At 46.9% G+C, this 283,915-nt stretch overlaps 5 protein-coding genes and 1 long non-coding RNA gene across 14 annotated transcripts; 3 read left to right on the forward strand and 3 right to left on the reverse strand.

Moving 5' to 3' along the window:
- Window positions 1-4,554: 4,554 nt before the first annotated feature.
- CHGB (chromogranin B) lies at window positions 4,555-15,034 on the reverse strand (the record flags this gene model as incomplete). Its single annotated transcript, XM_082305439.1, has 5 exons — window positions 4,555-4,673; window positions 5,878-7,652; window positions 9,368-9,461; window positions 10,757-10,800; window positions 14,986-15,034. The coding sequence occupies 5 exons, from the start codon at window positions 15,032-15,034 to the stop codon at window positions 4,590-4,592; spliced, it is 2,046 nt and encodes a 681-aa protein (XP_082161565.1). The 3' UTR covers window positions 4,555-4,589.
- A 19,232-nt stretch (window positions 15,035-34,266) lies between these two features.
- Window positions 34,267-81,628, reverse strand: SHLD1 (shieldin complex subunit 1). Of its 3 annotated transcripts, XM_082306298.1 has the most exons (5): window positions 81,551-81,628; window positions 80,520-80,773; window positions 79,840-79,954; window positions 77,135-77,304; window positions 34,267-34,912 (listed from the first exon to the last, which is right to left on the reverse strand). In XM_082306298.1, exons 3-5 carry the CDS (start codon window positions 79,932-79,934, stop codon window positions 34,392-34,394), a joined length of 786 nt encoding a protein of 261 aa, XP_082162424.1. In that variant the 5' UTR covers window positions 79,935-79,954; window positions 80,520-80,773; window positions 81,551-81,628; the 3' UTR covers window positions 34,267-34,391. The 3 variants fall into 3 exon arrangements, with proteins under 3 accessions (XP_082162424.1, XP_082162425.1, XP_082162426.1); XM_082306299.1 differs by lacking the exons at window positions 80,520-80,773; window positions 81,551-81,628 and adding an exon at window positions 78,089-78,190 and having other exon boundaries at window positions 79,840-79,933; XM_082306300.1 differs by lacking the exons at window positions 80,520-80,773; window positions 81,551-81,628 and adding an exon at window positions 78,089-78,190 and having other exon boundaries at window positions 77,135-77,324; window positions 79,840-79,933.
- A 314-nt stretch (window positions 81,629-81,942) lies between these two features.
- Window positions 81,943-104,338, reverse strand: LOC309588292 (uncharacterized protein; the record flags this gene model as incomplete). The annotated part of the gene is made up of 4 exons (XM_082307344.1): window positions 103,750-104,338; window positions 101,976-102,064; window positions 99,560-99,740; window positions 81,943-81,978 (listed from the first exon to the last, which is right to left on the reverse strand). Exons 1-4 carry the CDS (start codon window positions 103,753-103,755, stop codon window positions 81,943-81,945), a joined length of 312 nt encoding a protein of 103 aa, XP_082163470.1. The 5' UTR covers window positions 103,756-104,338.
- A 5,789-nt stretch (window positions 104,339-110,127) lies between these two features.
- LOC309588115 lies at window positions 110,128-116,609 on the forward strand. The gene is made up of 2 exons (XR_014227675.1): window positions 110,128-110,462; window positions 112,495-116,609. It is a non-coding gene; the product is annotated as an uncharacterized lncRNA (long non-coding RNA).
- Window positions 116,610-117,415: 806 nt separating this feature from the next.
- Window positions 117,416-162,673, forward strand: GPCPD1 (glycerophosphocholine phosphodiesterase 1). Of its 4 annotated transcripts, none has more exons than XM_082306982.1 (20): window positions 117,416-117,572; window positions 123,524-123,609; window positions 127,823-127,907; window positions 128,787-128,871; window positions 135,375-135,450; window positions 137,248-137,289; window positions 138,570-138,693; window positions 141,376-141,622; window positions 142,719-142,881; window positions 142,971-143,103; window positions 143,336-143,390; window positions 145,379-145,471; window positions 148,132-148,209; window positions 149,332-149,371; window positions 150,155-150,216; window positions 151,613-151,678; window positions 152,681-152,817; window positions 154,003-154,138; window positions 154,483-154,643; window positions 160,901-162,672. In XM_082306982.1, the coding sequence occupies exons 2-20, from the start codon at window positions 123,561-123,563 to the stop codon at window positions 161,103-161,105; spliced, it is 2,037 nt and encodes a 678-aa protein (XP_082163108.1). In that variant the 5' UTR covers window positions 117,416-117,572; window positions 123,524-123,560; the 3' UTR covers window positions 161,106-162,672. The 4 variants fall into 4 exon arrangements, with proteins under 4 accessions (XP_082163108.1, XP_082163107.1, XP_082163109.1 ...); XM_082306981.1 differs by lacking the exon at window positions 117,416-117,572 and adding an exon at window positions 118,130-118,371; XM_082306983.1 differs by lacking the exon at window positions 117,416-117,572 and adding an exon at window positions 118,410-118,431.
- A 1,442-nt stretch (window positions 162,674-164,115) lies between these two features.
- Window positions 164,116-175,965, forward strand: THUMPD2 (THUMP domain 2 tRNA and snRNA guanosine methyltransferase). Of its 4 annotated transcripts, none has more exons than XM_082307072.1 (10): window positions 164,116-165,262; window positions 165,635-165,767; window positions 166,910-167,322; window positions 168,476-168,553; window positions 169,878-169,930; window positions 170,237-170,324; window positions 170,935-171,006; window positions 171,621-171,735; window positions 173,487-173,604; window positions 175,147-175,965. In XM_082307072.1, the coding sequence occupies exons 1-10, from the start codon at window positions 165,167-165,169 to the stop codon at window positions 175,466-175,468; spliced, it is 1,488 nt and encodes a 495-aa protein (XP_082163198.1). In that variant the 5' UTR covers window positions 164,116-165,166; the 3' UTR covers window positions 175,469-175,965. The 4 variants fall into 4 exon arrangements, with proteins under 4 accessions (XP_082163198.1, XP_082163195.1, XP_082163197.1 ...); XM_082307069.1 differs by having other exon boundaries at window positions 164,116-164,258; window positions 165,667-165,767; XM_082307071.1 differs by having other exon boundaries at window positions 165,200-165,262; window positions 165,672-165,767.
- The last annotated feature ends 107,950 nt before the right edge of the window (window positions 175,966-283,915 follow it).

Consider the following 283,915-nt stretch of genomic DNA (forward strand, 5'->3'; position numbering starts at 1 on the left):
TGAACCCCCAGTGGGGAGCTTTAGGCCCATATGGGAGCTCGTAGAGCCAGCAGGACTTGGCTTCCATTCTTGAACTTACTCGTCAGGGGGAATCTGGAGCTTTGGGATCAAGTAATCAGACTTCATAAAGCTGTAACATTCTGTATATTGGTAAGAGTAATGCTCTTTTAGGACACCATTAGCTCAAAACAAAACAGGGCTTATTTTGTGTAAAGAAGCAGTTAAAGATTTGAGGTGAACAGGTACAGTATACCTTCAGGTTTTTGTCTACCTCTGTTCTGTTTTTCGTAAGCTTCCCATCTTTTTTTTTTCTGTTTTTATGGAAAGCTTTTCTTCTCTTCTGTGAAAAAAACATAAATGGAGGGATCATAGGTTTCACCATCTCCTCTGCATTCTACCAAGCGTGTGGATTTGAAAAACGTGCTTTGCCCTTCTCACCTTTCTGTGCAGTGTAAGTGTTGCACATCAGACGTAGGGAATAGAAATGCAATGTGTGGCTTTTAGTAAGTTTTTAAAAAATTGCTGTATTTTTCAACTTCTTTCAAGAATTAGTGGGGAAACAAGGGGGAGGGAAGAGAAGTTTTCCTTTATCTCCACACGTGCATACTGAAGGTAAACTGGGACTTTGAAAGCAGCCCACACCCAGTATGTGATGGAATTCTGAGACGACCTAGCTTAGAGCAATGGATAGGAGCCTGGAAGCTAGGGAAAGGCAAGAAAATTATGAAATCAGTGTAAGACAGGAGATTAATACCGAAAAATTATCTTTTGCCTCCATTTTCTTACCTGTAAAGCAGGCATAGGTACTTCTCTGCCGCTTCCATTGAACTGGTAGGTACACAGCTATCGTAGCACTATGAAGGTGTAAAAACTTACACAGTAATTAAGTTAAGCAACCAACATATGTTTTAAATCCTACTTGTTATCATATATAATGTAATAAAAATAATAACGGGGGGAATCTTTTATTAGTATAATAAAAAGATCAGTTTTGAGAAATAAGATTGGAGCACCTGAAAAATTACTTCAGACAAACTGGCTTCATTTCACCAGCCTTAACACAAACACGCTTTCAGTACTGAATCCTGTCCCTCATTTTTAAAATGCACCACAATCCTTGTAACAATGAAAGATGGTAAGAAACAATTCATGTGAAATAGTTCAAATAATTGTTTCAAACCAATGGAACATATTCTATATAGAATAGTGGAAGAGCACGTGTTGATGTAATGTTGTTCCTGTTTGAACTGAAACACATGAATAAACGGAACTAACGACTATAAAAGAGAAGCATTGTTGAAATGCAAGTTATGATTGTCTGAAACTCCAGGGAGGCTCTATGTTCTTACAAGTAACAAATTAGGAAAAATGCAGAACAAACGAGAAGAAAGAGAGTGCATCCTGTAAGAACTTAACATAAGTTGAAAAGTAACTGATGTACTGAAAAGCATCCCTAAGAGAAAAGACAAAAGCGGGGGTGAGGAAAAGGCAGGCGCTAAGCGCATACCTGTATTTAGTCTCCATAAAGCATAGCTCAGGAACCTGATAATCGCTAGAGCCTCCAGGCAGAATGCCCAAGACCTGTTATCTCCACAGGTATAAAACAATAAATTGGGATAATTTAATTTTGGTCAATGATGTGTAGATAAGGAACGGGGAAAGGTAGTGGATATTAAACCAGCGATGGGTTCCCTAAGGCAGGATTAACATCCTGACCGCCAAGTTGTGCGGAAGGCACCCTTTTGAAGGGGCAGAGAACTTGGTTCGGATGAGCAGGCGGAAAAGCCAATGTCCACCACTCAGGCCCATCTGCTGTACGAAGAGCCACGCTGGGACTGCGCCTTACATTACAGCACAGGCGCTTGTCAGGCCTAGCGCAGCTGTGGTTACAGGCAGCTGAGCCCAACTGCGGCCGCCTTCAAATGATTTTTTTAAAAACTCTCCTACAGCTTGAAATGGGCCACTTCCATCAGAAAAGAGCAGTTATTTTGCAGCCCGGCAATGAGCACGCTGTGTGTGTCTGCCCATGTTTCCATCTCCTGAAGTACTCACCTAAGCTTGAATCTGTACAATGAGGGCAGCAAAGGTGACCCAGGTGCTGTTTACACCTCAGAGGAACTTCAGCCTTCCTCTAGAGGCTGGCAGCGCCCAAGCTCAGCAGCCAACAAATTCTCAAGCTTCAGCTTCTATAATATACAGTGGGTGTCTGGCAGGGTCAGGGCCTGGTCTGGCAATGGTATCGCTGCGCTTTTAGTGACTCGGGAGCTCTTTTTATGCCTAGCTTTGGTCACAGCAGAGCATGCAACTGCCTTCACTATGCAAATTCACTGAAAATAGGAGCAGATGAGAAGGAATAAGTAGTTACCAAGCTTTCCATTCTTGTGTTTTACTAAAACTCCACACACCAAATTTACTATTAACCAGGGGTGCATAAGCCAGAAGAAAGACAGTTTTTCAGAAGCCAAAACCACTATTTCTCCTTCATTCGATTTCCTGGAACAAGGTCATGCATCTTATACACCAATACTTTTTTTTTTTTTTTTTAAATTGTACCACTTAGCTTCAATGGCAAAAGCAGGCAATTTGCCTTCAAATAATGCAAATTAATGTAAATTGTATTGGCTGTTTAAAAAAAAAGATCTAGCGTTACCCATCAAAAAATCTTGCATGGGCAATGCAAATGTGTAGATAAAAATGGACCAGGCAGGAGCAGTCAGAACAGCTACTTGGCTCTCAGGGCTTGCGGCGTCAGTCCCACAGAGCGACGTGAGCAGAACGGAGAAAGGTGACAGATAGAAGGGCTGTCACAAAGCTCTTGGAATCCATTGAATATTTGATTTTAAAGTCTTTCAAGGGACACGTTTTTATGCAAAACATTGGTGATTCATGAATGTATATTTGCATAAGCTAAGCTTTTAAAAAAGAAATCATTGCTAATGTTACATACTTGAACAATTTTGAAAGTTTTCTGTGCTACAGCTAAAGCTATTTGCTTCTAGGTATGTACATACTCACAGAGGCTTTTACTCATACTAGCTGGGGGAAGAAAGTACCACACTGCAATACTTATTGTATATAATACAATACTGATTGTAAATTTTAAAAGGGAGAGTCTCAGCATTTGAAGACAGCAAACAAAGTATTTCTGCAGCTGGGACACTTTCAAGCTTGCCTTACTGTTGCTGGAAAAGTCTGTTGAAAACATTGTCCTACTGAAGTCAAAATTCTGTCAACTTCTTTGAGCCAGGATTCGAATTTCATTACCTTAAGCAAACAAAATGAAACATTTGCGTGGTCTTACCAAAATCCCTAGGCATAGACATGCTCACACAGTTCAAGGATCAGTAGCTCACTGAATATTTTCAGTTCATCTTGCCTTGGAGTTAATAGGAGACTATGTTTGTGTTTTAATGAGCAGGTGGACTAAATGGGTTAAGCTGGGATGACAGATCATGTTTACTGATAATGTGACCCAGCTGAATTCTTTGTTATAGCTCCTGTCTCCTGTGTGTGGTGTTATACAAGCAACTGAAGACACTGTCACAGCAGAAAGTCTGTAAAAACACACAATTGGAGAAGTTAAATTAAATTGAACCCCAGATATTTGGAGTAATTGAAACTAATTATGGGATCATTTCTTTTACTACTTCGTAGCGTCATAAGATCGCCAAATGGCTCCTTCCACACACCACTTGTTCTCCGCAAGACATCGTACAGTTTATTCCACAGAGCCCATCCTGCCCCCAGCTCGCTGGCTGCTCAGAAACTCACTTTGTGCAAGATCAGCCCTGCTCCAGTGTGGCGCACAGGCTCTGTAACACTTCTCACCATGACCTGCTTGCCTGCGGTAGGCGGGAAGAACATGTTGGCAAACCATGTTCAGTAGGTGATTAAATTAATGGGACTACTTAGTCTGAGTAAGTGGCAAAACCAATCCACTACATAATGCATTGATTCTGAAGCACCACGTGCTTTCCAAATTAGCAAGCATCCGTTCGGTGTGGCAACCTCTTTGCTTCTTTAATGACTGATTTCCAGAACTAAATAATTCACGGGACATTTCTGAGTTACTGGAGCAAATTAATTGGCATTCTTTCTTACCTCTTGTGCTCTTGCTAACTGGTAAATGAAAGGTACAGACGGGCTCCCTGTAACTTTTAAAAAATACTGGTGAACCACAAGTCAACATTTTGTACACAATCTATCCATCTGGTACAGCTTACTTTGAAATAGCCCCATCAGTCAAATAAGAAAGGAGAAAGTTTGGTCCAAGATCAATGTTTTTTATTATTTCAAACTCAGACAAATGTATTTCTGAAGAACACTAACAATTATTTTCGCAAGCATATTAAAAATATCTGCCTTGCATGAAAGGTTATAATACTAAAATTCATGCTATTCAGATCTCAATAGCATAATAGCAAATTAAAGACATTTTCAGCTGTATAAATCACTACACTATAGTGGACAGTAAATAGTATTTCCTGGTTTTAGGGCAAACAACAATCCAGTGGCAGTGAATTTACCACAAAATACACATATTGTGAGTACAGCTATACCTAGCTTTGAAAGGCAAAAGCAGATCATCTTCAGCCTCTCCTGTTGTCATTGAACTTCTCAGCTATTTTCTGCAGCTCCAAATCCATAGCGGCCAGGTTTTCCACTTCTTTTTCCTGTGAAAACATAAAGAATGTTTTAACACATCCAATAACGTTGGCAAATGTTTTGTTCCATGAAAATGAGAGACAAAGACCATTTCTGAGGCAGACATCTCCTGCTACTTGCTGGTCCCTGGGCAGCTTGCTGGGGCGGGAAGTATTAACAGCAGTGCAGCACATACTTTGTGCAATTTCCTGCTTTTAACTGAATTAGGGCTGGGGAAAGCATCAAAATACTTGTTCTGAGAGCTGGATCTAATTACAGCTTGACTTTTTAGCTTTAAAGCACCATTATCTAGTAGTGACCTCCTGCTATCTCACAGCTGCCGCCCCCTGCACCATGCAGTCACTTCTGCCCAGGTGAAGCTCCCTTAGGAGGCTACAACCTTACGATCACAGTGCTTCTGGCTTACGACACACAGCAAGCATGGTGTGCAACAAGAGGAACACCTCCACATTACCAGATGCTAGGGAGAAAAAAAATTATGCAGCCAACTCCTGTTTATTATGATGACTTGCTAACACCATTTAACCTCTATATAAATTAGTATTAAACCTCCACTGCTCCCAGCTCTGCTTTACGCGATAGATACAGTGACATACACGAGGAGCATCCAGCTGATGCGTGTAAACGCAGTTTTCCTGGACACCGAAGCAGAACGGGAAGTCCGACAAGAAAAGGATTCACATACCTGGGAACCACATGCACGAACTGGGCTTACAAGCGCAAGCAAGGTAATTTGTAAATTGCAAGCTCTGCAATTACAGCCGGGAAGACAATGGACAGCTGAATTTCACTCTAAGTGTCCAACTTAGTTTTCAAATGTACATTTTAAACAACCCCACAGACCAAGTGGTGCTTGCTAGTTACCTGTCTGCTCCTGCTGCAACAGGCATCTTTGTTTTATTAGTCTGTGAAACCCTAGAGGGAGAGGTAGGGCCCAAACAGGAAGAAAATCTCCTTTCTCTTCCTGTCTTGCAGCAGACAGAAGCTAATGAAGATGCACATTGTCTTTATTTTACAAACTGTGCCCTGGGGTAGTTCCATTGAATTCATTCAAAGAAAGATTTTTAAATCACTGAAGATCTGTCTCTCAATGTGACTTAATCTTGTTTGTGTTTTTCCATGCAGTTTACCAGCTGCCTTGGGAATGGATTGAGAAATGTGCATGTAAAGTCAGCTTCCCCTAGCTTTTCAGAAAAACACCTGCACACATACCTCCTCTTCTGTCAGAGGCCTCTGGCTCAGACTTCCTCTGTCATTCCTGATCACGTGACGCCTTTTCGCATCTTCTCCAGAACTGTACAACTCTGGGAATTCAGCCGATTTCTTCCTGTAATTCAGAAGTTGTGCAAGTTGATCCATCTTGTTGTATTGCCTTTTCATATCGTATCTGTTCATTTTGCTAAGATTCCTCTTCTCGGTGCGTCCGTGGTTCAGGACACTTAGGATTTGCTTTTTCTCCCACCAGTCATAGTCATTATATTCAGGGAAAAGACTCTTCTCGTTCAGGGTGGGCCTGCCTTCCTCTTTGCCCTCCAGAAGCTGCTCTCCTGTGCTGTCCCTTTTCTCAAAGTGACGGCTTTTCCACCACAGCAGTGGGTAGAAAGGGCTGTAGGATGCTGTGGTTCTCTTCTCATTCTCTGCAGGGAAATGGCTTCCGTACTCTTCCCTCTCTGCATGTCTTCCCTCCTCCATAGTCTCCTCTTCATTTTCCATCTGATCACTGCTGTGATGCTTCTTTTCTACTTCCTCCTCCTCCTCGCTGTTGCCAGGGTAGTGCTGCTGCTCTACACTGTCCTCAGTGCTGTAGTGTCTTCTGGCCTGCCCTTTGCGCTCTTGAGTGTACGCTTTCTGTGACCCTTCATCTTCACTGTCCCACAAGCGGTATCTCCCTCCAGCACGATGCTGCTTCTCCTTGCTGCCACCACTGAGATACCTGTCCAGCTCTTCCTCACTTTCATCTCCAAGATACGTCCTTCCCTCAGAATGGTGCCTCCTTGCCTCACGTGATCCATCACGGTGTCTCCTCTCCTCTCGCCATTTCTCATTGCTTTCTTCACTGTGGTGATGCCTCTTGTTTTCTTCTTCACTGCTCTCTTCACTCTGCTTCCACCTTTCTCTGTACTCCTCGCTTCCCTGGTCTGCATGCCTCTTCTCCTCCACCTGTTCAGACCCCTGCCTCCCATGATAACCACTCTTCTCCTCATGCTGCTGCTCAGACTCTTCATGATGTTTCTGATGGTGGTTCCTTTTGTCCCAGAGATGGGCCTCCTGTGTGTTTGATTGCTCAGCTAGTTCCTCTTTCTCGCCACCATGGCTCCTCTTCTCTTCAGAGGAGTCACCCATTCTATGCTTCCCATGATAATGTCTGGGTTTGTAGGGCTGCTTTTCCTCTTCTGTTTCTTCACTCTCATCAGATTCTTCATGCTCTTGCTGATGGGAGAAATCATGTTCCTTAGACTCATGGTGGTATTTTTCACTTCTTTCTTCCTCTGCCTCTCCCTCTTCACCTTCATGAATTCTTTTGTAAGGGCTCTGCATTCCCTCCTCCGAATGCCAGTGGCCCATGGGGCGCTGATCATTCCCATCAGGTAACTCCTCTGTGCTCGCACCTCCAGAGTGGGACTTGTTGTTGAGAACAGCATGCTCTACCTCTCCGTCATGATGGTTGCTCTCTTTGCTTTCTTCTTCACTGTGGTAGCTCTTCTCCTCCTCTCTTCTAATTTCCTGATAGTGTTTCTTTTCTTCTGTATGAAGTCTCTCTTCTTGAATAGGCGTGTGGTGTCCATCCTCCTCTTCCTTGTTCTTACCTTCCTCGTGAGCGAGTTTCTCCTCATCACTTCCTTTCATGTACTTTTTAGATTCCTCTTCTGCCTGACTTTGTTCTTTATCCAAACTCGCAGTATGATGTTTTTCAATCTCTGCTGGGTCTTTCAAATGCCTCACTTCAAGTTGTTCGTTTTCACTTCTCTCTCTGTCATTTCTACCACCTACAATAACAAAAGCAGCATAATGAAGTAATCCAACTGTCCACTGAAGCGTTATTTCAGTTTAAATAGATAACTGGCTTCCGAAAGTAGCAAGAAGATTTGGACAGAATTAATTTTTTAATTCTGCTTTTAAAATTAGTCATTTTCTCATATTTTGTATGTTTGCCTGGAAAATCATTAACTAGTTTTCATTTAATTAGGCATTTTAAAAGTTCCATTGAAGCTTCCAGCATTATTTTTCCTCTTTGGATTTTTTCTTTGTTTGTGATCACATTTTTAATATTTAATTAACTCTCATTCCCATTAAAATATCAATGGGATCTGGAGTTGTGTTCAGTTCTTTGGATGTCAGGCCTTATCCATCACATATGCTTATTCACAAAAAAGACAACCATCTATTTCAAACTACTCGAAAATATCTGGGGCTTTTAGCAAATTTTAAAAGTTCTAAATTGACTGGAAAAAAAAAAAAAAGTCTGTTACTTTGCAATAATTATGTTTAACCAAACCATGCTCCTTCCACTATTTCCAAAATGCTAAATCAAAGTCTGACTCTGACCACAATGGTTACAGTATATTTCTATGAAGACATTTCTGCTTCACTTGTGTCTGAGTAACACCAGGAATAGATCACAAATCCTGCAAGTTTTCAGACAACAGCTGTACAGATTTAAAAATAGTTCATTATTTCTGAAAAGCTTCTCATTATCTGATATTCTTGGAGGAGATCTGTCTAATGGCACAAATATGGTCCTTACCCTCTCTTTCCAGTAAGTGTTTTTTCATTTTCCAAAACATTTCTGAAACTAACAATGTCATAAACAAAGCTTGATGCCTGATGGCATTCAGCATCTCCTAGAAATTTGGGGATGAGTTCGATACAAATACATGTATTCCCAAAGCCCAAACCCCACCCTCTTCTGATGACTGTATTAGGGCCATGCATTATTCCCTCTATAAACAAGCAGGAGACAGATGGGTTTCATTATTGCTTCTTGCTGGCAGGTAAGTTCAAGAGCCTTTTTATTGCTCTGTAATCAAATAAATATAACTGGGCAGAAAAGAAAGATGTGCATTCTGCAGTTCGGCACAGTGTCAAACTTAACCACACTTCACTACAGAGAGTAATCAAGCATGCAAACAGGCTCACACCTCGACATCGAGGCAGCTAAGCACCACGCTGCAGGAATGAGCTCATCTGAAATTAGCACTCCCACAGGGAGCTTTCAACACATGTCTCCAGACCTCCAGAATCAGTACTACAAACTTAAATGGTTTCTGGGCTGAGCAGAAGACTCCACTCTCCTGAGCTGGGTGCAGATTCAGTTGCCACCAGGCGCAGGAGCCCTACTGATTTAAGTGGCAGTTATCTGAAGCCAGTTTCTACCCTCTGGGATGCATTCAGCATGTGGTTCAAACCCGGTCACATTTTTTTGATCTCTCAGGCTACCTAAAGAGCTTGTCTAGTTCTCTCAGACTCTCCAGGTGGCTTAAGTAGAGAGCCACACATGTTAGCTAAGAATCCCTGACAGTTACCAGGTCAGGCTGTTTGCTCTTTGAGCAAGACAGACTAAACAGAAGGAAATCGGAATTTTGACACTGAAATTTGGAGGCACCAGTTTCACATGGGCTGAAATAACAGTTCACCAGCTCCAACAGAAGAGAGAATCCATCTACCAAATTCCTTTCACAAGTTCAGATAACATTGTACTTACTCTTCTTCAGGATTTCTTTGCATTCAGGATTAATTGGTGGTGCATTTGGCTTAGATAGAGCATTGGACAGAACTTCCACTATGCACTGTGTTACCTAAAAGAAACAAAACAGGAGAAAAAATTCTCATGGCAAAAACGGAGATCCTACTTCTGAACCAGTTAGTGAGGAAAGCTAATTTAAGATTAGAGTTCAGCCTAATATTTATGAGTTTTGAGTAATCCCCAGCTCTACCACAACTTCCTGTGCATTTGGGCAACAAGTGCTTTGCTCCTCACTCCCATACCAGTAAGAAGAGGACAGTCATTAGCTCTTTTTATCTCCCCTTTTGTTTGCATAGGTCACGGGGTTCTTTTGTACATTTAAAATATTAAATACTCTATTAAGTACAAAGGAGAGTCAAACAACATGTGGTAACGGCACCCTACAAAAAAAAAAATAACCAACACAACACACATTCAAAAGATGAGGATCATCCTGTAGAATCTGTCCAAAGGTGTTACCAGAAGTATTGCTTGGATTGCCAATAAACCAAACCCACCTTTATATCCTCTATAAGTAACATGCTCCACATTTTTTCATGTGTGTGTGCTGTAAGCCCTGCCTCTTTTAGCGCTTAACATTCAACTGGATAGTCTTCTGGAAGCAGAAGAAAATGATAGATTTAGGGAAGTCACACAACCTCCTCTAATCGTAAGTGCTACCAAAGTAGCATGCAAAATTATTTTCAAGCGTTGAAGTTGTTGGTTGTGAGCAAGCGCTCAGATCATCAGTGGTACGAGAGTCTCAGGCTGACAATCTGGGTGGCTGGATGGGAGGAGACAATAAAACATTTCTATAGCCATTTGTCTTTTAACTGTTTTTAGTTATTACCAGGTGTTTACTAATCTAAATAATCACACTATCAACCAGTGGAGAGGGTCTGATGTCAGGTTAGAGGGTCTGAGAGGAGCTAATGGCATTTATTTAATCAAACAGGTTAAAAATCTCTTTCCAGAGCAGGAGATGAGAGGACTGCATTAGAAAGTCCATTACATCGTTGGTAACTGTAGATATTTCATCTTTCCTCAAAGTTGCCATCTCACTTTTTACACTCCAATAACATGTACTATCAAATAATACTTCAGATCATTTTTTGGGCAGCTGTACAACGTAGAGTTTCAAAAGTACCACACTGACACAAGAAGCCGGCTTCCATTTTCATCAAATGCACCGAAGCGCATGCAGGTATCTTCTGACAGCTAAAGGGACTCTGAGTTCCACATCACCAATGATCTCTTAAGAGTTTACCCTTAGGAAAAAAAAAGCATTACCCTGAGAGTTTAAAGACAAAACATGGAGAGCATGTGACTGATATTTTCTGAGGTTTGCTCTGACATACAGCTACTCACCATTTCTTCAATATGGTCTTTTTCCACTGGAACTCCGCTGACACCTAGAAGAAAAGCAAACTATTACCTATTAATCCTAGCAACAAGCATCACTGACAGGAGTCCTCAGTCAAACTGGTCCGATGAGATGGCTTGAGTTTTGCATTGGCAGGTCAGTAAACCCCATATATTTTGCATTTCATCTTTTCTTATTCAGGATGGAAAATGCAGCCCAGCATGAGAGAAGAGGCATGTTGACATTTCTATCACAAAAAGAATATACACCAAAAAACAGAAAGCAATATTTATATTCCAAGACCGGAGCTTTACTGCAAGTCAGGTCGTCATGTAGTTGTACCTGTTTGGTGGTAAAAAAAACAGGAAACAAGCAAGGCCTGTTTGCACCCCGAGAACCTTTTGGCTTCTGCAAGGGGCTCCGAGAGCCCCACCTCCACCTCCCCAGTGCCCCACCTCCACCTCCCCAGTAGGAGAACATTCTTCAAGGCTTTAAAGCAACTACTGTCCCAATCCTACTGGAGAAATCCTGTCTTGCTTGGATAGGAGGTGGCTCCTGGAGGGAAGGACAGAGCCAGAAGGGACAAGAAAACTTCCATTCACTGAGTGGTCCATTATCACCGCAAGAAGCAAGCAAAAAAAAAAAAAAAAAAAAATCAAATCCCAGTGGAAAACACTACTCCGGAAGGAAGTGGCACAACCCATCTCTCTCTCTCTGTGTCCTGAGGACATGTGGGGTAATTCACACCTCCTTGCACCAGTTCTACCATACCTGGTCCAAGGTATTTGCTTTTGGAAAGAAGCTGTTGCAAATGAAACCTCCATGCTGTTTTATTTTGCCATCACTGCTGCAATATGTCTCCAGCTGGTTAATGAGCTTGCTACTGTGCATTACTAATAAACCATGTCACTTCTCATCCACCTTGAGATTTGCAGAAGTGAAGTTAAGTCTGCCAGCCACACACAAGTACACAGAAGCAAGGCTTATTGTATCATGGCTTCACAGACTTACCATATGGTATATAATCACAGTACACAAACGTACAGCTTGGAGTGCAGTTCTGAAGTTCTTACACAAGTCAGGATATTCTTAAATACATCTATTTATATACATGTCTCCGCAATACTGCTTGGTTGGGACAGTGAGAGATCTTCTGTAACAGATGAACACAAAGCAGATTATGGATACAAAGGGGATAAACGAAGGTAAACACCTTACAGCATCAGGAAAACTAACACGGCCCCAAGAAAGTTTCCTGCAGAGCAGACAGGAACACATACCCTTGCACTACGGAAAGCAGCAAAACCTTTCTTCTTTTCTGTGTCTGCAGAGGAAGCAGGCATCCCCTTGAGCAGTGACTGTGTAATAACCAAATACAATACAATAATAACTCTCTTGATATTTCTACTGTCCTCTATTTTTGCTCTCCCAAACACATATGTAGGAATGTGCTTCTCCAGCCCCCGTCTCTTCTCTGCGTATACAACTGCGATCAGAGAAGGGAATCCACACAAGGATAGCACAGAAGGGATTCCCCTAAAATAGCACCACATCTCTACCCCATCCTTTCCCCAGAATGCCAGGTGGTGTATGGGGGAGATGGTGCTATACAGAGCCATCCCTCTCCCCCATCTTTTGCGTTCAGTGCTGACTGAGCCAGGCTTTAAGTTACTTTATTTACTAACCTAGTATGCAAATAACGACCACACTGCACAGTGCTGATGCCGCTGCAGTCTAACCTGCCTGCATCCTCCATCTGAGCATGGAGGATAAGGATGTACGTACACGTGGGGGCAGGAGACTGGCAGCAAAGTCCCTTCTACTAAAAAAAGTGTTATGCACTAAAAGGATACTCTCCCAATCCCACAGGGGTTGGGGACACTGCTCTTATGGCACGAGCTGCCCACAGTCACCACTTACATGTAAGCAGAGGGGATGACCTGCTTCATTGCCTCTTCTTGACGAGGCTCCTCTGGTCCTCCAGCCCACGAGAAATCATGACATGCACATGGGCAAACATCTGTTTTTGTCCTTTTAGTGATACTGCCACAGCACATCTCCTGTGAGTTACACCCAGTTGATGTGATAAAGCACAGAACAGACAAACTTCTGAACGTCTTTTGCTCTTAGAGATGCCAACGTCGGGCTGCCTCTCGAGCGCTATGTCAGTGGTGCGGGAATATAAAGTCAGGTTGTACTCACTGCCTTTGCCCTGTCATTCCAAAGCTCCCGCCTCTCCAAGGAGATTTACAGATAGGTTAATGACCATTAAGCAAGTGCTTGCTTAATGATGAAAGCTGACATGCACAGACAAAGAGGAAGCATTAGGCTACCATAATGATGTCAGAAGAAGTAAATGGTATTGGACATGTCATATTAACCTGCCCGGAGGAACAAAATGAGGATCCAATTCATCCCAGAGCCTGAAATAATATATTGAGGCAGCTGCTCTGCCAGAGCTGAGATAGGAAGCCTGTGGGGAGCCAGCATACCTCACTTTAAACCAGTGCTGGCAGCGCTAGCCTGTGCCAGCTGGCAAGAGCTCCCTCGGGGCCACCTGCCAGCTGGAGATGGCTGACCAATGCCTCTGCCTTCCTCCCCACATGTGCTCAGGAGGGGTGAAGCCATCACTCCGGCACTGCCGACACTGCCGGGTGGCAGGGCACCCACCCACCGGGCTTGCGGGGACACAGCAGACGGTACAACCACAGGGTTTCACAGCAGAAACAAAGTCACAGCACACACGGAGACGGAAATCCTTCCCCTGCCCATGCAGAAAACCAGACCGCAGACCCACAAAGTAAAGCAAAGCCCTGGGCCTGCTTCCTCCTCCTGAACCAAATCTGCCCAGGCAGTTACAATCAGATTATCTGATTTTGCAGAAGTGCTGAGCGCTGATGAAGATCACAAAAAAGGATGAGAAATGCACAACAAATTCACGCAGCGTTTGCTTGCATCTCCAAGATTGGGACAGATCTTTTGGTGGGTCCCTGATGAAATCCCCACATGGCTTTGTTTCATCAATGCCGATGACTCAGTGCAGTGCCATTGCTCATCAAAATGTCAGCAAAAACCCCTCCTAGGAAAGATCACAGAAACTTTGGCATATTGATTTGCAGAAGGAGCACTAGAAAGTTCTTGAAGTTAATGTTTCACTGATTCCCAGCCCCAAACAAACTCCATTGATTCTGGCTGACATTTGAAAGCAAGATAGCCAAAAAGGATGCAAAGAGATACCTGACCTGTTTGATGGCATAAACAGGCAAAACCATTTGGTAAGAAATTGCCATGGGATCTGTGGAATAAGTCTGGTGAGCTTCTCTGGGTTGGCATCTCTCCCCCCACCTTCTGCCCTCCCCTTTGATTACAATAAAGGCACTTGAAGGTAGTCAACTTCATTACAGAGTTTCTGTATAAGTCCCAGAAGTGTTTCCATGTGGAGACCTCTAATATACCTAAAGCCGAATTACTCAACCCAGAATGACACCGATTCTTTCAAGAAATGATGTAATATGCATAAAAAGCTATAAAGCCAAGCGATCACCTCATCCTATTGTGTTTAATCTTCATTTCACAGGATGGTTTTAATATTTAATGCCACATGCCAAAAAAATTTTCTGTTAGTTAAAGCTGCAGACCTGCTACTTCCCAATGACCTCCCAGTATCAAGCACCAGCTGGCAAAAATCTAGCAACACCGCTGGAATAAAATTATACCGAGGAGTCTTTGTGGAAAGAAATTGTACCGGGGGAGAAAAATAAGTTAAAAGTACCCGACCAGTCCCGGCGCGGCGTGAGGCGAAAGGCCGGTCACCGTCTGCCTGGCAGCGGCGAGCAGAGGGGGGCGGTGGCCGGGGCACAGCGCGGGCAGCCCGGCGGCCCGCCGCCCCCTCAGGGCTCCGCAGCCCCCCGCTCTAGCGCTGCCGCCTTCCTCAAGCCCCGGCCCGACCTCACCCTCCCTCTCACCGGGCCGGCCGGAGGGGCGACCCGGGGTTACGCAGGACGGTCCGGGCATGACGTCATGCACCCACCGATGGCGTCACCCCTCCGGCAGCGGGGCGCTCCACCGCTCTTCAGAAGCAAACCCTTCCACCCCCCTCAAACCACCCCGCGGCCAGTGGGGCTTTTCACTCGCCTCTCCCTCACGGCCAGGGCGGGCTTCGCCGGACTCGCCGCTGAGGGAGCTCAACGGCCGCCCTCCCCTCGGGGCGGGCCGCGCCCGCGCCCCCGCTCACCTGCCAGGGCGGCGGCCCCCAGGAGTACGAGCAGCGCCAGCGGCCCCATGCTCGGCTCGGCTCGGCTCGGCGGCTCGCCGCTATTTAAAGGGGGGAGCGGGGGCGGAGGAGACGGGCGGGGGGCGCCGCCGGGAGCCTGCGTCACTCCGAGCCCCCGGGGGCGGCGCCGCCGCCGCCCCCCCTTGTCCTCTCCCCCCGCCGCAGGCCGCCCCCTCCCCTCCCTCCCTCCCTCCCTCCCCTCCCTCCATCCCGGCCCCCGCGGCTCGCCAGCACGGGGGAAGTTTCTCCCAGGCTGGGAAAGCCGAGCTCATTTTCCCTTTGCAACTACCACATCTCTTCCTTCTGCCTCCCCCACCCCCCGAATATTCCTCGTACCCCATTACATCTCCCCGCCCCGCCATCCCCTCAGAAAAGGAGAAAAGCGGGGTTTCCCTGCCCCTTTCTCCAGCTCAGAGGATGCGGCATCATCCTTGGGTCTTTCCCACCGTCAGGATGCTGAGCCTCTACCTACAGGGGGGAGGTGCGGTAATCCATCCCTCTGGAACAGCTTTCACAAGAAATCACCGCTGCATTTCCACATCCATTTCTGATCTAAGCCTTTTCAGGTGCTGCTGCAGCCTTTTTTTCCTGCAAGGTTTCTGTCCCTTCCACTCAAATCATTGCCCGCCCCTGCACACAGCAAACCCAGAACCAGAGAACGACTGGAAGGTGATCCCCGCACTTATGTCATCTGGTGAGTGAGTGACACGCAGTGCTCCTCAAGAGTTTTACCGGGGAAATCACTGCTTTTAGCATCCGTCTCCACAGGCAAACCTCTTATTTACTGTGATTTACTCTGGGGAGCCAGAGCAAACCTACAGAGATCAAGTTTTACATAATTTTCTTAAACAGCCCTCACTGTCCCGATTAGTCCTTGATGGACTGGAAAGCACAAATGACAAGCTATGATGAGCTCTCCACAGAGCAAGTCTGAACACTCCCCTCAGTTCCCTCCAGAGCCAGGCAAAGACATTGTAAGACCAGGACTTGTTTTGCTTTTCCTTTCATTAACTCTCAGAGGGCCATCTCCAAATTATTTGTATTTTTCAGCTGTTCTTTTTTGTTCTCAGTGCTAAGCAGGTAACTCTTTAATTGCCAGTGTTCATGGAGGACAATGGATCTATACATCAAAATGGCAGTTATCTCTATTATCATTCTGTGTACTATTATATTGTGTATTAACAATGCCAGGCTGCTATAACCATATATTCTTTAAACATATAGAACAGGACACAAGGACACAACACTCCAGTAAAACTCACATTCAACTTCATCTGTGCATAAAGGAAGCCAGGAACTTCAGCTCCATTTGAAGCGTGTTTCAGAAGACAGCCTTCAACTCCAGGAGGCACAGGCAGATACCTTGCATTCAGATTACCGTTTCTGCAGAACAACAGAAGCCAGTTACCCGGCCACCACGAAAAGCAAATCAACACTGCATCATCTTCTCTGCTTCCTCAGCCTCCCCCTCCTGCATGCTGTTCCTGTACTGCCTATACAAGCCCCATCTCCACAGGCAGATGATGCTTTGGAAATCACCAGCCTTGACTGTGGGAAGTTGAGAGCCCGATTCAAAAGACTATGAAGAATTTCACTGGCTTCAAGGCCCCCATGTCCTCCCCCGTCTGTGTGAGGATTCAGCCTGGCCTCAACTTCCTCAGCTGCTCACAAGAAAGATTTTTAGGTGAAACATTTACCATTTAAGTGTTCTCTGCTTCCCCGGGCGTATAAATAGCACTCTCTGGTTATCCTTGTGTAACTGCTCTACTCCAGCATTTGCTTGGCTATACTTATCTTGGACTTGACAGTCAAAAGGGGCAAGTGATACAAAGATGCTGAATAAAAATAGGCAGCTATTTTAGTATCTATGAGGTATTTGTACTAAATACCTGTATCGCACAAGTCCTGTTGATAGTCGGTACAACCACCACTACAGAAGCCTTCTTGCTGCAGAAGAGACAGCTGAGATTAAGCAGTCCTGCACCCCTGCCTCATGTGGCTTCTAATCCGTCCCTTGCACCGCAGCAGCAATCACTAGGGCTTCATGGCTGTTTTCTCTGTGCTGGCTGGTTTATTTATATTTGACTTGTAGGATTTCCCTGAAACGCTCCCTCACCTCAGCACTGGAGGTGGCTTTCATGGCTGATCATGGATTCATGGCTGATCCCAAAGAATCAAAAAGTCCTGTATTTGCCATTGATAAAAGAAGACGTTAAAGCACTGCTGGGACATGTTTTGCCATCAGTTATATCAGGGTCTACTGGGACCACATGTTAATGCCTTCAGATTTGATCAGAATTGAGGTTACAAAGATTTTCAAGTTTTCCAGGAGGTCACCCAAGAGGTCCGTGACAGAAGCAGGGAGAGAACTGGATGGAGTACATCTAATTCCATCTTCAGCACCCAAGGGTAGGATTTCAAAACATGATCCCACAGACTTTTCTGCCAGCACTGGAAAACCAGACAAAGAGAATCCAAGCACCTTGCCTGCAGTTAATTAAGTCAGCCTATATTTCCAAAACAATGTCACTTCACATGGACTTTTACAGCCAGGTATTAGCTGGCACAAGCTTCCCCTCACATTAGGAAAGAGATGTGACTGCACTAAGTGAGGATTACAGCAGGCGGTGGCATGTTTCACTCGATCGGTTGTGAGTGGCACACCCCAACCTCCCTTCTTAGATGTGTCAGAATTTTGATTGCAGTGATATACATGCCTCATAATGTTGTGACAATCTATCACTTTATGAATAAACAGTATTTATCCTGCTGGATTCTCTCAAATACAAAAGCTTTTTAAAAAATACACGTTTGGCTAATGCTAGAAGCTAGAACTTCAAAGGATGACAAGCGAGTTTCTGTGTCTGAGCTCCTTCTAAACTCAGAGGAGACTGCTCGGGGAATATGAGGATTGCTCTCCTCTAATTAGATGTGCTAGTGGGATTATCTTCATTCTTGGATGCCAATTAGTTTTTATGGAATGAAAATCCTGCAGCCCATTTCATGAACAAACTCATCTCTTTCATTCAGAAGGTGCTAAGGGGATGGATCTGAAGAAAAACATCAATCAAATCTGAAAAGCCACCACCATCTATCCAGCGACACCATCTATGCAGTTTCATCAATGGCAGCAAAAGTCCTTTCAGAGGTCCACGCATATGCAATGCCTGTTGCAACATAACGGCTGGCGGGGTTGCACAGATGCATAGGCTTTGCTTTCATTATACATTACCGTATATATATTTACCCGTAGCTCACTAATACCAACTGTTACAGTGGCTTAGAGCTGGTGCAACATGTAGTTGAACCATGCCCCAGGAATTCAATTACCATCTTAGTAGCTCTACAGTGAGGCAGGATCAGGTGCCCAGCTCATCTCCCTGTTCGTGTATGGTAACGGAGGAGTGAAAATCCATCAGACACATCCACTGGAGAGGGAACAGGCCAGTGCTCAGCTGGATCTCATCTGTGCTGCATCCAGACAGGGGGCCTGGCAAAGCAGCAAGGACAACACTTCAGGGGTGCATATGCCTGTATACACCCCAAAATCTTCGCACGCCTCCAGCCAAAGCCTCTGTGAGAGGTGGCAGCCAGAACCATGCTCAGACCTCCTCCTTCTTCTTGAGCAAAGACTATTTATCCTGTACCAGGCACCTGCAATGATGCTGATGAACGGAACTTGCTTGATGAGCTATGGGAGGATCTGACAAACGACAGGGACAGAGGTATCAGGAACAGTGTCTGCTTGAGCTAAATTCATGGAAGATGAAATGATACCACTGTTAGATAAGGCAAAATGCTTCTAAGCACACTCTGCAGCAGCCTGTGCTTGGGTGGATTGGGCTGGTACAGTTTGTTACTTGTAATGGGTGGTCAGTCTGCATATTTCGGCTCAGCCTCCCTCTCATCCAAAATCAATTAGTGATAAAAAAATGCACGCTCATAGGAGAACTGAATCTACAGGATGCAAATCACCTGAATGTACCAAGATATAAAACTACCTAATTCTGTATTTACACAATAACCAGCTTCCAATTTAAATCTAAGATGCACATCTTTTGCCTCCACTGAAATATTTTGGGTCATTTTTCCCCTGAAAGTTAAACACACCTGTCACTGCCTGTGGCCTTAGCTTATCAATGAACTGCCCAGCAAACTGAGCTCCAGTTGAGAGACAGAGGAGCTGTGAAGAGACCCTGTGTGGTACAGATGTGTAATTTCTGTAGCGTGGGCAACTATCTATATTTACTTTCTATATTTACTTTCTATATTTACAGAGTACCTCACACAGTGGGGGTTTGTTCATGCCATGTGCTCTTAGGCAGTACAGAAACAACTGCTAGGAACTGACTGCTAGTCTTTAGTCCCAAAGACTTTCTTCAAAGAAAATCTAAGGAATCTACAGGATATTTCAGCTTCAGAACCAAGAGAACCTTAAAAGTTCAGGTGGACTCTTCTCGAATTGTCTTTCTCAGTCTTCTTTAAAAAAAGATGATTTTCCTCACTTGTAACCCTCTTTTACCTTCCATGCAGGATCCTTCTAGCTCCAGCTCTTCAGTGATATATCTATACCACAGAAATAAGGTCAAATGTTACGTGGCCAAACTGAAAAGAGTTTTAAAATATGCCCATAAGACATGTAATAATTGTTAAGGGATATTAAAAATATATGCACAGACTCTGCTATGGTCTTCTGGAAAAAGCCCTATGCCAGCTGATATAAATCTTCAGGGCCTCTGTATACACTCACAGGCTACAGAAGCTCTAAAGGTACCACCAGAATGCAAAAAAACCAAATCAAAACAAAACCAAAAAAACAGCCAAACCCAAAACACAGGTAAGTGAGAGAGGGAAGACCGAGTCTAAACACAACCACTTCCCTGACATCCCAGGTTTTCCACATGAACATCTTCACATAGGCTGCTCACACACACCTATCTCCCTGCCCCAGTCATTCCTCCCTCAGTGTTTGTCAGCTCAGATGGGAGAAAACTAGATTATGCTGCAATACAGAAATAAATACATAAATAAAAAGCAGACTTTGGGGCCTATAGAATGAAGGACAGTTTTTCCATACTGTACTGTGAGCATGATTACCACTAAAAAGCAGTGCCACTTCCTAGGTCCTTCCCTGACAGCAACTTGCCAACCTTGCTTGCTCCAGGCAGTAAATGCAACTTCGCTCTTGCAGTTACACTGGTATGGCATCCATGGGAAAGATGACATTGATGTGAAACAACACGCACGTTTCCTGCCCTCCTACAAGAGAAAGCAGGAATTTTCCTAATACTGTTGCACTGCTGGGATTTTTAGTCACAAGTCTCTTTGTGTTACCCATGCTGCCACTTCTCACCTGGGTATAAATTCCTGATTTGCTGTCATAAAACGATGTGCTGGAGTCCCAGTCAAAACCTGTCACTCCAGATGAACCGATCATCAAGCAAAAATGCAGCATTGGATCCACGGGAGCCCTTACATGATTATTCATGGCTTTATGAATTCAGCTATGACTAAATGCTCTCCTAGCCTCAGCTGTAATGAAATTGCCTTGCTGACAACAGGAGCAACCTCTGCAGCCCCAGATGCCTCCTCCTCTGCAACGGGGTGGGGTAATAGCACCCCAACACCTTCCTCACCAGAGATGAGTCCTGAACAAAGAGCAATAGCATCCCTGAAAGCAGCCAGCATGTCTCGCTGAGCCCAACTTTCGGATGCTTGGCATCGCTGCAGGACCAGAGCTGCCAGGCAGCTGATGCCCAAAGAGCAGCCTGAGAGCTGTGGCGCATCTCACCCTCCGGTCTGGGCACAGTGGAGCTGCACACCTAGATCCACCACCTCCCCCAAAAGAACCCACAAAACTACCCCTGCCCAACCCCCCCAATATTTTTTTTACAGTATGCAATTAACCACACTGGTAACCTCACTGGTGAAGAAGTTTGGGGCTTGTGCAGTAGACTGTGAAACAGGATGGAAATTTCTTTCAGCAAGCAAAATGCTGACTTAAGCCCTTGTATTTTGAGTGCTGCTTGTCATTAAGCAGAAATGACTTTTACAGTTGCCTTTGCACTGCAAATAATTTCATTTAGGCAATGAAACAGCCCCATTCAATGTTTCTGCCTGCATTTTGTCAACTGTGCATGTTCCATTTCATATTTACAGACTGGAGCACTAGTCTGGCTTACTTAGTAATTCGTTTCTTTAAATATTTATAGCACTTGGACTCTCAGCAAGGGTTCTGTTTGGTAAGAACAATATTGTTCTGTTGTTGATACTGTCATGGAAATTTCAGAGGCAAATTTCAATTTTGTAAGATAAAAATATATAGATTTTTGCAACAGACCGTAACGATTTCAAAGGAAACTTTTTATTGCTGAACAATGTATGTACTGAAAAAAAAAAAAATCCCACTATGCCCTTGCACATAATTCCAGACTGAAAAGACAGTGCTGAGAGGTCTGTTTCATGACACCAGTATGCACACAGCGAAAGGAATTGCCAAAGAAATTTTCAATTGCCTCTTTTCAATTGCCACTGGCACTAAAAACAGAAACCCAGCTGCAAAAAGACCCTATGTAAGAGAGAGCAAAACCTGCAAAATGCAAGAGGAGTTTTTGCTAAGATCTCTTCCCACTAGAAAATCCTTTTTTTCTTTTGCACACCCTGATTTTAAGACTTTTAGGCTCTCCGTGTGAAACACTGTGTGCTTATAAAAAAGGCTTAAGAGGCTTAAGTTTAAAGGCAGCCTTGGGAACTGAAAATACCTGGCAGATACTCCATCAGTGTAAATTTGCCTCATTGCATCGACTTCAGAGACTACATTCAAATGATACCAGCTGAGAGCCAGGACCAGCGAGCACATCCCTGGACTGTCACTTTAGGCTGTGCTGTAGACGCGTGCGTTTTCAGGCATTCCCGCCTTGGTAAGAAACACGATAACCACCTATATTTGTGATGTAGGGACAATTTTCCAGAGGCAAATGATAGTTACAATTCCTCTGCAAAATGCCATACGGACAAGGTAGGGCCTGTCAGGGATGTTGCCTTCCTCACACACAACCCCCCTGTTCACTGGACACCACCATCCTTCTGATCCTGATTTTTTTCCAGCCTCATCTCCCCCATTACAACTCCAAGGACCTCAGATAGCTCACCCTGACAGCGAGGCAGACGAAGCAGAGGAACCGCATTTCAGTGCTGACCTGATGAAAACACCCTCAAAACTGCCAAAACACCCTCCCTGCCACCGCAGCATGCCAGCTGGGAGAGCAATCCCCCCAACCTCTGGAAAAGCAGCCACCATAATATGTAAAGTCAGTAGGAATGAGCAGCTGGGAGTGAGAACAATCAGTGGGAAAAAACCCAACAGATAGCGGCTCTGCAAGCCAAGCGGCAGTAACCGCTTCTCCTTGCAGGAGAAGCAGCCAGAGTTTGGCTCCCCAGAAGTGAAGGCTTTCAAACGCAACCTAAACCTTCCCTCCAACCCTGAAATAACCAAGAAAGCACCTCTCAAGGATAATCAGAATCTTTTCAGAGTAGAAGAGCTATTCTGCAAGCGGTAGAATTAATGACACATGAATTCAATGATTTTGAATGTGTACCCTTTCTCCCCAGGGATCCCAGCTTGCTCCTGCATCCCAGCCTGGCCATCCACCTGCTCCAGTGCCCTGTCCCCACCTCCCTCCCTCTTGTCCCAACCATTTTGGTTGGGCATGGTGCAGTCTGGAGCTGTGCAAGTACTGACTGGCTGACAGGACAAGTGCTGAGCGACCGGCTGGCAGGATGGACACAGGCTGACTTACTTGTCTTTCCCTCAGGGAGGCATTGATTTGGGTCTCTCTTCTCTATCCATCTGCCAGTAACATTAATTTAGGTCCTTCTCTTCAAACACGGATCGTCACAAACCTTCTGGCTTTGCCACCTCTGTACAAACAGGCAGCACTGGCATACCAAAGCTCCAAGCACAGATGCTACACATGGACCACATGGCCCCACACTAGGGCCACCGCTCTATCCCTTCTCCAAAGATCTCTCCCTCGTCAGAGAGAAGAGCACAGTCTGGCAGAAACTCACCTCCACATTGCCTGGCACTCATTCACTATCCCATCCATCCAGCTGGTCTCGACAAGAGGTTTATGACTTTGTGGCTGCCAGAGAGCGGATATTGGGTTCCTGTTGCACTCCCTGGAGAAGCACCAATTTTCAAGGAGCAGCACTTACTGCAAGCAGCGGAGGTTCACTGCAGCTGGCACCTGGCAGCCTACAGGCAGGACCAGGCAGAGAGCAATGGACATCTTTGCTGACATTCAAAATCCCATCACACATGTCTGCCTCTGCAGCTTTCCAGCCAAAAATCCTTGCAATGTGCTGCAGGCCCCCAGCCAGGGATGTAGAGCCAGCATACAGCCTGCCAGGGAACATAGAAAAAAGATTAAATGCCCTCACAAGGTGGAAACCAGCAGACGCCAAGAGCCATGACCTGTTATCCAGGGGTACTAATGTGGGAACCTGCCACCACTTCCCTCTCCAGACCTTGCAAAGGTGGCTTTGGCCAGCTGGGAGCGCAGGCCTCATGGGAAGGGGGTGGTGCCAATTCTCCCTGGGGCCCTTAGCACCTTTGCTGCCATTTGTGTTGGGCACTACCTGGTCCTCAGACCTGTCTCTTGAAAAAGCAAGTAAAGGACATACTCCTTGGCACAATCTGTCTGGATTTCCAGTCAGTGACCATGCCTACTCCCTTGGGCTTGGCCCCATATCTTAGCCTTAAGCAATGTCCCAGGGTTTCCTCAGCCTTTCTGCTAGCAGCTAGCACTGGCCACGCTCAGACAGGAGGCGCTCAGGGGCAACTGAGTCCAGCCACTCCACGTGACGCTTGAAAGGCTGAGCAGAAAGCATTTTAAACACTTTGGGAAGAAAACAAGACATGTGCTGGTGCAAGTCCTTACAAAAGGCCCAGCATCCAGTTATAACCCTGGGTGTGGAGCGGTGATGCAGCAGGAAAAGCAGAAAAAGTGACCGTGAAAGAGACCTCTGCTACCCTGGAGATGGGGAAGAGCAAACCATAGTGGGTGACTTTGCCAGCTCTCACACAAGGCATACTGAGCCTGCAAAGTATCACGCCCTAGCGCTGGGAAGAGAGTTCCCACACGCCTCCTCCTCCATGCAGACCCATGTTGGGTGGCCACCTCAGGGGGGATATTTCAGCTCAAATGGGTCAAGTGTGGCAAACTTACATTGGGAACAAAGTTAATAGGACACTTTTGTTCAAGGTTAGGAGCACCCGATGCTGCCCAGCCAGCATGTATGGATGACTGTCCCACACAGGCTGAGCAGCCCTGAGGACAGCGTGGGACCGCCCCAGCCCACAGGCTACTGTGCTTTGGGAATATATAGACAGTTATTCTGTGGCCACCTGCGGCTGTGTCCTGACTCTCTTGGCTCCCAGCCCATGCCCAGAGCAGTGATGCTCCCTCAAGGACCCCCCAGACCCAGGGAGGATGAGGGGACAAGGACGCAAAAACACGGCTGCCTCACAGAGCAGATGCTGAGTCGCTTCTTAAACAAGGGGACTTGGATCACAGACACAAATCCATAATATTTCAACCTCTAACTGCAGCCTTTCTAGGGGAGTTGCTGTTAGGCGAAGATGTGGGTGCAAATGCCCTGTCCTCTCACTCCTCCTTTGAAGCTCTCAGATACCCAGAACAAGCTGCTGGGAACGCAGAACAAACCAATTTGTGAAGGTTACACTGAAAATGCGTTGCAGGGCACAGCATTGATCTCCCCTATCCCCACCTCGGTATCTTTAATCACAGAATAATCCTGTTTCCCTGGCAGGAGGTGCTGATTTTAGTACCGATTTAGCAGCATTCCTGGCCCATGTACTGCATCTTACCCAGAAATGCAGTCATTACAGATAACACTGGATAGTGTTACCTGCCCTCAGGTTGACTGACATTTCCCGTTAAAACAACCTACCTTCTAGTGCGAGGGAAACTTTGTTCAGCTCAAACTGAGGTGAGATTTTCCATGCCAGATGTTCTTTCATTACAAGACTTTCCCTCTTAATTCACAGCGCCTGCAAATAAATAGGCCATTGCAAAGGCAATTTAAATAAAGGTTTGACCTTTCAGCCATGAGTTTTCTGGCTTTGGTTAGCTCCAGCTTAATCACATCTTATTATTTCATGCTCTGTGTGCTATGTGCCAGTTTTTACTTTTAAGGAAGAAATGCTGGCATATGTTGTTGGCTAATAGATGTGTGGGGAAAAATAGTCATTAGGGAAAGCCTACAGAACAGGGTATTTTTAAAATGAACTTTTGTGTTGTGGGAAAACACATGCCCCACACAAAATCACCTACACTCAATAATGAAATAGACACATTTATATAGGATGTATACTGCCTGTTGTACACCGATGTTAGCAACCATATGTCCCGATATACCCACACATACCAAAACACCTCAAACTCATGGGGAAAGATCCTCTGCTGGTGTAAATGGTCCCAGCTCCGTTCACAGGCTGGGAGCTACTTCATTGATGCCTGCTGAGGATCGGCTACGGCACCTGCCTGCTGCAGGAGCTCAGCTTTCTCCCTGGCTGCCTTTCGGCTCCAGGATCGGGCAGGTCGTTGGCATGAATCAGTGCCTCCCACTAGCAGCTGCGTGGGAGGGAAAATAAAGATTCTGCTGGAGTAGGCATCGATACCAAACATCCTGGAGGAGCTCCAAGCCAAGGAAAGCGGGGAATAACTTAATAGCAGGAGGATTTGTCAAGGATGACAAAATAGTTTGGATCAGGCATTTACATAAGGTTCATTCTGGGAATAGAGAGGCAGTGCTCACTGCCTGCCAGACTTAATCCAAAGATGAGCCCCAAGGCAACCCAGGCAGCTGGTGCACATGGGCAGGGGGCTTTGTGCCTGCAGCAATGTGAGTCACACCTCTGAGACACTGAGGGACGCTGGTCCAGCTCAGCTGGAAAATACCCAAGCCGAAGTGGACGCATCTCAAACAGACCTCGGGTGGGCTCTGGATCTGGGCCATGCAGCAGGGAAACCCCTCGGGCAATGGCTGTCAAGTCCTCACCGTGTCCTGTGTTCCTCCTATTTGGCAATGACGGATCCATTTTGGCCTTGCTTGTCATACCCTACAGGGCTGATGTTATTCCCCATCTTTTACTTCACTTACACATTTCACTTGAAGATCTTGTGGGATCTTGTATACCCCCAGCCCTGAAGTGTGTTGTGGGTTTTAGGTGTTGTCCTAACCGAGACTCGGAGCGCTGCTCCTCTGCTGTGAGCCAGGACACTTTCTTGAACAAGCAGAAGGAAACAAATCCTTGGAGTTTTTCTGCAGTGGAAGGCACCAAATGCCTTTGCAAAAGCAACTTCCACATACTACCAGAGTGTACAGGGGGATGAACAGAGGTGACAGCGGGCTCGTGGGAAGCCCAAGGCTCAGGCACAGCTTCCTGGGAATAGCCCTGGGAAGGCACAAGGCACGCAGCTGCAGTGGCTCACGCCAGGAGACAGAGGGGAGGTGGGTGGAGGGAACACAGGCTGTGGAGGGGACACCTTCGCTGCTTCAGGCAGGGTCATTGCAACAAGGGAGGAAACAAATGTGACTTGCACATGTGCAACCTTCGTAACAAGAATCAAGAGACCCTGCTCTCCTTTCTGTGCGAATTGCCAGAGCCGCAGAAGCATGATTTAGGGAAAGTTGGAAAAATTCTCTCCTACAGCTCTTGAAGAGGGAAGGAAGCAAAGGGCAGGAGGGCGCTGAGAGCACCTGGGATCATTCTGCTGGGCAGCTCTGCCCTGGGGTCACACAGCCGGCCCCACTGAGCGGCAAGTCATGCTTGGCCTAGAGCAAAGGAAAAACAACACCTCGGAGGGATGTTTCCTACTGTGCAAAGGTGCCACTTGCAAGCCATCCTGCCCAAAGCGTGCATGCAGCACGGGCAACAACTGGCAGGAGAGTTTCAAGGAGACTATAACTTCAGGTGCGGTTTTTGCCCAGTGGCTAAATGTTCAGTGGTTACAGCTAGGTCTGCTTTTGACAGCTGAACCAAAGCAGCCCAGCTGTCTACTGAGCTCGCGGTGGTGGAGCATGTTCAGGTACAAAGTCGTCCAGCATCGCCTGGTTCCTCGCCTCCAGGGAAACAGGTTATTTCCTGCCTTAAATAATGCAGTGGAGAAAAAATAAAATGATGGGATGGGTCACAGAAGCAAACAAAGCGAATGGAGAGAAACCAACAACAAAGAAGAAGATGATATGTGCTTTGCCGAGTGCTGAAACCACGGAAGCATCAAAGCTAAGCGCAAGCCAGGCAGATAGGAAAGCACTTCACCCCCTCAAAAGGAAACGCCATTTCTCAGAGGTTATTACACAGGCTGGGAAGAAATCTACAGAACATGGGACATTTCTGTGAGGGCCTTGTACCACTCTTGGTACTTAAACACCCAGAAAAAAATGTTATTTACCTGGAAGGAGCCATCATCAATCCACCCACGGATGGCCATACTTCCAGGCAACGATTTCAGTCCTTCCGAGGGCAGCTAAGCAGAGTTAGATCAAAACTAATGAGCCTCTGACTGTGCTTCTGTGGCTTCTTCCAGTCACAGAAGGCAAAAAAAAAAAACACCCAAAAGGCAACAGGGCTGAAAATTCTTGACATGCTTGAAATTTATGCAATAGCAACATGACAGGAGACGGCAGATATTTCGCATAGTAACAGATATCCAGATAGTGTAAACTCAGCAGTGTATCAGGGGTCATGGCAGCAGCAAAACTGGGACATGACCATTGGGATCAGACATGCCTAAGGGCAGGAACAATTGCATGGGAGTGTTCATCCTTTTCTATATGTAGGGATAGAGCAGAGGGACAGTTAGGTCACTTCAAAAGCATTCGGCCTTTGGAGTAAGAGCATGGGTTGATTCATGTCTTTGACTTCCGAAGAGGTGAAAAATAGCCACAGTGCAAGGCCTTTCTATATGTAACTGCTACAACTAGCTGAACTCAAATATCCTAGATATAGATTCCCTCCCATTCCAGGAGGGAATTTCAAGCTTCATGAACTTTCATTTGTTTTCTAGGAAAGTGCCCCAAGCACATGATTTCTGGTTTTATTCACAAAGGCCACAAGCTTCCTCTCCTTCATTTTGCAACAAGTGTGGGGCTTCTGTCTGTGAAGGGAGTGAACCTAGAAGTGTTTTGCACCACATCGCAGGATGCCAGATTATCACCCACCTAAACAAGGGCTGAACTGAGTGTTATCACCTATCCATTTTCCGTGTAGGTAATTTACCTTTCCTCAAAACTTTACCTCTCAATCACCTACCGTGCAAATCAGCGTGGACACAGGAATCGGACTCATACTCCAAAGAAACCAAATACAATTAAGAAAAAAACCCTCTCCTCTAGACAAGACCTGCATCAAATTTATCACCTGCTCCAGAGATGTTTATTCCAAGGAGCTGTCTCTGCCCTTCCTTCTATCTCAGTGTGAGACACACATCTATTTTTGGAAGGTTTATTGGCATGAGCTGAATATTGTACCTGGAAGCGAGCAGCGCACAGAGAACTACAGGCGCTCCTGACCGTGAGGGGCGCAAACTTTTCAAGACTCTGTGTTTCAGTAGGACAGAGCTTACCATGTCCTCTGCAAGATGCCAGCCAAGATTTGTAGATGTGAGTCATAATCCAAATTTTTCAGCTGCATCCAGTCTGTTCTGCCTACATTGCTCTTTAAAATCGAACAGTTTCATGCTTTCCTCTGCCGGTATCTACCTTCATGCTCTTTCAGCAGCCACCTATTCTCTGTTTTGTCATTACTTGCATCTCATTTCCTAAAGGGTTGAAGAGTAATGAGTCCTCTTATCCCTTTTCTTGCTGCATCAGAAATCTCTAATACAAAAACTGGGATGTTAAAGGCGGTGTCTGCGCAGCTCCAAGAGCCCAGAGGAGCTGAAGCAGAATGACCTCTCTAGAGGTGTCTCGCCTCCCTTTTGGCCCCCAGTGTGTAGAGAAGCAGCACGATCCCCCCAGAGTGGGACCCCAGATTAACTTCCTGCATGGACACACACCTTCCAAACTAAGATTCCCTCATTTTGCCATCATATAAAACCCTTAATAACACATGAACAGCTACTCCCTTGAACGTTTTCTAAATCTCATTCAAAAAGCGGATAAAAAGACAGCAGCCCAGGTTTTTCCAGGCCCCAGGAGGAGCACCCTGTGTGCACCCTTTCTCCTTACAGCCCAAAAGAGGGGTTCCAGGCAGATACCTCACATTTGTTAAGAGTGGGGAAGGCCACGTCTGGCTCTGGGGCTAATCTAGGGTCAGACTAGAGTCCATTAGGACTTCCCTTCTCTTCCATCAAAACCCAGCAGGTATCTCTCAAACATCATCAGCAGGACTCTCCTAAAGAACAGGACCTTCATATTTTGCTCCAAGCTTTCTTTGTGGAAATTGTATGGGTTTGGCTTCTTTTTTATTCTTTTTTTAAAAATCATAGAATCATAGAATCGTTTAGGTTGGAAAAGACCTTTAAGATCATCGAGTCCAACCGTTAACCTAGCGCTGCCAAGTCCACCACTAAATCACGTCCCTAAGCACCACATCTACCCGTCTTTTAAATACCTCCAGGGATGGGGACTCAACCACTTCCCTGGGCAGCCTGTTCCAGTGCCCGACTGCCCTTTCGGTGATGAAATTTTTCCTAATATCCAACCTAAACCTGCCCTGGCACAACTTGAGGCCATTTCCTCTCATCCTATCAAATCTGACCAGGGGACCACGTGGTTTTAGAGCTAACCCAAAGCACAGACCAATTCATAACCAAACCTAATATAGCAACTGAAGGGATTCAGATGCAGTCCTCTGACTTTTCTAGCTCTCTCTTTCTGGGAGATTATTTCCCTTAAAATGGCAGTTAAAAGGTTTTGCACAGCAGCTCATATTGAATTGTGTGGAACAGCATAAATGCTGGCGAAAAATTATAAGCAACAACATCTGATTCACACTGAAGACCTTTCTTCCTCCCTGTACATCCCTAGCAATAGCTCCCTACATCCGTCAGTATTAACGCCCTTGTAGTTGTGACAGATCTGTGGTGGTTAAGCAATGTGAGCTGGCAGGGAGAGGCTGGTACTGTTACTGTAATTATTGATAGCACACTCAAAAGCACATTTGTTTTTTCCAGCTCTATTGCTGAAGCAGTTGGTATCACCCTTCTCCATAATTTTTGCCCGCAGGATGTTTTTCTCTGGATTCTGACAGGGCAGCACCTGCAGATATATTTACTACTACCAAAATGATGCTGGATCCTCATTTCCACTCCTTTTTTTCCCCTAGCACCATTAACTTGAGTAGCTGGGGGAGCAGTTGAGGGTCTCTTCCAATATTTTGTGTGCCCTCCAGCATGTGTACAACACCCCTGCCATAAAAACAAGCAAACACATCAAGCAGAACCACCAAGAAGCCAGATGTATCAGTTTCACGACGATTCAAAGACAGCAACCTAAACCCAGACAGTCCCAGTATAAATCTATTTGCAAAGGGAGATTGCACCAAGTCCAAAGATCTTGGCCGTAATTTGCAGCCAGCTGGGCCAGCAGGGCCTCTTCCTGCTCTGGTTAAAGTCAGCAGCCAAATTTCCATTGCCTTTCCTGGAAACACCTGCAGAGCACAGCAGCCGTGCCAATCTGCCAGGGGCAGCAAGGCAGGAATAGCAGCCCCATGTGAAACTGCAGCAGGGAATCTGACTTGCATGAAACACAAACACCCGTGCTGGGATCTGGCCAGCACAGAAAGGGAACAGATGAGAGGTCTCATCAGCTGGGCTGGCAGAGTAAGAGCTATCTCCAAACTGAAATGCTGAAGATCAAATGCTAAAACTCGTGCAAGTGGTGTGGCTGTACTGGACTAACCACATTACCTGGGAACCTCGATGTGGACCCCAACTGTCCTTTCTTCTTTCTGCTTTGCTAATGTGCTGTCACCTTCTGTATATCCCTTCCTCTTGCTCTCTGTGCTGCCTTGAACACATCCACACTGGAGAATGAATGGCTTCCCCAGTCAGTGAGCAACATCACCACAGCAAACCACCCCTTCACTGGACAAACCAGTGGGTGGAAAACATGCACAAGGCACACGTCTTCCTGGCAGAGGCAGTAAAGCAGCAAAGGAGCCACTGAGCCAGGAGGCCTCCAAGAGAGAGACCTTAAGTGGTTGTATGGGGGTTCATTGCTCTGTTGCTGACTGACATCAGGCTCTTTGGTCTCAGAGAGACCTGTTTCATTTTAAAGGGAAAATTCCTCCAGGGATCTCATTAGCACCATCATGAAAGACAGAAAGGAACTGGAGACTGGTGGAGGGGTGATGGTGGGCAGGGAAACAGGACAGAAGCGCTGTCAAGCTGCATTTAAACCAGCAGGGGAAGGAGCCTGGGAGCGCTCTGCCCTGTTGGGACAGCCTTGCTGCCCCAGGGAAGGGCTGCCTCCTTACCCTTGCCTGCAGGGTGAGTGGGTGAGGGGTGGGGGGGCAACATCCAGGAGAGCAGCTGCCCAGAAACTCAATCCAAGGCACCTGCACTCCTGGGGCAGTTTTCCCCCTGCCAAATCCCTCCTCCCCGCTGTGCTCTCACTCTTCCTGGGGTCTGTCCTCCTCCTCTCTCCCATCACTGGCTGGACACTGTTGTTTGTGGGGGGCAGCAGCTCTCACCAAGTTCGTGCCTCTACAACTGGCAGCAGAAGACAAGGCACCCATGGCTGGTTTGCAGTGGCAGAAGGTGCGCTGGCATTGTTACACAGCCACCTCACTCTGCAGTGCTGAAGACTGGTTTGACACAGGATCCTGGCGCCGTACACATTTTAAGCTGATTGCTCCTTGAAAGCTGCTTCCACCTTTCTGAGGACTCCATTGCAAGAAGGGGGTGAAGCAGTCTGTGAAAGAGCAGTTTAGTGGATCCAGGACACGGGTAGATTCCCCTCTATTAGTCTGAGAAAAGTCACAAAAGCAACACATAAAAAAAGCAAAGAACCCACAAAAACAGGAGGAAAAAAAAATCCAACTTAGTTAATTTGAAGCAACACACCTTAGTTATAACTGCAAATCAGCTTAAGAAATTCAAACAGACATAAGTTAGGCTCCCTGTGCTACTGCTCACCAGAGGTAATATTTGTTATTACAATTTCTTCTGTGTAGCATCATAAAATGCCAAATAGGATTGTGCTTCTTTCAAGAACAGCCTGTTCAAAGCAATTGGTGAGTCTTGCCTGGAACACCTGGCAAAGGGAGGGATACATTCATCTCCCCGTGTCTTGAAGAAATCGAGGGGAGATGTATATCAAGGAAATGAGTAATACAAACGGTTTGGCTTTCAGCAGACTTGGAAATATATACAGCAGGTTCCAGCACAGGTTTGTAAAAAATTAATTAGCAGTGAGTGGGAAAAGGAGCGATGAGTGTTATTCTCTGTGCTGCAGTCTTCTTTAACTTAATAAAAGTGACTGCACTATAAGATGCCAGTGAAACACCTCCTAAAATTAAGTGTTTCTCCAGAAATGGAGCTGTTCATTTCACAGTAGGAATGATCATGTATTCTAAACTCTATCATGTTTCATTATCATTAAAAATCAATGGGATTTTGGAGCCTAATTTATCCAGCTGAGCTCTGCTCTGCTTCTGTAAGCACCTAAAATATGAAAATCTACCATAAAATAATGAGGTTTATTCTAAATTTTAATGAAAATCTAACAATAAAAGCTTGGAGAAGATAAAGCTCGGAGAAAACAAAGGTCAGAATCTTTCCAGAAGGTTTCTTTGACTTGCAAGCCTCCCAAGCAAGCTGTGAAACAAAGCAAAAACTACATCATCCATTCACTCCTGGTTTCCACAAGCACAAAGCAAAGGAGAAGTAGGCCTGCCAAATTCATATCGATGCATCAGACCCAGAGCACTTTAAATTCCCCAGGTGGCAGTGACCAAAACCAATTGCTGGCAATTAGTCCTTCAGATCATGTATTAATGTCATAGGGCAAATGATAGTCATGACAGCTCAAGCTGGGCAACCAATGCATTGGGCGAGTTCCCACAGCAGCCAGTGATGATCTTGCCAACTAAAAACAGAGCAAGGAAGTTCTGAGTATAAACAGCAGCAGAGCTTGTTAAAAGAAGCAAAACTTTGCTGTAATCAATCAATGCCAGATGATCCCCACCGGAAAGCAACCACCTCCATGGTTCAAACACCTCACAGAACATTTTCCTTCATCCATCAACACACCAGGAAAGTAATCACAAGGTCTTGTGCAGTGCCAACAAAGATAATAGTGTACTCAAGCAATGAGCATTGGCTTCCTCTCTGTGAAAGTTCTGGGCTCAGACCCCACAGTAGCAGAAATCAGCAGGGGCTAATGGGTAGGGAGAGAGCTGGAGAAAGCAGCATTGCCCCTACAGAATCAACCAAGCAACCCACAGTCTTGGGCATGCCAAGATGTGAGCTCTGCTTTTCCTAGATACTCTGCATCTTACAGCAGGCAGCTACCAGGGCAGCTGGCACCAACTCTGCATCTTCCCTATGGATACCTCTGCAGAGCCCTTACTCATGGATGTATTTTGGGTTGCTCACAGGAAAAAAAAAAATCCCCATTCTGCTCAGCTGGCATATTTGAAGTGTTAGAAACATCACTAAGGCGATAAAGCTTTTCCTTCTCTTTTTTTATCCCTCCTGTTAAAAAAAAAAACCTGCTCAGAAGCCGTTATTTCTTCTCTCTCTCATGCACACACACACTTTTTCTGTCGAAAAAGCTCACCCGCGTTGCAATCATGATCTGGTGGATCATATGTCTGTAGGTAAGCACGCACAGCTATCAGGCATCCCCGTGGAGCATAGGTGTTACAGTATCAGTCAGATACAGAACAAAATCTTAAGTTTCCTTCCTACGTCTGGGGCATACCATGCCAAGCTCGTTCAATCAGTCTGTTACATTCAACAGCACTTGGACATCCACGCCTACACAGGGGCTGAATTTGGGCTGGGCCACTGTTTAGCTGGGGTAGGGACATAGGTCAATTTAAAAGCCTGGTATGTAAAAATCATCGTGTTTGATGTCCCAGCAACAGACACTGTATCACCCATCACCCATCCCGATTAGTCAACACATCCCAAGCACGGGGTCCACAGATGCTCCTTATGCGGTGCTGCCTTGCAGAGGCCAAGGTGGCAAGGTCTGCTCCAGATGAACCCCTCCATGGAATATGTGGTGTTGAAGGTGGTGCTAAGAGGAACAGTGTCTTTCGAAGAAAGTCACCTCTTTTTGGAGTAAAGCCAGGCTCCAATGACAGAAACAAACCAGCACCTTGCTCACTTCTCATGTGGCACATCAAGGCTATGTTCTGTCCGTGTTTGTTTCAAGAGGAATTGCAGGACGTCATCTGAGAGTCCGGGTGTTTTCTTTCTGTCTTCCAAGACAACTTCTCCCTCAGCTGGCTTTGAAAAACAAGCAGTAGTGGGGTGGTTTGGAAAGATCTTACACCCATCTCTGTTCAAGACCACCTGGGCCATTTGCAGGCAACGCGATGCGTATTTTGTTCCATCCCGGTTTGCTAGCTCTGAAATCTTCTGCAACAGACATCGTGATGCAGCCTCGTAGGTGGGATCCATTCTGTCTACCTGTTTTTTGCAATACATTTTGTAGAAGCCATCAAGAGATTTCCTGACACTAGTATCTTCCGCACTATCACGTTCATACATCCACGAGAGAGCAGCATCGTTAGGTTCAGTGGGCTCACACAGCCCTGCTTTTGGATAACATCTCGCGTTTGCTTTCTCAGAGCCTCCAGCAGAAAAGCTTGCAGGAACTGCAGAGGGTAGATTGTTCTCTCCTGCAAGCACAAGATCAATGAAACTCATTAGTCACCAGGTCATCCCTGTGGCAAAATCTTTTTTTGTCCCCCCTCACTGCAGTCTGGCAAACAGTCTCTGTGCAGGAGTGAGCTAAGTACTGCATTAAACTCAGCTGGATTGCCAGAGGGGCTTGCTGCATAGATTCATACAAGATGGGCTGTATTTAGGGATCTCATAGCCGCCCCAGCCTCCCCCTACTGCAGTGATTGAACCTACCTGGTAATACACACCTCCTAGCTCCTCTCAGTCATACTTCCAAAGAGGTGGAAATTGGGATCTGCTGTTGCCGGAGACAACAGCTGACCCACAGGAAAGTCTAGTTTGCAGCTGAAGCAGTTCTGCCTCTGTTTCCTTTTTCTCCCTTTGTCCCCGGGTCTAATTCTTCCCTTTTCATAGTTCTCAATTTTATTCTTACAGCACAATGTGCAGTCCTGTCCTTCAGCTTTCAGCCAGATCTAGAACCTCAAAACCAACACTGTTAATGGCGACTGCATAGAGTTTGGGAATGGGGATTGCGAAAGGGGACCTTGTGCTTCCCCATGAAGTCTGATTTTTGCAGTCCAGCTGCACTAAACACTCTTCCCACATCCTGCAGGAATTTTTATAGATAACATTTATGTAAAGGCCAAGGACTTATTCTTGCCAAGCTCTTCTCCTCCTTCCTTGCTGACCCACATCTCTGGATAACAGTCAGGGCTATGGTTCTCCTGCTCCAATGCAATCAAGGGGGATGCTTTATACTTGCACCTAATTAATACAGCATCAGCACAGAGACTCTTGGCAATGACGTGACCAGGATGATCAGCAAGCCACACACAGCTTCTAGTATGAAGAGCCTCCACAAAGGGACCTTGAATTGGGCTCTGGTACCCAGGGAGTGCCTCTGACTGCAATCTCATCTCCAAGCCCGCCATGCCAGCCTGTTTGCCAAGCACCTGAGTCACCAACAAGAAAATTTTCCAGGATTCAGCCAGAGGTTGCACAGCTGTCATCTGCAAGTTATGTAAGCAGGATGCAGGGAGTCAGAAAATAGCTTGGTCTTTTCTAATTCTGTGAAATATGAAGCAGAGTGCAGTCCTTCATTTCGGTAAGAGACCATGTTCAAAGGAAATCTCAGTGTGGTGGCAGAAGGCTGTTCTTTCCCTCCCAGTACACAAAGAGCTACCCTCCCCTTCCTGAGTGGTCAGAGATTCATTAAAAGGAAATTAAGATGTCTGTGCAGCCATACTGTACATTGCCTCTTTCTTCCTCCCCCTACTTTTTAGCTTTGATCTTTCTTTTCAATTTCACTTCATCTCCAACTCTGCAATTTTAAATAGAACTTTTCCTGCTCTTGCAACGTGTCATGTCCAATGCAGTACAAAGAAAAGCTTAGTGGCCTTCTTTTAACATCAATATATGCCATCAGAGTAGTGAATCAGAGCTAATCAAAGAGAACAGGTCCATTTTGCCTCAATAATCTCTCCGCCTTGGTGCCTATGTTAAGTTAGAACTGAAGCCTCATGCACCTCTGATAATTCAATCAAATAGCACTTGCACTTAGGCTCCTGTGGCAATTGCAAACCCTTGTGCCATGTTGTCGTCTTGCTACTTCTTACACGCAGCTCACAGCCGTATTTTGTAAAAGAGCAGCAGCTGCCTCCAGCTACAAATCTCAACCCTACGTGATCCAGGAAGAGCAAAATCCCGTTGGTTTCATGGTGTCAGGGGAGACCTTTGCAATGCTGTTCTACCTTTCTCCTGCGATCTTAGGTTGGATATTAGGAAAAATTTCATCACCGAAAGGGTAGTCAGGCACCAGAAGAGGCTGCCCAGGGAAGTGGTTGAGTCTCCATCCCTGGAGGTATTTAAAAGACGGGTAGATGTGGTGCTTAGGGACATGGTTTAATGATGGACCTGGCAGTGTTAGGTTTACGGTTGGACTCCATGATCTTAGAGGTATTTTCCAACTTAAATGATTCTATTCTATTCTATTCTGTTCTATTCTATGCTAAGCCAGTACGCCCTATAAAGCAGCCATCCTCTGCTGAAGCACAATCTACTGAAGAAGTGACCGGTAAGTATTTCAGGGGTATATTTAGGGGTTTGATTAGTCAGAAAGTACTCAATTATATTATTGGGAGAACAGTTTTCTTTCAGTTACTGATTAAAATGTATGTATCTCTATTTTGCAACAGTAGGCCCTATCCTCTTAGTGGATTATTTTTCCAGCAAAGCCTTCTTAAGGCAAGACATGAAAAGTTAGACGCAGAATTCCTGGAACTAATCTATATCCCACGAAGTTGCACCTTTCCTGAGCTTTCCTGACAATTTTCCAATACCTTATCAAACTACGTGCTAGGACTGAACTTTGCAAATACACTCAACCCTTTTCCTCCCTAAAAGCTATCAGTCGAGGTAGAGGTCCTTCCTTGACACCCTCTAAGGAGCTGACACTGCTATTGTAATGCACAAATTTCCTGAATGATGTATAAACCAGTGGGCACAAACCCAGTAGCTGGATGCCTGCAGGGTCCAGAAAGAGCTTCTCAGCTGGGGCACACATACAGCATGCCACGTAAGCCAGCAAACATGCTGCTAAAGGCAAAGGCAGCATTAAACTAATGAATCCCTTTCCATGCACCTGCACCCCTCAAGAAAGCTGGAATTCCCTAATAACACATAGCAGCGTTGCTTCAAGGCTTAGACCTCTCTGGCTGGCTCTCATGAGCAGGAAAAATGTAGTTTTGTAAACTCTTTACCCTTCCATGGCAAACTTAACAACACAGCTGTCACACACACCCTTGTGTTGGCTTGACCCAGCACCTACAGAAGTCAATGCAAAGATGAGCGGGGCTGAAAACTCGCACTCCATTCGCCTGAAATGGAGTTTCATCACCAATCTGGCCCAAATTATTTTTAGCAATTTTCACTCATTTATACTACCAAGCATGTGTTAAAGGGAAAAAAACAAAAACCAAAAAAAGCCCCCAAAACTGAAACAGGTCATTACTCATGTCTTGATTTCATTCTCACACGATAGATAATCATCAGTAAGAATGTATATTATTTCGTCTGCGCCTCCACTCCACACTAATTGAAGTTTAGCACTTGCAGCTTATTAGTAAAAGACCAGGGGGCTGATAAAAGGATATTCTTTGTGTTTATAAACCCGCTGATGAAAATTTAAAGTCTCCATCTGGTACAAGCACATAACCCTACTGCCCGAAGCACACAACCGAATCCTGCTTTGTTTACAAAAGCAGCTCACGTAGCAGTTTGAGTCTCTCTCTAACTGTGTTCAAGCACAAACAGTCAGAGTGTAAAATAAGACATCCCTCACACAGCAGAGCTGTTTGGCTAGCTTTCTGGGGAAAGAAATCCCCCCCAGTTCAGGTGGGCCGCAATCCCTGCAGCTGCTAGTGCTTCATTAGAGCTGGTGTTGCTGTGATCTCTGTCTCTGTCCCTTGCAGAGGCTTAGCTGGATGCCAGCAGCTGCTAATTCTCTAGTGACAACATCTTTAACTGGATTTGTCCAAGCCTCCTGCCCTCTCCCACACTGTCTCACTGCCTTCCGGGGACCCTGCTTATAAGACATGTGGTTGCCCTCCTGCCCAGTCCACAAAGGCCCATCCTATTATCAGGGTCTGGGAGACTTACACTTTAGATGTGAGCATGGGAGAGCTAAACCACAGTGTTTGTCATCAGCAGTTCTGTGAAAATGGTAATTACATTGCTTGTTTTAGGGCAGGAATCATTTGCCCTAGGGCTTAGGAATGACTCATCCCTGGCACAGATGGAGCTTGATTCCAAGCCCACCAAAATGAATGCCAATCCCATACCTACCTCAGAGCTGCTCTGGTGCTCTCAGGTGTAAGACACCACTGGAGCCGGCACATTCAACAAGGGCAGCAAGCATAATCTCTAAATGGTTCAAGCCCTTGATGCCTTTCAGCCATTTGATTGATCACATACTGTGGATAACTTGGAGCAAGGGCTGAATTTCTCTGGGAGCCTCTATTGTGCCACTCTAAACAAGGACCAAGAAAACTATGAGACTGAGAAAAGTGAATCATCTTTTTGAACAGAACTAAATTAATCTGGAGATATACAAATTGCCCTTATGTTCACAGTAGTGATTGAAGTTCAACTGGATCTTAGTTAGATGATGCTAGAGCACATCCCTATGTTGTAAAGTCAATGATAGGACTGTTATCCAGAGTATCTCAGAGTGATAGATATTATTTAGGTACTCAAATCTGAGATCATGTACTGAGAAAACACGTCTCTTTCCTGCTACAGCCATCCTGCCAGCTGTGAAGGCCCGAAGAGACCATTAGGATCAGCTTGTCTGAACAAATGTTCTTGAACAAAGATTACCAGAGAACTGAGCAACACAACAGTGGAAAGGAAAAACAAAGGAAAGGAGAGAGCTAGATGAGAGAGAAACTCTTTCCTTGGGTGAGACTATCCCAAGAGTCACCAACACTTTACCTACTCTCCCTGGGAGTAGATGGGGCTGAGCATAAGTGAACACAGCTTTTTTTCGGAGTAGCTGAAGAGCAGAAGCACGAGACATGTTCTAGCTGGGAGACACAACTCCAGCTATTGGCTCCCATGTCAGAGCTTAAAATACTGCCTTGCTCGAGGCACCACCATGATTTTACGCCAAGTTCAAGATCTGCAAGAGACCACAGACCCTGCCTCTTGGCACATCGCAGTTAATTGGTGCTCCCGAAATTTTCCTCAGAGAGGAAGACAGAAGACTGTCCTCTGTCAGTCACAAAATCAGCCACTTCTTGCCCTGGACACCCCATCTACCCTGGACACTGCAACCTATACCTCAGTATGCTCTTTCTACCCACAAGTCTTCTCCCCACTGTGACTTGTTACAGTTAAAGTCAACACATTCTCAACATGCATGGGCAATGATGAGTCATACAAAAAGGACAAAAATGACCAGTTGTTTTGGTTGATGGTACCCATTAAAAAAGAGCCATTCAGAAGTTCCCACAGATTTTATTATTTCTCTTTTCTCATCAACCTGCCAGGATGTACCTGGGGTGAAAGCAATCATCCACAAATAAGAAAGGATCCCTAATTTTGTGGTTGCTATTAAGTGATAAGACAAGTGCACACAGATGCCATCCCTGAGGGTTGCTACAGCCGCCTCACCACTCCTAGAAAATCCTTTCTTGCCTCTCCATCAGCCATGTCCATATGGCATGGGAAAGCTCAAGCAGAGGCGATACTACTTGGGCTTGAGCAGAACTCCCAACTGACAGCAAATCTGTGCCAAACCACGTCATTTGGGGGATGCATCTATCTGCACAGGAGGCAAGAATAGGTCCCATGTCGCACCAGAGCTCCCTACATGTCCATGCACCTTACAATTACATGTGTTGAGCACTTGAGACAGCTAATGCTGAGAAAACCATCCATATTGTCCTTCCACCTGGCTGATTTCCAGTGGGAGTGTGCGTATCGTCATGGTAAAAAAACCCACGTGTGAACTGCTGATTACATCCCTTTACATGAAGTGGAATATATTTGCATTGTATGTTTCCATTATTAACATTTAAATTGGAATAGCACCAAAAAAACAAGTATCAAAAAAACAAGTATCATTCTGCTAGGTGCTGTACAAACACCTATCATTTTGAGTAAATGACAGATCCTAAAGCCTTTCTTGTACAGTACTGAAGAACTATGGTAGAGTTTACAATTTCTCTGCACACATCTCTGCCTTGCAGAAAACAGCTGCTTCCTTCTTGCATCGTTGTTTGGGAAACCTTCCAGCATTTAAAGCAAAGGCAAAACGGAATTTTCAATGACATTATCATTCAAAAAGACTGTTGTAAACAGGGAAATTTTTTTTCCTGTGGGTATTTAGATTGTGAACTGACAGTGAAAATAAGAATATAATAAGCCTTGCTACTTTGCTGTCTCCCTGATGACACACAAACCAGCCTTTTCATGCCATAATATGGAGTGAGCTATAGCTCACAAGACAGGATCTGTGAGACTGCTTTACACATGACGTAACTAGCTATATTCTTCATCCACCAGCCCACAGGAGAGGCACATGTTGCTGTGTCTGATTGCTGAGGAGCTGGCCGGGAGCTGTGCAAATGCTGGCTGCTCTGTCAGGAGACCTGGAGGAGGTGAGCATGGGAGGGTGGGTGAAAGGCAGCAAGAAGGGAAGGAAGAGGCTGGAGAAATTTCGGGTATGGAGTAGAAAAGGGAGGCAGTGATGGAGGAATAGCACTGGGGATAGCCCAGTATTGAGTCAGGCTCCCTGCTTTTTTTTTCTACCTGCTGCACATTTGCGGTGTGAAAAGTTGGGGGGGCTTTAATTTGCGTGGGATAAAACGTAAGCAGTTATTCTGGGGAAGCATAAACCCTTCCTTTTCTGTCTAACTCCCCTAGGAATTTGAAATTCAAGAAAAATAAAAAGCCTGGCAAATGGTAAAGTGCTTTTGAAATGCAATAAGCAGGCATAGCGCATCTCCCTAGACACTCTTCCAAATGTCACACTTGGTATTAAGCTCTGCCCTACTCCAAGAGCTCACAGCTGATGCCTGCTGCTACTTTTAAGACGGCCAGAAAACTCAGCGAAATGAAATCTTTCAGAGAACGCACTAGTTAAACATGCTAGATTTAATAAACCACAGAGCAAGTCAGCTACAATATGAACTCCTACAAATTAACACTCTATTTGCTGAAAGCCAAGACATAGGCACCACTGTCATCTCACAAACCTGTTTCTAAGCAACCAAGCCCCATGGTCCAGGGCAATAGGTATGGGCAGAAGCAGCGGCAGCATCATAAAAACCATCACTTACGGCTGTACCCCAAGAGCCTGCTGACAATATATCCTCAGCCAGGCCACAGAGCAATGGGCATTGGATGTAACTGTCTGTGAGCAGCTGCTGTAAGTGAAACAGCATACAGGAACATCTCTCTTTGCAAAGATCCCAAGTATCTCTTAAGAGATGGGCAGGAACATAACTGGGGTGTCTGAGATTTTATTTTTACAAGGCAAGTTCCTGCCTTGGAGCTCATCACCATTCTAAAAATAGTAATAGCAAAGTTAAGAACTTTTCAAATAGGTATATTTAGAGTGGTTTAATTTACATGACTCTGTAGCCAGCAAAAACCCCTAGAGCATCCTATTTGTCTCAAACTGTGATTTTAAAAAAGCTTCTGAAGTTCTAAGGTTAAAAATTCTACTATCACGAGTAACCTTTCTCTGGAACATAAATAATAAAAACCCCTGTTTATGTAGCTGAAAACATTAACTATCAATTAAAGTTACTACCCAGAAGATGAGGGCATCAAGGGGCTTTATTAAACTGCAACTATCTGCTGATTTCCTATTACATATACAGCCTTGGGAACTGACAGCCAAACTCCCCTTGTCTACATAACGCTAAAGGCACCAATTTCCCAAAAGAAACTCTGACAAGGCTTCTTAAGCTAACCGCTCAGCTTCCAATTAGGCATTAGGACAGCACGGGGAAGCAACTGCAAGAATAGCACCGTGCATGTTCATGGGCACAGACACAGCAGTGCTGTGCTAGACCAGCCTCTCCTTAGGCACAGCAAAACATCCCAATGGGCTTTCAATCTTTGACAGACGGGATCCAATATGAGCATCCCCAAGCCAAGCCTCTGCCTCCTCTGTAGGTGAAAGTAAGAACCATCCTCTCTTGTCAAGTCCCTTACTCACCAGGACCACAGCATGGCTCTGCCCACGGGGAGGATTCACACCATTTGAGTCAAGTTTGATCCCTTTCCTACTGTGAGCAGGCAGAAGCCTTTTATTAAAAAGATCAATTTTTCGTTCTTTTCATCAGTAACTTGCAGTGTTGCTTTTTTATACATGGAAGGCTCTAATTTAGCCCCAGAGCATATTTGTCTTTAAGCTCATCCTATTGCAGAATAAAAGCAAAAGTCTGGTCCTTGAAACCAGTGAGAAACAATTCTGCTTGCCTGATTCACTGCTTAAGATTTGTAAAGAATTTTATGAAGGAAAACTGGGGTTTGTGTTTTATGGTGCCTGAAGGAGCTTTCGTACTTTATTCACATTGCACAGCTAAAGCAAATGGTAGCTGTTTCCCTTCATATTTTTTTCCTGTCTAAAAATTATAAATTCCAGTCTGGTCTACTCTCTTTTTTCCAGCTGACTCTATAGAGTGAGGTCTTCATGAACTGTCTTCTGACATAAGAAAAATTTCCCAAAGAATCCTAATTAACAGAGAGGGAAGGAATTTTTATTCAGCCTCTGGGTCTGGTTACTAGCTAGTTAACTCCAGAATTCAGAAAAGGATTTGCTATGACCACCTCTTCAGCTAAGAGCTGAGAAAGTCCTTTGGGAACCTGAGTCATCCAAGGAGACCTCTCGAAGAGACGAAGAGGGACTGATGAAAGACAAGATTCTTCATAGTTCTAAGGTAAAAGGTGAGCAGGGAAAAATCCTTCCTCTTTCTGGCAAGACACACAAAGGAAAGATACTGTACTTTTAGACATTCTGCAGATGTTGACATGCAGAACTGATGAAGCTGTGAGCTGAAATTAGAAGAGGACTTGAACATCTATCTGGATGGCAATTAGTGATCATAGACAAGCCTAGCAAAAAAAAATCTGGAAGAGTCATTAAATCCCATTCTTCGGGGCTTTAAGAAATCCTCTGCTAGAGGCAAGAATGGGGCCCAACAGGCAGCACACTGTATGCCACAGACACCCGTTTTGGAGGATGGGGATGAAACAGAGGGGGAAATTGCCTCTTATTCTGAAATATTCAGTAATGGCTGCTGCCAATGACAGGAAGCAACTCTAGATTACAAGTATTACTGAGTAAGACAATATCACTGTATTTGCAAGTATTAAAAAGAAAACAAAACCCAAAGCAATATCCTTTCTTGATATATTACATACTTTGTCTTTCATTCAGAGTCACACATTTTCAGTACTCAAGAGGACTGACAATCCTCAGCTGATGCCTTTGGCGAGAATAGGAATAAGCAGACCGCTCTCACTGGAGATCAATAGCTCAAGTTTCAAGATTATTTTACAAAAATTCTACCTCCTGCATCTCCTTGCAGAGTGACATGCATGACAGTTTGCCTGGAAAAACATGAATATGATGCTAGCTAAAATAGAAGAGGAAGAGCCTATCATGACAGTATTTTTTTAATGAGAAGAACAGACTAGAAGACCAAAATATACAAAAATTAGCAAAAGATTTGCTTTATTTACAGATTGTGTGAACTTGGAAAAGGAGAGGTGGGGGACATTGTTCAGTGTACACTGCCTTTCCTTGCCATTATAGCACTTGAAAGTCCAATTCATTACAACTTTAGCACCCACAAACATAGATACAGCTTACGCTGCAGAGATTCACATGCATTTCAGCTCTGCTTCCAACCAGCTATGCACAGCTGTGGACACAAGTGACATGAGAATCATAGGCAGAAAGGCAGTTTCTAGACCAAGAAAATACTGCAAAGCAAGGTATTTTTTAAGCATCCTTCTTGAATTGTAGGTAAAATTATACTATTTACAAACATTGTTGAGACGAGAAGATTTATGACCACTTATACCACCATTAGCCATCTTCATGGAAGGCCCTGCGCTTGGAGGCCTGAATCCTGATGTGGAATTGATGCCTGGGTACCACACAGCATCTGCTGTAAAACTGCTGTATGGAAGAGAAAATGCTCTAAAAACTGTGGAGGTTGAAAACCGAGTCAAATAAGGCAGATGAAGGTGAAGGCTGACTTAAATATAACTTCCTCCCAATCCTTTACCCCCTCCAACCTGCACAACTGTATGTCACTTAGTCAAATGCATCTGTGTGAGTTTGTTCAACTTTCTACCAACTTATTATTTAGGTTCAGATCCCAAACCAGTGGATTGATTTTCAGAAGTGCTGAATACACAGATGCTCTCACCAAATTTAAAAGAAGCCATAGAGATTTGAGCTCTTTTGAAGACTATGCCATCTAAGCTTTAATTTTACTAATTCTTCAGCAGCAGATCACTACAAGTTGTACAACAGAAAATCAAGAGAGGTACCTTTTGGTTCTCCTATTTTACAGTCCTGATCTTTCATTTTTGTCTAAGGCCAAAAGCATGAGTGTGGGAATGCCACAAGAAATGCTTACAGATGGACTGATTCTCTCTAGATGTGATAGAAATAGCTGAATGTGTGTAGTCTGTCCCTCTTCAGATCAAAGCTCTTCACCTCCGGTCAGGATTGATCTTTCACCAAGAACAATGGAAGAACACTTGCAGAGGTGGTTTCCTGAATTTACTTGCAGTAAGATGATTTTAAAACCATGGTTCTTGTCTGCGTCACGCTCCTGAAAATATGCTGCACGTCAGACAAGCACAGAAAGGCTTGCACTTCTTTTAGAAGCAGGAGTAGAAAAAAAAACCACAAAGAAATAATCTTAAAAAGCACAGGCAAATAGCAGGTACAAAGATAAAGAAATCTACTCATATTTTGGTGAAGATTTGAAGGTAGAGTGAGGCATTTTCCCAGTCTCCCCGCAGGCCTGACGTGGCTGTGCGCATTGAACAGGCTGTGCAGAGATGTAGCCAGCCCAGAGTGCCTCGGCACAGAAGAGCAGACCTACGGCTCTGTCCTCTCCCCAGCCCCACCATGTGGGATATGGAATCACACAGCTTGGAGCTGCTTTCTTCTGCATTGCCAGAGGAAGCTTGTGCATCAGATATTGATCAAAAATGAAAAACCAGACTCAAAAATAAGAATGGAAGCAAGACATCAATCTCCAGCTATCATCTTTCCACAGGCTAATAAATGAAACATCCTCATATTGAAGAAATCAGAGAGTCAGATATATCAAACAGTCATCAAGGAAATTTTCAAGAAACAGAAAATGCAATTTCAACAGAGCAAGCAAAATACACAAGTTTAACAACTTGGAGGTATTTGTTCATACCTAGTCTGTGGCATTTTGGCTTGCCACTTTAAAAGTACACTGAATAAACATTTGAACCATCTAGTTTTGCTGCACTATTACTTGAAATCAAGTAATGAGTAGAAAGATTATTGGACTAGAGTGACAGGCACATTTATAGACCATTCACAAATCTGGAAGCTTGAGAACCACAAGGGCTTTTTCTTAATTACCTACATGCTGTTTTGGGAATCACTGAAAATCTCTTCCATCAAAACCACCTCGATAGAAAATTAGGTTTTGAACAGAAGTGTTTTGCCATTTAATCACTCAGCTTTCTGCAGGAATTGCTGTGCTGCTAATAAAACAAGCACCTGAAAACTGAAACCAGAAATGGTTATCACATATGAATTGCATTGGAAATAAATCCTCAGGCCCTTAATGGGCTGCATGCAGCTGCCAAACTTTTCTCAGGCGGTGTCATGGCTGTGGGACTCTATAGGCCTCCAAATGGACTAAAAAAACCTGAACGGCAGAGGAGAAGGGAGAAAGGAGTATGACTTTAAAAGCTAAAAAGGAGAAAAAAATCACTGAGCAAGCAACTAGAGCCATCTCCATTCCTATCTCCTCACTTTGTCCTCTCAGCCACTCACAGGAAAGGCTTGGCAATACAGGCATTTCCTTGCTATAATTCAGCTTTGCCCTCTAAGGCCAAATACTAAAAGGTTTCAGTCACTCAGGATTTGTTTGCATCCCTTTAGCTGGCTGCATAGCCTATTAGTCCTGTTTTTAAGAAAATTTCTTAGCCATGAGCAGAGCTGGGTGCATTCAAACCTCTTAGTTCTGCCCCAAACCAAACATTTCACCTGAATTACTAATGGACACAACTCTCAGTAAACTATGAAGGTCACTGAGAGCCCAAATCCCGTTTAAAAAGCACACAAAATAAAACCCCATGTTTCCCATCCCATATTGAGTATTACCCAACAGCAATTCTGCACTGGGATGGCTCTGCTGAGAGACTGCACAGCCTTTATCAGGAAAGAGTCTGGTGCTGTTTGTGAACCACTTGCTTGGACAGTCTTTCAGTAACACCTTCAACTACTGACGAACTGTGGTTAGTGATGGTTACTGCAACCACATAATGTTTCTTCACTATACTTTTATGGCACAGATGTTTTTAAGCCACACGGAAGAGTCCAGACATATTAAGATCTTGCATTATCTACCACACGTAGCTTGAAAACATTTATACAAATACCTGTGAACAAAAGAATTCATTCATTCCTGCAAAACAAGGTAAACAAAAGGACAGATAAGCCAGACCAAGTTAGGGCAATTCAGATTTTCCTCTATTAAAGTAAACATTTTTCACCCACCTTAGGCCATGAGATTGCCTAACTGAAAATACCTACTTCATTCAAAAATAATCACACAAGTACCAAGGTAGGGAAAAAGATAAAACTCCTTTTAAAAACATAGGAGAGTTAGGGCTTGTTACTGCAGAGATCTACAAACACTGTAATGTGTGTTTTTCATAATCCATCTGATATTTGCAAGTGTAAATATTTGCACCATTTACAAACAGTAAAGAACAACATCCCAACTATTTTTCAAGGTGATGTGAAAGTGTTTGTATGACTTTCAATAGAGTAGCGAGATGAATTATAATCACGTTTGTTTACAATTTGTCCTCTGAACATGGGCTAGAGAGACTACAGACACCCAGATACTGGGAAACACCAGTAAGTTCACAATTTGTAGCTTATTGATCAGACTCTCAAAATTGCCTGGCTCTTTTTGCAAAAGTGAAGCAACCAATGTTACTGGGACATTTAGCAATTTCCATTGCTCTTTTGTCACCTGAATGAGAACACGGATCTCCACATGCAACTGCTTCTCCCTCCAAAACAACACCAGAGAGGAAAAAAAGATAAGAAATAAAAATTATGATAATAAACATGAGTAAAACTGAACAAACAGACAATCCACAGATAACAGGAGTTCTCTAGAGTGTTTCTGAGTCCAGACAATCAGTGGCTGCAGCACAAGCGCTAAATGCATTAAAATTATTTTCCTAAATCCCACACAAACTAAAAACAACCCAGCTACCTGGGCATGTAACCAGCTTTCTGCACCAGGAATCTCCAATCAGATGGGTTTAGATGTATCCTTGGACTAGTGATGGGGATTCTTTAAGAAACAACAAATTCCTTCAATATGGCGGCCTTGCTCAAAGTCGGGGTTTTTTAACTCTGACCTCAACCACTGAAGATACCTCAGCATCTTGCTTTTGGACTTAAGCACGGGGAAGGATAGCATGCTTGTGAATATTGCTCTACCTGTTGAGAAAGGCTTGCTGGCCCATGTGAAAAAATAATCGGAAAAGAGAACATGTTTTGCAATGAGTCTACACTGAAATGGAAGGAAGAGGTATATATAAATTAAACCCCATCAGGGTGCTGTTTAGTACTCTGAGAGCCAGTTAACTCGACAAGGTGAAAAAGCCGTTACAAATTGGAATGTCTCTCACTGAAACACAGAGCAGAAGAGTTACAGAAGCTGAAAACTCAGTTTAATTAACAAAATAGCTTCAAATCCATGAAGCTCATAGTTCCTAGGTAAGCAGCACCAATCCAGGCCCTGAAATTGTTCAGGGAGCCTCTGGGAGCAGGTAAGTTTTCCAGACCCACATGCACAGCCTGAACAGATGGGCCACTTGTCAGTGATGGAGAAAGGAGGGTTAACACCATCTAAAAATTTGGCATGATAGGGCTGTTCAGATTTTGCTGGACCATTTCAGATCTTGCTACTTGTAGTCAAGTTATAACGTGGCTAAAATTAATACAGAAAACTGAAGATTATTTTCATAAAACCGTGAAGCTTGCTCATTCCAGCAATGAAAATAGCTACCAACTTCAGCTATTAATACTCATTTTCAGACAGGTGTTTGAACAATGGAAGTTCACACATATTTTGGAGTAACATTTCCTCTCCTTTTAAAAATGTCAGTTAATTAATGACTGGTCACCACTCCCGGCAAACATTAATACAAACATAACTAGTAATATCAATCATATTAATATAGTCATTCACTTATTCAAAGGAAAAGGCAAATATTTAACACAATGAATGCCTTAATATTGGACATCTTTATCCAATGATAAAATTGGATATGTATGATATGAGTACGATATAAAACAGATCCTTAACAGTTAAGGTAGATTCCATTTTTCAAATAAAATGGTAAGTTTACCACTATTCAATTTCTTATATCTAGGCTGGAGATATTCCTGACAACTGTGTTCTAGTACAAGCTAAAGTCTCCTCGTTCTTATTTGAGATTGGTTGGTGGGGTGGGATTTGACAGTCCAGATAATTTAGCTGATCGTATATTCAGGTAATTGTCTTTTCATTTTTTTTAACCCCCAAAATTTATGATTAGCTTAAGAATTTTGTTTTAAAGGGCCTAAAGAAAACATAATTCAAACAGATTGGATTCTGTGATTGTAGTAAATACATCTGTTTTATTTATAAATAAAGCAGGAAATTCTGAAACAAAGACTTCAGTGGACATATTTAGCTCAAGTTTTGGGATTGATTTTCAAAGGTTACTTAACAGGTTTTTTTAGATTGAGTGTGGACAACATGAGGAATCCAAGGGCATAAGTAATTAATCTGTATTCTGCTACCTTGACAACCTGCTTCCTTAATCTCTTTCATTTTCTCATTTCCTCAGTGGATTGATTTTTCATAAGTCATCCCCAAAGCCTCCGTACCCTCGTAAGGGAGAACATTTCTGCAGAGTGCATAGACACTTGTGCCTCTTAAAGAAGGTGTAGCTACCGGTATAAGAGTATACCAGAAAATGCTCATATCGAGGAGTGACTTTGACATGAATATCGTTAACTTACTAATAATTCATTTCCCACTAATTAAATTAAGTCAGGAACAGCTGTCAGGAAATAAAACTGACATTCAGGGGACCCTCATCTCTAAAGTTTTAAAACCTCTACGATCATAGCACTGGAGTCCTTCATTTCCTCCACTCTACAAACAAATCCACTTTCCACTTCCACATTCTTCCACTTCCTCTTGGTCACATTCACTACTGAAGGTTAACTGTGACTCTTAAGACAACAGGAGATATATCTAACGCTTTCTTTCGCTGGAAAATGTTTAATGCATTAAGGGCACATAAAAGGCTGGCACCCTTGAGCGAGCAATTGAAACAGGATAAAATAAAGGTCACTGAGAATGAAAATAAAACAAATATCTGTCTGTCTGCACAGAGGCTTATTTGTGACCTTAGTGCCCCCCCCTTATCATTCTTTATAATAAAAACGTAAGAGGCCTGTCTGCTGCAGCACAGACTTGAAAAAATTTAGAGATTATGGTATTCAAACAGAGGTGGAGACAAAAGGTGCCTTTTAGTGACAGCAGCACTTGTGATCTAATGGCAACATACAAGCACAAACAGAGCACAAAGAGCTAGCAAAGTGAAGCCATCCTGAAGAATGGATGCAAGGTTAATCATGAGGTGTGATCCTGTTCTACTTTTTAAACACAACTGCACCATCACTGCCATGTACTAGAGAGTTTAAAAGATCTTGGGTTTTTTTTCTTTTTCTTTTATTTTTTTTTTTAACCTCCAGTGCAACAATGAACGCTTATTCATCCTCCTGCCAAGCCATGAGGAAAAGGAGGCACTTTTTGTTATTTAAATCTGCTCCTGATCAACAAAACACTGACACTACAGGAAGCACAGAGTCAATCTGAAGACAGCAAAGGAGTGGTCTGTCCTGGAGGAGCAGGGATTGTGCAAAGCAGGAAGAAAGACATAAGATGTTTGCCACCTTGCAAAGAGGCTTGGCAGAAATGATGGCATCAGCCCATGCTGCCTCCTTTCAAAGCCTCACTCTTTGTGGCAGTGTTTACACTGTGCGGTCAACTGTGTGATGAGCATTCCCATGGCTGAAACAGCGCATACACGTGAGGTGTGATGCTCGCCTGGTCCAGGCTCCAGGGAAGCCTTTGGAGCAGAATCACCACAGCACCGTCAATGCCTGCCCTGGCAGCTGCAGTCCCGGGGAGGAAGCAGGCTCTGCTGCTCTGGACCACGATGGAAGTGGCGCTCTCTCTCCAGGTCTGCCACTGTCCACCCTGCAGAAGTCATTTCAGCATGGAGGGGTGGGATTTATTCCGCCAGGAAACCACAGCGTGATACTGAGCCATACTGACAGACTTGGCAAATTACACTGAGGAAAGTCTCTATTGGAAATCTTACAGTGGAAGTCCACTGGGAATTTCAGATGTGGTTCTAGGAATTAGGTGCCATCGTCAGTAGCTGCCTTCTAACATCCACTGCCCATCTCAGTGGGGTCCCCTCTACCCTCGTGCACTTACACACATGTCTCACCATGTTTGAGATTAGACTCCCAACACAGATTTTCATAGATTACAACCAAGGTAGCAGCGGTGTTTATTTTCTCAACCACATTATAAAATTTTTCCTCATGTTGCAAAACATGAATTTAAAGAAAATTTGAAATAAATGCAAATAATGGCAGTTCTTATGTTTGTACAAAAAGCCCTAAGCTTTTTAAATGCAATTTATGTGAAAGGAGACAAAAGGATTTCGTACTCTTTAGCAAAAAACAGCCCAAGGAAAAAAAGGTGATTGAAAAGAAATTACATCCTGGCTACAGGTAAATTATATTACAGACAGCTAGTTGTCCAACAGGAACACTTTGGACTGTGATACACATCAAAATAAATCTAATTACCCTTAAAAATCAGAGAATCTGCAAGTTTACCTAAAAAATAGGAGATGAGCTTTTAATTGGTTTCACTGCAGACACAAACAAAAGACACTGATTAACTTACGGGGCTCAAGAGAAGTAATTATTTTGCAGCAGATGCATCTGTAAGAGCAATTCTGTGACAGCTCTAGATTTAATCTGCCTTTGTTTTATGAAGACCATCTGCACAAATTATTTTTTCCCTTAGATTTTAGGTTTTGAGATGAACTCTGCTCAGACAGAATGCAAAACTCAATTACAGCCCAGTATCAGGATCTCCTGATGCTAGAGACACATGCTACAGACTAAGTCTAATGAAAGCTCCCTAGCTGAAAACAGAGTTTAATTTCCTTTAAAAAAAAAACAAAACACATCCCCCAGTTTTGTAAAAATATTAAAAAGATGACTGAAAACAGATGAACAGATTACTGAGCACATATGAAAGGGAGAATATTTTAAAAGTTTTTTGCCTGGAAACAAGCTAAGATGTATTTTAATAAAATACCCTCTTACAGCTAATGTGCTGTTTCATTCTGCAATATTACCCAAAGAGCAGAGCATCTAGGTAACAATACTCTGTTATACTGTAAATCCACAGACTTGAAAAAGTGTTTAGCAAGAGATGCAAACATCTTCGTATCAACTTTCCCAATGCTGTTTCTCAGATCACTGCAGACTGTAGCACTGAAATCCTACTCTCTGCGTGCTCAGGAGTAGCAGGGAAGGAGAAAAGTGCAATATCATCACACAGTAAGCGCCGACATTCGTCGGCACCACCCCAGCCCATCCTAACCTGGGTGTTGAGTCTTTCCCCAGCAGCCACTAGACTTCGCAGTGCTCCCACACTGGCCACCTTGGCAGCGGGACTGGGCTGGGGGCTTCTTCCAATAAGAGCAAAGCAGACTGCACTGAAGAGCTGGCAGTCAAAGAGACGGGGAGACACAGAGGCCAGCATAAACTAAGGCCACAGCTTAAGTCATCAGACAGGGCCGCAAACTTGAGCCTCCAAAACACTGACCCAAGCTCCCTCCCCCTGATCACCTGCCTCACAAGCTGTTTAACCGAAATGGCCGGCTGCAACCCAACACGCTGGCTCGCTGTCACAGTCATGTGTCATCTGGCAGAACCCTTACTCCCCTTGGATTTGCTGCCTCTCTGACCTGGACTGTGCTAAGATTTTCCTGTTCTCAGTGTACTCCATGCTGCATTTCACATGGGGCAATACCGTACCCCAGTTCACCAGCATCTGTTTTATGATGGACTACCAGACCAGCTCAGGGTTATTTGGCTGGCTTTGACACTGGGCAGACCCACAAGCAACTCAAAGCCCCCAAGGTGTGGGGAGCACTCCAGGTCCCAGCCAAGGAAATAGTCATCGGGTCAGCACAAGAGTTGACTATGAATAAAAAAGCCTTAGTGGGCAGAATGAAAACTGGAGTCTCCAGAAAGGCAGAGGAATCCTTCTTTGGACAGCTTTCCCAAAGATACTTTTAGCCAAAAACTATCCACGTTCATTCTTGATACAGTTGTGAGGAGTTCAACTAAATTTAAGGCAAAGGGCTATTTAATCAGTAGACAGGAAAAAACCTGCATCCCTCTATCTCCTGCCTCAGGCCAACAGCGTATCAATATTACCAATATAGTGTCTGTCAAACAACCTGCATAAAAATCTGAAGTATTTCTCAAGCCTATTTGCCCTCACCATCATTTTAAAGGTCCAAGGCTCAAGGCAGGTTTCCACAGTTTTGACAAACAAAAGCATCAGCTGTATGCGACCACCAAATGAGTTAATGGCTGCTTCTGAGAAACCCAGTCATCTCCCAGGCAAGGCTTGAACTCTTCCCCTAGCACCCATACCCATGCCACTCCACCAGCACTCATCTGCCATGCATTTAGTGCCTGGAGCTCTATACAGATCGGAAAAGTACAGTAGGTTTTATTTATTCAAATTAATCCACTGAATGAACTATACCATCCATGTCAAGTCTTCTCTAATGGGCTCTGAGCAGTATGATTTCAAGAGGCATCCACAGACTAAGACACCGTACAAAATGAAGCGATCAGTACTCACTTCCATGCTCTCCTTTGCATGCACACGCTCTGCAGGGTGTCACGTGCTGTATGTCATCCAGCCCCAAGAGCGCTCTTTGTATCAAGGTATAGCTAAGGTACAACAGATGGTTTACTGCATCTCTTTTGTCTTAGTTTTTTTGCCTTTAAGCAGGACTTAACGTGCACCAATGCACATTTGGGACAGTGGTATTTTTCAAAGACTGCATTGAGCTTTAGGGAATATTTGCATGAACATTAATGAAACCAGAGATGTTCCCGCAAACACTACCAGCGGAAAAACAAAGATGGTTTTGGGCAAAGTGTTATAGAAAAGGACAAAACAAGAGTTAAATGAGCATAGTCACGTAGATGATGTTCTAACAGATGCCGAACTGAGAACATTAACCTCTTCTCCAGGTTACTAACAGCAGCAAGAAGAGGCAGGGACAACTATATTAAAATTTTAGTGAGTTATCACCAACCAGCTGTAGTTCTAGATACGATTTAAGTTCCATAAGTAGTTAAGCTCTTGCCTAATTAGTTATGTTCTGTGATGACATGTAGTAATGGTAACAACCTATCTGGCAAGACCAAGCAGCACCCAGCTCGTGGTCATGGTCCAACCATGAGAAGAGGAAGCAGAGACCAAAGAGTGCTACTTGGCACACCACCTCCTTTCCTGTTTTGGTTCCTCTTACTGTTGCAGCCTTACTATCAAAACAAAGGCTTGCTGAAACCTGCCACGGGTAAGGGCAATACACCTTTCCAGGTGCATTACTCCTCAATAACTGGACTCCAAGTAAAGTGCTCTAGGTAGGTGACCATCTGGAGTATTGAGTTGACAGCTGATATATTAATATTTCCAATGACATACACTCTATAGTCCCTAGAGTGTTTATTCTGACAGCATGACTCCTCTTTGTGCAGACAGGAAAGGCACAGAGGGGGAAAGCCTGGCAGGTACTGTACGCAGCAGTAAGCTGTCCAAGCAGAGCAGTGGGGTGCCCACAGCGTTCACCCAAAGCTCGAGTCCTTGTCTGGTCCCTGCACCCCTGAAGAAGATGGGCTCTCCTTCTGCTTCATTGCTTGCTCCCTTCTTTCATCACAGGTGAAAACGCGATATTGGACCCAAGGCACATGGATATTCAGATACATATCCAAACTGTCCATATATGTTTCAAGCAACAGGCCATTTCTGTTGCTCATTCATTAGTCACTAAAGCAAGAGCAATTAGGGATATTATGGTGTCCAGAAGAGAAGTAAAATCCATAGGAACATATTGGTTCCTCAGAGAGCAGCAGAAACAAATGGTTTCAAATTAGCAGTAAACAGCATTTTGCAAAAGGAAAACCCCAGACACATTATTGGATGTAACAGCTTCCGAAACAGCAGTGAAGCCTGATTACTTTCTTATGCAGTAATCAAGGGAGGGAACTAGATTCCTGCAACAAGCCGGTAACTTGCTGGCTGAGAAAAGCTATGGAGGTCTGTTTGAGAGGCGAACAGAAAGGGCGGGCCCAGCTACTGCCTGGCAGGGCTTCAAAAAGCTTGGAAGATTCACAGTAAATCCCTTCACTAAGGCTGCTGAACCAAACCAAGCTTTCCATCTTCTCTCAAATTTGGCCACCCAACTGTTTTGGGATCACTCTGGTCTTACCAATATCTACTCCAAGGTGAGCAGGATCTTGAGGCACATAGAATTGTAGTAGTTCTAAGGAGGCCAAATTTGCCCCTACTTGCAGCAGTACAGCTCTGTAATACTGCATTCCTTTCCATGGCTTAGCTGCACAGAGAATTTGGCTAAGTTTGACCACTACACATTCATTTGGTACGAGTTCGGAAAGGCAAATTCTGTTTTTACTGCACAGCTGGGAAAAGGTGAACTGCTGGCAGAGACTCCTGCCAGATCCTTACAAAAGGATCTCCTTCTGAAATCAACTTCCTCTTAAGAAGTGGTTAGACTGGTTTGTTGTTTGTTTTCTTAACAGGATGATCAAGAATGGGGAGACCATTGCTATGATCCCAGAAAGCACAGACTGCAACACTTCAACACAAATGCAGTTACACATTGGCATGTAGAAACAGCACAGTAGTTTTGTTCTGTGCTACAGGCAGGAAGACTTTGGCCAGCTAAGGATGTAACTAAGCAGGTTACTAGTCTAAAGTATTAAAACCAGCCACATGCAATTCTTAAAGGTGGATTATTGCCTGAAAGATACCATTAGGTTTTATATCACCTCATTCTATGACCAGCTCTTCAGCATGATGTAGAGATACCAGTTGACTAATCCATAATTGAACAGGAAGGTTCATCTACAAATATTTCATTGCCAGGTATTGTGAATACGAGAGAAGTAATGGAGAATTTAAGTGAATATTTTGTGCATGTGTGTGGGAAGAGCATGGGCAAAACCAGCATTTCCTTTTCTGTGTGAAGATTCACATTTGCCTACACGTGTTCGCCTTCTTTCCCCACGTGGTCTAACTCATCCTGGTGGGTATGCATTTCACAGTAGCTAATTATACAGCATGATGCTTATGTTCTGAGTATCAGATCCAACTTTCAACCTCATTTTTGCTTTCATCCTCTGCAAAAGAATGATTCCTCTTCTTTCTCTTAAGAGAAAAAAATTCAGAGCTAGATCCTCATCAGGAGTAAATTACTAGCTCCATACCAGCAGACTGTTGAGAGCTAACAGCAATACGTGATTTCTTAACAATGCAAAAATATCTCCCTTTATATTCCAGCTGGGCTGAAGAATACTAATATTTCCTCACATTCAATCTAACACAGGACTGAAACCCACTGGTGCAAACTCAGTGACTCAGCCAGTGGAGCTAACTTCACTTCTGGAATGCTGCCACAGGCTCTGCAGATGACATGCGTACACATGCTATTGGACAAGTGCCTCATATAAAATAACAATTAGCAGCAATAACAACCATCCTACCACAAAGCACTGGTGCAGCATGAAATGGATTTTCTCAAGTTATTTTATTTTGCATCTTCTCTTGCCTTCATTATATTTTAATTAGAACTGCATCAGGAGAAAAATTAACCTAGGAATAACCTCATTAGACATCCAGAAAAGAAGCAATGTAGAGCAATGTTAAATTCAGCAGGGATTGCAGATGATAGCTCTGTAAATCAGGTTCTGCTTCAATTCAGCACTTCAGCAGAAAGTTCACCCCTTCAAGAAATTACTGATAGATTATAAGATATCACAAAACACTTGCGCCACACCATGACCAGGAGTAAAGACGATATATTTCTCTGCAATCTTTATAGACCATAACTGCTTAAATCAATAAATTCAGAATAAGTTTATACCATGAAAAGTACAGAAGGACTTGAAGCTAGGCACCAGGTCAGCATATTAAGCCAGGTCTGCACAAGTTACTGTATTTTTGATGTATGCTATCTGTGGGTTATCCATTAACAAAGTAAAATACCACTGTAAAATTTACTCATGCACAAATACAACCTAAGCCATGGACCAAAAAAAAGTTTGTCCCCTCCTCCAACTCTCCATTGCCTGCTTCTCTACTCCAACAACCCCCTTACTTCAGTTTCTCTCCTGCTTCTGCTTTTGGGCAGGTTATCCAAGGATTTATTTTCAAGTAACAGTACTTATGACATACAGAGTACTGAAGGCAAGACTTGTACCTATTTAAGCATTGGTATCAGCTTTGCTATCTGCAGAATGGGAATATCTCGTCCCCTTTTCTAAAGTGGAAAGGAAGGAGGTGTCAGGCAGGATCAGATCAGAAGTATATCTAGTCTAGTGTGTCCCCTCCACTTGTGGTCTGTTCCAGGTGACAACAGGGAGATGTGGTAAAGGGGATATGGAGGTGTGATCTGACACTTGAAATAGGCAGCAATTAGTACAAGCCTTGAAACACCATCCTATGTATCCAATATCTCAGCAACACTTGTGTCAGCAAGAACTATTGACTTAGCTTGTTCTTATTATCCAAATCAGTGTATAATCCCCTTTCTTAATACTGCTAAGCTCTTAGCCTCAATAATTTCCTGTAGCACTGAGTTTTATAATCTAATTACCTGCTGGGTAAGGAAGTGCTTGATTCTGATTCTGCTACCCTGCCTTTTCCTTGTCTTCCAACATACGCAGAATCAACATTCAGATTCCTCTCTAGATCATTACTATTTTCTGGATTTAACTGTAGGAAAAAAAACCCCAAACAACTAAGTTTTGCATAATTCTTTGAGATAGAAGTACGCGTATAAAATGGACCACTATGGCAATGCCAAAGTCCCAATTTATCTAGAAGTTACAGTGTACTTGCCTGCATTCCCATGCTTACTTTTTTCTGCTTCTTTTTGTCTCATCTTTTCAGATTTAAAAAAAAAAAACTTTTCCTGTCAGGCCTCACAGCCTGTAAAAAGCTGGGACCTCCTTTAATACTAACACACATCACATCATTACTTAGAAATGTATAAAACAGTCTGTCGGCATTTATGGAAGGTAGGAATGCAAAGGGCTTACTTTCTTGACAAACTCAAATAACTTTTGGAATAAGATGATCTCTGTAACATAGGCAGCGCTATCTTTATAAAATAGAGTCAACTTGCAAAACTCAAGCCGCCACTTGCTCCCACCTCTACCTGGGAAGGAACATAAACAGAGCACAGCTAGAAATTCCTCAACATGCTGAAAAGAACAGTAAGCAGCACATAGCACAAAATATTGTCATTTGCTTGCCAGTGCTTATTACAGCAATAAGTAACCAGCTGCCTGCTACCCTTCACATATAACCTTAGCGTGGAGGCTCACTGTAAACACAGAAGCACTGCTCAGCCTGACAGCATTCCATCTGTCTGTGGAGGAGATTTTATAGGAATATATATGTGCATGCATAAGCCAGCCAAAGGGCTCAGCTACTATGAAATCTACAGCATGCAACACCAAGAAGGAAGGGGGGTGGGGTAGGGTGGTGTTAAACTCATAAAATGAAGGAAGAAATCAGACGCAGGAGGGCTCCAGGATAAAACTTCATGTACTATAACCCACACTGATGCTGAATCACTGGCCTATGTTGTTGTGTTTAAAAAAATATTGTGGATGATGAAAGTGTGCTGTATTTTATACTCACAGTCTGCTACTAAAGGGTTATGAGTCACTATTTTTTGTGCTTTTATGGTGCAGCCTCATCAGCTGCACACCAATGAGCTCAGTAAAGTAAACCAGAGAAACAGGCAAAAAAATTGAGGCCTGAATTAAGACACACAGAGAACTAGTTTAAATCCAGTGCCAGATCCCCCCCTTATGTCATTTATTTTTGTGATAGGTACCTGAGCTGGGAGGCTTTATGAATATTTCACCTGGACCCAATCCATGCAGTGTGCTGCAAGCCAAAGGTTACAGAGGAGATAGTGCAGGTGAATGCAAAGGCAGGGACTAAATAACTACACAGAAACCCAGGAAAAAACTCCACAATGATTCCTACAATTCTGGGATTAATCCAGGCCATATCACTGCAGAAAGCAGGGACCTGCAGTCAGAAGATGGTAATGGCTGTCCAGGCAGTAGCACTACGTCCTAACTCATCACACAGCTATGGAGCATCCCCTGCAGTGCTCCAGGCACTGGATCCACCGTAAGCTCTACTCATGCACAGGGAACGAAGGCATCCCTGCCCACAGCCTCCTGCTCAGCTCTTACTCCAAAATTGCTGCGGCAGAATTAGGTAGGAACAAGTTGCATCCTCTCACAGCAGTAAGTCTGCCCTCTACACTAAGCAGACTCCTGAGAGCACAGCAAGGAATACAGCTTCTCATTTCAACAGCACCGGCATCCCTTTTTTCTCCTCCCCACTGCCACCAGCCACAGAGGATTCCCAGAGATATGTTTCTCTGCTGCCAATTCACAGCAGCTTCAAAGAAGCTTCGAAGTCAAGGAATAAATTCAGAAGCAATAAGAAACCATGGCAATCAATCAGGGCAGATGTATCTTATTTTCTCTTGCTGCATTTCAATGACAACTGTCAGTGCAGAGCCTTTTGGGTCTGACAAACTCTAGATCATTTTTCTAGCACATAGTCACGCTGTATGTCCGAGAAAAGGTTTGAATGATAGAGAGATATGTGTAGCGAAAGCCTCATGGTGAAAAGGAGAAAGTCAGGCTGTGCATAAATGATCACTGGTGTAACAGATGCCCAGAAGAGGCTGAACTTCATACAGAGAATTTAGGCCTCTGAGGGTCCTCCAAGGTGTTTTATCATAGAATCGTTTAGGTCGGAAAAGACCTTTAAGATCATCAAGTCCAACCGTTAACGTAGCACTGCCAAGTTCACCACTAAACCATGTCCCTAAGCACCACATCTACCCGTCTTTTAAATACCTCCAGGGACGGGGACTCAACCACTTCCCTGGGCAGCCTGTTCCAGTGCCCGACTACCCTTTCGGTGAAGAAGCTTTTCCTAATATCCAATCTAAACGTGCCCTGGCACAACTTGAGGCCATTTCCTCTCGTCCTATCACTTGTTACTTGGGAGAAGAGACCGACCCCCACCTCACCACAACCTCCTTTCAGGTAGTTGTACAGAGCAATAAGGTCTCCCCTCAGCCTCCTTTTCTCCAGACTAAACATCCCCAGCTCCCTCAGCCGCTCCTCCTAAGACTTGTGCTCTAGACCCTTCACCAGCTTCGTTGCCGTTCTCTGGACACGCTCCAGCACCTCGATGTCTTTCTTGTAGTGAGGGGCCCAACACTGAACGCAGTACTCAAGGTGCGGCCTCAGCAGTGCCGAAAACAGGGGCACTATCACCACCCTGGTCCTGCTGGCCACACTATTCTTGATACAGGTCAGGATGCCATTGGCCCTCTTGGCCACCTGGGCTCACTGCTGGCTCATGTTCAGCCGGCTGTTGACCAACACCCCCAGGTCCTTTTCTGCCAGGCAGCTCTCCAGCCACTCCTCCCCCAGCCTGCAGCGTTGCATGGGGTGGTTGTGACCCAAGTGCAGCACCTGGCTCTGAGCCTTGTTGAACCTCATACAGTTGGCCCTGGCCCAGCGATCCAGCCTGTCCAGGTCCCTCTGCAGGGCCTTCCTGCCCTCAAGCAGATCGACACTTCCACCCAACTTGGTGTCATCTGCAAACTTACTGAGGGTGCACTCGATCCCCTCATCCAGATTACTGATGAAGATATTACACAGAACTGGCCCCAATACTGAGCCCTGGGGAACACCACTTGTGACTGGCCACCAACTGGATTTAACTCCATTCACCACAACTCTTTGGGCCTGGCCATCCAGGCAGTTTTTTACCCAGCAAAGAGTACACCCGTCCAAGCCATGAGCATGAGCAGCTGGGGTTAAACCACGACACGAGGTCAGGCTGACAGGCCTGTAGTTCCCCGAATCCTCCTTCCAGCCCTTCTTGTAGATGAGCGGCACATTTGCTAACCTCCAGTCAACTGGGACCTCCCCGGTTAGCCAGGACTGCTGATAGATGCTGTTTTGCGTAACAGAGCAGGTGAACCTGAAAATTCCAAGGCAAATCCCCTACTTTTAGAATCAGACCAGGAAAAAAAGAAAAAGAGTAAAAATCTTGCTAATAGAGTAATGAAGAAACATCCTTCATTACTGTACAAGTTCACTGCTTAGGCCATGCAGGTACTTCATACAGACTCATATACCTTATCTCAGTGACATTCAGAGATGCTCAAGAAATACCAGTATTTCAGCACACAGTGCTCTGGTACATGTTGCTTACATAAGCTCTCTGTGTCAACTGGTAATAAAAGAACATTCTCTGATTATTTATTTATGCAGCTCCCGGGGGCTGTTTGCTATCTCAGCAGTAACTATGATGAATTACATAAAAGCACCATCACAGTGGGAGAAACACTGATGTACAAACATGCTCCAACATGTGGCGTGATGCAAACTGCTGTCTTTCCGTGGACTGCACCAGAAGGCAAAGCTTTCCAATGCGAGCAGTGAGGCTGGGTGCAGGGCAGGTGACACATACATCCACCAAAGAGGCATACACTTCAGAAAATCAAGCAGAAATGAAAGCCACAGTCAGCAAAACAGAGTATGTAAGAGAACAAACATGGAAACCAGAGTTTTTAAAGAGACTTGAGGAGTCACATTTCTTATTTATGTGTTATATCATCAGAGTACCAAATCTCCGTCTAAACTACAAACACTGCTCACAACTGGACTGAAGGCGATATGCCCCAGAGCATCTGATTAAATGTGTGAAACTCAGGGTTTCCTGGAAGCTCTGTAGCGTCATTACCTGGGTTCTTTGCCTTGAGTACAGCTGCATTTCAGGCCGATGCAGCTATACTGCTTCCCCAAATGCCCACGCTAACCTGGGTGACCCACACAGTGCCACGCTATCAAAGAAATACTCTGGTGGACTGGTACAGGATGGCCTCAGCATGGCCCTCCAAGCCAATCTGCCCTTTTTCATTGTTCTGTCCTAGCCAGACATCCTTCATGATTTAATTTGAGATTTTTTAAGCCATTTTCACAGATCTTTACCACCCACACGTAAGTGATGCAGCTGACAAGCTGAGACACCAAGGCATGCTCTGCAGACAGCAGGGAAGGGTAATGCTGGTTTTACATAACAAAGTTATCACAGGCATTTCACATTTTGCCACTTGCTGGCTGCTCAACACAGCTATATACGTCTTGGGTAATTTTTGCAGTATCTGCAAAATGACAAGACCATAATATCAAGCTGCAAAGAGCAGCTTTACTATACAAGAAAGGAGCCAACATCTTGGGAGTCCCACACAAAAGCATCTAACACTGATGAAAAGACGCCATGAACAAGTGTCCAGGTAACAGGAACAGTCACACTCTTAAACAGCTTTCCCCAGTTATTTCAATTACTTAAGGATTCATGGTATGCATTTTCATTTTTCTTCAAGAAAAAAACAGGTATTTTGTGGAGATGTTTCAGCTGTACAGCATTTCTTGCACTCCACAGTGACTGGAAACATTCAGGCGCACACCAACATGTTTCACAGCTGCTATTACTGTATTATTGTAGCACTTTATTATAAAAACACATACCCTGGCTTACAGGCCTCATGACTGCTTGAGTTTCTCCTCTCCAGCTGTTAAGGAAAATTGGAGTTTCACTGAAATTGTTTCCTACAAAAGATCCTCCTCTTCCTTAAAAGCAGAACCAAAAATGGGACAAGTCTAACCCGGACACCCTACAGCTGGGTCTGCAGGAGTTATAGTCCAAGCCCTTTGTGTTCCCATTCTCCTCTGTGGTCTTTGCCCCTTGTGTAACTCTCATGTCTGTGAATCTTTCAATGCAAATTTCTTGCATGATTTTAAAGCTAAAAATACACCCTAGAGGTTTCGTTTTTTTTTAAAAAAAAAAAGGAAACCAAACCTTTTCCTCCACAGTAGTATAGAAAGTGAACTTCTTTCTTTGCCTCTCGGTGTTTCAAACATAGAGCACTCGCTGCTCAGACATACATTGAAATCTGGTTCATATTATCTTCCTTTAGACATATACCAGCGTGAAAAACCCAACCCAACTTCTACAGGAACACAGCATTGCAAGAGGGATGGAGAAATCCACTTGCTGGATTTCACATCAGAAAGAAGCAACGAAGGAAACCAGACATTCAGTCTGCTGTGGGGAGGGGGCAGCTCCCAATCCAGCACAAGAGTAGATTTGGAAGGATGTGTTTATCTCCAGGACCCGCTCTCAGGTGTCACAGCCTCTGTACATCAGATCATGGAGAAATCTGTCAAAGCTTTGGTGTTGTAAAGAAGGGTCACTTTATGAAATCCTCTCCTATGGGTCTCTGAAGAGAGATTCTCAAAGCTGGGAAACAACACAGCAGAGAAGGAAAGTCTGTCTTCCTGCAGCACGGCCTTCCTCCAGACTCTGCAAAGAAGCCTGGGAGAAAAAACAATAATTGTGTCCTTCTGCTGCACACAACTGGCACCCAAATTCACTGCTACATCAGGAAAGCAAAGGACACTCTCCCAGCCCTCTGCACTTTGCTTGGTGAAATACTTTTTGGATACCTGGATCCAAACAACATGAACACACTAATCGATAGTCACTTCTCAATGGTAAGAAGTACAGCTATGGAAAGTTGTCTAGGAATTCAGCACATAAAAATGTAACTTGTCTGAAAAAGAGGAAATGTACTACAGTTAAAATGGTAGCCCAAGGTGACCAGTAAAGAGGGAATGCTGTCCAGCTCCCACACACCTGTAAAATATTCTCTTCATCACTGCCATTGCTATCCATCTTCCTATAGCCTTCCAGCCCCACAATTACAACAGTGATTGTTCCTAGAGCTCCACAGCTTCAAAATAATGACAAAATTAATCAAAACCTATTAGCCAGAGATTAAACAACAAAACCCATTTTGCACAGGATTCCTGGCCTCTCCCTCAACCTCACAGACACTTTAATTTCCTCTCTCCCTCTCCTGAATCCTGCACTTTCATTCAACTCATATCCTTGCTACTGGCATTTCAGCACCCTCACACAGAGCCACAATATCGCTGAAGGGAACGAGTTGGGCAGTGAGGCAGATGAGGATCTCTGCAAGAGCAGCCTGTGCTTTCGATTCTAATCATGTGAAGGAAATGGCTCTGCTGCTTGCTCAAAGACAGCACCTAAGTGAGAACAGGTGGTAAAAACAGTCCCTGGGCAAGACTGAGCTGATGAATCCAAACAAGGCATTTATCTCTTTTATAAAAAAGCCTGCTCTAGGTGAACCTGCTTTAGCAGGGGGGTTGGACTAGATGATCTCCAGAGGTCCCTTCCAACCCCAACCACGCTGTGATTCTCTGAAAAATCTAATGGAACTTGAAATATTTATACTACAGCTTTGCACTAAAATAACTGTCACAGGAAAATAAGAATCTCTAACACCCATCTCCCTGCCTGTGACAAGCCAGAGGCTCATTGTAATGGCAGGCCAGACTCCACTGTTCTGCAGCACTCAGTAAATCCCTTGCAGCCATACACAGAAGCACGGAAGAGTATCAACACCAGTGTGTGAAACTGGTATCATGGGCATTAGTGCATTTTGGAGTCATGCTCTTGAAGGACTAGACAAGGAATGATATTTACTTGCTGAAATATTGTCATAGGCCATGGCTTCCATGCTGGCTACCCAGAGACATACCAGATGCCACACAGACCTGTTAACACAGCCTTTCCCTGAAGATTCTGGAGCCCAACTAAAGACAATTTATAGAGAAATTTGTTTCAAATGGGAGCTCAGTGTAGTGAAGGCAGCAGTCTCAAGCAGACCTGTGTTTTACAGGGGACTATTAACTTCAGTAAACACTCTGCTCCCTCCAGCAGCATCTGCTGACTGCCAACATCCAGCATCCAGTTGCTCCAGGACAGATCCACTTCCACTGGTAACTCTGAGGGGTGAGGAACAGACCTAATGTTTTTGAAAAAGCTGAGCAGGGCTGCAAAAGAAAGCTTCAAGCACAGAAGAAAGTTCACACCGCATACCCGATAAAAACCTATGTATGGAACAGGGAAGCACCCATTAAGGAGGAACCCAAAGCAAGGATCAGATTTTCAGCCATATTTGCACTGTATTTTGCAGCTTTACAGAGCCCGTAGCATTTGCCTACCCAAAGGCACCCTTATCCCAACCTGATATCAGTCTGTATCTTGGTCAGCAAGAATTCTTGAGGTCTTCTTGTAATGCCCTAGAAATTCTTATTTGTCTTCATAATATTTAATGGCATCATGGTGGTTACAAATGATGGCTGAAAGGCATAGGCTTTATAGAGTCTAAACTTGTCTATCATTCCTCTGTAAAACACATACTTGAATGGTTTCTGTTCCCAATCTACAATTTTCCATCTGAAAGGAGTCCACATCTGCACTTCAGAAGATAGAAAATGATTCATAAAGAATTGAACAAACTCTTGTTCCCTGTCATTTATTTACAGGATTTAATTCCTTCTTATTTAAACAGCTAATGCTCACTAACTGGCCTGGTAAGATAAAATAGCATTGGCATAAGTATGTACAAAATTGGCTCACAGCCACCTTAGGAACAATTGCCATAGTGACATTACTGCAGTCTGAATTAGATTAGGTCACAGCAATGGACAAACACTGATAGCTATGACGAGAGAAATAAAAGCCCAGGTTGGAATGACAGTTTAGATAAAGATAAAGAAGAAATGGCCCACAGGGACTCTTACACCACAGCCGCAGGGCAAGGCGAAATTAAAAGTCCCCAGTCCCACTGGTGGGCCGACACAGCTCTATGTACCTATTACAGGTCCCACTGTCTGGCACTGATGTGTGCTGATAGCATGGCTGTTATTGCCAGCAAATGAACTAGGCCCCTCTCACACCAGACAACTGGTAAAAGATTAATGAGATCTGAAATAGATATATATTGTTTGCATATGCCATGTGTGCACTTTTAAGAGTTTTACAATATTGTATAGCTAACAGCCAGACTGCTGTCGTCAGTGTAAAGCATTCCTAGTCGGTAATCTCCAGCAGATGGAGCTTTAAGAAAAGCTACAAATGCATTTGTTATAATAATGAAATTAGCATTACGGCATCCTGAAAGAAGGTATAAGCTTTTGTGCACCCTCCTTTTTGAAATGAACACCAATAACTGTTTGTTATCATGACATGTTTATATAGATACACAGATTCCTCTCCTCACTCGACATTCAGTAAATCCCTGCTCTGGCTACTGAAGTATGATCACATTTATTTTCCTGAACCTGACTCATAGGCCTGTCTGACCTTTTTAAATCACTAAAACACTGTCTTCACATTTTAGTTTTGCCATTTTAAGTCTAAGCCAAATCCTTGAGCCTTATAACCAGGAAGAACCAGAAAACCACCTTGGAAAACACAAGGACTACAAGTACAACAAACATTGAAGGCAGATGCAGAGCAAACATTTTCTTGAAAACTGTGCCAGCAGTGTTTTGGAAGTAAAGCCAATAAAACCCATGAAGTTTCCTGAAATAAAAGTCCAGGAATAACAGTTGATTTAGGGATCATGTTGAAGACTCAGCACATAGCACAGGGTGGGAGGATAGCATTTAGGACTCATAGTCTTTAATTACAGGTTGACAGAGTAAATATTTCTGTGCTGTTTCGAGGATGACCTAAAGGTCTGTATACTTTTTGGGATATAAAGAATCACGTTACCCAGAATCCACAGCTGGTGGGTGGCTGTATGCGGACAATGGAGACATGTTGGGGAAAAAACACCACCCAATTTAGCACAGAATAGGAGACAAGGCCGTGAAAGTGTAAAAGCAAGGAATATTATAAGGGAAGGAAAGAAGAGAACAAAGCATGTGAACAGACTGTAGCGAACAAAAAGACCAGGAAAAGAGCAAAAGACAACTTTGACCTACCTGCAGGGATCCTAGACTTATATTACCAGGTAGTAAGAGACCTTTCAGGAGAGCACCTTTTCAACACCACTGTCCTAGTCCAGGCGCAGTTCAGTGCCCGGCAAGGAAAGACTTCCCTTCCTCCAACATAGGTACCAAATTGGGGAGAAAAAGAGAGAAAAAGGAAAAATCTAGCAAAACAGTGCACAAAGAACTAGAAGCAAGGACAGACTGCTCTGAGCCATGTCATAGACATTGCACTGTGCACTGTTCTTGCCCCCACATCTCTAAGAGATCACTGACAAGCTAGAAAGGACACACAGAAGGATAGTATAAAGCTGCCTAAAGTCTTCGAATGGCTTTTCTTTGAGATAAAAGTAAAATACACCAGGTTTCTTTAGCCTGGAAAAATACAACAGGGAGAATGTGTAAGATGTCTGTAAGACCACAAAATGGCTTGGAGAAAGAAACAGCAGTGATCATACACTGTTTCTTAGCCTGCAGGAACTCAGGAGATTCAGGGGACCAAAGGAAGCAAAAGATGCAAAACAACGCCAGTGGTTCCCCACAGTCCCACTCCCACATTGAGAGAGATAGAGAGGTCCAAAAGCAGTTAGACAAATTTCTGGAAGGATCATTCAGCAGGAGCTAGTGACACAGTGATATGCCATCTGTGGCTCCTAAAGCAGAAGTCCTGGAAGCTAAAGGCTTGCAGGGACAGGATCACTTCTGTTTGTACTGCTCTTTAAGTATCACTGCTACCTGCTGCTGAAGACAAGTTACCACTCAAGCAATCTTCACTCTGACCCACTTTGGGCATTCTCATACTACTCTGTCCTGCATTTTCTTCTTTGGAGATGCTTCCTGTTGTATTGTGTGTCAATTAGAACTGACAAAACCACTTAAATACAAAGTTCATTTGTGTGAAGCCTTGTCAATCAGACTCTGACACCTCATGTCTCCTGACAAGTTGGGTCAGTATTTGCAAATGAGGAGTCTGAAGCATTTAAGAGAAATCTCCACAAAGTGAATGGTGTCTGAAAAAATAAAATAATCTGAGACATTTTTGCACACAGGAAAACAAAACCTCACTAAATATCTTTTAGCAATGTAAGGGATGCAGCAGCATACATTCGTTAGTAAGCCTTGCTACATGTAAGCACACGTGGCAACTCAGTATCCAGGCTCTAGATCATATAGTGCACCACAGCAACTCTGCGTCATCTTCACAACATAGGGGCTTCACATTTAAAATGGAAAATAACCTAGAGAGTTATGAGCTACCTCAGAAACACATCTTGTTCTCAATGGTGAATGGGAAGAATGCGTTCTCCGATTCATGGCTTAATGGTTCCACTGGAACTATTTACCGTTTCTTACTCTGAATCTTGTTTCACCTTCTCTGACCAAACAAGGACTAAATAAACTTCAGAACTTTAAAACGCCAGGTTCTTTGTGCCTGGGTCAGATAGGTACAAGGTGCTGCTGGGCTTTGTTATGCCAGAAGGCAGCTAGAGACTTCACTGTCCTTTGTATAACAGATAGCTATGGAGCACAGCGCAGCCACTGCCCCATGGAGCTCATCAACCATGTGAGTGAGATGCACAGAGCCCACAGGTACAAGAAACAGAGACCGCAGCAGCGAAAAGCCATGCCCAAGATCACACAGCAGACCAGCGGCAGTGAGTGAGACTGATTGGATAGGAAAGGGACTGTAAGAAGGTGGGATAAGAGCAGAATTTGGCTTTGAACAAACACATTCAGTCTTAAATGTGTGGTGTATTTGTTTGCCTCAACTCATTAACTGGTATAGAAATTCTAGGTATATCATCACCCTTTAAATACTTGGCAATATCTTTGCAGAATGGTGATTTCAGGAAAAGAAGACGACCGCCTCTGGAAGTTTGGCTCAGATCAGAGATCTAATTAGTTCTTTGCTATTAGATTTCACCCAAACTACTTCCTGGGTAAGAAACTGCAAATCTTAAGGTGTGTGCATCTTCAGCCACAAGGTTTCCCCCCTTCCCCATCAAGACTTAGCATTAAATACTAGAAAGCAGATATGTATCAATGCAACACACAGAAAGTTTTTAGTTCTTCAGGGAGCCGAGCAGCAAACTCCCTGGACAGTCAGGGGAAGCACAGTCACTCAGCTCTTGGCAGGGCTGTGCTCTATAGACCCAAACCAGTATTAGCTGGCATCAGCAAGGAGCTCTGGATCAGTCCCTACCTGTGAAAGTTACCAGAAACAAAAACTTCATCTCTGTCATGCTTATTAGAGCTGGAGAAGCTCTAAATCCAGCACCATAAACACATGCATACTAAAAAATACATGCATATTAAAAAGAACCCCCAAACCAGTACCCCCGTTACCTTCCACAGATACTTAGTCTGTTGCACTTATTAACAAAAGGTAAGTCATTACACAATGGCAATTTGTTACAGGTCAGGCCCACTCCTAAAGCTACCATGGGGATAAGCCACCAGGCTCCTAGCTCTACAGTAATCATGCGGTAGTTTGACTATACAAGCCTTTGTACAAGGCTACAGCATCCAGTTACAAATTTGATAGGCAACTGCTTAGGATGAGCTTTAGGGAGGAAACAAAACTCCTGCCAACATTTAGAACCACTTAGAAACTTAGAACATTTAGAACCATTTAGAAACCACTTCACTGTTTAAAGTTTGATGGGAGCACCCCAAATTGGAAATCAACCCATTCTGTTTCTGCCCCTACATAGAGAGGCTGGCAAGGGTTTAATGAGCCTATATGCTCAATTAAAAACAACGAATGAAAGCAAATGACAGTGATGGTCCCTCAAAGTCACCCTCAAATATACAAATTCCAAGTTCTGTATTGTGCCAGCACTTTTTAAGGATTCGGGGATAACATGCAGAACACGTATTATGCTCCTTTCCATATTGAAAGGCTTGGTAATTAGACTGGTGGAGGGAGCTGAAACTGTGTGCCTAATGAGAGCAAACCTACCAAATCCTCTTTTTCTGGGAAAAAAATATGAGCTGGGTAGCAGAAGAAAACACTCTGATCAGAAGATGCAACTCCAAACAAGTCAATACAAAACCTCAGACTACAGCACAGAGTTGCACTGCACAGTTGTTCCCCAGCACCTCCCAGAGACAAACTCCCAGGCTCTCCGTTACGCAGAGCCGCAGAATCTGATCAGACAACTTCAGTGCATAAGCACAACTCCTTGTCTTTGTTACTGAAGCATTTCCTCTGGACTTCATTTCTAATTATTAATGGTTTAGTACAAACTGTTCATTTTCACATAACATTTTGCCTAAGCATTAAAGTCTAAAAGGCAAGTCACATGTCTCACTTTTTCCCCTTACTGATACAAGTATAGTGCTCTAATTCTCCCTAAAATATGATTAGTTTTTTTTCCTCAGACTGTGAAGAATAAAGCACTGTCTTTTTCTCTTCCAGGATTTATTTTTGGCTGGATGCTTTACGTAACACATTCCTGAAAAATTAATTTACAAAAGGTGTAAAACCTTCAGCAACTCAGTGGTGCTGAGTGCTTTATTTCTTGTGTTGTGTGATTTTCCTGTATTCCTTTTACGTAAGGTAGCATGAATTCCACTTTGCAGCTTCATTCAATATTCAACACAACTGGGCCACAAAGAGATGACTGGAAAGTTAATGCTGCCAAACTCACCAGAGCCATGTAGTTACCTGACCCAAGGGCCTGCTCATGACTTCAGTGGAGCTGCATAAATTCAAGTCCACTGAGCATTTGCCCCATTGGATCACAACATCTATTCAAAATTATTAGCATTTGAAACATTTCGCCTTTTTTTTTTTCCTCTTGAGAAGACTAGAGTATTAAGAACAATCTATTATTTTGATCGTATCTGAGAGTGTACTTGGTTAGAAATCATAAATTAAAAAAATACATATTCACTTGAAAATAGGTGCTTCTTTGCTTTTGATAAGTTAAACAAATCACTCACCTTGACAAATAACTGGATGTCTATACCAGTATCAGGGATGAAAGAGAAAGTTGCTAAAACCAGAGCTTTTGGAAAGGCTAAAAAAAATGACAGTTGCACCCCAAAAAAGCATCATATAACCAAGCTTTAAAGACTCTTCATCACAAAATCAGATCTCAGCACAGCTGTAATTGTAACAGACAGAAGTAGGAAGGCTATTCCCAGACAAAATCAAATACTTCACCAACAGACAACATTAGCAACCTTATGCCAAGATCCATTCAGTAAACAACATGCAACCAACACTCCTGGGAAGTATTCCCACATCAGCCTTGGGGATTGTTTAGCATCATTTCTCAACAGCAGTAAACTGACACAGGACTAAGCTCAGTACAGTGACATACAACAGTGACATACAACCCCACCACCAGCTGAAGGAAAGAAAAAACAAAAAAACAAAAAAAAAACCAAACAAAAAAACCCCCAAACCACTAGCCCTCTAAGTTCCAAGCATGCAAGGCTGGTAGCATCAGAAATGGGTAACATTGCTCACTAGAGGGCAGCAGGAAACAAACCAAAATAAATTAAAATCCAGTAACTCCCAAAATAGGGTTCATGATCTTCAGCAAGGCCAAGGTAGTTATGCACAGGTCATCTAGCTAAAAAAAAACCAAAAACATTCATTCCAATGGTGTTTAGGATCACAGTTCAGACTGAAGAAGGTTTGCAAGTGGGAGAGCATGTCAACTTTCTGCAATCAAAGGAGACTCTTCATAACAGTACAAAGCACCTTTGCACAGCACCCTCCCCTTCACCTCCACATCAAGCCAAAAAATAAGATGTTCTTTGGGCAATCTATAACTTTTTGGTAAAGAGAGACTATCAAATTTCTGTATCTAACCACGGCAGCCAGGAGTGCAAGTACCAGTCCTTAGCTCAGCTTTGGCTCAGTCTGAAAGTGATTGAAAATATCACGTGTGTTTTGGATTTACAAAGTTAACATAGACCACTTAAATGAGAATATATATAAAGGTTTTTAGCCTTCAGGCTGTCTTCAGCATAGCCAGACAAAAACCCATTTTTGGAAATTCTGCTACTTTTGGTTAACAGTCGTAGCTGAGACAGCCAAGCTCTAATTTCTATACCAAGTAATGAATGAATACAGTAAGTTCTGGGCTGAACTGAACCTTCAAGCAGCCACCAAGTGCCAGCCCTGAAAGGCTGCTCCTGATATGGCAAGTACAGCCTGCTCCTTTCATTTTCAGCTTCTACGTCAGCACTTGTGCACAACTCCCACACAGGAAAAGCCCAAACCATGCCAGACTTCTTCAGTAAACATGACCCACTGCTGCAAAACAGATTAAGCAACTCTTGACAGGCAAGTGGACATGGGAAACAGGAGAAAGCATTTAAGGACAAGTCAGCACAAGCACCACATTAGCATGACTGCTCAGTTGCTAATAAAAGACATAACCCACTGCAAAACTAAGCATGTAAATTCACTGGGTATGTATAGCATTTTTTTCAGAGAAATCACAATCACCTATAGAACTGAGAGCTGTGTTAACAGGCTGGATATCTCTGCTTTAACACACATGCTTGGTTGATTGAAAACCCAGAAAACAACCAGGACAGCACAAAAATCATGATGGCTTTTATTTTTAAACTGGGATAATCTTGTGATCAGGTGTCCTCCTGACGTGAGCAGCAATTTCAGCAGCAATGCCGTGGCCCAGACTGACTGATTTGCCTGGAGCTAGTGAGTCTCCAGTGAAAACGGTTCTGCTGCATTTCCCCCAAGCTCTCACGACTTCTTCCAAATGGACTATTTTTGAAGGCAACCTACAAAAACCACAATTGATTAAAAGGAACCTACAGCCTGGGTCCCCGCATCAGAAAAGCAATTAATACTCTAAAATTACTTTTTCCAGAAGCCACCATTCTGGAAAGACTGTAACCCCATATGCAAGACAGGACACGTTGCAGACCAACATATCTTGGCATGGACCTGTGCTGCTGCCAGCAAGAGCAGCTGTCCCTATCTCCTCCACACAAATATTCACATGGCTGCCCAGCAAGCTGGGTCAATTCCCTGAGCTGACTCGTCATGTGGCCACCTGAGTACCAGCGCGAAGGATGGAGCAGGAATGAGAAGTGTGGTCAGGGGCAGCCTGGGACTCTTGCTGTGTTAGAGACGTCAGGGCAGTCCATGGAAAATAACCAAAGGTAAGCCTGGGCTCAAACCTGAAGCAAATTGCAGGAACAGAAGTAGTGCTTTTGGAGAGGCAACTGAAGGCTGAACACCCCCAAACTGGCTTTTATTATTGATTTCTTTAAAAAAGCTAGCCAGCTTTTAGATACACACAGGCCTGTCCAATCGTACAGTGAACTCGGTTTTCCTGCTCCGCCCCATCTCTCCAGCATCATCCTTCCTCTCCTACTGTGATCCTTCCTCTATTTGTTCTGTTCCTGTGACACTACATTTTCCGTGTACCTTCCCCTTCCACTGGATGGAAGGAAAAGGTACCACCCATCCATTCTCCCAAGGACACAGCTTTTTAACTACTTTTCATTACAAAGAAAAAGATATTAAGGGAGAAGCTACAGGACAAACAAGGAGATCACTAGCCCCAAGGAACGGCCATGAAGGCAGATGGGGCTGAGCTCTGCCCATGCTTCAGACAGGCAGTCTCCCAAGCACGGTGCCACAGCTGAGCTCTCAAACGCTGCCTCCAAGCTTGGTAGCATCACTCCAGGGCTGTGCTGGCAAACCCAGCTCTGTCAGACCACGCAGCATGGGCAGAGCCCAGGATCTTGCCTGCACCACATCCATTGTCTATTCTCAAACCCTTTTTTAGGCTCCAATTTTTCCAGGCAAAGACTATGTTTCCACTGTCCCTGATATGCTCTGGTTCAGTGCCCTACAAGAAAAAGGAACATTGCCCATGACTTATTTAATTCTGAACAACCTTTTTTAGCTGCCTTTCAACTATTAATCCAAATAATTTAAGGCTTCCCCCCACACACCTGAACGCTGCCGAGTAAGAATTTTTGCTGGCAACTTTTCTTAATCCAGAGGAAATAGTAAAGTGTTGCTGCAGCATTGTGCAACTGAGTGATGCAGATTAGAATCACTATAAACAACTATTTTTTTTATTATTTTCCAGTATGGGATTAAAAAAAAGGAAGCATACTGAAAGGTTCACTGATCCAATTTAATTTTCTCCATGTATCATCACTTAAACACTTGAACTCACTATGACAATAAGCTGGAAGTACGCATGTTTGTTGCAAGAGCAGAACCCTCATTCCCATGCAAATCGTGAATCCACTCATTTATACACAACTTAGACATTTAGTAGTATTCCCACAGGACTACTGTTTTCTTGCCTAGGGATGCCTGCTTTCAGAAGGCCCTGTTTTCATGGCTAATAGGTACTATCTTCTGCTATTACAAGTGATGGAGCCTCTCTAGACTAGTAAGACCTATTACTAGTGACTCAGGCACCAGGAATACCTCCATATCCATTTCCAGCTCCTGAGGCTGGGATGGCATGATATTTCAGTCAGTCTCAGTCCAGTTCATGTGATAGATGTCAGAAAACACAGCCTGTGCTGTCAGTCTGCTTCTTTGCTAAGGAAGCTATCACATTCCCAGAGACCTAATGGCCTTTTGGAAATGCTTTTGAATCACTAAGGAAGATCCCCACCACTAATAAAAAGCTTTCAAGTTTGATGAGAAGACCCATCATCCATCCTGCCCAAGCCCCAGGATGCAATCTTCTGGTCATACTGTGGGGTGCAAGCTAGAGCCACCCCTACTCTCCTAATTTACCTTGTGTCACAGCAGCAGTTTACAATGTCTCATGAGAAAACAAGCAAGCAAAGGAGTTTCCTTTCCCAAGATATGTTTGACAGAACTTGCTTGTCCAAGAACATCTGATGCAGGCAGACTCTTTTTAAAACCGTCCTCCTGCCTCTTCTGCCACACTGACCTAACTCAATAGCTTAGAAAGCTGAAGTTGCATCAAAAAACAGTTTAAGTGAGTACGTATACTGGTCTGACACTGTTATAAGGAGAAAGGAACCGAGATGTTCAGACCATGAACTGAGTCCGATGTGATACTTGATTATTTCACTCCCAGGAGCACAGGGGAAGTAACCATTTTACAGCATGCATCCCACACTTATTGCCAAGTAGTTTCAGTTGCGAGGGGTCTCTAGAACAAGCAATGAAGGAGAGGGTTCGTAGGCCTGATCTGCCTTCCTCAGCACACCTGGAATCCCTGCTGACACAAGGGGGTGTTGGAGACAGCATGGAGGCAGGATCTGGCCTCTCAGCATACCTTGGTACTGAGCTTCAGCTACATATTCCACACATGCACGTAAATGACTTGCCCAATTCTGTCATTTGGATTTAGAGCTGCCTATCTTCATTTCTGCATATGCCGCTGCTATGCCTCAGACCAGTCTTAGGACTGCTGAGTGGTCATGCAGTTCTTCTGTGCATCCCATTCATCAGAGCAATCAAGCCCAGTTGCCCCGAGCCACACTAAATGGTGTTTAAGCAACTACGCTGTCTTACAAACATTGCAGGAACTTCCTCACAGCTCGCAAAATTTCTTCATACCTGCGACACAGGGCCTGTGAAATCTGAGTAGACAAATGCCTTCCAGCCTGTCTCACTGTTAGAGGAACTTCCCCATCCTCCTCTCCCACGACAGCGGAAAAGGCTTGCTCAGGACATTCCTCGTAGTAATGGTCACCATTCTTACGCACGAAAAATAAAGCAAAACCTCAAGCCAGATATGCTATTCCTCTAATGCAATATGGATTATGGAATGTGATATGGATCATGGTTTAAAGTAAAGGTAACAGTAGAAGATTTGCATCATTAGTAACATAAGACACATGACTTCCTGGTCTGCATAGGAAAACCAAAGCAAGGATTGCTATCTACGGTTTGCAGATTTCATTATAGTTCTGGATGTCCAACAATTAGAGGTGAAAACAACTGCGCCTGCAAGTAGTCAGCATCAACAGAGCTAGATTAGTTTGGTAGATCCCACTGCTTAGCTGTTTAGCATGCAAAACAGTGGAATTCCCACTGAAAAAACTCACACATCTAATTCCAAGCCAACTCCTTGGAACCAGGCCAAAGTAAACCATGTAGTGCCAGAGGAAGAAGAGGAGCCAAACCCTACTTTAACACTACTTAAGACTCCAAAGCAACCAGAAATGCTATCAGTGACGTTTCACCTGCTCAGGTGCACTGACAAACCATCTCCATCTCCACACATTATTTGCTGATCAGATTTTACCCCCCCGCCCCCAATATTAAATATAATTACTACAACCTTCAGCCCAGCCAATATGAATATATGGCAAGAAGTGTCACTCGGCCAGTCCATTTCGATTTCACACTTCTTGCCATATATTCACACTGACTGGGCTGAGGGGTGTAGTAATCAGAACGTGCCAGCTATCCCTTGATCTTCTCAGATACACCATTACTCCTGAGAATCTGGACTAGTGGCTGACCTAAAATGCTAGTGCTGCAGGAATCAGTCCTCCTTCAAGTGAGGAAACTGCTGTCTCCCAAGAGTTGAACTGAAGCAGGTCTCATCACACTTATGTCATTAGCACAAGCAAACATTCACTGCTATAATTCTAAAGTAACGGGCTACAGAGGCCACATCCTGAGCTCGTGACTGGAAGATACATGATGAGCACGTGAAGAACATAGGGAAAAGTTTAAAAACATTTCTTACTGAGTATGGTAATTTGAGACAGTATTTCCTACTGATGCCTGGAGGGTTGCTCTGTGGGTTAGTTCAGGTAACTCTCTTCCTCTGAGAACACACTAAACATGAAGACACAGTGTTGTCAAATCATTAGCAGCTGATAGTATCCTCTGAACTTATCTCCTGTGTCTCATCAAGCCACAGTTCACACTGTATCTGTCAAGCTGGAAGAGACTGTAGTTCTGGTAAACTGTGTTTAAAGAGAAGGCAGATGCACCAGTATCAGACTGCTGTTACTCAGCCAAACAACACACTGCCTAAATAGATAATGCACTGGCTGAAGAAAGAGCATGTAGAGAGGCAGAAGCTGTTACCTGTTGGCAGAGAGGGAAGAGTATCCACAGAACAAAAAAGCTCCTCGCTGTTTTCAGAGCTGTGTGGAGGCAGAAAGCGCTCCGCTAGGTCACAAAAAGAGGGTAGGTCCAATACACTGCTCTCCTCCGAGTGATGACTTGGTGACGTCTCTTTTCCTTCCATGGTCCCACTGCAGAGACACAAATGCAACTGAGCTGGGTTTTTGGAGCATGAAAATGTAAGCAGAAGTCAACACAAATGATCTGGCATTTCTGCACTGCTTTATGAGCTGACAGAAGCTGTTCTAGCATATTCGTACTTCATTTAAGAAAAAGAGCAAATTTAAAGATGTAAAGGAAGAACAACAGCAAAACCCATAGACAACAGCCCTCAGCCCTAAGTATGATAACGAGGAGTCTACAACAAATCTGGCTTTCCTAGAGGTTTCCCAGAAGTACAGATTCAGGCCCCAAAACTATAAAGCTATGGAGTATATTCCTTCAGGGAATATACTTGCCACTGATGATTCTAGAAGTTACAAGTTAAACCTATGCCTCCTGGCTCTGTTCATGAAGTTCATCCTACTCACTAGTATAAGGAAAGAGCATCTTAAAACTTGGTAGTCTCAGTCTCACAGGGATGGCAAGGATTTCCTGGTGTGGAGACACTAGGGCAGCTGTGTTGTATACTCTGTGCACAGCACTTCAGAAAGCTGCAGCTGAAACATCCCCACTTCCCAACACCCCTCTCTTGAGCTCCCTGAACCAGTCCACCACCGCAGAGGGCAGGAACACACAGCTGGGTGGAGAGCGGGGCAGGGCCGGTGCCATCCAGCTCCACACCAAGGGCAACAGTGGATGGGCAACTCTTTTGGACAGGATGAAACTGAAGTGTTCCAGTCCAGCAGCTCCAAGCACAGCCACACAAGTGTCTGGGGCAGGAGAGGAGTGAAAGGCAAAAACTTGGTGGGGTACCTCACAGAATAACGGAGAGAAGCAAGTGGGAATCCTCAGACTGAAGCATGATTAGCACTGATTCAGTAAGAGGGGCTCTCTGTAGACCTTGAGGAAAGATACCTGCGAGGAAAGATGCAGAAGAGCCTCAAACACCCTCAGTTTTCACCTGATACCTCAGCCACTAACCTTTGGCCACCCCGCACAACCCCTTGTGAGGCAGCTGAGACTCTCCACTAACGGTAAAGGCTCCGAGCAGAGCACTGTTGTACTCTAGCTCACACCTCTAGCAACACCAAATAGAGCAGGAATTGACCCCGCCCTTACTGCAAGGCCTTATGCCAGAAGGACTTTCAGGCAGGAACTTCACTTAAACACCCACTGAGCACTGATGACGAGATTGAGTGGGGTAAATGTGAAATGACATTGTGGTGTTTTCGTCTCAAGTAACAGATGAAGCTTTTCATGGAAAAAACATGGACAGAAAGAGTGCTTCTTGTGAAAGGTGAACTTAGTTCCCAGCTCTTACAGAGATTCCAGGAGATTTTGTGCAAGTTTGTTCCTTCATCTGTTTCGTCTACCTATATGAAATAAATAAAAGCAGATTGTGGCTATCTGCACTGCCCCCTTCACCAGCTCTATCCATCTGCTATTTTGGTAAAGAGTGATAGCACACAGGAACCAGATCCAGTGGTCAGGCAATGGCTTGGGACCCTGCAGGCTCACATTTATTTCCTCTTCTATAAAATGAAGAAGGCAACACACTCTCATCTCAGGGGTGTTGTCAGTGAGGAATGTTACAGCCACAGGGGCCACAGAAATCCATAGAAGGGATCAGTACTGAAAAATGAAGTAAATACCCCCACGCAGATTATTTTTTTAAAAAACACCATTCCTGAGGTGCTTCTGTCTTGAGTAAGCTTGTAGGTAAGACACACCTCTGACCTTTATAGAATGCTGACTAACTCGCTAATAAACAGAGTGGAGATGTTGGCTGTGATACTGGAGGAGACCAGCTGCCTTGCCTTGGAGGGACAAGCAAGGTCAGTGCATTCACAGAAAGTTTCCAGGAAAAACAAAGTGGAAGGTTAAAAACAAAACAAAGCACACAACCCTCTGCCCCCCAACAGTCACATCAGAGGGAAGCTTCTCCTCCATTGCTCTTCCTGTCCCAAAACACAGATGATCTGGGCATAAAGAACACAGAGAAGGAAAAACTTTCCTCAAATATTGTTTTCATGATTTGTGCTACTTTTTAAGTACGTGAATAGTTTAGAGAACAAAACCGCCTATTTCAGTCCTTGGTCTGGAAAAAAACCCACACCAAAACCCCAACCAATCCTACCCCTCCAAGGGCAAGTGGGAGGTTATAGCAAGATGACCTGCTGGTGTGGTACCACAGCAGCTTAAGGCTGTCATTGATATGGGCTTCTGTGATCCTGGTAGTCTCTGCCAACCGCCTGTGCCGGCCTCCTTCCTTGTATTGCCACAACAGGGCTAACAACACGTGCAGCCATGTGATGATCAGGTTCAGCTAAAACAAATCACCTTTTTTTTAAAAAAACAAAGTTTTCCCTTGGATCAGCTCCCTATAGTCCTCCAACAATGTTTCAGAGCGCAATTTGACTGTGCAAGGCAGCATAAGTCAAGGCTATAGTAGTTCTACTCCCAAAACTGATGGACAGACTTGTTTGTGAGGCTAAGGAAGACCTCAGCTCAGCCCTGGACCTTCAGGCACATGGACGAGACACACTATTACCTCTGTGCCATACCTGGGAACAGCACTGATGTGGAAGCAGTCCCTTTGGACAGAGTCCAGGAGCAAACAGTCTGTCACTGCTTCAGGATCCCCTGCTTCTTCCTTCATGGTTTGTCAATCCCAGCTCGCTGGAATGAAACAAACAGGTTGGTTACATGCTTCGCATCAGCTGATCAGGCTGACGGAAGGTGTGACCTTTCAAAGCACATATGCCAGCTGATGTCAACAGTCAGTCATCACATACACCGCTGTTTGTCGGGTCTGGCACAGAGAAAGGTTTTTTCTAGGAATTAGAAATAGCACCTCTACTGATGCCCTTGAATCTTTTGACAGTGATGGAGACCTCCTGGAAAGGGGTCGGTACACTCTAGAAATAAAACCAAGATTTTCTTTACAAGAGGTGCCAGATGGGCTGTTTATTCAAAGCCTGCAAAGCAGAGAAGCGAATTACAGCTGGCATACTTCCCTCCCTCTTGTGGAGGAGCAGTAATTTCCCCAACAGGTTTATCTAGCAGTGTTTTGACACCAACACTGACAGCCTGTGCTACATCAAATCTCGACCAGGAAATGCGTTTTAAAAGGGCCAGAAAACCCGGCCTGCAGAGCAAGCCACAGGCCCATGAAACCCAAATCCTGTTTCCCACCCTCTGCCATTACCTCATTATTTTCAGCGAGTAACCAAGACAAACATACTTTCTGGAAGAAACTGGTTTTGCCTCCGGGCCACCCTCGACCAGCGGCACTGTGCTGCTACAGGGAATTTCCCGGACAAACGAACGCTGCCGGTCCTGCGCAAACACACCAGGTCGACGGTTTCTCACAGGACGTGCGATGGGCACGTTGGTGGGTGCAAGGCGCTGGCCTTACCAGCTGCCCGGCGCAGATGGTTTGGGGGGGCACAGGAGGCGGGGTCTTCTTCCTTCCAGTCTCATTTCTTTCCCCCTTTCCTGCAGGCAGAGACACGCCTTATTTCTAGAACTGCTCCCTTGGCAGCAAGGCAAACGACAGCAACACAGGGCAGCCCCCCACAGGCCTGGTGCGAGCCAGGCCCCCCCAAAGCCAGAACCCGCCACGGCTGCCGCCTCCACCCCCCCGCGCCACTTTCTGAGGAAAAAAGCAGGCTGCAGCACCCTACGACCAGCAAAACATCGCGGAGAGGAAAAAGGGGAAAGCCAAAATCACGCCAGGGCTGCTCCGGGCCGGGCCGTACCCCCACAGCCCCCCTCAGGCCCTCCTCCCCGCTGCCGAGCGGGAGACGACGGGCCCGGGCACGCCCCCCCCCCCGCTCCGAGGCCGCCGGCCGCCATGTCGGCGAAGGGCAAGCTGAAGCGGGCAGAGCCATCTTGCCTGCGGGCAGGCGCGGCCGGAGGGGCCCCGGGCACGGCGCTGCGGCGCGGGGCGCGACGGTGGCCAAGCCGGCGCTGACACTGACCCGGGCGGCAACGGCGGGCGCGGCGCTCCGGGCCGGCAAGAGCGTCTGCGCGGGCGGCGGGCCCGCCCCGGGGGGCTGCTGGGCCGGGGCGCCCCGCGGGGCTGCGGGCGGGCTTTGTGTGGGGAGAGAGAGGCAAGAGGCGAAAAATACATACAGAGAAATTGGGGGGGGGGGGGGGCAGGCGGGGAGGAAAGCAAAGCTGTTTCCACTCAGGTTTTCCACAAAACACATTTAACTCGGTTTTAATTCTCTGGATTCGGAGGGAAGAGGTTTTGGTACCTCCGGCCCTCACCTGGGTACGGTGAGGCAGCAGCGAGGCTGCCAGCGGTGCCATCCCGCAGGTCTCACAGGGGCTTTTACCTCGTCCCGCTCGGGAGGTGCTTGGTTTACACCGCTACTGTACAAGCCCTGGCCCACGGCGCAGCCTGGAAAAGCCCTGAGGAGTGATGAGTGCAGGGCTGTGCTTGGTCCGTGGGGTGAAAACAACGTAGCAGGGCCCAGACAAAAAAAACCCAAAAACGCAATTCTCACTCAGGACGTCAGCAGGTGGGTAGGCTGTGAGTCTTCCTCCTAAGGCTTACGGAGCCCACATACAATTATTCATGTAGAGGTCAAGGAAACAGGAGGCCAGTCGTCTGCTGCTGTGTGCCATGGGCGTCCACACTCTCCCACATGGCATCGAGCTTAACCGGCAGCACAGTGGAAGCTTTGCAAGCCCTGCTGGAAAACAGAATACAAACCACACTGAATTTAGGGCATACACATCACTTAGGCACATGGCACAATTGCGTGCTGTGATGGCTGTGACAGGCGTGGTGACAAGGACCCCAGTGGCAGTCATGGGGGAGCAACACGCACATCCTGACCCTCTAACGGGTGCAGCGAGTGCCCCCAGCCACACGCTGGGTGCTTTCCCAGCAAAGAATTATTGCAGTGCCGCCTGACAGAGCGTGAGTGGCACAGCCAGACATCCTGGGACACCGCCGCCGGCAGAGGTCAGAGAGCAGCCCCTTCTATTGTCCCTGCAGGCAGTCGGGCAGGAAAGCTGCTGGCCGGCCTGTGGAGAAGAAGTGTTGCCAGGGGAGAGCTGGCTGCGCTTCTTGGCGCACACACCACGAGTGAGACTGAGAAGAAGCTGGTAGTTTTTTCCAGGAGCCTTTGGACTGCAAAGCAGTGATGGCAAACTGATGTGTTTAGAAGGAAATTCTAAAAAGTTAAGGGAAGAAAATAAATTTGAAGTTCTGTCATTGCCAAGAGGGTTTTGTTTTGCTCCCAGGTGACCTGGCTCGAGCCAGGGAAGGTTCCCACAGGGAGAGCCTTTGAGTCTGCTTTTCAGGCACAGCAGCTGTGACTGCCTTACGCTTACAGCCTCCCTTGAGCCAGGCCTGCGCTTTTGGGGTCACTGTGCAAGTAGAGGTGCAAGCCTAGCTACCTCCTAGGCTGTTACTAAACCCAGACACTGCTCTAGTGCCAGGCTACCTCTTGCCACTGTCTGTCCCCAAGAATTAACCATCCCTCTGAGGAGTGGGATGGCCCCTTTTTTATGAGCTGGAAGGCAGCACTCCATCGCTTCATTTTCTTGCAGTGGAGCTGAGCTGGGGAATGCAAAACAGCTGCAGATCTGCCTTATTTAGCTATGGGAGCATATGCAATATTACAGCATCCAGCAGCCAGCCGTCTCTGTGATTTCACCTCGCTGGATCATCCCAAGTCTGCCATCAGAAAAGCTCTGGCAGTGGGGAACTTGGTAGGTATTGCTGGCTCCTGGAAAAGCAAGGAGCTCCAGCAAACAGAACTGACAAGGAAGCTGTAGTGCTTATTAACAAACATCTCCAGCTTACCAATTTCTATTTGTCATAGTAGGTGGACAACCAAATCTTTGAACTTATCTTCATTTCCCTCCTCTCCCTCAAAAGGGAGAGGTTCTGTGCCCTCCCAACAGAGCAGTGCTCTCCCCTGGTCCCCCTGCCATTATAATCTACAGTCTTTGCCTTTATTCCTTATGGACTGCATTATCAGCAAAAAGATTACATTTGCCTACAGTATTTAAGGCAAGTCTGTAAGTGTGTACTATGCTCCTTCTTTTTATCAGTGTGTTAACGTTAGTGCCAGCAGCCATGTGTGAAGTTGGTTAAAGTGGAAGGTACATGCAAGCCAGGAAACGCAGAATTAAACCCCACACTTGACATTTAGCAAAGATCAAACTACTAAGAGTCACACATAGGGAAAAGGAAATACATTTTCTGACTATTGCAGCAATAGCTCTGTTGCAATGTGAGTTTTCAGAGTGTTGACAGTCTCAGGGCCAGAGTCTTAAGCAGTACAATTTCATGTCATTGAAACTAATGTGTATCTGCTGACTTACCATCTTAAAAACTTAATACATATCATGAAGAAAAAAAGTCTGTCTTCATAAAAAGCAGAACTAGCAAGTTCATGTCTTTTCAGTCCTTTCCCACTGTCACACCACAGGGGAGCAACTCTGTCTACTCACTTCCTTCTTTCACAATAGATAGAGGTGAATTTAGTACATGAAAACAGAATAACAGCTGAAGAGCTTCTATTCAGCAGGAAGTGCCCAGGGCAGAAGAGATGAGAGGCAGGAGATGAGAGGCAGGAGACACGAACAAGGTTGTTTTTCTCACTGTTGAATTATACAAAGATTGTTCTGTTGTTTAATAGAAATGATTAAGACGAAGTTTGTAGTCTACATACTTAAGTGTTTTGAGTTCACTTCCTCACAATGAACTAGCCCCTTGTTCTCAAAACTGAAAGCAAGAAAGAATATCAGTATATTTAAATTTATTATTTGCATGCATTTTACTTCCCAGCTCTAGAGACTGTTACTAAAATGGATGGAGGATCAGGCTGTGCTGGATTCCCATTCTAAAGTTCCCCTCAAGCCCTGCAGACAGTGCTTTAGTGGCCTTTGCTCTGGAAAAGCCTCTTTTGGTTCCCCCAGGAACAAGCATTTTCAGGCTTCAGGGAAGCCAATCTAAGAAACAGCTCTTCAAACCCATGAGATGAGAAACTGCAACCAGCAACTCATCACTTCTTCCAGACCAGTAAGGTTTGCTGGTGGTACTGCAAATAGCAAAGTGTAGAGGAAGGCTGGAAGAAGAGCTCTTTTCCACCACCCCACCACCCCGTAAAAGGTAAGACACCTGGCATTCTCAAGTAACTTTTCTGACAATCATCCTCCCCTCACCTATAGCCATGTCCTTTGTGTGTACACCATAGTATAGCATGGAAGGTGCAGCTCACCTGCAGAGGCAAGAGACATAAAAGCTGCTTGTCTCCAAGCTCCCAGGTCTAGGCATATTATCCATCTGATTCCAACCAAGGCCAGACCTGGATTAACATACTTTGGGGAATATACTTGCTTACCCAGGAAAAAAAAACAAACGATACCTGTGCAACTCCAAAATAAAAGGCTTGGTTGCCCTAAAACTCATTGATTTATCCATCTGTGTTAGCTGATCAGATGAAGAGCATTACCAATCCCCACAGATGTGCCGCAGTTAAGTTTCCAGGACCACATAAAAAGTCATTTTGTGTTTCATGTTTTGCCACTTCAAAGGCAATCATTCAAACCAGCAAACCTCCCTCTAAAGGGTCAGTTCCACTTAAACTGAAATACCTCTCCTTGTCATCACTGTCTCCAAATGGTGATAACTGCGCCGCTAATGCCTTGAAGAGTTTGGACTGAACTATCATAGAGCACTTACTGCTGATTCAGGTTCCTGGTTAACACTGAGGTCAACATATAAGCTATCCTCTGTCTCATGCATAGTCAAGTAGGCATCTACCAAGTTACTCCAACCCCATAAACTGTAATCTGGTAACTGTACTTCTCTTCAAGACAGCTTAAGGTTACTAACCACAAGCAGTCGTCTGCATTACAAACAGTGGGTCAGCCAGGCATCTGAAAAGTTCTTGGCCTTCTCTCCCCTGGCCATAAGACAAGTAATGCTTTTTGCTTCCTCTTTCACTAACTAGGAGTTTAAGCCTTTTGCTTGCTGAGATCAGCACTCAGTACAGGCAGTTTCAAAGACCAAATGTTATTCTGCTGTACCACATGCCAGTAAATTGACTTCTTCCCCCCCCCCCCCCCCCCCGGAATCTGCTACTGTGTGTCTGCCAGCAGTATCTGACTTTGTAAGGTGCCACTTTGAAACTCAACATGAAATCATGGTAGCTAGTTCATACCATGTCTTAGAATTTTGTGATTTCAGGAGAAACTCATTCTTTCTTCAAAAAGTAGTTTTCTGTGGCAAAGACTTGAAAATGTCAGTGTTGGGAATATTCCAGTACAAGCAGGAGCCAAATTTTTTTTCTTACAATCCTATACCAAATCCTGTCTCTCCTTTGAGAGCCTTTGCTGGAATGGGTGCAGAAGCATGGTTCCTACCCCTCTGATTGATACTACCTCTCTTCTTTTTTGGGCTACCCTCTTTGCACCAGCTGTTGCTTGAATCCACTTTGAAGGAAAGTTTTTTTAGGATGCTAACGTTATTTTTGTTCTGCTTAAGCTTTTACCACAGTAGATGCAGATGTCGGGCTCTGTGAGGCCTCATTTCTTTCCTATAAAGAGCCTTTCTGCATCACCATTCACTAACCATAAAACAAAAGCATTATGTGACTCAAGGATAGACACAAAGCACACTGTAACTCAGCTCCCATCTTGCACCTAAGCACAACTTGGGTCTGTCTTAACTAGCATTGTATTTTGTTCTTCCACACTTCCCCTCTTGCAACGTATTTCTATTTAAGTCTCCACACCCACGCTCTTCCCTTGCATTCCTGCTACCCAGTGATTTTGTACATCCTAATTGCTCTGCCTGTGCCTGTGACACAGCTGCTGCCGGATGGCAATCCTGCGCTTTGCAGCCATGATGAAGGAAGCATATAGAAAGAGCAGAGACATTTGGAGTACAGGACAGGTCTAATCTCAGCCTCCCTTTGGGGCAAAATAACCCTTTAAGCATTGGTTTATCCTCTGCTGTTTATCCCCTTTTATTCTTATTTCTACCCTATGAACCGGGTGATCTACATCCTCTTCGGCTTCTTAGTCACCATACACACCAGCCAGCAACGGGACTCCTTTAATTCTGGCAGGGAGCGTGTGTCTGAGTTTCCAGTTCTTATACTCCTTGGGATCTGGATGGAAATTGTTACAGCTGGACCTACATACGTCTATACACACATAAATATCCACCAAGGATTTGTCATGTTCTCATGCTGTTGGGCCTTTAGAAAATTTCCAAAGGATGCTTCCAGCCTCGCTTGAAGTGAATAGTCCCAGGAGAACAGGAAATATTAAGTCTGGCTTCTTGTCTGGATTTTCCAGTGCCTGATATAGTACGGAAGTTCAGCAAGAAGCGTCAACTGCAGTATTCATGCACTTTTCTCTGCTAGAATTCCTCTAGTGCTTAAGAGCTGAGCCACCTCCCCTGGCTTTCTACACTGCTAGGGTCTCTCCCCTGTCTAGTAACAGACTTTTGTTACAGCAAGCACATCAGCTCCAAGATCATTACCTATCTATCAGATTTGATCAGAGTTCAAAAGTAACTTGAGATGAGCACATCCACACTGGCTTTGTTTCTCCTAGAAGCCAGGCTCAAAATAAACAAAAGAATCTCTTTCATCTAAGAGGCTAGCATTCTGCAAGTGGGGTTATGATGAGTAGAGTGAAACTGAAGGCCAGAGAGCATGGGGTGCTGGAAGGAAATCACCCTCTGCTCACACGTTATCTGCTCCCCCAGCAGTTCTCTTCACTCTGTTGCTTCAGGGAGCTTCTAACTAGTTTTTGCAGTTGGCAGCATATCATTTTACTTTGACTGTGTTCTCATTCGTAAGGCATAGGATTGACAATGGCTTTGGTATTAGTTTCACACATCAATTCTAGGAGAGCATCTTTATAACTTAAAATGAAGGCTCCATTCTGATCCTGTTCAGTGTATCTTGATTTGAGATGACAGTCTTATTACCTGCCCCATACATTATGGTGGGGTGGGTTGGGGCTTTTGGGGGGTTTGGGGTTCTTTTGGAGTAGTTATACTTTTTCCCATAATTTATTTTTATGAGGTTATGACTGCTAAAGTCTGGCCCTCTGCTACGGTCCATTCAAGAAATGTCCATTTCTAGTGCCTGCACTCTGGCTAAGTCACAGCTAAAGGACTAAAGTCCATCAAAAAAAAGGCGTGTATCAGTGCCCCTGCGTGAAAGGGGCACTGTCGAGCTCTCTCTGCAGAGACGTGCTGCTGATGGAAAGTGGCAAGAAAATGCTGAGAGAGGTGTTGGCTTCCAGCTCTTCTCCAGTACTCGACCTGGGCAGGGCAGGACTCTTTCCTGAGCTGTGAAATGCTCACAAAGTCCTGCTGGTTTCCCTGGGAGGCCTAGCAGTTATGCCAAGAGGAAAGGAAAGGCTTCTCTTCACTGCTGCCTTTTTGCTTTGGGCTGTTCAGCAGTAGGAGAGTGGTTTTGGGCCTTCCTCTTCTGAGCTGTCAGCAGTAGAAGCACAATGGAAATTGTCTCCCAGCCTGGAGACCGAGAGGCAAGAAAAGCTAAACCTAGCAGAGTGACACATTAATGCATAAACTGATCTTCCCCTCAGTCTGCAGCAGCCTTCCGCTTGCTGGCGAGTGTTCACATGAGCTACCCTGATCCAGTGTCACCAACACTGAGAACATGCTATCGTGCAATAAATCTACATGACCACCTCAGAAGGAGCACCGAGCTATGACACTCACCTCCTGCTTCAATCCTCACAGCTCCAAAAGCCCCCACTACAACCAAAAGATTTAGTCCAGCAGTGTTTTTTCTTTAAAGAGATGGGATACTTGTTGCTGGCTTTATGCTAGTATTTCTGGTGTCCTTCTAGTTGCATTTATTCATGGCCTCCAGTTACTATAGAGAGCCCATCCTGTAATGCCTGGACAGGAGAGGACTGTTCAGAGCAGGAAGAGCCATGCAGCTTCCAGGCTTGACCCACTGCTGCTCAGCCTGCTTTTCCACTCTCAGTGCTGACCAACTTGGGAGAAGGAAGATGAAAGCTTTGGACTTGGGCTGAGGCAGGAGAGCCCCAGAAGACCTCTGCCCTGCTGGAGCATGATTTCATACACATGTTCCTGAGTCAGCTGGAGACAGCCTTGAATTCCTTGCATAAAAGCATCGGACTAAGACTGCCTTAGGCTCTGCATATGAACAAATACAGAAGAGGCCCTGCCTTCTGGCCTGAGGCTTGTTTGCTGCCTAAAAGCACAGATACATTGCAGATGATAGAGTGCTGTTCTTTGTCCTTAGTCTCCAGACGTAAGCTCCTTAACTGCTTTTCAGGAGAGCTCCCTCCTTAGTCTGTTATTTTTAGATTAGCTATTTTTAAGAGATTGCTTGATGCCCTCTGTATGCCTACTTAGTCGGAGGTTTTTGATGCTCACATTTCTTGCTACTGCACGCTCTGTTTTATCTGTGGTTGTATCATACCAGTTCATATTCTACTGACTGGATCACAGCGTTAGGCCTGGGCATAGGAACAGAGACCTCTAATTAAAAAGACAAATAATAACAAAAAAAAAACCCCAAAGCTGAAGTGACTCAGTCACTGGCTCACATTACTCTGGGAACAGAACCGATTCCCCAGGTGGAGACCTCTTTTCCAGGGGTGATGCAATCTGCAGGTCCTGGCCTCTCAGCAGTTTTTAAACCAGGCTGGAGTAGGTAGAATTTGGCACATGCCTAAGGGCTACGTTACGCTGACAGGCAGGTGGATATTCCTCTTGTACTTTCAAATGTAACTTAAAACTTTCAGCGTTTCCCCCTGAAAAGCAGGGGAGCAGGGAGAACCTTTTATTCCCCTGCAAAAAATTCGAGTTTGCTGATGGAAACAAGCTACCAGCTGCAGTGAGCTCCTGGACCAGCATCACCAGCTCCCAGCGCTGGCCACGTCTTCTCAGCATGATGCAAGCCACTCGTGCTGACTTTCCCTCCTGTCCCCACTGCCAGTTTCTCATCACCCCCAACTCAGACAGATGGCCCTACAAGACGCTTCAAGGGGCGCCCCGGCTACACACTGCTTTGCCTTTGCATGGGCATGACCCTCTTCTGCACCCTGTCCAAGCTTACATGGCAAAGGCTTGAATGAAAGAAGCACGGCTACCTGCAGTGCTTGGCTCCTCAGCCTGGGGAATTGTCTGTGCCCCTTCCTTATACAAAGAAGGAAACAGAAGTGTGCCCAGACATAGGTACCATTGTGTTTTTAGTAAGGAACAACAAGATTGGGTATGAAGGAGTTTATCACCCTTCACTCAGCCCAGGAGAGCATCTTGAGTGCTCCGTAACCCAGGCTTTCATGTTGTTTTGCTGAAGGTTTCCATTAGCTGTCATCAAGTCCCTGATCCCAAGACAGCAACAGGCCCAATGTTTGTTAATGTGTTACCATTTTTTTTTTTCGAATCTTGGAGGAAAAAATGTCAGAGCCATGAGCATAGCCTGAAACCTGAGAAGCCTGAGCTGGCTGTGGCTCTCTGCTTTGATCAGGTCTTCAAAGCCAAGGGAGGGCAGCTCCAGAACGTGGCAAGCCACAGCTCCTCTCCAATAATTAACAGAGGGTCTGTGGTGTTTGTGTTTAGAGGCATCAGAAACAGCTGGGAAGTAGGATACGTCTGTCTGCTACTCAGCTACCTGAGCAAAGAAAATCCCCATGTGTTCATGAAATACTGTCTTGGCTTGTTGTTACAAGCCCACAAAACCCTATCAGGCTGTTACTACCAATTTTTCCTCCCAATGGAGACAACTGTGCTGGATCCCAGGTGCTCAGCTTCACACAAATCTCCTTTCTAGGTGGAGAAGACAGCAGCCTTCTGCCTCTTCTGCACCACAATTCTGCCTGGAAGTTACACAGAGACCAAAGCATGCTGCCAGTCAGTGCAGCTTTGCACTGCAAGGCTTTTGTACCCCAGCCCAGAAGATTGAAGTCAAATGTTTCCAAGTCTCATGATGACTGAACTGACAAGAAATGATGGATTTTTGGAATGCAGACATTTTGGAGGAAAGTTTGCAGCTTTTCAAGTCGCTATTAGAGTAGATGAACTTCTATACATAATTAATATATATATATTCAACCTGACAAAGGTAAGCTTATCAGCTTTTTGCTAATCATCTCAAGGAAAAACAGTATACAGTAGGGCTTCTGATGCATGATCACAGCATCAATAATGAACCTCTGCAAGAAAAACATTATTTCCCAACTACACCAAAGAGAAAAACAAAAAAGCTTGGTTATACCCCAGAAGCTCCAGCTTGTACTGTTCTTCTGACCCACATTACTCAGGGCTCGGCATCAGAGGGCAGGTATTGCTCATCGCAATTTTTGCTGCAACTCTAAAAGATTCAAGCCAAGACTTCATTCCAAATAGCAGCACCAGTGCAGGCAAGCAAGCCAAGGGATTTGTGATGTATTTTTGAAAACAAACAAGGAACTAACCAATAATTTAAGAGACTGAAGTAACTGCACTTAGGCCTCCAAATCACTGCTGAAGCTTGTATTTAAACTGAGCATAGGGTTTTCATATTTTTAATGTGGAAAGCAAGGGCTGGAATGGTTTCTATACAGTATCCATTTTTACTTTTGTACTGTGGTTTCTTCTTACTAGAGCTAATGTACCTTTCTTTCTTCATTTATCCTGTGGTGGGAAGTACTTGTTTGCTTCTCCAGCTGGAGTTTTGATACACACACAGCAGCTCAAGTCACTTGAAGCTAGGAAAGGTCAACCAGTTCCTACTTTGACCACATGAAAGCCTGTGACTTTCTTTCCAGCATCACAATGTTGTTCAGAAAGCAAGCCAGCCCCTCACTCTAGTGCTTCAAGTGGTTGTGCCTACTATGGCAAAACTGTCACAGCCAAACCATGCACATCTGTAGCTTAGAAGTGTGAAGCAGGTATTTTTACCTCCATTTGACCTTTTAAATCAGAAATTAGAGCAATGGTATATTTAGCATTTTGGTGAGATCCTGAGTCTAAGGAGCAGCTGCTCTCTGGAACAGCCTTTCCACCTGCCAGTACTGTATTGCCATAAATCAGTCACTTTAGGTAGCCACGACTGACAGTTGGTAGGTACCACACAGTGACACGGTGGGTAGGAACCAGAACTGGATCTCCACAGAGCTGTAATTTCTATGACTCACATTATTTAATAGCAACTCACCATCAGGGGAACCTGGAGTTAACAGCAACTTCCCACAGATCAGAAAGAAATCTTACCATTTTAGAGCACAGTGTGTTTCATTTTACAGAAATTAAAACAGCCACACAATTCTTGCAAGGCCATTGCTCTGGCAATACATGCATCCTCCCTTCCTCCATTTCCCCCCTCCCTTGCAGTCCCTGTCCACCAATTTTTGAGGAAGAGGATAGCGTTGGCAAAGTAGGCTTTGTTTCCTTTACAATATCCTCATTATTATTATCCTTCATTTCTTGGATAAATTAGGAAAATATTTAGATACTTAGGGTAACAAAAGTGCAAAGCCATAAGAACCTGACAAGGGCTGGGAGGCGCAGGGAGAGAAATTTGATATAATGAAAGTACTGATCCAGGTTTTTGGGTTCACATGAAAGGAATTCCACCTTCCACTTCCCTCATGAACATCATGTCTCATGATGCTTCCCTCCCACTCTTAAACTCTGCATTGGCATTTGCTTAGCAGTTCCCTGGCACTAATACAAGTTTCCATAGCAAAGGATGTTAAATGAGACTGTAATCACAAACTCGAGGAAATACTGAGGACTGAAAGGCAACTAAAGCAGACATGAAGCAGCACAAAAATGCAAAATACCCTTGGAATATCCCTTCTGGGAACTCCCTGTGAGCACTGAAAAATGGTGGGGAAAATATTCCCTTTAGAAATCCTACCTTAAGTAGAGCATCCAGAAGTTTATGAGCCACAGTTAAAAATGCCAGACTAGATCTGAAGTCCAAAACTGTGACTGGATCAGAAGAGATGCTCTGTATCTACCTAAATATCAAATCCATCTAAAATCTTGTGAAAACTTATGCTATTGGGATAAAACTTAAAAATCTATGAGGCTTCCCCTGCAGAGCTTTAAGTGGAGCACTGAAACCATTGGCCATCAGAGCTCGAGCTGGCATTGGCTGGCATGATTCATGGGCTTCAGTATAAAGAAGGCTTCAGAAACGAATGAAAGCTCTATTTACAACTCTTAATGCCCCTTAAAAGGGCTTCTGTGTAAGAGACCCCCACCTATATTAGTAGGAGCACATCACTCAAAGCAAAGTTTAACCCTAATGGCAGCAGAAAGAAGATATTCCTTCCACAGGGAGATAACACAGTGATGTCTCCTTGAGTGCCCAAGTAATTTTCAATCAAAACTGGCAAGGAGGCAAAAAAAAAAAATTTACTTTTACAATTTTTTAAACAAGTAGCAGGTCTAATGCTTCTTAGCTTCTCCCATCACTGAGAGCTACTGTAAAGTTTGTAGGGGTGTATGTACCTCCCCTCCACGTGTATTGCAATACTAGGGCTGGTGCTAGTCTCTGTGCCATTTGTGCTTAGCACAGAAGGGAAATTTGAGTCATAAGGAGTTAAAGGTCTAAAGAGACCATGGGGATGGTCCCAGTGGGAGAGCCATCCCAGTTTTAAACAGGAACAGGGGTAGTGGTAACAAGAGATGCTGGCAGAGAGCTGTACCTTCACATTTGTCTCAGGCAGTTCCAGTATCAGGTCCAAGCCCAGGATTACATGAGATGATTGCTGCATTCATGGCTGCATCTCAGCCCCCACCATCATGGTCCCTGGGCTGCTAGGTGCCATTTCACAGCTGGCTGCCACCAAAACCAGCAGCCTTACCCTGTCACTTGCACCCACTGCAATGTTCCCCAAGCCCGTTGTTTGAGCCAATTCAGTGTGCAGGACCACCAGCCTGACTTTTCTCCCCCCACGGGAGGTAAGTTTTGTGCTAGCTAAACCATGTCACTGTGGAGCATTAGGGGTGGCACACAGGGTTAGAGGTGCTGCACAACCAGCTTTAGGGGAAGAAGCTGTTCGGCACTGGGGAACCATTTCATCACCTCCAGCATCTTGCAGGACCTCACCCTTCAGTGCAGCAATGATGTCTCTAAACACTCGCCAGCCAAGTGCTCTTGCCATTGCTGGTCAGCAAAACCCCAGGGGCTAAGGCCTTGCAGTTCTGCTTACACCTTGTAGTCCTGCTTTTACCCTGCATTTACCATGGCTCACGATATCCATGCTACGTGGCCTGCAGGAAAGTGGATCATAAAGACTGCTGAAGGCCACAAAAAAACCCCAAACCAAACACCTTGGGTTCAGCTGCAACAGCCAAGTCTTTAAGAGATGGGTTGCTGAACTGTCACAGGAAGGGCAAACCCTAGGGCAGGGAACAGAGCACAGCCAGATCTGCCCGTTCTGCCCTAAAATGGCCAGGGACTACATGCTGAAGCAGCACAGGCAGGTCCAAACCAGGGCCAGCTGCCCCTGGTGAGAGGCAGTGATACCTGCTCCAGAAGATACATGGCTACATTGGGCCAAGAAGTGAGCAAAGGATTGATTTCCACAGTCCAAAAGCTGGTGCCAGCAAACCCCTTGCACTGAAGGCTGTGAATTGATCCCAATAGCTACCCAAATTTGCCCTTCCCAACTGGGGTACGATCAGCGGGACAAAAATTGACCATGCAGAGATTGCTCCTTGTTCCTGTTGTCTAGCCCTATCTCTCAGCAGGAAAAACATTACCTCATTCAGGACAAGCATGAATACTAATTCATTAATTTGAGACTTTTTCCTGCTAATGTTACATTTAGGTGCCCCTGAATTAAATGAAGTGCAGAGGATTTTTACATTAGCACTAATAACAGTTACCCATCCAGTTCCCTTGTGTAACTACAAGATGCAAGATTCATCTGAGTTTTCCACTTGAAAATACATTTTTGTGTTGTGTAAGCCTTTAAAATTACAGATAAGGTTCCATCTTCCCAAAACCAAGGATTAGGATACAACTGCCTCCCAGTAACACATGCTGCTTCTGTAGTGCTCCAATTCCTTCTTCAAAGGCCTAGCACACTTTAAATTAAGCTACGCTCCCCCCCCCCCCCAAAAAAAAGTAGAATGACATTGTTTACATGGTCTCTTGCCCATTAAGCTTTTAGGTTGTTCATGCTGTCTTATTTCAAATATGATTCAAGACAGTCATTTTACTTCCCTGCCAAGAAATAGCTGACCACTGATTCATTATATTGAATGCCAAAGAGACTAGCAATCCATAATGATGTAATATAATAGCTATTTTTTAAGACACATTTAAATACAATTTTTGGACAAAATTAAGCCCAGAATAGGCTCTAGATAATGTGCCTCATACCTCTGGGGATGGTATTCCATTTCTGGAGGTAATACAACTTCTGAATTATTACAGTCATTAACCTTGACTATAGAAGTTAATATGTTACATGTCAGCATAAACTTTAAGCAGGTACACATGCATAGGTACTGGACAGACTTGAGTAAGATAAGGACAGGGAGGGTAAGGGTCGTATGATTGGTTTTAATCAACACTTGGACTTTCACATTGATTTTTTACTAGGACAGAAAGTCGGGTTCAGTGGCCATGCTGCTCTTTAGCTCTTTCCCTGCCCTGTCCCCCATGACAGCATCAGAAGTGGGCAAATAGCTTGTCTGTCTGCTCATAGGTCTAGTTCATGCCATGCTGCAAGGGATGTTTTCAGATCACAGACCTGTCCTTGCAGCTGCCCCATGTCTAGAGAAAGGCCAGAGGGGTGGCTTGCTGGTGGAACAGCATGCGAGCTGCCTGGGAGCCAGCTGGTATCTGCTGCCATTTGGGTTCTTCCTTCCTCCCACTACATGGGCTCGTCAGACTTGGCAGCCACAAATCCACAGGCTCTGCCCTAGGTCTTCCAACAGCACATGCCAACAGGCAAGATTGTCATCCTATGAGTATTATTTGGTTGGAAGGGACCTCTGGAAGTCTCTGTTCCAACTTCCTGCTCAGAAGAGGATGATTGCCAGTGCTAAATCAGATCAGCTGCGGCTTTGTCTAGCAGATACTTGAACCCCCTCCAAGGATGGAGGTTCCCCCAACCCCTCTGGTGATCTGTCCCAGGGCTGCACACCTTCCCCATGAGGAATTTTTTCCCCAGCATCCAACCTGAACCTTCCAAGCCACAAATTGTGACCTTTGCTTCTTGTTACACCATCTGCCACCACCAAGAGGAGTTTGGCTCTGTCGTCTTTTCAACTGCCCTTCAAGAGGTTGGAGGCTACTATTACATTGTCCTTCTGCCTCCTGGTCATGCCAGGACTTTGTTGCTGGCACTAATGATGGGACATTCTTCACAAAGGAGGTCACCAACAACATCCTGCTGAATACTTGTGAGCACTTGGCACCTTTCAGCTGGAGTCGCCAGTATTTGCAAACAAGCCACATAGCATCCACGAAAGTGGGTGTGTGTAGACAGAGCCAAGCAATCACATGCCTTGAGTCAGGGTGCCAAGGGCAAGATCCTCTGCCAGGAATCTCTTAGCAGCTGCCTATTCAGTTCCCCTGCATCCCTCATGGAGGGGAGGGGTGGGAGATAGTATTTCTTTGAGCTAAGAGGTTCATTAAGCATCACCATGTAAACAAAAAATACAAAACCTGTAATAAAAAAAAGAAGCATCAGTGAAGGATGTCTCTTTCCAGGACCAGGTTAGCTCGGCCATATTCACAGAAATCTTTTGCAATGACGTGCCAAAGGAGACTGCTGTGGAGCTAAGACCAAACACGCATCATGGGGCAAAGGTCCAGTGTTCAGGTAGCACTCATCAAAGAAGGGGGGAGAGTATTTCTCCCCATATGAGCATGGACACCACCACTAAATACTCCCCAGTTTTAGACAGAGCTCATGGGGTGCCCTTCTCAAGAGGGGAGGAGGAGTGTACAAGGTGTGCAGGCAGGAACCAAGAGGAGAGATGGGATGTGCAAGGTAGGATATCAGCAGCCCCATGGAGAAGGGGTCTCAGCAGCATGGTCACCTACCTGGCAGGTGAGAGGTGTCTTGTTCTGAGGGTGGTTGCCACAGCAACATCTTCCTCAAAAAGTGAATGTGCCCAACAAGAACACATCTTGGTTTCCTTAGTGCAGACACATCACCAACTCTGAGGGCAGCCAACAGCTATCAGAACAACTAGTGCTGCCTTTTAGACATGGCTGGGGGCATGCTGACCCACACGACTTCTAATCCTGCTTAGTGTGCACAGCCCCAAGGAGAAGGGATCAGCTGGGCCCTACAAAAGGCCAGGCCCTCTTCTCCTGTGCCTCCAGAGCCCAGGAGGAAGGAACTGAAGGAAGTCAAACATGCCCCAAGAGATCCAAGACAGGGGTCTTGCAGCACAACAGAGCACAGGCTGGAAGCCGCTGGCACCAAGGCAACCACAGGCACACAGCACAGCTTTGGTCCTCAGCTACCCCCCAGTGCTGAAGGGTGAAGGGGACCAGAAGCAGGCAGCAGGAGCATCTCAGTTCAGAGAAGAAATGGAGGAAAACTAGATAAAATGGTAGAATATTCAATAAGGCAAGGGGAAAGGGAAGAGCAGCAATATTTAAAATAAAATAGACAACTGAAGGTGGGCAGCCTACCTTCCCTAACCACCCAGGACTCCACACCTAAGTCCTTCAGGCTCCTCTTTGAAAGCCATTGGTCCCTTATTCAGGACAAAATTCCAGCAGCAAGAAGCTAAAGCCTCCCCCAAGGCTATTTACAAACACTGATAAACTCCTTCAGAGAGCTGTATGTGGCTCTCCCTTCTCTTGTAGGAACCTGCCTCCCCTACCCAAATCAGGTGCTAAAGGCAGGGCCACAATTCATTAACCCTTTCCAGCCTTGGTGTTCTTTGAATGCCAACCGGACAACATGCCTTATTTACACGTTCCTGCAGAAAAAGGAGAAAAGGGATGTTTGGATGTTTGTATCCTTGACAAAAAGGTGTTTCAATAGGATTCAGAAAGATCAAAACATATTCCCCACCTAGCATTGGGCTGCATTTTAGGGACAAGTCAGATCCCAAGGGTGTGTAATTCCTGCTTCCCAGGAAGGAGTCGCCTCAGGCTTCCTACAAAACATTAGGCTGTGATTTGCAGAGAAGGAATTTTATATGTTTTTTGTGAAGTGACCTAGAAAAGGCTGTGCGGCTCCACTAGTAGAGTGTGTAAGCCACCACTTATCTATGGAGTGACCTAAACAAGGATGTGATGCTCAGCTGCCAGATAATAGTTTGCTTCAGTGATTTGCAGAGATTCAGAGCTGCTTGCCTGGTGAGTCAATGTTTCACAAAATTTGGGTTAGGATCTGACTCCCAACCACCTTGACAAAGCTCTTTATGAAAAGGAAGAGATTCTTACAGACTGTAGTTAACCTGATACACTAATTTTAAAATTATGTCTTTCTGTGCCCTTCCAACTGCAATAATCCCAACTGCACTTTGCCAGCTGAGAGGAAGATAATGTAATGCTGAGGAATGAGCAAAGAATGGGATGGTTTGACTCTGCACTGCTGTGGCCTTGGTAAAGTCATTTCATGTCCTTGCGCCTCAGATCCCTGATTGTGAAATAGGAGTGAACTAAAACCCTTTCTCCCACAGTGCGGTTATTCCGCCTGTTCAGATGGCTAACGTTTCAAGACAGGGACAGTGCCAAGCAAAACACAGCCCATGAAGAATAATAAGGCAATAATCAATGTCCTGCATTCATTGGCATCAGTTTGCAAAAGCGATTTGGTGGTTATAAATAGCTGTGGGCCCAAGGCAAGAATCACAGAGGGCCTTGGTGTTCAGAGATGAGGAGAAATCTGCTTTTATATGAAGACTTTACAGATGATCAGTAAGATAAATCATCTTTTATTTCCCAAACAAAAAGATTACATAAAATCCTGAACTGTTTTATTTTCTGTAACAGGAAATAAATCAAAGCAGAAGTTATCAATCTGAGATACATATGATTAAAACAGATCTGGGAATAACAAAAGGAAGAAACCCAGAGATAGTTATGGTCTTGTTAAAGAGATAATGAGTTATGATCAGGATGCTTCTGTAAACACAGCCCATTTTCCACAAGGTGCAAAATACTGTCCCCCAGGAGTACAGCTCTTACAAGAAACACTGAGCAAAGGCATTGAGCTCTTCTCCCATGTGCTGGGCACTCTCTTGGTCCCACTACACGGTTCAGCCGGACTGGAGCTACTCAGATCTGCCTCCTGGCTAAGCAGCAGAGCCCATATCACCCATCACATGCCCTGAGCTGAGCTCAGCCGTAAACCAGGTGCTTCGTTTGAACAAGAAGGACTTTTTCCTCTTCTAACTCAGATGTATTAATGAAGAAGGAATTATGTTTGACTTGGAAACTATTTCCTTATTTCTTGTGTGTTCACTAGTTTCTTCTAGGTTGCTAATCTAAGTGCTGTGGATCACATGGGAGAACTCATTATATGACCAGTAATATTGATGCTAAAAGATCCGTAACTGGTTGATGTCAACTTCCCCCCAATTTCCACTTAAGCAACACTTTAAACTAGGTCAGAGCATTAATTAACTTCTGTATGAAATCTCTCCTCAGCCCATCCTGCCTCCCATTGGGTAGTTAATTAAAATCAGCACCAATATTAGGCTTCTACTTTACAGCAAAAAAATTGCTAGTAATTATCCTTTGGGGGAAAAAATTAATTATGGGTTACTATGTCTTAATGCTCAGCTGCTCTCCTATAGCTAGAAGCCAGGATCCTCTCTGTCCTGCTTGGGTTTCCTGAAGGTAACTGGGTCACAGGAACCTGTGCCTTGGCTTCACCCTTTGCTGTACTTCAGCTTGACAAATCTTTGTTGAAGATGCTCTCCTTAAAACAGAGGCTAGTTTCTTCTAGCTTTCTTCTTGGAAACTGGCTCCCTGAGCACCTTACAAGGACATAGCTGACCTTGGAAAAGTTTGAGTTCATACTTGCAATGAGCTGGGCTGTGCGTTTGTGGAGCAGTATGGGAGATTCATCTATCTTTACTTGAAATGACAACAGTGTAGGCTCCTGCGTCTAAGTAAGCTGAGCAGATTTTCAGTCAGGGGAGGGCAACAAGCATGTCTGACTTGCTGCTTATTGCATCCTAAGGAAAACACCTAAACAATTCAGAATAACACTGTTCGAGAAATCGTTTCTCCTCCCTTGATGAGGAGGGGAGGGTAGAGGAGATGCTTGGCTGTAGATGGATATTATGTGCAGTGGAACAAATCTTACCCTTAAGAGCATCTCTTTCTTCCTGGGTAAAGTGATGTTTGTGCACTGTGTTGTCCCTGGGAGAAGCGTGGCAAGTTCATTGCCTGCCTGAGGGTCTTTTTGCCTGTGAGATGTAAAATATCTATGTGGCTTCAGGAAACTGTAGCTGATATTCTCGGTCAAGGAAACAGTCACGTCTTCCCTGAATACACAAAAAGACAATGTTTATAATTAGTGACATGAACTGCACTGACGTGGGTCTGGCAGCTCCAATTCTTCTCCTAAAGTTGGCCAGCCAGGCTGCCACTCCTCCCTCACTTTGCAAGGATGAGAAGAAAATCAGCTGGCAGCTGTTTCCCAGAGAGACCATACTTTTTTAAGTCACCCATCCTGACAAGAAAATCTATTTATAAATATATCTGCCTTTGTTTTGTATGGTGGGAACACAAAAAAAGCTGTTGCTGAGATTATGTCTGTGGGCTTAAATTTGGCATCTGAACCCTTTTCTCAGCTTTGAAAAAATCTAAGAAAATACAAGACCTTATCACAATTTTATATGTTAACTGCCTGCAGCTGAACTCCAAAGATGCGTAGAGAGACAACAAAAGCAAACGAAGAGTTTGGGTTTTGTTGGTTTTGCCTTGTTTTTTCTGCCCTTGTGGAAACTGTAGCCTCTTCAGCCTCTGTCTTCATCTACTTCCTTCCCTGTTGTGTGTATCTGACTGCGAGCCCCAGTAACTACCTATGCAAATAACCAAATGAGCTGAATTGTTTCCTGGGAAGAGATCTCTGCTGCAGCTGCAGTTTCTTTCAGTTTGGGAATTATGCAGGCCAATCTGGGAACTGTATTAGAAAGTAGTTACTTCCAGCAACACAGCCTCATGGCAAGGCTTGTATGAGGCAGCACAAATTTTTGATGCTGGTTCTGGTCCATGTTAGAAGCAGAGGGAGTTTTGCCAGTGAGCTCAACAGGAATAGGATTGAGGTTTTGATGAAAACCAAGCAGAATTGTTTAATTCACCATGAGATTTTGAGCATTTCTCAAAGTGGTCTTTCCCAAGTTTGCAGTCTTTCACCGGCACTCCGGCTTGGGGCAAGAGGAGCATATGATGTTTTTTCCTATCCCTAACTCGTTTTTGCTACCTGGCAGACAACATTTCAGACATTTCTTGATCAGCTTCCAGAAACTAAGGCATGGTTTCTCATGAGGATTGCTGGCCGCCCACTGCAAGCTCCTCCGCAGGTGTGCCCTAGATGCCTGTTGCTCACAAGTATTATCACGCCAAGTTAACACCCACTGGACCTTGCAGTGTTGACTTAGCAACTTCTATGCAGCAATGCTTAGGCAAGAATCTGCTTCCTTGGGATATGTCTGCGCCACTCAACTGACAAAAAAGTGCTGATGCTGACTAATTCATTAGAAGTATGCCAATAAAATGTCACTTAATTCCTGACTGGTGAATTTAAAAGGTGAAAAAGCTATTTCCCCGCTCTGGATGTATGAGGAAGAACTGAAAAGATCAAACAAGATAAGTAAACTTAGAAACACCATGTCAAGCAGATGGTAGGCTGAACTGGGGATTAAAAGGACAGTTTTACTGGAGGTTCTCCCCTAGCTGGCCATCAGCACAGTTTCCCTGCAGCTGAAGGAACTTGCCCACGTTGCACCAGAAAACTCCTGGCGTTTGAAGGTGTGCATTTTGTGTTGACAATACACTTGAGTCCTAGAATCAAGCACCATTTTCTCAGTTTTTCCTGTGTACCTGTTACTGGCAGTATCCAAAGGAATATGCCTTTATGCAGCAGCTCTGGGACTGACTGCCACAAATTTGCAATCGAATCCTACATTTTTGTCCTTGCTAAGCCTGTCCCACTGGTAACTGAGGTCCTAATGCTAACATTCCTCTTCCTTCTCTCTCCTTCTCCTTTCTACAGAAAATTGCTGGCAGTTTTTTATGACAGGTTGTATAAATACAATTTCCTTAAGTGGAGAGGAGATTTCTAAACTATAATTTAAAAGAGCAGTCCCTTAGGAAAATCCGTGGCATTGCTGCAGAGCAGAGATCCGCTTGGGGTGAAATAATGCTCTGTACTAGGAGTTAAACCCACCTGGACCATTAGGTAGTAGTAACTCTTTGCAGAGGCTGTCTGTAAGTCTCTGCAAAACAACAGACACACCCATCTGCCTGCCTGTCACATGGAGGAAGCATGAGCAGTAGACATCACCGCCTACAATTCATATTGGGGTTGCTTTTCTTAAGCCCGCAGAGTACAGTGGCCAGGACACCGCTCTCAAGTGCTGGCCCAGCACAGCTGGAGCCACAGAGCCCAAGTGCTGGATTCAAGCTCTGAGATTTCTAGGAGGGGTCTAATGAGACTTAGTGAGCTTTCTGGGGTCTAAAAGCTGCCTAAGTTGCCATGTCAGCTTTCCTTTTACCTTTCAACATTTGTGTACTTTTCTTTGAGAAGCAGGTTGTTTTGTTTGTCTGGAGAAGTGGAGGCATCGAAGGGGTGCAAGCGGCCTGACTGTGGGGTGAAAAAAGTAAAAATATGATGAAAAGAGTGAAACTACTAATATGAAAGTACACTCCTCTATGGTGCCATCACAGCAAACAATATGCATGTTGATAATGCATGATAATATTGAGAGGAAGGGGCATGATGTGCACTTCTGCTCATCCTTAAAGTGGTATTATGTATATATGCTGGGATGCAGCTCTGGGATTTAAAATGATCTCATCTTGCTCCTGGATGAAAGCAGAACACATTCCCCTGGTGAATCAGGCATTTCATTTGCATTTCTTTGTCTGTCAAGCAAAAGTATAACATAGAATCTGAGACAAGTGATTTCTTTTTCCAGAGATTTTTACCAAATTCTCTTTACATTACAAACTCAAAATTAACCATTGTTCACCACTTTGACAAGCAAGAAAATGCACATGCATTTTGGATTGAGAGACTTATCTTATGATTTTTTTTAACTTGTCCAGGAAAACTGCTTCTTCTATTTGAAGACTATTCTATCTGTGTTCTCTGGTCTTCCTTTACCATCCAGCCTCCATGCTTACTTTGCTATCCTTACCCAAGATACAGTTGTTGTTATGTTAGATAACTTAGAAGTGCAAAATATGATGTGGCATTTTGTCTGGGAAAATAATAAAGCCATGTCTATTCATTGCAATATGAATATGATTAAAGACAACTATAGCTCCTTCTAAACTCTCAGCTCTCCCAAACTCTTCACCCATTTCCCAACTTCAAGGTTTTATCTGCCTTTGTGTAAGGCTTGGTCACACCACAAGAAAGAGAAGACACAAATAGTAGACACTTTAGAAGGAAAAAACACAGTTATAAAACACTGATTATCTTAGAACATGTTCTCTTAACACAATAGTTGCAAGGCAATAGCTGATGTAAACAATGATAATTACTTCCTCTTGCCTTTTGAATACAGGCAATTGTAGTAAAAGCGATACTTCACTGTTCATAAAGCAGTTCATGTTTATCTGTTTGCATACTGAGATATGAAACACCCAAACATCAGAAAATAGAGTTAAAATCTAGAAAGGAACATATTTTTTCTATTTTCTAAATTAATTATCAATAACATGGCTTACGCTAGTGTTAGACACAGCCATTTTGTGCATCCTTCTTGTGTCCTGAAAAAGACATGGTCATTTAGCTCTACCTGCTTTTCCAGATATAGCCCATCCTTGTGGTGTCTGAGACACGTTCTGAAATTAATTCCTCTGCCTTTGTGAGAAGATATTACTCCCGAATTAATTCCTCTGTCTCCTCAGAACCAGTACCACCTCCCCATGTTACTGCATAAAAGGTGGGAGCTGGTGGAGCTCCCACATCTCCCACACGTTCTCACTTCTTAAACACATCCCCTGCTGGCATTGTGGGCACTGATGGGAAAAACACCACTTCTCTGACTTAGTAAACCAGCTGGGACTTTTCTTCTGCAAAGGGAAACCTGCACCAGCTGGCTCTGAGATCACAGAATCACAGAGGGGTTGAGGTGAAAAGGGACCTCTGGAGGTCATTTGGGCCAACACCCCCTGCTCAAGCAGGGTCACCTAGAGCCAGTTGCCCAGGACTGTGTCCAGCTATTGCCCAAAGTAGATGAAGAATGGCTGCTTTAACCTGTATAAACATTAGAGAGAGCCCAAGGTGCCAAATAATCTGGCACATTTCAGCCTGACTACCTTCATTTAGTCTCCCTTCCTTTCCACGTCTTTCCTGGTCAAGCTGCTCTCCTCTTGGGTGGGACTGGCTCCCGGTGAGGTGTGTAGCACAGTACAGACACAACAGATAGATACCCTGCGGGGAAGAGGAGAAAGAAGTGGGCAGCATGATGCAGAAGTGACAGAGTCAAAGGCTTTGCCCTCACTGTGTGCAACATATCAACATGAGGTACGCGGGGCTCAAGGAAAAGGCTTTGTATTTTGCTGTTGGAGCAGGTAACACTTGGTTCCTGCCAAGTGAGCCTGATGCAGTTAGGAGGCTTTGTCTGAAGCTGGTGATGGGAAGGTGCTGCAGCCCTTGGCATTCAACCGTTTTGCAAACCCCGTCATCAAAGGAATATATTCACCTGATGCTTCTGTGACTTACCCTGGCATTATGCATGCAACACCAGCCCTCTGCAGTATTGATTCAATTATCTGAAACTGCTGTGACTTCACCCCTTAAATTGCTTCCTGGTAAAAGGTTCAGAAGATGCTTTATGGGGCCAGGCTTTCTGCCAGGTGGCAGGACTCCCCTGGAGAAGGAGAGGCCTGCAGGACTTGCCCCAGCGTCCTCCACAGAAAATATGGGAAAACAGACAAGTGACTCCGTATTTTGATGTCCCATGTGTCATTGCTCTTCCCCTTTCCAATACAGTGTCAGCTCTATTTGAGGTATTAAGGAGGGAGGGTGACTGTGGATAAACACCACCCCTGTGTGAACAAACAGGGACCATGGGGTGATAAGTGTGACCCCCCTGGAAATTGCTACCGCTTAGGAATGAAGGTCCTCAGTTCAGCAAAACACAGGAACATGCGCTCACATTGGCCTTGTAGGCTTTGGTGACTTGGGACGAGGACAGGGTCCTTTCCCCTCATGACAACTGTGGGTACTGTCTCCACAACGTTCTCAACCCTTGTCCTCCAGGAAAGAGGCATTCAATGTGGAAGTCATTACCAGGTCCCAGAGGATGGGAGACCACAGTATTAAAGCCTAAACTAAAACATACTGAAGTCAACACCTACTCATTGATGGATACAGATGCTGGGTCAGGCCTTTAGCAAATAACTAATTACTTCTTGAGTTGGCGATAGCCAAGTGGAGTACTTGTAGGGGACTTGGTACACATGCTTTCCAGTTAATAATTTATTCACATGAATAATCCTCTGTCATGCTAACAGTCCTACTGAACACAAGGATTACAATACAATTAAGGGCTGCAGGATGAAGCCCTGAGATAAGATACAGAGTAAACAAAGTATGCTATTACAGCCATTAATTAATGTTTAGAAATAAGTAGATAATGAAGTCAGGATGGCCATGACTCATAAGGCTTCACTGCTTCCTGAGCTTATGAGCAAAACTATTCTTAGTGCAAGGTCATGGTTCTATTATTAAATACAGCTACTGTCCAAAATGTTATGGTTGAGGTGGTAACCTACCTGTAAGTGGGTAAATAAAGGTGACAACGTCACTCAGGGCATAAAGTTTTGGCAGGAACTCAGTGTTATTCTGTGCAAGTCACTCTCCCTGCTGTCTTCTCAGCTAGTGCCAATTTTGCTTTTTATTTTTTAATATGCTTAATTTCTTTTGCACAGTTCCCTAAGAAAATCGAGGCTTATGTCGTTAGGCTATGTGTTTATATTTTCCTGTTTCCCAATACATTTTAAATCCATCCATTGGTTCTGGACAATATTGACAAAGTGTCAAGGGCCTTTAGGATCTGCATTAGGAGCCTTGTGGAAGATGTTGTATTCAAGGAGTTAGTGACCATGAACAGATCGTGTCTGTCCTACCAGGTGTCGTATGCAGGGCTTGAGGAGCCTGTACATCAGCATGAATAGCTGCTGCAAGGGAACCTGCTGGAGTGCCCTATGATGGCCTGTGCTTTGCACTGGTGGGTGTTACGAGAGAGGTGACAGTCCAGGCTGCCAGAAGTTGTTACCTAGTTTTGTTTGTTATGCAAAATAAAAGGCACCACAGCATGGGAAGGAGGCAGAGCTTTTTTACAGACAGGATCTTCACAGCATGCCACGGGAAAATCCATCCGGGGTCTGTCCAGCCTGAAGGGATGTAAGATTTACTCGCTATCTATATTCCTATTTTTATTCTATTTTATTAAAATAGCTATTTTATTAGGCCATTTATTGTTAGCCTTTTCTTACTGAAATCTGGAAAGAGCCCTGTACCATCTTGCCCTCTTACCCTCCCAGTGGTGTAGAACAGGACCTTAATGTCCTAGGACATGAGATGCACAGTCAGCACAGGAGAGGGAGAACTCATGTGCCACTGCTGAAGGAAAGCCTGCAGCATGAAATTAGTCTTTAAAACACACAAGTGGGAAAGAGATGCTGACAGTCAGACTTTTTTATCTTCATAGCCTGTAATATTTAAATTAAAAACACTTTAAATGTTTTAACTCAGTTAATAATGTTTTTACATCTCTGAGCAGCGCGGTCATTTTGTGCAACTGCATGAGTTGAAAAAAACAAGATATCTTTGTTTTGTTTCTGTAATAGTTTGCAAAATGCTTTCCTTATTGAAACAAAAAGCATTTTCTGAATAAGTATTTCTGCAAAAACATCTGCTATGTGTGAAGTTATTTGACAAAACAAACCATAACTCTTTAGTTAGATTAGAAAATAAAGGTCTGGAGCACGTTGCAAAACAAAGTAAACAGAAATAAACAGGAAATAAATGACTGAGTAGCCACAACATATTGAGGTCAGTTACCCTTGCTTTGGCTTTAAACTGTATCCTTTCCCATTGTGTATTTTTTCCAGGAATTTTTCTCTCCTTTTTTTGGTGACTTTGGTCATTTTTATCACCGATCTTGCATTTTAATAGTGGTTGCTCTTAATTTTTCTTGTGAACAGCTTCATGTGGAGACAGCCACTGAGGAGAACTGTCAGACTCAGTTGGAGCAACAACCTACTTGCAAGTAAATCTGGATTTGTAAAACAAGGGACATCATTGTCATCTTTAAAGTCACATACATCTGTATATATCTTCAGAATCCCAGCAAGGAGAATAAGAGTCAGAATTTCTCCAAAAGCTTTCTTGGTTTGTATCTTGTTAGTCTTAAACAAAAAGTCTCATTTTGGGACATTTGCAATGCTGTGGGCAGAATAGGCACATTCTGCTTACAAGAGCTATTGGCTGAGCATGACAGAGACAGCCAAGAATATAGAGTAGGTGTAAACTAATGGACATGTTCTCCTGTTTTCCTGCAGAAGTCCTTTTTGAGATTGCTCACCAATAGCTGTCTCTGTTTTAAACCTCAAGTGATAAACCAGTCTCTGAGCTGCTTTTTCTACCACAGCAAGCAATTCCCTGGCAGCTAAGGAGGATTCAACTTCTAGCTGCTGATGTCCCCACTTCTGCCAAGACAGCTCTAACATTCATCCAAGCTGGCTTTGAATTGTTTCAGGCCACCAGCCCAACACAGAACTAACCTAATTAAAAACAAAACAAAACAAACAAAACAAAAACAAAAACTAACAAAACAAAACCAAAACAAACAAAAACCCCTACTTTCTGACAGAGAGCTAGTATAGCTCAGTGAAAGGTTAGACAAGTGCCAGAGAGAGTACAAAGATCAGGTAGGAGTGTAAGACCAGGTGTAGAACCAAAATTCTGCAGCCAGATGTTAGACTGGCTTAGGCCAGGGACACCCTTAGCTTCTCCTCAGGCTGAGCTTTGCTCACAAGAAAAAAATTTTGTCCCTAGGGTATGGCTGCATTCCCAGGAACAACAGTGCAGTAAACCTAGGGTTAGCGTATGAGAATTAATACCTATTTAATAGGTATAAAAAGGAAGAAATCTCAGTCACAGATGGGAGTCCGTACTTTTAAAGAATTTCATGTCAATAACTGAAACTTAAATTCTGTCATTATCGGTACGTGTAGCAGATGGAGGAGAAACGAAAGTGAAAGACGATAGGAAAAGCTGACTTTTTCCCCTATTGGATTTGAGGTGTCCCACTTTCTCCACATAAGTATATTCAGTACAGGCACACTTCAAGAAATGTGGAGTCTGGAAGTAGAGTACTCCAATGGACAATAAGAAGTGGCGTATTTCTGTCCCTGTTGGGTCCTTTGCTGTTCACATGGGCACTGGGAGCACTACTGTCCTTCCCTGCCCTGGGAAACGCTGGGTACCACCACACCGCAACCCCACATTATTGCTAGCCCTGACCTGCAGAGTCCAAAGGAAGCACTTGCATCACTACTATTGTTATCTGGCAGAGCATAAAATTCAGCCACACATTTCATTTAAAGCACAAACATGACCTTTGAAATGGGATTTTGAACGGCACCAGAGTCAAACCTTCCTGCTGTCATAGGAAGCTCCGTCTTCCCTTATCTTAGGGCAGGTATTCCTCCCTGTTGTTGACATGAAAAAAAAAAGGGGTGGGTGGGGGGAGAGAGAGAGACAGAGGAAGAAAGAGAGAGAAAGAGAGAAAGAGAGAAAGACAACATTATCTGTGTCATATTCCACAACCGCTGTTGTTCTTCATTTGCTGACCACTCTTGTCTCTGACACAGTGAAATGGGTGCTGCCAGCAAAAGGAGCCTGAGAAGTCTTGAGTCCAATTTCAGAGACAAGGAGATGGAGATTGTAATACAAGATTTTGTGCAAGTACACAAGAGAATGGCTTGTAACTGGCATGCAGACAGAGCTAGGATTTCACAGAATACCACATATACATTTATATATACAAAACCAAACAAAAAATCATGTGTATAACCTACCATGTAACTTAAGTTATATATACACATAAAACTATATAACTTGTTTTAGTTATATAAAAAAACCAAACAATTTTCATATTTGTAATCAGCTTTGGCCAGTTTAAATGTGGTGCTTTGATGGTGTGGTGCTTTAGTTCTTTCTGTGGGTGTTTCACAACAAAACTTATCTTACACGTTTCATTTCAGAGACTATAAACCAGCTTAGATCAAGAAGCAAATCATGCTCAGGCACCTGCAAGACTAGATTATAATATGTCTCATTTCTAATCCAAATCTCATTTCTGCAATATTGTATTAGCACTTAGGATTCTTTTGGAAAATTTTCTGTTGTAACATTGTCTACCACTGATGCCAGATTATACATGAAAATTAACAGTGTTTGAAAATGACTGAGTTTCCTACAGGAGAAAGTGAAATATCTGTAACTATTCTTTTTCATGTTATAAATTTGATAATTGTTAACAGTAGCCACGGAAGGGTTTCATTTTATATTTATGTTAGTTTATATTTAGTGATGCTCTCATCCACCTTTCTGATATGTTGTCACATTTGCTACCAGGACACCTAGTCCTTGTATTAGGCAGTAATCTCCCCTAGTCAAAGAGAAATCAGAGCTATTGCAAATCTAGAGTAGCATTCCGCCCCCGCTACACACACCTTTTGCTTACCTTCTAGGCTTCCCCACTGTAGGCGTTTAAAAAGTTTTGAACACAGCCTTATCTTCTTGCTTAATTCTTATCACCCACTTCTCTGATGTGTTTCTATGCTCCCTGACTAACTGCTAACTTGTCCACAGAGAAAAATACATTACACTGTATTACAGTATACATTAGAGAGAAAATGCCATTGCACAACAGGCCTTTTTCTAATAATCCTTTCTCATCATTCTCCGTGGGACTGAGAGGCATTTGCCATGCTAATAGCAGTTCTACTGTCTTGTAATTTTTATTCTTGGTTGATACCTTCCAGTGTCTTAGCATCACTTTTCTTTACTGCCTGTAAATTGTCCAGATTTCACATTAGATAATGATACAGCAGTACTCTCAGCACCAGAGAAAAGGTCAGAAGAAGTGCATTTTCATGAATAAGTGATTCTACAAAAAAGGTAAAAAAATAGCTAATGAGATATTGCATGCCTAATGCTGTGCATTCATTTGCATAATTTTACCAGCTATTTTTATTCACAAGAACCCATCAGATCCAGAACAACTGGAGAAAAACCAAGTGCAGTAGAATAAGGAGCACAATTCATCTAAATACACACAGCTTTCATCAGCTGCAAGCACTGGTGTCAGTATAACCAGTTCACTGGAACTGATAATGCAAACTACGAAGGAGAAAGAACATCTATAATTTGATGTTCACAACCTTTATAGCTACTTATAGTATGAATGAAGCTTGATTTATAGGTTGAATCCATAATTCTGGCAGCTGAAGAAAATATTACATTGGCTACAGAAATGAACATAAAACCTCAAAGGCATTTCCTAGTGCCTTTTTAGTGTAGGTTTGCTGCTGTATTCTATACATTAGCCTCAACCACTTTGTGCTGGTTTTGGCTGAGGCAGAGTTAATTTTCTTCACAGAAGCTAGTAGGAGGCTAGGTTTTGGATTTGTGCCGAAAACAGTGTTGATAACACAGGGATGTTTTAGTTACTGCTGAGCAGTGCTTACACAGAGTCAAGGCCTTTTCTGCTTCTCACACCACCCCACCAGCGAGCAGGCTGGGGGTGCACGAGAAGCTGGGAAGCAACGCAGCTGGGACAGCTGACCCCAGCTGACCAAAGGGATATCCCACACCATATGACATCATGCTTAGCATGTAGACCTGGGGGAAGAAGAAGGAAGAGGGGGATGTTAGGAGTGATGGCGTTTGTCTTCCCAAGTAATCGTTACGCGTGATGGAACCCTGCTTTCCTGGAGATGGCTGCCAGTAGGAAGTATTGAATTAATTCTTTGTTTTGCTTTGCTTGTGTGTGTGGCTTTTGCTTTACTATTAAACTGTCTTTATCTCAACCCATGAGTTTTCTCACTTTTACCCTTCTGATTCTCTCTCCCATCCCACCGGGGGGAGTGAGTGAGCGGCTGTGTGGTGCTTAGTTGCCAGCTGGGGTTAAATCACGACACACTTATTTCCTGCACTTAGGCAAGTATTCTTGACATTATTTACAAAAACCAGGCTGCCTACGTCCGATTGGGTTTCACATCTCAACTAGTACAGCCTCAAGGGCACTTTGATATTCTGCCTATGGCGCACACCACCTCCAGCCCCGCTTCATACCCTGTGTCATGGCTGGGAGCAAGGTACAGTTTTAAGGCAGCTTCCACAGCGTTTGGGGAGGGTGCACGCACACAGCATCTTTTAGCTCTTTCACTCCTGCTCAGCGACTTCACCACAACAGTATCATTGCCAGAACAAAGACAAAGCAGTTTGCCAGGCAATACTGGCTACGTACTAGTAATTCTTACATACTACTGTAGCGGAAAGGGGAAAACATCCTTTCCAACATGTGCACACATACTTTAAATACAGTTTGTGTTTGCACACTTGAAACAGATCTTGTAGCCTTGTCTTTCTGGATCTCTTGGGGACTTTTGCAAACAGCGACTCGATTCAACTCAGGTTATATGATATAAAACCCCATTTCCTTTGTTTCTATTTTGTTGCTATGTAAACAAGAAAAGCAGACCACCAATCTTAACTTTTGGACAGATATTTAAGAAGAGTTCTATAAACTCATCTACATGCTCTAATTACTGTACAGTTTTATATTATCTTAAGGAGTAGCTGAGACTTGCCTGCTGCGTCATGGCAAAGTATGACCTTATCTGATCCAACCATATTGAAGCAACTCCTTAAGGAGGAGGAGAAAAAAAAAAGTACACTGGCAAGCCTAATTAAATGTAGACTTTTTTCAGGTTAAGCCAAGACATAACAATATTCCCCATCCCACCTTTTTCCTACTTGCTCTACACTGAGCACAAGCTTAATCATCATTCTTAATTCGCTGGTTTTGTTTTATTCAGCAAGACCAAGAAGTAGCGCAGTGGAATTATTTACGGGAATAAAGTTACTGAAATTTCTATTTCAGTGAAAGGCTTAAGAACAAAGTAACATGGGGATCTCACAGGTTGAGGCAGAATAGAGAGCAGAAGACTTGCCTCAAGACAAAGAGCAGTCCTACTGATGCAATCATGATAACATTAATTGCTTAGAGAAAAGAATCATACAGCTAAATGAAATTTCTTCCCTTTGAAAAGCCTTGTCAATTACAGAATGAAGAACATTATCTCAGAGTTTGACAAACTCGAGTTACCTTTAAAGAGAAAACTCATCCTTGAAAGTTGCCATGAAAAATTACACTGTTTAGAATCAGCTGTTTCTCTTAATGCAGCATAGAAATTCCTATTAACATTCTTTCCAAATGAATAAATACATACTATTTTAAGATACCTGAAGAATTAAAAAATTGCTTATTTGACAGAATGCCAGCTTTTAGCAGAAATCAACCACATAAGTTTACAAGGAGAAAAAGATAATTTTCTAAGCATTTCAATTGAGCTGATTATATTAGCTTCTCTTATCTTAATGAAGTAGTAGGGAGATGTAAATCTTTAATAAACACATGAGTGTGCTGGTTTTGGCTAAGGTAGAGTTAATTTTCTTCATAGAAGCTAGTAGGAGGCTAGGTTTTGGATTTGTGCTGAAAACAGTGTTGATAACACAGGGATGTTTTAGTTACTGCTGAGCAGTGCTTACACAGAGTCAAGGCCTTTTCTGCTTCTCACACCACCCCACCAGCGAGCAGGCTGGGGGTGCACGAGAAGCTGGGAAGCAACGCAGCTGGGACAGCTGACCCCAGCTGACCAAAGGGATATTCTGTACCATATAACATCATGCTCAGCATGTAAACCTGGGGGAAGAAGAAGGAAGAGGGGGATGTTAGGAGTGATGGCGTTTGTCTTCCCCAGTTACCGTTACATGTGATGGAGCCCTGCTTTCCTGGAGATGGCTGAACACCTGCCTGCTGATGGGAAGTAGTGAATGAATTCTTTGTTTTGCTTGCTTTGCTTTTGCTTTACCTATTAAACTGTCTTTACCTCAACCCACTTTTACCCTTCTGATTCTCCCATCCCACCGGGGGGGAGTGAGTGAGCGGCTGTGTGGTGCTTAGTTGCCAGCTGGCATTAAACCATGACAATGAATATTTCATGAATCTTTTCAGGGCTTAAATGGCAATTTTTGGCTATAATGAATTACTATAGGAAAAGCAATAATAGTTTTAACTGGATGGAGACATCTTCTGGAATAAACACTAGGACTGAAAGAGACCAAGTGTTACACTTCTTGTTCTTGACAAAAATTTAATGGTACAATTTTGTAACATGACTCTGGCACCACATCAAAGACCCATTTTTGAAAAATTTAACACACTAAAGCATGTCTTGAAAGTGTTCAATTCTATCCAAGCTTTACAACAAATTACTTGAACTAACAAATCTTAAAAAGGGTGAAGAGAAAACAAGTAGGCAATTACTTTTCTAAACAGTATTTTCTCTGAAGTTTCTTCTTCCTCCTTTCTTCAGCTCACTGCTGATTACACCTGTAGAAATGATGGCTCCTAATGTTTACTTAATTACTAAGGGTTTGTAACCAGAGTAGTTCACATTCGTGTTTAACAAGATCCTCACTTTTCAACAAGCACTTTTGACCAACCCTCCCTCCTCCTTACTCAGAGGAATTCCTTTTATTCTTTTGGCTTCAAAATAAACTGCTATTGGCTATGATTTCCTTTTCCTGCATACCTCCCCTTACCTTTTTTTCCTTTAAGCAGGGTACTTGCTGCAGGGTAATCTTGCAATACTCACATAAAGACCTGAGCAATTCAGAAGTATTATGTACTTTTCTGGTATAGAACATTCGTTTTCCCTACAACATCCAGGGCTGTGTCACAAATTACTTATAAACATGGCTGGATTTGCAGGGGATGAATGAATGGAAAATAGCCCTCTATTTAAACAACAGATGGACAGCATAGAGCAGCATACTTGTAACAGCACTAACTCCCAATGCAAGACAAGATAAGCAGTTTCTCTGCATACTCAAACTGCAGCTTCTATGTCAGCTGACACAAGTTGTATAAAGCAGAAGCAAGTTACTTCCCAAACGATTTATGCAAGGTTACTATCAGAGTGAAAGGACTGGTCATACTATCACGAATCCATAGCTCTGCTACAAAACAGAGCACAAGCTCCCTCAAAAACACAGAGGAATATAGTTTCCCTTTACTTGCTAATACTTTGTTGGGTGATTTCCAGTGGGATACCCTTTTTATCATAAAATCAGGTCTGAGGAAGGCCACAGGGTTGTAGTCCCAAACACAACATTACCTTTTAGTCCAGCAAAGCTCCCTGGGGTCTTCACCCAACAGTCTCACCTACCCTGAAACAGAGACAAGTATCACGCTTCAACTTTGTGTCCTGGTTTCATCTGGGATAGAGTTAATTTTCTTCTTAGTAGCTGGTAGAGTGCTGTGTTTTGGATTTAGGATAAGAATAATGTTGATAACACACTGATGTTTTGGTTCTTGCTGAGTACAGTTTATACTAGCCAAGGACTTTTCAGCTTCCCATGCTCTGCCAGGTGCACAAGAATTTGGGAGGGGGCACAGCCAGGACAGCTGACCCAGACTGGCCAAAGGGCTATTCCATACCATATGACATCATGCTCAGTATATAAGCTCGGGGAAGAAGAAGGAAGGGGGGGACTTTCGGAGTGATGGCGTTTGTCTTCTCAAGTAATTGTTACGCGTGATGGAGCCCTGCTTTCCTGAGGATGGCTGAACACCTGCCTGCCAATGGGAAGTAGTGAGTGAATTCCTTGCTTTGCTTTGCTTGCGTGCACGGCTTTTGCTTTACCTATTAAACTGTCTAACTCAACCCACAAGTTTTCTTACTTTTACTCTTCTGATTCTCTCCCCCATCCCACCGGGGGGGGAGTGAGCGAGCGGCTGTGTGGTGCTTAGTTGCTGGCTGGGGTTAACCTACGACGGTCCTTTTTGGCGCCCAACGTGGGGCACAGAGGGTTCGAGATAATGACAGATTTAATTGGAATGTGCTAGACAAATTTATAGCTGTTATTGCTGTTTAGCTATTAATCAGCAGGCTTCTGTGCTTGCCACAGGGCTTGCTTGCCTTACTGTATATTAGAGTCTGGTGCTCATTAGTGGCTGCTTTTTGCTTTTGTTGCTTGCTGTACTCCTTATCATCTTACTCTGCTGTGCCTGGGAATATTTTGATAACAGCAATGGCCATGTGCCTGGGCTGGCAGATAGCCAGGGCATGGCTGCTCTTTCTGTGCTGCTGTACTGGACAGGCTGGAACTCCAGCGTGAACTCGAGTTGAAGGGACTGTGACCTGTGGATGAGTCCACACAGGAGCAGGACACCCTGAAGTGTCTGTGGATGTGGATAAGCCCACACCAGAGCAGGTATGTCTCGAAGTGTCTGTGGCCATGGTTATGTCTGTGCCGCAGCAGGTATACCTGTGAAGGGATTGTGGCCCAAGGAGAAGGCCATGCTGGAGAAGGTATACCTCAAAGCATCTGTGGCTGTGGATAAGTCCGTGCTGCAGCAGGTACACCTTGAAGCATCAGTGGCTGTGCATGAGCTCATGCTGGAGCACCTCAAAGTGTGTGGCCATGGGTAAGGCCATGCTGGAGCAAGTTTACTTCTGAAGAGACTGTGGCTGTGGGCAAGGCCACGCTGGAACAGGTCTATCTCTGAAGGCATTGTGGCCCATGGAGAAGTCCACACTGGAAGAAATGCACCTCTAAGTGACTGTGGCTGTGGATAAATCTATGCTGGCAGCAGGTATACCCTTGGAGAGACCATGGCTCATAGATAAGGCTCCACTTGGAGCAGGTAAACCCCTAACGGACTGTACTCTGTGGATAAGTCCAAGCCGGAGCAGGGGCAAGGGGAGGAGTCCATTGCAGTGTTAAACCCAATGGTCTGGTCCAGAGAGGCAAGGGGTGGAGATTGTAATGGAAATACCTTTAAATTGTTGTAACCCGGCATCTGTTATGGGAATTACTATAGCAGGAACCCCTTGTTGCTAGCCAGGCTAGGAGCAAGGGGAGGAGTTCCTTGCAATGTTAAACACTATAGCCTGGCCCAAAGGGACCAAGGGTGATGATTGTAAAGGAAACACCTTTAAATTGTTTTAATCCATGATCTGAGTTACATGTTATAGGAATTACCATAGCAGGAACCACCTGAACCAATGGAGGACAAGCCTTACAAGAAGCAGTGCAAGTGCAGCAGTGACCCAACCTGAGCTGGCTTTGGTGCCCAATAACTCCACGCAACACACCACCTCTCCTGTCCTGAGCAACCACCATCACAGATGGAGCCCAAAGTCATGGACTAAATGAACTCAATGGACATTTTGTGGATATTTATGGATGTTTATGGACACTTTACAGACATTTCACAGGGGTGGTGCATAGACTAAGGGAATGATACCTGTGTATTGTATCAAAGGATGGGAAGGGGGGTAGTGGTTAATGAGGATGTGGGACCTGAGCGTGACGTAAATGGTATGGAATAAGGGGTGGATACTGTCCTGGTTTCATCTGGGATAGAGTTAATTTTCTTCTTAGTAGCTGGTAGAGTGCTGTGTTTTGGATTTAGGATGAGAATAATGTTGATAACACACTGATGTTTTGGTTCTTGCTGAGTACAGTTTATACTAGCCAAGGGCTTTTCAGCTTCCCATGCTCTGCCAGGTGCACAAGAATTTGGGAGGGGGCACAGCCAGGACAGCTGACCCAGACTGGCCAAAGGGCTATTCCATACCATATGACATCATGCTCAGTATATAAGCTCGGGGAAGAAGAAGGAAGGGGGGGACGTTCGGAGTGATGGCATTTGCCTTCCCAAGTGACCGTTACGCGTGGTGGAGCCCTGCTTTCCTGAGGATGGCTGAACACCTGCCTGCCGATAGGAAGTAGTGAATGAACTCCTTGCTTTGCTTTGCTTGTGCGCGCGGCTTTTGCTTTACCTATTAAACTGTCTTTATCTCAACCCATGAGTTTTCTCACTTTTACTCCTCCGATTCTCTCCCCCATCCCACCGGGGGGGAGTGAGCGAGCGGCTGTGTGGTGCTTAGTTGCCGGCTGCGGTTAAACCATGACACTTTGCCTGCAGCTTCAAAACTGCAGGATGGGCATTCCCACATCAGTCTGCCTCGGTGCCATTGCTGTGAAGATGTTTGTAGCTGTACCATGAATTACAGCCCTTTTACTCATGCGACTGGGCACACAGGGAACAGGACCTGCGCAGAGGAAGAGGCAGAGCCTACCTGACAGCAGGCGGGCTCCCTGGGAGCCGCAGCCCAGGCGTGTGGGGAGCAAGGGGCACCAGCTCCTGCCACCCCGCTTTTGAGTGGACAACAGAGGCCGCAGCCTGCTGGCAGCGCTGGGACACCTGCACAGGCAGGGCCTCAGAAAAACGCACACGGAGATAGATGGCCACCATCGAATCTACAGAGACCAAAACGTTTCAAGAAAGGTATGCTGCCTGCCCCTTCATATCACAAGAAAAGCCACTGTGCCCCGATGCCGTAAGCTCACAGCCAGCCTAAGCCATCGCAACCGAACAGTACCGCAAGGAAGCAAGGCTGCCTGTCCCCAGATCAGCCCCGCGCTCTCCGGCTGGGTACTCCGGGACGGGCAGACGGTCCTGGAAGGCCCACCCCCTCCCTCAGACCCGGGGCTTTCGAGGAAAAGGCAGGGCCTCCCCCCGCCCCTCCTGCTCCCCCCTTGCCGGCTGCGGTGGGAAGGGCGGGGCTGAACGGGCGCCTCGGCAAGGGGAGGTCACGCGGGTCACCCCCTCCCCTCTTCAGCCGGGGGCAGCTGGAACCGGTTGGCAGCCGCGCTGTCAGGCGGCCCCGGGCAGCGGCCGCGAAAGGAAGGGCCAGGGATCCCTGGCGGCGCTGCCCGCAGCCCCGCACAAAGGGGTTGGAAAGCGGGTGCAGCGCTCGGCCAGGTCAGTCCGCGCCGCCGGCCGGGGGGACGCGGGGCCCGTGGGTGTGCGGTGGGGCTGCGTGGCGGCGGTGGCAGAGGGCGGTTGGCTCGTGCCTCTGAGGAGATCTGGGGGCCGAGGGGGGTCGGTTCGCGCCTCGGTGGCGGGAGGGCGCTGGGGGGAGCAATGCCGGTCTCCCCGCGGGAGGTCTCAGGGGGACGGTGCTCGGCACTTGGCGGGCTGCGATGCGGGGAACTGCTGGTGCCTGTCCCTGAGGGGAGACGGGGAGGGTGCAACCCACCGCTGCGGGCAGGCAGCCACAAGCCGGCTCCGGCCCGCAGCCGCCTCCGCTCCTCGCCCCTGCTCCCCTCACGCACCGCGCCTTTCCCTAGCTCCGCCCCTTCAGCCCCGGCGCCGCCCTCAGGCCCCACCCACATCCCCGCCCGGGGCTTTCGAGGAAAAGGCACGGTCTTCCCCCGCCCTTCCGGCTCGCGTCTTATTGGCTGCGGCGGGGAAGGCGGGGCGAGGCCATGGCGAGTGACGCGTCGGCAAGGGGAAGTCACGTGGGGCCGCCTTCCCCGCCCCGCCCCTCCCCTCCCCTCCCCGGTTCGGCCGGGGGCAGCTAGAACCGGTTGGCGGACGCGCCTCCCAGTCCCCTCCCCTCCCCGCGCCGTCAGGCAGCCCTGGGCAGCGGCCGCCGACCCCGGCCGCGGGAGGAGGGGCAGGGGCAGGGGCAGGGGCAGGGGCAGGGGCAGGGAGTCCGGGCGGCGCCGCCCGCAGCCCCGCACAAAGGGGTTGGGAGCCAGGAGCGGCGCTCGGCCAGGTCAGTCCGCGCCGCCGGCCGGGTGTCGCGGTGGGGCTGTGCGGCGGCAGGGGACGGTTGGTGCGTGCCCCTGGGAGGACCTGGGGGGGGACCTGGGGCCTGAGGGGCTTCGGCTCGCGGCCCGGTGGCGGGAGGGCGCAGGGGGAGCGGTGCCGCTCTCCCCGCGGGCGGTCCCGGCGGGTGTCGGCTGTCGTGATCTGATGCGAGGGGAGGGATGGTGCTCGGCCCTGAGGGGAGCTGGGGGAAGAGGGCGCGGGTCGGTGCCTGCAGCGTTCCCGGAGGGGGATGGCTGCCTGCGCCGTGGCGGAGAGGCAGGAAGAGAGAGGCTGTGTGTCGCCGGGGGTGGCGGAGGCGCCGTACGGCCCGGGGCGGGAGCACCGTTCCGGGAGGGCGGCGGGGGCGCCGGGCGCGGGCCGTCAGCCGGTGAGCGCGGCGTGGCGGGTTGCCGGCCGGAGACACGCCGGGCCGGCGGCTCTGTTTATTTACATCCCCGCCGAAAGCCCTCGCTCGGGGCGGTCCCGCGGCTACCGCATTATGTAAGCGGCCGGCAGGCTGCGGCGGGGCGGGCCCGGGGACGCGGTGCGCCGCCTCCGGCGCGCAGCCCGCCGCGGCGCTGCGCTGTGCCCGGCTTGCGGGGGGGCAGCCGCCCGCGGGGGACCCTCGGTAAGTCCCCGTCGGGCCGGCCAGCGGGGTGCGGCGGGCTGGACACCCTGCGGCGCCGGTCGGCGGCCTGTGTGTGCTCTGCTCTGCTCTTTGTCTCTGCTCTGGACTGAGGGAACACGCTAACAATACTAACGGTGTGTGGTTTAGTATTCGTGATCTCATATGGACTAATAAGACAACCCTAGATTAACTTGGTTATCTGCTTCCTAACCAGGCTGTTGCAGGAAGCACAGATTCATTTTCCTGGTTTTTTTTTTTTTTCTTTCTTTTTCAATCAGTAGCTTGTCTTCCAGGGTGTTAGTGTTTTAATTCATTAGAGCGTGCACTGTTAGATGGAGATTAGCCTTCAAAATAAATTTTAAATGTTAATGGTAGAGTGAAATAGTTGATAAGTTAAGATAAATTATTTTTTTATCATAAAAGATATTTTTCTCTACAGTTTTTTTTATATGTATTTCTGTTCTAGCACTGTTGCCTGTAAAATAACTACAGAAAATATTAAAAAATCAGGGGAACACTGTTTGTCTTGAAGAGAAGCTACATTAATAATGAACAACACTTCAGCAAAGAGAAGACAAACCGAGGCTGTTCTGGTTTGCTTGCAAATATGCCCCAGCCATTTCCTCTCTTTTTAAAGAACTTTGTCTGCAAAACTGCTGTGACATAGCTAAGACAGAAGAGTCTGCTACATGGACAGGAATTTAAGAAGTGCTGAAAACCATTAAGTTCTTGTTGTTTAAAACCAAGCAGATGCATTATAGGTGAACACAGTATGTCAGATAGGGATCTTGTGTTTGATTACCAGGGCTGGCTTGGCCCTGCAAATGGGTAGTTGAATCGATACTGAAAATAGCATCTTAAAAATATTTTTCTCTGTTGCTATATACTAATGTGATGTTGTTTCAGAAATAGTACTCAAGCTTTTCTTCTTTCTAAATGTTAGCATAGCCCTATTGGTAAAATTCCTGCCTTTGAATCAGAACAGTATGTCCAAATCTTGCATGCAAGTTTGTTGTCTGTCCGGTGTTAATACTGCAATGCAGTGTGAGAGAGCTGCTGACTTTGTGGCCGTCCTTTCTCATGCAGTCAAGGTGCAGCGGGAAAGGAGGGGGCAGGAAGAACCTTCTGGTTGTTTGGGTGAAAATGAAGTGTAATGCTGTTTCTAAAAATTCTCTTCCAGTTGTTAGAGTGAATGTCCTGACAAGCATATCCTCCGACCTTTTTCTAAAATCCAGGTGTTGTCAACTATTGTTACTTAATTTTATTACATACCCAATTTGTTACTTTAGACGTACTTTATAATATTCCGATACCTTGTTAGGACTAACCACAAGCAACAAAATCTGTTCTTTGTACTACAAATTTAATTGGATTTGAGTAGATATCATTTAAATATTAAAGGTATAGTCTGAAGTAACATGAGTTGATATTTTTATGCTCGAGAGTCTAATGATGTGAGTAAAAATGACAAAACTGTGTCATAAAAGAGCAGTCTTGTGTGCCTAGGCTCATATCTCTTTGTTCAGCATAGCACCAGATCTGACGCATGGTGTATTTCCTATTGCCGCATATAGTACAGCTTTCCAAAGGGTAAACTGTAAATACGGTACCTTATTCCACAGTGCGTAGTAGTGTTCAAATGCAGGCTTCCCGAGGGAGGTTGCAGGGGGCTGTGGTGCCTTGCATCGGCCCTGCTCCTGCCAGCGTGCACCCTCAGCTATTGAATGACTTGGCGTGGACTGTGGCACCTTTCCCCTGCTTCAGGCTGAAGCTGGACCTCTTCTTGATATTGATAGGTCTCATACATCTGTACTTTTAAGGTGCCAGATGAAAAATCAGAAAAATAAAAGCAAAAGTACTGCAGTCTTCTAGTGCTTGCCCTTTTGATCTTTATACGGAACAAAATGGAGCGATATTTTGAAATAATTGAGCGTATGTTTACTTTTTGCAGTACCAGTAGTCTGTGCTGTGGTCTGTGATGAAATATGTGCTAACGGTATGAAATACCCTGTTTGTGCACAGATGGTCTTTATTTTTCTGTCATGGGGAATATCATGGCACCTAGGTACCTAGCTGTTTCATTTTAATTGTCTGTCTAATTACCTTTGAAAAATCCCATTACGTACCTATAAAAAATTTATATACCTGGATATCTTAAAAAAAATTCACCCATTAAAAAGTTACTTTTATAAGCTGTATTTTACCCTCATTGAAAAATCTGTGTTCTGTATTATCCAGTCATCCTTAAACATGTTACCCAAGAGAGTTTTGGGTTGATAGCTTTACATCAGAAATTTCTGCTGATAGTTTATTAGATGGGCTTTTTGGGGGGTGAGAAGGGAAGAAATGTAACACAGTGTATTTCAGCATAAGTCTGCTGCTTTTTGGCTTTCTCATCAGCATGTTACCAAATACGGATTATCCTTAATGGACTAAGTCCATGCAAAGCGTCAAGGTCTCTCGTGATCTGGGTCATCTAACTTCTAGGAGCTTAAATGAAGTTGTTTTAGTTCACGCTCCATTAGATGCATCCTAGAGAGGATAGAACTTGCAAAACTTTGGTTTTCCCTCATGTACTGGAAGAGCAGCATTTTGCTTCTCCATTAATCTTGAAGCTATTTTTGTTACGAGTTCTGATTATTTTCAATAGAAATCCTCCCCCCCCCCCACTTTAGAGAGGTAGTGCGGAATTTCCTGAAGCTTGGTCTGTTTGTCTTCCCTCTCTTTCCCCATTAGATGTCAATGCATATTTTTCCTTCTACTGCTAAGTATAAGCAACCATTCTGCAGCCCTTACAGCCAACTCACAGTTGATAAAGTCAGCTTTTTCATTCAGATCTATCTAAATATTGTTGCCTAAAGTGCTCACTGCCTAATTTTGAAGGCCTTCTGTCTATACAACAAAAAGAAAGTTCAAGGCCTTCAGGCTTGTAAGCTGCTGTGGTAGGAAAAAAAAGATCACATTGTACTTCAAGCCTGTCTCAAACATTGCCCTTAGAGCGTTAGGAGTCAGAGTCTCGCAAACCTATTTGAGTTGCTATTAAAAATCTCACTTGTATTGAGAGAGAGCATGTAATCCGGCTTTATGAATGCTGTGAATTTTTGAGTCTAAAATTTGTTCAGTGTTTGTAAGCTAGGCTATTAAATTCTAGGATTGTCCCAGGTTACTTGGTATGTATTTATCTAAGCCTGAAATACTGAGTATAAAATATGGGACAGCAAATGGCCAATACCTCTTAAAATATGTTGGAAAGGTTAAGGAAATTAAGGGGTGGGGGGAATAATCTACTAAAGCTTGAAAGGTCTTGAAGGGGTCTTATATACCACTAGACCTGTGAGCCAAAAGGCTCAAATGAACTTCAAGCTTGGAATTATTAAATTAAGTCTATGTTCTGGTATTTTTTGACTACAACCAAAAATTATCTTGGTCTTCCCCATCCATTAGACCTTTGCTATCTCATTTTAGAGGAAAGCTATGATATTTTGTGATACATTAGTAGTTGATTGTGTTATGCTAGAAGGAGAGTCTTAAATGTCATCTTTTCTCTTCTTCCAAGTGCCTTTAGGGGCCCAGGGTCCATGGCTGTTTGCCTGCATCTTCTAGAAGTGCTCTCCTAGAATCAGGAGGGGAGAGCTTGGGTTCCCTATTATTTAGGGAATTACATTAACTCCTGTTGCTCTTGTACTTCCTCTATTGATTATATAAAAAGATATTTCACATCAATAGTGTTTCTGCTGTAATGGGGACAGTGGGATTCTGTCAGCTTTTTTCCCATCAAGTTATTGGAGGAGGGTAGAAAATTGAAGCAGGGTCAATCGTCCAGCTACTGTCCTGGCTGCAGAGGCTATAGGGAGTCCTTTCCTGCTGTGATGTTTTGAAGTCTGCTTGGTGCTTCTAGTTGCTGCTGCTCCATGTGAAAGGCTGGAAGTATTGGCAGGGGCGCAGAGTCCAAGGTGATGAACAGCTCACTGCCTGTGACAGCAGAGAACTGTCATCTGTCATGGGTTCTTCCCCTTTTTCCTTCAAGGTGATAGTGCTTATCTATGAAACCTTTCCTGTGTTTTGAAGAGGGTGCTGAAGGATAGCACAGGGAGACAGTCATAAGTTACTGCTTGCCAAAGGTCATAATCCTAAATGTCTTATAATAAAACTCTCAGTGGCCTCTTTGAGAGCAAAATGAGTCAAAACAGGTGTTTTTGAAAAATTCAGCTTGAGACTGATGAATGCTGCATGATATTGATACTTGCAGAGGGTATTTGATTTAGTAGTCTTTCTTGTGCTGGGGTTGCAACAGTGTCTCCTGCAGCTGGATGCTGTTTTCTGGGGCTGCTGCTGGTTTTCAAGAGCTTTCTATTTTTACTGCTTACTCAAACAGTAACACCCTTAGGGGCTTGTTTCCCTATAAGTAGTAGGATTCGTGTTTCCTCTTAGGACAGCAACAGATGCAGTGTATTTTTACTGAAATGTATCTTTTTTCCTCCCACTATAGGGGATTTCAACTATCCTAAGACAGAAGTTCTGCAAGTATGACCTCTTCTCAAGTCACATTTGAAATAAGAGGACCATCAGTACCAGGTACCAAATCATGCTTTCTCCTTTTTATATGGTTTAACTAGAAGAAAACTGAGGAGAAGCATGTTCAAAGGCTGTCTCTTCTGTTTTCTTCAGAGGTAAAAGAACATGTCAGATGAAATATCAAAATGATAAGTCATTGTAAAATACATTAATAAGAAATTTCACATAGAAATTTGAAGATGAGATTTGGGAATTAATTTTTACCTTTTTCTTCAAACAACAATTTCATACTGAGCTAGAGATTTTGATGGTGATGGAGATGGTTGATTGTTTTAAAACCAGTGGTCTGTCTCTAGTAACTTTGTATTCCATGGGAACGAGTATTTAAATTCTGGACCATGATAGTCAGGCATGCATTGATGTGTTTGTTCTGTTTTTTATTCTCTCTGCATCCCTGTTGAAAGTTCTCCGTAACATGTGACCTCTACTAGGGGGTAAAGGACAGAAAGAATATGGAGCTTAATTCAGTATTCTATCTGTGCAAAAATGTGTAAAATAACTTCCGTAATCTAAAGGAGGAACACAAGCTGTTAGATCATGTAGAACACCAAGATTTAGTGTTGATGAATTGTGCTTGTTAGTTCGACCTTCATCTTTAGGAACTTTGAAGGAAGATCACCAAAAAAATAAGCGGTGGTTGCCTAATGGAAGCAGATGAATATGGGCAAAATTCCTGTTACAGGCAGATGGCATAAGTGTCTGTTAAGATGGCATAAGTGTCTGTTGTAGTTGGGGAAGAAAAAACGATAAAAACATTTTAAAAGTTTTGATGTCTGCCCTGTGTTAGACGTCTCCTGTGTTTCTCCCATTTGATTGGGAATTTGGGAACTGAACATTGACAAGCGATGTGGACATGAAGCCTTTAGAAAGGAGTAGTGTTTTTATAGCATTCTGGAGCAAACTTTAAAATTGAAGAATAAATTGACCTTAGATCAAATGAGGCTATAAAGCACTGGTATAGCTATATAATGGAGTATTGCAAGTCATACTCTTTTTGCCCTGTTTACAGTGTTACTTCCACTATTGTGATGGCACTGTCACTGGCGAAGTTGACTTTGGATGTGTAACTTTTTCTTTTACTGGTAATATATGCAACAAAAATTAAGATTAGAGAGAACTAGATTCTGCCTCAGTGGCTGGTTACAAAGAATTATCTGGAAATACTTGTCATATGTATAGCATAAAAAGGTGACACAGCAGGTTGCTTCTGCTTATGACAATATTGATAGTGTTGGTTTTGATGGGGGAGAAGAGCTTTGAGATGCAGCAGTGGCAAGATGCAGTCTTGTGAAAGAAGAGAGGTAGGTTTTCAGAGCTATCAGCAGTTCTACAAACAGCAAAATTTCCAGTTTATTTAGAAATGTCATGTACTGATTTTGTCAGATTACCATGGTGAGTAGTTACTTGGTGAGACAAGAATCATCACCTTGAGCGCTAACATGCTCCCTGTGTCCTCAACAGGAAGGGAGAATGATGATGTCAAAACCAGTGGTTCCAGGCTAACTGACAGGATGAAAGGGCATCACCAGCATAGGAATAATGCTTTGACTCACTCTGTCTAGGCAAACCACTTCTGGAGTCAACATTGGTGGTGAAGCCTGACACATTGAGATAAGCTTTTATATATTTGTGACACGGAGTGCTTAATTTTTGCCTAATCCTCGTGGAAGGAAGAGGGTCACTGGTTACTGGCTGTGACTGCTTTAGGTCTTCATCAGGACACAGTCCCATACCAAGAGACTGCTAGGTGGCCAAATACTAGCTAATATGAAATAAAAAAGGAAGCTTCTGGCTCCCAACTTGTACACAAAAATTCTGCTCCAACAGAGCTGGCCAGAGCAGAGAGATTGCAATATCAGTGAGGCTGTTGCAAGCTTTGAGACTGGGCAAAAGGCATGGAGTAGTTTCCCCTTTGCTGTAGCTGAAGGAGCTCTGCCAGTAGCAGCATTGGATTCCCTGGCAAGGGGAGAGCGAGAAATTGGGGACGCCTGAGCTTAAAACACAAACCAAAATAAAACCCCACTGAGTTTAGAATTGCCTTTGAAAAGGCAGTTACAGTTTATTGTGCATCTCGTGTGCCTTTCCTGGGATAATTTAAGCAGCATTTTACAAATCCTGATTCAGCCTTGGAATGTAATTGTTGAAGTGAGTTTAGGGGTGACTGTGCATCTTGTTCAAATGTTGCCTTTTGTGTGTTGTACCTTACTGAGTGATGAGAGTTCACTGAATGTTCACATGTTTTTGTTTGCTTAAAAAAGAAGACCAGAAAACTATTCTAGCTAGCTGCTACTAAGAGGAATGTAATTTAGATGGCACTTCAGAGACTGGCTGGCATGTACACTAAGATGTATTAAATGCTGCTATTTTAAAGGGTTAATAAAAGAATTTTAGTTTCTCTTTAATACTTCCAGTCAGAAATTCTAACTGTGTGGTATTCAAGTGGTCTTCCCTCCCCTCTTTATCTCCTCCCTGCAAAAACAAACCATAATGTGCCTCAGTACAGAATGGAAAAGGTAAAGCACCTGACCTAGGCAATTGTGTGCAGTGAATTGCATAGTAAGTATACTGATACAGCTGATTTTTGTCTGCATTTGTATGCTTACAGTGGACATCTGAAAAGCTTGGATTTTTTTAATGGTTTGGAACAAAAGATTTTTCTAAAAAAAAATAAAAGGAACTGTAGTTCAAGATGTTCTCAAAAATTATTTCAGTAAGCTGTTTTTAGGAACAAATTACCTTATTTAATTCTTGGCTTTTGTAAATTTTTTGCAACCCCTGGGTCTGCAGAGGTTTCTTTCATAAACAAACCTGGTTGTTTAGATTCACCTGTATAGCTGGAAAAAGTGGACACAATTTTAGAGGTATAAGTACGTCCTCAAAACTCTTACTTCAGACTTGAAGTTCCAGCTATGATATTTGGCTTAGTAAAAGGTACTGTATCTTTGTTGTGTATATCTTGCCTCCTTTGTATCTTCAGATTATTGTGGCTTCAGCACTATTGCTACTGCTTTCCCAGTTTGAGAACATGAAATCACCATCACAGATACTTGTATCTTGCTTTTGTTAAGAATGATGCTTTTTTCATCTCGGAGTTTCCAGCTATCAGTTTCATCCTTGCTTTTTACTATTGAGGCATTCCTTTACATCTAGGCATTTCCTGTTAGAGGCTGAGGTAAATTTCAGTATTTTTTTAGTTACATTTTATTTAGAAGTTGCTGCAATACTCTGGTAGTTCTGAAATTTTGCATAGCAAGACTGAAAGGTTAAGGAGATGGTGCGTAAATATACTTTAAAACTTCACATATTCTCCTCCTACAACAGATTTTTTTTCTTGTGTCTAAAAATACTGTTGAAACTCTGTAAAAGCAAAATCCTAATTTGTCCTTTCCAGTTGTCATTATTGTTGTTCTTAGAGTTGTGTGTGTGTATGTTTTATATTAAAAACAAGGGTAAGTTGCAGTGTTAACTTTAACTCAAGGATATCCCAGAATCAAGCATTCTTATATTGTTGTAATCTTTTGTGTTCTTTCTGTATGTATATATGCATTAGGGTAGACACAGTGTGACAATTTAATGGGGTTTTTTTGTGTAACAGTGTTATGTTTTATATCCAATAAAAACACAAAGCATAGCAGCAAAATTAATTGTTTCTCACAGCAATAAAATTAAATGGATGTGTTGTTTTGATAATGATGCTACAAATCTCTTATTTGTCTGTGTTTTCTAGATTATTGGTATGAATTTCAGAGAATTATGTTTAGACATGTATGTTACCTTGGTACAGTGTGTGTGTATATATATATATATATATATATATATATAAAACCCCTATGCAGTGTGTATATATATATAAAAAACCCCTATGCAGTATATGGGAAAAAAATAAGCATTTTACAGTGAAAATCTGCCTGCTGCATTTGCAGAGATTTTTTTACCAGTATTACTGCAGGAGGATTTGGAAGCCGACCCTTTTAAGGGCTGGGGTTGTCAGTAGTCCCTCTCTCAGTGAGGTCTGTCTTTATAATGGAGAAGAAAACATTGTTGTAATTTGGGGGGGGGGGGGGGGGAGGGGAAGTTCCTTTCTGAACCAAAAAGAGGGAGTTTGGTTGGGTGTTTAAAGTATTTGAAGGTTTGACCATGTAGGCTGTACTTAATAATTCCGTACAGGTTTGAATAATGATGACTGTTTTTCTGTTTGTTTGGGGTTTTTTAGGAGAGGTTTTTGCAATATGTGGGAGCTGCAGTGCTTTGGGAAATTGGAATCCACAAGTTGCAGTGGTCCTCCAAACTGACGATCGGTAAGTTGGGGTTTTTGGTTTTTTTTATTTGTTCCCTTTGAAGTAGCTGGAGTTCTGGAGTAACAAATTTATTCTGGCTTTGAGTTTGTGAACTGTTGAGCTACAAGTACTGTTATTAAAACTCTCCATAATGTCTTGTGTTGCCCTTGAACATTTTGAATGCTTAGGAATGTGTCTAAGAAAATGTTTAACTTGGGTATGCTTTTCTAGTTACAGATAATGCTTCTACCATTGTGGCTGGCATATTTCAGTAGCTGTAGACACCTTGAATGAGAAACTGCTATGGATAATTCTCAGTCCCATAACTATACAGCAAGTTACAGGAAATGTTTATAGTGTTTACTTTCTTTTTAACCTATACAAGTTGTTATTGTGGCTATAAAGAGATGGGGAGAAGATTATTTAAAATGAGAGTTGCATTAAAACTCTTAAGTGGTTTGTGTGTATATAACCATGAGTGTACATGAAGAAAGCTTAAATGCAGCGGAAGAATTCAGTGTTTTAAAATGGTGCCCTGCCTATCGCTGTTTGTATGATGCGGGAAAATAGGGCTCACAGGATGTATTTATAATTCAGTGACTTGCTGTGTTATCTTGGATGAATCCCTGAATTATTTCATCATGTTTTCCCCATCTGTTAAATGATGATGAGAATTCTTGCTCCATTAGAGCACTTCAGATCTGTAGATTAGAAAGTGCAGTTTCAGTTCTAGGTATTTATTGTGCTTTGTGCTTGTTTGGCTAAGTCACCTTGTAGAAAAACTTCCTTGCAGCAATACACTAAACTTTATTTTAGAATATCACTTAGGACAGACATATGTCTGAGGTGGCTGTTAGCCCGTATTTTGAAACTGTTTTGGTTTTTTGGTTTTTTCCACAGTCAATTATGGAAAGCTACTGTAGAGCTTCCTAGAGGAGTTCCTGTTCGGTATCGGTATTTTAAAGGATACTTCTTAGAACCTAAGGTATGTACAACCTTTTCTATTTTAAGTTGGCTCATCCTTAGTAAAGAATTCTCTTATTTGAAGGAAAAAGGATTTTCTGGGTTAAACTTGAGTGTTTAGAAACAAATCTTAAATTGCAACATGTGAAACGTTAAAACACCTGTGGAAATACAAGCAGTTCACTTCTGGAAATACATGACCATATGCTGGTAACTTTAATTATTTTTCTTAAATTGTCTTCTCTCTTTTACCAGTGTTAGTGTTTCAAAAATTCCAATCATAGTGAAATGCCTAACATTATTATAAAGCTTAAATGATATGGCGAAGTTCTCATTAGTTATAGTGGGGCTATAACAGCTTCTACACTTAGAATAGAATATGGACTTCAGCAGGGCAAGGACCTCTAGCATGGAAACAAGCAGTAGCATGAGAAGAATGGTTAGTGTGAGCAGGTGTATTTAAATTTGCCTAATCTACTACAGTTTTTAAAATTACTGCAGATTTTTTGTTGAAGCATGAGAAGTATTAACTAGCTTTTGTGCTGCATAATTAACACATGGTAATCTCTTGGAGTGAAAAGGTGAAACAAGGAATGGGGCATCCCAGAGTTTTCTGTAGGTTTGTAATTGGTATTTGCATGACTTGGGGAAAAAAAACTCAGAGACAGACACAGATGTGTTTTTACAGGTATTGATGTCAAAGTTGCCTGTGAGTTGAATGTATGTGGCAGTGTACTGGTCTGTAGAAATTGTAGTAGGGTAAGGGGGGAGTTCTTCAGATTAGGGATAAGACTGCATCCAGAAAACAGTTGGACTAATTTAGGAAAACTCTGTTTTTCTTAATAACAAGTAATAACTGTAAGAAATAACCCATTTAAAGCTGTCTTTGTCTTTCTTACTCTATTAATATCCTGTAGCTATTCACCCTGGGCTTTAGTTCTTCACTGAAATTGGGATTAGGAAGGCTGTAGCTAAACATGCAAAGGAGTTATAGAATCATCTGGTTTATATCTTCGAAATATTTTAAATTACTGTCAAGAGCGTGTAAGTTTCTGTCAGCTGGATTAGGCTTTCTTTCACTGAAAAAATATTTGACAGGTATCATCTCAGTGAAGGATACTACTTTTAAATTAAACACAAGAGTGCATTCTGTTTTTTCATTACAGTATGTGAAATAGTCTAATCTGAAACTGATGTTTAAATTGTTATTCTGAGGCAAAAGAAGGGAAGGACAATAATAGATTTATTTTTCTGTGGTCAAACTGAGGCCAGAAGTAGATCAGTTCTTACAGCCTATCAGCTCTGATGGGGTTCTTACATTTTTCGCAAATGCCCTTAAGTTTAAAATGTAAGTGATAGCACACTAGAAGAAGCACGCTTAGTGAGAACAGATTGGCAGAAAATGTGCTCACAGACAACACAATTTCCGTTTTATTATTTGAAAAAGTTTACAATATGTATTGGTGAGTGTGTTTCTTTAAGTAGGTGCTCTGTATCGTGCACGCTTTATGTACCGTGTGATGCAGAGTCTGCCAAGGTAAGTATAAATTTTATGGAATACCAGCATAAAGAGCTACTGTATATAAAAAGGAGGAAAAAAGAAAACCACCCTACAAAACGAAGTATGTGAATTGCCAGGGTACACGGTTATCCACTTAGCAGTGTCTAGCCTGTACCTGTTAAGCGCACAGGACTTTATTTCTCATAACATACAGTCTTTTGAAGAAAAGAATTCCAGCTACAATGTTTTACCCTCTTTTTGTAAATTTTATGAAGAACAATGAAAAAGCAGAATCCTTTCATTCTAACAGGAGTATAATGCATGGTATAGTGCAAATGAGACAGTATATGGAGGACTTTAGCATTAACAACTCTGATAAGGAAAAGATACTTCTGAGTTAAATTATTCTGAATATTTTTCAGTAATTTTTTTTCATTAGGCATTGCATGTGATTAATCTCATAAATTTGATAGGCTTGCAATATATGATCCTTCAGCCACTGTTAGCTTTTTCTTTCAGTCCAATTTTGTGTGTCATGGCCTGTAGTAGGATAACTTAAATACATGTTTAGTCTTAAATATGTGTTTAAGTCTGAATATATGCATCTGACACCACATAATTGAGTAAATCACGCTGGATACAGATCCAGCTGAAGTTACTGTTCCCTTCCTTTCTATATCAGCTGCATCTTTGAAGATGCTCGAGATGGACGTGGTGGCAAACCTGGGGGTGATCCATGTTTACACAGAGAAATTATAGTTCTCATATTATCCAAAATATTGCTACAGACGAGAATCCATAATAATTTGCATTTTGGAAAAAAACGGAAGTATTTCACCTCCCTTTAAAAAAAGAAAGTCATAATTTGATGTCAGTTAAATTATATTGCTTGAAGGATAGTACAATGTCATGGGAAGTTTGGTTTGTTTGCACTGAAGCATTTTGGTATTAACAGATTGTGGTTATGTAAATAAAGTGTATTTTTTTTATACATAATATATTAAAATTCATAGAATATTTGTAGGAATACAAATAAATGGATGTATGTACCATGAACATTTTACTATAAAATTGGTGCAGGTCTTGGCTCCTGCATATCAAGTGCTTTCACTATGTTGTAAACATTTTAATGATAACATAAGAGCCATGTTAAGCATTTTAAAAGAAAATACATACACTTGATGACATAAGACAGTAATTTAAACTATTTTGTTCGAGGTTTGTTGTTTGTTGGTTTTTTTTGTTTTGTTTTGTTAAACATAGGCCAGTACCAGTTACCTTACTGTGAGGATTTTTCCATGTTTTATTCTACATGTACCTTCTGTTTGTTCAGGGGGAGGGGGAGAACCAAAACCCTCTTTGTCTGGAATTTAAGTCTTGTGTATATCGTATGTTTTAGGAGAATGCTTTGATATATATTGTTTGCATGAGGCATATTTGAAAACCTTACTAAACCTTACTAAAATACACACCTTATTCTGTTAAGCTATGTTCTTTATTTGTTTTTCCAACAGAAAATAAACATGCAAGTTTGGGGTTATTTCTTTCAAGTAAAGTGTGAAATAACTCAGCTATCCATGCATGTAGCAGGACTTTTAAAACTGGATTGGTGAACATTTTTCACACTTGTGAGACTATTGCTTAATTAGAGGTCTCAAATGAGACTTACTTATTTACATTTTAGAAAAGTAAATTTCAAATCCATTTAGTGCCTGGAATATAGTAATAAAGGTGAAACTTAAGTCTAGACTTAATTTCTTTAATATTGGAATGTCTTAGGAAAGCTTTTGCTAGACTACTAATGGTTAACCTGATAATAACGAAGGAACACCTTTGCCATGACTGCGTTGAGATAGTAGATTGTGTGTTAAACTATCGGAAATACTAGAGCTATAAAACCTCTATTTAGCCGAGGACTTCCTGGCAGGTGACTTATGTGCTGTTGCATTGCAAAGTTAGTTACGATGGCTGAATGGCTTTGGTTGATTGTTTGGTTTTGTGTATAATTATTGTCTCTTAAGTGGTACAGAAATCCAGAGAGATTTTTGTCAGAAATCCAGCATCAGCAGTTAAGTCTAATTTAGCTGTTTCATGTTCTTGAAGTGGATTAATATTCTTGAAACATAGTTTTAAGTAGTAAAGTGCGGTTGGATAAATGTGTGGTGTTTTTAAGATTATATTTTTTTTCCTAATGCCTACTCTGTTGTGTTGCCTTGCCTCAGGGATTTTGGAACTGGCTTCCTAAATAATCATTTAACCATCCACAGAAATGCTTTCATTTTAATCGTACTGAGCATCCAGGCGCTTCATGCAGAGTGTGCATCAGACTCCTTTGAACCTCTGGAACATTATGCTTAATAGGCATTTTACCCTTCATTTCAAAAGTGTCTAATGACTACTGGGTGACCCCCCAGCTTCTGACAATGTAAGAGGACTTGATCTTTTTAGAAAGTTTTTGAATGTCCTTTAAGAGCTTTAAAATTGCCTCTGATATTTAGCTAAATATAAATCAAGCAACATAATTTTTATGTATTTGCTTTAAAAAAAAAAAAAAATTCTGTGTTAGTAGAGAGGGATCTGTGCCATACTGAGCCACTTACTATAATCTCAGTGTACTGCTCACTGGGATGCTTGATGTGACATTTGGATAGGTGCCCTTTTAAGACTGTCCTAGCAGAGGCTGACTTTTTAGGTAACTTTAGCATACTATGAATATTGATGACACATCATATACTTCTGCTACAGGCTGATCTGAACTGGGCTGTTGTTCAAATGTGGTCAGTATATGCCACTGAAATTACATCAGTATTTTAACCTCATTGTAGCAAGGGCTTCTGTTACATGTAATTAAAACATTATTTAAATGCCTATAAACACAAAGATGGTCTGAGCAGGGATTGTGAGAGGGCTCTCAGTCATGTCTGTGCCTGTTCTCAAATCCATTGCCCTTTTTGTCCAGGTAGCTTTGCTTGGCTCTTACTAGTATGGAAACTGTTGAGGGTTCCTGGGGTTAAATGCATAATTAGCCCACTGTATTCCTTTCAGGGGATGAAATTTTGCTGAATGTATCCAGTGTGTTTTGCTTGTTGTTGGGATAATGTTACTGAAGTTCTCATTCATAATTTTAGAACCTAAAATTAAAATGTACAATTACAGTAGAGTAAGAAGTAGACTGGTATTGGTATTTTAATACAATATGTTGGGAGTTTCTACAAGGAAAAACATTTGCTTACCTTTTGAAGAAAGCAGCTTAATCCATGTTAGGACAGACTTGCATTCCCCAGGTTCGCAAGCTACAAGTTCTGTATATGTTCATGGGAGTCAGTATTGGAGAGATTGCAGGCCTGCATGGTGTTAGGAAATGGTAGCCTCCCTGCTGGCAAACACAGGTCTCAGTTTCGGAAACTGAGATTGTGACATACAAGTGTGGATCTGCTGTGAAAGAAGGAGGAAGAAACTTCTCATTGTTTACTCTTCTAGAAGTCCATAAGAATGATCATTGTGGCGGCAGTGAGAAGATGGGAATTAAAACTGCCCTATAACGGGAATAAACTGAAAACAATAGTATCATCTTATTTATATTTACATGCATTCTATCTTTAAAGCAGAACTTTAAGCATATGTATTTTATTCTGACATGACCCTTAAGTGTAGATACCTCTGAATTTGTTAGAAAAATCGAATTGCTTTTAGCTGAGACTCTCAGAGCAAACCTATCTTATTGAGCGCTTTTAAAATATTTGGCATTTGCTGTTAATTCATCCAAAAGCATAGTAGATTAAACACGTTTGATATATGTCATGAAATCCTGTCTGCTGCTAAAGAATTTATTCAGTGAGCTGTAAGATAGCAAAGCATTTATGGTACTGTGTAATTATACTGCTGAGTATGAAGCTTGCCTGGATGTCCTTGCTGATCTGAAATCTATTTAAACAAGAACCTGAAGTACTGGGACAAGTTGGTGTTGAAGCTGATGTGACTCTGGCAATAGTAGCAAGTCTTTTTGGAAATAGGAGTTACGTAGGACCAAAACACCAAAATGACAAAACTCTGCAGCTATTTGACAGTGGTCCTTATGACTGATAGTAACGACCACGCAATGTCAAGGGAAACTTCCTAGGGTGACTGAGCTGGGAATCGGGCATGTTCTTTATGTTATTAGCTGGTGGTTACCTAAAAGCTTCAACCTGGAAAGCTATTTCAAACTTAAATTGTTCTGAAAGAAGAGACTGAGTTACTGTTCTGATTATCTATCTGAGTCTTGGCTATGTTTCTCAACAAATGTAGTCTTTTGAGGGACAATAACTTTTTTTTTTTGGTGAAAGAATCTGATTTATACTGCTCCAAATGAAATAAACTGCAGGGGCTTCACTGCTGGCCTATTTGATTGTATCAGTCTTTTTCCTTCTGCAGCAGCAAAATTCCATGTCTTTATGTTTTAATTAGATGGTAAATAATTTGCTCTTCTGTACCACAACTAAAGTAACTGTTTTATAGACTTTGAATTATTCAAGAAAATTTTGAGGGAGAACCCACCCCTGCAACTGTTAACTGCATGAGTAGATGCTGAGTGCTGTTTGGAATTAGAGATGTGGGTTATGTTTTTTCATAAATTGTTGCTGTAGTACCTTAAGAAAAAAGGAAGCACACTGAATGAGTTCAGAGACACTTTGGTTTTTTTGTATCAGAAGGAGACTAAAGTAGTCCAGAGGAGTAGCTGTAAGCAGTAAAGATTTAATAATTCCATGTAACTTCTCCACCCTGTCAGACTTTGTCACAAGTATTGTCATATGTATACTGAATGCATCAGATGATAGCGTCATCAGCAGTTGCAGGGGTAAGAAACAAGGCTGATCTGTTTTCTTTCTTTCTCTTTCATTCTCTCTCTGTGTCCCCCTCTGTTTCTTCTTCTTTTTCTTTACTAAACTGTAAGTTTAGTTCACAACCATCCCAAACAGCTTCATGGGTAGAAAATCAGATATAACAAAAGAAATTATTGCAGACATTTAACTTTTAAATTACAGACTATCGATGGTCCCTGCGAAGTCATAGTTCACATGTGGGAGACTCATCTACAACCACGATCAATTACCCCTTTAGGTATGGGCATCAACTGCATCTGTTTGAGGCATATGCATAAGATTGCTAATATGCTGCACATTGGTTTAGAGGGATTGATAACTATAGTTTTACAATACTTAAATTTATTAATGTGTTGGAGGTATAAACTTTTTCTTTGCACAACATGGGCCTTACTCTCAAAATATATATATATAAATAAGTGGCTTAAAAATGGAGTGGATGTGAAATTGTTTGCTGCCATCCTTAAGAATATGTGGGTTGGTTTTTTTATTAATTTGGAATTGTAATAATTTTCCGTAAGTTTAATTCTTTGAGACTAAGGATCCATATTATTTTTTCAGAGAAAATGTGGGGAGGGGGGAGTGTGTGAAGTCACTGCTGGTTTTATTTAACTAGTATTTCATTACTAAAATTTTAAAGCAAAAATTCTTCATTAGGCTTAAGTAAATGGATTATTGTAAACAAACATGAATGGGCTTGCTGGAAGAAAAGGTGACATGCAGGCTTGCATACAAGTTCCTAATGCTTTTCTGAACAGGGGAAAAGTTTGTTTTTTAAGAGTGACTGAAATATCCTTTGAATGTAGCTTGTAATTTAGATCTCTTATGCTGCTATGGGATGGCATGTTTTATGCGCTGTCTTTCCTAGGATATGAAAAATGTTATTTCCTCCACACTTAGGAGTTTACATCTATTAAATACCTTCTGATGCATTGAAAAAATATGTTTTTTAGAAAGAAGCTGGTATTAAAGAAACTGTTAATCACGAACAGTACCATGATCATGTTCCCGCCTGCTTTTTTTTTTTTTTTTTTTTTTTTAAATTTTAATTGAGTTAGTTAAGTGTTTCTATTCCTGTAACAAGATTATGTTTCTGTATTTGTCAGTAACTGATTAGGGAAGCAGCCTACCCTCTGTTAGGGTCTAGACTTTATCTCTAAATTTGGATAACTTAATTCCAACAGTTAGAATTCCCCCCCCCCCCAAGTAGTACTCAATGCTTCATAAGCAGTCTTTAAGAAAATGCAGCAAAACCAGGATTTTAGCACTTCATCATTATGATCCGAAATTGTTGCCTGTGGTTATTAAAAATTGAGGGCAGGCCCATGATTATTCTTAGAAAAAAATTGGATTAATGACTGTAGAGGCAAAATTTTAAGATTTATGTTTTGAGAAACATAGTTTGTTTAGACTACTGTAATTCTGTTAATGCTGGTGAATTTACTTAGTGCCTTAAGATTTCAGTTATTAAAATTTTGGAGAGGATAAGGATAAAAGTAAGTGAGAAATGAGTGTTCTGAATATTTCATCCTAGGTTGGTTTCTGTCACATGGGCAGAATAAGCATTTTAATTGTGACTAACTTGATTTAGAAGCTCGAACTGTAAATGTGCAGGAGGGCAATTTTCTTATATGTTTGCAAGAAACTTTCATGTCTTTGACACTAACAAGAAAAGCATCTTAGATTCTAGTAGGATGTAGATATTATCAGCAAAATACTGCAGCAAACTAGGAAATTATGCAACCTTCTTGCTTTTCTCAGTTCAGATTACTTCAGGTAAAACATCTTATGGCATTTTGTGTGTTGATTCGTTTTTCTTGCAGAAACTAAGAAAAAGCATAAATTGGGAAACAGCTTTATAGAAGGTTGCAACAAACATGCTTATTCTTTGTCTGTTTCAGTTTTCCTACTTTTTATTAGATATACTTTTTAGAAGTGAAGTGAAAAATTAGAATTAATTTAACTTGGCAATGATTCTTTATAATGTGAATACTAATTAGTTTCTTTCATTCTTTTCCCCTCCTTTTAATTCTAGAAAATGAAATAACTATTGACGATGGATACTTTGGAATCCGTAGTAAGTGAGATGTATTGACCTTTGCTCTTTTCCACGTATTTAATTTTAACAAGATTAAGTGTTGTAGTTGAAAAATATTTGAAATACTAAGTTAGTTTTGACAGGAATTTCCTGTAAGTGATTGTTTTCTCTGCTTATATGGTTATTTTTGTATTCAGTGTTGGTAAATTCACACTCAGGCTGTAATCCCTTCTAATGTTAATAAAAGACTGCTAGGAAGAGTTGAAATATTGTCAGTGTGCTGGTGTTAAGGTTGAAATTTGCAAACTTTAGATCATGAGCATGTATTTTTGGAAATGCAGAATATAGACAGTTAGCTTTCTCTTTAAAACCTAGCCTTAGAAAAAAACTCTTCATGCCTAAAAAAAAATTTATCCTAAATGTACACAATCTGCCTCTTCAGTTAGGCACATAACTGCCAAAACCTCTCATAAACTCAAACCTCACATTCTTGTGCATGCATATGTCTCACTTTCGGCAGTTCTAACCCACCTCTCACTTAACGCTCAATCCTGTGATGCCTAAGGTAACTCTTTGTCATGTCTCATACATCATGTCTTAAAGCTTTTTCATTTTTCTTCATCTCCTCATCAAATGATACAATTTGCTAGGAACTCTTCAAAACTGCAGGGTCTGCTTCAGCACGTGGTCTGGCAGCTTGAGCTTTCTGGCCATCCTGCTTGTAGGCTTTCCTTGTCCTGGCGGTGAGATTGAGGATTCTCCTCCATGCTTTGATTCCCCATCATATCTGTTGCTATATCCTGTCCTTCAGACTTACACTGCTTTACTGACATTGATTATGAGCTAATTTGACACCTGTATCTCAATAGAAACAGGGAGTCTCAAGTTGCTTATGAATCTTCAGAGTTTCTGTCAGTGTTATTCCATGTATTGAGAGACAAGGGAATGTTATGTGTGCCTTTGGAGACTTAACTTAGCCCTTGATACCATAAATGAAATTAACACTGGAATACTTAGTGCTCTTCCTGCAGACAGTTTACACACGAAGCTGGTGAGGATCATTGTTCCTATTTAATCCCCTTAAAAGCCAGCAAGCAACTGCAGTATCTTGTCTATTTTGGGTAGTTCCGAAAAGACAGGTGAAAGGATGCACTCAACAATTGCACTGGAAATACTGTTGAATATGCTTGGCAATAAGGAGGATTGCCTGGAAGATGGTGTCAAAGGAACTGTATTTATATTTTGTATATTAAACTGTCTGGATCTCCCCAAAATAAGTTATTAAGAGTATTGTGTACTTTTTGTTTAATTTTTGATAGATGGTATTGAAACTGTGGATGCTGGGTGGCTGACATGTCAAACAGAAATAAGATTACGTCTGCATTATTCTGAGAAACCACCTGTAGTGATATCTAAGAAGAAATTTAAAACATCAAGGTTTAGGTAAGAGCCTGCTCATCTCAGTTTGCAATTTATCTCATGTTAGTTGTCAATACTAGTAATTCTTTTTTACGTGATTAATGAAGCCTTTAAATTAATTTTGGGTTGCTAATAGGGGTGTACTATCAGGCCAATTTCCAAATATTTAAGCACTTCGCAAAAATATGGTGATAACATTAGGTCAGTGGTGTGTTTCAGTTACCTCATTTTATTATTAACGTAGTGTCAAAAGAGTTCCTTCTGTTTCAACAAAGGAAGACAGTCAAACAAAACTATTCTAGCTTCACTGCTGACTTAATACTTTTCAACTCTTGCCTCTCTGATAGTTATTAAGCTATTAAATATGTATAAAGCAGATGTGATAGCACAAGTTAAGCAGTAGGTAACAGGTGTCTTTCACAAATACTTATTCCATACTTGCCTTGGTGTTCCCTGCTTCTTGGCTGGAACTGCAGTGTTCTTAAGTAGTTCCCTGCTGTTACTTTTAGAGAGTTTTCTTGTTTGTTCTTTTTTTCTTAACTTCTTGAAAAGAGCAGAATGAAAGTGGAAGTTGGGGGAAAAGAAAGGGAGAAGGCTTCCAGGTTTCTTGTTGCTTACTACTTTTTCTCCTTACTGAAGTAAACAGCCCTCTCCATCTAATATATAGTTAATTCTCCACTGGTGTTCTGTCAACATGAATGGTGGAGATAATAGTGTTCTCTAATCACTTCTGTTGCTATTTAGATCAATTTGATGTTTTTATCTGCAGAGGTATTATTATAACTATACAGTTGACTGACAGAAGTGGATATCTTAGTCCTCATGTTTTGAGGACTGCACTGTTGCCCCAAGTGTTTGATCTCTTTGCCCTCTTGAATTTCTGGGATCTGGAGCCTGCTCTCTCTTCCCTGACCCCTGCCCCTCTCCTTCCTGCATACAGCTTTCCTTGGAGCTCTGTGGTTGCCAAACTTTATCCCAGGACATATTGTTGTACTGTGTGGTATAGGCTTGTTTTCTGCATCTTTCGCAGCCTTTTTTTTGTGGAAAAAAGAGTTGAGAAGTATAAAAACCTCTCCTCCTTAACTAGAGCCTGACACATCTCTGAATGCATGATGACTGCTACTACTAACAATCCTCAGTAAAAGTGCTTTTTCACAACAAAAATTTTTAGGTAGTATGTTAGCCATGTGTTGCTCTTACCAATGGGAAAGAGGGAAGCAGGAACGCTCAGATCCTTTGACAGACTAACATTGTTTCTCCCACTCCTAATCTTGCATACAACCTATCTTTTTGTTTGGAAAGGATTGTGGTTCCCTGTTTTGTTTAATGGAAAACATTTAAAAAAAAAAAAAAGTTTTGTATTTAATTGCTAGAAATCAGATTTTGAGCTAGTAACAATGAGCAACTTCCAGCACACCGCTATCAAAATGATTTACAGATCACTCAGTTCACCTGGGAGTGAGTTCTGTGCTGTGCGCCTTATTTTGATGGTCTGACACTTGATTTTTTTTTTTTTTTTTTTTTTTAAATTTTTATTCCCCCACTCACCATTCCAACTATTCTGATGAGGGAAAGCATTTAATACAACGTTCTTCAGTGAGAGTTAATACTTATGTACTGTTCTCTAGAGCTTTGCAATTTTCCCTTGTGTGTTATAGCAGGTAGAGAGAGAACAATTTCTGAAGCCTGATCCTTGTCTAAATTAGATGGTTGAAATCCAGACTTGATAAGCTGGATGCATTTATTAGATGCTGTTTTCCACATTCTGCCTAAAAAGTTAGGTAGTTTTTGTGACTGTCACTTGCTATGGCAGTGTCATTTTACAAGTTTGTGGAGCATCTGCGTTGTGACTTTTTTTTTTATGAGGGTATTAAGAATGTGAACTTAGTGTAAAGGACTTCTGTGACTGTAATTGTTGCTTTGAGATATGACTACATTTTCACTAGTGGATTGACATCTAACTAAATGATAACTCTTTATTCCATCTGCTGCTCACATGATTCAGAAAGGGTTTTGGATTACTCATATATGCTTCCATCACTGTCATAATTCATTCTGCATGGAAGGTTTGCTCTGTATAATAATGAATTCTGAGTCTTAGAGAGGCTTGTTCTTCCCAGTCCAGGATTTTTCAGAACATGCATTCAGTTTACTTTTAAATGATCATTTGGGATTTCTCAAGGGACTTTCTAATTACTTCAGACTATCTTGTTTATGTCTAATAGAATACATTTATCTGCCCCATCAGTGTTCAGAGAGACTTAAAGTTGTGTGTAGGTGCTTATTAGCAGCCACCAATGTTCAGGTATTGATCTTGACCATTACTGCTATTTTCAGTGCTTTCCATTAATCTTTTGGCCTTATGGATATCAGTCTGTGGAGAAAGGCTGTCTATTTGGCAACCCAAATCATTAGTTTGGTGGAGTGCTGCTTCTCAGACAATTAGTACAGTTTTTACAGTTATGCAAGTTCCAGTTTTGGAAGTGACTTGGGCACTTAAATCTGACTAAAATAAGATTTAGACAACAGTTGCAAACTCTTGACTTTTGTGAGGGCCCACTGTGTACACTGCTGTCCTGTCGATGGTGGTATTGAGAAGAATTGTTGTGCTGTATGAGCTTCTGCTCAAGCTTCTTTCTAATTCTTCAATATTTCCAAAGACACTCCTGTAACTTAACCATTTGTTTTGTATTTCTGGTTGAGTAGAGTAAAATTGACTCTAGAAGGCCTAGAGGAAGATGAGGATGATGAAGAGGGCCAAGAGAAAACATCCCCTACTGTCCCTCAGAAAATGGCAAACACTGTGGAGTTCTCCTTAATAAGTAACAACGAATATAAATGTCGACACTCTCAGCCAGACTGTGGCTATGCTTTGCAGCCAGACCGATGGATAGAATACACTATACAAACCATGGAGCCTGATAACTTGGAATTAATCTTTGATTTTTTTGAGGTATGTCTCTTTATCAGTAAGAAGCAACTCCAGTCTGCCTTCAGGAGTTAAAGGAATCAATTACCATGAAGATTTTACTATTGGGATAGGGCTATTGCCTGATATTCTTGATCTTTTGGACTTGTGTAAACAAGCTACGAGACTATTGGCTACTGCCCCATTTTGCAGAAAGGTTTTGTGAGTCGTCTCGGTATGGCACAGAAAGCTTTGCAGTTTCTGCTTATTTAGAAGTCAGTAGAAATAAGACTCATCTTGGTGTGCAGTACTGCATGTAGTTAGATTGGCTTGATTTTTATTCTTTACCAGGGATCAATTTTGCTTATCCTTTTTTAATATGAACAATGTGTATATGAACTAGTTAAATTATTTGATCTTGATTTTCAAGTTATAAACAAAGAGATTTCTCTGAACTAACTAGTGCAAATTAAAACCAGGTGCTTCCTGATTCTCACTACTACATCAGTTACTTTGCAATCTATTTTTTTCTGAAAGATCTTAATATTCAAAGTCCTTTTATAAAAGAAAACAACTTCTGTTTCTTCGTACTGTTTATGCAGAAGAAAGTTCTAAGCATTCTCTCTTCAGTCTAAAAATACCCTTAGATCACTTACGTTCATAATTCTAAGGTGACTACATAGTTCCTGAACCTGATGATGGTCAAGAAATATATGTTCTGTGTGCTAGCTGCCCTCTTCCTTCCCTGCAAATGAATATAATGTTATTTTAAGCATATATATTATTCCAGTTCATTTTGTTTGAAACATGACTTGGGCTTTTTAGAAGATACTGTTCCATGCATGCAATTTTGATCTGAAAAGCTTATCAATGTAAGTTTTCAAAGACAAATGTACATGATTTCCTAGATTTCCATCAAAAATTCCATATTGCTGATCATAACTTGCTACACACTGTTACAGTAAACAATTTTGAGCCTGAAATTAATTTTTTTCTGTAACAGACCAGAAATTTCTGTTACATCAGTGCCTGTATATATCGTCCTGAGGAGCAAGGTTTCCATGAGAAAAAGGAGTTTGTTTAGCATTCTCACCTACATATAACAGTAGGTGGTTTTGTTTTTTGTTTGTTTTGTTTTTAGGAAGATTTAGGTGAGAAAGTAGTACAAGGTGATGTGCTCCCAGGTCATGTAGGTTCTGCCTGCCTCCTGTCATCCACAATTGCCGAACTTGGAAAGAGTGCTGGAATTCTTACACTTGCTATTATGAGCAGAAATCCAAGGAAGACAATTGGAAAAGTTAGAGGTACAGTTGATGCAAACAGATGTAGATAACTTTACTGGAAGTCATCCATTATCTATTGACATGTGAAGCATTTACTATTTTTCTTGTAGTGGACTACATAATTATTAAGCCAATCCAGGGATACACTTGTGATATGAAGGCTTCATATGCAAAATATTGGAAACCAAGAACAACTCTAGATGTTGGACACAGGGGAGCAGGAAATTCTACAACAACAGCTAAGTAAGTTCATTTGCATTTTAATCTGGGGGGGGGGTTATGTTTAGTTTCACTGACATCAACTGAGGAAGCAGACAGTTTAAAATAAAAAGCTACAACCCATACTCATTTAAGTCGCTTCAATATGAAGTGTGGATGTTCTGTAAAGCAAAGAGTTTTGATCTGTATCTCTGTTTCAGTGGACTGCTGTGCCATGCTGCATCTAACAAAACCTTTTTCTTTGCTGTTATTTCAGGCTTGCTAAAGTTCAAGAGAACACTATTGCCTCTCTGAGGAACGCTGCTAGTCACGTATGTATGCACGTTTGCATGCACATAGTACCCGTATAGTTAAAACTTGCTTGGCTTGTATGCTTAATTTCCCTGACAGAATACAATGAATGGTAATTGCACTGATAGAAAATTATATCAAATCACTATGGAAGTTCCTCACAAGATAGGGAAGAAAGTAATAGCTAGATGAGACTCTTATTCTCAAGTTCCTCAAAAAAAGCCCCCAGCTTCCATCTAATGTGTGCTGGTGGTGTTCTAATACAGGGAAAGTTTTAATCTCAACCCTGCAGAGACATAGGGTTGGAATAATTTTGAACAAACGAGTGGAATTTTGGCGCTGCTAGAGTCTGTCAGCATACTCTTACATGGCAAAGGTCTCACTCGGGAACTGCTGAGTACCTAAAATTGGTGTCCAAAAGTCAGACTTGGGAGCTGAGCAGGTAGAATAAAACAGTCCTTAGTTTCAGTGCTTGCTACAATGAAGACTTTGAATCCTAAGATGAGCCTTTCAATTTGGGAGATACTAGCTTCAGGTGCTTAAATTCTGTGATTGAGGTGGTCGCTTTTATTCCTTCCAATAATCTCAGTCACTGAAGTGATCTGTGATAAGATTGATCTAGACAACCTAGTGAGACACTGCAGCAGAGTAGCTGGAGTTAGAGGCATATTCAGAGGTTCCTTCTCTAGTTCCTTTTTTGACGGTGAAGAGCTGTGGTTACAGTTACATAAAGATGCTGCTCTGAGATCACCTGCTGCTTAACTTGTAGGGTTCCTAAGCCTTTTCTGGTACTTCTTCACTAATGTAGATTCTTAAGAAACATCTTTTGAAGTTGTTAAAGGGATGGGAGCAGAATCTGGAGTATTATGCTTATTGGCTACTGATTCTGGAGTACTGTACTCCCCAAGAGTCATAGCTGAAAGCTTTCTGTCATTTGGGAGTCAGAGTATAATTTGAACACAGTGTCTGGAACATGCACTGACTGCAGAGCGAAAGAAAACTGCAGCTGCTAAATGATCCTTTTGAACAGTAGTTCTTAATTTCTGGGTGGATGCTGCAGATTTATAGACAGCTTTTAAAAAGCCCACAAGAAGTATGCATTAAAGCAGAAATTTACTGTGAAGTCATGAGCAGCATCACCAGAAAAGTACTTTCAGCTATTTGCAGATTGAAAAGGCTGAAAGCCACCACTCTAAAAATACTTCTGCTGAGAAAAGGGCTGAAAAAAGCCTGTCCTATTTTCTTTCTGTACTGATTGAAAAAGAGTATGCAAGTCAGGATGATAATTTGATGAATGTTATTCTTGGAGGCCTTTCAAAGAAATGATTTACAGATGTGAAAATAAGGGGGGAAAAAAAAAAAGTTTCTGTGTGTTTTCAATCTTTCTTTCTGGCCCTCCCTCTTTTTAAAAAGATTGCACTTAGAGGTCTTGTTTGATCTTTCTTTCTTTTTAAGCTTAACAGAAAATAACATACAGTTGAAAAGAATAGGAGAATACTGGATGTAGCTATTTCTGCTCCTGTGCATGTTATAACACACTACTACTGTGTTATTCACTAGTCACTCCAGAAGCTCCTCAGTATATGGAATATCTCCCTAAAGCTTTGCCAATTTGTAGCAATCACTTGTCTCTTGGTGGGATGGTAGGGAGGAGGGAGGAAGGGCACCACAAAGTTATCTGTGTTTAAAAACATCATCTTAGCCTTTCTCTGAAATCAAGTTTACAATACTTGAATGTTGCTTAATCTTGTAAACCCTCTAGTAAGTTATATGTATCAGAGCTGCATTATGGTAATTAAAATACTTTGCCATATCTTTTTTTTTTTTTATTTTTTTTATTTCTAATCCATTGTTGAGTATGATTAAACTGGTAACAGCCAGTTGCATTCAACTTCTGGTTAATGTCCAGGACCTGTGAATACTTGGCAACTTGTATGCAGTTCTGGAGTCCTTGTGCATAAATAGTTAATGGGGTTTTGTTTTTAGTGTGTTTTTCAATTTTCTGCAGGGAGCAGCATATGTGGAATTCGATGTACATCTTTCTAAAGACCATGTGCCTATTGTATACCACGATCTCACATGTTGCATGGCCATGAAAAAGGTAAAGAAGATGGTATCTGTATTCTATCTTTAAATGTGACCATTCCAGAAACCAAAATGCCAAGCTCTCCTAGAAATAATTCTGGGGAATCAAGGGATGGAATGGCAATAAATATGCAGTGTTACTGTGTGCATAAAGTAGAGCAGGGAAGTTGAATTTTTCCTTTTGATGTCGTAGCAACAGCATTTCAGATGCATGGTTTGAGACTCTTCAAGCCTACATTGTAGTTATTTTTTTAGCTTCTTTTAATTTCTGGTTTGGAAGCCAAATGCAGACAACTCCACTATATTCAGTAGCACCTCTGGGACTGTTTTAGACTGTCAGAGTAAGAACTTCTGGTTGTTTCTTTTTTGAGGGAGACTTAGTGTGATTCTCAGCATGACTTCTCACTCCTGCTAATACTTAATGCATACTTCTCTTAAGCAGTTACGTACTCCTAAATGCTCTTCAGGTTAAACAAACATCTACCTTGGTATCTCAGTAGTGGCCAGTAGATAGAAAGCAGAAAAGTGGAAGAAACAAAGATTTCCTTCATTTAGGGAGTTTGATTAGCCAGAAATGGCTTGGCTTCCATTAGTTTTTCTTTCTTTAACCCTTTTTTAGTTCTGCATTTTGCTCTGTCCTTTAACTGTGAGATAATCAATATACTTCATGTCTCGTTGGGACAGTAAGTGAGGCTGAAGACCTGCTTTTGGATTGCTTGGTGGAACAGAAGGAAAGGAGTTAAGACAGAGGTTCTAGGAGCAGGAAAATGGCTCTTGAAAGCAAGTGTCCTGTTCCTTTGCTTGCTCACCTCATGAGGTTGCAGTTGTTCCATCTTCTTTTAACCAAAAACTCTTTTCTGCTGTTTTTGTGTCAACAGTATTGTACTATAAGAAGCAGTGAACAGTACTGTTACTTGTATAGATAAGCATTCCTTAAAAGGTGCTCTGAACAGACTATCACAATACCTCTTAAATACCCAAGTTTTATGAAGCTAACAATTGAATGTTTTCATGGAGTAAAGTGACATTACACTGCTTAATAATAAGGGAACCACAGGCATAAGGACCAGTGACACAAAAAAACCACCGAGGTGCTTTTCCATCTAGTCTGTTGCATGTTCTCCACTGAGGCCAGAATACTTGCATTCAGCAGCAGTGCAAAGAAGTTGGACTTTGTTCTGTTCTAGTTTTCTTCCTTTCCGGTTCTGGCAGTGAAAACAAAGATAGCACGGGAGGGAAGACTGCAAGATAAGTTCATTCTCTCTTCTTGGCACTAAGTCTGTGTCATCCTGGTATCAGTACAGGCTGGGGGATGAAGGGGTTGAGAGCAGCCCTGCTGAGAAGGACTTGGGGGTACTGATAGATGAAAAGCTGGACATGAGCCGGCAATGTGCTCTTGCAGCCCAGAAGGCCAACTGTATCCTGGGCCGCATCAAAAGAAGCGTGGCCAGCAGGTTGAGGGAGGTGATTCTGCCCCTCTACTCTCCCCTGGTGAGACCCCACCTGGAGTCCTGCGTCCAGCTCTAGGGTCCTCAGCACAGGAAGGACATGGACCTGTTGGAACAGGTCCAGAGGAGGGCCACAAAAATGATCGGAGGGCTGGAACACCTCTGCTATGAGGAAAGGCTGAGAGAGCTGGGGTTGTTCAGCCTGGAGAAGAGAAGGCTGCGGGGAGACCTTATTGCAGCCTTTCAGTACTTAACGGGGACTTATAAGAAAGATGGGGACGGACTTTTTAGCAGGGCCAATAGCAATAGGACAAGGGGTAATGGTTTTAAACTAAAAGAGGGTAGATTTAGACTAGACATAAGGAAGAAATTTTTTACAATGAGGGTGGTGAAACACTGGAACAGGTTGCCCAGAGAGGTGATAGATGCCCCATCCTTGGACACATTCAAGGTCAGGTTGGATGGGGCCCTGCGCAACCTGATCTAGTTGAACATGTCCCTGCCAATGGCAGGGGGGATGGACTAGATGACCTTTAAAGGTCCCTTCCATCCCAAAGCATTCTATGATTCTATGATCATCAAACTCTCACACCTGTTGTGATACTGCAATTTATAACAAGTTTGGTTTTGAACAGTTGTGGAAATAGAACTTTGACTAAGGGAAATGCGTATTCAGTGTATGTTGAATCACTATTGTCTTGTTGAGTAAAAATTTCTTGATAGTGAAGAGGGGAATTGAAAAGTGGATTGACAGAATTTTTCTAACACCAGACCTTTATTTTGGGGATGGGATGTGTGTATCTCAGTTTACCAGGACACTTGTCTTTTTTATTAGTTTCTGAGACATTGGATAGAAAATAATAAACTGAACTGAATTAGAGTATTTTTAAATACATTTCTTTACTTGCAGAGTTTTTTCCCGAATACATCAACCGATCAAGTCTTTTACAGAATAAATGTGCTAACCTTTTCTGAAGAAAGAGCATTGAAGCCTCTGACTTCCATGAAAGACTAAATGCTATTTTTTCAAATTGACACCGTTTCATGCTTCTGAGTGCCTGTGTTGTCTCCTGAAAACTGATCATCTTACTCGTATTATAAGATATCACTTGTATCTTTATCAATAAAAGAGAAATAATTAGTTGCCTTTAATGTTACTGTATTAAGAGCATGTAGGCTTTCTTGTAGTTTTCAGTGGTGCTTAATTAGGTATTATTTCTCTTCAAAGAAACTGGATACAGAGCCTTTGGAACTGTTTGAGATTGCAGTCAAAGAACTCACATTTGATCAGCTGCAGTTATTGAAGGTATTGTTCTTTGGCTAGTATGATACGCTATGTGTAGAATTTCAAATTGTGTATGAAGCTTAGATTTTTTTTTTTTTTTGGAGTAACTATAGATAGTTTGGGAGAGTACAGGTTTTAAAAATTGTACAAGTAGAACAAGTAGCTAATTCCAAGAATAGTACTTTTGCACCATCATTAAAACTTGAATAAATTTCATTACTTATGTTCTAGAGAGGTGGTCTGACAACTTGTGTAGATCCATATCATTATGCTAATGTTGATAATTTTTAAAAAAATAAGAAAGACTGAAAGTGCTGGTAGGGTTCACCGAAAGACAATGCTTTGGAGTCTTTGAAGAAAGATATCTGGCACAAAGTCTATCTGATTTTCAAATGTTTCTGTGTTAACAAGAGAGATCCAGATTATGTTGAACTCCTCTTTGGAGGTGCATGTGGAGGTGTAGAAGGGTCCATGATTCATTGGTATGGATTAGACAAACTGGCTAGAACTAAATCATTATTTTATTTATTTGGGTATCACTGTATCTTCTGAACAGAAGTGCCATGCCTACATAAAAGGGGGCCACTGAAGACCTGGCTGAGATACCTGTCCTCAGTCAAGGAAGCACTTGGTTCATCCAAGAACTACATGTTTCTTTTTACTTAAAATTATGTGGTCTCCTCCTTTTTGTGGAGAGAGAATTTGAATAGAGTGATAGAGTTGGCCCTATGCCTGGCCTAATTCTATCTCAGTATGTGACTACATTATAAAATCGCTGTTGGCCCTCTTGTCTGCATTTGATTGGAAACACGGAGTCTAACATCTGACAGAGGAGGGTTTAATGTTCAGACTTCTTCACATTCTAATGTTATATTACGTGTGTTTCTACCCTTGAACGTGTTTTCTGAATTTTCAGTACGAATATTTTCAGTTTGTTTTTGAGCTTTCCTTGGAATGTTTGTTTTCAAGTTTGAAAGAAAATTGTGATGGGTACTAGTAGTTCCTTTAATCTTTTACAAATTACTAAACCTGTAAACCTTTAAGCTTATAAACAATTTATAAGGGAAATTAATTCTATTTTACATGTACTAACATCTCTATGGGTGGAGTATTTGTTAATTTTACTCTTCTTGTGCTCTTTAGCTGGCTCATGTGACTGCCTTGAAAGTAAAAGATCACAATGGTATGTACTAGTTTGCAAGAGTCTTCAGATTTATTTATTCCCATGTAATGATATATGTCCTATGATTGCAGCCACTTGTTCTAATCACATTTGGCTTCTTCCTGAACAGTTCTAAATGCTTACGTAGTTACTTTAATTTTGTGCATGCTGTAGGGTTCTTTGCTGGGGAGTAAACACCTGGACAGGAGTTACTCCCTTGCGAAGATGGGACAGGAGGGTAGAAGATGAATGCATAGCTAAATATATATTTATGAATATTCTTAACAAAATTACTACTAATGTTTCCATCTTACACTTCTCTAACTGTACCTTTTTGGCAGCTCTTCGGCATTGCTAACAGGAACTTTGGTAACTGCTTTAGGGTGTCTTATTGGTGCTGTAAATTTTTGGCCTTAATTCATCCGCTTTATAGGGACAGCAAAATCAGGCAAAGTACCTCACACATCCTACCTGTCTGGGAAAAGATAAAATAAGAAGCAAGGCTGCTTCTACTGGATGTGATTCAGTAACTGAAATGGTGAGGGATGGGAGAAGCTGCTTCTGATAAGTATTCTGGCAAGGCTTTTAATGGGGGGGTCAAAAAAGCTTCCCACTGGCAAAACAGGAATTGCCAACACCATCGTTGGAGTATGTCAGTGATAGAGGGAAGGCTTAGGTAATCAAAAGATAGACCTGATTCTATTCTTTACTCATATGAGTACCCCTATGATTTTGAGCCAGTCTTTTCTTGCTGGGATTAGCAGTGCTATTTGTTTTGATTTAATATTTTGTATTTCTTTTCAGCATCTTTTAAAGATGAAGAAAACTCTGCTTTTGAGACCCAGCCATTTCCTTCTCTGCAGAGAGTAAGCAGTGAATATAGAGCAACAGAGATGATGATTGTGGAACATGAAAACATGCATTTTTCTTTCAGCTTTCCACACATAGCAGGGGATATTAATTTTTGGTTTTAGGCCTCAGATACCAATGCTGGAACTGAGAACATAGGCTTTATTGTTGGCCACTGGAGTCTTTTCAGCACTTAAAAGTAACAGTTTGCATATCTTTCAAGCTTCTTAATTAATGAACCCAAGTTGTAGAGCTTGGGATATGCTCAGTTTTACAGCTGGTTAACATCTGGGCATTGTGTTTTAAAGCATCAACAATTGTTTGCTAATTTTGGAAAAAAAAAAAATGGCCTTTGGCGGTTCATCACATACTTTTGGCCATGCAGCAGAGCCAGACACAGAGAAATTATGAGTGAATTTCTAGTATGTTCCTGTTCCTGACTATTTGCTAACTCTGGGCTTTGTGTTGGCTTATTTTTCACAGAAACAACTGGCCAAAAACAGTCTGATACCATTTACAGTGTTTTTTTCTAGAACTTTTTTTCCCCTGGTTACTGTTTTTCCTAATGTCTGAACTGCTTATTAACATGCCTTTTAGGGACTTGTTTTATACAATAATACTGCTTTTTATTTGGATTATGGAGATGATTAGTATCCAGTTATTTATAGGCTTATATCAGAGCATGTATGAAATGTCAGTCAGTTATACAGGTCTTATGCCCCACTGCATTTTTTTACTGTCTAATCAGATTACTGCGTAACTACAGAAAATAAAGAACTCTGTGTAATAGACTAAACTACTGAGATTCAATTCCTCTACCTGTTTTGATTCCCCAAATTGAATTTTCTTCCTATAAGAAAGGGTATGTTACTCTCTTCTGTACCTGTCATCTTTATAGGGTTAAAGAATCACCTGCCAACGTTTCCTTAATTTCATTAGCTGTTAGTTTAACCTTATGATTTGAAGTCACCTTACAATTAATTCCTTAGAAGAATTTCACATACTCTTGTTCTCATCATCATAATGGCAAGCTTATGGATTTTGTACTTAGGACTGTGTGTTACTTAAGATACTTTTTGCATTCAAAAAAACTTCCTGGAGAAGTAGAAAACACTTGAAGGAGTATAAATGGGGCATTTCTCACACATGTTAAGGTGAATTGACTTGCATTTGTTCCTTGTCAAAATTTTGTCCTTAAGATTTTATCCATTTTTATGTATTTCCTAACTTTAAACTGAAGGAGGAAAAGGTGCATATGTATATTGTGTTAAATGTTAAAAACTTAGGGGTTTTTATTCTACTGTTAGACCCTGTTGGTGTTAAATTCCAATGTAGCGTCCCAGTAATTGGCCTCATTGTGCTTAGTTGCCGTCCTTTGCCGTGGGGTCTCTTCATAATGAAATTTTTTTTCAGGTCCTGGAGTCTGTTTCTGAAGATGTTGGGTTCAACATAGAAATAAAATGGATCTGCCAACAAAGGGTAAGTAAATGTACACGTGACTTGCTTTGATACTTTGCCATTCCTGCAGCTAAAGCTTGTAATTTGGCATGGAAATTTGAGCTACAAACAAAAAGGCATAATTTTGAGGTTTTTTTATGTGACTGTTGTTTTATTTTAACCCACTGTCTTTAAAACTGGGAGTAGAGTAGCACTGCTCTAGCAAATGAACAAACTTACTCTTAAAACAATAGGAAGTATTTATAGGATTGAGTTCATAGTGCAGCTCAGACTGCTTTTAGTAGAAGACCCTTTTTAAAGTCAATGGATCACAACAGGTCAGGCATGCCTATACATGGGAAAAGTGACAAGAAAATCAGACTCTCCTGGCCTGGTGTAGGAGCAGCTACAACATGATGCAGTAATACAGCCAACTGTTTCCTTCTTGTCAGCAGTATGGTGGACTCAGCTGGATTGCTTAGCGCTCAGTCTAGAAGGAAATGGTTGTCAAGGCTAGGACTGGAAGCCTGGAGTGGGAGAAAGAAGCTAAGTAGAGTGGTAGGTGGAAGTCCGTATGCATGGAGACATGCTAATGCTCTCAGAGACCGGTCAACTGCAGAAAGACTGATACCTGGTATTCTCAAAGACGAAGGATATCTTCTTTATTTCTACAAATCTTATTGTTGCATTTTTATATTTAGAAAAAGCAGTACAAAATATCTGTGATAGTTTTTAGTGATCTTTCATGGAATTCCTTTTGTGTTTTCAAAATTAGAAAAGGCTTCATAGAAACTCTCTCCTTGGATCAGAGGATGGTGAATTTTTCAGTGAATCTTATTGCTGTTGGAATTCAGCTGCACCTCACAGACTGACAGTCATGTAGAGCTGTAACTAGCATTCAGTAGACTGAAGGAGTGACTTCTGTGTTCAGACCTGCAAACTGAATTCTCATTTTGCTCAGGTTGAATGAAAGACCATTGCTCGTTAAAATAATTTTAGTAAGCATTAATTTAGATGGCTGAAACTTGTCCTTTCTTTTTATAGGATGGACAGTGGGATGGCAACTTGTCAACTTACTTTGATATGAACCTCTTTCTAGATATTATCCTAAAAACTGTTTTGATGAATGCTGGCAGAAGAAGGATTGTATTTTCTTCTTTTAATGCAGATATTTGTACAATGTAAGTTAAGAGATATACAATGTATTTTCTTCTTTTTTGCCTTTTTTTTTTCTTTTGGTAAAATTTACTTTGGACATAAGAGTACCCAACATAATAACACACGTTTTGATTAGACCTAAATTTCGGGTGCCAAAGTAGTTGGGGATTGAAATGAGAAATTAGACTACTTTTGCCATCTGGGCTGTGCCAGAAATAAAATAGGGGAGCAAAGTCAAAGTAGATATTCTTGTCGAGTGCCTTCCTGAATGCTTCAGTCTTTCTTGACACAAGAAAAAATGTCAAGATTTCTTCTGATATCACGAGTCTTTTTCATTCATATTTAAGGGGTACGCAAGTCTAATTTACAAACAAAATTAGGTTTTTTTAGAATTTTTTCCGCTATATCTGCCTTTTAAAAAGGACAGAAAATGAAATAGCTTTGAATTGTCTGTGCTTGGTTTCTTGTTAAGTGGTTTGTTTTCCTTTTAATGGAGTGTCACGTTGAAGGTACTGGAGCACAGAAAAAGCATAGGAGTTGAACTGGGGAACAAACAGTTGGGATGCGTTTGAACTAACAATATGCTCTAGTACTTTTTAACAAGAAGTGATTTAGCACTGTTAGTGAAAGGCTTTATGGAAATCTCACTTGATGAGAGACTGCACTGATGAAATACCACTGAAGGGCAGGACAAAACCAAACCGAGGTACTGATAAAAGGGCCAAGGAACAAGTGCGTAAGAGTAACACGCTAATCCCAAAGCTTTGCTTCCATCTGTTGTCATTTCATACTACCTTTCTGGTATCAGACTTGAAAAACACATTAATAAGGTTAGGTATTGTATATTAAACATCTTTATGAACTCTTATAATGATTGTTCATTTTACTCTAATGTGCATTTAAGAAGAAAATTACAGAATTGGACAGTCTTTAAGAATTTTGTATAAATATTTTGAGGATGTGCATCTGAGTTCAATTTAAAGTCTAGTTTCCCTTAAGCTGCGTGTATTAATCTCTAATTAGGGGTAAAAGTAACAGAGAGAACAGTTTGTTGACATAGTTTCATACTAAACTGTAGTGCCATCTTGTTGCACCAGCTAGGAATTAGAAGAACATGCAGTAAAGGGCGTAATCCTCCTCAAACAGTAAGATTGAATTTCCATGTTTTTTAACGCATTTGCTATTTGTAAACCTTTTTTTCATAACAGGGTTCGGCATAAGCAAAACAAGTATCCTGTGTTATTTCTCACCCAAGGAGAATCTAAACTCTATCCAGAACTTATGGATCTTAGATCTCGTACAACTCCAATTGCCATTACTTTTGCACAGTTTGAAAACTTGCTGGTAAGCTGACAAGTTCTGGTATTAATCTGCAGTAAAATGAAACTAAATTATGACTACTTTTTGGAAATCTGTAATTTTTGACACTAATGCTTAAAATTACAAACGACATCACGAAACACAGTAACATTTAGTAACTGCCAAAATAATGTCTGTTGTTTCAATGTCTGTATAATACATTGTTTAAAAAATAGTGCTATCAGTAAACTCTTTAACTGAATTAAATTTTTTTTATTAATGTTGTTATGTATGAAATTGTAAGGAGCTGCAAGTGTCAAAGGATAAAAAAAACTGAAGCAGAAGTTTTTCAGAAACATGGATTTTAATTGAAGTGTTTTGTTTTTCAGGGAATTAATGTGCACTCTGAAGACCTGCTGAAGAATCCATCATTTATTAAAAGGGCCAAATCTAAAGGCCTAGTGATTTTCTCATGGGGTGATGATGCAAATGACCCAGATAACAGGAAGAAGCTGAGAGAATATGGTGTTCATGGGCTAATATATGACAGGTACTTCACTGTGTTTTAAAAATAGTAATAATTAAGCTGAGAAATTATTGTATCCTGATTTCTTATGAAATTTTTCATTGGTGCACAACATCTTCCCTTGGTGTTATAAGCACAAGCCCATAACCCCAATTCAAAACCAAGACTAGCATTAATTCCTACTTTTTCAGCGGTATATATGAAACAAAATAACTTTTTGCTTTTCCTGAGGTTATTGTAAATATAATTTGATCCTCTAAAGAGCTAGTGCATGGCATACACATTTAACATGCTATTAACATTCCTGACAGTAATTCTTAAACTTATGCATGACATGGTGAGGACAATGTTATTTAACTGTTTGGCTGGAATCTTCAGCTTTCTACATTTAGTTATGGAAACAGTTAACACAACTTTTAACTTTTTTTTTGGCCAACATTCTATTGCATTTCAAAGCTGTGAATTCACCACTTTTCCTATTAAAATTAGCTTGGCAAACTGCCAAATTAATCACTTCAGAAAGTAGTTATATCCACACAATTCAGGTGGACATCAGAATACCATGGTAAATCTTTGAACAAAAGTGTTATTTTAGTTCCTTACAAACCCCAAAAGTTTTAACTCTTTTATCATAAAAGATGTGAATTTCATTATTAAAAGATGATAAATTTGAGAAGCTGTATTAAATTAGACTTTCTGATAGATTACAAAGAATATGTAATTGAGAAAGCATTAAATGTAACTGAAGTGTCAAATTATAGAAGACTTTCAAATCTTTTGCTTTAGCAAGGGCATTGCTTTGCATATTTTAACAAAAAAAAAAGGGGGTGTGTGTGAGGGAAATCAAGTAATTGTCAAGGACTCTGTTTTATGAAGTGAAAACTGAGAGTCAAGTGAACATATTTAGAGGCAAGAAATTAAATATGTTCTAGCTTGCCAGTGTAAAAAAGAGTTAACTCCCTTCAATCTATTCTTGACTATTGAGAGTCCTTCCAGAGTGTTGGGTCTGGTGCTTCTCTGGTTTGCCAGAGGTCTCCCTTCTTGTACTGTATAGTATGTCTCCTCCTTTTCATTGCTGGTAAAAATGAACAACAAGATTTTTACATTGAGGATCAGCTTCAGACTGGCCATTGAAATGTAAGTCCTCTTCCTGCTACAGCAGTGCTACATGTTGTACCTCTCCTACAACCCAAGATTGAGGCCCCTTTAGTAGATGAAAAATATCTGTGGACTAGTATGCAGGCAAAGTGGTACTCTGACTCTTTAGTGTACAGTCAAAGGGTTATTATGAAATCCTATGGAATGCATAACTCGAAATGATAAATTATTGGTCTATAGACAGGTGGGGTGTTTTAATCAAATACTATTGTATAAAGTGTTCTTATGAAATGTCTGTTCATCTGATGTCTACTACTCCAGTCTTCTAGAGTTCTTAATTACTCCCGATGTAACAGATACACACTGCTATGGTAAAACAGTAAAATGGGTGACAGCCTTATTTCTGACTTCATGTTGCTTTTACTACTTTAGATACTTAATTGCTTATGCTTAAATAATGTTGCAGTTATGTCAAGGCTGCAAGTCTCCTACATGTCCTCTTATGTTCCTTTCTGTACTTTTTAGTGTGTTTTAAGTTGCAGTATGATAGCAGAACACCTTTTACCTCACCTTTTGATGACTGACCAATTCATTGGAATTGTTTATAGGCTGAATTCCCTTGTGGATTCAACTTGACAAAAAAATTCTTAACCCTCCTGCACTATTTAGACCATTTAGGTTCTAGAATCGTATTCATCTCTCCTCTCACTGCCTGCCCCCTGTATCTTTACACCTTGTTGACATCTTTCTACTTTACTGAGAGGAATCCCAAAATTAATATTCATTCCAAAGCTGTTTAAAAAACAGTAGTTCAGTGGTGCATTTTTTCTTTTTCAAGTCACAAACTGCAATTGAGCAAACAATTATCTCTTCAGTATAATTGTTGCAGGATCGTTAACTAATTTCTAGACATTGTTGACTTTTTTAATAGGCCAAAACAAATACTGGAATGTTCCTTTACAATTCTTAATTATTTTTCAAAATTTACTAATTGTCGGAATAGAATTAACTTTAATCTTAATATAGGTTCTTTAGAAGGAACATGACACTTTCTGAAAATTGCATGCGATATCTCAAGCTGGACATTTCGAAATGCGGGTGGTACCTGCAAGTCCTGGATGGCATGTCTAAATGTAAAACCTGTCAGCAAATGTTTCCATTCACAGTTAGAGCTGTTGAGTAAAGAGGCAGTCTTTCAAATCATTTGAGAGTATGAAGTTAATACCAAGAGTTTAAATTGTCAAAAAGTTTAAATAGATATGGTGTAAGCATCCATATTCTGTGCTGTTTGAAGTTTAGAAACAGATAAATTCAAAACTACTGTGAGGCAGAACTCAAGTAGAAAGAGATATGTACATGCTTGTTTCAAGGTCTAGAAATAAGTTGGGACTTCAGTAATCTGTTTAAAGTATAAAACCAGTTTATGCTATGGTTGCATCTTCAAATTCCAGAATATTTTGAGGGCTAAATCAAGATGTGCTTTTTCTATTGCTTCTGCAGAATTTTTGTTCTCTGGGCTTAAGGCCAAGTCCAGATATTTATCAAAAATCGCTGCGCCTGGTGTTTTGTGTTGCTGTTTACTAGACCTTTACTTACTCTTAGTAAGCGTTATTTGTCTGAATAAGCTAGGAAGTGAATACAGGAATTTTAGTGAAGTTTAGGTTGCTTGGATATAGCCCTGAGTTATTGTTATTGTATGTGGTAATTATGTCAAAGATTATGAACTGTCTGGGTAGAGATGATTTCTATAAGCTATTTTTTCCGAACTTTAATCATCTGTGTAGAGTTGAGCAAAACATGGTAGCTACTTGTGAAGATGGCAGAAAAACTGTGTCCTGAATACCAAAAGTTGCTGATACCAAGTGTCGGGCATAAAAAAATGCAGGTAGGGGGATCTGACTTTGTTTTGCATGGAGAAAAACTGCAAGACTAAATCTGGGAAGCTTACAAATGCCAATGCTATTAAAAGAACAGTCTCACTGGGTCAGGGGAAAGAATTTTTTTTTTTCCTTTTTTCCCCTCAAATCCAGTCCTTTCTCCACTTGGGATGCAGATTATTAGGCATACCCAAAGTCATTAAACCAAATGGATGGTCTAGTGCAGTTGCCAAGACAATATTCTGCTTTTTTTCCTATGTTTAACTAGCATTCATCTCAGCATCTAAGATATCCAAACTACTTGTGTTAAAAAGGCAACCTACAGAAAAGGTGCCACCTCTGCCTCCAAGATTCTATTTTGGCCCTAATCTAGAGAAGTACTTTAAATGCATGATTGGGCATCTTCTATTCATACAGATAATTAAATCTTATGCTTAAAATGCTTCATTAGTTTGATTTAGATTTTATTTAGAGAATAAACTTTGACCTATTTTAGTGAAATTCTCTGGATTGGCAAAAATTATGAATTTTAAAGCAGGATTTTTGGGATGATCTATCTAGTATTTTTCTACTGGATAAGCTTTGTAAACAGTCCAGGAAATACTTGTGTTTGAATATACTTAGCACAGTAAGAACAATGCAGTCTTATGTTTTTACACCAGTTGGCTATATATTAAAATACCAATGTGGAGAGGGGGTGGGAGGTAACTTACACTTGCATTATCTTTTTTTTTTAATTCATTTTACATAGTCTGAGTTCTGTTTGAATAATATACACAGCTGCATGAAAATATTAAATGAGCAATCCTCAAACATTTATGCTGAAAGCTTTTCCATGAGAATCTTCAGTGTGTTTGTCTCCTCTCTAAACACTACAGTACCTTATGGCTGCATGTTGCATTTGCAGACTCCAGACAAAAGCTCTGTGCCCTATTAGTATTAGTAACTTTCTAGAACTAACACAAATTTAGTTGGCAATAAAGGCAAAAGCATTCAAAACAATTCTCAAAACTAGAAGAACTGCCTAAATATGCACCATTTCATTTGCCTGAAACTGAATGTTACTTAAATAAATAACAGCATGGATATATGTAGGAAGTCAACTGGTATTACTTGATCTATAATTTAATCTACTCAGTGACTGAATTAAGATGTTTATGCAATGGCAGTCTAAGTCTTTCCTATTTTGCAAATTGCAAAGTAAACTCAAGTTTACCTTGAGGCGTAAAGAAAAATGAAAAGTTTTAATCAAAAGCTTCAGAAAATCTTTTTAGCATGAAAACAATATTTCAGTGCTGCTGACTCTTCCTTTTCGGACCAAGCAATAGCAAAGAAAAACAGCTGTAACTGTAGTTTCATGGACCCAAATGAAAAGCGGGGACAAGAAATTCTGAGGTACAAGGGTAGCTTTGCTTCAAATGGTCTTCTCTGCTTTCGGTTTAGAAGAAATACTCTGTGCACATGGGAATGGACTGATTCCAGTAGAAAGTCTGAAAGGAGCTTGGAGCCTTGGACTTGTCCAAAAATCTCAATTGAGAAGAGTTAAATACAAAGCAAGAATTACAGAATTTATGCTTGCCCTAGTAAAAAACTAATAAAATACCTGCCAGAAGCTGCTTAGAAACATGCTTAGCCACGTTCTATGAACAAGGGGCTTAGAAAGTGGCCTTTGCTCTTCCGGTGTCTAGCTGATGGGAAGGACTTAAGATTTGCAGTTCTGACAGTGTTTTACTATATAGAAAACTATCTTCTAATTTCAGTGCTTTGTCTTGAATGCATAGAGAAATTTATAACGTGTAAGCTAAATTAACTGAAGAAAGCACAGGTCATACCTGCATCCTGGAAGGAAGGAAATAAGGTTGAGCTTTTATTCTGCAGGTAGCTTCTATTAGGAAATTTCGGGTCATAGACCTCTATTGGATTATAGGCTCTGTGCAAGTAATTTAACTGCTGTGCCTTCTGTGTGTGTTCGATAAAACTGGACAGTATTTGTCCTCAATTCTAGGAGTTCCTGTAAGAAACTATCTTTGATCTTACTGTAGGTAATGTGATCCACATCTATATTTCCTGCAGAAGTGTTTCCTTATTTGAATCCCATTTACTTACTATATCACCGTTTGAGCTGCATATTATTTTTGATGTCTTGGACTTGCCAACAGTTCACAAGTTGTCTTGCTGGGGTAAAAAGGCACCTGGCACTGTATCATATAGCACTCTGTTGTTTTGGTTGTGACATCATGTTCCTTTTGGACATAACTTGAAATTATGATATGAAAGAATGATGCAATAAAAACAAACCACTTTCTTGAAGGAATGATAAATGCAAATATGAATATTCATAGGAGACTAAGGCAGAAGCCACAGTAATTTCTTCCAGAAGTTTTCATTGGAAGGAGATAAACCTGGAGACTTTCAATACCTGAAACTATATGTGCAATAGCTATAAGTGAGAGGAACTAGATGCCAGGATTTAAATTTTGGATATAAATAGCATACTGCTGTTAGAAATTAATGTTGGGAGATCAGAATGCATCCTTGTCACAATAAGTGTTGTGCCAAAGTTAGGTTACAGGAACATGAATGCTTTTGCTTTATAATGAATTACACCAGAATAGTATGAGTTATGCTCAGTGCCTACACTGTCAAACTCAAAATGTGTTTTGGATTTGGACAGTCTGGTACAATATTGACAATTCAAATCCTGCAGCTTTGTTCACATGTGTGAAAATAAGAAAGTGAAAGGAGGATATACTGTTAGTGTAATAGTTACATTTGCACTAGGTATGAATGAAGATCAGAATTTCTGTTTTTTCACTCTTGTAATGGGTAATCTTAAAAATGGTTCTGAAGTGGGGGGGGCGGTGAAATACTTCTTGAAACAACATTAAGTATAAACTCCATTCAGTATTATGTACAAGTAGTGCATCACAGTCTGTGCAGGTAATCTCAGGGCTCTGAAATTTATTCGCTTTTAAGTTTGAAGCCTGGAACTCTGCTCTTGCTTCACTGCTTTGTGCCACCTGTAAAAATGACATTTTTCAGGTGAGTAAGTGAGGTGAATGCCAGTGGGTAACTTTTTAGTATATCCAATGAAGTACTAACCATTCTGTAAAAGGAATACTATTTTATATTGCAAGATGAGTGGCAAAACTTAAAGTACTAACCTCAAACATACTGTTTTTATAGACTTGCTGATACCTGATTTTACTCTAATAGGGAAAAAAACCCAGTTGCTTCATCTAGTCTACATTGCTGTGAACTGTCAGGTTATACTGATCAGTGTGTTTTCTTTTCTTGCTTATTCAGGATATATGACTCGAATCCTGAACAGCCAAATATATTCCAGGTGGAGCAGCTGGAACGTCTCAAGAAAGAATTACCAGAGTTGAAAAGCTGTGTGTGTCCTCCAGTTAGCCACTTTAAATCCATATCTCCTTGTAAATGTCATCATAGTTGCCTGGAAGAAAAAGCTGTAGATAACTTGAAGAGTGTTCAAATGCAAAAGGACTGATTCTAGGCAGAATGCTGTTTTGTATCTATTTAACTTTCACCATTGGAACAGTGCTGTCTATGCCTTCAGGTTTGTTTGGTTTATTTTTAAGTCCCCAAATAGCAATAACTGTGTTCCTCCTTCCTGATGGTACTTGTTAAAATTTCAAACAATGTTAAAATATTCAGCCAGCTATAGTTATTGTTCCAGTTTACATATACAGTTTTAATTTTTTCCTGTAAGCAAGTCTCAAATCTTGAAAAAGAAAATTAAGGGTTACCACTAAGTGTGGTTTTAAAAATAAAAATATTAAGGAGTCTGAGGAGTGGAAGCTCAGAAACTAAATTGTAGGGAAATTACAATGATCTGATACTGAATATGCTGCAAAAAGTGTTTTGACTTTGATTTTTACTTCAGTGCTACAGCTTGTCAGCCTGTATCTGACAATGGGAAATTAAGAAGGTGATTGTAAGATACATATTATTAGATCTGGCCTGAATAAATTGATACCTCATATATATGTATTTGCACTGAAAGATCCACCTGTACAAAGCTTCGTGCCATTTAAAAATATCTATATATTTTTAAGTAAACTGCAATGTATATTAACTCATTTTTTCCCACTTCATTGGACACTTAGGCTGCTGCCATTATTTTCTGATTTGCCAATTCATTGGTAAAGTGTCTGTGTATAACAGTCAAGGGTGAACCACAAGTACGATTTTTTTTTCATTAATGTCGCACAGGCCTGCTAAACTTTAGAAACGTCGCAAATAATTTTAACAGAATTACAGAAACTTCAGTGGTTGAGAATTTTTTTTGCACAATAACTTTAATAAATAGAGTAAGTAACATGCACAAACTCTACAAAATGCATGCTTTAGTTAAGCATGAAATTTAGGTGTTTGCTGCGGTCCTTGCATCTTTATGGTGCTAGTTATGTGTGAAGTGTGCAAGGACTAACTCAACTACTTAATCTTCTTTGCCTAAAACCACAAGCCTATTATTCACAAGAATTTGAAGAAAAGGCTATACCATACATGGTTTGTCTTACTTACATAATACAAGCTACTAGCTCTTGTATTTTGCAAGATTTTTTTTTTTTTTTTTCCTCGGAGCAAGGATCACAAATGTACTGAATTCAGATAATCTGCATTCTGTTGGCTGGTATCTATCTTCTGTAACTTACTACAAAGTCAGTCATAGTTCTTAATAGATAGGTATGCATGTCCTTTTTCCTCCTGAAGTTGCAGGTCCTGCCAACACAACAGCTGTAACTTTCTACTGAAGTGTTAATGTACAATAAGAATGGAAAATATTTATTTTTTTCTCTTGTAAATTGACAATGAAAATAATAGTGTGTACTATATTCTTTATATACAGTCATTGCTACATAGAACTGATTGTACAAAGAGCAAAGCCATTGCAAATAAGTGCTTGAGCCTGCACCGCTGAGCAGTTTGAAACAAACAGCTTGTTTCGACTTGCCTTGTGCATTTTAGTATTTAAAGTTTGTTTGTCCTGCACAAACAGCACAGTAATGATTAGGTATCTAGAAGATGTCTTTTATTTAAAAGAAAAAAAAATTAAACGAAAATTTGGAAGTGTGTGAGCTGTGTTTTTTGGGAGGCAGGGGGCACTGAACCTGATTGTTGACATGAGGAACCTGTGGCTGTTATCTGATACAGCAAGTCCAGATTCCTCACCTATGTGATTAATTCTTAATTTTTTTTCTTTATTTGCATACCCCTGTGGGGTTCTTTTGACAGGTCTTGAGGGCTTTGCCAGCTGATGGGCACCCCCTACCAGGGTTATACATGTCACTGCTCATGAATGCTGGGCAGTGCACCCACAGACATGTTGAACATGACAGCTATTTGGTGTGAAGGTGGTTTAAAAGTTGTGCTGTCTGAGGCACCCTCTTGGACTAATCACAACATGATGCTGAGAAGGGCTTGGCACCCTTAAAAATTTGTTTCACAACCTTAAGATGCTCAGAGAATAGCATTTGCCTATTCTGTTTGTGGGGGTGGGGTGTGGAAATAAGTACACCCACTGTGGTGATTTTACAAGATAGTTTTGAGCAGCACTACAATTTGAATGTATTCTTGCTGACTCCCTTATTTACAAGTAAGTTGTGTCAGCACACAAGCCTACCTGAGTAGGCTTTAACAAGCTCTTCTGCTGTGTCACTTAGAGCTGAGCTTGCAGCTTGGCCACACGCAACAGCTGTTCTGCCACAGCTGACAGGGCAATGCAGCAAGGATATAGGGAACCAAAGAGCAGGGCTGTGGGAACTGGCAGGGGGAGTTATGTTCAACTGATACCCTACCAAAAACCTCCTCTTGTAAGGAAATGCTGTGGTGACAAGTGAAGATGGGAGTATCCACCTGTATTCCTCTGTGTGTGCCCAGCAGCTGCTGGTAAGCTTTATGCTGAAATGGCAAGTGGTGAGTTCTATGAGACTTTATCGGAGAGGGAAAAAATGATTCCTGAAAGATAGACTCACCTTGATGAATATACAGCTCTTTGAAGGAAACTCTGGTCTTGCCAAAGAGAATTTTAGGTGAATTTCTTGTGAAATTGTTCCATCCCTATGCCCTCACGTGAGCACACAGCTACTCTGCACTGATGCCCAGCTAGGGTGAAGGCTCCTTGGAAATGCAGGATTTCTGCTGAGACCTGCAGCAGGTCACTAAGCTAAGTGTGTTGCCTGGTGAAAGGCAGCTGTCAGTTTTCCACTCGGCCAGTGTGTAAATCAGCACTGTGTAGGTTGTTTAGTGTCTCTAGTTTCTCCAAAACCTCCTCAGCTCTACACCAGCTGTTAACTGGCTCATTTCTCACAGGCATCAAAACAAAAATAGTGAAAGATAGTGGCTGTGTTGAGGGGACCTCTGTTTGATGGGTTTAGGCAACTCTTTTCAGACAGACATGCTGAGAGCCTGCAATTTAAATAGCCTAAATTGGTAGCTGCTTCCAGAAGGTGTTGGCCTTGGCCACTTACATTGCAGGTGGGCTCCTGTTCCTCATCAGAGTCGCACAGCCCATTGCTGGGCTCATGCTGTAGTGTGCTCAGCTCGTGTTTGCTGTTCCAGGAGTGGCCAAGAGTCCATCTACAGAGAAATAAAAAGTAGGAAACTATCCACAGCTGATTGAGGCAAGGGAACCAAGACTGTGAGTATCTTTAAATCTGAATTTTCTACTGAAATCTGTTATCTCTAGCTGGTTTGGATCCTGCTGCCTCTGGCTTTTGAAGACTTGCTGGAGACCAGCATGGTCTGGAGAACAGATGGCTTTGTTCCAGCTAAGGGACAGCTACAGTTTTTTAATGAATCCAAAGATGTGTGAGCTGTTTCACTTTTCCTGCTGTTGGAGTGTTTGCAGACTGATCAGTTTACAGACTGATCTATACATGACTCACGAGACCTGTGTTACTTCATGCTCTGGCTCTGTCCCCTGTAAATAAGCGGGAAGGAGGATGAGAACGTTGCCCCATACAAGAGAGTAGTCTGGAGAATAAAAAGTTCCTGCACACCCTGCAGCAGAGGAGGTCCCCGGCGGGGGGGTGCTGCTGGCTTCCAGCTGCCCTCCTGGTGCTTCCCCTGGGGCCATGGGTGCTGATGGGAGGGTGCGGGGGCGTCTACAGCTTTTCTTCCCAAATGGTGCGGATGCAGACACCGCTCCTGCGCCACAGCAGTCCTCCCCCCGTCGGCCCTGTCGGGAGCGGTGGCACGGCCTGCTGCTGAAACAGGAGGAACGAGGGCTGAGCTGCAGTAATGCATCTCGCGCCTGCACTGACGGTCCCTCAGGGCGTCACCTCCCGTTAAGGTGATAAATGCATTTAGTGGTGAAGCGGACCCGGGGGGGCAGGTGAAGATTTGCCTCCCGAGTGTACAAATACATTCCGTACAAGCTGCTTTTCAGTCCCTTTCTCTGGTACCGACGCAGACGGCAGCCGGGGCTGAGGCCTTGCCCCCCCCGGCCCGCTCCCAGGGCGGGCTCACGGCGGAAGAGCCGCCCCCGAGGCGGGGCCGGTGTCGCCAGGCCGTCGGCCCGCGCTGAGGGCGGTGGGGCGGGCTAAAATGGCGTTGGACAGCCGGCGGTACTTCTGCACGGCGGGCCGCGGGCTGGAGCCCTTCCTGGCGCGGGAGGTGCGGGCGCGGCTCGGCGCCACGGAGGTGAGGGGGGAGCCGCTGCCCACCTGGGGCGGTGCGGTCCGGATCGGGAGGGAACGCGGCCGTGTTCGCTTCGCGTGCCGGAGCCGGGCGGCCGCGGCGTCGGCTGTGCCGCCGCCTGCGTGGGGCTCCACGCGTCTGGTCTTGGTCTGGTTCGGAAGGGACCCCTAAGGCCCGTCTGGTGCCGCCCCTGCCGTGAGCAGGGACATCTGCCCCTCGGTCAGGCCGTGTCCTCTCGCCACCCGCGGTGAGTTGGGGTCTGCGCCGCCCTCCTCCCTGCGAAGGGGCGAGCGGGTGTGAGGGGCTGCGGGTCTGCTGACAGCGCTCGCCCAAAACACCCTCCCGGGTGGGTTTGGTTCCTGTTTTTCCCCTAAGGTGGACTGCGTCTCAGGAAAGGTCTTCTTCAGCACAGAGGCGGAGCCGGGCGAGCTGAGGAAACTCAAGTCTGGAGAGCGACTGTTTCTGCTGCTGAAGAAACACCCCCCGCTTGCAGCTTCTAGAGATAAAGGTATGGCGCTGACTGCTTCCCTCGGGTCATCCCCTCGGGGTGCTCATGGGGTGGGTGCTCAGAAACGTGAAGCCCCAGTTCAAGTCCTGTTTATAAAATGAATATTTGATTTATTTTATTTATTTACTAACAGCTGTAGTTCTTATTGACAGTAATTAATTCTGAAGTATCTTTTACCCAGATATGTTTTTGATGCTTTTTTAGTGCTGAAAATGGCTTTTAAGATGTTTTGGACCCCTTGTACATATTTTAATCATGAGTCATATTCCTTTAGGCAAAGTGGATCCAGATCTATATCCTGTGTAATTTAACTGTTCAGTACATAGATTTCTTGTAAATCTCAGCTGCTCAGGTCACATTCTCTGTTAGTGATGGAATAAGAATTTCAAGTAAGATGGATGGATATCTGCATGCTGGTGGTATTTTATGTGGTTGATCACAGATGGCCTTCAGCTTTGAGGGTCACATTTAACCATGATTCTAAATGAGAACTAGAAATACCTTCCCCCCTGCCACTTGACTGGCTTCAAGGTTTTTAAGTGAACTGGCCTGTGTATTCCTTGTGCTTCTCTTGTCGTAGCTAGCTCAAGACGACTACCCACGGGTGTAGTTTAGGTGTGTGTTGGAGACTTTGCAGGATTGAAGGCAGGTTGATGAATAGCAAAGAGAGATTTCCCTTCTAAAAGAATAAACTTGTGGCTTTTATTCTGAGCTGAATCAAAGTGATTGATGTTCCTGTCTGTCTTTCAGTCCTGGAAAGTGTCCCACATACATCTCTAATCCTGGACCAAGTGCTTTCTGAGGAGGATGGTGTGGTAGGCTGGTCCTCCATCCCTGGGAATGACTCTCAGAGGTGGTCTGGTTTTCTAGAGCTGAATTCTTCTGTAGACTTCAACCCCCGCACAATTTAATCTTGGTTCTGCAGAGCTTGTAATCAGACAGATGCCTGGGTCTCTGCTGGTGGAGCAGATGGGTGTTGAGAGCTCAGCTGTGCCTGTGATGTCTGCTTCTGCTGCTGTGGTTCCTGGATTCACACATTTAAGGAAATCTGAACACAGTCACTGTTAATAGCTGTTCTCGCTCTGTAGGAAAATCAAATACTGAGACTGAACTACTTAACCTGAAACTGCTTTTTCTTTCAGGGAAAATGCTGCATGAGATTAAAAGCCTTGTCATTGAGGAGCCAAAGTATTGGCTGGATGTTATCTCTATTTGGAGAAACTTTCATGGGCGTGAGGGGAAAAAAGATGGTGTCTCTCAAGAAAACCGATTGCCTCTAAAGAGAAAATCAGAAGAGACAAATATTGCAACTAAAAGACAGAAAACCGAACAAGTGAGAGAGACTGTGTCTGACGAATGTCAAGTGGAAGCTGGAGAGAGGTGTGTGGTAGCAGAGAGAAAGAGCAATCAGGACTGCCAGACTGAAAGCAAGACTTCCTTAGAAGACCCTTCCAAAAGCAGTGGAGAGGAACCTGTTGCAAATGAGCAGCTTAGCTTCAGTTTCAGAGTTTCTTGTCGTTGTAGTGGAGCGATTGCCAAAGTGCTTCCTTCACAGGTATGCTAAAGTATCTATGTTTTAAAAGAATTTAGCAAAGATGGAGAGATGTGTAGTTTATTTGTTATTTCAATTGTGTCTTGTATGTTTTAGAATAACAAACTTTTTCTGTATTTTCTCAAAAAAGTCCTTAACCTGCATTTACCTTAAACAAGTGGAAATACGAAGGATGTTGTTAATTTCTGGGCACTGTTACCCTGAATATTTTTCAAATCAATGCCTTTTATTGTGGATAAGTAAAGTAAGAGGTTGAGGTAGCTGGGCTTGTGGAGTCTGAGAAGTGATGTGATAGTAGTTTACAGCTACTTAAAGGGCCATTGCAATGACAGTGAAGCCAGACTCCTTTCAATTGTGGCAGACAATGTAAAAGAAGGTGCAAAACCAGAATTTGCAGCTTCGGTGGGCTCTGGCTGGGCATTGGGGAGATCTTGTTTTCTAGGACCAGCCCTGGGAGGTATCCTGGGGGATGGATCTTGGTCCTTGGGGGAGAGTGGTGGCATAGAGACCTCCAGGGGCCCTTTCCATCCAGCCCTCTTCCCATCTATAATACCTTTCTACTGCGAGGAAAATAAAAAAATAAAAAAGAAACCTTGTGTCGCTGCAATTTATGTAAATTTCTCTTACTTGAAGATAACAGTAATTTAACTAGATTTTTTTTTTTTTTCCTGGGAAGATGGGACGCATAAGCCTGTGAACATGAATCCTTGCTTAAATTTGTGCTGTGTGTTTGAACAGGTAGTCAGAGCTTTCTAGATGCTGTAAAAGCATTAAAATTTTCAGTTGTAGTTGTGCATTCACAGGTTTTCTCTTAGGTAATCTAGTTTACAGCCATCAGAAATATTTTGTGTGTGTGATTTACAATTCTAAAATGATGATAACTTTTCTTGTATCTCGGGCAGGACTTGAACTTCAGCCTCCTGCACTCCAGTTGAGTGATAGTCATTTTGTCCTGTGGTGTGTTTGCTCTGCCCCTCACTCACTCGCTGTGCCCTCTTGTACCTCTGCTGGTCTTTGTATGAATTGTGCTGCTAGGGATAAAGAGACACTCTTTCTTTTCTCAGGTATTTATAAGGATTGTGCAGTCCAGGCTGTGATCTGTAGTTTTCTTAATTGTGTTATTTTTACTGCCTGTGACTGTTCTTCCCCCTTGCAGGAGATTGGAAGAGCCGTCGGCATAGCGCTCATGAAGCAATGTGGGTGGCGGGCTGATCTGCGGCAGCCCGATGTGGAGGTAGTGGTGCTTGCCAAATGGCCTGTTGCTGCTTCCAGAATTGTCCCTGATATCTTTTGTTTTGTTCTCTGCTCCTTTTGCATGTGGGACTATGGCCTCTCCCTGTTTGTCTTTCTGCTGCTAAATTTAACTAGCAGTCATCTGGTAGTGCTGAGCAAAAGTTTTTGGTAGTCACTGTGTGCATGCATTCCAAAGCACTTAAATAAATACCACAATGGCCAGCATGGGCCTGTACATGAGGAGAAGGATCCATACAGGCGATGTCTCAGGATCCAGCATGTTTACAAACTGCTGGACACTGACTGTGTTGAAAGTGGAGGTCACTTGAGCCATGGGCAGCTAGTTTAGCCTCTGTAGGGGAAGAGAGCGAGCAGCCAGGTTGTGTTCTCGAGGAACCTGAGAATGCTGTTTATGGGAGAGCCTTCTCCTAGACCCTGTCCCTGACAAGCAGCTTGCTTAAGGCGCCCTCCATGGTGCAAGCTGTCTGGAGACCTTGGAAAGGGCTCACTGCTCTTGACAAGCTGTTTCTCCATCCCTGTGCTTGGCGTATGGAAGCTGCTCTCAGCACTGATGCTGGGAGGTCTGAGGCCTTCTGTAAAAACTCTGAGTTCATCTACTGGCTCTAGTTTTCCCAGGCTGTGCATCAAATACAGCTTTGTTGAGTCTCAAGTGGGGCTCTTGTCCAGATTTTTGCTGTGAAATAATTCAAGTGCTGAGGACTGGGATATTTCAAAAGCATCATGTTTCTCTTTGGGCTTCCTGGGGAGGGATTGTAGTCATGCAAGACCTGTTGGGGAGCTCAGTCTTCTTTTGGGATGCTTGCTATGGGACAGGAGGACAATTGTTTTGAGCTGCCTGTACTTCTGGAAGGATTACCCACATTTGCCTTCCATCTGAAATGCGCCTTCATAGAATCATAGAATCATTGGCACTTGTTTTTTTTTAAAAAAGTGTGCGTGTGGATAGCTGAGTGCTAGTATACAGTGAATAATCTTCTCCTAAACCTAAATGGTTTTATAATTAAAAATATGTGTTCAGTGTTACAAAAATAGGTTCCCTTAAAGATTCAAGAGTTTGCTGATGGATTCCTGGCTGACAAAATTACCCCCCCAGCTTGTTTAAATATTAAATCCTCTTTAAAGTGGCATTCAGATTATCTAGTGTGATTTCTTCCAATTAATCATAATTATGTAAAGTGTGCATTTTTGTTCTTAAAAACTAGGATCAGAAGTTCGTAGAAGCGTCTTCTGTGTCTGTTTAAATGAGTTAAAGTTATTGTCGTGTCAGGTTGAGAGTCTCTAATGTAATTTCTTTCCTCTTTCAGATCTTTGTACATCTTAATGACATTCACTCTGTGGTGGGAATTCCTCTTTTCAGGTAGGCATTCTCCTCACCAGATTTGTCTTGGCAGTATCAGAACAGGCATAATTTCTAAATAGTCTTGCTGTCCACTGTGGGTGTTTATCTTCTGGTTTAATATTCACTAGACTGTCCCATTAGTCTTGTGGTTTGTCTGGAGCTTATCTGAGCATGTAGGCCAGACTTTGCAGTGGGTTATGGATAAAAGCAGACTGTGGTTTCTATCTGTCTGCAAATCTGTCCACTTCATTTGTTCTTTCATATTACATGGGCTTTTCTGGGTGGTTGTGCCCTTATCTTATGTTGATTTTTTGCTGTCTGCAGGCTTCCGTTGGCAAACAGAGAGTATATCAAAACAGCAGGACTGCGGTCAACAATTGCATGGGCCATGGCATCTCTGGCTGAAATCAGTGTAAGTGAATGTTCATGGCAAAGATTTAAAGTCCTGAATGGAGAGTTGCTGCTCATCAGAGCTGGAGCTGGAAGCTTTGAAGAAGTGTGGTGATTTTAATGCCCCATGCTATAATGCATGTGGACAGGGTTTGTCTTATCTGTGATCAGAGTGCACTGTCACCTGCTGTTCAACCAGATATCTGCTGTCATCCCAGGTCCTTCTCAGCAGAGGTGTAATTCCTTGTATGGATATATGTCTAAATGGCAAGATTTTTTCACTGTCCAGGCTTCAAACCTTGTTTGGGGTTGTTCTCCCAAGGGAAAACAGAAGCAAGTGTGATGTTTTTCACAGATTTGGTACCAATATCTGTCTGCAGTCCGCTCATGTTTTTTTTTCCCCTAGATGTCACCTCAAGGCTAGATGCATTGATGCATTATCTTTAGTGAAACTATTAATGCTTTTTACTGTATTCTCTTAGAAACACCTATGGCCTGGTAATCCAGGGATCATTGTTACCTATGCTGGATTCAGTGGCAGTATGTAGGTGATCTGTACATCCCTGAGTAAGCTTTGTCCTGGGAGAGGAGTCTGTCTTGCTTGCGATGCAATAACCTCTTTATGTTTGTAGGCAGGTGCCTTTGTGCTGGATCCCATGTGTGGGCTAGCAACGATACTGCTGGAAGCTGCCAAAGAGTGGCCCGTGAGTATCACAGTCACAATAGGTGAGACCTTTGCAAGACGGCTAGTAGTTGCGTCAAGAAAAATCTGTCCCACGGTTATACCAAAGTCCATTACTGGAAAGCTGGAACGAAATTGATCTTTCTAGACAGTTGTTAAGTGTTTTAGTACAAATGTTCCTCCACAGGAGTGTAAAACAAAGGCCTACATACTTGTGCGGGTGGGTGCGGGCAGCCCTTTATTTATACTGCAGGATTTGCATGAGGCAACCATGGACTTTTAAAACTGCCTGGCTTTATCCTGGGATTGGAGGTGTCAGTGGGACAGTACAGTCAGTTGTCAGTATTAGAGGCAGCATGGCTGTTTGTAGCCAGCTAGGGTCTTGCTGTTAGGACATAGCCTCAGTATTTCTGTAAGTTACAAGTGTTTTGAGCAGACCAGAATGTGAAAGGAGCGAAGATAGCACATACTTCCCCCATTCCTCTGTTGTCTGGGTCTGTGTATTGCTCTGTGTAATGGTACGAAATCTCCCAGCAAGGGGTTTGTCTTGGAAGGACAAGGGAGTTCTGAGAAGGGTTTATAAAATAGACACACCTGTTTGTCAACTAGATGACTTTTCTCTTTTTCTCTGAACAGGAAGCCTGTTACTGGGGTGCTGATATAAGTGATTCACAGTTAGAGGGTGCAGATGTGAATATTAGGACGGCAGGCTTGATGGATAAGATTGAGTTACTTAAAGCTTCTGTGAAAGGTATGTCTGTAGGCTTTCCAAGTGAGACATGTCTGAAGTTTTTTTGCTGTTCTGGCATTATACAGGTAATGTAGGTTCTCTTGAGGTGACGTGTAGTAGAGCTAACTCGCAACAAATAGCTGAGTAGCGATGCTATAGTGCTAGTGAATGGATAATTATTTGTTCTCCCCTCCCTGCCCCTGAACTTTGGCAAGAACAAACTCAGCAGAAGACACTGAAAATAGTAATTGTCAGACATGGGCAGTAGTTGTCTGTCGTAATGGTAAATGTGTGAATACCACAAAGTATACATACCATGTGAGAATTTTTTGTGTCTTAACAGAAACACAGCAAGGACAAATCCAGATAAAATGTTGCTTGTAACTTAAATGTACCAAATGAGTAATAGTGGGATCTCATTAAGCTCAGTGTTGAATTGTTAATGTTTTGCAGTAGGAATACTTTAAATAACAATGCCTTTTTCCTGGAAGAGGGAATCTGTTTGCTCTCAGTTTATGAGCTAGTCTGGGGAGAAGGTACTAATTTTATGACCTTATTGTGGACCTCAAGGCCTGAGTCTAAATTAGTCTGTTATGAAATTAATGACAGACAAAAGCTGGCTCTTTTTTCCTGTGCATGGTTGATAAAGTATGCGTGTTTTTTTACCTTGCAATATTTCTTACCATTCTGGTAAGAAATATTATTTCTTTTTTATAAGAGTATATATAGCTTTATTTCTTACTTAAAAGCTGTAATTGGGCTTGGCTTCTAAGCACATGGAAGGTGCTTTGATGTCAGGCTTTTCTAATACTGAATAAGTAATTGGTGTCTTTGTCACTGGTCAAAGCAGTTATTTCTGCATGTTTTGAGAAGGACTGTAGGTAACTTGTCCTTCCATTTGTAGATAAAATCGTTGTGCTGCGAGTGTTGCTCCAAGCATCGTCCAAGAACCATCTCCAGCTAGTTCTGGAAAAGCTGGCATAGAATCACAGCAGGGTTTAGGTGGGAAGGGACTGCTGGAGGTCCTTAGTCCTGTCATCTGCTCGGAGCGGGGCTAACCCCAGAGCTGGGTCAGGTGCTCAGGGCCTTGTCCAGTCGAGTTTTGAGCATCCTGAGGGATGGAGAACCCATAGTCTGGTCCTTTCACATGCTAGCTATACTCTGTCCAGCACAGCCTGGTATGTGGCCAGCCTTCGTCACCACAAGGGTGCAGTGCTGCCTCATGGTCAAGAAAACTGACTGTTCCCAGGATGCAGAAACTCTGGGGAGATAGTTCAAAGACACTAGCACCGACAGAATCCAAGTGATTCTGGCTGTAACCAGATTCTTGCGGGGAGAAAAGGGAGATGGAGAGGAATTTAGCACGTGGTTCCCTGCCATTCATATGTGTGCATCTGAACATCTGCACTAAGTGCTTGCAAGCTTAGCTCTTCTTTTGCATTTTGCTTGTAAAGATGCATTGTGTGTTGAGAAGCAGCAGTTAGTCTGGAACCATGCAGTCCCCTGTTCAGAGACTCATGCTATTGGGGCAAACATATCACCAGTAACAGGGAATCTGTGAGCTAAACCATGCTCTCATGCATTTGTCTCTCCCCAGTCTGCATTGGGTTGGTGGCTTTGTAGTGCTGTTTGTGAGCGTAAGTACAGAAGGAACTATGAATCTGTGTGCATAACCCACAAAAGAGATGGCAGATGGTTTTGTAAGGTGCATGAGGGCATAGCTGCTGTTTATTTTTCACAGTCAGATGTGAAGACCTGCCTTTATTCTGCAGCATTGCCGTTGCCTTCAGAAAGCTTTGATGCTGTGATTTCGGATATTCCATTTGGGAAGAAGTTCAAGATCACAAAAGACATACAGCTTCTTCCGGATATTCTCCAGGAAGCGGAAAGGTACGTGCGGCCTTTGACATGCCTGGGGTTTGGTGTAAATGTCATGATGGTTTGCGATCCTAAGCGTTCAGTCAGCCTCAGGTTTGCTTTATTCCAAACAGTCTCCAGCTCTCTAGTCTGATCCTGTGCAGGCTGTGAAAGTCTGATGCCTTTACTTGTGCCTTAAAGGCTGTTGTGGCTTGTTGTGCAAGCTGTGGACGTGCTGATGTCACTAGCTGACAAGGAGTGAGCTTGTTGTGTGAGCCACACTCACAAATATCCTTTCCAAGGCAGAAAGGAGAAAGAGGAGAGGATGACCTAGGCAAACTTAAAGCGTGGCCAAGCAAATGAAGCAGTAATCCTTTCTGGGTTGAGGTCTGCTTGTATAAAATCATAAGCTTTCCTTTTGGGTTCACAGCTCAGCTTTTACCAGTCTGGCTTGGCAGGAAGGATCTCAGACCAGAAAATGGTGTTATGCATTTTCCTTTCTCTTAGCATGTACTGGAATATCTAGCTAGCCACCTGGTCTGCTTTTAGATGCCTCCTTTCATCTCTCACCCTGACATTTTTTGGCAGACTTGACCCAAGATAATAGCGGACTGCTTCTAACAGGCAGTTCAAACCATCTGCCCCTTTATTTATTTTCTTTGCTGAAAACAAGCCCTTTCTGCAGGACTGGTCTTCAGCGGGTGTTCATCTCACTTGCCTAATGCAGGAATGCGGTGGAAAGATGGTGAAGAAGGTGAGGTAGCTCCACAGAACGGCAGGGTAGTCTTACGTCAGCTTGTGCTGAGCATCCCTTCCTTTGGCCATGCTTGTCTTCTGGTCTCATTTGCTCTGTTGGGCCATCCTAAGCAAAATACTTACCTGGGAAGGTGGAGGGGAGGAAGGGACCATTACCATGAGATCTTCACCAGTAAGACTGTTCAATCCACTTACTGTGAACAGAACTAGGATAGTCCTTTTTTTCCTCTTCTTTCAAAGCCAAGTGTAACGTTTGCTTATGTATGAAGAAAAATGGATTACAAACAATGGTTAATTTTCCTCCATTTCCTGAGTTTGAAAGCCATTAAGGATCAGTGGAATGTGGAAAGGACAGACTTAAAGTTTCCAAAGGGAAAGGCTAGCTTCAGAATTGCCTTACTAACCTGAAAAGCTCTTGCTGCCCTGGGAAGCTGTTCCTTTGCAGACTGGTGGGAGGCTCATGTGACCCAAAAACAGAGTTTGAAGGTGATACTGCCCCCGATCTTTGGAAGAATACCAAGAGTGAAAAAACTGGCTCCATCTTCCCTGCTAACCCAATGGAAAGAACTCCTGAGGTTGGAAATGTTTGGGAGTCAGAACAGGGCCCAGTTCTCCCATGTAGGAATAAGTTATGAAGATAGGGAATTTAAATTCCATTTGGAGATGTAGCTTACTGAGCTGAGCCATGACCGTTAATGTGCTTAGGTGTTTTATCGAATGCAACTGGCGTCTGAAGTGTCAGCAGTGTTGAGTTCTGCGTGGATGAAAGAATGCCAGGCAGGATAAACACCTCACCTTTATTTTTCCTGCAATTGCCAGAGTACTTCGTGTTGGAGGCACTATTGTATTGCTGCTGAGCCAAGAACTCCATAAGCGCATGGATGGCATTACCAAGTGTGCTGAAAATGACTCTCCTAATGCCGTTTCTGATGGCGCAAGTGAAACCACCACTGCAAAAGCCGTGAATGTTGATGGGAATTCTTCCTCCTCGGTGAATGGTGTTGAAGAATCCCTTCTCAGCAGCAGATGGACGCCTTTTGGGTCTCTGGTGCCAGATGGTGTCTATGGAGTTAGTCTTGGAAAGACGGATGCTTTCATACACAAATACAGGAAGATCTCCTCTTCTGGTGGCAATCGGTAGCTTTCTTGCACTGTGCCTAAGTGAACTTGAATCCTGATACACTTGAAAAGCGGCATGGCAGTGATCCAGTGGAGCCCTGCTGATCTGAACCCTTTGCCATTTGTTAGCTCACCTCACTTTCTTTGGATGTCCTAAGGTGCTGCTTTTCTCTCTTTGGTTTTTAGGAGAGGTGGTGCCTACTAGTGTTTCAGATGTTTTTACTGTAAAACACTGTAATGGGACGGAGTCCTCAAATCTTCGTTTAGGCAAAGCCTCTCAGTATTGGGAGGAGTTTCTTTGTGAGAGAAAGTCTTTTTTTGCAGAACTGCAAAAATAAATGTGGTAATATTAAATGTAAATGGATTTTCATGTTCAGTATTTTTTTAGGAAGCACATCTTGTCTGAAGTTCCCAGCTCTTTTTGAGGGCTGGATATATGCTTTACCATGAGCCCTGCAGTCTTGTATTTTTTTTTAAAGCTTGTTTCTGATGAGTTTGAAATTTTGCTACTGAGATTTCTTGGAGTGGAAAATAAACTATTATTTTCTGTATTAATTCTTTGCAGCGTTTGCAAGTGTCTAACAGGTATGGCTTAGCTTTTTAGGGTGAAGACACTTATTTCTATCAAAAATAATGCTTTTCCTCAGTTGTTAATGTTACTCCAAGGGCACAGTTGGAAGATTGAAAAACTTGCCAAGTGGATGAACAATTAGAAGTGACTTCTGCTTGAAAAGAAGCATATGGCAAAATTCTCCTGCAACGAGAGAAGTCTTAGTGATTCTTTTAGTCTATGCAAAAGGTATTTGGGGAGGAATAGCCTAATTCAAGGCTTTCCCATGGCTCCTGAACTGACAGGGAATTATTTTTATAGAGAATGACTGCAGATTGCTTTCAGATGCTATTTTGGACAAGCATTTGCAACTTGGCAAGCTGGGATGGACTCATGCAGTGTGTTCCTCTGCTGTAATTAGTATGGAGATAACAATTAGTAGTGTGTCTGAGTTTGTTTGAGCTTTATTTGTTTTTCCTTTTCTTTTTTTGAAGTTTGTTGTGTGTAGCTTGTTGGAAGCGTTACTTTATCCACGTGCTTTCCACAGCAGAGCCTCTACTCTGGAGATCTTAGAATTTGAAGTAAGAGCCCATGGTTCAGACTGGACTATGGAGAATCGAAGGGAATGAGGATATGGGTCAGATTGATATGATCCTGCTGCTATGAGTCCTGCTGTTTAGCTGGTACCTGGGAATGTGCTAGTGCACCGCAAGTACGTATTTTTGGCTTAAAACAATATTTTTATCATTATCTGCCCTCGCACCCAAGTTCAGCTTTCAAAGAGGCCTTGGAGAAGATGATAATGAATTCATCACAAGAAAGGTAATGGGTAACTTGTTCATGCCATTAGCTCTTCATCAAATGTTCAGTCAACAATAATGTGTCTCTTTTAACTAGCACCAGTGCAAGTTTGTTGTAGGAGATGAGGCTTCATCTGTGTTGCTTAGTTCTTAATGTATCCCAGGGACATAAACACTGGGCATAACACTCTTTTCCATGAGGATCTGAAAGAGAGATGATGTTTGGGTTTTTAAAATTTGTTTCTGTGAAGCTATATTGCCACAATAGATAGCTAAAACATTAATATTACAAAGCTGTCATTAGAAGTTTAAGTAAAACACAGGACTGTTCCCTTGTGAAATTGAGTTACTACTTTGTCAGACAGTTGATGTATCTGTAACAAAACACAGACAGACAATCTGCTGCTAGTGGTTTTTTGGAGTTGAGTATTCTTGAGTGTTGCATATCACATTTTCATTTGCATGGTTTTGTTTTCTGTGTCTCAGTAAACTTACTTGTCAAGTAATTAAGCTTCATCTAAAGTCTAGTTGAGAGACTGATTGCAAAATTGCTTTTCTGATTGCAGTTACATGTCAGGAAAATTCTTGCATTTCACCTTCTGTTTCTGTCAAATTTTCTCATCCACAATGACACCTTCTAGAAAGGATGAAAACTAGTTCTGCTGTTGTACAAGTCATTTCTGTCTTGTGTTTTTGTATTTCACTGCTGCAGAGAATTTAATTGTGTAGGGTGGTCAGCAAAGTCTAAAAGAATAGTTATGTTTTTTTGGTTGTGAAAAAGAGACACTGTCCTGTCCTGCTCAGTTTCAGGAACTATTTCTGCAATTAAATGAGGTGGTGGCTTAATTTTGTTTGCTCCCTATTTACTTCATCTCTTATTTAGAAAGACTTCTCTGTGTCTTGGTATGAAATTGCCATTCTAATAGTCCCTGTTCCCAGGCCCTCTGTACTTTGTGCCATTCTTTTGGGGTTGGTTACAAGCGCTGCACGTGGTATTCTGGCGGAGACCATATTAATAGTTTGTCTTGTTTGCCTCCATCCTAATACTTTTGGTTTTGGTGGTAACTGCACATAGATTTGAAGTATATTCTGAGGTGATTGTAGGTCTATTTCTTTTGTTCATATGATTAATTTATATCACAGCATATCTTGGGGAAAAAAAGAATCATTGCTTTGGTTTAATAAAGGTTGAGCTTCATTTGCCTCCTCACAGGTCGTTCATCTAGTGTGGGTGGACCCCTCCAAAGATTTTCAGCATCTCACTAAAAGAAAAGCCCTTCTTTTACTTTCCCCTTTACTGAAATTCAAATAGTTGTGATAATAAGTGAGATTATTGTTCCTGCAAAGGTATCAGTTATACCATGTCTGCCTTATTTCAGTTCTTTTCATCATTTATGGCTTCAGCCAGTTAACAAATGAAGACACAGACTCGGTAGGGTGCGCTCTGCTTGAGGTCTCATTTTAAAGAAGAGAAAGCCTGATTTTCTGCTCCCCAGCCCTTTGGCATGGACGTTGATTTTGGTGAGGGAAGTCAGGTATCTACCAGCTCAGCTGCCTCACGCTGAAACTCTTGGGATTCTGTGGGTATCTGTAGGGAACACCTGGTGACTGTTACTCCTTTCTGCAGTTGACTGTGTTTCAGAGTTCATGGTTCCTGATAGTGCTCCTGTGTGTTGCTTGAAGAGAATATGTCCAGAACAGATGAACCTGAGTTTTGATGAACTTCCATTTTGCAGAGTACTACGTACAAATCTCTTCTCTGCACATGTGTGCCCTTGCTACTCTTTCCTGGGATGGCCCAGTAAGACATCAGTTGTTCTACAGTTTTATGGCTTCTGAAATACTGAAACTGTGCCTTTTAGTTGTGTGCTTTTTGATAGGCATTTTAGTCTTCCTTTCTTCTTGATTGACATTACAGCTGTTGAAGCTCCTTTTGACTTTGCTAGGAATAAATGTCTATGTTTTGAAGAATCTCTTTTCAGCTTTAATCATCTTTTGAAGCTTGTCAGGCAGGCAGAGAGGGGTGGATGATTTGCCATCCTGTTTTTACTGTACTGGGTAAAAAGTTTCTGTGACTGTGGTTTCCTTAACCAACAATCCATGCTTTGCTTAGGGATTTTTGTTTGCCTTAGTTTCAGATCTTTTTGTTTAACATCACCTTGATCAAAGCATTGCTTTCTAAAGTTGTAGCTCTGTAGTGTTTTGGTATCACGCCTCCCACTGGCATGTGAAACCCAATTATTTTTAGCATAATTCTTAGTAGTTCAATTCCTCTTAATTACTGCTGTGACTTTGTAGGATGGGCTGAACTGATGTAACAGCTCACTGTTGCCGAGAGGGGTGATTCCCTACCCTGCTCCTGGCTGTCTTGCTGCTTACCTTGTGTTAGCTCTGGCGTTCAACGTGATGCCTGGCCAGTGCGGTTAGCTAACCTGGCAGAAAACTAACCAAAAATAGGAAGGCAGGTGGCTTTGTGCTGGCTTGAAGAGTTGAATCAGCTCCTAGGAGAGTCGTGTGGGTTTGAGAGAGGCTGAAGGGGAGGACTGTAGGGCTGGAAGCAAGGGGATTGGGAAGCCGTTTGGGTGCATTTTGCTGAAGAGCAGAGCTAATCCAGGTCAGGAAGCCTGTCTGTGTCCTGGGACCAGTTATCCCATGAAGCAGCAACTTGTTTAGAAATTGCTCATCTGCATTTTGTTCAACAATTCACATAGGAAGTAGTAAAAAACAAGCGCCCTGTTGTTACTGTATTAGACTTTGCTTTTTGGCCTAGTTTTTGTTGCAGCATTATGTGCTTTATATTACCAGCTTCCGTTTGAAGGACAAATATAAACTTGGCAAGAGATTTACCTCCTTGGACCTTGGATTTTATGTCTATACTGGTTCAGCTGCACAGACCTCTCCTTCTCATGAATCTGCTGTTGTGGCATATATTAAGGGCAGTGTTAAATACTAGCCTTCCTCCTCCTTTTCTTCTTTCACCTCTTTTTCTTTTCAGACACATACTCTCACTCAGCTGGTGTTTCCGAATAGAGTCTGTTTGAGTACTGCTCTACCCCACTGCTCTTTCCTTCTCTATTTCAGAGTAATAAGGTCTTTCCAATTGCGAGGCATTTTGGTTAATGAATTTTTGTATAATGGAATAACAACAAAACCTGGATTTTTCTAGCTTTTATTTCTAGTTGGTGGCAGTTTTTTATATAATGTTTCAATCTGATATCCTACTGTTGTGACAGAGACAGTAGCAATTACTTCCTGTTTAATTAGGTAGCACTTCTCCAGCTTGACTTAGTGGTTGGTGGATTTTTTTTAAACTCCTCCCCAGATATGGCAGTCTAGATCTCTGGAAGAGTATCGTTCTTTTAGCTACTGGTAGAATGAGGATCTCTATATGGTTTTCCAGAGCAGACATTGTATAAATGCTGTACACATTTAATAATGTGACTACATGTAGATGCAGGCATTGTAGGCCGATCTGTGCTTCTGGAAGACCTGTGTAATGCATTCCCATTGACATAGTTCACTTGTATAAATGGGCAGGTGAATTGTACACTGTTTTTGATTTCTAGATAGATCATGTTGCAGTGATGATGGCAAAGCAGGGGCTACATTTTGTGAAATCTGCATGTGAAGGAATTAGTTGCAGGCTCCTGGTCATGGAAACAGGAATGGGAGGAAAAGCTCTTGGCTTTTGCTGTTACCTCATCATCACAAAGACTGGGAGTTAGAGCACTTCCAGCGCAAGTAGAAAGAAAAAAATGAACTTGTGTTTTCGTACATGAGCCTCTTTGAAATTTTTGGTTGCATTTGCTGACTCAAAAATACTTATTTGAAATTTTTCTTCAGCCAGCTACTCCTTATTGATGCACTAATCTCAAAACCCATAAGTAATTGGCAACTTTAGCATGATTATGCTAAATGAAAGCAACATACTGAGGTATTGTATGGTACGTATGCAAGCACCCTCAAATTAAGAGTCGGAGCCAGCTCCAACCCACGTTAAAAAGCATGCGGTACTTCAGTCTTTCTCAGTGTCTCATTCATGTGAGCTTAGGCAAGGAATTGTTTCATAACTGATGATTTCAAAGGTATTTGATGCGATCTAGTAAAACCTGTCAGGGGTACCTAATCTTCATCCTTTGCAAGGAACCCTTGTGTCACTACAATCAGGATGATTTTTTTTTTTAATACCCAGATTAACAGAGGCAATTCATATTCTTACTTGTGACAACACCTTCAATGCTAATAACTCAAATGGAATAGATGGAATAGGATGCAAAGTCATAACTTATTCAGATTGTCGACTTCAAGTCATGTTTTCTGAAGTAAAAATTCATGCCCTGAAGGAGTTGGTAGCCTGCTGTTTGTGAAGGCATTGGTGACCTGCATTAAATCAGATTTTGTTCCTCCTTTATGGCTTTCATGAGCCCTGGCTGATACTGGTCCAGAGAACGGCCAAGTGGCCGAAGAGTCCCACTACTGCTGGTGTTGAAGAAAGGAAGCAGTGCCTAAGCTGAAATTGAAAAGACACAATTTTTGTTCTTTCCTGCCTACGATTTTGAACAGTTCTTTTGAGAACTTGACATTGAGGAAGAAATCCCTTTGCGATGGGAAGGGGCCGAATCAGCCACAAGGTGTGGAGAGCGCAGGTTTGGCAAGGCTGCCTGCTTCTCAGACTCTGTTCCTTTGCCTGTGATTTTGCATGTCCTGCTCCAGATGTATCTATAGATGTATCTATAGATTTCTCTGTCTACTATTGATAGGTTTTTGACATCTCTACCACATAGGACTTTGTGACCAGTATCCTCGTATGTTTTAATCAGATTTGTTCGAAAATCGTCACTAGCTCCTACCCACCTCCTTTCTTGGCTTTAGATGCCATAGCACTGTGCAGAGCATAGTGACCTATGGAGCCATAGTGAGAGAAAAAAATCCTAACAGCTGAACACAATATTGTTAAATACAAATAAAATTTAAAAAAATTACCAAACTTTTTTTTTACTAGACTAGCAATGTCCCTGAAGCCTGTGAAATTTTTCCAGCTTGGCTTGCCCATCCCAGTTGAATGCAGGATACATAACTTCAGAATCTCCTCACTTGTATCCACTACAGTTGTGTCTCATTGATTATCTTGCTAGTACAAGTTGCCCCCAAACAGGTCTTTAAGTTTTAACAAGAATCCCTGATGAGGTCAGGTCTTTGTTAAAGCTTCAGTAATTTTTCTTGTTAATCTTGGAGGTTAAAAAAATGCTGACCTTTGATTCATGAACATCTTGCCTCTGTGTTTGTTTCTCGCTATGAAAAGAACGTGTTGGGAAAAGAAGTAAGGAATAAAAATCCTAGCTCGTGCTTCAGCGGTGTCGCTTTCTCATGTGTTGCCTTCATTCTCTGCTGTTTTTGCTGTTCTTAATGTCTTTAACATCTTTCTTTGTTCCACCATACAGTGATGAGTGGAGACACTGCTGCCATCGGTGGGGCGGGCAAATAATGATGTACAGGGAAGTCTGCCAGAGAAAATTTGTTTTTTAACCGTTCTTTCCACAGTCTATCAGGTTTGGACTACTCTTTGACTTTTATAGGTTTCCCGCTGGCCTCAGGATCTATCCATAAGCATCTACCTGGAAATTATTTGCAAACACCAGTACTCCCAGTATTGCAGAAGAGCGTTGCCACACCAAGGAACAGTGAGAGGTTTGAGATCAGCTGTGCTAGGAACAACCTGGGTAGATCTCTGGACACAGGAATACACACTGCATTTATTTCCACACTTCATTGCTGGCTATTTTTTAAGTCTTAGGGTTTTTTTCCCCTCCGCTTGTGGTTCCACAACAGGTCTCAAGCTGCCATGTCGAGAGTCAATACCTTACAGTATTTGGTGAGTCTTATGGCCTTGCAAAACAGTCCTGTGAATCAATTTATTTAAAAAAAAAAAAAAAAAAAAAAAAAAAGAGGTAGCTTGTATGTTGGAGAGGAGATCTCAATAAAAGGTGTGAGCTCTTGAGCTCCTAAATTGACTTAAATGAGACCATTAGCCACTGTAAAGGTGAGCACCTATCTGCATCATTAAATTCTGTAATTCTGGCCTTTTTTGATTTGAAAGTGGATGAGGGAAAAAGCAAGAGCAGGACTGGTCTCACCTTCTGTGCCCTATGTAGGGGGCAGAACGGGCACGGCATTCAGTGCAGTGGTGGTCCAACACAGTGTATATATGAGAGGAATGCTTTCAAACTCCTTTGTTTGCTGGCTTGTTTTCTTCACAGCCTTGCAGCAAGGGGAGGTTGCTGTCACTGGTGGAGAGTAAGGACCAAGGAGCATGTAGCGAAATGAGCAGGACGCGTTGCATCGCTCTCATGGGAGTCTTGGAAGCAGTCACATACGCTACAGGGTGCAGCTGTTGACGCTCCCTGGGCCCTGCTTGTCTGCTGTGAGATCCGTGTATGTTATAACTGCTTTGCAGTCAGTATCTCAGTGGTTGGTTTGTTTACGGATTTTAATATGAAGTACAGCATGTTTGAGGACTTGTGTGATTTAGGACTCTTGTGTGGCTGTGCAAGGTTTCCTGAGCATACCTAAAGCTTCAGCTCTTGGTACAAATTAGCTACCTAGTGTTGTGGGGGTTTTTTTGTTTTGTTTTGTTTTGGTTTTTTTGAGATAGTTTGCTTTGTTTTTAGAAAATAAATCCAGTATGAGAATTTTTGTTGGAAGAATGCTTCCTACAAACATGTACTGGAGAAGAGCATGCTAGCTACAGAGTTCTTACTGTTTGGTTCACTGTCATTAAGCACAGAGGTGGATTATTTTAAATAAGTGTTTTGGATATAACAGAACTCAATAATGATTCTTATCTAATGAAAATACATACCGTAAGCCCAATAAAAGATAAATGCATAGTGTATTTAGGAAAAAAAATTCTAACCTTGCATGAAAGTGGTTTCACTGTTTTAGACCCTTGTGTATCTCAGTTGCTCTTTCACTCTGTGTTGTCAGAGAATGTTAAGTTGAGAATGTGGAGCTGATTGCTGTGTTCTGCTCTCTAAATATTTTTTTTTTTCTTTTAGGCTCAAAATGTCAACATGGGTCAGCTAGCAGTGGTTAAAGTAATAAAACTAGAACCAGGTAAGCATTTCTCAACTGAAACAGGCCACGGAAATGAAATATTTTCATGCTAAAAAAACAATTGTACAAAATCAATTGAGTCCACTTATTGAAAGAAGGAATAATTGTTGCCTTTTAGTGTAGGACAAAATACACTTCTAAAAAATAACAAGCATGTCAAGCAAGGTGAGAGAGGAAAAAAATGTAGTTGGAGAACAGTTAAAGGAAAGCTGATTAAAATTTCAGTGAGAGTTGGGTATTTTGTCTTAAGTAGTATGTTTTCAACCCATGTGATACAAAAACCTGTATAGAACAACAGAAATGAGGAAGCCAGCAAGGCAGAAAAGAACTCACCTGGAGAGAGTATAGAGGGAGAAATAAAAAGAAGGAAGGGTGAAATAATAGGTGAGCATTAGTATCCGGGAATCAAGTATGTTTCTTGAAATTCTCTTGGAGACTCTAATTAGGACTTGACTGTATGCTAGATTTATGCTTGAACTGTGCTTATATTGTGATTTCACAAAGCGCATATGCCCTACATATCAGTTATCAGCCTGCAAGTGCTGTTCTATTAATGTGGCTAGACTTGTTGAACGAGGGTACAGTAATCTGGGAAGTAAAGTGTCCAGACTTTTTGTTTAACTCATAACTGTTGGTGTTCCATTTCAAGATTTAATGTTGGGGGTGGGGAAATATCTTAACTACTACCTGGTTTGATCCTTAAGGTCTATGCAGGCAAGAAGGGAAAGAAGTTGCTACTTTCTTCCATTTTTTTTTCTCTTACAATTCTGGAAGTGATTAGAAATGTGTTTATATAATGCATGCACATTTTTTTAAAAAAAAAAAAAAAAAAATCAAGACAGGACAGTGTGTTACTATGTAGTTCCGAAAGTGTATGTTCATCACACTCCTTTTATTTACACTGAAAGTTGTCGTCTCGGATTATCTTGTCTAGTTCTGCTGCTTTGGCTTTTTATGTCAGTTCCCATTGCTGGAGTACTTGGCTGTACATGACGTGGGTTACCAGTCCAGCTAAGACAAGCAGCTGTGCTGTGTTTCCCTATGAAACTGTAAAGATAAAACAGGGAAGGAGATTTGTATTGTGAGGAAAGAACCATAGGACTCAGCAGCCTCAGATGATGTCAACCTTTAAAATATGTAGTATTTTAGTAGTACTTGGAGAATCGTGCTGTGTGTGTTCTCAGAGCTGTGGATGGAGCCTGGCGATGCTCTGCAGCTGGGATAACTTGCCCTCGTACTGTGCTGATGGGGCAAACAACTGGCATCTTGCAGCTGAATGATGTATTTCTGGCAGCCTTTGAATACCTGAGTGGTGCACAGAGAACATGCTCTAGCTATGCTCTGTTTGCTCAGCGAGCTTAGTTTCTCTCTGTAGTTGTTGCTTCCAGTTGTGGTAGAGACTTGACTTGCAGCTTCAGATAGGCAGTGTCCGCGTTCCAGAACCATGGCACTGCCTTTCTTTGCAAGTTTTGCAGACTGGGGAGAGTGTGAAGATTAAGGGTTAATAATGTTTAGGCACTTACTCTAAAGCTTATGCTACTTAGTATTTTGGATGCAGCGAAAACACTGGTCAAATCCTGGAGGAATTGTGTCCTTTCATGGAGATACCTGTCCGTATGTGAAAATGATTTCTTGTTTGCTCTTCAGTGTTTGCGTGTTTAAAGGTCTAGCCAGGATATAGCAAGCCATCAGCAATACACCACTGTTAGTAGACAGTCTCTTGTAATGTTAACTTGCAGCTTGTGGTTTGAAATTTGCTTTCAGTTAAATAAAATACATGTGAATATTGGATTCCTAGTTAAAAAGTACCAAATGGTTAGGTCACCAGTATGTTAATGTGTTGGGAGAAACTTAAAACATATTTTCTTAGGTAGCAGCTTCGCCAGTTCTACTGGAATTTGTTGTATTACATTTGAAATTTATTAACAGCCATATCTGAGAAGTGATTTTGGGTTGTGACAATTGATAAATATGAGCTTAGTGTCTATATTCAACTTTTTACGCAGTAGCTTTGGCTTCTGGTTTAAAAGCTCTTTTGAGTTAGACTGAAGTGTGCTATAGCAGTGCACTAAAAGGAGAATTTTGACATACTTTGAATTTTCCTGTTTTTTCAACTTGCTTATAGTCTTAAGTTATTCATGAAGTTAAATGGTTATTTTAGGCCTTCATGCTTATTTTATCTATGAATTCCTTGAAGTTAGTAAGAATGAGTTGGTTTTTGTGAACTGTGTGTCTAGTAAACAAACTTCAGAAGAACTTTAAAAACAACATACCAGACTGGCTATAATTTGCCCTTATGACTTAAGAAATTTCAAAAATACTGAACTGCAAAAGAGCATTTGACATGTATTTCTTCAAACAAAGTTTATTAAAAAGGCTGTCGAATATCTGTTACCAACATTTTCCTACATCTTGATGTCTTTCACACCTTCCCTCTTTTAAGTTCCCTACAAAATCCCTGCACAACACCCCACAAACAAAAATGTCTCTATTGGGTTTTCAGTTTCGTACATGATTTTTTCAATGTCCCCATCTGGTAAGAACCTTTTATAGAAAGACAGGGACAACTGAGGTGCCAAATAGTAAGACTCAGATAAATGCTGCATCTATGTCAGTGTTTTATCTGGACACATGTTATGCACAGTCCATAAATTTATGTGCTTACCGAGTTCACTGAAAAGTTGCTGCAGCAGCGTACTGTTGGATGTTTTTTGCTCAGGAAGATGATCTAATGGGTGTTGGATGTGTGGCCAAAACCAGTAAAGTTTTGTCATGTTTTTATGAACCTGGGCTATTGGCAGGGCCTGTGCAGATGGACACAGTGGGTCTTGTGGGGGGAAAAAAGAGCCCCACCCCAGGGGCTTGTTTCCGGAGCACTTCACCACGCCACCCTGGCGTGGAGCGCCTCACGGTTTGGTTTTTGGGAGCCCTTCCCTGTTTGGTTTCTTGGGAGTTCTTGCCTTCAGGGAAGAAGCCCGGAGGTCGTGTACTAATCAACTTAAACTCTGCTTTGAGGGTGGGGAGGCCTGATACTGTTTTCCAAGTGCTAACAGAAAATGTGGCCTGTGCTTACAGTTGAATGAAACCAGCCTGGATCTGTGACAGTTCATGAAGAATTATGGTTAGAGACAAGGTGAACATCATGCCTGATAATGTGGTGCAGGGAATGGTGAGTATGGCTGATACACTGGTACACAGTATGAATATATACAGAATGATCTCAAAATGCAGAAATAATCTGAAAGCAATGCAATAAACTGTATTTAGTTGTATTTTATGAAGTAAAGAGTAACCAGCTACATCCTTCGTTAGCTTTTACGAAATGGTGCTGCAGAAACAGGTCCTGGGGCTGCAGTACATGACAACTGAATGTGCTTTGGCTGTATTTCAGGAACAGTAGTTATCAAAAGCGATCCTAGTGGTGTATTTTATTAACCAGGTCAGTGTAGGTTAACCATGCAGCAGTACCTTATGGCTGCCGAGAATGGGTAACGCCTTACCTGGAGCTTTATTTGGGCCATGACCTTGTGAAAAAGGCCTGAGTTCCAGACAAGCATCAGCGATCAGATGCACAGAAAGAAGGCAGGACAGGTGAAGGGGAGAGTTAAGGTAGTGTAGTCTAGGCTAGAGAAAAATTGAGGAGAAAGAGGAAAGAGATAAAAGGTGCTGCAGAGGGACAGGAAATAACTTTATGACTCCTCTGCAACAAGAGGCTGGGATTAAGGCCAGGAAGGAAAACTTTCTGAGTGATCAGGCCGGTAAGTGCTGCAGTAGGGGTCAGAGAGAGATGGCACAGATTTCGTGAGAGTCTTGAACATCAACCCCCAAATTGTCAGCATTGGGTAGGGTGCTTTAGTTGATTCTCAAGAGGAGAGAGACCAACTTGATGGTCTCTGGGAGGTCTCTCTCATTCCGTATTTATGATTCATAAATAGATGACATTTTTGTCCCTACAGGGAAAAGGGCTGTGGAGAGATAGTGACAATGATAGTGATGATGAACCAAATGAATACAACCTTAACGACAGCTTGATAGATGACGAGGAAGAGGAGTGTGAGCCTACTGATGAAGACTCTGACTAGGAACCAAGTCCAGAAGACAAGGATAATGAAGATGTTGAAACGTTTGTTAAATGAGAAGCCACTGCCCAAGTGTTCACACACCATTCAGGGAGTTGCACACAAACCACCTGAGACTTTAACTGCTAGGACCAGAGTCCCTTTGCAGCAGGCAGCTCCACTGAGCCAATGGGTGCCCCTTTTCCACTCCTTACTCACACATACACTCAGTCTAGGGCACTTTCTTTCGCCTCAGGCTCAACCCTAGGTTTCCCCGAAGCAGAGTCTCTGATACAATGTATGCCAGATGAATTTATTCAGTGGTTCAGTGGGGAAAAAAACCAGCTTGAGCTGGGTGCCTCAGAAAAAACCCACACGGTGCAGGACTCCCAAAAAACGAAATCGTGATAGGTAACTCTGGGATGTCACGATGATGCATTCCTATGGGATGGCATGGTGAAGCACTCCTTTGGTAACGCACAGTGAATCATTCTAAAAATGCCAGGTGTTATTACATTCCAGAAAATAAAGAAACCATAAAGGACTCCCACAAAAAAAAAAAAAAAAAGCAGCATTCCAAAAATGGTCCAGGGTGCAGAGCTCACAAAAAATCTGGGGTTGGAGAGGTCCCAAACTTCTCCAGGTGAGGATCAGCAAGAGCTTTCAGTCCTGGCACCTTCCGTTTGGTAGCAGTTGATGAATGTTTTCAGTTTCAGAGCTGGGCTGTGGCAAGAGAGAGCGTTGGGACTGTTAGGAGGCTAGGCAAGTGCACAGCCCATGTTTGTGGGGCTATGAAAGGGCTGCCAAGGGAAGGTGAGGACCAGCAACAGCTTTCAGTCCTGGCACCTTTGGTGTGGGAGAAATTCCTGGACGTTTTCAATTTGTGAGGTGGTCTGTAGTGAGATCTACTCAGAGAATCTTGAAGAATTAGGAGGCTAGGAAAGCAAACAGCACCAGTATTTGTGCAGCTATCAAACATCTGCCAAGGGAAGGTGAGAACCAGCAATAGCTTCCAGTCCTGGCACGTAAGGTGTGGGAGAAATCGCTGGACGTTTTCAATTTCAGAGCTGGGCTGTGGCAAGAGCAACCAAGAGAGTGTTGGACCATTAGGAGAGTAGGCAAATGCAGAGCCCCAGTATTTGTGGGGCTGTCAAACATCTGCTAAGGGAAGGTGAGGACCAGCAACAGCTTTCAGTGCTGGCACCTTTGGTGTTGGAGGAATCCCTGGACGTTCGCAATTCCTGACCTGGGCTCTGACTGTGACGAGGGTAAGGGAAAGAGTGAGTGTGGGGACCTTTACTGTGCTAAGCAAGTGCAGAGCCCCAGTGTTTGTGTGGCTGTGAATGGGGTTCTGAGGCTACTTGAGAACCAGCAACGGCTTTTAGTCCTGGCACCTTTGGTGTGGGAGAAATTGCTGGACGTTTGCAATTTCAGAGCTGGGCTCTAGCTGTAATAAGGGTGGTAGAGAGAGAGAGTCTGGGACCTTCCCCACTAGGTTGGGGTCTACAGGGAGTGTGTAGTTCCCACTTAATCTGCAAAAACCTGGAAATTTTTTGCACTACTTCTGCACCTGGGGGTCCTGGTGGACAGGAAGCTCAACATGAGTGAACAGTGAGCTGCTGCGGCCAAGAAGGCCAATAGGATGCTGGGTTGCATCAAAAAGGGCATCACCAGCAGAGATAAAGAAGTCATTATCCCTCTCTACTCAGCGCTTGTCAGGCCACACCTGGAATACTGTGTACAGTTCTGGTCCCCGTTATACAAAAAAGATGTGGACAGGCTGAAGGGGGTCCAGAGAAGGGCCACCAGGATGATCAAGGGTCTGGGAAGCCTGCCGTATGATTATAGGCTGAGAGAGCTGGGTTTGTTCAGCCTTGAGAAAAGGAGGCTTAGAGGTGATCTCGTTACTATGTACCAGTACTTAAAGGGGTGCTACAAAGAAGATGGAGACTCCCTTTTTACAAGGAGTCACATGGTGAGGACAAGGGGTAACGGGTACAAGTTACTCCCAGGGAGATTCCAGTTGGACACGAGAGGTAAATTTTTCACGATGAGAACAGTCAGTCATTGGAGTAATCTCCCCAGGGAAGTGGTTGACTGTGCTATGCTGAACGCGTTTTAAGACTCAGCTGGACATGGTGCTGGGCCATCTCGTCTAGATTGTGCTAGAAAGGTTGGACCAGATGATCCTTGAGGTCCCTTCCAACCTGGTATTCTATGATTCTATAATTCTATGAATAAAATGAGGCCCATTGTCAGAGGAGATACCCTCTGGAATACCAAATCTAGGTATAATTTCTTTTAAAAAGATCCTAATTACCTTTCTAGCTTTGTTGGTACAACAAGGGAAAGCCTCTGGCCAACCAGAGAAGGTGTCTACTAGTATCAATAAATAATTTCTGCCCCATATTTTATTGGAGTCCCTTGTGAGTTTAATAGTCCTCTTTCTTTCCAAATTGCCCCGTGTGCATGAACCACTCCAAATGCGTATTTGGAATTGGTATATATATTGATTCTTTTCCCATGACTCAATTCTAGAGCTCAAGTCAGTGCTATCAATTCTGCCTTTTGAGTGGATGTATTACCGGGTAACGCTCTGGTTTCTAACGTTTGGGTGTTTGTTACCACTGTGTATCCAGCTCTTCATTTTCCTTCCAAAATGTAGCTGCTACTATCAGTGAAGAGCTCCGCTTCTGCACCAGGCAAGGGTTCATCCTGTAGATCTGATCTGCTTGAATACACTTGTTCAATAGTGGTTAGACAATCATGTTGCAGTTCATCAGACTCAGAGATCAGGAGTGGCAGAATTCAAGGTAGAGGTCAGAGAAAGCATGACGTCATTTTGTTCTAGTAACACAGCTTGATATTTTGCTAACCTGTTTGAGGGCATCCAGTGATGTCCCTTATTTTCAAGGAGAGATGATACAGCATGGGGTACAAACGTGGTAATCAGTTGACCTAGGGTCAGTTTACAGGATTCTTCAATTAAGGTTACAGTTGCTGCTACTGCCATCAAGTAGGCAGGCCAACCTTTACTGACCTCATCCAATTGCTTGGAAAAGTATTCCACTGGTTTCTTCTAGCTCCCCAATTTCTGTGTCAGCCCTCCCAACGCTACTTATTGCCTTTCATGTACATATAATTGAAAGGGTTTCCTCAAATTCGGGAGCCCCAAGGCAGGGGGCTTTAATTTTCTCTTAATTTCATCAAAGCTTCTACGGCATTCTGTTGTCCATTCTAAAATCCCCTCAGTTCCTTTGGTGGCAGCATATAATAGCTTTGCAATTAGTCCGAAATTAGGGATCCATAGCCAGCACCACCCAGCCATCCCTAAAAATCTGCTTAATTGTTTCTTTGAAGTAGGTATAGCAATTCTACAAATGGCCTCTTTTCTTTCAGCACTTAATCTTCTTGTAACTTCAAATCCCATATATTGGACTCTCTCTTTTCCTGTCTGGGCCTTCTTTTTAGAAACTCAGTAACCTGCTAAACCCAGAAAATTGAGTAAGGTAATTGTGGCTTCCAAACACTCTTCATAGGTATCAGAACCAATCAATAAGTCATCTACATACTGTAAGAGAGTTATGGTATCATACTCACTGTGCCATTGTTCTAGTTCTTTCACCAATGCATTATCAGACAATGTGGGGCTATTTTTAAGTCCTTGGGGAAGGACAGTCCAACAGAGTTGCATCTTCCATCCTGTAGTTGAGTTTTCCTACTTGAAAGCAAAAATAGTTTGACTCTGTTCATCCACAGGTATGCAAAAGAAAGCATCCTTCAAGTCCAGCACTGTAAAATAAGTATTACTGTCAGGAATTGAAACAAGGAGGGTATATGGATTTGGAACCACCGGTTGCACATCTATAGTTCTCACATTAACCTCTCGTAAATGTTGTACCGATCTATATTCCTGAGAGTGAGGCTTCTTTACAGGCAAAATTGGAGTATTAAATTCTGACTGGCATTCCCTTAATTGTCCATGCTCTAAAAAGGAATTTATCATTGGTTGTAATCCCTTCTGGGCCTCCAGTTTACTAGGGTAGTGTTTCTTATGGCTGGGTTCCTGGTTTTAGCCCGATCTTTGCCAGAGTCACTTTCTTGGCTCGTCCCGGCATTCCCGATGACGAATGCATCGAATGCATGTATTACCACATCTAATACCTCGTCTGGAATATCTCCTTGTAGAGAACCGGTACCAAATGCGGTTTTGTCTCGACATTGCCGCTGTAGCGCCATCCAGCGTAGCGCTTCGAGAAGACCGTCTTCTCCACAGCTTTGAGAAAAAGCAACCTCGTGCGCCTGCGCAGGGACTAAAGGCGCGAAAAGAGCTGAGGCGGGGACAAAAAGGCGCGAAAAGAGCAGAGGCGGGGGCAGCACGGCCGTGGCGAAGTGCACGTACACATTTGTGATCTGCGCATGCGTGGGAGCCCCTATATAAGGAGCGCACGTGCCTCTCGGCGGGGGCGGTGGCAGCGACGCGCGCGAGACCACTCCTTCTGTTCCTGCACCCTCCAGGCTCACACCCCCCCCCCCCCGCTCCGATCCCCGCCGGAACCCGAGGCCACCGAAGACCCTGCAGAAGATCACCGGACTCGAAGTGGTGGTGACAAACTCCTCCTTCTCCTTCTCTTTCTAACTCTCTCTCCCCTATTCTTTTCCTCTCCTCCCTTGCCCTCCCTCCTCCCTCCGTTCTCTTCTCCCCTCCAATAAAAGTAAAAGGTTGTACGGCATTTGACCTCGTTTGCGTCTTAATCTCGTCCTTGGGATCGTATCGAAACCTCTCCCGACATTGGATCGGGACATTTTAATTGGCGTCACGGACAGGATCCCTTGAGACGAGAGTGTCATACAACCTTACGGTGTGCTGAGCGAGTGTGTGTGAACGAGACGTACGAGCAAGTACGAAGCGAGTGCGGAGTTCCGATCCGCGGTTCTGCTCTCCCGCGAGGGAAGCAGCCGGAGACGAACGAAGCGCAAGGACGGAGTGGATGTTGAGAGCTTTGTACTGAAACGCGCGTAGCAGTTTGTGATTTGAGCTCCTGAGGGCGTATAGGGGAGACTTGAATTTTATAGTGTGACCCCCCTCAGGATGATATCCCCTTTGTAGGCTCTGCTCTGTCTTACAGTAGTTTATGGTCTGGCCTCCTGGGGGAGTATAGGGGAAGTTTGGATTGTACGGTGTGACCCCCTCAGGACGATATCCCCTTTGTAGGCTCGTATTTGTCTTGTAGTAGTGTGCGGATTGGCCTCCTGGGAGCGTATAGGGGAAACGTGTTTTTTTTAAGGTTTGACCCTCCCGGGACGAACTCCCCTTTGTAGGATATGGCCGCCCAAAAGGCAGGCGATTTTTGTGAAGAGACAGAGAAATTATATGAGTTTTTAGAAACGTACCGCTCTCGCCCCTCGCCCCCGGGACGAGATTGGGCACGGGACCACTGGTTCCAACTGCAAAGTGTTATGGACCGAATAGCGGTTTTGCATAAAGAAGCTAGGGTGAAGAAGGGAAAAGGGAAGGCTGTTGTTTGTGCTGTGTTAGGAGCGTGTCTGGCAGCGGCGGTGGAGGACAAGAAACGAGCGCCCTGCCAATCGGAGGCTGTGGCCGCTGCGTTGCAAGCAGCGATAGCGCCGCTGCGAGAGCAACTACTAGAGACCAAACGGGCGCTAGAGGAGGAGAAGCGCCAAAATATGATTTTGAAGGAGGAGCTGAGGGTTCAGCTCCTGAGGGAGGCAGACACCCTCGCTGAGGCAGAGGTAGTGTTGGAGGAGAAAGGCGTACGCCAAATCTACCCCCAGAAAGACCTAAAGCAATTAAGGGAGACGGTGGATAACCCCCCCCATATGTGCCCGCTGGTAAAAACGGAGTATATATATGAGGACGATAGCGACAACCGTCCCCAAGTTGTAACGAAAGAAATCCCTTTTACTGCCACGGAACTGGCTAAACTCCGAAAGGATTTTGCTAGGACGGCAAGGGAGTCCGAAACCGAATATGTGTGGAGGGTATCCCTGTCGGGGGGGGACGGGATCATGCTATCAGAAAAAGAAGCAGAGGGGTATTGGGGCCCCGGCGTCTTCCTCACCACGGGCGATCGCCGGGCCCCATGGTCTCTGACCCAGAGGGCAGCATAGTGGGCGGGGGGGCTGAACCCATTAGAAAGGGGGGATCCCCTAGCTATAACTGGTTCGGTTGAGCAACTACTAGAAAACGTACAAAAGGCAGCATGCCTGCAAATGATGTATGACCGGGAACTTAAACCAAACTTAAGCTCTCCGATGTTGTTACCAGTAGACCCCGAGCGGCTGACACCGCTAATAAGAGGACTCCCCGACTCGTTAAAACCTATCGGGATCCAATTACAGGGGAGAATCCAAAATGTGCCTCACGAAGAGCGAATTGCATCTGCCCTGGAGGGAACAGTAACACCGCAACAGCGACAGCGGGGGAGGAAGGTGTGGACTTGGGGGGAGATAGCTCAGGAACTGATAAACTATGGAAGGAAATACGGGCCAGTAGGCAGAACTTACCACAAGGTGGAAACTAGGGCCGTGCGGGCAGCGGAGCCGGCAAATAAACCGCTGGCTTCTTCGGGGACAAGCCCCGGCCCAACAAAAAGGGAAAAACCCCTGCTCCGACAAGAATTGTGGCAGAAGGGACTGCAAAAGGGTGTGCCCCGAGACCTAATGGATGGGCTCCCCACCAAAAAATTAGAGCTCCTTGTGCGGAGGTGGTCCGGGCAAGGACCCTCTCCCAAACCAAACGCGCCCTCCGTGTCGGCACTCGATAAGAAGGAGGGGTTCAAGGGGGATGAAAGGGTGGCGGAAAACTAAGACCTCCGCCCCCTCAGGGTGAGGGGGGAGGCGGAGGGTGGATGTTTATTAGACAACTCACCTGCAACAATAAAGGGGACCTCCTCATTACTGTCGCAGTAGGGCCGAGGAAGAGGCCCATGACCTTTTTAATTGATACGGGGGCCCAAATCACAGCAATAAAACAAAGCGAGGCAGAACGGTGCGGCGTCTCAACTCCTTCTAAGCGCCTGATAGTATTAAACGCCCTAGGGAAAACCCAATCTGTGCCCATGACCCCGGTAACCTTATGGCTACCAGGAGATGATAGTCCGGTGAACACCATGGCAGCCATAGGACCCTTTCAAATGAACCTCTTGGGCATAGACGTTTTAAAGGGCAGACAGTGGCGCGACACCCAGGGAAATTCGTGGTCTTTCGGCGTCCCGCAGATCAGGCGGCTGGCCGAAGCCCCCGGCGTGGGGGTGCGCCTTTTGCAAGCGGCGCCTGCCCTCCCCCCTTCCAAACTGACAAACGTGAAACCCTACCCGCTACCGATAGGAGCAAGAGATGGAATCGTGCCAGTGCTGGAGGACCTAAAGGGGAGGGGGATTATAGTTCCCACCCACTCCCCCTTTAACTCCCCGGTATGGCCTGTCCGAAAACCAAACGGCAAGTGGAGGTTGACAGTAGATTACCGGAGGCTGAATGCCAACACAGGCCCATTAACAGCTGCTGTACCGAACATTGCCGAGCTTATAGCCGCCATTCAAGAGCAATCACACCCTATTATGGCGACTATTGACGTTAAAGACATGTTCTTTATGGTCCCCCTGCAGCCGCAGGACCAGGACCGCTTTGCTTTTACCTGGGCGGGGCAACAGTACACCTTTACACGGCTCCCTCAGGGATACAAGCACTCCCCCACCTTAGCCCACCATGCTCTAGCACAGGAGCTGGAAGCAATTCCCATAAGGGCGGGGGTGAAAGTTTACCAATATATAGATGACGTACTCATAGGGGGAAATCAGGTGGAAGAGGTTGGGGAAGTCCAGAAGGACATCATCACCCATCTAGAGAGTATAGGATTGACAATCCCACCTGAGAAAATGCAAACCCCTTCAAGTGAGGTGAAATTTTTAGGAATTTGGTGGAAGGGAGGGATGACATGCATCCCACCAGACACCCTTTCCTCCCTCGACCAAATTAAGATACCAGAATCGAAAAAAGACTTACAGCATGCGTTAGGGCTGCTTGTGTTCTGGAGAAAGCATATCCCTGATTTCTCAATTATCGCGAGACCCCTATATGATTTACTACGGAAAAGGGCGCAATGGGAGTGGACCCCGGTCCACGATGAGGCGCTACGGCTGTTGGTGTTCGAGGCAAATGCATACCAAGCCCTGGGGCCTATCCACCCGACAGACCCGGTGCAGATCGAATGGGGGTTTGCCGCAACCGGGCTATCGATTCATTTGTGGCAACGGGGGCCGGCAGGGCCCATCCGGCCCATTGGCTTTTATTCTCGGAGTTTCAAGGGTGCAGAAAAACGGTACACTACGTGGGAAAAGGGGCTGTTTGTAGTCAGCCTAGCTTTACGAGAAGCAGAGCGCACCATTCGCCAGCAACCAATAGTGCTCAGAGGTCCTTTCAAAGTGATTAAGCCAGTTTTAACTGGGACACCTCCCCCTGACGGGGTGGCACAAAGAGCTTCAGTGCGGAAATGGTACGCGCAAATAGAACATTATTGTGGTATTTTTGAAGTTTCTGAGGGCGCTGCCAAAAATTTAGTTATCCAAGAGGGAGTGGCCCCAGACCGGGAAGATGACGTGCCCCCTTCTGCTGTGCAGGTAGCCCCCCCATTTTCAGAACAATTACAGAACGCTTGGTTCACTGATGCCTCTGCTAAACGAGAGGGCAGAACTTGGAAATACCGTGCAGTCGCCCTACAGATAAGGACCGACCAAAAAATAATTACCGAAGGAGAAGGCAGCGCTCAAGTAGGGGAATTAGTGGCCGTATGGAGTGTCTTTCAACATGAAGCCCAATCTGCCTCTCCAATCTATATCTACACTGACTCCTTTGCTGTCTTCAAGGGGTGTACAGAGTGGCTCCCCTTTTGGGAACAAAATGGGTGGGAAGTTAACAGAATACCTGTATGGCAAAAGGAAAAGTGGCAAGATATTTTAACCATTGCCAGACAGGGGAACTTTGCGGTAGGATGGGTAGCCTCCCATCAGACGGGAGAAGATCCGTCCGGTCATTGGAACAATAGGGTTGATGAGCTGGCCCGCCTCGCCCCCTTGCAAAGTGATCCAGTAGCAGAGGATTGGGAGCGACTCCTGGAATGGTTGCACCTTAAGAGAGGGCACACTGGAGCCCAAGACCTCTACCGAGAGGCTCAGGCCAGAGGCTGGCCGGTTACCCGAGAAAATTGCAAAACTTGCATTTCGGCCTGTGAGCAATGTCGTATCCGCTTAGACAGGCACCCCCTGGAAGACAGTCCCCTACATTTGAGAGAGGGAAAAGGTTTGTGGGAGGCCTGGCAGGTTGATTACATTGGTCCGTTCCGTAAATCAGAAGGAAAGTGCTATGTATTAGTGGGTGTTGAAATAGTATCTGGCCTAGCACAGGCTAAAGCCTGCGCTAAGGCAACAGGGGAGAATACGGTGAAGGCCCTGAAAGAATGGTTTGGGACCTTCCCTAAACCGCAGTTGATACAATCTGACAATGGCACACACTTCACAGCCAAGATGGTCCAGGAATGGGCGGCTCGGGAGGGGATTTCATGGGTATTCCACACTCCATACTACCCCCAAGCAAATGGGATTGTGGAGAGAACAAACGGCTTGCTGAAGCGCTTCCTGAAACCACATGAACCGGGGTGGGCTGAGCGGGTAGGAGAGGCGGTGACCAACGTCAATAATTGCTGGGGTGCAAACGGGTGCCCGAAAATTGCAGCATTTTGTCCACAAGCCCCAACCATGGTACCTGTCTCTCGAAACCCCAACTCCCCCAGGACACCATGTTATTCTCCTGGTCAACCGGTTCTGGTTGAGCTTCCCACTGTGGGAGCTGTGCCTCTTGTACTAGATACCCCCCTAAATAAACACATGTGGAAAGCGAAAGATACCAGTGGGAGAACCCACAAAATACACACCAAATGGATTATTCCCTCCTTCTAACCCAAGGAGCGAGTTTTGTTCCTGTTTCTGTTTTTAAGGGCAGCGATATGACCACGACGCACCTGCTACTTTGGATCATTTTAACTCAGAGACCCTAATCCATTAGAATATTCCACTGTGTATATCGGTTTTTATAGTTGGTGGTACACATGTGTGCATACATGTTTGTACTTCATTGCAGCTCTATGAATAATTCGAGATTTAATATCTATGTCAAACAGGCTAAATATTAGATGTTTCAGTGCACTACAGTCTTTAGGCAATAGTACAAAGACATCTAATTGTCTGGTGCGTGTCTAAGCACGTATATGTGTGTGTGCTTATTTAAGAAAAAATACCCAATAACTTTCCAATGATACCTATTTATGTTGGACATCTCAAGGATTTCAACCTATGATTTACCGTATATATAATTCTTTCTTTTTTTGATCTTCCTCTATTTTCATCATTAAATAGTCCTGTATATGGGAAAACTTAATAGTCAAGTAACATGAAATGTTGTACTTGCTTAGAAAATGTAATTGTTTAGTTTTCTTTGCAAAAAGTAAATATTGAATGTTCAGTACTTATGGGGCTTGGTATTGTACCGGCTGAATAAGGGATGGGGCAACGACCTTTTTCAGCCCTCTGGGTGACAAAGACACAACTTACTTTCAATTTCCACCAGGGAAAGATGGGCCATTTTCTCAAGGAAATAAAGCCAGAAAAGGGCATTATTGGATTTGTGGAAACACGGCATACAAATTCTTACCCGCGGGGTGGTCGGGAGTTTGTTACATAGGAATCATAAGGCCCCTATTTTTCCTCCTGCCAGAAACTGGTGGACCCCAATTAGGCGTAAAAGTGTATGATAACCTCGGACATAGAAGTATTGCCCGTAAGACGCGATCTACCAAGGTAGATTTAGGTGGGACACAAAAATGGGGGAAGGATGAATGGCCCCCTGAGCGAATAATTGAACACTATGGACCAGCAACCTGGAATCCGAACGAGCCCATTGCAGGGGCAAGAGAACCAATCTATAATCTAAACCGAATAATCAGACTACAAGCGGCCCTAGAAATTATCACCAACAAAACCGCTGATGCCATAGAGCTATTAACTCGGCAGTCTCAACAAATGCGCACGGCAATCCTTCAACACCGCATGGTTTTAGATTATTTACTGGCTGAGGAGGGAGGGGTATGTGGAAAATTAAATATCTCTAACTGCTGCCTAGAAATAGATGATGTGGGAGAAGTGGTTCTCCAACTGACCCAAGATATCAGGAAAATAGCCCATGTCCCTGTTCAAACCTGGAGTGGTTGGAATGGTGATTTGTGGTCCTGGTTACCAGGGGCACCGTGGGTCAAACAATTAATATTGTACTTGCTATGTGCAACTGCTACCTTACTGTTCCTACCCTGTATAATTCCATGTTTTATTCAATTAATTCGACACGTTGTGTCAAATATGCAATTTGTTCCTAACACCTCACCTGATGGTGTAACGAAAATCTGTACCATCCGTCAGCCACAACCAACCTCAGTACCCATCATTTAAACCCATCCCCAATTACTTCTAAAGGAAGAAACCGTGTACTGCCAGTTACTGTTAACCCTATTTCTAATGTTTGCTGTTGCCAGTTATTGTCAACCCTATTTCTAATGTTTACCCTTCAAAGTTGAAGAATTGTTAAAGTCGTTCAAGAATAGCTTGCATTGAGCAATACCTCAGTTAATCTGTGTTAAGACATTCCTTCACCTGAAACAATGTTATTCCTGTTTCCCTTCCCACAACTTTCCTCCACCCTTATCTCCAACCCTTTCAACTCTGCATTTTCTTTCTTTCTCCTTTGTTTTCTCTTTCTCTCTCTGTCTTATACCACCAAGCTGCAATGTCGAGCCACGGGGTGGTGTAGAGAACCGGTACCAAATGCGGTTTTGTCTCGACATTGCCGCTGTAGCGCCATCCAGCGTAGCGCTTCGAGAAGACCGTCTTCTCCACAGCTTTGAGAAAAAGCAACCTCGTGCGCCTGCGCAGGGACTAAAGGCGCGAAAAGAGCTGAGGCGGGGACAAAAAGGCGCGAAAAGAGCAGAGGCGGGGGCAGCACGGCCGTGGCGAAGTGCACGTACACATTTGTGATCTGCGCATGCGTGGGAGCCCCTATATAAGGAGCGCACGTGCCTCTCGGCGGGGGCGGCGGCAGCGGCAGCGGCGCGCGCGAGACCACTCCTTCTGTTCCTGCACCCTCCAGGCTCACCCCCCCCCCCCCCGCTCCGATCCCCGCCGGAACCCGAGGCCACCGAAGACCCTGCAGAAGATCACCGGACTCGAAGTGGTGGTGACAAACTCCTCCTTCTCCTTCTCTTTCTAACTCTCTCTCCCCTATTCTTTTCCTCTCCTCCCTTGCCCTCCCTCCTCCCTCCGTTCTCTTCTCCCCTCCAATAAAAGTAAAAGGTTGTACGGCATTTGACCTCGTTTGCGTCTTAATCTCGTCCTTGGGATCGTATCGAAACCTCTCCCGACATTGGATCGGGACACTCCTCCTTCCTCAGGATTCTTCTCAGTTAGCAAACATGTCTGTGCTTTCCGTGCATTCTCTGGGGGAATAGGTAGCTGGGCAGAATCTTCAGAAAAGGTAATTTAATTTACAGAGTAAATCCCATCCAAGTAATCACAACGGACATTCTGGCATATAGAATAATTTGTGTGTTAATTTAGTATCCCCAATCGAAAGCTCCATAGGCTGTAAAAACAGCCTCAAAGTTCTTTTCCCTGTAGCACCAACAACGCTTACCTTAGTCTTGCTTAAAGGTCCCTAAAAACTAGTTATTACAGTAGGCACACTGATTCATTCTTGGGGGGTTTCACAGTGGCCTCCACTGCTACCTCCATGGCTCTTACCTCTACCTCTAAATCCTCCTTGTACATTTCCTCTTCCCTCTGTCAGAGCAGCCAGCAAAGAAACCTGCAATTTTGCTCGTCCTCGCTTCTCTTTTTCCTCTACCTCTTCTCTATTACATACTTTGTATGCAATCAACATTAATTGCTAAATTGTCATTCCACCTGCACCCTCCACTTTTTGCAGCTTCTTCCTGATATCCGACACCGATTGACCAATAAACAACATATTAAACACTTTCATATTACTAGCATAATAGAATAACAGGGATTATTGTGGTAAGACCTGACTGCCTGTTTCCAATTTAATAAATCAGAAGTAGTAAAAGGTATGTACACCAGCATTCCTTCAGGTCCTACAGCCTGTCTAAGAGGAAGTTGGATTATAGGTCTTCGTCCCCTTGTTCTTCCAGCTACATTACTAGCAGTTTCATTTTCCTCCTCACTCAATTCTAATTGTTTCAGAGGGGCTACCAATAGCTGAGTATCTTCATCCATGTCTTGTGACCTCTTTTTTTCCATCTTACAATTGGTAAAGCACGAACCCTCTTTTTCCCCCCTTCTTTTCAGTTAAAGAGTATACTCCATTCTGATATTTCGAATCCACCAGACCACATTTCTTTTAACATCCCAATAATTTCTTAAAGCAAAGAACAAATCAACATATGGTATTTCATCCCATTTCTTATTTCTCCAACAAAATAACATTAATTGTAATACAGCATTGTATTTCAAAGACCCATTTTCAGGCCATATTTCACCATCATCCAATTGATATTGTGGCCACCATTGATTACAATACTGTTTTAATTTATTCCTGGTCATGCGATACCCTCCCAAATTTATTCCACTTATTTAGGGTGCATCTTAAAGGAGAACAAAGAGGAGCCTCCTTGGAAGCAGTGGAACCCATTTTGGTACGGAAAAGCTTAAACCAACGTTTCAAACACAAAATTCCAATTACAAAATGAGGAATTTTATCTCCATGTTACAAATACAATGTGGAGAAACCAACGCTGCTGCTGCTGCATATCTTTTCTGATGCGTCTTATGCAGAGCACAAAAAATCAACTTCAACTGCTTCCTTAAGAGGTTTCGCCCCTCCCCTTTTCCCCTTTAAAATACCTCTTTCAAATAGCATTGCACCGTTGTGTCGCATACCGCCCGACTGCAGGAGAGGAGCTGATGGAATCCCCGATCAACAGGTCGGTGCGCACAGGAGTCCAGTTGGACCGCTTCTCCCTGTCGGGTACGGCAAGACTATCCAGGCAAGACTGCCAGCGCAGTCCCATCTGGGTTGCCAAAAACTGTTATCCCAAATGCAGAGTCGTTAGCCCGGTGTGCAGATGCCAATTAACACACAGAGCCGAGGTATTTTGTTCCTTTCATATTTGCACAAAGATGGGTGCTAGGTGGCAGTTCGACAAGTCTAGCAGCACCTTCATACAAAACTACAGCACATTTATACTGCTACATGATTAATATAAACCTGCCCAAATTTACACTTATTGGTTAGCGATTAACATTTCATACACTATTAGTTTACGGTATTTAAATTAGCCTCACTTGCTATGCAACTTAGCATGAATGCTCCTTTCAGGTGTTGGGGGGCAAATCCTTTCAGTCCTGAAGTGAGATGGTGGTCATGATCTCCACTTGCCACATTTACCTTTCGCCCAGTTCCTGCAGTTTTATCAGCCTTTATGTTTATCTGGACACCATCCAGTCTTTGACGACAAGATGTGCCCTTCTATCAGTCTGGTAGATCGTCTTAAAGGGTAGAGTTGTTAATTTTCCACAGACCGTTATTAAAACAAAAACTATTAAATCTTTTAGTTACCGCCTAAATTACTTTCCAAGAGTACAGGAGATTTCTAGTTTTCATAAGTGGAAAATTTTCACTTTCTACACAATATCAAGAGAGGGAGAGAACGAGAGTGCTGGGAACTCTGGTACACTAGACAAGAGCAGAGAAACTCTGCAGCAAGAGCTTTTGGTCAATAAATATCAAGAGAATCCCATTCACAGCCCCACAAAAACTGGCGCGCTCTTTTTCTCTGGCCTCCTAAGCTTCAATAGACTCTCTCTCCCTGTCATGCTGAGTACGGCAGGAGCCCAGCTCAAAAATTCCATATATGCAGGGATTACTAACACAACAAAGTTGCCAGGACCAAAACCTGTTACTACTCCTCAAGTATCCAGGGAACACTATTCACAGCCCCACAAACGCTGGCGCTTCCTCTTTTTGAAGCCTCCCAAAGTCCAATACAATCTCTCCGCCAGGGCCCTTGTATTACAGCTGCAGCCCAGCTCAACAATTGCGAACGTCCAGGGATTCCTCCCACAACAAAGGTGCCAGGACCAAAAGCCCTTGCTGCTCTTCAAGGACCCAGGCAACCCCATTCACAGCCCCACAAACGCTGGCGCTCTCTCTTGCTACAGCCTCCCAAAGTCCAATACTATCTGCCCGGGCCGCTGAGGACAGCTGCAGCCCAGCTCAGCAACAGCCAACGTCCAGGAATTCCTCCCACAGCAAAGGTGACAGGACAAAAATGGGCCGAACATGGGGGTGGGAGGAATCCCTGGACGTTGGCAATTGCTGAGCTGGGCTCCGGCACATCGGCCTGGGCAGATAGTATTGGACTTTGGGAGGCTGTAGAAAGAGAGAGCGCCAGCGTTTGTGGGGCTGTGAATGGGGTTGCCTGGGTCCTTGAAGAGCAGCAAGAGCTTTTGGTCCTGGCACCTTTGTTGTGGCAGGAATCCCTGGACGTTGGCAATTGCTGAGCCGGGCTGTCCTCATCGGCCCGGGCAGATAGTATTGGACTTTGGGAGGCTGTAGAAAGAGAGAGCGCCATCGTTTGTGGGGCTGTGAATGGGGTTGCCTGGGTCCTTGAAGAGCAGCAAGAGCTTTTGGTCCTGGCACCTTTGTTGTGGGAGGAATCCCCCTGGACGTTGGCAATTGCTGAGCCGGGCTCCGGCTGTCCTCAGCGGCCCAGGCAGATAGTATTGGACTTTGGGAGGCTGTAGAAAGAGAGCGCGCCATCGTTTGTGGGGCTGTGAATGGGGTTGCCTGAGTCGTTGAAGAGCAGCAAGAGCTTTTGGTCCTGGCACCTTTGTTGTGGGAGGAATCCCTGGACGTTCGCAATTGCTGAGCCAGACTCCGGCTCATCGGCCCGGTCAGATAGTATTGGACTTTGGGAGGCTGTAGAAAGAGAGAGCGCCATCGTTTGTGGGGCTGTGAATGGGGTTGCCTGGGTCCTTGAAGAGCAGCAAGAGCTTTTGGTGCTGGCACCTTTGTTGTGGGAGGAATCCCCCTGGACGCTGGCAATTGCTGAGCCGGGCTGCGGCTCTCCTCATCGGCCCAGTCAGATAGTATTGGACTTTGGGAGGCTGTCGCAAGAGAGAGCGCCAGGGTTTGTGGGGCTGTGAATGGGGTTGCCTGGGTCCTTGAAGAGCAGCAAGAGCTTTTGGTCCTGGCACCTTTGTTGTTGGAGGAATCCCTGGACGTTGGCAATTGCTTAGCCGGGCTGCGACTGTCCTCATCGGCCCGGGCAGATAGTATTGGACTTTGGGAGGCTGTAGAAAGAGAGAGCGGCAGCGTTTGTGGGGCTGTGAATGGGGTTGCCTGGGTCCTTGAAGAGCAGCAAGAGCTTTTGGTCCTGGCATCTTTGTTGTGGGAAGAATCCCTGGATATTGGCAATTGCTGAGCCGGGCTCCTACTCTTCTCAGCGGCCCAGGCAGATAGTATTGGACTTTGGGAGGCTGCAGAAAGAGAGAGCGCGCCATTGTTTGTGGGGCTGTGAATGGGGTTGCCTGGGTCCTTGAAGAGCAGCAAGAGCTTTTGGTGCTGGCACCTTTGTTGTGGGACGAATCCCTGGACGTTGGCAATTGCTGATACCAGGCTACGGCTCTCCTCATCGGCCCGGGCAGATAGTATTGGACTTTTGGATGCTGTAGGAAGAGAGAGCGCCATCGTTTGTGGGGCTGTGAATGGGGTTGCCTGGGTCCTTGAAGAGCAGCAAGATCTTTTGGTGCTGGCACCTTTGTTGTGGGACGAATCCCTGGACGTTGGCAATTGCTGAGCCAGGCTCCGGCTGTCCTCATCGGCCCGGGCAGATAGTATTGGACTTTGGGAGGCTGCAGAAAGAGAGAGCACCAGCGTTTGTGGGGCTGTGAATGGGGTTGCCTGGGTCCTTGAAGAGCAGCAAGAGCTTTTGGTGCTGGCACCTTTGTTGTGGGACGAATCCCTGGACGTTGGCAATTGCTGAGCCAGGCTCCGGCTGTCCTCATCGGCCCGGGCAGATAGTATTGGACTTTGGGAGGCTGTAGGAAGAGAGAGCGCCATTGTTTGTGGGGCTGTGAATGGGGTTGCCTGGGTCCTTGAAGAGCAGCAAGAGCTTTTGGTCCTGGCACCTTTGTTGTGGGAGGAATCCCTGGACGTTGGCAATTGCTGAGCCGGGTTCCTACTGTTCTCATCGGACCGGGCAGATAGTATTGGACTTTGGGAGGCTGTAGAAAGAGAGAGCGCCATCGTTTGTGGGGCTGTGAATGGGGTTGCCTGGGTCCTTGAAGAGCAGCAAGAGCTTTTGGTGCTGGCACGTTTGTTGTGGGAGGAATCCCTGGACGTTGGCAATTGCTGATACCAGGCTACGGCTCTCCTCATCGGCCCGGGCAGATAGTATTGGACTTTTGGATGCTGTAGGAAGAGAGAGCGCCATCGTTTGTGGGGCTGTGAATGGGGTTGCCTGGGTCCTTGAAGAGCAGCAAGAGCTTTTGGTGCTGGCACCTTTGTTGTGGGAGGAATCCCTGGACGTTGGCAATTGCTGAGCCGGGTTCCTACTGTTCTCATCGGACCGGGCAGATAGTATTGGACTTTGGGAGGCTGTAGCAAGAGAGAGTGCCATCGTTTGTGGGGCTGTGAATAGGGTTGCCTGGGTCCTTGAAGAGCAGCAAGATCTTTTGGTCCTGGCACCTTTGTTGTGGGAGGAATCCCTGGACGTTGGCAATTGCTGACCGAAGATCTCCTCATCGACCAGGGCAGATAGTATTGGACTTTGGGAGGCTGCAGAAAGAGAGAGCGCCAGGGTTTGTGGGTCTGTGAATGGGGTTGCCTGGGTCCTTGAAGAGCAGCAAGAGCTTTTGGTCCTGGCACCTTTGTTGTGGCAGGAATCCCTGGACGTTGGCAATTGCTGAGCAAGGCTACGGCTGTCCTCAGTGGCCCGTGCAGATTTTACTGGATTTTTGGATGCTGTAGAAAGAGAGAGCGCCATCGTTTGTGGGGCTGTGAATGGGGTTGCCTGAGTCCTTGAAGAGCAGCAAGAGCTTTTGGTGCTGGCACCTTTGTTGTGGGAGGAATCCCTGGACGTTGGCAATTGCTGAGCTGGACTCCGGCTCTCCTCATCGGCCCAGGCAGATAGTATTGGACTTTGGGAGGCTGCAGAAAGAGAGAGCGCGCCATCGTTTGTGGGGCTGTGAATGGGGTTGCCTGGGTCCTTGAAGAGCAGCAAGAGCTTTTGGTCCTGGCACCTTTGTTGTGGGAGGAATCCCTGGACGTTGGCAATTGCTGAGCTGGACTCCGGCTCTCCTCAGCGGCCCGGGCAGATAGTATTGGACTTTGGGAGGTTGTAGAAAGAGAGAGCGCCATTGTTTGTGGGGCTGTGAATGGGGTTGCCTGGGTCCTTGAAGAGCAGCAAGAGCTTTTGGTCCTGGCACCTTTGTTGTTGGAGGAATCCCTGGAGGTTGGCAATTGCTGAGCTAGGCTCCGGCTCTCCTCATCGGCCCGGGCAGATAGTATTGGACTTTGGGAGGCTGTAGAAAGAGAGAGCGCCATCGTTTGTGGGGCTGTGAATGGGGTTGCCTGAGTCCTTGAAGAGCAGCAAGAGCTTTTGGTCCTGGCACCTTTGTTGTTGGAGGAATCCCTGGACGTTGGCAATTGCTGAGCCGGACTGCGGCTGTCCTCATCGGCCCGGGTAGATAGTACTGGAATTTGGGAGGCTGTAGAAAGAGAGAGCGCCAGCGTTTGTGGGGCTGTGAATGGGGTTGCCTGGGTCCTTGAAGAGCAGCAAGAGCTTTTGGTCCTGGCACCTTTGTTGTGGGAGGAATCCCTGGACGTTGGCAATTGCTGAGCCTGGCTCCGGCTGTCCTCATCGGCCCGGGCAGATAGTATTGGACTTTGGGAGGCTGTAGAAAGAGAGAGCGCCATCGTTTGTGGGGCTGTGAATGGGGTTGCCTGGGTCCTTGAAGAGCAGCAAGAGCTTTTGGTGCTGGCACCTTTGTTGTGGGACGAATCCCTGGACGTTGGCAATTGCTGAGCCAGGGTCCGGCTGTCCTCATCGGCCCGGGCAGATAGTATTGGACTTTGGGAGGCTGTAGCAAGACAGAGCGCCAGCGTTTGTGGGGCTGTGAATGGGGTTGCCTGGGTCCTTGAAGAGCAGCAAGAGCTTTTGGTCCTGGCACCTTTGTTGTGGGAGGAATCCCTGGACGTTGGCAATTGCTGAGCCGGGCTGCGGCTGTCCTCATCGGCCCGGGCAGATAGTATTGGACTTTGGGAGGCTGTAGGAAGAGAGAGCGCCATTGTTTGTGGGGCTGTGAATGGGGTTGCCTGGGTCCTTGAAGAGCAGCAAGAGCTTTTGGTGCTGGCACCTTTGTTGTGGGAGGAATCCCTGGACGTTGGCAATTGCTGATACCAGGCTACGGCTCTCCTCATCGGCCCGGGCAGATAGTATTGGACTTTGGGAGGCTGCAGAAAGAGAGAGCGCCATCGTTTGTGGGGCTGTGAATGGGGTTGCCTGGGTCCTTGAAGAGCAGCAAGAGCTTTTGGTGCTGGCACCTTTGTTGTGGGAGGAATCCCTGGACGTTGGCAATTGCTGAGCCGGGTTCCTACTGTTCCCATCGGCCCGGGCAGATAGTATTGGACTTTGGGAGGCTGTAGCAAGAGAGAGCGCCATCGTTTGTGGGGCTGTGAATGGGGTTGCCTGGGTCCTTGAAGAGCAGCAAGATCTTTTGGTGCTGGCACCTTTGTTGTGGGAGGAATCCCTGGACGTTGGCAATTGCTGACCGAAGATCTCCTCATCGACCAGGGCAGATAGTATTGGACTTTGGGAGGCTGCATAAAGAGAGAGCGCCAGGGTTTGTGGGTCTGTGAATGGGGTTGCCTGGGTCCTTGAAGAGCAGCAAGAGCTTTTGGTCCTGGCACCTTTGTTGTGGGAGGAATCCCTGGACGTTGGCAATTGCTGAGCCGGGCTGCGGCTGTCCTCAGCGGCCCGGGCAGATAGTATTGGACTTTGGGAGGCTGTAGAAAGAGAGAGCGCCAGCGTTTGTGGGGCTGTGAATGGGGTTGCCTGGGTCCTTGAAGAGCAGCAAGAGCTTTTGGTGCTGGCACCTTTGTTGTGGGAGGAATCCCTGGACGTTGGCAATTGCTGAGCAAGGTCGGGCTGTCCTCATCGGCCCGGGCAGATAGTATTGGACTTTGGGAGGCTGTAGGAAGAGAGAGCGCCATTGTTTGTGGGTCTGTGAATGGGGTTGCCTGGGTCCTTGAAGAGCAGCAAGAGCATTTGGTCCTGGCACCTTTGTTGTGGGAGGAATCCCTGGATGTTGGCAATTGCTGAGCAAGGCTACGGCTGTCCTCAATGGCCCGTGCAGATTTTACTGGACTTTGGGAGGCTGTAGAAAGAGAGAGCGGCAGCGTTTGTGGGGCTGTGAATGGGGTTGCCTGAGTCCTTGAAGAGCAGCAAGAGCTTTTGGTCCTGGCACCTTTGTTGTGGGAGGAATCCCTGGACGTTGGCAATTGCTGATACCAGGCTCCGGCTCTCCTCATCGGCCCGGGCAGATAGTATTGGACTTTGGGAGGTTGTAGAAAGAGAGAGCGCCATTGTTTGTGGGGCTGTGAATGGGGTTGCCTGGGTCCTTGAAGAGCAGCAAGAGCTTTTGGTCCTGGCACCTTTGTTGTTGGAGGAATCCCTGGACGTTGGCAATTGCTGAGCCGGGCTCCGGCTCTCCTCATCGGCCCGGGCAGATAGTATTGGACTTTGGGAGGCTGTAGAAAGAGAGAGCGCCAGCGTTTGTGGGTGTATGAATGGGGTTGCCTGGGTCCTTGAAGAGCAGCAAGAGCTTTTGGTCCTGGCACCTTTGTTGTGGGAGGAATCCCTAGACGTTCGCAATTGCTGAGCCAGGCTACGGCTGTCCTCATTGGCCCGTGCAGATTTTACTGGACTTTGGGAGGCTGTAGAAAGAGAGAGCGCCAGCGTTTGTGGGGCTGTGAATGGGGCTGCCTGGGTCCTTGAAGAGCAGCAAGAGCTTTTGGTGCTGGCACCTTTGTTGTGGGAGGAATCCCTGGACGTTGGCAACTGCTGAGCCGGGCTCCGGCTGTCCTCATCGGCCCGGGCAGATAGTATTGGACTTTGGGAGGCTGTAGCAAGAGAGAGCGCCAGCGTTTGTGGGGCTGTGAATGGGGTTGCCTGGGTCCTTGAAGAGCAGCAAGAGCTTTTGGTCCTGGCACCTTTGTTGTGGGAGGAATCCCTGGACGTTGGCAATTGCTGAGCCGGGCTGCGGCTGTCCTCATCGGCCCGGGCAGATAGTATTGGACTTTGGGAGGCTGTAGCAAGAGAGAGCGCCATCGTTTGTGGGGCTGTGAATGGGGTTGCCTGGGTCCTTGAAGAGCAGCAAGATCTTTTGGTGCTGGCACCTTTGTTGTGGGAGGAATCCCTGGACGTTGGCAATTGCTGACCGAAGATCTCCTCATCGACCAGGGCAGATAGTATTGGACTTTGGGAGGCTGCATAAAGAGAGAGCGCCAGGGTTTGTGGGTCTGTGAATGGGGTTGCCTGGGTCCTTGAAGAGCAGCAAGAGCTTTTGGTGCTGGCACCTTTGTTGTGGGAGGAATCCCTGGACGTTGGCAATTGCTGAGCCGGGCTGCGGCTGTCCTCAGCGGCCCGGGCAGATAGTATTGGACTTTGGGAGGCTGTAGAAAGAGAGAGCGCCAGCGTTTGTGGGGCTGTGAATGGGGTTGCCTGGGTCCTTGAAGAGCAGCAAGAGCTTTTGGTGCTGGCACCTTTGTTGTGGGAGGAATCCCTGGACGTTGGCAATTGCTGAGCTAGGCTCCGGCTGTCCTCATCGGCCCGGGCAGATAGTATTGGACTTTGGGAGGCTGTAGGAAGAGAGCGCGCCATTGTTTGTGGGTCTGTGAATGGGGTTGCCTGGGTCCTTGAAGAGCAGCAAGAGCTTTTGGTGCTGGCACCTTTGTTGTGGGAGGAATCCCTGGATGTTGGCAATTGCTGAGCAAGGCTACGGCTGTCCTCAATGGCCCGTGCAGATTTTACTGGACTTTGGGAGGCTGTAGAAAGAGAGAGCGCCAGCGTTTGTGGGGCTGTGAATGGGGTTGCCTGGGTCCTTGAAGAGCAGCAAGACCTTTTGGTCCTGGCACCTTTGTTGTGGGAGGAATCCCTGGACGTTGGCAATTGCTGATACCAGGCTCCGGCTCTCCTCATCGGCCCGGGCAGATAGTATTGGACTTTGGGAGGTTGTAGAAAGAGAGAGCGCCATTGTTTGTGGGGCTGTGAATGGGGTTGCCTGAGTCCTTGAAGAGCAGCAAGAGCTTTTGGTCCTGGCACCTTTGTTGTTGGAGGAATCCCTGGACGTTGGCAATTGCTGAGCCGGGCTCCGGCTCTCCTCATCGGCCCGGGCAGATATTATTGGACTTTGGGAGGCTGTAGAAAGAGAGAGCGCCAGCGTTTGTGGGTGTATGAATGGGGTTGCCTGGGTCCTTGAAGAGCAGCAAGAGCTTTTGGTCCTGGCACCTTTGTTGTGGGAGGAATCCCTAGACGTTCGCAATTGCTGAGCCAGGCTACGGCTGTCCTCATTGGCCCGTGCAGATTTTACTGGACTTTGGGAGGCTGTAGAAAGAGAGAGCGCCAGCGTTTGTGGGGCTGTGAATGGGGCTGCCTGGGTCCTTGAAGAGCAGCAAGATCTTTTGGTGCTGGCACCTTTGTTGTGGGAGGAATCCCTGGACGTTGGCAATTGCTGAGCCGGGTTCCTACTGTTCTCATCGGACCGGGCAGATAGTATTGGACTTTGGGAGGCTGTAGCAAGAGAGAGTGCCATCGTTTGTGGGGCTGTGAATAGGGTTGCCTGGGTCCTTGAAGAGCAGCAAGATCTTTTGGTCCTGGCACCTTTGTTGTGGGAGGAATCCCTGGACGTTGGCAATTGCTGACCGAAGATCTCCTCATCGACCAGGGCAGATAGTATTGGACTTTGGGAGGCTGCAGAAAGAGAGAGCGCCAGGGTTTGTGGGTCTGTGAATGGGGTTGCCTGGGTCCTTGAAGAGCAGCAAGAGCTTTTGGTCCTGGCACCTTTGTTGTGGCAGGAATCCCTGGACGTTGGCAATTGCTGAGCAAGGCTACGGCTGTCCTCAGTGGCCCGTGCAGATTTTACTGGACTTTGGGAGGCTGTAGAAAGAGAGAGCGCCATTGTTTGTGGGGCTGTGAATGGGGTTGCCTGGGTCCTTGAAGAGCAGCAAGAGCTTTTGGTGCTGGCACCTTTGTTGTGGGAGGAATCCCTGGACGTTGGCAATTGCTGATACCAGGCTACGGCTCTCCTCATCGGCCCGGGCAGATAGTATTGGACTTTGGGAGGCTGCAGAAAGAGAGAGCGCCATCGTTTGTGGGGCTGTGAATGGGGTTGCCTGGGTCCTTGAAGAGCAGCAAGAGCTTTTGGTGCTGGCACCTTTGTTGTGGGAGGAATCCCTGGACGTTGGCAATTGCTGAGCCGGGTTCCTACTGTTCCCATCGGCCCGGGCAGATAGTATTGGACTTTGGGAGGCTGTAGCAAGAGAGAGCGCCATCGTTTGTGGGGCTGTGAATGGGGTTGCCTGGGTCCTTGAAGAGCAGCAAGATCTTTTGGTGCTGGCACCTTTGTTGTGGGAGGAATCCCTGGACGTTGGCAATTGCTGACCGAAGATCTCCTCATCGACCAGGGCAGATAGTATTGGACTTTGGGAGGCTGCATAAAGAGAGAGCGCCAGGGTTTGTGGGTCTGTGAATGGGGTTGCCTGGGTCCTTGAAGAGCAGCAAGAGCTTTTGGTCCTGGCACCTTTGTTGTGGGAGGAATCCCTGGACGTTGGCAATTGCTGAGCCGGGCTGCGGCTGTCCTCAGCGGCCCGGGCAGATAGTATTGGACTTTGGGAGGCTGTAGAAAGAGAGAGCGCCAGCGTTTGTGGGGCTGTGAATGGGGTTGCCTGGGTCCTTGAAGAGCAGCAAGAGCTTTTGGTGCTGGCACCTTTGTTGTGGGAGGAATCCCTGGACGTTGGCAATTGCTGAGCAAGGTCGGGCTGTCCTCATCGGCCCGGGCAGATAGTATTGGACTTTGGGAGGCTGTAGGAAGAGAGAGCGCCATTGTTTGTGGGTCTGTGAATGGGGTTGCCTGGGTCCTTGAAGAGCAGCAAGAGCATTTGGTCCTGGCACCTTTGTTGTGGGAGGAATCCCTGGATGTTGGCAATTGCTGAGCAAGGCTACGGCTGTCCTCAATGGCCCGTGCAGATTTTACTGGACTTTGGGAGGCTGTAGAAAGAGAGAGCGCCAGCGTTTGTGGGGCTGTGAATGGGGTTGCCTGAGTCCTTGAAGAGCAGCAAGAGCTTTTGGTGCTGGCACCTTTGTTGTGGGAGGAATCCCTGGACGTTGGCAATTGCTGATACCAGGCTCCGGCTCTCCTCATCGGCCCGGGCAGATAGTATTGGACTTTGGGAGGTTGTAGAAAGAGAGAGCGCCATTGTTTGTGGGGCTGTGAATGGGGTTGCCTGGGTCCTTGAAGAGCAGCAAGAGCTTTTGGTCCTGGCACCTTTGTTGTTGGAGGAATCCCTGGACGTTGGCAATTGCTGAGCCGGGCTCCGGCTGTCCTCATCGGCCCGGGCAGATAGTATTGGACTTTGGGAGGCTGTAGAAAGAGAGAGCGCCAGCGTTTGTGGGTGTATGAATGGGGTTGCCTGGGTCCTTGAAGAGCAGCAAGAGCTTTTGGTCCTGGCACCTTTGTTGTTGGAGGAATCCCTAGACGTTCGCAATTGCTGAGCCAGGCTACGGCTGTCCTCATTGGCCCGTGCAGATTTTACTGGACTTTGGGAGGCTGTAGAAAGAGAGAGCGCCAGCGTTTGTGGGGCTGTGAATGGGGCTGCCTGGGTCCTTGAAGAGCAGCAAGAGCTTTTGGTGCTGGCACCTTTGTTGTGGGAGGAATCCCTGGACGTTGGCAACTGCTGAGCCGGGCTCCGGCTGTCCTCATCGGCCCGGGCAGATAGTATTGGACTTTGGGAGGCTGTAGCAAGAGAGAGCGCCATCGTTTGTGGGGCTGTGAATGGGGTTGCCTGGGTCCTTGAAGAGCAGCAAGAGCTTTTGGTGCTGGCACCTTTGTTGTGGGACGAATCCCTGGACGTTGGCAATTGCTGAGCCGGGTTCCTACTGTTCCCATCGGCCCGGGCAGATAGTATTGGACTTTGGGAGGCTGTAGCAAGAGAGAGCGCCATCGTTTGTGGGGCTGTGAATGGGGTTGCCTGGGTCCTTGAAGAGCAGCAAGATCTTTTGGTCCTGGCACCTTTGTTGTGGGAGGAATCCCTGGACGTTGGCAATTGCTGACCGAAGATCTCCTCATCGACCAGGGCAGATAGTATTGGACTTTGGGAGGCTGCATAAAGAGAGAGCGCCAGGGTTTGTGGGTCTGTGAATGGGGTTGCCTGGGTCCTTGAAGAGCAGCAAGAGCTTTTGGTCCTGGCACCTTTGTTGTGGGAGGAATCCCTGGACGTTGGCAATTGCTGAGCCGGGCTGCGGCTGTCCTCAGCGGCCCGGGCAGATAGTATTGGACTTTGGGAGGCTGTAGAAAGAGAGAGCGCCAGCGTTTGTGGGGCTGTGAATGGGGTTGCCTGGGTCCTTGAAGAGCAGCAAGAGCTTTTGGTGCTGGCACCTTTGTTGTGGGAGGAATCCCTGGACGTTGGCAATTGCTGAGCTAGGCTCGGGCTGTCCTCATCGGCCCGGGCAGATAGTATTGGACTTTGGGAGGCTGTAGGAAGAGAGCGCGCCATTGTTTGTGGGTCTGTGAATGGGGTTGCCTGGGTCCTTGAAGAGCAGCAAGAGCTTTTGGTGCTGGCACCTTTGTTGTGGGAGGAATCCCTGGATGTTGGCAATTGCTGAGCAAGGCTACGGCTGTCCTCATTGGCCCGTGCAGATTTTACTGGACTTTGGGAGGCTGTAGAAAGAGAGAGCGCCAGCGTTTGTGGGGCTGTGAATGGGGCTGCCTGGGTCCTTGAAGAGCAGCAAGATCTTTTGGTGCTGGCACCTTTGTTGTGGGAGGAATCCCTGGACGTTGGCAATTGCTGAGCCGGGTTCCTACTGTTCTCATCGGACCGGGCAGATAGTATTGGACTTTGGGAGGCTGTAGCAAGAGAGAGTGCCATCGTTTGTGGGGCTGTGAATAGGGTTGCCTGGGTCCTTGAAGAGCAGCAAGATCTTTTGGTCCTGGCACCTTTGTTGTGGGAGGAATCCCTGGACGTTGGCAATTGCTGACCGAAGATCTCCTCATCGACCAGGGCAGATAGTATTGGACTTTGGGAGGCTGCAGAAAGAGAGAGCGCCAGGGTTTGTGGGTCTGTGAATGGGGTTGCCTGGGTCCTTGAAGAGCAGCAAGAGCTTTTGGTCCTGGCACCTTTGTTGTGGCAGGAATCCCTGGACGTTGGCAATTGCTGAGCAAGGCTACGGCTGTCCTCAGTGGCCCGTGCAGATTTTACTGGACTTTGGGAGGCTGTAGAAAGAGAGAGCGCCAGCGTTTGTGGGGCTGTGAATGGGGTTGCCTGAGTCCTTGAAGAGCAGCAAGAGCTTTTGGTGCTGGCACCTTTGTTGTGGGAGGAATCCCTGGACGTTGGCAATTGCTGAGCTGGACTCCGGCTCTCCTCATCGGCCCAGGCAGATAGTATTGGACTTTGGGAGGCTGCAGAAAGAGAGAGCGCGCCATCGTTTGTGGGGCTGTGAATGGGGTTGCCTGGGTCCTTGAAGAGCAGCAAGAGCTTTTGGTCCTGGCACCTTTGTTGTGGGAGGAATCCCTGGACGTTGGCAATTGCTGAGCTGGACTCCGGCTCTCCTCAGCGGCCCGGGCAGATAGTATTGGACTTTGGGAGGTTGTAGAAAGAGAGAGCGCCATTGTTTGTGGGGCTGTGAATGGGGTTGCCTGGGTCCTTGAAGAGCAGCAAGAGCTTTTGGTCCTGGCACCTTTGTTGTGGGAGGAATCCCTGGAGGTTGGCAATTGCTGAGCTAGGCTCCGGCTCTCCTCATCGGCCCGGGCAGATAGTATTGGACTTTGGGAGGCTGTAGAAAGAGAGAGCGCCATCGTTTGTGGGGCTGTGAATGGGGTTGCCTGAGTCCTTGAAGAGCAGCAAGAGCTTTTGGTCCTGGCACCTTTGTTGTGGGAGGAATCCCTGGACGTTGGCAATTGCTGAGCCGGACTGCGGCTGTCCTCATCGGCCCGGGTAGATAGTACTGGAATTTGGGAGGCTGTAGAAAGAGAGAGCGCCAGCGTTTGTGGGTGTATGAATGGGGTTGCCTGGGTCCTTGAAGAGCAGCAAGAGCTTTTGGTCCTGGCACCTTTGTTGTGGGAGGAATCCCTAGACGTTCGCAATTGCTGAGCCAGGCTACGGCTGTCCTCAGTGGCCCGTGCAGATTTTACTGGACTTTGGGAGGCTGTAGAAAGAGAGAGCGCCAGCGTTTGTGGGGCTGTGAATGGGGCTGCCTGGGTCCTTGAAGAGCAGCAAGAGCTTTTGGTCCTGGCACCTTTGTTGTGGGAGGAATCCCTGGACGTTGGCAATTGCTGAGCCTGGCTCCGGCTGTCCTCATCGGCCCGGGCAGATAGTATTGGACTTTGGGAGGCTGCAGAAAGAGAGAGCGCCAGCGTTTGTGGGGCTGTGAATGGGGTTGCCTGGGTCCTTGAAGAGCAGCAAGAGCTTTTGGTCCTGGCACCTTTGTTGTGGGAGGAATCCCTGGACGTTGGCAATTGCTGAGCCAGGCTCCGGCTGTCCTCATCGGCCCGGGCAGATAGTATTGGACTTTGGGAGGCTGTAGCAAGACAGAGCGCCAGCGTTTGTGGGGCTGTGAATGGGGTTGCCTGGGTCCTTGAAGAGCAGCAAGAGCTTTTGGTCCTGGCACCTTTGTTGTGGGAGGAATCCCTGGACGTTGGCAATTGCTGAGCCGGGCTGCGGCTGTCCTCATCGGCCCGGGCAGATAGTATTGGACTTTGGGAGGCTGTAGGAAGAGAGAGCGCCATTGTTTGTGGGGCTGTGAATGGGGTTGCCTGGGTCCTTGAAGAGCAGCAAGAGCTTTTGGTGCTGGCACCTTTGTTGTGGGAGGAATCCCTGGACGTTGGCAATTGCTGATACCAGGCTACGGCTCTCCTCATCGGCCCGGGCAGATAGTATTGGACTTTTGGATGCTGTAGGAAGAGAGAGCGCCAGGGTTTGTGGGTCTGTGAATGGGGTTGCCTGGGTCCTTGAAGAGCAGCAAGAGCTTTTGGTGCTGGCACCTTTGTTGTGGGAGGAATCCCTGGACGTTGGCAATTGCTGAGCCAGGCTCCGGCTGTCCTCATCGGCCCGGGCAGATAGTATTGGACTTTGGGAGGCTGCAGAAAGAGAGAGCGCCATCGTTTGTGGGGCTGTGAATTGGGTTGCCTGGGTCCTTGAAGAGCAGCAAGAGCTTTTGGTGCTGGCACCTTTGTTGTGGGAGGAATCCCTGGACGTTGGCAATTGCTGAGCCGGGTTCCTACTGTTCCCATCGGCCCGGGCAGATAGTATTGGACTTTGGGAGGCTGTAGCAAGAGAGAGCGCCATCGTTTGTGGGGCTGTGAATGGGGTTGCCTGGGTCCTTGAAGAGCAGCAAGATCTTTTGGTGCTGGCACCTTTGTTGTGGGAGGAATCCCTGGACGTTGGCAATTGCTGACCGAAGATCTCCTCATCGGCCCGGGCAGATAGTATTGGACTTTGGGAGGCTGCATAAAGAGAGAGCGCCAGGGTTTGTGGGTCTGTGAATGGGGTTGCCTGGGTCCTTGAAGAGCAGCAAGAGCTTTTGGTCCTGGCACCTTTGTTGTGGGAGGAATCCCTGGACGTTGGCAATTGCTGAGCCGGGCTGCGGCTGTCCTCAGCGGCCCGGGCAGATAGTATTGGACTTTGGGAGGCTGTAGAAAGAGAGAGCGCCATCGTTTGTGGGGCTGTGAATGGGGTTGCCTGGGTCCTTGAAGAGCAGCAAGAGCTTTTGGTGCTGGCACCTTTGTTGTGGGAGGAATCCCTGGACGTTGGCAATTGCTGAGCTAGGCTCGGGCTGTCCTCATCGGCCCGGGCAGATAGTATTGGACTTTGGGAGGCTGTAGGAAGAGAGAGCGCCATTGTTTGTGGGTCTGTGAATGGGGTTGCCTGGGTCCTTGAAGAGCAGCAAGAGCTTTTGGTCCTGGCACCTTTGTTGTGGGAGGAATCCCTGGATGTTGGCAATTGCTGAGCAAGGCTACGGCTGTCCTCAATGGCCCGTGCAGATTTTACTGGACTTTGGGAGGCTGTAGAAAGAGAGAGCGCCAGCGTTTGTGGGGCTGTGAATGGGGTTGCCTGAGTCCTTGAAGAGCAGCAAGAGCTTTTGGTCCTGGCACCTTTGTTGTGGGAGGAATCCCTGGACGTTGGCAATTGCTGATACCAGGCTCCGGCTCTCCTCATCGGCCCGGGCAGATAGTATTGGACTTTGGGAGGTTGTAGAAAGAGAGAGCGCCATTGTTTGTGGGGCTGTGAATGGGGTTGCCTGGGTCCTTGAAGAGCAGCAAGAGCTTTTGGTCCTGGCACCTTTGTTGTTGGAGGAATCCCTGGACGTTGGCAATTGCTGAGCCGGGCTCCGGCTCTCCTCATCGGCCCGGGCAGATAGTATTGGACTTTGGGAGGCTGTAGAAAGAGAGAGCGCCAGCGTTTGTGGGTGTATGAATGGGGTTGCCTGGGTCCTTGAAGAGCAGCAAGAGCTTTTGGTCCTGGCACCTTTGTTGTGGGAGGAATCCCTAGACGTTCGCAATTGCTGAGCCAGGCTACGGCTGTCCTCATTGGCCCGTGCAGATTTTACTGGACTTTGGGAGGCTGTAGAAAGAGAGAGCGCCAGCGTTTGTGGGGCTGTGAATGGGGCTGCCTGGGTCCTTGAAGAGCAGCAAGAGCTTTTGGTCCTGGCACCTTTGTTGTGGGAGGAATCCCTGGACGTTGGCAACTGCTGAGCCGGGCTCCGGCTGTCCTCATCGGCCCGGGCAGATAGTATTGGACTTTGGGAGGCTGTAGCAAGAGAGAGCGCCATCGTTTGTGGGGCTGTGAATGGGGTTGCCTGGGTCCTTGAAGAGCAGCAAGAGCTTTTGGTGCTGGCACCTTTGTTGTGGGAGGAATCCCTGGACGTTGGCAATTGCTGAGCCGGGTTCCTACTGTTCCCATCGGCCCGGGCAGATAGTATTGGACTTTGGGAGGCTGTAGGAAGAGAGAGCGCCATCGTTTGTGGGGCTGTGAATGGGGTTGCCTGGGTCCTTGAAGAGCAGCAAGATCTTTTGGTGCTGGCACCTTTGTTGTGGGAGGAATCCCTGGACGTTGGCAATTGCTGACCGAAGATCTCCTCATCGACCAGGGCAGATAGTATTGGACTTTGGGAGGCTGCATAAAGAGAGAGCGCCAGGGTTTGTGGGTCTGTGAATGGGGTTGCCTGGGTCCTTGAAGAGCAGCAAGAGCTTTTGGTCCTGGCACCTTTGTTGTGGGAGGAATCCCTGGACGTTGGCAATTGCTGAGCCGGGCTGCGGCTGTCCTCAGCGGCCCGGGCAGATAGTATTGGACTTTGGGAGGCTGTAGAAAGAGAGAGCGCCAGCGTTTGTGGGGCTGTGAATGGGGTTGCCTGGGTCCTTGAAGAGCAGCAAGAGCTTTTGGTGCTGGCACCTTTGTTGTGGGAGGAATCCCTGGACGTTGGCAATTGCTGAGCTAGGCTCGGGCTGTCCTCATCGGCCCGGGCAGATAGTATTGGACTTTGGGAGGCTGTAGGAAGAGAGAGCGCCATTGTTTGTGGGTCTGTGAATGGGGTTGCCTGGGTCCTTGAAGAGCAGCAAGACCTTTTGGTCCTGGCACCTTTGTTGTTGGAGGAATCCCTGGATGTTGGCAATTGCTGAGCAAGGCTACGGCTGTCCTCAATGGCCCGTGCAGATTTTACTGGACTTTGGGAGGCTGTAGAAAGAGAGAGCGCCAGCGTTTGTGGGGCTGTGAATGGGGTTGCCTGAGTCCTTGAAGAGCAGCAAGAGCTTTTGGTCCTGGCACCTTTGTTGTGGGAGGAATCCCTGGACGTTGGCAATTGCTGATACCAGGCTCCGGCTCTCCTCATCGGCCCGGGCAGATAGTATTGGACTTTGGGAGGTTGTAGAAAGAGAGAGCGCCATTGTTTGTGGGGCTGTGAATGGGGTTGCCTGGGTCCTTGAAGAGCAGCAAGAGCTTTTGGTCCTGGCACCTTTGTTGTTGGAGGAATCCCTGGACGTTGGCAATTGCTGAGCCGGGCTCCGGCTCTCCTCATCGGCCCGGGCAGATAGTATTGGACTTTGGGAGGCTGTAGAAAGAGAGAGCGCCAGCGTTTGTGGGTGTATGAATGGGGTTGCCTGGGTCCTTGAAGAGCAGCAAGAGCTTTTGGTCCTGGCCCCTTTGTTGTGGGAGGAATCCCTAGACGTTCGCAATTGCTGAGCCAGGCTACGGCTGTCCTCATTGGCCCGTGCAGATTTTACTGGACTTTGGGAGGCTGTAGAAAGAGAGAGCGCCAGCGTTTGTGGGGCTGTGAATGGGGCTGCCTGGGTCCTTGAAGAGCAGCAAGAGCTTTTGGTGCTGGCACCTTTGTTGTGGGAGGAATCCCTGGACGTTGGCAACTGCTGAGCCGGGCTCCGGCTGTCCTCATCGGCCCGGGCAGATAGTATTGGACTTTGGGAGGCTGTAGGAAGAGAGAGCGCCATCGTTTGTGGGGCTGTGAATGGGGTTGCCTGGGTCCTTGAAGAGCAGCAAGAGCTTTTGGTGCTGGCACCTTTGTTGTGGGAGGAATCCCTGGACGTTGGCAATTGCTGAGCTAGGCTCCGGCTCTCCTCATCGGCCCGGGCAGATAGTATTGGACTTTGGGAGGCTGTAGGAAGAGAGAGCGCCATTGTTTGTGGGGCTGTGAATGGGGTTGCCTGGGTCCTTGAAGAGCAGCAAGAGCTTTTGGTGCTGGCACCTTTGTTGTGGGAGGAATCCCTGGACGTTGGCAATTGCTGAGCCGGGTTCCTACTGTTCTCATCGGACCGGGTAGATATTATTGGACTTTGGGAGGCTGTAGCAAGAGAGAGCGCCATCGTTTGTGGGTCTGTGAATGGGGTTGCCTGGGTCCTTGAAGAGCGGCAAGAGATTTTGGTGCTGGCACCTTTGTTGTGGGAGGAATCCCTGGACGTTGGCAATTGCTGTCCGAAGATCTCCTCATCGGCCCGGTCAGATAGTATTGGACTTTGGGAGGCTGTAGAAAGAGAGAGCGCCAGCGTTTGTGGGGCTGTGTATGGGGTTGCCTGGGTCCTTGAGGAGTAGGAAGAGCTTTTGGTGCTGGCACCTTTGTTGTGGGAGGAATCCCTGGATGTTGGCAATTGCTGAGCCGGGCTGCGGCTGTCCTCATCGACCAGGGCAGATAGTATTGGACTTTGGGAGGCTGCATAAAGAGAGAGCGCCAGGGTTTGTGGGGCTGTGAATGGGGTTGCCTGGGTCCTTGAAGAGCAGCAAGAGCTTTTGGTCCTGGCACCTTTGTTGTGGGAGGAATCCCTGGACGTTGGCAATTGCTGAGCCGGGCTGCGGCTGTCCTCATCGGCCCGGGCAGATAGTATTGGACTTTGGCAGGCTGTAGCAAGAGAGAGCGCCATCGTTTGTGGGGCTGTGAATGGGGTTGCCTGGGTCCTTGAAGAGCAGCAAGAGCTTTTGGTCCTGGCACCTTTGTTGTTGGAGGAATCCCTGGAGGTTGGCAATTGCTGAGCTAGGCTCCGGCTCTCCTCATCGGCCCGGGCAGATAGTATTGGACTTTGGGAGGCTGTAGCAAGAGAGAGCGCCATTGTTTGTGGGGCTGTGAATGGGGTTGCCTGGGTCCTTGAAGAGCAGCAAGAGCTTTTGGTCCTGGCCCCTTTGTTGTGGGAGGAATCCCTGGACGTTGGCAATTGCTGAGCCGGACTGCGGCTGTCCTCATCGGCCCGGGTAGATAGTACTGGAATTTGGGAGGCTGTAGAAAGAGAGAGCGCCATCGTTTGTGGGTATATGAATGGGGTTGCCTGGGTCCTTGAAGAGCAGCAAGAGCTTTTGGTCCTGGCACCTTTGTTGTGGGAGGAATCCCTGGACGTTGGCAATTGCTGAGCCGGGCTCCGGCTGTCCTCATCGGCCCGGGCAGATAGTATTGGACTTTGGGAGGCTGCAGAAAGAGAGAGCGCCAGCGTTTGTGGGTCTGTGAATGGGGTTGCCTGGGTCCTTGAAGAGCAGCAAGAGCTTTTGGTGCTGGCACCTTTGTTGTGGGACGAATCCCTGGACGTTGGCAATGGCTGAGCCGGGCTCCGGCTGTCCTCATCGGCCCGGGCAGATAGTATTGGACTTCGGGAGGCTGTAGCAAGAGAGAGCGCCATCGTTTGTGGGGCTGTGAATGGGGTTGCCTGGGTCCTTGAAGAGCAGCAAGAGCTTTTGGTCCTGGCACCTTTGTTGTGGGAGGAATCCCTGGACGTTGGCAATTGCTGAGCCGGGCTGCGGCTGTCCTCATCGGCCCGGGCAGATAGTATTGGACTTTGGGAGGCTGTAGGAAGAGAGAGCGCCATTGTTTGTGGGGCTGTGAATGGGGTTGCCTGGGTCCTTGAAGAGCAGCAAGAGCTTTTGGTGCTGGCACCTTTGTTGTGGGACGAATCCCTGGACGTTGGCAATTGCTGAGCCAGGCTCCGGCTGTCCTCATCGGCCCGGGCAGATAGTATTGGACTTTGGGAGGCTGTAGGAAGAGAGAGCGCCATTGTTTGTGGGGCTGTGAATGGGGTTGCCTGGGTCCTTGAAGAGCAGCAAGAGCTTTTGGTCCTGGCACCTTTGTTGTGGGAGGAATCCCTGGACGTTGGCAATTGCTGAGCCGGGTTCCTACTGTTCTCATTGGACCGGGCAGATAGTATTGGACTTTGGGATGCTGTAGCAAGAGAGAGCGCCATCGTTTGTGGGGCTGTGAATGGGGTTGCCTGGGTCCTTGAAGAGCAGCAAGAGCTTTTGGTGCTGGCACGTTTGTTGTGGGAGGAATCCCTGGACGTTGGCAATTGCTGACCGAAGATCTCCTCATCGACCAGGGCAGATAGTATTGGACTTTGGGAGGCTGCATAAAGAGAGAGCGCCAGCGTTTGTGGGTCTGTGAATGGGGTTGCCTGGGTCCTTGAAGAGCAGCAAGAGCTTTTGGTCCTGGCACCTTTGTTGTGGGAGGAATCCCTGGACGTTGGCAATTGCTGAGCCGGGCTGCGGCTGTCCTCATCGGCCCGGGCAGATAGTATTGGACTTTGGGAGGCTGTAGAAAGAGAGAGCGCCAGCGTTTGTGGGGCTGTGAATGGGGTTGCCTGGGTCCTTGAAGAGCAGCAAGAGCTTTTGGTGCTGGCACCTTTGTTGTGGGAGGAATCCCTGGACGTTGGCAATTGCTGAGCTAGGCTCGGGCTGTCCTCATCGGCCCGGGCAGATAGTATTGGACTTTGGGAGGCTGTAGGAAGAGAGAGCGCCATTGTTTGTGGGGCTGTGAATGGGGTTGCCTGGGTCCTTGAAGAGCAGCAAGAGCTTTTGGTCCTGGCACCTTTGTTGTGGGAGGAATCCCTGGACGTTGGCAATTGCTGAGCAAGGCTACGGCTGTCCTCAGTGGCCCGTGCAGATTTTACTGGACTTTGGGAGGCTGTAGAAAGAGAGAGCGCCAGCGTTTGTGGGGCTGTGAATGGGGTTGCCTGAGTCCTTGAAGAGCAGCAAGAGCTTTTGGTGCTGGCACCTTTGTTGTGGGAGGAATCCCTGGACGTTGGCAATTGCTGAGCTAGGCTCCGGCTCTCCTCATCGGCCCAGGCAGATAGTATTGGACTTTGGGAGGTTGTAGAAAGAGAGAGCGCCATTGTTTGTGGGGCTGTGAATGGGGTTGCCTGGGTCCTTGAAGAGCAGCAAGAGCTTTTGGTCCTGGCACCTTTGTTGTGGGAGGAATCCCTGGACTTTGGCAATTGCTGAGCCGGGGTGCGGCTGTCCTCATCGGCCCGGGTAGATAGTACTGGAATTTGGGAGGCTGTAGAAAGAGAGAGCGCCAGCGTTTGTGGGTGTATGAATGGGGTTGCCTGGGTCCTTGAAGAGCAGCAAGAGCTTTTGGTCCTGGCACCTTTGTTGTGGGAGGAATCCCTAGACGTTCGCAATTGCTGAGCCAGGCTACGGCTGTCATCAGTGGCCCGTGCAGATTTTACTGGACTTTGGGAGGCTGTAGAAAGAGAGAGCGCCAGCGTTTGTGGGGCTGTGAATGGGGCTGCCTGGGTCCTTGAAGAGCAGCAAGAGCTTTTGGTCCTGGCACCTTTGTTGTGGGAGGAATCCCTGGACGTTGGCAATTGCTGAGCCAGGCTCCGGCTGTCCTCATCGGCCCGGGCAGATAGTATTGGACTTTGGGAGGCTGTAGCAAGAGAGAGCGCCATCGTTTGTGGGGCTGTGAATGGGGTTGCCTGAGTCCTTGAAGAGCAGCAAGAGCTTTTGGTGCTGGCACCTTTGTTGTGGGACGAATCCCTGGACGTTGGCAATTGCTGAGCCAGGGTCCGGCTGTCCTCATCGGCCCGGGCAGATAGTATTGGACTTTGGGAGGCTGTAGCAAGACAGAGCGCCAGCGTTTGTGGGGCTGTGAATGGGGTTGCCTGGGTCCTTGAAGAGCAGCAAGAGCTTTTGGTCCTGGCACCTTTGTTGTGGGAGGAATCCCTGGACGTTGGCAATTGCTGAGCCGGGCTGCGGCTGTCCTCATCGGCCCGGGCAGATAGTATTGGACTTTGGGAGGCTGTAGGAAGAGAGAGCGCCATTGTTTGTGGGGCTGTGAATGGGGTTGCCTGGGTCCTTGAAGAGCAGCAAGAGCTTTTGGTGCTGGCACCTTTGTTGTGGGAGGAATCCCTGGACGTTGGCAATTGCTGATACCAGGCTACGGCTCTCCTCATCGGCCCGGGCAGATAGTATTGGACTTTTGGATGCTGTAGGAAGAGAGAGCGCCAGGGTTTGTGGGTCTGTGAATGGGGTTGCCTGGGTCCTTGAAGAGCAGCAAGAGCTTTTGGTGCTGGCACCTTTGTTGTGGGAGGAATCCCTGGACGTTGGCAATTGCTGAGCCAGGCTCCGGCTGTCCTCATCGGCCCGGGCAGATAGTATTGGACTTTGGGAGGCTGTAGAAAGAGAGAGCGCCAGCGTTTGTGGGGCTGTGAATGGGGTTGCCTGGGTCCTTGAAGAGCAGCAAGAGCTTTTGGTGCTGGCACCTTTGTTGTGGGAGGAATCCCTGGACGTTGGCAATTGCTGAGCCGGGTTCCTACTGTTCCCATCGGCCCGGGCAGATAGTATTGGACTTTGGGAGGCTGTAGCAAGAGAGAGCGCCATCGTTTGTGGGGCTGTGAATGGGGTTGCCTGGGTCCTTGAAGAGCAGCAAGATCTTTTGGTGCTGGCACCTTTGTTGTGGGAGGAATCCCTGGACGTTGGCAATTGCTGACCGAAGATCTCCTCATCGGCCAGGGCAGATAGTATTGGACTTTGGGAGGCTGCATAAAGAGAGAGCGCCAGGGTTTGTGGGTCTGTGAATGGGGTTGCCTGGGTCCTTGAAGAGCAGCAAGAGCTTTTGGTCCTGGCACCTTTGTTGTGGGAGGAATCCCTGGACGTTGGCAATTGCTGAGCCGGGCTGCGGCTGTCCTCAGCGGCCCGGGCAGATAGTATTGGACTTTGGGAGGCTGTAGAAAGAGAGAGCGCCAGCGTTTGTGGGGCTGTGAATGGGGTTGCCTGGGTCCTTGAAGAGCAGCAAGAGCTTTTGGTGCTGGCACCTTTGTTGTGGGAGGAATCCCTGGACGTTGGCAATTGCTGAGCAAGGCTACGGCTGTCCTCAGTGGCCCGTGCAGATTTTACTGGACTTTGGGAGGCTGTAGAAAGAGAGAGCGCCATCGTTTGTGGGGCTGTGAATGGGGTTGCCTGAGTCCTTGAAGAGCAGCAAGAGCTTTTGGTGCTGGCACCTTTGTTGTGGGAGGAATCCCTGGACGTTGGCAATTGCTGAGCCGGGCTGCGGCTCTCCTCATCGGCCCAGGCAGATAGTATTGGACTTTGGGAGGCTGCAGAAAGAGAGAGCGCGCCATCGTTTGTGGGGCTGTGAATGGGGTTGCCTGGGTCCTTGAAGAGCAGCAAGAGCTTTTGGTCCTGGCACCTTTGTTGTGGGAGGAATCCCTGGACGTTGGCAATTGCTGAGCTGGACTCCGGCTCTCCTCATCGGCCCGGGCAGATAGTATTGGACTTTGGGAGGTTGTAGAAAGAGAGAGCGCCATTGTTTGTGGGGCTGTGAATGGGGTTGCCTGGGTCCTTGAAGAGCAGCAAGAGCTTTTGGTCCTGGCACCTTTGTTGTTGGAGGAATCCCTGGACGTTGGCAATTGCTGAGCCGGGCTCCGGCTCTCCTCATCGGCCCGGGCAGATAGTATTGGACTTTGGGAGGCTGTAGAAAGAGAGAGCGCCAGCGTTTGTGGGTGTATGAATGGGGTTGCCTGGGTCCTTGAAGAGCAGCAAGAGCTTTTGGTCCTGGCACCTTTGTTGTGGGAGGAATCCCTAGACGTTCGCAATTGCTGAGCCAGGCTACGGCTGTCATCAGTGGCCCGTGCAGATTTTACTGGACTTTGGGAGGCTGTAGAAAGAGAGAGCGCCAGCGTTTGTGGGGCTGTGAATGGGGCTGCCTGGGTCCTTGAAGAGCAGCAAGAGCTTTTGGTCCTGGCACCTTTGTTGTGGGAGGAATCCCTGGACGTTGGCAACTGCTGAGCCGGGCTCCGGCTGTCCTCATCGGCCCGGGCAGATAGTATTGGACTTTGGGAGGCTGTAGCAAGAGAGAGCGCCATCGTTTGTGGGGCTGTGAATGGGGTTGCCTGGGTCCTTGAAGAGCAGCAAGAGCTTTTGGTGCTGGCACCTTTGTTGTGGGAGGAATCCCTGGACGTTGGCAATTGCTGAGCTAGGCTCGGGCTGTCCTCATCGGCCCGGGCAGATAGTATTGGACTTTGGGAGGCTGTAGCAAGACAGAGCGCCAGCGTTTGTGGGGCTGTGAATGGGGTTGCCTGGGTCCTTGAAGAGCAGCAAGAGCTTTTGGTCCTGGCACCTTTGTTGTGGGAGGAATCCCTGGACGTTGGCAATTGCTGAGCCGGGCTGCGGCTGTCCTCATCGGCCCGGGCAGATAGTATTGGACTTTGGGAGGCTGTAGGAAGAGAGAGCGCCATTGTTTGTGGGGCTGTGAATGGGGTTGCCTGGGTCCTTGAAGAGCAGCAAGAGCTTTTGGTGCTGGCACCTTTGTTGTGGGAGGAATCCCTGGACGTTGGCAATTGCTGATACCAGGCTACGGCTCTCCTCATCGGCCCGGGCAGATAGTATTGGACTTTTGGATGCTGTAGGAAGAGAGAGCGCCAGGGTTTGTGGGTCTGTGAATGGGGTTGCCTGGGTCCTTGAAGAGCAGCAAGAGCTTTTGGTGCTGGCACCTTTGTTGTGGGAGGAATCCCTGGACGTTGGCAATTGCTGAGCCAGGCTCCGGCTGTCCTCATCGGCCCGGGCAGATAGTATTGGACTTTGGGAGGCTGCAGAAAGAGAGAGCGCCAGCGTTTGTGGGGCTGTGAATGGGGTTGCCTGGGTCCTTGAAGAGCAGCAAGAGCTTTTGGTGCTGGCACCTTTGTTGTGGGAGGAATCCCTGGACGTTGGCAATTGCTGAGCCGGGTTCCTACTGTTCCCATCGGCCCGGGCAGATAGTATTGGACTTTGGGAGGCTGTAGCAAGAGAGAGCGCCATCGTTTGTGGGGCTGTGAATGGGGTTGCCTGGGTCCTTGAAGAGCAGCAAGATCTTTTGGTGCTGGCACCTTTGTTGTGGGAGGAATCCCTGGACGTTGGCAATTGCTGACCGAAGATCTCCTCATCGACCAGGGCAGATAGTATTGGACTTTGGGAGGCTGCATAAAGAGAGAGCGCCAGGGTTTGTGGGTCTGTGAATGGGGTTGCCTGGGTCCTTGAAGAGCAGCAAGAGCTTTTGGTCCTGGCACCTTTGTTGTGGGAGGAATCCCTGGACGTTGGCAATTGCTGAGCCGGGCTGCGGCTGTCCTCAGCGGCCCGGGCAGATAGTATTGGACTTTGGGAGGCTGTAGAAAGAGAGAGCGCCATCGTTTGTGGGGCTGTGAATGGGGTTGCCTGGGTCCTTGAAGAGCAGCAAGAGCTTTTGGTCCTGGCACCTTTGTTGTGGGAGGAATCCCTGGACGTTGGCAATTGCTGAGCTAGGCTCGGGCTGTCCTCATCGGCCCGGGCAGATAGTATTGGACTTTGGGAGGCTGTAGGAAGAGAGAGCGCCATTGTTTGTGGGTCTGTGAATGGGGTTGCCTGGGTCCTTGAAGAGCAGCAAGAGCTTTTGGTCCTGGCACCTTTGTTGTGGGAGGAATCCCTGGATGTTGGCAATTGCTGAGCAAGGCTACGGCTGTCCTCAGTGGCCCGTGCAGATTTTACTGGACTTTGGGAGGCTGTAGAAAGAGAGAGCGCCATCGTTTGTGGGGCTGTGAATGGGGTTGCCTGAGTCCTTGAAGAGCAGCAAGAGCTTTTGGTCCTGGCACCTTTGTTGTGGGAGGAATCCCTGGACGTTGGCAATTGCTGATACCAGGCTCCGGCTCTCCTCATCGGCCCGGGCAGATAGTATTGGACTTTGGGAGGTTGTAGAAAGAGAGAGCGCCATTGTTTGTGGGGCTGTGAATGGGGTTGCCTGGGTCCTTGAAGAGCAGCAAGAGCTTTTGGTCCTGGCACCTTTGTTGTTGGAGGAATCCCTGGACGTTGGCAATTGCTGAGCCGGGCTCCGGCTCTCCTCATCGGCCCGGGCAGATAGTATTGGACTTTGGGAGGCTGTAGAAAGAGAGAGCGCCAGCGTTTGTGGGTGTATGAATGGGGTTGCCTGGGTCCTTGAAGAGCAGCAAGAGCTTTTGGTCCTGGCACCTTTGTTGTGGGAGGAATCCCTAGACGTTCGCAATTGCTGAGCCAGGCTACGGCTGTCATCAGTGGCCCGTGCAGATTTTACTGGACTTTGGGAGGCTGTAGAAAGAGAGAGCGCCAGCGTTTGTGGGGCTGTGAATGGGGCTGCCTGGGTCCTTGAAGAGCAGCAAGAGCTTTTGGTGCTGGCACCTTTGTTGTGGGAGGAATCCCTGGACGTTGGCAATTGCTGAGCCGGGCTCCGGCTGTCCTCATCGGCCCGGGCAGATAGTATTGGACTTTGGGAGGCTGTAGCAAGAGAGAGCGCCATCGTTTGTGGGGCTGTGAATGGGGTTGCCTGGGTCCTTGAAGAGCAGCAAGATCTTTTGGTGCTGGCACCTTTGTTGTGGGAGGAATCCCTGGACGTTGGCAATTGCTGACCGAAGATCTCCTCATCGACCAGGGCAGATAGTATTGGACTTTGGGAGGCTGCATAAAGAGAGAGCGCCAGGGTTTGTGGGTCTGTGAATGGGGTTGCCTGGGTCCTTGAAGAGCAGCAAGAGCTTTTGGTCCTGGCACCTTTGTTGTGGGAGGAATCCCTGGACGTTGGCAATTGCTGAGCCGGGCTGCGGCTGTCCTCAGCGGCCCGGGCAGATAGTATTGGACTTTGGGAGGCTGTAGAAAGAGAGAGCGCCAGCGTTTGGTGGGGCTGTGAATGGGGTTGCCTGGGTCCTTGAAGAGCAGCAAGAGCTTTTGGTGCTGGCACCTTTGTTGTGGGAGAATCCCTGGACGTTGGCAATTGCTGAGCTAGGCTCGGGCTGTCCTCATCGGCCCGGGCAGATAGTATTGGACTTTGGGAGGCTGTAGGAAGAGAGAGCGCCATCGTTTGTGGGGCTGTGAATGGGGTTGCCTGGGTCCTTGAAGAGCAGCAAGAGCTTTTGGTCCTGGCACCTTTGTTGTGGGGAGGAATCCCTGGATGTTGGCAATTGCTGAGCAAGGCTACGGCTGTCCTCAATGGCCCGTGCAGATTTTACTGGACTTTGGGAGGCTGTAGAAAGAGAGAGCGCCAGCGTTTGTGGGGCTGTGAATGGGGTTGCCTGAGTCCTTGAAGAGCAGCAAGAGCTTTTGGTCCTGGCACCTTTGTTGTGGGAGGAATCCCTGGACGTTGGCAATTGCTGATACCAGCTCCGGCTCTCCTCATCGGCCCGGGCAGATAGTATTGGACTTTGGGAGTTTGTAGAAAGAGAGAGCGCCATTGTTTTGTGGGGCTGTGAATGGGGTTGCCTGGGTCCCTTGAAGAGCAGCAAGAGCTTTTGGTCCTGGCACCTTTGTTGTTGAGGAATCCCTGGATGTTGGCAATTGCTGAGCCGGGCTCCGGCTCTCCTCATCAGCCCGGGCAGATAGTATTGGACTTTGGGAGGCTGTAGAAAGAGAGAGCGCCAGCGTTTGTGGGTGTATGAATGGGGTTGCCTGGGTCCTTGAAGAGCAGCAAGAGCTTTTGGTCCTGGCACCTTTGTTGTGGGAGGAATCCCTAGACGTTCGCAATTGCTGAGCCAGGCTACGGCTGTCCTCATTGGCCCGTGCAGATTTTACTGGACTTTGGGAGGCTGTAGAAAGAGAGAGCGCCAGCGTTTGTGGGGCTGTGAATGGGGCTGCCTGGGTCCTTGAAGAGCAGCAAGAGCTTTTGGTCCTGGCACCTTTGTTGTGGGAGGAATCCCTGGACGTTGGCAACTGCTGAGCCGGGCTCCGGCTGTCCTCATCGGCCCGGGCAGATAGTATTGGACTTTGGGAGGCTGTAGCAAGAGAGAGCGCCATCGTTTGTGGGTCTGTGAATGGGGTTGCCTGGGTCCTTGAAGAGCAGCAAGAGCTTTTGGTGCTGGCACCTTTGTTGTGGGAGGAATCCCTGGACGTTGGCAATTGCTGAGCTAGGCTCGGGCTGTCCTCATCGGCCCGGGCAGATAGTATTGGACTTTGGGAGGCTGTAGGAAGAGAGAGCGCCATTGTTTGTGGGTCTGTGAATGGGGTTGCCTGGGTCCTTGAAGAGCAGCAAGAGCTTTTGGTGCTGGCACCTTTGTTGTGGGAGGAATCCCTGGACGTTGGCAATTGCTGAGCCGGGTTCCTACTGTTCTCATCGGACCGGGTAGATATTATTGGACTTTGGGAGGCTGTAGCAAGAGAGAGCGCCAGCGTTTGTGGGGCTGTGAATGGGGTTGCCTGGGTCCTTGAAGAGCAGCAAGAGATTTTGGTGCTGGCACCTTTGTTGTGGGAGGAATCCCTGGACGTTGGCAATTGCTGACCGAAGATCTCCTCATCGGCCCGGTCAGATAGTATTGGACTTTGGGAGGCTGTAGAAAGAGAGAGCGCCAGCGTTTGTGGGGCTGTGAATGGGGTTGCCTGGGTCCTTGAGGAGCAGCAAGAGCTTTTGGTCCTGGCACCTTTGTTGTGGGAGGAATCCCTGGACGTTGGCAATTGCTGAGCCGGGCTGCGGCTGTCCTCATCGACCAGGGCAGATAGTATTGGACTTTGGGAGGCTGCATAAAGAGAGAGCGCCAGGGTTTGTGGGGCTGTGAATGGGGTTGCCTGGGTCCTTGAAGAGCAGCAAGAGCTTTTGGTCCTGGCACCTTTGTTGTGGGAGGAATCCCTGGACGTTGGCAATTGCTGAGCCGGGCTGCGGCTGTCCTCATCGGCCCGGGCAGATAGTATTGGACTTTGGCAGGCTGTAGCAAGAGAGAGCGCCATCGTTTGTGGGGCTGTGAATGGGGTTGCCTGGGTCCTTGAAGAGCAGCAAGAGCTTTTGGTCCTGGCACCTTTGTTGTTGGAGGAATCCCTGGAGGTTGGCAATTGCTGAGCTAGGCTCCGGCTCTCCTCATCGGCCCGGGCAGATAGTATTGGACTTTGGGAGGCTGTAGAAAGAGAGAGCGCCAGCGTTTGTGGGTGTATGAATGGGGTTGCCTGGGTCCTTGAAGAGCAGCAAGAGCTTTTGGTCCTGGCACCTTTGTTGTGGGAGGAATCCCTGGACGTTGGCAATTGCTGAGCCGGGCTCCGGCTGTCCTCATCGGCCCGGGCAGATAGTATTGGACTTTGGGAGGCTGCAGAAAGAGAGAGCGCCAGCGTTTGTGGGTCTGTGAATGGGGTTGCCTGGGTCCTTGAAGAGCAGCAAGAGCTTTTGGTGCTGGCACCTTTGTTGTGGGACGAATCCCTGGACGTTGGCAATGGCTGAGCCGGGCTCCGGCTGTCCTCATCGGCCCGGGCAGATAGTATTGGACTTTGGGAGGCTGTAGCAAGAGAGAGCGCCATCGTTTGTGGGGCTGTGAATGGGGTTGCCTGGGTCCTTGAAGAGCAGCAAGAGCTTTTGGTCCTGGCACCTTTGTTGTGGGAGGAATCCCTGGACGTTGGCAATGGCTGAGCCGGGCTGCGGCTGTCCTCATCGGCCCGGGCAGATAGTATTGGACTTTGGGAGGCTGTAGGAAGAGAGAGCGCCATTGTTTGTGGGACTGTGAATGGGGTTGCCTGGGTCCTTGAAGAGCAGCAAGAGCTTTTGGTGCTGGCACCTTTGTTGTGGGAGGAATCCCTGGACGTTGGCAATTGCTGAGCCGGGCTGCGGCTGTCCTCAGCGGCCCGGGCAGATAGTATTGGACTTTGGGAGGCTGTAGAAAGAGAGAGCGCCAGCGTTTGTGGGGCTGTGAATGGGGTTGCCTGGGTCCTTGAAGAGCAGCAAGAGCTTTTGGTGCTGGCACCTTTGTTGTGGGAGGAATCCCTGGACGTTGGCAATTGCTGAGCTAGGCTCGGGCTGTCCTCATCGGCCCGGGCAGATAGTATTGGACTTTGGGAGGCTGTAGGAAGAGAGAGCGCCATTGTTTGTGGGTCTGTGAATGGGGTTGCCTGGGTCCTTGAAGAGCAGCAAGAGCTTTTGGTCCTGGCACCTTTGTTGTGGGAGGAATCCCTGGACGTTGGCAATTGCTGAGCCGGGCTGCGGCTGTCCTCAGCGGCCCGGGCAGATAGTATTGGACTTTGGGAGGCTGTAGAAAGAGAGAGCGCCAGCGTTTGTGGGGCTGTGAATGGGGTTGCCTGGGTCCTTGAAGAGCAGCAAGAGCTTTTGGTGCTGGCACCTTTGTTGTGGGAGGAATCCCTGGACGTTGGCAATTGCTGAGCTAGGCTCGGGCTGTCCTCATCGGCCCGGGCAGATAGTATTGGACTTTGGGAGGCTGTAGGAAGAGAGAGCGCCATTGTTTGTGGGTCTGTGAATGGGGTTGCCTGGGTCCTTGAAGAGCAGCAAGAGCTTTTGGTCCTGGCACCTTTGTTGTGGGAGGAATCCCTGGATGTTGGCAATTGCTGAGCAAGGCTACGGCTGTCCTCAGTGGCCCGTGCAGATTTTACTGGACTTTGGGAGGCTGTAGAAAGAGAGAGCGCCAGCGTTTGTGGGGCTGTGAATGGGGTTGCCTGAGTCCTTGAAGAGCAGCAAGAGCTTTTGGTCCTGGCACCTTTGTTGTGGGAGGAATCCCTGGACGTTGGCAATTGCTGATACCAGGCTCCGGCTCTCCTCATCGGCCCGGGCAGATAGTATTGGACTTTGGGAGGTTGTAGAAAGAGAGAGCGCCATTGTTTGTGGGGCTGTGAATGGGGTTGCCTGGGTCCTTGAAGAGCAGCAAGAGCTTTTGGTCCTGGCACCTTTGTTGTTGGAGGAATCCCTGGACGTTGGCAATTGCTGAGCCGGGCTCCGGCTCTCCTCATCGGCCCGGGCAGATAGTATTGGACTTTGGGAGGCTGTAGAAAGAGAGAGCGCCAGCGTTTGTGGGTGTATGAATGGGGTTGCCTGGGTCCTTGAAGAGCAGCAAGAGCTTTTGGTCCTGGCACCTTTGTTGTGGGAGGAATCCCTAGACGTTCGCAATTGCTGAGCCAGGCTATGGCTGTCATCAGTGGCCCGTGCAGATTTTACTGGACTTTGGGAGGCTGTAGAAAGAGAGAGCGCCAGCGTTTGTGGGGCTGTGAATGGGGCTGCCTGGGTCCTTGAAGAGCAGCAAGAGCTTTTGGTCCTGGCACCTTTGTTGTGGGAGGAATCCCTGGACGTTGGCAATTGCTGAGCTAGGCTCGGGCTGTCCTCATCGGCCCGGGCAGATAGTATTGGACTTTGGGAGGCTGTAGGAAGAGAGAGCGCCATCGTTTGTGGGGCTGTGAATGGGGTTGCCTGGGTCCTTGAAGAGCAGCAAGAGCTTTTGGTGCTGGCACCTTTGTTGTGGGAGGAATCCCTGGACGTTGGCAATTGCTGAGCCGGGTTCCTACTGTTCCCATCGGCCCGGGCAGATAGTATTGGACTTTGGGAGGCTGTAGCAAGAGAGAGCGCCATCGTTTGTGGGGCTGTGAATGGGGTTGCCTGGGTCCTTGAAGAGCAGCAAGATCTTTTGGTGCTGGCACCTTTGTTGTGGGAGGAATCCCTGGACGTTGGCAATTGCTGACCGAAGATCTCCTCATCGACCAGGGCAGATAGTATTGGACTTTGGGAGGCTGCATAAAGAGAGAGCGCCAGGGTTTGTGGGTCTGTGAATGGGGTTGCCTGGGTCCTTGAAGAGCAGCAAGAGCTTTTGGTCCTGGCACCTTTGTTGTGGGAGGAATCCCTGGACGTTGGCAATTGCTGAGCCGGGCTGCGGCTGTCCTCAGCGGCCCGGGCAGATAGTATTGGACTTTGGGAGGCTGTAGAAAGAGAGAGCGCCAGCGTTTGTGGGGCTGTGAATGGGGTTGCCTGGGTCCTTGAAGAGCAGCAAGAGCTTTTGGTGCTGGCACCTTTGTTGTGGGAGGAATCCCTGGACGTTGGCAATTGCTGAGCTAGGCTCGGGCTGTCCTCATCGGCCCGGGCAGATAGTATTGGACTTTGGGAGGCTGTAGGAAGAGAGAGCGCCATCGTTTGTGGGGCTGTGAATGGGGTTGCCTGGGTCCTTGAAGAGCAGCAAGAGCTTTTGGTCCTGGCACCTTTGTTGTGGGAGGAATCCCTGGATGTTGGCAATTGCTGAGCAAGGCTACGGCTGTCCTCAATGGCCCGTGCAGATTTTACTGGACTTTGGGAGGCTGTAGAAAGAGAGAGCGCCAGCGTTTGTGGGGCTGTGAATGGGGTTGCCTGAGTCCTTGAAGAGCAGCAAGAGCTTTTGGTCCTGGCACCTTTGTTGTGGGAGGAATCCCTGGACGTTGGCAATTGCTGATACCAGGCTCCGGCTCTCCTCATCGGCCCGGGCAGATAGTATTGGACTTTGGGAGGTTGTAGAAAGAGAGAGCGCCATTGTTTGTGGGGCTGTGAATGGGGTTGCCTGGGTCCTTGAAGAGCAGCAAGAGCTTTTGGTCCTGGCACCTTTGTTGTTGGAGGAATCCCTGGATGTTGGCAATTGCTGAGCCGGGCTCCGGCTCTCCTCATCAGCCCGGGCAGATAGTATTGGACTTTGGGAGGCTGTAGAAAGAGAGAGCGCCAGCGTTTGTGGGTGTATGAATGGGGTTGCCTGGGTCCTTGAAGAGCAGCAAGAGCTTTTGGTCCTGGCACCTTTGTTGTGGGAGGAATCCCTAGACGTTCGCAATTGCTGAGCCAGGCTACGGCTGTCCTCATTGGCCCGTGCAGATTTTACTGGACTTTGGGAGGCTGTAGAAAGAGAGAGCGCCAGCGTTTGTGGGGCTGTGAATGGGGCTGCCTGGGTCCTTGAAGAGCAGCAAGAGCTTTTGGTCCTGGCACCTTTGTTGTGGGAGGAATCCCTGGACGTTGGCAACTGCTGAGCCGGGCTCCGGCTGTCCTCATCGGCCCGGGCAGATAGTATTGGACTTTGGGAGGCTGTAGCAAGAGAGAGCGCCATCGTTTGTGGGGCTGTGAATGGGGTTGCCTGGGTCCTTGAAGAGCAGCAAGAGCTTTTGGTCCTGGCACCTTTGTTGTGGGAGGAATCCCTGGACGTTGGCAATGGCTGAGCCGGGCTGCGGCTGTCCTCATCGGCCCGGGCAGATAGTATTGGACTTTGGGAGGCTGTAGAAAGAGAGAGCGCCATTGTTTGTGGGACTGTGAATGGGGTTGCCTGGGTCCTTGAAGAGCAGCAAGAGCTTTTGGTGCTGGCACCTTTGTTGTGGGAGGAATCCCTGGACGTTGGCAATTGCTGAGCCGGGCTGCGGCTGTCCTCAGCGGCCCGGGCAGATAGTATTGGACTTTGGGAGGCTGTAGAAAGAGAGAGCGCCAGCGTTTGTGGGGCTGTGAATGGGGTTGCCTGGGTCCTTGAAGAGCAGCAAGAGCTTTTGGTCCTGGCACCTTTGTTGTGGGAGGAATCCCTGGACGTTGGCAATTGCTGAGCTAGGCTCGGGCTGTCCTCATCGGCCCGGGCAGATAGTATTGGACTTTGGGAGGCTGTAGGAAGAGAGAGCGCCATTGTTTGTGGGTCTGTGAATGGGGTTGCCTGGGTCCTTGAAGAGCAGCAAGAGCTTTTGGTGCTGGCACCTTTGTTGTGGGAGGAATCCCTGGACGTTGGCAATTGCTGAGCCGGGCTGCGGCTGTCCTCAGCGGCCCGGGCAGATAGTATTGGACTTTGGGAGGCTGTAGAAAGAGAGAGCGCCAGCGTTTGTGGGGCTGTGAATGGGGTTGCCTGGGTCCTTGAAGAGCAGCAAGAGCTTTTGGTGCTGGCACCTTTGTTGTGGGAGGAATCCCTGGACGTTGGCAATTGCTGAGCTAGGCTCGGGCTGTCCTCATCGGCCCGGGCAGATAGTATTGGACTTTGGGAGGCTGTAGGAAGAGAGAGCGCCATTGTTTGTGGGTCTGTGAATGGGGTTGCCTGGGTCCTTGAAGAGCAGCAAGAGCTTTTGGTCCTGGCACCTTTGTTGTGGGAGGAATCCCTGGATGTTGGCAATTGCTGAGCAAGGCTACGGCTGTCCTCAGTGGCCCGTGCAGATTTTACTGGACTTTGGGAGGCTGTAGAAAGAGAGAGCGCCAGCGTTTGTGGGGCTGTGAATGGGGTTGCCTGAGTCCTTGAAGAGCAGCAAGAGCTTTTGGTCCTGGCACCTTTGTTGTGGGAGGAATCCCTGGACGTTGGCAATTGCTGATACCAGGCTCCGGCTCTCCTCATCGGCCCGGGCAGATAGTATTGGACTTTGGGAGGTTGTAGAAAGAGAGAGCGCCATTGTTTGTGGGGCTGTGAATGGGGTTGCCTGGGTCCTTGAAGAGCAGCAAGAGCTTTTGGTCCTGGCACCTTTGTTGTTGGAGGAATCCCTGGACGTTGGCAATTGCTGAGCCGGGCTCCGGCTCTCCTCATCGGCCCGGGCAGATAGTATTGGACTTTGGGAGGCTGTAGAAAGAGAGAGCGCCAGCGTTTGTGGGTGTATGAATGGGGTTGCCTGGGTCCTTGAAGAGCAGCAAGAGCTTTTGGTCCTGGCACCTTTGTTGTGGGAGGAATCCCTAGACGTTCGCAATTGCTGAGCCAGGCTACGGCTGTCATCAGTGGCCCGTGCAGATTTTACTGGACTTTGGGAGGCTGTAGAAAGAGAGAGCGCCAGCGTTTGTGGGGCTGTGAATGGGGCTGCCTGGGTCCTTGAAGAGCAGCAAGAGCTTTTGGTCCTGGCACCTTTGTTGTGGGAGGAATCCCTGGACGTTGGCAACTGCTGAGCCGGGCTCCGGCTGTCCTCATCGGCCCGGTCAGATAGTATTGGACTTTGGGAGGCTGTAGCAAGAGAGAGCGCCATCGTTTGTGGGGCTGTGAATGGGGTTGCCTGGGTCCTTGAAGAGCAGCAAGAGCTTTTGGTGCTGGCACCTTTGTTGTGGGAGGAATCCCTGGACGTTGGCAATTGCTGAGCCGGGTTCCTACTGTTCCCATCGGCCCGGGCAGATAGTATTGGACTTTGGGAGGCTGTAGCAAGAGAGAGCGCCATCGTTTGTGGGGCTGTGAATGGGGTTGCCTGGGTCCTTGAAGAGCAGCAAGATCTTTTGGTGCTGGCACCTTTGTTGTGGGAGGAATCCCTGGACGTTGGCAATTGCTGACCGAAGATCTCCTCATCGACCAGGGCAGATAGTATTGGACTTTGGGAGGCTGCATAAAGAGAGAGCGCCAGGGTTTGTGGGTCTGTGAATGGGGTTGCCTGGGTCCTTGAAGAGCAGCAAGAGCTTTTGGTCCTGGCACCTTTGTTGTGGGAGGAATCCCTGGACGTTGGCAATTGCTGAGCCGGGCTGCGGCTGTCCTCAGCGGCCCGGGCAGATAGTATTGGACTTTGGGAGGCTGTAGAAAGAGAGAGCGCCAGCGTTTGTGGGGCTGTGAATGGGGTTGCCTGGGTCCTTGAAGAGCAGCAAGAGCTTTTGGTGCTGGCACCTTTGTTGTGGGAGGAATCCCTGGACGTTGGCAATTGCTGAGCTAGGCTCGGGCTGTCCTCATCGGCCCGGGCAGATAGTATTGGACTTTGGGAGGCTGTAGGAAGAGAGAGCGCCATCGTTTGTGGGGCTGTGAATGGGGTTGCCTGGGTCCTTGAAGAGCAGCAAGAGCTTTTGGTCCTGGCACCTTTGTTGTGGGAGGAATCCCTGGATGTTGGCAATTGCTGAGCAAGGCTACGGCTGTCCTCAATGGCCCGTGCAGATTTTACTGGACTTTGGGAGGCTGTAGAAAGAGAGAGCGCCAGCGTTTGTGGGGCTGTGAATGGGGTTGCCTGAGTCCTTGAAGAGCAGCAAGAGCTTTTGGTCCTGGCACCTTTGTTGTGGGAGGAATCCCTGGACGTTGGCAATTGCTGATACCAGGCTCCGGCTCTCCTCATCGGCCCGGGCAGATAGTATTGGACTTTGGGAGGTTGTAGAAAGAGAGAGCGCCATTGTTTGTGGGGCTGTGAATGGGGTTGCCTGGGTCCTTGAAGAGCAGCAAGAGCTTTTGGTCCTGGCACCTTTGTTGTTGGAGGAATCCCTGGATGTTGGCAATTGCTGAGCCGGGCTCCGGCTCTCCTCATCAGCCCGGGCAGATAGTATTGGACTTTGGGAGGCTGTAGAAAGAGAGAGCGCCAGCGTTTGTGGGTGTATGAATGGGGTTGCCTGGGTCCTTGAAGAGCAGCAAGAGCTTTTGGTCCTGGCACCTTTGTTGTGGGAGGAATCCCTAGACGTTCGCAATTGCTGAGCCAGGCTACGGCTGTCCTCATTGGCCCGTGCACATTTTACTGGACTTTGGGAGGCTGTAGAAAGAGAGAGCGCCAGCGTTTGTGGGGCTGTGAATGGGGCTGCCTGGGTCCTTGAAGAGCAGCAAGAGCTTTTGGTCCTGGCACCTTTGTTGTGGGAGGAATCCCTGGACGTTGGCAACTGCTGAGCCGGGCTCCGGCTGTCCTCATCGGCCCGGGCAGATAGTATTGGACTTTGGGAGGCTGTAGCAAGAGAGAGCGCCATCGTTTGTGGGTCTGTGAATGGGGTTGCCTGGGTCCTTGAAGAGCAGCAAGAGCTTTTGGTGCTGGCACCTTTGTTGTGGGAGGAATCCCTGGACGTTGGCAATTGCTGAGCTAGGCTCCGGCTCTCCTCATCGGCCCGGGCAGATAGTATTGGACTTTGGGAGGCTGTAGGAAGAGAGAGCGCCATTGTTTGTGGGTCTGTGAATGGGGTTGCCTGGGTCCTTGAAGAGCAGCAAGAGCTTTTGGTGCTGGCACCTTTGTTGTGGGAGGAATCCCTGGACGTTGGCAATTGCTGAGCCGGGTTCCTACTGTTCTCATCGGACCGGGTAGATATTATTGGACTTTGGGAGGCTGTAGCAAGAGAGAGCGCCATCGTTTGTGGGGCTGTGAATGGGGTTGCCTGGGTCCTTGAAGAGCAGCAAGAGATTTTGGTGCTGGCACCTTTGTTGTGGGAGGAATCCCTGGACGTTGGCAATTGCTGACCGAAGATCTCCTCATCGGCCCGGTCAGATAGTATTGGACTTTGGGAGGCTGTAGAAAGAGAGAGCGCCAGCGTTTGTGGGGCTGTGTATGGGGTTGCCTGGGTCCTTGAGGAGCAGCAAGAGCTTTTGGTCCTGGCACCTTTGTTGTGGGAGGAATCCCTGGACGTTGGCAATTGCTGAGCCGGGCTGCGGCTGTCCTCATCGGCCCGGGCAGATAGTATTGGACTTTGGCAGGCTGTAGCAAGAGAGAGCGCCATCGTTTGTGGGGCTGTGAATGGGGTTGCCTGGGTCCTTGAAGAGCAGCAAGAGCTTTTGGTCCTGGCACCTTTGTTGTTGGAGGAATCCCTGGAGGTTGGCAATTGCTGAGCTAGGCTCCGGCTCTCCTCATCGGCCCGGGCAGATAGTATTGGACTTTGGGAGGCTGTAGAAAGAGAGAGCGCCATCGTTTGTGGGTGTATGAATGGGGTTGCCTGGGTCCTTGAAGAGCAGCAAGAGCTTTTGGTCCTGGCACCTTTGTTGTGGGAGGAATCCCTGGACGTTGGCAATTGCTGAGCCGGGCTCCGGCTGTCCTCATCGGCCCGGGCAGATAGTATTGGACTTTGGGAGGCTGCAGAAAGAGAGAGCGCCAGCGTTTGTGGGTCTGTGAATGGGGTTGCCTGGGTCCTTGAAGAGCAGCAAGAGCTTTTGGTGCTGGCACCTTTGTTGTGGGACGAATCCCTGGACGTTGGCAATGGCTGAGCCGGGCTCCGGCTGTCCTCATCGGCCCGGGCAGATAGTATTGGACTTTGGGAGGCTGTAGCAAGAGAGAGCGCCATCGTTTGTGGGGCTGTGAATGGGGTTGCCTGGGTCCTTGAAGAGCAGCAAGAGCTTTTGGTCCTGGCACCTTTGTTGTGGGAGGAATCCCTGGACGTTGGCAATTGCTGAGCCGGGTTCCTACTGTCCTCATCGGCCCGGGCAGATAGTATTGGACTTTGGGAGGCTGTAGGAAGAGAGAGCGCCATTGTTTGTGGGACTGTGAATGGGGTTGCCTGGGTCCTTGAAGAGCAGCAAGAGCTTTTGGTGCTGGCACCTTTGTTGTGGGAGGAATCCCTGGACGTTGGCAATTGCTGATACCAGGCTCCGGCTCTCCTCATCGGCCCAGGCAGATAGTATTGGACTTTGGGAGGCTGTAGGAAGAGAGAGCGCCAGCGTTTGTGGGGCTGTGAATGGGGTTGCCTGGGTCCTTGAAGAGCAGCAAGATCTTTTGGTGCTGGCACCTTTGTTGTGGGAGGAATCCCTGGACGTTGGCAATTGCTGAGCCAGGCTCCGGCTGTCCTCATCGGCCCGGGCAGATAGTATTGGACTTTGGGAGGCTGTAGAAAGAGAGAGCGCCAGCGTTTGTGGGGCTGTGAATGGGGTTGCCTGGGTCCTTGAAGAGCAGCAAGAGCTTTTGGTGCTGGCACCTTTGTTGTGGGACGAATCCCTGGACGTTGGCAATTGCTGAGCCAGGCTCCGGCTGTCCTCATCGGCCCGGGCAGATAGTATTGGACTTTGGGAGGCTGTAGGAAGAGAGAGCGCCATTGTTTGTGGGGCTGTGAATGGGGTTGCCTGGGTCCTTGAAGAGCAGCAAGAGCTTTTGGTCCTGGCACCTTTGTTGTGGGAGGAATCCCTGGACGTTGGCAATTGCTGAGCCGGGTTCCTACTGTTCTCATTGGACCGGGCAGATAGTATTGGACTTTGGGAGGCTGTAGCAAGAGAGAGCGCCATCGTTTGTGGGGCTGTGAATGGGGTTGCCTGGGTCCTTGAAGAGCAGCAAGAGCTTTTGGTGCTGGCACGTTTGTTGTGGGAGGAATCCCTGGACGTTGGCAATTGCTGACCGAAGATCTCCTCATCGACCAGGGCAGATGGTATTGGACTTTGGGAGGCTGCATAAAGAGAGAGCGCCAGCGTTTGTGGGTCTGTGAATGGGGTTGCCTGGGTCCTTGAAGAGCAGCAAGAGCTTTTGGTCCTGGCACCTTTGTTGTGGGAGGAATCCCTGGACGTTGGCAATTGCTGAGCTAGGCTCCGGCTCTCCTCATCGGCCCGGGCAGATAGTATTGGACTTTGGGAGGCTGTAGGAAGAGAGAGCGCCATTGTTTGTGGGGCTGTGAATGGGGTTGCCTGGGTCCTTGAAGAGCAGCAAGAGCTTTTGGTCCTGGCACCTTTGTTGTGGGAGGAATCCCTGGACGTTGGCAATTGCTGAGCAAGGCTACGGCTGTCCTCAGTGGCCCGTGCAGATTTTACTGGACTTTGGGAGGCTGTAGAAAGAGAGAGCGCCAGCGTTTGTGGGGCTGTGAATGGGGTTGCCTGAGTCCTTGAAGAGCAGCAAGAGCTTTTGGTCCTGGCACCTTTGTTGTGGGAGGAATCCCTGGACGTTGGCAATTGCTGAGCTAGGCTCCGGCTCTCCTCATCGGCCCAGGCAGATAGTATTGGACTTTGGGAGGTTGTAGAAAGAGAGAGCGCCATTGTTTGTGGGGCTGTGAATGGGGTTGCCTGGGTCCTTGAAGAGCAGCAAGAGCTTTTGGTCCTGGCACCTTTGTTGTGGGAGGAATCCCTGGACTTTGGCAATTGCTGAGCCGGGGTGCGGCTGTCCTCATCGGCCCGTGCAGATTTTACTGGAATTTGGGAGGCTGTAGAAAGAGAGAGCGCCAGCGTTTGTGGGTGTATGAATGGGGTTGCCTGGGTCCTTGAAGAGCAGCAAGAGCTTTTGGTCCTGGCACCTTTGTTGTGGGAGGAATCCCTAGACGTTCGCAATTGCTGAGCCAGGCTACGGCTGTCATCAGTGGCCCGTGCAGATTTTACTGGACTTTGGGAGGCTGTAGAAAGAGAGAGCGCCAGCGTTTGTGGGGCTGTGAATGGGGCTGCCTGGGTCCTTGAAGAGCAGCAAGAGCTTTTGGTCCTGGCACCTTTGTTGTGGGAGGAATCCCTGGACGTTGGCAATTGCTGAGCCAGGCTCCGGCTGTCCTCATCGGCCCGGGCAGATAGTATTGGACTTTGGGAGGCTGTAGCAAGAGAGAGCGCCAGTGTTTGTGGGGCTGTGAATGGGGTTGCCTGGGTCCTTGAAGAGCAGCAAGAGCTTTTGGTGCTGGCACCTTTGTTGTGGGAGGAATCCCTGGACGTTGGCAATTGCTGAGCTAGGCTGCGGCTGTCCTCATCGGCCCGGGCAGATAGTATTGGACTTTTGGATGCTGTAGGAAGAGAGAGCGCCATTGTTTGTGGGGCTGTGAATGGGGTTGCCTGGGTCCTTGAAGAGCAGCAAGAGCTTTTGGTCCTGGCACCTTTGTTGTGGGAGGAATCCCTGGACGTTGGCAATTGCTGAGCCGGGTTCCTACTGTTCTCATCGGACCGGGCAGATAGTATTGGACTTTGGGAGGCTGTAGCAAGAGAGAGCGCCATCGTTTGTGGGGCTGTGAATGGGGTTGCCTGGGTCCTTGAAGAGCAGCAAGAGATTTTGGTGCTGGCACCTTTGTTGTGGGAGGAATCCCTGGACGTTGGCAATTGCTGACCGAAGATCTCCTCATCGGCCCGGTCAGATAGTATTGGACTTTGGGAGGCTGTAGAAAGAGAGAGCGCCAGCGTTTGTGGGGCTGTGTATGGGGTTGCCTGGGTCCTTGAGGAGTAGCAAGAGCTTTTGGTCCTGGCACCTTTGTTGTGGGAGGAATCCCTGGACGTTGGCAATTGCTGAGCCGGGCTGCGGCTGTCCTCATCGACCAGGGCAGATAGTATTGGACTTTGGGAGGCCGCATAAAGAGAGAGCGCCAGGGTTTGTGGGTCTGTGAATGGGGTTGCCTGGGTCCTTGAAGAGCAGCAAGAGCTTTTGGTGCTGGCACCTTTGTTGTGGGAGGAATCCCTGGACGTTGGCAATTGCTGAGCTAGGCTCCGGCTCTCCTCATCGGCCCGGGCAGATAGTATTGGACTTTGGGAGGCTGTAGGAAGAGAGAGCGCCATTGTTTGTGGGTCTGTGAATGGGGTTGCCTGGGTCCTTGAAGAGCAGCAAGAGCTTTTGGTCCTGGCACCTTTGTTGTGGGAGGAATCCCTGGACGTTCGCAATTGCTGAGCAAGGCTACGGCTGTCCTCAGTGGCCCGTGCAGATTTTACTGGACTTTGGGAGGCTGTAGAAAGAGAGAGCGCCATCGTTTGTGGGGCTGTGAATGGGGTTGCCTGGGTCCTTGAAGAGCAGCAAGAGCTTTTGGTGCTGGCACCTTTGTTGTGGGAGGAATCCCTGGACGTTGGCAATTGCTGAGCCGGGTTCCTACTGTTCTCATCGGACCGGGCAGATAGTATTGGACTTTGGGAGGCTGTAGAAAGAGAGAGCGCCATCGTTTGTGGGGCTGTGAATGGGGTTGCCTGGGTCCTTGAAGAGCAGCAAGAGCTTTTGGTGCTGGCACGTTTGTTGTGGGAGGAATCCCTGGACGTTGGCAATTGCTGATACCAGGCTACGGCTCTCCTCATCGGCCCGGGCAGATAGTATTGGACTTTTGGATGCTGTAGGAAGAGAGAGCGCCATCGTTTGTGGGGCTGTGAATGGGGTTGCCTGGGTCCTTGAAGAGCAGCAAGATCTTTTGGTGCTGGCACCTTTGTTGTGGGAGGAATCCCTGGACGTTGGCAATTGCTGAGCCGGGTTCCTACTGTTCTCATCGGCCCGGGCAGATAGTATTGGACTTTGGGAGGCTGTAGAAAGAGAGAGCGCCGTCGTTTGTGGGGCTGTGAATGGGGTTGCCTGGGTCCTTGAAGAGCAGCAAGAGCTTTTGGTCCTGGCACCTTTGTTGTGGGAGGAATCCCTGGACGTTGGCAATTGCTGAGCCTGGCTCCGGCTGTCCTCATCGGCCCGGGCAGATAGTATTGGAATTTGGGAGGCTGCAGAAAGAGAGAGCGCGCCAGGGTTTGTGGGGCTGTGTATGGGGTTGCCTGGGTCCTTGAAGAGCAGCAAGAGCTTTTGGTGCTGGCACCTTTGTTGTGGGACGAATCCCTGGATGTTGGCAATTGCTGAGCCGGGCTCCGGCTGTCCTCATCGGCCCGGGCAGATAGTATTGGACTTTGGGAGGCTGTAGGAAGAGAGAGCGCCAGCGTTTGTGTGGCTGTGAATGGGGTTGCCTGGGTCCTTGAAGAGCAGCAAGAGCTTTTGGTCCTGGCACCTTTGTTGTGGGAGGAATCCCTGGACGTTGGCAATTGCTGAGCCGGGTTCCTACTGTTCTCATCGGACCGGGCAGATAGTATTGGACTTTGGCAGGCTGTAGAAAGAGAGAGTGCCATCGTTTGTGGGGCTGTGAATAGGGCTGCCTGGGTCCTTGAAGAGCAGCAAGAGCTTTTGGTCCTGGCACCTTTGTTGTGGGAGGAATCCCTGGACGTTGGCAATTGCTGACCGAAGATCTCCTCATCGACCAGGGCAGATAGTATTGGACTTTGGGAGGCTGCAGAAAGAGAGAGCGCCAGGGTTTGTGGGTCTGTGAATGGGGTTGCCTGGGTCCTTGAAGAGCAGCAAGAGCTTTTGGTCCTGGCACCTTTGTTGTGGGAGGAATCCCTGGACGTTGGCAATTGCTGAGCAAGGCTACGGCTGTCCTCAGTGGCCCGTGCAGATTTTACTGGACTTTGGGAGGCTGTAGAAAGAGAGAGCGCCATCGTTTGTGGGGCTGTGAATGGGGTTGCCTGAGTCCTTGAAGAGCAGCAAGAGCTTTTGGTGCTGGCACCTTTGTTGTGGGAGGAATCCCTGGACGTTGGCAATTGCTGAGCCGGGCTGCGGCTCTCCTCATCGGCCCAGGCAGATAGTATTGGACTTTGGGAGGCTGCAGAAAGAGAGAGCGCGCCATCGTTTGTGGGGCTGTGAATGGGGTTGCCTGGGTCCTTGAAGAGCAGCAAGAGCTTTTGGTCCTGGCACCTTTGTTGTGGGAGGAATCCCTGGACGTTGGCAATTGCTGAGCTGGACTCCGGCTCTCCTCATCGGCCCGGGCAGATAGTATTGGACTTTGGGAGGTTGTAGAAAGAGAGAGCGCCATTGTTTGTGGGGCTGTGAATGGGGTTGCCTGGGTCCTTGAAGAGCAGCAAGAGCTTTTGGTCCTGGCACCTTTGTTGTTGGAGGAATCCCTGGAGGTTGGCAATTGCTGAGCTAGGCTCCGGCTCTCCTCATCGGCCCGGGCAGATAGTATTGGACTTTGGGAGGCTGTAGCAAGAGAGAGCGCCATCGTTTGTGGGGCTGTGAATGGGGTTGCCTGAGTCCTTGAAGAGCAGCAAGAGCTTTTGGTCCTGGCACCTTTGTTGTTGGAGGAATCCCTGGACGTTGGCAATTGCTGAGCCGGACTGCGGCTGTCCTCATCGGCCCGGGTAGATAGTACTGGAATTTGGGAGGCTGTAGAAAGAGAGAGCGCCAGCGTTTGTGGGTGTATGAATGGGGTTGCCTGGGTCCTTGAAGAGCAGCAAGAGCTTTTGGTCCTGGCACCTTTGTTGTGGGAGGAATCCCTAGACGTTCGCAATTGCTGAGCCAGGCTACGGCTGTCCTCATTGGCCCGTGCAGATTTTACTGGACTTTGGGAGGCTGTAGAAAGAGAGAGCGCCAGCGTTTGTGGGGCTGTGAATGGGGCTGCCTGGGTCCTTGAAGAGCAGCAAGAGCTTTTGGTCCTGGCACCTTTGTTGTGGGAGGAATCCCTGGACGTTGGCAATTGCTGAGCCTGGCTCCGGCTGTCCTCATCGGCCCGGGCAGATAGTATTGGACTTTGGGAGGCTGCAGAAAGAGAGAGCGCCAGCGTTTGTGGGGCTGTGAATGGGGTTGCCTGGGTCCTTGAAGAGCAGCAAGAGCTTTTGGTGCTGGCACCTTTGTTGTGGGACGAATCCCTGGACGTTGGCAATTGCTGAGCCAGGGTCCGGCTGTCCTCATCGGCCCGGGCAGATAGTATTGGACTTTGGGAGGCTGTAGCAAGACAGAGCGCCAGCGTTTGTGGGGCTGTGAATGGGGTTGCCTGGGTCCTTGAAGAGCAGCAAGAGCTTTTGGTCCTGGCACCTTTGTTGTGGGAGGAATCCCTGGACGTTGGCAATTGCTGAGCCGGGCTGCGGCTGTCCTCATCGGCCCGGGCAGATAGTATTGGACTTTGGGAGGCTGTAGGAAGAGAGAGCGCCATTGTTTGTGGGGCTGTGAATGGGGTTGCCTGGGTCCTTGAAGAGCAGCAAGAGCTTTTGGTGCTGGCACCTTTGTTGTGGGAGGAATCCCTGGACGTTGGCAATTGCTGATACCAGGCTACGGCTCTCCTCATCGGCCCGGGCAGATAGTATTGGACTTTTGGATGCTGTAGCAAGAGAGAGCGCCAGGGTTTGTGGGTCTGTGAATGGGGTTGCCTGGGTCCTTGAAGAGCAGCAAGAGCTTTTGGTGCTGGCACCTTTGTTGTGGGAGGAATCCCTGGACGTTGGCAATTGCTGAGCCAGGCTCCGGCTGTCCTCATCGGCCCGGGCAGATAGTATTGGACTTTGGGAGGCTGCAGAAAGAGAGAGCGCCAGCGTTTGTGGGGCTGTGAATGGGGTTGCCTGGGTCCTTGAAGAGCAGCAAGAGCTTTTGGTGCTGGCACCTTTGTTGTGGGAGGAATCCCTGGACGTTGGCAATTGCTGACCGAAGATCTCCTCATCGACCAGGGCAGATAGTATTGGACTTTGGGAGGCTGCATAAAGAGAGAGCGCCAGGGTTTGTGGGTCTGTGAATGGGGTTGCCTGGGTCCTTGAAGAGCAGCAAGAGCTTTTGGTGCTGGCACCTTTGTTGTGGGAGGAATCCCTGGACGTTGGCAATTGCTGAGCCAGGCTGCGGCTGTCCTCAGCGGCCCGGGCAGATAGTATTGGACTTTGGGAGGCTGTAGAAAGAGAGAGCGCCAGGGTTTGTGGGGCTGTGAATGGGGTTGCCTGGGTCCTTGAAGAGCAGCAAGATCTTTTGGTGCTGGCACCTTTGTTGTGGGAGGAATCCCTGGACGTTGGCAATTGCTGAGCCGGGTTCCTACTGTTCTCATCGGCCCGGGCAGATAGTATTGGACTTTGGGAGGCTGTAGAAAGAGAGAGCGCCGTCGTTTGTGGGGCTGTGAATGGGGTTGCCTGGGTCCTTGAAGAGCAGCAAGAGCTTTTGGTCCTGGCACCTTTGTTGTGGGAGGAATCCCTGGACGTTGGCAATTGCTGAGCCTGGCTCCGGCTGTCCTCATCGGCCCGGGCAGATAGTATTGGAATTTGGGAGGCTGCAGAAAGAGAGAGCGCGCCAGGGTTTGTGGGGCTGTGTATGGGGTTGCCTGGGTCCTTGAAGAGCAGCAAGAGCTTTTGGTGCTGGCACCTTTGTTGTGGGACGAATCCCTGGATGTTGGCAATTGCTGAGCCGGGCTCCGGCTGTCCTCATCGGCCCGGGCAGATAGTATTGGACTTTGGGAGGCTGTAGGAAGAGAGAGCGCCAGCGTTTGTGTGGCTGTGAATGGGGTTGCCTGGGTCCTTGAAGAGCAGCAAGAGCTTTTGGTCCTGGCACCTTTGTTGTGGGAGGAATCCCTGGACGTTGGCAATTGCTGAGCCGGGTTCCTACTGTTCTCATCGGACCGGGCAGATAGTATTGGACTTTGGCAGGCTGTAGAAAGAGAGAGTGCCATCGTTTGTGGGGCTGTGAATAGGGCTGCCTGGGTCCTTGAAGAGCAGCAAGATCTTTTGGTCCTGGCACCTTTGTTGTGGGAGGAATCCCTGGACGTTGGCAATTGCTGACCGAAGATCTCCTCATCGACCAGGGCAGATAGTATTGGACTTTGGGAGGCTGCAGAAAGAGAGAGCGCCAGGGTTTGTGGGTCTGTGAATGGGGTTGCCTGGGTCCTTGAAGAGCAGCAAGAGCTTTTGGTCCTGGCACCTTTGTTGTGGGAGGAATCCCTGGACGTTGGCAATTGCTGAGCAAGGCTACGGCTGTCCTCAGTGGCCCGTGCAGATTTTACTGGACTTTGGGAGGCTGTAGAAAGAGAGAGCGCCATCGTTTGTGGGGCTGTGAATGGGGTTGCCTGAGTCCTTGAAGAGCAGCAAGAGCTTTTGGTGCTGGCACCTTTGTTGTGGGAGGAATCCCTGGACGTTGGCAATTGCTGAGCCGGGCTGCGGCTCTCCTCATCGGCCCAGGCAGATAGTATTGGACTTTGGGAGGCTGCAGAAAGAGAGAGCGCGCCATCGTTTGTGGGGCTGTGAATGGGGTTGCCTGGGTCCTTGAAGAGCAGCAAGAGCTTTTGGTCCTGGCACCTTTGTTGTGGGAGGAATCCCTGGACGTTGGCAATTGCTGAGCTGGACTCCGGCTCTCCTCATCGGCCCGGGCAGATAGTATTGGACTTTGGGAGGTTGTAGAAAGAGAGAGCGCCATTGTTTGTGGGGCTGTGAATGGGGTTGCCTGGGTCCTTGAAGAGCAGCAAGAGCTTTTGGTCCTGGCACCTTTGTTGTTGGAGGAATCCCTGGAGGTTGGCAATTGCTGAGCTAGGCTCCGGCTCTCCTCATCGGCCCGGGCAGATAGTATTGGACTTTGGGAGGCTGTAGCAAGAGAGAGCGCCATCGTTTGTGGGGCTGTGAATGGGGTTGCCTGAGTCCTTGAAGAGCAGCAAGAGCTTTTGGTCCTGGCACCTTTGTTGTTGGAGGAATCCCTGGACGTTGGCAATTGCTGAGCCGGACTGCGGCTGTCCTCATCGGCCCGGGTAGATAGTACTGGAATTTGGGAGGCTGTAGAAAGAGAGAGCGCCAGCGTTTGTGGGTGTATGAATGGGGTTGCCTGGGTCCTTGAAGAGCAGCAAGAGCTTTTGGTCCTGGCACCTTTGTTGTGGGAGGAATCCCTAGACGTTCGCAATTGCTGAGCCAGGCTACGGCTGTCCTCATTGGCCCGTGCAGATTTTACTGGACTTTGGGAGGCTGTAGAAAGAGAGAGCGCCAGCGTTTGTGGGGCTGTGAATGGGGCTGCCTGGGTCCTTGAAGAGCAGCAAGAGCTTTTGGTCCTGGCACCTTTGTTGTGGGAGGAATCCCTGGACGTTGGCAATTGCTGAGCCTGGCTCCGGCTGTCCTCATCGGCCCGGGCAGATAGTATTGGACTTTGGGAGGCTGCAGAAAGAGAGAGCGCCAGCGTTTGTGGGGCTGTGAATGGGGTTGCCTGGGTCCTTGAAGAGCAGCAAGAGCTTTTGGTGCTGGCACCTTTGTTGTGGGACGAATCCCTGGACGTTGGCAATTGCTGAGCCAGGGTCCGGCTGTCCTCATCGGCCCGGGCAGATAGTATTGGACTTTGGGAGGCTGTAGCAAGACAGAGCGCCAGCGTTTGTGGGGCTGTGAATGGGGTTGCCTGGGTCCTTGAAGAGCAGCAAGAGCTTTTGGTCCTGGCACCTTTGTTGTGGGAGGAATCCCTGGACGTTGGCAATTGCTGAGCCGGGCTGCGGCTGTCCTCATCGGCCCGGGCAGATAGTATTGGACTTTGGGAGGCTGTAGGAAGAGAGAGCGCCATTGTTTGTGGGGCTGTGAATGGGGTTGCCTGGGTCCTTGAAGAGCAGCAAGAGCTTTTGGTGCTGGCACCTTTGTTGTGGGAGGAATCCCTGGACGTTGGCAATTGCTGATACCAGGCTACGGCTCTCCTCATCGGCCCGGGCAGATAGTATTGGACTTTTGGATGCTGTAGCAAGAGAGAGCGCCAGGGTTTGTGGGTCTGTGAATGGGGTTGCCTGGGTCCTTGAAGAGCAGCAAGAGCTTTTGGTGCTGGCACCTTTGTTGTGGGAGGAATCCCTGGACGTTGGCAATTGCTGACCGAAGATCTCCTCATCGACCAGGGCAGATAGTATTGGACTTTGGGAGGCTGCATAAAGAGAGAGCGCCAGGGTTTGTGGGTCTGTGAATGGGGTTGCCTGGGTCCTTGAAGAGCAGCAAGAGCTTTTGGTGCTGGCACCTTTGTTGTGGGAGGAATCCCTGGACGTTGGCAATTGCTGAGCCAGGCTGCGGCTGTCCTCAGCGGCCCGGGCAGATAGTATTGGACTTTGGGAGGCTGTAGAAAGAGAGAGCGCCAGGGTTTGTGGGGCTGTGAATGGGGTTGCCTGGGTCCTTGAAGAGCAGCAAGATCTTTTGGTGCTGGCACCTTTGTTGTGGGAGGAATCCCTGGACGTTGGCAATTTCTGAGCTAGGCTGCGGCTGTCCTCATCGGCCCGGGCAGATAGTATTGGACTTTGGGAGGCTGTAGGAAGAGAGAGCGCCATTGTTTGTGGGTCTGTGAATGGGGTTGCCTGGGTCCTTGAAGAGCAGCAAGAGCTTTTGGTCCTGGCACCTTTGTTGTGGGAGGAATCCCTGGATGTTGGCAATTGCTGAGCAAGGCTACGGCTGTCCTCAATGGCCCGTGCAGATTTTACTGGACTTTGGGAGGCTGTAGAAAGAGAGAGCGCCAGCGTTTGTGGGGCTGTGAATGGGGTTGCCTGAGTCCTTGAAGAGCAGCAAGAGCTTTTGGTCCTGGCACCTTTGTTGTGGGAGGAATCCCTGGACGTTGGCAATTGCTGATACCAGGCTCCGGCTCTCCTCATCGGCCCAGGCAGATAGTATTGGACTTTGGGAGGTTGTAGAAAGAGAGAGCGCCATTGTTTGTGGGGCTGTGAATGGGGTTGCCTGGGTCCTTGAAGAGCAGCAAGAGCTTTTGGTCCTGGCACCTTTGTTGTTGGAGGAATCCCTGGACGTTGGCAATTGCTGAGCCGGGCTCCGGCTCTCCTCATCGGCCCGGTCAGATAGTATTGGACTTTGGGAGGCTGTAGAAAGAGAGAGCGCCAGCGTTTGTGGGTGTATGAATGGGGTTGCCTGGGTCCTTGAAGAGCAGCAAGAGCTTTTGGTCCTGGCACCTTTGTTGTGGGAGGAATCCCTAGACGTTCGCAATTGCTGAGCCAGGCTACGGCTGTCCTCATTGGCCCGTGCAGATTTTACTGGACTTTGGGAGGCTGTAGAAAGAGAGAGCGCCAGCGTTTGTGGGGCTGTGAATGGGGCTGCCTGGGTCCTTGAAGAGCAGCAAGAGCTTTTGGTCCTGGCACCTTTGTTGTGGGAGGAATCCCTGGACGTTGGCAATTGCTGAGCCGGGCTCCGGCTGTCCTCATCGGCCCGGGCAGATAGTATTGGACTTTGGGAGGCTGTAGCAAGAGAGAGCGCCAGCGTTTGTGGGGCTGTGAATGGGGTTGCCTGGGTCCTTGAAGAGCAGCAAGAGCTTTTGGTCCTGGCACCTTTGTTGTGGGACGAATCCCTGGACGTTGGCAATTGCTGATCCAGGCTCCGGCTGTCCTCATCGGCCCGGGCAGATAGTATTGGACTTTGGGAGGCTGCAGAAAGAGAGAGCGCCAGCGTTTGTGGGGCTGTGAATGGGGTTGCCTGGGTCCTTGAAGAGCAGCAAGAGCTTTTGGTCCTGGCACCTTTGTTGTGGGAGGAATCCCTGGACGTTGGCAATTGCTGAGCCGGGTTCCTACTGTTCCCATCGGCCCGGGCAGATATTATTGGACTTTGGGAGGCTGTAGGAAGAGAGAGCGCCATTGTTTGTGGGGCTGTGAATGGGGTTGCCTGGGTCCTTGAAGAGCAGCAAGAGCTTTTGGTGCTGGCACCTTTGTTGTGGGAGGAATCCCTGGACGTTGGCAATTGCTGACCGAAGATCTCCTCATCGGCCCGGTCAGATACTATTGGACTTTGGGAGGCTGTAGAAAGAGAGAGCGCCAGCGTTTGTGGGGCTGTGTATGGGGTTGCCTGGGTCCTTGAGGAGTAGCAAGAGCTTTTGGTCCTGGCACCTTTGTTGTGGGAGGAATCCCTGGACGTTGGCAATTGCTGAGCCGGGCTGCGGCTGTCCTCATCGACCAGGGCAGATAGTATTGGACTTTGGGAGGCTGTAGAAAGAGAGAGCGCCAGGGTTTGTGGGTCTGTGAATGGGGTTGCCTGGGTCCTTGAAGAGCAGCAAGAGCTTTTGGTCCTGGCACCTTTGTTGTTGGAGGAATCCCTGGAGGTTGGCAATTGCTGAGCTAGGCTCCGGCTCTCCTCATCGGCCCGGGCAGATAGTATTGGACTTTGGGAGGCTGTAGCAAGAGAGAGCGCCATCGTTTGTGGGGCTGTGAATGGGGTTGCCTGAGTCCTTGAAGAGCAGCAAGAGCTTTTGGTCCTGGCACCTTTGTTGTTGGAGGAATCCCTGGACGTTGGCAATTGCTGAGCCGGACTGCGGCTGTCCTCATCGGCCCGGGTAGATAGTACTGGAATTTGGGAGGCTGTAGAAAGAGAGAGCGCCAGCGTTTGTGGGTGTATGAATGGGGTTGCCTGGGTCCTTGAAGAGCAGCAAGAGCTTTTGGTCCTGGCACCTTTGTTGTGGGAGGAATCCCTAGACGTTCGCAATTGCTGAGCCAGGCTACGGCTGTCCTCATTGGCCCGTGCAGATTTTACTGGACTTTGGGAGGCTGTAGAAAGAGAGAGCGCCAGCGTTTGTGGGGCTGTGAATGGGGCTGCCTGGGTCCTTGAAGAGCAGCAAGAGCTTTTGGTCCTGGCACCTTTGTTGTGGGAGGAATCCCTGGACGTTGGCAATTGCTGAGCCTGGCTCCGGCTGTCCTCATCGGCCCGGGCAGATAGTATTGGACTTTGGGAGGCTGCAGAAAGAGAGAGCGCCAGCGTTTGTGGGGCTGTGAATGGGGTTGCCTGGGTCCTTGAAGAGCAGCAAGAGCTTTTGGTGCTGGCACCTTTGTTGTGGGACGAATCCCTGGACGTTGGCAATTGCTGAGCCAGGGTCCGGCTGTCCTCATCGGCCCGGGCAGATAGTATTGGACTTTGGGAGGCTGTAGCAAGACAGAGCGCCAGCGTTTGTGGGGCTGTGAATGGGGTTGCCTGGGTCCTTGAAGAGCAGCAAGAGCTTTTGGTCCTGGCACCTTTGTTGTGGGAGGAATCCCTGGACGTTGGCAATTGCTGAGCCGGGCTGCGGCTGTCCTCATCGGCCCGGGCAGATAGTATTGGACTTTGGGAGGCTGTAGGAAGAGAGAGCGCCATTGTTTGTGGGGCTGTGAATGGGGTTGCCTGGGTCCTTGAAGAGCAGCAAGAGCTTTTGGTGCTGGCACCTTTGTTGTGGGAGGAATCCCTGGACGTTGGCAATTGCTGATACCAGGCTACGGCTCTCCTCATCGGCCCGGGCAGATAGTATTGGACTTTTGGATGCTGTAGCAAGAGAGAGCGCCAGGGTTTGTGGGTCTGTGAATGGGGTTGCCTGGGTCCTTGAAGAGCAGCAAGAGCTTTTGGTGCTGGCACCTTTGTTGTGGGAGGAATCCCTGGACGTTGGCAATTGCTGAGCCAGGCTCCGGCTGTCCTCATCGGCCCGGGCAGATAGTATTGGACTTTGGGAGGCTGCAGAAAGAGAGAGCGCCAGCGTTTGTGGGGCTGTGAATGGGGTTGCCTGGGTCCTTGAAGAGCAGCAAGAGCTTTTGGTGCTGGCACCTTTGTTGTGGGAGGAATCCCTGGACGTTGGCAATTGCTGACCGAAGATCTCCTCATCGACCAGGGCAGATAGTATTGGACTTTGGGAGGCTGCATAAAGAGAGAGCGCCAGGGTTTGTGGGTCTGTGAATGGGGTTGCCTGGGTCCTTGAAGAGCAGCAAGAGCTTTTGGTGCTGGCACCTTTGTTGTGGGAGGAATCCCTGGACGTTGGCAATTGCTGAGCCAGGCTGCGGCTGTCCTCAGCGGCCCGGGCAGATAGTATTGGACTTTGGGAGGCTGTAGAAAGAGAGAGCGCCAGGGTTTGTGGGGCTGTGAATGGGGTTGCCTGGGTCCTTGAAGAGCAGCAAGATCTTTTGGTGCTGGCACCTTTGTTGTGGGAGGAATCCCTGGACGTTGGCAATTTCTGAGCTAGGCTGCGGCTGTCCTCATCGGCCCGGGCAGATAGTATTGGACTTTGGGAGGCTGTAGGAAGAGAGAGCGCCATTGTTTGTGGGTCTGTGAATGGGGTTGCCTGGGTCCTTGAAGAGCAGCAAGAGCTTTTGGTCCTGGCACCTTTGTTGTGGGAGGAATCCCTGGATGTTGGCAATTGCTGAGCAAGGCTACGGCTGTCCTCAATGGCCCGTGCAGATTTTACTGGACTTTGGGAGGCTGTAGAAAGAGAGAGCGCCAGCGTTTGTGGGGCTGTGAATGGGGTTGCCTGAGTCCTTGAAGAGCAGCAAGAGCTTTTGGTCCTGGCACCTTTGTTGTGGGAGGAATCCCTGGACGTTGGCAATTGCTGATACCAGGCTCCGGCTCTCCTCATCGGCCCAGGCAGATAGTATTGGACTTTGGGAGGTTGTAGAAAGAGAGAGCGCCATTGTTTGTGGGGCTGTGAATGGGGTTGCCTGGGTCCTTGAAGAGCAGCAAGAGCTTTTGGTCCTGGCACCTTTGTTGTTGGAGGAATCCCTGGACGTTGGCAATTGCTGAGCCGGGCTCCGGCTCTCCTCATCGGCCCGGTCAGATAGTATTGGACTTTGGGAGGCTGTAGAAAGAGAGAGCGCCAGCGTTTGTGGGTGTATGAATGGGGTTGCCTGGGTCCTTGAAGAGCAGCAAGAGCTTTTGGTCCTGGCACCTTTGTTGTGGGAGGAATCCCTAGACGTTCGCAATTGCTGAGCCAGGCTACGGCTGTCCTCATTGGCCCGTGCAGATTTTACTGGACTTTGGGAGGCTGTAGAAAGAGAGAGCGCCAGCGTTTGTGGGGCTGTGAATGGGGCTGCCTGGGTCCTTGAAGAGCAGCAAGAGCTTTTGGTCCTGGCACCTTTGTTGTGGGAGGAATCCCTGGACGTTGGCAATTGCTGAGCCGGGCTCCGGCTGTCCTCATCGGCCCGGGCAGATAGTATTGGACTTTGGGAGGCTGTAGCAAGAGAGAGCGCCAGCGTTTGTGGGGCTGTGAATGGGGTTGCCTGGGTCCTTGAAGAGCAGCAAGAGCTTTTGGTCCTGGCACCTTTGTTGTGGGACGAATCCCTGGACGTTGGCAATTGCTGATCCAGGCTCCGGCTGTCCTCATCGGCCCGGGCAGATAGTATTGGACTTTGGGAGGCTGCAGAAAGAGAGAGCGCCAGCGTTTGTGGGGCTGTGAATGGGGTTGCCTGGGTCCTTGAAGAGCAGCAAGAGCTTTTGGTCCTGGCACCTTTGTTGTGGGAGGAATCCCTGGACGTTGGCAATTGCTGAGCCGGGTTCCTACTGTTCCCATCGGCCCGGGCAGATATTATTGGACTTTGGGAGGCTGTAGGAAGAGAGAGCGCCATTGTTTGTGGGGCTGTGAATGGGGTTGCCTGGGTCCTTGAAGAGCAGCAAGAGCTTTTGGTGCTGGCACCTTTGTTGTGGGAGGAATCCCTGGACGTTGGCAATTGCTGACCGAAGATCTCCTCATCGGCCCGGTCAGATACTATTGGACTTTGGGAGGCTGTAGAAAGAGAGAGCGCCAGCGTTTGTGGGGCTGTGTATGGGGTTGCCTGGGTCCTTGAGGAGTAGCAAGAGCTTTTGGTCCTGGCACCTTTGTTGTGGGAGGAATCCCTGGACGTTGGCAATTGCTGAGCCGGGCTGCGGCTGTCCTCATCGACCAGGGCAGATAGTATTGGACTTTGGGAGGCTGTAGAAAGAGAGAGCGCCAGGGTTTGTGGGTCTGTGAATGGGGTTGCCTGGGTCCTTGAAGAGCAGCAAGAGCTTTTGGTGCTGGCACCTTTGTTGTGGGAGGAATCCCTGGACGTTGGCAATTGCTGAGCCGGGCTGCGGCTGTCCTCATCGGCCCGGGCAGATAGTATTGGACTTTGGGAGGCTGCAGAAAGAGAGAGCGCCAGCGTTTGTGGGGCTGTGAATGGGGTTGCCTGGGTCCTTGAAGAGCAGCAAGAGCTTTTGGTGCTGGCACCTTTGTTGTGGGAGGAATCCCTGGACGTTGGCAATTGCTGACCGAAGATCTCCTCATCGACCAGGGCAGATAGTATTGGACTTTGGGAGGCTGCATAAAGAGAGAGCGCCAGGGTTTGTGGGTCTGTGAATGGGGTTGCCTGGGTCCTTGAAGAGCAGCAAGAGCTTTTGGTGCTGGCACCTTTGTTGTGGGAGGAATCCCTGGACGTTGGCAATTGCTGAGCCAGGCTGCGGCTGTCCTCAGCGGCCCGGGCAGATAGTATTGGACTTTGGGAGGCTGTAGAAAGAGAGAGCGCCAGGGTTTGTGGGGCTGTGAATGGGGTTGCCTGGGTCCTTGAAGAGCAGCAAGATCTTTTGGTGCTGGCACCTTTGTTGTGGGAGGAATCCCTGGACGTTGGCAATTTCTGAGCTAGGCTCCGGCTGTCCTCATCGGCCCGGGCAGATAGTATTGGACTTTGGGAGGCTGTAGGAAGAGAGAGCGCCATTGTTTGTGGGTCTGTGAATGGGGTTGCCTGGGTCCTTGAAGAGCAGCAAGAGCTTTTGGTCCTGGCACCTTTGTTGTGGGAGGAATCCCTGGATGTTGGCAATTGCTGAGCAAGGCTACGGCTGTCCTCAATGGCCCGTGCAGATTTTACTGGACTTTGGGAGGCTGTAGAAAGAGAGAGCGCCAGCGTTTGTGGGGCTGTGAATGGGGTTGCCTGAGTCCTTGAAGAGCAGCAAGAGCTTTTGGTCCTGGCACCTTTGTTGTGGGAGGAATCCCTGGACGTTGGCAATTGCTGATACCAGGCTCCGGCTCTCCTCATCGGCCCAGGCAGATAGTATTGGACTTTGGGAGGTTGTAGAAAGAGAGAGCGCCATTGTTTGTGGGGCTGTGAATGGGGTTGCCTGGGTCCTTGAAGAGCAGCAAGAGCTTTTGGTCCTGGCACCTTTGTTGTTGGAGGAATCCCTGGACGTTGGCAATTGCTGAGCCGGGCTCCGGCTCTCCTCATCGGCCCGGTCAGATAGTATTGGACTTTTGGATGCTGTAGAAAGAGAGAGCGCCAGCGTTTGTGGGTGTATGAATGGGGTTGCCTGGGTCCTTGAAGAGCAGCAAGAGCTTTTGGTCCTGGCACCTTTGTTGTGGGAGGAATCCCTAGACGTTCGCAATTGCTGAGCCAGGCTACGGCTGTCCTCATTGGCCCGTGCAGATTTTACTGGACTTTGGGAGGCTGTAGAAAGAGAGAGCGCCAGCGTTTGTGGGGCTGTGAATGGGGCTGCCTGGGTCCTTGAAGAGCAGCAAGAGCTTTTGGTCCTGGCACCTTTGTTGTGGGAGGAATCCCTGGACGTTGGCAATTGCTGAGCCGGGCTCCGGCTGTCCTCATCGGCCCGGGCAGATAGTATTGGACTTTGGGAGGCTGTAGCAAGAGAGAGCGCCAGCGTTTGTGGGGCTGTGAATGGGGTTGCCTGGGTCCTTGAAGAGCAGCAAGAGCTTTTGGTCCTGGCACCTTTGTTGTGGGACGAATCCCTGGACGTTGGCAATTGCTGATCCAGGCTCCGGCTGTCCTCATCGGCCCGGGCAGATAGTATTGGACTTTGGGAGGCTGTAGGAAGAGAGAGCGCCAGCGTTTGTGGGGCTGTGAATGGGGTTGCCTGGGTCCTTGAAGAGCAGCAAGAGCTTTTGGTCCTGGCACCTTTGTTGTGGGAGGAATCCCTGGACGTTGGCAATTGCTGAGCCGGGTTCCTACTGTTCCCATCGGCCCGGGCAGATATTATTGGACTTTGGGAGGCTGTAGGAAGAGAGAGCGCCATTGTTTGTGGGGCTGTGAATGGGGTTGCCTGGGTCCTTGAAGAGCAGCAAGAGCTTTTGGTGCTGGCACCTTTGTTGTGGGAGGAATCCCTGGACGTTGGCAATTGCTGACCGAAGATCTCCTCATCGGCCCGGTCAGATACTATTGGACTTTGGGAGGCTGTAGAAAGAGAGAGCGCCAGCGTTTGTGGGGCTGTGTATGGGGTTGCCTGGGTCCTTGAGGAGTAGCAAGAGCTTTTGGTCCTGGCACCTTTGTTGTGGGAGGAATCCCTGGACGTTGGCAATTGCTGAGCCGGGCTGCGGCTGTCCTCATCGACCAGGGCAGATAGTATTGGACTTTGGGAGGCTGCATAAAGAGAGAGCGCCAGGGTTTGTGGGTCTGTGAATGGGGTTGCCTGGGTCCTTGAAGAGCAGCAAGAGCTTTTGGTGCTGGCACCTTTGTTGTGGGAGGAATCCCTGGACGTTGGCAATTGCTGAGCCGGGCTGCGGCTGTCCTCATCGGCCCGGGCAGATAGTATTGGACTTTGGCAGGCTGTAGAAAGAGAGAGCGCCATCGTTTGTGGGGCTGTGAATGGGGTTGCCTGGGTCCTTGAAGAGCAGCAAGAGCTTTTGGTCCTGGCACCTTTGTTGTGGGAGGAATCCCTGGACGTTGGCAATTGCTGAGCCGGGTTCCTACTGTTCTCATCGGCCCGGGCAGATAGTATTGGACTTTGGGAGGCTGTAGCAAGAGAGAGCGCCAGCGTTTGCGGGGCTGTGAATGGGGTTGCCTGGGTCCTTGAAGAGCAGCTTTTGGTCCTGGCACCTTTGTTGTGGGACGAATCCCTGGACGTTGCAATTGCTGACCGAAGCTGTGCTCAGCAGTCCGGGCAGATAGTATTGGACTTTGGGAGGCTGTAGGAAGAGAGAGCGCCATCATTTGTGGGGCTGTGAATGGGGTTGCCTAGGTCCTTGAAGAGCAGCAAGAGCTTTTGGTCCTGGCACCTTTGTTGTGGGAGGAATCCCTGGACGTTGGCAATTGCTGAGCTAGGCTCCGGCTCTCCTCATCGGCCCGGGCAGATAGTATTGGACTTTGGGAGGCTGTAGAAAGAGAGAGCGCCATTGTTTGTGGGGCTGTGAATGGGATTGCCTGAGTCCTTGAAGAGCAGCAAGAGCTTTTGGTCCTGGCACCTTTGTTGTGGGAGGAATCCCTGGACGTTGGCAATTGCTGAGCCGGACTGCGGCTGTCCTCATCGGCCCGGGTAGATAGTACTGGAATTTGGGAGGCTGTAGAAAGAGAGAGCGCCAGCGTTTGTGGGTGTATGAATGGGGTTGCCTGGGTCCTTGAAGAGCAGCAAGAGCTTTTGGTGCTGGGACATTTGTTGTGGGAGGAATCCCTGGACGTTGGCAATTGCTGAGCCGGGCTCCGGCTGTCCTCATCGGCCCGGGCAGATAGTATTGGACTTTGGGAGGCTGTAGCAAGAGAGAGCGCCATCGTTTGTGGGTCTGTGAATGGGGTTGCCTGGGTCCTTGAAGAGCAGCAAGAGCTTTTGGTCCTGGCACCTTTGTTGTGGGAGGAATCCCTGGACGTTGGCAATGGCTGAGCCGGGCTCCGGCTGTCCTCATCGGCCCGGGCAGATAGTATTGGACTTTGGGAGGCTGTAGCAAGAGAGAGCGCCATCGTTTGTGGGGCTGTGAATGGGGTTGCCTGGGTCCTTGAAGAGCAGCAAGAGCTTTTGGTCCTGGCACCTTTGTTGTGGGAGGAATCCCTGGATGTTGGCAATGGCTGAGCCGGGCTGCGGCTGTCCTCATCGGCCCGGGCAGATAGTATTGGACTTTGGGAGGCTGTAGGAAGAGAGAGCGCCATTGTTTGTGGGGCTGTGAATGGGGTTGCCTGGGTCCTTGAAGAGCAGCAAGAGCTTTTGGTGCTGGCACCTTTGTTGTGGGAGGAATCCCTGGACGTTGGCAATTGCTGATACCAGGCTCCGGCTCTCCTCATCGGCCCAGGCAGATAGTATTGGACTTTGGGAGGCTGTAGGAAGAGAGAGCGCCAGGGTTTGTGGGTCTGTGAATGGGGTTGCCTGGGTCCTTGAAGAGCAGCAAGAGCTTTTGGTGCTGGCACCTTTGTTGTGGGAGGAATCCCTGGACGTTGGCAATTGCTGAGCCAGGCTCCGGCTGTCCTCATCGGCCCGGGCAGATAGTATTGGACTTTGGGAGGCTGCAGAAAGAGAGAGCGCCAGCGTTTGTGGGGCTGTGAATGGGGTTGCCTGGGTCCTTGAAGAGCAGCAAGAGCTTTTGGTGCTGGCACCTTTGTTGTGGGACGAATCCCTGGACGTTGGCAATTGCTGAGCCAGGCTCCGGCTGTCCTCATCGGCCCGGGCAGATAGTATTGGACTTTGGGAGGCTGTAGGAAGAGAGAGCGCCATTGTTTGTGGGGCTGTGAATGGGGTTGCCTGAGTCCTTGAAGAGCAGCAAGAGCTTTTGGTCCTGGCACCTTTGTTGTGGGAGGAATCCCTGGACGTTGGCAATTGCTGAGCCGGGTTCTTACTGTTCTCATTGGACCGGGCAGATAGTATTGGACTTTGGGAGGCTGTAGCAAGAGAGAGCGCCATCGTTTGTGGGGCTGTGAATGGGGTTGCCTGGGTCCTTGAAGAGCAGCAAGAGCTTTTGGTGCTGGCACGTTTGTTGTGGGAGGAATCCCTGGACGTTGGCAATTGCTGACCAAAGATCTCCTCATCGGCCCGGGCAGATAGTATTGGACTTTGGGAGGCTGCATAAAGAGAGAGCGCCAGCGTTTGTGGGTCTGTGAATGGGGTTGCCTGGGTCCTTGAAGAGCAGCAAGAGCTTTTGGTGCTGGCACCTTTGTTGTGGGAGGAATCCCTGGACGTTGGCAATTGCTGATACCAGGCTCCGGCTCTCCTCATCGGCCCAGGCAGATAGTATTGGACTTTGGGAGGCTGTAGGAAGAGAGAGCGCCATTGTTTGTGGGGCTGTGAATGGGGTTGCCTGGGTCCTTGAAGAGCAGCAAGAGCTTTTGGTGCTGGCACCTTTGTTGTGGGAGGAATCCCTGGACGTTGGCAATTGCTGAGCCAGGCTCCGGCTGTCCTCATCGGCCCGGGCAGATAGTATTGGACTTTGGGAGGCTGCAGAAAGAGAGAGCGCCAGCGTTTGTGGGTCTGTGAATGGGGTTGCCTGGGTCCTTGAAGAGCAGCAAGAGCTTTTGGTGCTGGCACCTTTGTTGTGGGAGGAATCCCTGGACGTTGGCAATTGCTGAGCCAGGCTCCGGCTGTCCTCATCGGCCCGGGCAGATAGTATTGGACTTTGGGAGGCTGTAGGAAGAGAGAGCGCCATTGTTTGTGGGGCTGTGAATGGGGTTGCCTGAGTCCTTGAAGAGCAGCAAGAGCTTTTGGTCCTGGCACCTTTGTTGTGGGAGGAATCCCTGGACGTTGGCAATTGCTGAGCCGGGCTGCGGCTGTCCTCATCGGCCCGGGCAGATAGTATTGGACTTTGGGAGGCTGTAGCAAGAGAGAGCGCCATCGTTTGTGGGGCTGTGAATGGGGTTGCCTGGGTCCTTGAAGAGCAGCAAGAGCTTTTGGTGCTGGCACGTTTGTTGTGGGAGGAATCCCTGGACGTTGGCAATTGCTGACCGAAGATCTCCTCATCGACCAGGGCAGATAGTATTGGACTTTGGGAGGCTGCATAAAGAGAGAGCGCCAGGGTTTGTGGGTCTGTGAATGGGGTTGCCTGGGTCCTTGAAGAGCAGCAAGAGCTTTTGGTCCTGGCACCTTTGTTGTGGGAGGAATCCCTGGACGTTGGCAATTGCTGAGCAAGGCTGCGGCTGTCCTCAGCGGCCCGGGCAGATAGTATTGGACTTTGGGAGGCTGTAGAAAGAGAGAGCGCCAGCGTTTGTGGGGCTGTGAATGGGGTTGCCTGAGTCCTTGAAGAGCAGCAAGAGCTTTTGGTCCTGGCACCTTTGTTGTGGGAGGAATCCCTGGACGTTGGCAATTGCTGAGCTAGGCTCCGGCTCTCCTCATCGGCCCGGGCAGATAGTATTGGACTTTGGGAGGCTGTAGCAAGAGAGAGCGCCATCGTTTGTGGGGCTGTGAATGGGGTTGCCTGGGTCCTTGAAGAGCAGCAAGAGCTTTTGGTGCTGGCACGTTTGTTGTGGGAGGAATCCCTGGACGTTGGCAATTGCTGACCGAAGATCTCCTCATCGACCAGGGCAGATAGTATTGGACTTTGGGAGGCTGCATAAAGAGAGAGCGCCAGGGTTTGTGGGTCTGTGAATGGGGTTGCCTGGGTCCTTGAAGAGCAGCAAGAGCTTTTGGTCCTGGCACCTTTGTTGTGGGAGGAATCCCTGGACGTTGGCAATTGCTGAGCAAGGCTGCGGCTGTCCTCAGCGGCCCGGGCAGATAGTATTGGACTTTGGGAGGCTGTAGAAAGAGAGAGCGCCAGCGTTTGTGGGGCTGTGAATGGGGTTGCCTGGGTCCTTGAAGAGCAGCAAGAGCTTTTGGTCCTGGCACCTTTGTTGTGGGAGGAATCCCTGGACGTTGGCAATTGCTGAGCTAGGCTCCGGCTCTCCTCATCGGCCCGGGCAGATAGTATTGGACTTTGGGAGGCTGTAGGAAGAGAGACCGCCATTGTTTGTGGGGCTGTGAATGGGGTTGCCTGGGTCCTTGAAGAGCAGCAAGAGCTTTTGGTGCTGGCACCTTTGTTGTGGGACGAATCCCTGGACGTTGGCAATTGCTGAGCAAGGCTACGGCTATCCTCAGTGGCCCGTGCAGATTTTACTGGACTTTGGGAGGCTGTAGAAAGAGAGAGCGCCAGCGTTTGTGGGGCTGTGAATGGGGTTGCCTGAGTCCTTGAAGAGCAGCAAGAGCTTTTGGTCCTGGCACCTTTGTTGTGGGAGGAATCCCTGGACGTTGGCAATTGCTGAGCTAGGCTCCGGCTCTCCTCATCGGCCCGGGCAGATAGTATTGGACTTTGGGAGGTTGTAGAAAGAGAGAGCGCCATTGTTTGTGGGGCTGTGAATGGGGTTGCCTGGGTCCTTGAAGAGCAGCAAGAGCTTTTGGTCCTGGCACCTTTGTTGTGGGAGGAATCCCTGGACGTTGGCAATTGCTGAGCCGGGCTGCGGCTGTCCTCATCGGCCCGGGCAGATAGTATTGGACTTTGGGAGGCTGTAGAAAGAGAGAGCGCCAGCGTTTGTGGGGCTGTGAATGGGGTTGCCTGAGTCCTTGAAGAGCAGCAAGAGCTTTTGGTCCTGGCACCTTTGTTGTGGGAGGAATCCCTGGACTTTGGCAATTGCTGAGCCGGGGTGCGGCTGTCCTCATCGGCCCGGGTAGATAGTACTGGAATTTGGGAGGCTGTAGAAAGAGAGAGCGCCAGCGTTTGTGGGTGTATGAATGGGGTTGCCTGGGTCCTTGAAGAGCAGCAAGAGCTTTTGGTCCTGGCACCTTTGTTGTGGGAGGAATCCCTAGACGTTCGCAATTGCTGAGCCAGGCTACGGCTGTCCTCAGTGGCCCGTGCAGATTTTACTGGACTTTGGGAGGCTGTAGAAAGAGAGAGCGCCAGCGTTTGTGGGGCTGTGAATGGGGTTGCCTGAGTCCTTGAAGAGCAGCAAGAGCTTTTGGTCCTGGCACCTTTGTTGTGGGAGGAATCCCTGGACGTTGGCAATTGCTGAGCCAGGCTCCGGCTCTCCTCATCGGCCCGGGCAGATAGTATTGGACTTTGGGAGGCTGTAGCAAGAGAGAGCGCCAGCGTTTGTGGGGCTGTGAATGGGGTTGCCTGGGTCCTTGAAGAGCAGCAAGAGCTTTTGGTCCTGGCACCTTTGTTGTGGGAGGAATCCCTGGACGTTGGCAATTGCTGAGCCGGGTTCCTACTGTTCTCATCGGCCCGGGCAGATAGTATTGGACTTTGGGAGGCTGTAGCAAGAGAGAGCGCCATCGTTTGTGGGGCTGTGAATGGGGTTGCCTGGGTCCTTGAAGAGCAGCAAGAGATTTTGGTGCTGGCACCTTTGTTGTGGGAGGAATCCCTGGACGTTGGCAATTGCTGACCGAAGATCTCCTCATCGGCCCGGGCAGATAGTATTGGACTTTGGGAGGCTGTAGAAAGAGAGAGCGCCAGCGTTTGTGGGGCTGTGAATGGGGTTGCCTGGGTCCTTGAAGAGCAGCAAGAGCTTTTGGTCCTGGCACCTTTGTTGTGGGAGGAATCCCTGGACGTTGGCAATTGCTGAGCCGGGCTGCGGCTGTCCTCATCGACCAGGGCAGATAGTATTGGAATTTGGGAGGCTGCATAAAGAGAGAGCGCCAGGGTTTGTGGGTCTGTGAATGGGGTTGCCTGGGTCCTTGAAGAGCAGCAAGAGCTTTTGGTCCTGGCACCTTTGTTGTGGGAGGAATCCCTGGACGTTGGCAATTGCTGAGCTAGGCTCCGGCTCTCCTCATCGGCCCGGGCAGATAGTATTGGACTTTGGGAGGCTGTAGGAAGAGAGACCGCCATTGTTTGTGGGGCTGTGAATGGGGTTGCCTGGGTCCTTGAAGAGCAGCAAGAGCTTTTGGTCCTGGCACCTTTGTTGTGGGAGGAATCCCTGGACGTTGGCAATTGCTGAGCAAGGCTACGGCTGTCCTCAGTGGCCCGTGCAGATTTTACTGGACTTTGGGAGGCTGTAGAAAGAGAGAGCGCCATCGTTTGTGGGGCTGTGAATGGGGTTGCCTGGGTCCTTGAAGAGCAGCAAGAGCTTTTGGTCCTGGCACCTTTGTTGTGGGAGGAATCCCTGGACGTTGGCAATTGCTGAGCTGGACTCCGGCTCTCCTCAGCGGCCCGGTCAGATAGTATTGGACTTTGGGAGGCTGTAGAAAGAGAGAGCGCCAGCGTTTGTGGGGCTGTGAATGGGGTTGCCTGAGTCCTTGAAGAGCAGCAAGAGCTTTTGGTCCTGGCACCTTTGTTGTGGGAGGAATCCCTGGACGTTGGCAATTGCTGAGCCGGGTTCCTACTGTTCTCATCGGCCCGGGCAGATAGTATTGGACTTTGGGAGGCTGTAGGAAGAGAGAGCGCCATCGTTTGTGGGACTGTGAATGGGGTTGCCTGGGTCCTTGAAGAGCAGCAAGAGATTTTGGTGCTGGCACCTTTGTTGTGGGAGGAATCCCTGGACGTTGGCAATTGCTGACCGAAGATCTCCTCATCGGCCAGGGCAGATAGTATTGGACTTTGGGAGGCTGCAGAAAGAGAGAGCGCCAGCGTTTGTGGGGCTGTGAATGGGGTTGCCTGGGTCCTTGAAGAGCAGCAAGATCTTTTGGTGCTGGCACCTTTGTTGTGGGACGAATCCCTGGACGTTGGCAATTGCTGAGCCAGGGTCCGGCTGTCCTCATCGGCCCGGGCAGATAGTATTGGACTTTGGGAGGCTGTAGCAAGACAGAGCGCCAGCGTTTGTGGGGCTGTGAATGGGGTTGCCTGGGTCCTTGAAGAGCAGCAAGAGCTTTTGGTCCTGGCACCTTTGTTGTGGGAGGAATCCCTGGACGTTGGCAATTGCTGAGCCGGGCTGCGGCTGTCCTCATCGGCCCGGGCAGATAGTATTGGACTTTGGGAGGCTGTAGGAAGAGAGAGCGCCATTGTTTGTGGGGCTGTGAATGGGGTTGCCTGGGTCCTTGAAGAGCAGCAAGAGCTTTTGGTCCTGGCACCTTTGTTGTGGGAGGAATCCCTGGACGTTGGCAATTGCTGAGCAAGGCTACGGCTGTCCTCAGTGGCCCGTGCAGATTTTACTGGACTTTGGGAGGCTGTAGAAAGAGAGAGCGCCATCGTTTGTGGGGCTGTGAATGGGGTTGCCTGGGTCCTTGAAGAGCAGCAAGAGCTTTTGGTGCTGGCACCTTTGTTGTGGGAGGAATCCCTGGACGTTGGCAATTGCTGAGCAAGGCTACGGCTATCCACAGTGGCCCGTGCAGATTTTACTGGACTTTGGGAGGCTGTAGAAAGAGAGAGCGCCAGCGTTTGTGGGGCTGTGAATGGGGTTGCCTGAGTCCTTGAAGAGCAGCAAGAGCTTTTGGTCCTGGCACCTTTGTTATGGGAGGAATCCCTGGACGTTGGCAATTGCTGAGCTAGGCTCCGGCTCTCCTCATCGGCCCGGGCAGATAGTATTGGACTTTGGGAGGCTGTAGAAAGAGAGAGCGCCATTGTTTGTGGGGCTGTGAATGGGGTTGCCTGGGTCCTTGAAGAGCAGCAAGAGCTTTTGGTCCTGGCACCTTTGTTGTGGGAGGAATCCCTGGACGTTGGCAATTGCTGAGCCGGGCTGCGGCTGTCCTCATCGGACCGGGCAGATAGTATTGGACTTTGGGAGGCTGTAGAAAGAGAGAGCGCCAGCGTTTGTGGGGCTGTGAATGGGGTTGCCTGAGTCCTTGAAGAGCAGCAAGAGCTTTTGGTCCTGGCACCTTTGTTGTGGGAGGAATCCCTGGACTTTGGCAATTGCTGAGCCGGGGTGCGGCTGTCCTCATCGGCCCGGGTAGATAGTACTGGAATTTGGGAGGCTGTAGAAAGAGAGAGCGCCAGCGTTTGTGGGTGTATGAATGGGGTTGCCTGGGTCCTTGAAGAGCAGCAAGAGCTTTTGGTGCTGGCACCTTTGTTGTGGGAGGAATCCCTGGACGTTCGCAATTGCTGAGCCAGGCTACGGCTGTCCTCAGTGGCCCGTGCAGATTTTACTGGACTTTGGGAGGCTGTAGAAAGAGAGAGCGCCAGCGTTTGTGGGGCTGTGAATGGGGTTGCCTGAGTCCTTGAAGAGCAGCAAGAGCTTTTGGTCCTGGCACCTTTGTTGTGGGAGGAATCCCTGGACGTTGGCAATTGCTGAGCCAGGCTCCGGCTCTCCTCATCGGCCCGGGCAGATAGTATTGGACTTTGGGAGGCTGTAGCAAGAGAGAGCGCCAGCGTTTGTGGGGCTGTGAATGGGGTTGCCTGGGTCCTTGAAGAGCAGCAAGAGCTTTTGGTCCTGGCACCTTTGTTGTGGGAGGAATCCCTGGACGTTGGCAATTGCTGAGCCGGGTTCCTACTGTTCTCATCGGCCCGGGCAGATAGTATTGGACTTTGGGAGGCTGTAGCAAGAGAGAGCGCCATCGTTTGTGGGGCTGTGAATGGGGTTGCCTGGGTCCTTGAAGAGCAGCAAGAGATTTTGGTGCTGGCACCTTTGTTGTGGGAGGAATCCCTGGACGTTGGCAATTGCTGACCGAAGATCTCCTCATCGGCCCGGGCAGATAGTATTGGACTTTGGGAGGCTGTAGAAAGAGAGAGCGCCAGCGTTTGTGGGGCTGTGAATGGGGTTGCCTGGGTCCTTGAAGAGCAGCAAGAGCTTTTGGTCCTGGCACCTTTGTTGTGGGAGGAATCCCTGGACGTTGGCAATTGCTGAGCCGGGCTGCGGCTGTCCTCATCGACCAGGGCAGATAGTATTGGAATTTGGGAGGCTGCATAAAGAGAGAGCGCCAGGGTTTGTGGGTCTGTGAATGGGGTTGCCTGGGTCCTTGAAGAGCAGCAAGAGCTTTTGGTCCTGGCACCTTTGTTGTGGGAGGAATCCCTGGACGTTGGCAATTGCTGAGCTAGGCTCCGGCTCTCCTCATCGGCCCGGGCAGATAGTATTGGACTTTGGGAGGCTGTAGGAAGAGAGACCGCCATTGTTTGTGGGGCTGTGAATGGGGTTGCCTGGGTCCTTGAAGAGCAGCAAGAGCTTTTGGTCCTGGCACCTTTGTTGTGGGAGGAATCCCTGGACGTTGGCAATTGCTGAGCAAGGCTACGGCTGTCCTCAGTGGCCCGTGCAGATTTTACTGGACTTTGGGAGGCTGTAGAAAGAGAGAGCGCCATCGTTTGTGGGGCTGTGAATGGGGTTGCCTGGGTCCTTGAAGAGCAGCAAGAGCTTTTGGTCCTGGCACCTTTGTTGTGGGAGGAATCCCTGGACGTTGGCAATTGCTGAGCTGGACTCCGGCTCTCCTCAGCGGCCCGGACAGATAGTATTGGACTTTGGGAGGCTGTAGAAAGAGAGAGCGCCAGCGTTTGTGGGGCTGTGAATGGGGTTGCCTGAGTCCTTGAAGAGCAGCAAGAGCTTTTGGTCCTGGCACCTTTGTTGTGGGAGGAATCCCTGGACTTTGGCAATTGCTGAGCCGGGGTGCGGCTGTCCTCATCGGCCCGGGCAGATAGTATTGGACTTTGGGAGGCTGCATAAAGAGAGAGCGCCATCGTTTGTGGGGCTGTGAATGGGGTTGCCTGGGTCCTTGAAGAGCAGCAAGAGATTTTGGTGCTGGCACCTTTGTTGTGGGAGGAATCCCTGGACGTTGGCAATTGCTGACCGAAGATCTCCTCATCGGCCCGGGCAGATAGTATTGGACTTTGGGAGGCTGCAGAAAGAGAGAGCGCCAGCGTTTGTGGGGCTGTGAATGGGGTTGCCTGGGTCCTTGAAGAGCAGCAAGATCTTTTGGTGCTGGCACCTTTGTTGTGGGACGAATCCCTGGACGTTGGCAATTGCTGAGCCAGGGTCCGGCTGTCCTCATCGGCCCGGGCAGATAGTATTGGACTTTGGGAGGCTGTAGCAAGACAGAGCGCCAGCGTTTGTGGGGCTGTGAATGGGGTTGCCTGGGTCCTTGAAGAGCAGCAAGAGCTTTTGGTCCTGGCACCTTTGTTGTGGGAGGAATCCCTGGACGTTGGCAATTGCTGAGCCGGGCTGCGGCTGTCCTCATCGGCCCGGGCAGATAGTATTGGACTTTGGGAGGCTGTAGGAAGAGAGAGCGCCATTGTTTGTGGGGCTGTGAATGGGGTTGCCTGGGTCCTTGAAGAGCAGCAAGAGCTTTTGGTCCTGGCACCTTTGTTGTGGGAGGAATCCCTGGACGTTGGCAATTGCTGAGCAAGGCTACGGCTGTCCTCAGTGGCCCGTGCAGATTTTACTGGACTTTGGGAGGCTGTAGAAAGAGAGAGCGCCATCGTTTGTGGGGCTGTGAATGGGGTTGCCTGGGTCCTTGAAGAGCAGCAAGAGCTTTTGGTCCTGGCACCTTTGTTGTGGGAGGAATCCCTGGACGTTGGCAATTGCTGAGCTGGACTCCGGCTCTCCTCAGCGGCCCGGACAGATAGTATTGGACTTTGGGAGGCTGTAGGAAGAGAGAGCGCCATTGTTTGTGGGGCTGTGAATGGGGTTGCCTGGGTCCTTGAAGAGCAGGAAGAGCTTTTGGTCCTGGCACCTTTGTTGTGGGAGGAATCCCTAGACGTTCGCAATTGCTGAGCCAGGCTACGGCTGTCCTCAGTGGCCCGTGCAGATTTTACTGGACTTTGGGAGGCTGTAGCAAGACAGAGCGCCAGCGTTTGTGGGGCTGTGTATGGGGTTGCCTGGGTCCTTGAAGAGCAGCAAGAGCTTTTGGTCCTGGCACCTTTGTTGTGGGAGGAATCCCTGGAGGTTGGCAATTGCTGAGCCGGGCTGCGGCTGTCCTCATCGGCCCGGGCAGATAGTATTGGACTTTGGGAGGCTGTAGGAAGAGAGAGCGCCATCGTTTGTGGGGCTGTGAATGGGGTTGCCTGAGTCCTTGAAGAGCAGCAAGAGCTTTTGGTCCTGGCACCTTTGTTGTGGGAGGAATCCCTGGACGTTGGCAATTGCTGAGCCGGGCTGCGGCTGTCCTCATCGGCCCGGGTAGATAGTACTGGAATTTGGGAGGCTGTAGAAAGAGAGAGCGCCAGCGTTTGTGGGTGTATGAATGGGGTTGCCTGGGTCCTTGAAGAGCAGCAAGAGCTTTTGGTCCTGGCACCTTTGTTGTGGGAGGAATCCCTAGACGTTCGCAATTGCTGAGCCAGGCTACGGCTGTCCTCAGTGGCCCGTGCAGATTTTACTGGACTTTGGGAGGCTGTAGCAAGACAGAGCGCCAGCGTTTGTGGGGCTGTGTATGGGGTGTCCTGGGTCCTTGAAGAGCAGCAAGAGCTTTTGGTCCTGGCACCTTTGTTGTGGGAGGAATCCCTGGAGGTTGGCAATTGCTGAGCCGGGCTGCGGCTGTCCTCATCGGCCCGGGCAGATAGTATTGGACTTTGGGAGGCTGTAGGAAGAGAGAGCGCCATCGTTTGTGGGGCTGTGAATGGGGTTGCCTGAGTCCTTGAAGAGCAGCAAGAGCTTTTGGTCCTGGCACCTTTGTTGTGGGAGGAATCCCTGGACGTTGGCAATTGCTGAGCCGGGCTGCGGCTGTCCTCATCGACCAGGGCAGATAGTATTGGAATTTGGGAGGCTGCATAAAGAGAGAGCGCCAGGGTTTGTGGGTCTGTGAATGGGGTTGCCTGGGTCCTTGAAGAGCAGCAAGAGCTTTTGGTCCTGGCACCTTTGTTGTGGGAGGAATCCCTGGACGTTGGCAATTGCTGAGCCGGGCTGCGGCTGTCCTCATCGGCCCGGGCAGATAGTATTGGACTTTGGCAGGCTGTAGAAAGAGAGAGCGCCAGCGTTTGTGGGGCTGTGAATGGGGTTGCCTGGGTCCTTGAAGAGCAGCAAGAGCTTTTGGTCCTGGCACCTTTGTTGTGGGAGGAATCCCTAGACGTTGGCAATTGCTGAGCCTGGCTCCGGCTGTCCTCATCGGCCCGGGCAGATAGTATTGGACTTTGGGAGGCTGTAGGAAGAGAGAGTGCCGTCGTTTGTGGGGCTGTGAATGGGGTTGCCTGGGTTCTTGAAGAGCAGCAAGAGCTTTTGGTCCTGGCACCTTTGTTGTGGGAGGAATCCCTGGACGTTGGCAATTGCTGAGCCGGGTTCCTACTGTTCTCATCGGCCCGGGCAGATAGTATTGGACTTTGGGAGGCTGTAGAAAGAGAGAGCGCCATCGTTTGTGGGGCTGTGAATGGGGTTGCCTGGGTCCTTGAAGAGCAGCAAGAGCTTTTGGTGCTGGGACATTTGTTGTGGGAGGAATCCCTGGACGTTGGCAATGGCTGAGCCGGGCTCCGGCTGTCCTCATCGGCCTGGGCAGATAGTATTGGAATTTGGGAGGCTGCAGAAAGAGAGAGCGCGCCAGGGTTTGTGGGGCTGTGAATGGGGTTGCCTGAGTCCTTGAAGAGCAGCAAAAGCTTTTGGTCCTGGCACCTTTGTTGTGGGAGGAATCCCTGGACGTTGGCAATTGCTGAGCTGGACTCCGGCTCTCCTCATCGGCCCGGTCAGATAGTATTGGACTTTGGGAGGCTGCAGAAAGAGAGAGCGCGCCATCGTTTGTGGGGCTGTGAATGGGGTTGCCTGGGTCCTTGAAGAGCAGCAAGAGATTTTGGTGCTGGCACCTTTGTTGTTGGAGGAATCCCTGGACGTTGGCAATTGCTGACCGAAGATCTCCTCATCGGCCCGGGCAGATAGTATTGGACTTTGGGAGGCTGTAGAAAGAGAGAGCGCCAGCGTTTGTGGGGCTGTGTATGGGGTTGCCTGGGTCCTTGAGGAGTAGCAAGAGCTTTTGGTCCTGGCACCTTTGTTGTGGGAGGAATCCCTGGACGTTGGCAATTGCTGAGCCGGGCTGCGGCTGTCCTCATCGACCAGGGCAGATAGTATTGGAATTTGGGAGGCTGCATAAAGAGAGAGCGCCAGGGTTTGTGGGTCTGTGAATGGGGTTGCCTGGGTCCTTGAAGAGCAGCAAGAGCTTTTGGTCCTGGCACCTTTGTTGTGGGAGGAATCCCTGGACGTTGGCAATTGCTGACCTAGGCTCCGGCTCTCCTCATCGGCCCGGGCAGATAGTATTGGACTTTGGGAGGCTGTAGGAAGAGAGAGCGCCATTGTTTGTGGGTCTGTGAATGGGGTTGCCTGGGTCCTTGAAGAGCAGCAAGAGCTTTTGGTGCTGGCACCTTTGTTGTGGGAGGAATCCCTGGACGTTGGCAATTGCTGAGCAAGGCTACGGCTGTCCTCAGTGGCCCGTGCAGATTTTACTGGACTTTGGGAGGCTGTAGAAAGAGAGAGCGCCATCGTTTGTGGGGCTGTGAATGGGGTTGCCTGGGTCCTTGAAGAGCAGGAAGAGCTTTTGGTCCTGGCACCTTTGTTGTTGGAGGAATCCCTGGACGTTGGCAATTGCTGAGCCGGGCTCCGGCTGTCCTCATCGGCCCGGGCAGATAGTATTGGACTTTGGGAGGCTGTAGAAAGAGAGAGCGCCATCGTTTGTGGGGCTGTGAATGGGGTTGCCTGGGTCCTTGAAGAGCAGCAAGAGCTTTTGGTCCTGGCACCTTTGTTGTGGGAGGAATCCCTGGAGGTTGGCAATTGCTGAGCTAGGCTCCGGCTCTCCTCATCGGCCCGGGCAGATAGTATTGGACTTTGGGAGGCTGTAGGAAGAGAGCGCGCCATCGTTTGTGGGGCTGTGAATGGGGTTGCCTGAGTCCTTGAAGAGCAGCAAGAGCTTTTGGTGCTGGCACCTTTGTTGTGGGAGGAATCCCTGGACGTTGGCAATTGCTGAGCCGGGCTGCGGCTGTCCTCATTGGCCCGGGTAGATAGTACTGGAATTTGGGAGGCTGTAGAAAGAGAGAGCGCCAGCGTTTGTGGGTGTATGAATGGGGTTGCCTGGGTCCTTGAAGAGCAGCAAGAGCTTTTGGTCCTGGCACCTTTGTTGTGGGAGGAATCCCTAGACGTTCGCAATTGCTGAGCCAGGCTACGGCTGTCCTCAGTGGCCCGTGCAGATTTTACTGGACTTTGGGAGGCTGTAGCAAGACAGAGCGCCAGCGTTTGTGGGGCTGTGTATGGGGTTGCCTGGGTCCTTGAAGAGCAGCAAGAGCTTTTGGTCCTGGCACCTTTGTTGTGGGAGGAATCCCTGGAGGTTGGCAATTGCTGAGCCGGGCTGCGGCTGTCCTCATCGGCCCGGGCAGATAGTATTGGACTTTGGGAGGCTGTAGGAAGAGAGAGCGCCATCGTTTGTGGGGCTGTGAATGGGGTTGCCTGAGTCCTTGAAGAGCAGCAAGAGCTTTTGGTCCTGGCACCTTTGTTGTGGGAGGAATCCCTGGACGTTGGCAATTGCTGAGCCGGGCTGCGGCTGTCCTCATCGACCAGGGCAGATAGTATTGGACTTTGGGAGGCTGTAGCAAGACAGAGCGCCAGCGTTTGTGGGGCTGTGAATGGGGTTGCCTGGGTCCTTGAAGAGCAGCAAGAGCTTTTGGTCCTGGCACCTTTGTTGTGGGAGGAATCCCTGGACGTTGGCAATTGCTGAGCCGGGCTGCGGCTGTCCTCATCGGCCCGGGCAGATAGTATTGGACTTTGGGAGGCTGTAGGAAGAGAGAGCGCCATTGTTTGTGGGGCTGTGAATGGGGTTGCCTGGGTCCTTGAAGAGCAGCAAGAGCTTTTGGTCCTGGCACCTTTGTTGTGGGAGGAATCCCTAGACGTTGGCAATTGCTGAGCCGGGCTCCGGCTGTCCTCATCGGCCCGGGCAGATAGTATTGGACTTTGGGAGGCTGTAGGAAGAGAGAGTGCCGTCGTTTGTGGGGCTGTGAATGGGGTTGCCTGGGTTCTTGAAGAGCAGCAAGAGCTTTTGGTCCTGGCACCTTTGTTGTGGGAGGAATCCCTGGACGTTGGCAATTGCTGAGCCGGGTTCCTACTGTTCTCATCGGCCCGGGCAGATAGTATTGGACTTTGGGAGGCTGTAGAAAGAGAGAGCGCCAGCGTTTGTGGGGCTGTGAATGGGGTTGCCTGGGTCCTTGAAGAGCAGCAAGAGCTTTTGGTGCTGGGACATTTGTTGTGGGAGGAATCCCTGGACGTTGGCAATGGCTGAGCCGGGCTCCGGCTGTCCTCATCGGCCTGGGCAGATAGTATTGGAATTTGGGAGGCTGCAGAAAGAGAGAGCGCGCCAGGGTTTGTGGGGCTGTGAATGGGGTTGCCTGAGTCCTTGAAGAGCAGCAAAAGCTTTTGGTCCTGGCACCTTTGTTGTGGGAGGAATCCCTGGACGTTGGCAATTGCTGAGCTGGACTCCGGCTCTCCTCATCGGCCCGGTCAGATAGTATTGGACTTTGGGAGGCTGCAGAAAGAGAGAGCGCGCCAGGGTTTGTGGGGCTGTGAATGGGGTTGCCTGGGTCCTTGAAGAGCAGCAAGAGCTTTTGGTCCTGGCACCTTTGTTGTGGGAGGAATCCCTGGACGTTGGCAATTGCTGAGCAAGGCTACGGCTGTCCTCAGTGGCCCGTGCAGATTTTACTGGACTTTGGGAGGCTGTAGAAAGAGAGAGCGGCAGCGTTTGTGGGGCTGTGTATGGGGTTGCCTGGGTCCTTGAAGAGCAGCAAGAGCTTTTGGTGCTGGCACCTTTGTTGTGGGAGGAATCCCTGGACGTTGGCAATTGCTGAGCCGGGCTCCGGCTATCCTCATTGGCCCGGGCAGATAGTATTGGACTTTGGGAGGCTGTAGAAAGAGAGAGCGCCAGCGTTTGTGGGGCTGTGAATGGGGTTGCCTGGGTCCTTGAAGAGCAGCAAGAGCTTTTGGTCCTGGCACCTTTGTTGTGGGAGGAATCCCTGGACGTTGGCAATTGCTGAGCCGGGCTCCGGCTATCCTCATTGGCCCGGGCAGATAGTATTGGACTTTGGGAGGCTGTAGGAAGAGAGAGCGCCATTGTTTGTGGGTCTGTGAATGGGGTTGCCTGGGTCCTTGAAGAGCAGCAAGAGCTTTTGGTCCTGGCACCTTTGTTGTGGGAGGAATCCCTGGACGTTGGCAATTGCTGAGCCGGGCTGCGGCTGTCCTCATCGGCCCGGGCAGATAGTATTGGAATTTGGGAGGCTGCAGAAAGAGAGAGCGCGCCAGGGTTTGTGGGGCTGTGAATGGGGTTGCCTGGGTCCTTGAAGAGCAGCAAGAGCTTTTGGTCCTGGCACCTTTGTTGTGGGAGGAATCCCTAGACGTTGGCAATTGCTGAGCCTGGCTCCGGCTCTCCTCATCGGCCCGGGCAGATAGTATTGGACTTTGGGAGGCTGTAGGAAGAGAGAGCGCCATCGTTTGTGGGGCTGTGAATGGGGTTGCCTGGGTCCTTGAAGAGCAGCAAGAGCTTTTGGTCCTGGCACCTTTGTTGTGGGAGGAATCCCTGGACGTTGGCAATTGCTGAGCAAGGCTACGGCTGTCCTCAGTGGCCCGTGCAGATTTTACTGGACTTTGGGAGGCTGTAGAAAGAGAGAGCGCCATCGTTTGTGGGGCTGTGAATGGGGTTGCCTGAGTCCTTGAAGAGCAGCAAGAGCTTTTGGTCCTGGCACCTTTGTTGTGGGAGGAATCCCTGGACGTTGGCAATTGCTGAGCCGGGCTGCGGCTCTCCTCATCGGCCCGGTCAGATAGTATTGGACTTTGGGAGGCTGCAGAAAGAGAGAGCGCGCCATCGTTTGTGGGGCTGTGAATGGGGTTGCCTGGGTCCTTGAAGAGCAGCAAGAGCTTTTGGTCCTGGCACCTTTGTTGTGGGAGGAATCCCTGGACGTTGGCAATTGCTGAGCCGGGCTCCGGCTCTCCTCATCGGCCCAGGCAGATAGTATTGGACTTTTGGATGCTGTAGGAAGAGAGAGCGCCATCGTTTGTGGGGCTGTGAATGGGGTTGCCTGAGTCCTTGAAGAGCAGCAAGAGCTTTTGGTCCTGGCACCTTTGTTGTGGGAGGAATCCCTGGACGTTGGCAATTGCTGAGCCGGGCTGCGGCTGTCCTTATCGGCCCGGGTAGATAGTACTGGAATTTGGGAGGCTGTAGAAAGAGAGAGCGCCAGCGTTTGTGGGTGTATGAATGGGGTTGCCTGGGTCCTTGAAGAGCAGCAAGAGCTTTTGGTGCTGGCACCTTTGTTGTGGGAGGAATCCCTGGATGTTCGCAATTGCTGAGCCAGGCTACGGCTGTCCTCAGTGGCCCATGCAGATTTTACTGGACTTTGGGAGGCTGTAGAAAGAGAGAGCGCCAGCGTTTGTGGGGCTGTGAATGGGGTTGCCTGTGTCCTTGAAGAGCAGCAAGAGCTTTTGGTCCTGGCACCTTTGTTGTGGGAGGAATCCCTGGACGTTGGCAATTGCTGAGCCGGGTTCCTACTGTTCTCATCGGCCCGGGCAGATAGTATTGGACTTTGGGAGGCTGTAGAAAGAGAGAGCGCCAGCGTTTGTGGGGCTGTGAATGGGGTTGCCTGGGTCCTTGAAGAGCAGCAAGAGCTTTTGGTCCTGGCACCTTTGTTGTGGGAGGAATCCCTGGACGTTGGCAATTGCTGAGCTAGGCTCGGGCTGTCCTCATCGGCCCGGGCAGATAGTATTGGACTTTGGGAGGCTGTAGGAAGAGAGAGCGCCATTGTTTGTGGGTCTGTGAATGGGGTTGCCTGGGTCCTTGAAGAGCAGCAAGAGCTTTTGGTCCTGGCACCTTTGTTGTGGGAGGAATCCCTGGACGTTGGCAATTGCTGAGCAAGGCTACGGCTGTCCTCAGTGGCCCGTGCAGATTTTACTGGACTTTTGGAGGCTGTAGGAAGAGAGAGCGCCAGCGTTTGTGGGGCTGTGAATGGGGTTGAATGAGTCCTTGAAGAGCAGCAAGATCTTTTGGTGCTGGCACCTTTGTTGTGGGAGGAATCCCTGGACGTTGGCAATTGCTGAGCCGGGCTCCGGCTATCCTCATTGGCCCGGGCAGATAGTATTGGACTTTGGGAGGCTGTAGAAAGAGAGAGCGCCAGCGTTTGTGGGGCTGTGAATGGGGTTGCCTGAGTCCTTGAAGAGCAGCAAGAGCTTTTGGTCCTGGCACCTTTGTTGTGGGAGGAATCCCTGGAGGTTGGCAATTGCTGAGCTAGGCTGCGGCTGTCCTCATCGGCCCGGGCAGATAGTATTGGACTTTGGGAGGCTGTAGCAAGAGAGAGCGCCATCGTTTGTGGGGCTGTGAATGGGGTTGCCTGAGTCCTTGAAGAGCAGCAAGAGCTTTTGGTCCTGGCACCTTTGTTGTTGGAGAAATCCCTGGACGTTGGCAATTGCTGAGCCGGGCTCCGGCTCTCCTCATCGGCCCGGGCAGATAGTATTGGACTTTGGGAGGCTGTAGCAAGAGAGAGCGCCATCGTTTGTGGGGCTGTGAATGGGGTTGCCTGAGTCCTTGAAGAGCAGCAAGAGATTTTGGTCCTGGCACCTTTGTTGTGGGAGGAATCCCTGGACGTTGGCAATTGCTGTCCGAAGATCTCCTCATCGGCCCGGTCAGATAGTATTGGACTTTGGGAGGCTGTAGAAAGAGAGAGCGCCAGCGTTTGTGGGGCTGTGTATGGGGTTGCCTGGGTCCTTGAGGAGTAGCAAGAGCTTTTGGTCCTGGCACCTTTGTTGTGGGAGGAATCCCTGGACGTTGGCAATTGCTGAGCCGGGCTGCGGCTGTCCTCATCGACCAGGGCAGATAGTATTGGAATTTGGGAGGCTGCATAAAGAGAGAGCGCCAGGGTTTGTGGGGCTGTGAATGGGGTTGCCTGGGTCCTTGAAGAGCAGCAAGAGCTTTTGGTCCTGGCACCTTTGTTGTGGGAGGAATCCCTGGACGTTGGCAATTGCTGAGCCGGGCTGCGGCTGTCCTCATCGGCCCGGGCAGATAGTATTGGACTTTGGGAGGCTGTAGAAAGAGAGAGCGCGCCAGGGTTTGTGGGGCTGTGAATGGGGTTGCCTGCGTCCTTGAAGAGCAGCAAGAGCTTTTGGTGCTGGCACCTTTGTTGTGGGAGGAATCCCTGGACGTTGGCAATTGCTGATACCAGGCTACGGCTCTCCTCATTGGCCCGGGCAGATAGTATTGGACTTTTGGATGCTGTAGGAAGAGAGAGCGCCATCGTTTGTGGGGCTGTGAATGGGGTTGCCTGGGTCCTTGAAGAGCAGCAAGATCTTTTGGTGCTGGCACCTTTGTTGTGGGAGGAATCCCTGGACGTTGGCAATTGCTGAGCCAGGCTCCGGCTGTTCTCATCGGCCCGGGCAGATAGTATTGGACTTTGGGAGGCTGTAGAAAGAGAGAGCGCCAGCGTTTGTGGGGCTGTGAATGGGGTTGCCTGGGTCCTTGAAGAGCAGCAAGAGCTTTTGGTGCTGGCACCTTTGTTGTGGGACGAATCCCTGGACGTTGGCAATTGCTGAGCCAGGCTCCGGCTGTCCTCATTGGCCCGGGCAGATAGTATTGGACTTTGGGAGGCTGTAGGAAGAGAGAGCGCCATTGTTTGTGGGGCTGTGAATGGGGTTGCCTGGGTCCTTGAAGAGCAGCAAGAGCTTTTGGTGCTGGCACCTTTGTTGTGGGAGGAATCCCTGGACGTTGGCAATTGCTGAGCCGGGTTCCTACTGTTCTCATCGGCCCGGGCAGATAGTATTGGACTTTGGGAGGCTGTAGAAAGAGAGAGCGCCAGGGTTTGTGGGGCTGTGAATGGGGTTGCCTGGGTCCTTGAAGAGCAGCAAGAGCTTTTGGTGCTGGCACCTTTGTTGTGGGAGGAATCCCTGGACGTTGGCAATTGCTGAGCCGGGTTCCTACTGTTCTCATCGGCCCGGGCAGATAGTATTGGACTTTGGGAGGCTGTAGCAAGAGAGAGCGCCAGGGTATGTGGGGCTGTGAATGGGGTTGCCTGGGTCCTTGAAGAGCAGCAAGATCTTTTGGTGCTGGCACCTTTGTTGTGGGAGGAATCCCTGGACGTTGGCAATTGCTGACCGAAGATCTCCTCATCGACCAGGGCAGATAGTATTGGACTTTGGGAGGCTGCATAAAGAGAGAGCGCCAGGGTTTGTGGGGCTGTGAATGGGGTTGCCTGGGTCCTTGAAGAGCAGCAAGAGCTTTTGGTCCTGGCACCTTTGTTGTGGGAGGAATCCCTGGACGTTGGCAATTGCTGAGCAAGGCTACGGCTGTCCTCAGTGGCCCGTGCAGATTTTACTGGACTTTGGGAGGCTGTAGAAAGAGAGAGCGCCATCGTTTGTGGGGCTGTGAATGGGGTTGCCTGGGTCCTTGAAGAGCAGCAAGAGCTTTTGGTCCTGGCACCTTTGTTGTGGCAGGAATCCCTGGACGTTGGCAATTGCTGAGCCGGGCTCCGGTTATCCTCATTGGCCCGGGCAGATAGTATTGGACTTTGGGAGGCTGCAGAAAGAGAGAGCGCGCCATCGTTTGTGGGGCTGTGAATGGGGTTGCCTGGGTCCTTGAAGAGCAGCAAGAGCTTTTGGTCCTGGCACCTTTGTTGTGGGAGGAATCCCTGGACGTTGGCAATTGCTGAGCAAGGGTACGGCTGTCCTCAGTGGCCCGTGCAGATTTTACTGGACTTTGGGAGGCTGTAGAAAGAGAGAGCGCCATTGTTTGTGGGGCTGTGAATGGGGTTGCCTGAGTCCTTGAAGAGCAGCAAGAGCTTTTGGTGCTGGCACCTTTGTTGTGGGAGGAATCCCTGGACGTTGGCAATTGCTGAGCTGGACTCCGGCTCTCCTCATCGGCCCAGGCAGATAGTATTGGACTTTGGGAGGCTGCAGAAAGAGAGAGCGCGCCATCGTTTGTGGGGCTGTGAATGGGGTTGCCTGAGTCCTTGAAGAGCAGCAAGAGCTTTTGGTCCTGGCACCTTTGTTGTGGGAGGAATCCCCGTGGACGTTGGCAATTGCTGGTCCGGGCTCCGGCTCTCCTCATCGGCCCGGGCAGATAGTATTGGACTTTGGGAGGCTGTAGAAAGAGAGAGCGCCATTGTTTGTGGGGCTGTGAATGGGGTTGCCTGGGTCCTTGAAGAGCAGCAAGAGCTTTTGGTGCTGGCACCTTTGTTGTGGGAGGAATCCCTGGACGTTGGCAATTGCTGAGCCGGGCTGCGGCTGTCCTCATCGGCCCGGGCAGATAGTATTGGACTTTGGGAGGCTGTAGGAAGAGAGAGCGCCATCGTTTGTGGGGCTGTGAATGGGGTTGCCTGGGTCCTTGAAGAGCAGCAAGATCTTTTGGTGCTGGCACGTTTGTTGTGGGAGGAATCCCTGGACGTTGGCAATTGCTGATACCAGGCTACGGCTCTCCTCATCGGCCCGGGCAGATAGTATTGGACTTTTGGATGCTGTAGGAAGAGAGAGCGCCATCGTTTGTGGGGCTGTGAATGGGGTTGCCTGGGTCCTTGAAGAGCAGCAAGATCTTTTGGTCCTGGCACCTTTGTTGTGGGAGGAATCCCTGGACGTTGGCAATTGCTGAGCCGGGTTCCTACTGTTCTCATCGGCCCGGGCAGATAGTATTGGACTTTGGGAGGCTGTAGGAAGAGAGAGCGCCAGCGTTTGTGGGGCTGTGAATGGGGTTGCCTGGGTCCTTGAAGAGCAGCAAGATCTTTTGGTGCTGGCACCTTTGTTGTGGGAGGAATCCCTGGACGTTGGCAATTGCTGAGCCAGGCTCCGGCTGTCCTCATCGGCCCGGGCAGATAGTATTGGACTTTGGGAGGCTGTAGCAAGAGAGAGCGCCAGCGTTTGTGGGGCTGTGAATGGGGTTGCCTGGGTCCTTGAAGAGCAGCAAGAGCTTTTGGTCCTGGCACCTTTGTTGTGGGAGGAATCCCTGGACGTTGGCAATTGCTGAGCCAGGCTCCGGCTGTCCTCATCGGCCCGGGCAGATAGTATTGGACTTTGGGAGGCTGTAGGAAGAGAGAGCGCCAGCGTTTGTGTGGCTGTGAATGGGGTTGCCTGGGTCCTTGAGGAGCAGCAAGAGCTTTTGGTCCTGGCACCTTTGTTGTGGGAGGAATCCCTGGACGTTGGCAATTGCTGAGCCGGGTTCCTACTGTTCTCATCGACCAGGGCAGATAGTATTGGACTTTGGGAGGCTGCATAAAGAGAGAGCGCCAGGGTTTGTGGGTCTGTGAATAGGGTTGCCTGGGTCCTTGAAGAGCAGCAAGAGCTTTTGGTGCTGGCACCTTTCTTGTGGGAGGAATCCCTGGATGTTGGCAATTGCTGAGCCGGGCTCCGGCTGTCCTCATCGGCCCGGGCAGATAGTATTGGACTTTGGGAGGCTGTAGAAAGAGAGAGCGCCATCGTTTGTGGGGCTGTGAATGGGGTTGCCTGGGTCCTTGAAGAGCAGCAAGAGCTTTTGGTCCTGGCACCTTTGTTGTGGGAGGAATCCCTGGAGGTTGGCAATTGCTGAGCTAGGCTCCGGCTCTCCTCATCGGCCCGGGCAGATAGTATTGGACTTTGGGAGGCTGTAGCAAGAGAGAGTGCCATTGTTTGTGGGGCTGTGAATGGGGTTGCCTGAGTCCTTGAAGAGCAGCAAGAGCTTTTGGTCCTGGCACCTTTGTTGTTGGAGGAATCCCTGGACGTTGGCAATTGCTGAGCCGGACTGCGGCTGTCCTCATCGGCCCGGGTAGATAGTACTGGAATTTGGGAGGCTGTAGAAAGAGAGAGCGCCAGCGTTTGTGGGTGTATGAATGGGGTTGCCTGGGTCCTTGAAGAGCAGCAAGAGCTTTTGGTCCTGGCACCTTTGTTGTGGGAGGAATCCCTAGACGTTCGCAATTGCTGAGCCAGGCTACGGCTGTCCTCATTGGCCCGTGCAGATTTTACTGGACTTTGGGAGGCTGTAGCAAGAGAGAGCGCCAGCGTTTGTGTGGCTGTGAATGGGGTTGCCTGGGTCCTTGAAGAGCAGCAAGAGCTTTTGGTCCTGGCACCTTTGTTGTGGGAGGAATCCCTGGACGTTGGCAATTGCTGAGCCTGGCTCCGGCTGTCCTCATCGGCCCGGGCAGATAGTATTGGACTTTGGGAGGCTGCAGAAAGAGAGAGCGCCAGCGTTTGTGGGGCTGTGAATGGGGTTGCCTGGGTCCTTGAAGAGCAGCAAGAGCTTTTGGTGCTGGCACCTATGTTGTGGGACGAATCCCTGGACGTTGGCAATTGCTGAGCCAGGCTCCGGCTGTCCTCATCGGCCCGGGCAGATAGTATTGGACTTTGGGAGGCTGTAGCAAGACAGAGCGCCATTGTTTGTGGGGCTGTGAATGGGGTTGCCTGGGTCCTTGAAGAGCAGCAAGAGCTTTCAGTGCTGGCACTCTTGTTGTGGGAGGAATCCCTGGACGTTGGCAATTGCTGATACCAGGCTACGGCTCTCCTCATCGGCCCGGGCAGATAGTATTGGACTTTGGGAGGCTGTAGGAAGAGAGAGCGCCATCGTTTGTGGGGCTGTGAATGGGGTTGCCTGAGTCCTTGAAGAGCAGCAAGATCTTTTGGTGCTGGCACCTTTGTTGTGGGAGGAATCCCTGGACGTTGGCAATTGCTGAGCCAGGCTCCGGCTGTCCTCATCGGCCCGGGCAGATATTATTGGACTTTGGGAGGCTGTAGCAAGAGAGAGCGCCAGCGTTTGTGGGGCTGTGAATGGGGTTGCCTGGGTCCTTGAAGAGCAGCAAGAGCTTTTGGTCCTGGCACCTTTGTTGTGGGAGGAATCCCTGGACGTTGGCAATTGCTGAGCCAGGCTCCGGCTGTCCTCATCGGCCCGGGCAGATAGTATTGGACTTTGGGAGGCTGTAGGAAGAGAGAGCGCCAGCGTTTGTGTGGCTGTGAATGGGGTTGCCTGGGTCCTTGAAGAGCAGCAAGAGCTTTTGGTCCTGGCACCTTTGTTGTGGGAGGAATCCCTGGACGTTGGCAATTGCTGAGCCGGGTTCCTACTGTTCTCATCGACCAGGGCAGATAGTATTGGACTTTGGGAGGCTGCATAAAGAGAGAGCGCCAGGGTTTGTGGGTCTGTGAATAGGGTTGCCTGGGTCCTTGAAGAGCAGCAAGAGCTTTTGGTGCTGGCACCTTTCTTGTGGGAGGAATCCCTGGATGTTGGCAATTGCTGAGCCGGGCTCCGGCTGTCCTCATCGGCCCGGGCAGATAGTATTGGACTTTGGGAGGCTGTAGAAAGAGAGAGCGCCAGCGTTTGTGGGGCTGTGAATGGGGTTGCCTGGGTCCTTGAAGAGCAGCAAGAGCTTTTGGTCCTGGCACCTTTGTTGTGGGAGGAATCCCTGGAGGTTGGCAATTGCTGAGCTAGGCTCCGGCTCTCCTCATCGGCCCGGTCAGATAGTATTGGACTTTGGGAGGCTGTAGGAAGAGAGAGCGCCATTGTTTGTGGGGCTGTGAATGGGGTTGCCTGGGTCCTTGAAGAGCAGCAAGAGCTTTTGGTCCTGGCACCTTTGTTGTGGGAGGAATCCCTGGACGTTGGCAATTGCTGAGCAAGGCTACGGCTGTCCTCAATGGCCCGTGCAGATTTTACTGGACTTTGGGAGGCTGTAGAAAGAGAGAGCGCCAGCGTTTGTGGGGCTGTGAATGGGGTTGCCTGAGTCCTTGAAGAGCAGCAAGAGCTTTTGGTCCTGGCACCTTTGTTGTGGGAGGAATCCCTGGACGTTGGCAATTGCTGAGCTAGGCTCCGGCTCTCCTCATCGGCCCGGGCAGATAGTATTGGACTTTGGGAGGTTGTAGAAAGAGAGAGCGCCATTGTTTGTGGGGCTGTGAATGGGGTTGCCTGGGTCCTTGAAGAGCAGCAAGAGCTTTTGGTCCTGGCACCTTTGTTGTTGGAGGAATCCCTGGACGTTGGCAATTGCTGAGCCGGGCTGCGGCTGTCCTCATCGGCCCGGGCAGATAGTATTGGACTTTGGGAGGCTGTAGAAAGAGAGAGCGCCATCGTTTGTGGGGCTGTGAATGGGGTTGCCTGAGTCCTTGAAGACCAGCAAGAGCTTTTGGTGCTGGCACCTTTGTTGTGGGAGGAATCCCTGGACGTTGGCAATTGCTGATACCAGGCTCCGGCTGTTCTCATCGGCCCGGGCAGATAGTATTGGACTTTTGGATGTTGTAGGAAGAGAGAGCGCCATCGTTTGTGGGGCTGTGAATGGGGTTGCCTGAGTCCTTGAAGAGCAGCAAGAGCTTTTGGTCCTGGCACCTTTGTTGTGGGAGGAATCCCTGGACGTTGGCAATTGCTGAGCTGGACTCCGGCTGTCCTCATCAGCCCGGGCAGATAGTATTGGACTTTGGGAGGCTGTAGAAAGAGAGAGCGCCATCGTTTGTGGGGCTGTGAATGGGGTTGCCTGGGTCCTTGAAGAGCAGCAAGATCTTTTGGTGCTGGCACCTTTGTTGTGGGACGAATCCCTGGACGTTGGCAATTGCTGAGCCAGGCTCCGGCTGTCCTCATCGGCCCGGGCAGATAGTATTGGAGTTTGGGAGGCTGTAGGAAGAGAGAGCGCCATTGTTTGTGGGTCTGTGAATGGGGTTGCCTGGGTCCTTGAAGAGCAGCAAGAGCTTTTGGTCCTGGCACCTTTGTTGTGGGAGGAATCCCTGGACGTTAGCAATTGCTGAGCCGGGCTGCGGCTGTCCTCATCGGACCGGGCAGATAGTATTGGACTTTGGGAGGCTGTAGGAAGAGAGAGCGCCATCGTTTGTGGGTCTGTGAATGGGGTTGCCTGGGTCCTTGAAGAGCAGCAAGAGCTTTTGGTCCTGGCACCTTTGTTGTGGGAGGAATCCCTGGACGTTGGCAATTGCTGATACCAGGCTACGGCTCTCCTCATCGGCCCGGGCAGATAGTATTGGACTTTTGGATGCTGTAGGAAGAGAGAGCGCCATCGTTTGTGGGGCTGTGAATGGGGTTGCCTGGGTCCTTGAAGAGCAGCAAGAGCTTTTGGTGCTG

This window comes from Platalea leucorodia (assembly GCF_965183815.1).
Source record: "Platalea leucorodia genome assembly, chromosome: 3".
NCBI lineage: Eukaryota > Metazoa > Chordata > Aves > Pelecaniformes > Threskiornithidae > Platalea > Platalea leucorodia.

Excerpts from the sequence above, each read along its gene's own strand:
- THUMPD2 (XM_082307072.1), top strand. The coding sequence starts at position 165,167 with ATGGCGTTGGACAGCCGGCGGTACTTCTGCACGGCGGGCCGCGGGCTG. Across the intron at positions 169,931-170,236 it reads GTGGGAATTCCTCTTTTCAG|GCTTCCGTTGGCAAACAGAG; the intron begins GTAGGCATTCTC and ends TGCTGTCTGCAG. Across the intron at positions 171,736-173,486 it reads ACTTAAAGCTTCTGTGAAAG|CATTGCCGTTGCCTTCAGAA; the intron begins GTATGTCTGTAG and ends TTTATTCTGCAG.
- GPCPD1 (XM_082306982.1), top strand. The coding sequence starts at position 123,561 with ATGACCTCTTCTCAAGTCACATTTGAAATAAGAGGACCATCAGTACCA. Across the intron at positions 123,610-127,822 it reads AAGAGGACCATCAGTACCAG|GAGAGGTTTTTGCAATATGT; the intron begins GTACCAAATCAT and ends GGGGTTTTTTAG. Across the intron at positions 141,623-142,718 it reads TAATCTTTGATTTTTTTGAG|GAAGATTTAGGTGAGAAAGT; the intron begins GTATGTCTCTTT and ends TTTTGTTTTTAG.
- SHLD1 (XM_082306298.1), bottom strand. The coding sequence starts at position 79,934 with ATGAAGGAAGAAGCAGGGGATCCTGAAGCAGTGACAGACTGTTTGCTC. Across the intron at positions 77,305-79,839 it reads CACATCAGTGCTGTTCCCAG|TGGGACCATGGAAGGAAAAG; the intron begins GTATGGCACAGA and ends GTGTCTCTGCAG. Across the intron at positions 34,913-77,134 it reads TCTTCCCTCTCTGCCAACAG|GAGAGAACAATCTACCCTCT; the intron begins GTAACAGCTTCT and ends TTGTGCTTGCAG.